This window comes from Triturus cristatus, chromosome 2_2 (genome assembly GCF_964204655.1).
Source record: "Triturus cristatus chromosome 2_2, aTriCri1.1, whole genome shotgun sequence".
Classification (NCBI taxonomy): domain Eukaryota; kingdom Metazoa; phylum Chordata; class Amphibia; order Caudata; family Salamandridae; genus Triturus; species Triturus cristatus.
Window position 1 is genome coordinate 67,848,267 of NC_140582.1, and position 288,358 is coordinate 68,136,624.

General features: G+C 45.8%; 2 protein-coding genes across 4 annotated transcripts; one reads left to right on the plus strand and one right to left on the minus strand.

Moving 5' to 3' along the window:
• Positions 1–9,447: 9,447 nt before the first annotated feature.
• Positions 9,448–234,998, minus strand: LOC146861854 (uncharacterized). 3 transcript variants are annotated; one of them, XM_085641017.1, is made up of 10 exons: positions 234,458–234,998; positions 200,445–200,571; positions 197,570–197,671; positions 197,299–197,409; positions 172,928–173,044; positions 120,134–120,247; positions 101,217–101,321; positions 52,532–52,645; positions 49,224–49,322; positions 9,448–11,297 (listed from the first exon to the last, which is right to left on the minus strand). In XM_085641017.1, the coding sequence occupies exons 1-10, from the start codon at positions 234,479–234,481 to the stop codon at positions 10,582–10,584; spliced, it is 1,629 nt and encodes a 542-aa protein (XP_085497143.1). In that variant the 5' UTR covers positions 234,482–234,998; the 3' UTR covers positions 9,448–10,581. The 3 variants fall into 3 exon arrangements, with proteins under 3 accessions (XP_085497143.1, XP_085497146.1, XP_085497145.1); XM_085641020.1 differs by having other exon boundaries at positions 234,463–234,767; XM_085641019.1 differs by lacking the exon at positions 49,224–49,322 and having other exon boundaries at positions 234,458–234,712.
• A 715-nt stretch (positions 234,999–235,713) lies between these two features.
• On the plus strand, positions 235,714–238,145 carry LOC146861855 (complement decay-accelerating factor, GPI-anchored-like). The gene has a single exon (XM_085641021.1). The coding sequence runs from the start codon at positions 235,853–235,855 to the stop codon at positions 237,431–237,433; it is 1,581 nt and encodes a 526-aa protein (XP_085497147.1). The 5' UTR covers positions 235,714–235,852; the 3' UTR covers positions 237,434–238,145.
• Positions 238,146–288,358: the final 50,213 nt, after the last annotated feature.

Genomic DNA, 288,358 nt, shown 5'->3' on the forward strand with positions numbered 1-288,358 from the left:
GGACAGGACACGGGCAGGAAGCACACGCAGCACCTCTCCTCCGCTCCTTAGAATGTTCCTTCCGCCGCTCAACTCTCCAACGGGTCCGTGTACCTCAACCAGGTACTCCGGTAAAGATCAGAATATCCGACGCCGAGTCCCAGTGATCTTCTCCTTAAGTAGTACTCTCGGCGTTGTATAACCATGACTCTTGAGTTGCATAACACAAAAACTAGGCGTTACCCTTGGTGTTATGTAACCAGAACTCTTGAGTTGCATAAGGCACTGTTGCCGGAGGGCATTCTGGGAGTTGTAGTCCGCTCTCCTCCAAGCGCACCAGGTTCACGGAAGTGGCATCGTGGGAGGGAATCCATGTGCGGGAGGGGATTCCTGACACTGCCAAGCAGGGGAGTCACTCCTTGACCCCAAGGGAGATTTCGTCAGTCTTCTAAGCAAAGGAGATCGTCGAAGGTCCAAGATATATATTCCAGAGTTTCGTCCAGGGTAATCTAAAGTCGCAAGGACTGGGTTCCCATACTTATACAAAGTTTGGGGGTTGGACATACTCTAGGGACCACCTATGGGAGGGTTTGGAAAGGGGGGTGGTTACACCCATTTCCTTTGTCCAGTTTTGCGCCAGAGCAGGGGCAGGTAGCCGGTTTGAACTGGACTATGCACAGAGACACCAAGTGTGCCCCCAGTGTAGGACTTCAAAGCACCAGAGAGGTGCTCCAGCCCAGCCCCAATACACATCTGCCTGTCTGGGGGGCTGTAGAAAGTCCTACCGGGTTAGACCATTTACCGAGAGGTTATAATGCACTTAAGAGTATATGGTCAGGCTGCCCCACAAACAGCATCAGAGGAGGTACTCCGAATGCTGCAGAGGGGCTCTGCTCATGCAGGGGCGCCCTCTGACATAAAAACAAAGCACTCTGCCTTCAGGATTGTTAAGGCCTGCCATAGGAGTGACTTATAGGTTTTATATGTGTGTGCAATGGTAGTGATATAGGCAGCCTATACCACTGTAAGGGGTGCAAGCACCACCTTACCCAGGCTGCAGTAGCAGACCTGTGGTGTCATTTTGGAGTGCTTCCCAGGGGTGGCATAATACATGCTTCAGCCCCTGGTAGGCCTCTGAGGTACCTATGCCCTAAGTACATAGTATACCATATACTAGGGGCTTATAAGGCACTCCAGAATCCAATTAGAAATGTACCTAATGTACATGGAAACCATTTTAGAGAGGAAGCAGCTAGGCTGGGGTCTTGATTAGCAAGGCCACAGCCAGACTAAGGTCGAAAAACAGTGAAACACCAGCAAAAAGTGGGGGTACACATGTGAAGCAGATCCTACTCTCCTACAACGCGTTGGCTGTTTTCAGGCAGTGGAGGGATGTAGGCTGTCTAGGAAGTCTAGCAGGGTGGATCAAGACAGGCAAGCAGACATTCGACATCAAGGCTATGCTTTAGTGCCAGTCCAGAGACACAGCTAAGGCTGGATTTAGTTAATCTAAAACTCAAGTAACATTTGTTCTAGAAGAACGTATAAAGTTCATAGCAAAAAACTATAAAGGATACCTTTCGAAAAGCAAAATAGCTTTATTGAGGGCATAAATAACTTTCATAACAAGAAAATGGAAGTCGTTGCATGGGGTGCCTGGTGGAATCCACCTGATTTACGTTATTCAATTTGGAGAGACAAATGCGACTTAGCAAAGGGATGGGGGGTCTAGGGGAAATGGACACCTACCAGTCTGAGAATACTTCAGTGGCTTTAATTCTGCAAGTCAACATTTAAACAAATGCATTTCATGTGCGTCTCCGACTTACTGGGGCATGTTTTCGGACTTCAAGAGTTTATAAATGGCATAAGGGAAGCCTATTTAGAAATCAGTTTGAATCTGGCACCTTTCCCTTGGGTGCTTATTGAAATCCAAGCTGCACGTGTAAGTTACCGGGTTTTGTGGAATTGTGAACACACTAGTATAAATATTAGGAAGTGGCAGCACCATATGCCTTGCAGGAACATGGTGCAGGTAAGATCCCAATCAACAAATAAGCTGCATTTGATAAGATTTGTGACAACTTTGGGTCTAACATGTTTATTGCTTTCATCAGTTTATATATTTTAAGGATGGAGATCCCGCTGCAGGAAAATAGGTGTATTGATGGTCACCCTGAACAGTGGACATGTTAATACCTGGCGATAAATGCAGGCAAGACAAACAGAACAAATACTTCATCGTTATACCAAAAAGCAACATTACATGTACATGATAAAACATAACGTGTGACACTAAACAAGGAAGTTGTATGCATTATTCCCCTGGTAAAGAGTGTAGCTGTGCAAACTGTTTTGAAAAGCTCAGTAATTATATCCTCAGCAAACATCTGCCAAATAAAACAAGAAAATGTTTAAAAATGTATGCTATGCTAAATGATTAGATGGTAAGCAGTAAATCATATTAAAATTAATAAATTATAGAAAACTAAAGAAGCAAATTGAGCATTTGAGTTGTTTGATTGTGAATTAAACAACATATTTCAATACTTGACAGTTTGTTTGGTGTATACCTGTTTTCGTATTTTTGTTTCGGATTCAATTAATAGAAATTGATTAGGTCGAGGGTTGCTGGCTTCCAGTAATGAGTCAGTGGGGTCCACAGAATTCAAAAGTTTAATAAGCTCTGCTTTAGATTATGATTTGTTTGCCTGAAGAGCTTCCACAGTGTACTGTAAGTGTATTTTTATGTTACGGCATACATGTTGGTATGTTGTGCACAAATGACTGATCCTCATTATTAAAGCTTGCATGGAATCTTCGCCACTGCCCTGGCTCAATGCCTTCGTCCCTTGTTACATTAATTGATCCACCCGGATGAATGTGGCTTTATGCCTGCATGCAGCACTTGGCACTGCATACGGCGCCTTCACCTTGCCTTGGCCCATCGCCATCTACTAACCCCGTACCAGGCCCTGCTGCTCATCGATTTTGAGAAGGCCTTCGACACGGTTGACTGGAGCTACTTGGAGGATGTTCTCATAACGATGGGATTCGGCCCCCATTTTAGATGCCTCATCCGTGTCCTGTACTCCAACCCCAAGGCAAGAGTCCTGACCAACGGTGCCTTCTCGGAGGCATTTTCTATCCGAAGAGGCACACGTCAGGGGTGCCCTCTCTCGCCGCTCTTATTCGCACTGGCGATGGAGATCCTGGCCTACCTCATACGTAATGATCCCCAAATCAGAGGGTGGTCCTGGTCCAGATCGATACAATTGCCCTATATGCGGACGACGTCCTACTTTTCTTGGCCGACCTGGAGAGCTCCGGCCCGCGCTGTCTGGAGGTGCTCCAGGCCTTTGAGAAAGTCTCGGGCCTGCAGCTCAATCCGGCGAAGTCCACTCTGATCCCCCTCCATCCCTCGAGAGCCTGATTCGACTGGCAATCTAATATCCCCTTACGGAGACAATCGTTTAAATATCTTGGGATCTGGGTGACTCTGCTTCCGGAGCTAGAATGGGCTCTCAACCTTACACCCCTGGTCACGAAAGCCAAGGCCGACCTTAAGAGTTGGCAGTCCCTCCCACTCAACCCTTGGAAGAGGGGCAATTTTTAAAATGATTCTCCTCACCCGTTTTTTATACATTAATCAAAATATCACCTTTCACCTCCCGGGTAGTTGATTCCGTGAGTTTGATGGGATAATTACCAGGTTCTTGTGGGGAAGCATGACCTTGGTTCGCTGCCGGATACTTCCCTTTGATGGTGGCATGGGTGTGACCAACCTTCACCTCTACTACACAATTTTATAATTATCTGCAACTCTGTCACGCCCTCACTATGCATATTCCACCAGGCACCTCACTCCCTGAATTCAGTCCGCTAGAAGCCCAAGTCATGATGGGAAACTTGGGTAGATGGGGGTGTCGCGGATATACCGCTCCCTCATGAACAATGGCCCTACTACCTTAGACGCGCTGCGAACCCTCTAAATTACGTCTCATCCAAATTTATTACCTTCACACGGCATACCTCACCCCCACGCGCTTACACAGGGCAGGACTATGCCCCTCGCCAGAATGTACACAATGTGGCCACGTCCTAGCCAATTTTTACCACATGGTCTGGTGTGCCCTGGTCTCGCTCCATTCTGGTCGGGTGTGGAATCAGAGCTCACACAGAGTCTGGGGTGGCAGGTCCCTCATGATCCTATACGCCTTCTCCTGGGAGTATTCGATGGCGTAGACGGCTCTTGAGCCGATAAACGCTTCTTGGGCACTGAGGTGGCAGGGGTCAAGCAAGATATCGCAGCAGTCTGGACTCAGGCCAAACCCCCTACCATACGTAAGTGGCGACGGGGGGTGGATTGGTGCGCGGCACAGGAGGAACCCCTCTTCGAGGCCCGTGGATGTCCTGAAAATTTTTAAAAGGTATGGGGCAAGTGGCTAAATTTACTGTTTTGAGTTCTGTGCTTGTTGGCTTGTTAAAGGGCCTTACATTTAGGCCGGGTCTCCTGTTGTCTGCCAGTGATGGACTTTGGCTTAGTGTGCATTCCCATGCTGTCTTTGTATGTCTTGTTTTTTTTCCAACTGCAAATAAATTTGATTATCAAAAAAAAAAAGCTTGCATGGGCAGTGTGTAGTTTCTGAGTGTGCAGCATCCTGTGCCCGGACAGGTTTCTAAAATTGGCTTTTAAGTTGCTTGTTAGAGGCTGAAAATTATTTTTTCGTATATCAGAACTAAAGTTCCTGATTTTTTTGTACTGTTTATTTTAAGATACATTTCGCCATAATTTCTTATTTAAATGCTCCAATCAAAGTACTGACACAAGCAGTTAGACATTCTCTTACATTGGTTTGAAAAATTGATGTAGAACAATAAGCTATCCCGGGGGGGATCTCTGCCCCCTGAACATTTGCCTTTTTTAAATAAATTTTGCCAGATCATGGTGCTTTCTGAGCAAGAACAATTGATCACATTTCCCAAAGGCATGCATTTGGCAGAATCTAATGTTTCCAGAAGATTAGTTGTGTAAAGCCCAGCCCTGGTGTAAATCCTGCAGAGAGAAAATAATGGAGGCAGGAATAGCAAATAAAATACCTAATGTCTCGCTAACAAGGTTTTAAAACATTTTTTTGGATTGGCCTAATAATTCTCAGTTGCCTTTCTCATGAATTGACAATGGTATTGTGTGTGATTTCTGTTCAGAGTCTCAGATGGCAAAACAACAGATATCGTAAAAAGGCTTTCATTTTCAGAGTATGACTCACGTTTAAAAACATTTGCACAGGCGCTCAAGCAAAGCAATTTAGCACTGTGCACGCTTTATTTTCCATGGTAAATAGGTGCTATCTCTTTTGTGTCGCGTGAGCACCTGCCTAGAACGTTAATAGGTATGGGCATATGTTTTACTATCCCAAAAACGAAATGTCACTTCTGGGAAACAGTCGGAACACAGCGGCCTCACCCACGCGTGTTCCGACTACACAAGCGCTACCACCCTTGCCTTAAGGCAGTACGCGGTCTAGCTGCTGGCTGCTGCTCGGTGGAAGCAGGAAGACGCCAGGAAGAGAGCCAGAGGACGCTGTGAGGTAAGTGGGGCAGGGGCCGGGACTGGGTTTGTATGGGTTAGGGGTAGTTTCCAGGGTTGGGGGGGGTCGGGCAGTTTTCAGGGCTGATGGGGGGGGGGGGGGTTGGGGTAGTTTTTAGGGCGCGGGGGGGGTCGGGTAGTTTTTAAAATTTGGTGTTAGGGTTTTAGGCCTAAGCACAGTGGAACAGGTTGGGGTAGTTTTAGGGACAGCGCTGGGAGTAGGAGGGGGTCGGGTGGGGAGGTTTTGGGCCCCAGGGCGGGGCTTTGTAGCTTAGGGCGGGGGGAGGGTGGTCGGAGTAGTGGCGACCTTAGCCACACATAACCCTTTACCATTCATGCCTTTACCACTAAATTGCGTGGTAAAGGAATGCATGGTTAAGACGCATTCGTTGTTTGGGCTGCGTGATAGAGTCACGCGTGGTTTAGCCATGCGTGCCTCTTCATACAACGTCACTTTCAGTGTCATGGCCATCTTGCACCGTATAATTTTGATTCTTGGGCACTTTAAGCCTACACTGACAAAAAAGATGTAGTGAATTTCTATGAGGCCCATGTTCTCTTTCTGGATGAATGTATCCAAATAGAAATTACACTCTTTTGAACACACAACTTACCAAATCCCAATACCTCCGACTTTTGTTTACTAGTTGGTGTGGAAACCCATCAATAAACTTAAGCAAGCAGGGAGAACAAATCTTCTGCATGTGCTTTGAATCTGGGTTCGGGACTTCAATAAAGATCTGCATTGGGTCTGCGATGTACAGATTGTCATACTAAATTAATTGGTAATGTTGCGCATTAATTATCTTTGGAGCCTTCATAGATTCACATGTGTGTACCCTTTCATCAGGCTTGGAATCACCAGTACTTACGGAATAGCAGTGAACAATGTTAAAATGACCACTTGCCCAACAATAGAGTTTTCATAGTAGCACAATTGAAGCCCAAACTGGAGTCAATGAGGTTGAAATGCTTAGCTCATTACTTCCCCTAGAAGCCACCACAGCTCATATTTCTACCATATGTCTCATGTGAGAGAGCCCCAAGAATTTGGTCTGCTTTACTTTCTAAAATCCAATTTGACTGGATTCTCAAAATCTTCTTCACCCTCCTTGAACTACAGCTATGCATAACTTCAGCTTAGATCAACTGCGATTTGATTCTGATGGATGCTAATCTTTCCTGTCACAGCTGAAGTACTTTCATCTAGAACCATGGTTGATATGGAGAAGAGATTTTTCTTCAAAATCTATTTATCCTGTGGCAAAAAATCTATTCAGATGAATCATTCTTACAGAACATTCATTGCCTGTATCTAAACCACAAGGCTTCTCACTGTGACACTTGTAAGACATATCTTTTGAATACTTTGAAATGCAGAGAAATATAGCTTGCCTCATATCTTCTTTAGAAGAGGATTTCTCCTCAAAAGTAGATGCTCCTTCGTCAGGGATGATTCCATGCATAGTACCTCAACAAGCACTTCCACAAAGCTTCTCTCCAGACACAATGATCAGGGTCTTAACCAAGACAAAATCGTTCAACTTGACATTGTGGTCCTGGGCACCAAAAGTTCGGACACACATTCATTTCTAGTCTAGACTGGGCTGCAGGGCAATACTAACTTAATCATGTGCTCTGGCTACTAGAAAAACCTACAAGGCCAAGTAGGAGAAGTTTGTGTATAAATTGCGAACATACAGGTCTGAATGTTATCTCTTTCAACCACACCAGACTCTGCTATACCTGCTATAACTAGTCAAGAATGCTTTCAAATGCACATTGTTTAAAGTTCATTTGGCAGCGTTTCTGAGGTTCAGGAGGTTGAGCGATGGTCTCTCCCTTTTCTCCCAAAAGAGTGTCACTGGAACTAAATATAGTATTTAGTCAACTGATGCTTCCACCCTTCAAGCCCATTCACAGGGCAGACCTGAAATATCTATGGTGGAAAACTATACTTCTCCTAGCACTGAAGTTTGCAAGCAAAGTTGGAGAGCTTTGAAATTTCACAATAAAGAGCCATACATGTACGTCATGAAAGAGAAACCAACCCAATGTTCTTGACCAAGGTACCCCAAGGATTTTTATCTCAACCAACCTGTGATTCTCCATTGCTCTCCCCCACCCCCCCTACAAGTGATCGAATATGTCCAAAGAGAGCACTTCACTTACTGGATGTTCGTAGATGTATTACATTTTATTTGGACAGAAATAAGGAATAAAGAACATCAGACCAACTACTTGTTTTCTTTAGATGCCAAAGCAGGGGTTAACCTCTGTCCAAGTACAGACTTATCCCATTGCATCACTGTCGTGAGAAACCCAAGCACCCCATGAAAGCAGGGTGATAGCACATTCCACCAGAAGCATGTTGGCAATAGTTGCACTGTACACAGGGGTATGACTCCTGGACCTTTGTCAAGCAGCAGTGTGGAAAAACAGGTACATGTTCACAAAGTACTACAGTCGGGGCTTGAACACTGCAGCGGATTTCTTTTATGGGCCAAGAAGTACTATGCATCCTGTTTCAAAGAAGGTGATCCGGATCCTTGAAAGGCCCAATACTAGAGACAAAATTAGCTTCTCACCGCTATTCCAGTTCTTGAACATTGGTATTTAGAATAGATTTATGTGCAACCATTCCTTCTTCCCAGTCAGACGCTCATTAGGTACCCATTCTGTCCTTTATACTGGTTCTATAAAATCTGATGTATGGTGGTCTCTAGGATGAGTAGAGAGCTCAGCACTTCCATCTCACTGGCTAGACTTTGGGTTGTTTTAAATAAGGTGAAAGGTGTACTAAACAAGCCTACGGCCAGTTTAACACCGTCCAGCCTGATGACGGGCAATGATTCAAGCATGTGAATGTACAAAAGACATAAATTATGGATAACTGGAGATACAGGTGAGTAATTTCTTTATGTGGGTGCTTTATCCACATTTTATTTCAATTAGCAAATCTTGCAGCTGTATGTTGGAGTAGTTTGCACTCGGGCCTGCATTTAGTAAGCAAGGCCTGCTAGGAATGATTTCCAATCTTCAATGCACTCCTTCCTACTTAGTCAAGTGTTAATTCTTCTTTCAAAGTTCATTATGTTGCTATCTGTGTCATCATATTTCGAGTGTGTCATTTCTTGATTCCCTGTGATATTACAGTACTGCACCTATTTACGTCCTTTTTACTTGAGCTTTAAAAGGTGGTTAGTATTAACTTAATTTATTGAAAGAATACGTTGGATTCCAAAGAACTCTGGTTAGGATCTACATAGGCATGGTAAACACTGCTAAAGTGGAACATCTATTTGGGGATACAAGGAAACAATATCAACTGCAAAGATAAATAACAGTGCTCAGAAAAAACAACACCAATCTAAGCAATTACATATGAACTCGGTCAGCCAGCTGACTTTTATGTCAATTAAAGACAAAATCTGGTGATAGTATTTTGTTGAGGGGGGGTGGTTGTTTTCATTAAAAGTGTAAATCAACTAGTAGGAATTTGATTTGAAGGCACAACTGCATACGGACTATGGCATGCAGAAGGATCTTAGGGAACTACCCCTCAAGAAGCAGTATAAAGATGTATGGCCTTGGCCACAATGTAACTGTAAATATAATCTTTTACTGATGCCTCCCACGATATGTGTACCGTGCGCTCTGAACGGAGTTTAATTATTGGGTATAGATGGACTATAACGTGTTGCTTTGTTGCTTGTGAAGTGATGTTGGAATACTGATTGTATTAATAAAGAAATTTACAAAAAAAAAAAAAATTAAGACAAAATCACAGTTGCTTTTAATAGGAGAAAAACAGGATGTACAACCGCTAATTATAACATCTATTTTGTTCTAGATAAAAAAAAGACCTCGGAAGCATAAAATTATAACAGATTTATTGTTGAATATTAAATTAAACGGTCTGGGGATTAGCAGCCGAACTTCTAAAGCAGGTCTCCAACTATAATTTAATGTAACAAGAAGAAATAAAGAATAAGTGTACTTTGCCATCAATTATTATAGCACTAAAATGATAAAATATTCAGATGATCAGGATTAAAACTATATTTACAATAATTCTTATGTTTAAATTCAAAGAGAAATTTGCGATATTTAGATTTTCCTATTGCTTTTGAGCAAACATGCCTGCTGGATGTACCAAAACCACACCTACTTTGCAGACATAATGCCCGATTAAGGGAGACGTCTTGCTGGAAATAATGAAGTCTGCTCTGCAATTAGTTAATTTTGAGATACTTTCTGGAAGCATTACACATTCTAAGGGAACCACTTTCCTTTTTTAAAATAATTATTTATTTAAATAAGGTGCATTTTATTAGTTTATTCAATTATTTTCCTGTGTAGGAAAGGCATCAGGTTTTCAAGAAGCTGCAGTTTGGATGTGTAAAGCATATTACAAATAAATTAAGTAAAACTACTGCAAAACCTTTCCTACATATAGGCTGGTCACTATAAGTAAACTTTATTGTTACGTACATGTATGTATAAGTAATTTATATATTACCCTTCTTATTTTTACAGTCAAATAATTTAATACATTTTGTATTTTACATTTTGTATTTCATATACATTCCAATGCTGGTATTTCAGCTGTTTATTTTTCCACTTGTGCTTTTTCATCTTTAATCTCTGTTGGTGTACTCTGTTTCTGATCTTTAATGTTGCACTGTTACTCCATTCTCACTCACGGTTAATAGACACAAATTGGTTCGTATAAGCTTCCATGTTATCACAGCAAATGACTGCTTTCCAAATTCAAAGCGGAACAGGATAACGCCCTGCTTTGCAGGTAGAACGCTTGATCCTTTTAACCTTAAGGTCCCTCCTAGCTAGGCACTTACAACCTAGGCCATTTTTGCATATATACGATGTACTGAACGGTGTTCAGTAAGGAACCATGGCTCATGATTATACAGTTCTGTTTTGCAAGTTAGCAGATTACCACTCTAATTCAAGTGTTCACTTACAGATTTGAGTCTCAATCCTTGTAGGATTCATATCTGCTGTTTCTTTAGGGCTTTCTCTTTGGCTGCTGTAGTGGAACCAGCATTCCCAGTGTGTGAGTTTTGGTGTCTTATAAGAGAGCCCTGGAAACTGTAGCTTTTATCACATTTAGAACACTGATAAGGTCTCACTCCAGTATGTTTTGCTTCATGTCCAATGAGATGCGCCTTCTGGGTAAAGCTTTTGTCACACTGAGTACACTGATAGGGCCTCTCACTAGAATGTATCCTCTGGTGGGTGATAAGATTTACCCTTACACTGAACCTTTTATCACACTCGGTACAATGATAAGGTCTCTCTCCTGTATGTGTTCTTTTGTGTTTGACAAGGCTATCCTTCTGACAAAAGGTTTTCTCGCATTCATCACATCGATATCGTCGTTCATTTTCCTCTATGTGAGTTCTCTGGTGTCTTTTCAGATTTCTCTTCAGACTGAAACTCTTATCACATTTCGCACATGGATAGGGTTTATCTACTGCATGTGTTCTTAAATGAATTATAAGGCTTTCTTTCAAAGTGAAATTTTTGTCACATTCTGCACATGTGTATAGTCCACACTGCTGATCTGTGTTTAGTTGAAATGTCAAAATCTCGGAGTCACTCAAAGCACTTTCAAAATCATCACATATTTCTGATTCTTCTTCTTGCAGGTTTTCCTGGTGTACTTGCAAAGAATCTGCAACTTTTCTTTTTCTTTTTCCAAAACCTGTTGATTAGAATTTTATTTTGTCATTTGCTGCATGATATGGAATATGAACACACGCATTTGTACATTAATCTAAACACCAAAGAGAAATGGAAAAACCCTCAAGTTAAACACACTGGTTTTCAAGCAATTACATGCTCTTGCATTATGCTACAAACCAGGGCCAAGATTTTCGAAGCCCTTGCGTTGTCATTGTGTCACACAAGGCGGTGCAAGGCAATGCAAGGGCTTCAGTAAGATTTACTAAACCTGGCAAAATCACCTTGCATGGTTCTGATTGGCTTAGTAAATACAGAATAACGCAAGGCACCGAAAGTCACTGCTTTGCGTTATTCTGCGTTGGGAAGGCGTTCCATCGGTGGAGTGTGGGTTTTCCCACGCATCCACCCATGGATTTTCTCACATTCCCAGATTTAGTAAGAATAGTAAACCTGGGGTAATGCCAAAATGGTTCTCCTTTAAAACACTGGTGTAATGAGGAGGAAAATGTTTGTCTCCTCGTTATTTCCTCTTTTTACTTGTGCTGAATTCTACTGCACAAATAGAAAGAGGAAAACGTCTCTGATGATTGTTTTCTTGCAGGAAGGTGTTCATTCTGAACAAAAACAATCCTGCCTGTAACACAGGCACCCTTGCACCACGGTGCCTGTGTTGGCGCTAAGCAGCATACAGTGAGCCAGCGCAGGGAGAGAGCAGGAATGCACCATATCTTAGTAGATATGGCACATTCCTGCTCACTCCCTGTCATGCAACGCATTGCAGAAAGCTGTCTTGCTGCGTTGCGTGACTTTTTAGTAAATCTGGGCCCCAGTATTAACTCCAGTTCGAGAAAAGTCAAACTAAGTTGTAATCTTTGAACATATTGCTAGAGAAGATTCTTCTAAAATAACAAATCCCGATTAAGAAAATACCACTCTTATTCATTCAAGTGCAGATTCTAAACAAAAACAATGCAGCAAAATATACATGCGCTCATGCCCCAGCCCCAAGTCAAATATTGTCCCTGTATGATGGTATACATCTTTTTACAACCGATAAAATATTTCCTCTTGCAAGGAATGAAAGAGGGTGTTGTGAATCCTTGGTTAAAAGTAAGTTTAGATTACACCGCTTTTTGCTTATCACCTTATTTGTTATCTTTACACTTGCCGTGTATACTATGTACAAATGGAAGGTACCTGACTCAGACCCTCCCGGAATCATAACATTCTAGCTTCAGACTGTTCTGGTAGAATGCCACAGAGTCTGAAATGTTGTGCACCACAGATGAGCTGGTGTAGAAGATGAGCACCATCTGGTCAGCCCTATTGCTTTCCTTGAAAACAATAAACCACTGTATTATACTGGACCTTGTGTAGATGTAAGAACATACACCGATCTATTTACGGTTGGTTTAGTAATTACTATCAGTTTCCAGCAGGGCTGGTTTAAATATTCAACTTCATCAATGATTTTGCTCTCTGTTCTTTCGCTACTTCAATATCAATTTCAGAGTACTGCAAGAGCTAATTAGGTAATACTGTTGGTACAATGGCACACAGCTCCTAAAGCTCAAATTATATTAGCACTAAACCAGAAGTGGTGACTAAAAGAAACAACATTAACATAATTTTCTAAATTACATTTAGTATGCTGACAGGGTTTGAGACTTGCCTTCAAACTGTGGTCTTAATAAGGACATGCTCAAATTCCTGTTACCTGGCTGCAGAAACCAGCTTTCTTCTTAGTCTAATCTCTCACTTTTTAGCCCAGGATTAAAGCTGTGCTACGTTCACTAATCCAATAATCGCTCCAATCATTTTGCCCAACTACTCTAAACTACACTCATGTTCTGCCTCCTAAACAAATGCTTGATTGTCTTAAGTCACTTTGCATCTTGTTGATAGGAGGTGGTAAAAACATTTCACGGGAATCACATTATGTTGCTAATTTTAATTACAAAAGTTACTACTATTCATTCTATTGTGGTAAGAAATGGTCAATTCAAATATCTGTCATGATTCCTTGGTGGATAGCGCCAATATTTGGAAAGTGTCTAACCCATAATAGAAAGAATGTTTGTTAACAGAGAAAAATGCTCATTTGTTTAGTGGCTGTGGTCCTCGCTAAACTGGTATATCTTAGTTATCTGCTACAACTGAAGCAGCAAAAAATACGGATGCATGTCTGTAAACAAATGAGTATAAATTCCGTTGTCAAACAATAATAACTTGAAAAATATCATTTGTTATTATACATTTCATAATATTAGCCAGGAGGTGTGTCAACTTCCAATTCCAAGTCTGCCTCCTCAACCTGCAATATATGAGGATGGACTGTGCTGAATTTCTGAGCAATTCAGGACGAACCAGGGCAGATTAATAGATGATGTGATACCAACCCTCAACATAAATGTTGAAACAATTAATATTATTTTTTAAATCAATGCTTTATTTTGGCACCTTAGCCGTCTGACTTTACATTTGATTACCTTTAGTTAGCGATTCACTTATTTTTTTTAAAGAAACCATCTATCTCCTACTGACATCATAAACAGGTGAAAATTACAGAGAAATCACTGCCCCCCTATAATGGACCAGGTTCCCTTTTCCTAGTATAGGCACAGTATTGCTTCAAAACTTCCAAATACATTTTTTTAGAAATAATAATTTGAAAAAGGAACACATCCCTAAGTGTTTGTTCCCAAAATATATTGAAGTAAGGACAGTATGAAAGAAATGAACAGGCTTGGGGAATTAGGATTAAGGTTACAGGTTTAGGCATACATGGTTAAAGGTTTGGGGAGTAAGGTTAACGGTATAGGGTTAAGAATTTAGGGCATAGTGTTAGGGGTATAGGAATAATTCTCTCAGGTATAGACTATAGGTGTATTGGGTTACAGGTCAACTGTTAAGGGCATGGGATATAGAGGCTGTATGGTGTTAGGGGTTGGGTTTAGGGTTAAGGATTTTGTGTTGAGGGTTTGTGGTATAGGGCTTGCGTTATACGAATTAGGGGTATATGGTTTGGGGGAAATGGCTACAGATGTGCAGTTAAGGCTATGGGGTTCACAAATGGATAACAGCTATAACTGAATTTACTTTTATTGTCACTGTTGGAAATATGTTTCATTTCGTTGATTCATTGAGCGTTACACTTTTCTGTTCAAAATAAAACTAATTGAGGTGTTCTTTTTTGCAGTAACACTGCACTGAATTCATTTCAATGGAACACACTACAGTTTCAAAGTGATGGAATAAGAAATGTTAAGAACGAACTGATGATATTTCTCAGAATTTTTATTAGAAAGAAAGTAAAACCACGGTGTTGCACCATGACAGAGCAATATGTTTATAGGAGATGAGCACCCCATTAGCATGGGACTCTACCTTGAATACCCTTCCTAGATGGGGTATGAGTCTATCATGCTGAAGCAGATATCATAGAAGGGAACATAGGACGACGGTGAGATTCCTCTGTTCCCAGGTCTCCTTTTAGCGCTCCCTTTCTTGGTCGATGGTGGGCAGGACAGCAGTGGCCTAAATGGTGGTATTGCGCTGACTGCTTTATTATTACACAACTTTATCATGCATCCTATCTCAATCACATTTTAAACAGATGGACAGTCTACTTCAGGATTTGAATAGGAACAAGACCTGCCCCAGTGTAGCCCTGGTCACAATGAAATCACCGGTGGATTGCAGGGGTGTCGACCACCCGATTTTGAAAGTTATTACTAATGTGCACAACTTCAATGGCTCTCACGTTGGGTGGCCAGCTTAAATCTCCATTAACTGAGTCAAACTGAGAGTCCTAACAAAATGGCACTAAGAGCAAATTGGTTCCTGAGCCCCTCTAGACTGCATAAAGCCAAACCCAGGTTAGAGTGGCTCAACAATGCCACTGGCGGAACCTGCAACGGCCACCTGCCATTGTGCTAAACACACCCGACATTCTGCTCTCTCTACTATTTACTCTCCCGTCCATTCAGAGCAGAGCAACAATGGCCTGATGGACCCAAGCTGGTCTTACTACAATAGGACACCTCTTTGAGAACATTGTAGGACCGCCCTATGAATCTTTACTGAATAGCTCTGAGCTCCACCCTGGCCCGTTCCTGACCCACAGTTCCTCCTGGCTCAGCTGCACGTCCTTCGACACATCACCACCACTGAACCACAAGCACTTTTCAGGCCCAGATTAATTACACGGGTTTATAGGCCACTGGTGATTTTCCATGCTACCCCTTAACTAAACTTAAACTTCAGTGAGAAAGGGACTTAGAGCACCCACTTGATGACAAAACTTTGGATAAAATACTCAAACATCCTCGAGAAACCTCCCGGTACCCCAGATTACTTCAGGGCTATCAGCTCCACTCATCTTATTTATTTCCTTGCATACTCAAATTATACCCCGACAACACAGCAAACTGCCTTCGGTGCCACAAAATTACAGCAGACTGCTTTCACGTAATGTGGAGCTGCCATTTAGTAATGCAGTTTTGATAAAAAGATACACACATGCATAAATATAATGTCATGGGCAGGGACTGCTACACTGCCCAGAACCCTAATCTTGGGTCCCACACCCTACCCCAAACGGGGCAGAGCGGGCACCAAATGTGCAGATCTATTACTAATCGGAGAGAAATGTACCTTTGCCATGCAATGGAAATCCTCCTCGGGCCTACAAATGACGGAATGGGAAGCTGCTGTTAAAAGGCTTTCAACCAGCAAAGGCATAGCCTTAAAAAAGCAAGGAGGTGCGTGGCCTTCACAAGCTCCCAACAGCCAGAGAATAGGATGCACTAAGTGTGCCTATGGAGGAGAGCAAGGATGAGGAGTTAATGCCCCCATGAGCATTATCTGAGAATTCACAACTTCCACATTTTCCAACACCACTGACTTTCTGCTTTGGTGCTCACAATGTCCCACGCACCATGGTGAGGCCCCAAGCCGAATCACATGCAGATGCTAATGGACACACCTCACTAGAGTTTCCATATGCAAGAGCATACATTGTTGCCATCCTCCATCATTGTTCACATGAAGCCTGCTGTCCTAGAGAAGATATGGGTTTCTATTAACTCACCACTGTAGCTCTATCTCTCCACACAACTTGGCCACTGCGGAATTATTTATGTTATACAGTGTTTTTCTTTTTATGGTACATAAATCAAACACTGGGATAAACGTCCGTTTCTAGCCCAAACAGGTACCAATAGGACCAACTGTCAATGAATAAAGGGATAACCAACCTGGGTGTTCGCATGAGCATGATGGAGACACTTTGACATCCTTGAATGACCCTCAACTAATCTTCGAACATCTACATGCTATTTTGAACTTTTTTCCATCAACAATAAACGTGGGCAACTGCTTATGACCACTGCAGGCAGGGCTAATTGCGTGTCATAAAACATCACCCCCCCAAATTGCTTTGAATTGAAGAAACCACTGTAGCTGTTAGTACTTTCTGCATATTGTGTACCTTTTCCTCTCATTTAAACCTTAATTTTCTCTTTAATGATACATGCACAGACTCTTACCTCTATTTCTCATGATTTCTTTTCTCTATACAGCATTATTACATTTCTAATATTTGAAGAATAAAATGACTACAGAATCCTTTATAAATGTGAAAAATAAAAATGGCGATCTTTCTATTCTTAAAGTCAGACAAATATAGTATACACACTATGTTTGATGAAAGGTACTCCTTTAACACTCTTGTTGTGGTGTTGCAAGAGAACATCGGAGAATTCTCGGAGTTTGAAGAGGCAGCACTGAAAGAAGATGTAGGTCATCATCGTTCTTAGGATGTATAATTTCCATATGTGACAAAGACAGTAGCAAAAATGTTCCTACTGAATGGTAAATGTTTAAAAGAATTTTGGTATAGCTTAGTTTGCTAGTATTATTTTGCAGGAGGAGTGTGTCGATGTGGTAAGAACACAACATCTTCCCGCATGGAGCTCAACACCAGCCATGCCTATTTCTCAAGGCTAACATCCAAGAAAAACATAAAATCTGCAGATTTGTAAAGAAAAACAGACAGAACTGAGCGACTCCTTGTATTTATGTCATCAGCCGTTATCCATCGTAACAGTGGGCATCAGACTCCAGGAGCAGGTAAACCTGAGCACCGGGAGGCTGTGGGATGGTAGATGGTGCTAATTGATGTGTGCATCTCAGTGGCATAGAACCTTGATAGGTAACCCTCGCATGATGAACCAAAGTATGGTGGACCCCCAAACTTGAAGTCCTTTTTGTTAAAATATAGATGAGAGCTTGTGAGCCTTGGGACAAGAAAAGGGTGAAACAAGTCACATTGTGAGGCCCCTGCACTCCCAAGTCGCCCCAAAAGACGAAGCTATGTTTGGTGCCTTGCGGGGAAAGGCACATAAGAGGAGATAGATCTACCCACAACCCATGCAACTGAGAGGAGTCCTAAAAGGAAAGCTGTGGAAAACACCCATTCTTAGAAAGGTGCTGTGAAATGCACAAGGAAGAGCCAGGAGGGGCATGGCCTGCACAACAATAAGCAAGAATTTAGGAAGGGCTCTTACCTAACATCTACAGGAAATGGGTTGTGGAAATCAGGTGGATAAACTGCACTGTCAGACTGCAAAGCACTAATCCTTCATGAGGCATAGAGGCTGTGTGTGGTTCAGAAGATGTCAGGGTAGCAAAGAGTGGATATGCATGTCCCTTAATTAGCTGAAAGTGAAGAGAGCAGAGAAAAGAGGAGCATCAAACAGGAACACTGGTGTCTGACTCTAAGCTCCATCTAGCATCACCGTGTGACCCGCAAATGTTGTAGCCATGCCCAGGAAAAGATGAGAAGGTGGCAGGAGGACCATGAGAAGGAGTTGAAGGGACTAGGCTCAAACACAGATGTTAGACCAAGTGTTAGAAATGGGGGTCTTTAGTTGGCAGAGGTAGGTACCTTTGACTAAATAGGGACCCTTGCTTCTAGTCAGGGTAAGGGGTATACACACTTTAGATAACCCCTGCTCTCCCCTTTGGTAGCTTGGCACGAGCAGACAGGCTTATCCCAAAGGCAATGTGTAAAGTATTTGTACCAACACTCACAGTAACAGTGAGAACACCACAAATGGACACCACACCAGTTTAAGAAAAGTAAAATATCTTTATCTAAACTAAACAAGACCAAAACGACAAAAATCCAACATACAGAAACTCAGTAGAATGTCTTTAAAAAGGATTGTTGCAAGAATAAACTTGTAGATGATAAATGCAACACTTTAGTCTCAAAGTACCTGGGATGCGGAATGCAAAACAAACAAAAGGGGCGCAGAGAAGGCGATGCGTCGATTCTTCCTGCGTTCCGGTTACGATGCAACAAGATGGCCCCTCGATGCGTTGCGACGATCCGGTGCGATGCGACAAAATGGTGTCTTTACTGCGATGCAACGGCCGTGTGGTGAATTCAGTGGTTTTCTGAGCCGCTACAGGCCCTGCGACATGCTTCTCCGGTGTTGTGACGGCGATCAGCGGTGGCGCGCTTCCTCAGCGATGCGACGGCCCTGCGACACGCTTCTCCGGTGATGCAACAGCACCCTCTGTGGCGGTGGCATGCTCCTCTGGTGATCCGACGGCTAACAGCGGCAATGGCGACACGCTTCCTCGATGATGCGTCAGCGGCTACAGCAGCAGCGTCACGCTTCTCTCTCGTTGCGTCGCACTTCCAACTCCAAACAGCAAAAAGGCCTCACACACAGTTACAGGCCCTCCTGGCTGACGGGAGCTCCCAGCAAGGAAGTTCAGGGAAGCTGTTTCTGAAGTCCTTTTGTGCCTGGGACTTCAGAAACAGGAGGCCAGCTCTTCTCAGGCCCTTGGAGACTTTTCTGCAGATGGACACAGCACACAGCAAAGTCCTTCATCAAGCATGAGACACAGCACACAGCAAAGTCCCTTGGTCCTCTGCTCAGTAGAAACCGTAAACTGCAGGCCACACACAGCAAGGGCAGTACTTCTCCTCAGTCTCTTTGGTTGATCTTCTTTGGCAGGGATTCCTCTTGATCATGAAGTAGTCTGACTTTCAGGGGTTTCAGCTCTAGTATTTATACCCCAAAAGTCTTTTGTTCTCTATGTGTGAGAGGTCCTGGACCCAGTCCAAACCAGTTCTGGGTGCGCTCTGCCAGTGCACAACTTCTTCCATTGTTAGTGTGGGCCAGGGTCATCAGACACACCGCAGGAGGTGGAGCCAGCATTGTGGAAGGCAGGCACAGTCCTATTCAGGCCCAGGTGCTACTCCTCCCACCACTCCAAATGCAGATCGGCCTATTCAACCTAGTGCTAACTCACCCAGACTCCTGGAGCCACCCCAGCCCCTGTCACTCTCAAACCAGACAGTCAATCCACAAACAGGCAGAGGCACACAGAAAGGTTGGACAAAAAAACAGCCACTTTCTAAAAGTGCTATTTTCAGAACACCGAATTTAAAAACCATCCTCCCTAAAAGATGCGTTATTAAATTCTGAGTTCTGGGATACCAGATTCCAAGTTTCTATCTCACTCCTATGGGAAGATATGCGGGTAAACATGTTACACAGCACTCCCCATTCTGTCCTATGGGCAAGATAGCCTTTCAATAGTGAAAAACTAAATTGGCAGTATTTCACTATCAGGACATGTTAACACTAGTACATGTCCTACCTTTCGCATACACTGCACCCTGCCCAGGGGGGTACCTTGGGCCTACCATAGGGGTGTCCTATGTGTAAGAAAAGGGAAGGGTAAGGCCTGGCAAGTGGGTGCACTGGCCAGGACGACATGGCAGTTAACAAACTGCGCACATGCGCTGTGGTGGCAGACCTGAGACCTCTTTTCAGTGCTACTCATGTGGGTGGCACAATCAGTGCTGCAAGCCCACTAGTAGCATTTGAATTACCAGCCCTGGCACACTCAGTGCACTTTACTAGGGACCTACTGGTAAAACAAATATGCCAATCATGAATAACCAATCACGATTAACAATTTAGACAGAGAGCATATGCACTTTAGCACTGATCAGCAGTGGTAAAGTGCCCAGAGTCCTATAGCCAACAACCACAGGTCAGGAAAAATAAAGGAGGAAGAAGCAAAAAGGTTTGAGGATAACCCTGCAAAAAGTGCCATTTCCAACAACAAGCAGATCCTGTCACAACCTCTTCTGGAGACCTATGACTGGAAGGTAAAAATGGAACTCAGAACATGAATACATAAGAAGTATTATTCTGGAGACTCATATAAAATCAGAGCTTTCTACCCATTAGGAAAGCAGGCTCCCAAGAGGTGTGAAGCTCTTGAGGGAGAGAAAAGATGGATGGAGGAGGTTTAAAAAAAAGGTGATGATACAGGAAACGCACCTAGTCGGAAATAAATGCATGGCCTTACATAGAGGAGGGTACAAACTGGTGGCACACGCGGGATTCACCTCTGGGTCACGAGAGGTGGGCATACTAATCAAGAACTCATTCCCTTTCACAATACAGGCCTCGTGGTCAGATGTACGAGGCAGATATGTAGGGGTTTCAGGCCAATGGGAAGGAAAGACAGCTACATTCGTCTCTATCTACGTTCCGCCCGGTTTATAAACAGACACATTCAAGGATCTGGGCTCCATCTTTTTGACATTTCCACTGGGTATCCTGGTAATGGGGGGAGACTTCAACGCAGTGATGGCCGGTGAGATTGACAGGCACCCGCCGTGTGAACTTAGACCCGCCCAAAGGTGGCTGCCAGACTTTGTAGAAACGGTGGGGATGGTGGATGGGTGGCGGACGCATAACCCTGACAGGGCACAATACACAAACATATCGAGCGCACACCACAGTCTGTCACGCATAGACTACATCCATGTCCCGGCGGCACAGGCCCATACTATCCAAGAGATTCGCCATCTGGGACGGGGTATTTCTGATCACTCACCTGTGTGGCTTAGAATGGAATTGGATCACACGAGTGTAGGCAGGGTAGCCCCAATCAACCCATGGTATCTGAAACATCCGATTACCCGTAAGAATATTATCAAGGCTTCTGATAACTACTTTCAAGAAAATGGGGGCACGGTCGATTCCGCACAGACCCTGTGGGAGGCGTACAAAACAGTCATTAGGGGAGAAGTTCTCTCCCTGATTGTGGGGAAGAAGAGGGACAGACAGGCAGAACTGACGAGGGCAGAGGAGGACGTGTTGAAATCAGAGGAGGAGATAGCCCAGGGAGTGACCCCTGAAAACCTTCACCTGCTGAAGTTGAGGCAAGACGAGTTTAATAGCATTGCCAAGGATAGAGCAAAGGCACAGAGTAGAGAGGTCCAGGGCAGAGTATATGAACTAGGGGACAAGGCAGGAAAGCTGATAGCGTGGCTAGACAGAAGAGAGTGGGCGTCGCGACTGGTGCCTGAGATACAGGGAGACGACTCAAATCATATTACCGAGCCGCAGGCCATCGCAGATACGTTTGCAGATTATTACCGCTCGGTATATAGTACGACCGGCAGGTACACAGAAGAAGAAAATAGCGAGATGATCAGGGACATAAGACTTCCCACACTCTCAGACGAAAATAGGGCCTACCTGGAGTCCCCGCTGACAGACGAGGTGGTGGCGCAGGCGATCAGGGGAGTGAGCTCCGGGAAAGCCACGGGGCCCAACGGTATTCCCGTTGAATTGTACAAGCTGAAACCTAATAAACTCGACCCCCACATCTGTGCTATGCTGATAGAGAGCAGAGAGAGAGGAATGCTTCCATATGACCAACGGGTGGCCGATATCGTCGTCATACATAAAGAAGGCAAACTTAGAACGAGCTGCACATCCTACAGGCCAATATCACTTCTCAATGTGGAGCCATCCTTGCAAAACTGCTAGCTACGCGTCTGATTAAAGTAATCACTACGCTGGTCCACCCAGACCAGTCAGGCTTTATGCCACATCGCAATACAGCCCTCAACCTGTGCCGCCTACATGGAGTACTGAGTAGAACGCCTACCATACTGGAACCGGCGGCTCTGGTTTCATTAGACGCTACCATGGCATTTGACATGGTTGAGTGGCCCTATTTATTTGCAGTGCTGGTCAAATTCGTGAGTTGGATCCGTCTCCTATACTCCGACCCAAAGGCCCGAGTGGTGGTGAATAACCGAAAATCCGAGGACTTCCGGCTGAGCAGGGGCACTCGCCAGGGTTGCCCCCTGTCTCCGCTTCTCTTTGCGTTGGCACTAGAGCCACTGGCAGCCTGGATTAGGAAAGACCGATCTATCCGAGGAATGAGGTGGACCCAGGACTGGGAGGACAAGCTCTCCCTATATGCAGACGATATCCTTCTCTACGTCACTGCTCCAAGGGCATCCCTGATCTGTCTCTTGGATGTGCTAGCTATTTTCGGAAGATATTCTGGTTTCACTGTCAATTGGTCCAAGTCGGTAATCTATGTCTTTACGGGCGACCCGCCTTTGATACCGCCGAGTTGCCCAATACAGATCGCGCCGGATGGTTTCTGATATCTCGGAATCTCTGTGATGCTGGATTTGAGACTACGCTTCGCCCGTAATCTGGACCCGCCCATGCAGAGACTTAAAACCGATGTTGCACACTGGAGGTCCCTTCCTCTTTCCATGCTGGGAAGGGCGGTCCTCTTTAAGATGATGGCACTCCCTCGTTTCTTGTATGCTCTCCAAAATACAATGGACTCGGTCCCAACGTCCTACTTCAAGGAAATTGAGAGTCTCCAGAGGAAACTTCTCTGGGATGGCAGGCCCCGCATAGCGTTTTCAAAGCTGACTCTCAACTGGTACGATGGGGGTATCAGTCTTCCCGACCAAAAAAAGTATTATTGGGCGTCCCAGCTGGCGGCTATCAATCACGGGATATATGGCAGCCCAGATGATCCCGGATATGAAATGGATAGGTGGCTGCTCCCGGGGGGAGACTATACCAGGGCTTTGTACGCCAAACCCAGTAGGTTCCCACTGACTGGCCCTACAGCACATGCCGTCCAGACATGGCATACTGTCAATAGGCACCTGAAATGGGATGCTAAACTTACGCTGGCCACGCCGATGTGGAACTGTGAGAAACTGGGGAGCCTCTGGAAATCCAAGGGTTTTGATAAGTGGGATCTTATTGGGATCTCACGAATCAAGGACATTTGGGGGGAGGGCGCGGTTGTGCCATTTGCATCCCTTAAAACTCAATACAGCTTGATGGATCCTGAATATTACCGTTATCTCCAAATCCGCCATGCGTTACTCACTCAGATCCCTAGCGACGCGACGCTCCCGGAGGCCTCCCCACTGGAGGCTAGAGTGCTGGACGGACACATCCCAGAGAAGACCATTTCCCTCATTTATAGGAAATTAATTAATAACATGGACGATGGAGGAGGAGCCTAGCGCGCATCCAAGATGGTCGCGTGAGCACAGGGCTCCCCGGACCCTTGCTGCTCCTCGGAATTTATCCTGAGAATATCCTGATGTGGTTTATGGAATCTGGCAGATGAAGACCGGCTGAGCACGTATCTCTTTTCAGAACTCGGATCGGACCTGGGAATCCTGAGTTGTCGTTGTTCGAACTTTTGGGACCCACCCGACGGAGGTGCCCGGGGCGAAGGTGAACCGTGGAGCCGGGTCGTAATTGAACAACAGCGGCTGCAGTGCGGTGCCAGTGGCCGCTCTACCACTTTCGGTTTCACTTTCGGACTTCAGGGGGCTGGCCTGCGAACGCACTTGATGTGGCGGGGTGTTTCCTTGGCCTCTGCACGAGGCCTTGTCTCCACCTGCCACTAGTGTGCCCATCGCCTTGGGTCCCCCCGCACCGCTATTTTGTGGTCCCTGGTCTGCGGTGCCGGTGCCCCTACGACTCTTGATCGGCGGTCCCCTTCGGTGGCCGTGACCACATGGGGGGCAAGGGGGGCCCCGAGGGGCGTAAGACTAAGGCCTCCCTCCGCGGGGGACCGGTCCAGGCCAACAACATGGACCGCTACACTCAGGGCAGAGGGTCCCCTGGAGCGACCGGCCCCCCCCCGGATGCCGCCGGCGGTGGCACGACCGTCTCTCCGGAGCTTTCCCTGCAGGACATCATGGGCGCCATTGATGGCATCAGGGAAACCATCGCCACGCAATACGAGGCCCTGGCCCGTAAAATCGACACGGTGGCAATCGATGTCACCTTAATTCGGGCAGATCTCTCCAAAACTAGGGTTCAGGCTCTCGATGCGCGGACCTCCACCCTTGGTGCGGATGTGTTGGACCTGCAGGCCGCGCTTGGTGACATTAAGGCGGTCAACGATCAGATGGCTCGGCGGCTGGAGGACTTCGAGGGACGGGCCCGACGCAACAACATCCGTGTCATAGGCGTACCGGAGTCCTCCGACAACCGCCCGGTTGACCTCCTGGTCGAGGAACTCATCCTCCAACAGTTGGCCCCTGCAGGCCTAAGTAAGTTCTTTGCCGTGGAGCGGGCCCATCGAGTTCCGGGCGGTCGGCCACGGCCGGGGGCCCCCCCGAGGCCTATCGTGGCCAAACTGTTCCACTATAGAGACCGAGATGCGATTCTGCAGGCCTCACGGGTCCACGGCCCGGTTCGTCATGAGAACTCATCCATTAACTTTTATCCGGACTTTACCCAACTTGTCCAGAAACAGCGGATGGGATTCCAGGGGGTGAAACGTCGTCTCCGTGAACTGGGCCTAAAGTACTCTATGCTCTACCCCGCAGAACTCCGAGTGGAACATGAGGATCGGACTGCCTTTTTTGACTCTCCAGTGGCCGTGAGTGACTGGCTGGACTCGCTGCCGGACAGAGGTGGCCGTCCCGGGCCCTCTGCAGGCGCCGAAGGTGACGGGTCCCCTTTGGAGTGACTTTTGGTCCTTGATTTTGCCATTTTGCACTGTTCAGCTGGGTTTTACTTCTTTTGTTCATTTTGTCTCACTAGGACCTGTGTGGGGGGCGGGCGGGGACGGGTCCCTTTCCTCCTCCGGGGTCTTTTCGTAGAATGGGGTTAGTAGGGCGACAGGCACACTGCAAGTTGGGGGGGTTTTCTGGCCCGCAGGGGTGCAGGGTGGGGGGAGTTGGATTTGGGGGGGGGTTGGGGGGAGGGAGGGGTTGTTTTGCTGTGTGTTTTTTGTTTGCAGGGCGAGGTACTGATTTTTGTCCAGATTCGGGAACTGTGCTACTGACTGGGGGGCCTTTGATCTATTGGAGGGGATGGGGGGGGGACGGGTTGAGGCTGGTGTCATGGAACGTCAATGGGTTGGGGGACCGTATCAAACGGGGTGTAGTACTGCAGTATTTGCGTCGTCTGACTCCTGATGTGGTGTTTATCCAGGAGACGCATCTGGTTGGTAATGTTTGTCATGCAATGAACAGGGGGGGATACCGCCTCGTGGCCCATTCTGGTTTCACAACTGGTTCCAGGGGGGTGGGCATTCTCCTGCGATCCTCACTTCCGTTGGATATCACTAGGGTAATCTCGGATGACAGAGGGCGCTATGTGTGTCTGATTGGGAGGTGGGAGGGGCAGCCCCTTTCCCTGGTCTCAGTTTACGTCCCCCCGGGCCTCCGGAACTCCACCTTCGCGGACTTGGGTCGAATGCTGCTTGAACTTCCGGATAGTCTTTTGCTTATGGGCGGGGACTTTAATTCGGTGGTTTCGGGTGACCTGGATCGTCACCCACCCAGGGCCCTCCCCGCTGCCCAGGCATGGCTTGGTGGACTGCTGGAGACCTTCGGTCTGGTAGATAGTTGGAGATTAATGCATCCGACCCAATGTCAGTACACCTTTCACTCTGGGGCGCATGGGAGTCTTTCTAGGTTAGACTATTTCCTTATGCCCGCGGCACAGACTGGTCGGATACGAGAGGTTAGGCACCTGGCGCGGGGTATCTCCGATCATTCCCCGCTGTGGCTGCTCTTTGACACCGAGTCGCGGTCTGCAGGGCGGATCGCTCCCATCAACCCGTGGTACCTGCGAGACCCTACGACTCGCGACAGTCTGGTTAAGGCTATTGACCAATACTTCCTTGAAAACGAGGGGTCGGTGTCGTCCGCAATGTCACTGTGGGAAGCCTTTAAAACCGTAATCCGCGGACACGCCCTCTCCCAGATAGTGGTGGCTAAGAAGCTCAAGAGTGAGGCAGTGGTGAAGCTGGAGACTGACATCTCGGGGCTGGAGTTGGCCTTGGAGACGGGTGTCACTCCGGACGGGCTCCATGCCCTCAGCCTGAAACAGTTTGAATACAGGTCTCTTGTCACTGACGCTGCCAAAACGATGTATAGGGAGCAGCAGGGTCGATTGTATGATGCCGGGGACAAGGCGGGAAAGTTGATTGCGTGGCTGGATAAGAAGGAGAGAGTGAATCGTGTGGTCCCGGAGCTGCGCGTCTCGGATGGAGTGTGTGTGACTGAGCCTGGTGAGATTGTGGAATGTTTCGCTGACCACCTCCGGGCCGTGTACTCCCCGGTGACTGATAGGGATGAGGAAGACTCTTGCCTTCTGCTGAGGGATATTGCTTTGCCCTGCCTGTCCGTCGAAGACCGTGAGCAGCTGGACGCCCCCTTGTCTGTAGAGGAAATTGCAACTGCGATTCGGTCCCTTCGTTCGGGCAAGGCGATGGGTCCCAACGGTCTGCCTATTGAATTATATAAGTTGCGCCCGGATAAACTCGCGCCCTTCCTCCGTCGTATGTTTCAGGAGTCCCTTGAGGCAGGCTCCCTTCCTGACGACCAGCGTCTGGCCACGATAGTCGTGATCCCCAAGGACGGTAAGCCACGAGACCGCTGTGCCTCCTATAGGCCTATTTCACTGCTAAACGCAGAGCCTAAAATCCTGGCTAAAGTCCTTGCCAATCGTTTGTTGAGCGTCATCTGCGATCTGATTCATCCTGATCAATGCGGCTTCATCCCTCACCGTAACACCGCTCTTAACTTGCGGCGTCTTCACGGCGCCCTCGCCAGGGCGGAGTACCTCTCCGAACCAGCCGTGCTGGTTTCTTTAGACGCCACGATGGCCTTTGACACCATCGAGTGGCCATTCCTCTGGGCTGTCTTGACCAAATTCGGCTTTGGGGACGGATTTCTTGGCTGGGTGAAGCTTCTTTACACGGGACCCATGGCTCAGGTGGTGGTTAATGGGCGGGTCTCTCGGCCCTTCGCTCTCGGTAGGGGTACGAGGCAGGGGTGCCCGTTGTCCCCTCTGCTCTTTGCTCTTGCCCTGGAGCCGCTCGCTGCTTGGCTCCGCTGGGAGCCCTCGATCAGAGGGATCCGGTGGGCCCCGGGCTTCGAGGATCGGGTCTCGTTGTATGCGGACGATATTCTCCTGTATCTCACCTCGCCGCGGCAGTCGCTTAATGTTCTCTTTGATGTTCTGACTTCCTTTGGGAGAAATTCGGGTCTAACGATCAACTGGTCTAAATCCTGTGTCTATCCTATCTCCGGCGACCCTCCTCTCTTGCCGCCTCGGCTTCCGATCCAATTGTCTCTGTCCGGCTTTAAATACCTGGGAATATACGTCTCGATGGACCCGGTGGCTCGCTATGAGCAGAATCTCCTGCTTCCACTTCGGCGTTTGAGGGAGGACACGGCTCGGTGGTGTAGGCTGCCCTTGTCCCCGCTGGGTCGGACAGCACTGTTTAAAATGATGTCCCTTCCCAGATTCCTCTATGCACTTCAGAACTCCTTCGATGTCATTCCTGTGTCCTACTTCCGGGAGGTGGAGAGCCTGCAGAGGAGACTGGTGTGGGACGGACGGGCGCGTATCGCTCTGGCAAAGCTTACTCTCCCCTGGTACGACGGGGGCATCGCGCTTCCCGACATTCGCAGGTATTATTGGGCCTCACAGCTATCGGCCATTAACCATGCCACGTATGCGCCTGGCCTGAATCCGGCGTATGAGATGGATAAATTCCTGCTTCCCGGCGGAAACTATAATAGGGCACTTTACTCCAGCTCGGCTGGACGGACCCTTACGGGCCCTACTAAGATTGCGGTACGGATCTGGAAGGCGGCCAATGTAGCCATGGGCTGGAGTGAGCGATTAACATGTGCTACTCCCCTGTTTGCCTCCGACCGACTGGGAAGCCTCTGGACAACGAAGGGGTTTGAACGTTGGGACACGATTGGTATTAGTAGAGTGGGAGACTTATGGATTAAGGGTGCGGTTAAAACATTCGCGGCGCTCCAGAGCGAATACGAACTTACGGAAAGGGAGTTCTTCCGCTACGCCCAGGTTCGGCATGCCCTGCTCTCTGTTTTTGGGGAGGGGACCAAGATCCCGGCTTCTTCGCCCCTCGAGGACCGCATACTCGATGGTCATGTCCCCGACAGTACTATCTCTTTAATTTATAAAAAACTTATCAATAATCGGGCTGACCTCTTGGTGCGCCTCCGGGAGGCGTGGACGGGGGATGGGGTGGAACTGGACGACGAGGACTGGCAGTCCGCACTGTCGTCCCCCAAGGAAGTCGCCATTCCGGCCCGTCTCCGCCTGGTCCAGCTTAAGATTCTCCACCGGGTGTATGTGACGGGTCCCCGTTTGGTCTCGATGGGATTTTCTGAAGACGGGCTCTGTAAGCGGGGATGTGGGCTCAGTGCCACCTTTCTCCATATCCTTTGGGAGTGCCGCGAGGTGGCTGAATACTGGCGCCGGGTTCATGTGGTCATGGGACAAGTCACCGGGGTTGCGCTGTTGCCGGAGGTGCGTCGCTGTGTCCTGAATGTGTGGGAGCCCAATGATTATAACGCGGCTCAGACTCGGTGGGCGGCCCTGGGGAACATGATTGCCAAGAGAGATATAGCGCAGCTTTGGGGTTCCCAGCGGCCTCCCACCGTGTCCGTATGGAAGGAGAACATGGACTGGTGCATGTTCAGGGAGAAGACTGTGTATGTGGCTCGTGGTAAACCGGGGGCATGGGGTAGAATCTGGGGGCAATGGAACGCGTATCGTGGGGGTATCTGTACTCCCCCCCTAGTGGACACCGATATTGCTTTGTCCCCCTGACCCTTGATGGTTCCTTGCGACTTTTTGGAATAACCGAATATGGACGTTCCTCTCCCGTGACCCCCCCCCCGACCTATCAGTACTCCTTCCTCTTGATAGCTATTTGAAGGTCTGAAGTAGAGTCCCCCGGAGGTAGCCGGACCCACACTTTTTGCCCTTATGCCTCGCCTTTTGTTTTTATTTGTTATTTATGTTAAACCTATGTATCCTGCTTCCCTAGGACTATCCGGAGCCATGTACGGGGCTGGGCCCCGGGAGTCGACTACTGCCTTAATAACTGTATGATCCTTTCTGAATCTAGCGGCCGGCCCTGGTGGTTGTAGGCCCATGCTTGTAATTGACTTATTGTTCAATAAAATTTTCAAAAAAACAAACAAAAAAAAAAAAAAATAACATGGACGATCTACTACAGATTCTGAAGGAAAATTGGAACAGTGAAGGCCTAGAACTGGATGATGAGGACTGGCAGGAGGCGGTCTCCTCCCCAAGGGTGGTGGCAATCCAGGCCAGGCTGAGATTAGTGCAGCTTAAAATACTGCATAGGACCTATGTGACGGGACCCGGATTGGTTTGTATGGGACGGGCAGAAAGGGGAGAGTGTAGCCGGGGTTGTGGAGAATTAGGAACATTCATCCACATACTGTGGAACTGTCAACAGGTAGAAGCGTATTGGGAAGACATCCACCACACAATGAGGGCAGTACTAGGGGTTGACATGGAGCTAGAGGCGCGGAGATGCATACTAAACGTCTGGGAGCCTACAGACCTCAACACGTACACTAAGCAGTGGGCAACATTGGCGTTTATGGTTGCAAAAACGAACATCGCATAGCTATCGGGCGCTGGTCGGCCACCCCTATTGGGGAGGTGGAAGGAAGATCTGGACTGGTGCATGTATAGGGAAAAGTCCGTTTTTATAGCTAGGGGATGCCCCGGGAATTGGAGCAAGGTATGGGGAGCCTGGAACCAATACAGAGGTGATATTTGTCCCCCACCTTGTCAGCAAATTGATGAAGAGACTCTTGATACCCCTTAACCGTATAGATATGATAATTGTAACATATTTTGAAATGTATAAGATATTACAGAGGAATGCTGAAGTCGCCTGCTTGTACTTAATTGATGTGATTCAGTTGAAATTGTTTAATTAAAAGAAATATTTAAAAAATTTAAAAAAGGTGATGAAAGGCCATTAAAAAGCACTCACTGCGAATAATTACATAACTGAAGCCACAATTTTTCCAGAAAACAAGATGCTAGGGAGGAAGGGCGGTAAATATTTAAGTTTGCTTTATTTTTAGAGTCACCATGTTTTTATACACAATGTTGCATATTAAAAAACAAAAAAAGAAAAAAGAAAATTTTGACAGGAGATAGGTCAGGAAATCTATAAGATATAGCAAATTGCAGTACTGAACCTGTGTATATGATAGTGAAAGGTTGTGGCCAGAGGAGAGATATGATAGGGGTGCATGGTTTATAGAAGACATAATAAGTGTCCCACACGGGACACCAGGCTGTTTGTGTGGGTCTGTGAGAGCTCAAGATTTCCATTTCCAACAGTGCCCTGCTGTTTGAAAGAGGATGGCGAGGAGGGGCTAAACTGCTAGAGCCGGTATTTAGCGATCATCTTCTCCCTCGAATGAAAGACGTACCCAGGCGAATACCAGGCCAGCCCAGGCCACATCTCTAACTACTGCGCAAAAATAATCCATGAAGCCACGGGCAAACGGAAGTTGGCAGTGATGAATAACCAAGCCATTCCAGAAGGAACTACTGTAAATATCCGATTAGCTCTTTCCATTTGTCTGCAGTGGGTGTGATAAGTAATGAAATTTCAACTGCTGAAGAGCCTTCAGTACTCCAGCCTTGACAACGAGGCACTTGGTCCCTGCTAGCATAAGCCTTTTGATGAAAAGGCAACCCACGGTACCCCTGCAAGAGCTTTCACGCACCGGGGAATGCCAATGCTCAACCTATGGAACACCTTCCTAGCGTAAGACAGCACTATATGCTGCATTACTTTGTATTTACTAAACCATGCAAAGCCAGGCAAAGTGGCTTTGCATGTTTTAGTAAATACCAAAAATGATTTCGCGCCAGGGCTGTGCCACAAAAGTGACGCAACCCCAATGCAAAATCATAGTAAATTTCCCCCTAATGTCCAACTGTCAGTAAAAATATAACCTTGAGGTCAACTGGCAGAAAAAACATCTCAAAGACGAAGCCTGAGATCAATTGCTCCTAGCAGGTTGTCTGGCTAACAGTGCATTATTCTGGAAGATACTAAACCATTCACTATTTGCCCAATTGGACGAAGGGCCCGTTTGCTCTCAAATACCCCCTGACTCGCATTTCTCAGCAATCCATGATGAGACCCCACCAGCCTCAAGTATCTCATTCACATTAGTGTATGACGCGATTTGTGCCTGGACAAAATAAAAGCCCCAGTCTCTGACAGGATTACAACCTGGCCTATATTTTTTTAACCACAGGTTACCCTACTTACCAAAGTATTGAATGCCTCAGTTAAAGAAGAAGTCACAATGTTCTGGTCCCAGTTCATTATAATTCCCGTATTCAAGAAAGAAGAACCTAGTTGCAATAGATCTATTTCCCTTACTAACTCTGTATGTTATAGGGCAGGTTTTTTTGAATAGGCTAACAACCTGGGCGGAGGATAATTATTACAGACTTACAATGCAGGTTTAGGCTGGGAATAGGTACCACTGATCAGTGCCTCAACTTGATTTTTTATTTTTAAATCAATGAGTAAATAGTTGGTTCATTCATATGACTTTTATGGACCTGACCTCATCGTTTGACCATTTCAATCAGGACAAACTTTAGCAAATTTGTTTTAACTATGGGAGTCTACATTGATAATGCCATCTCTTTGGGGACCTGCACATTACCACGCCTGCTGTGGTAAGGTTCAGTAGCAATGGTTCTTGCACAGTCTTTTTCGGTTAAAAGAGATGTGAGACCAGGTTGTTTACTCGCACCGTTTTTCTTACCCTTTTCGCAAACAACTTTGAAACAGTTTTATTGTCTAACATGTCAGATTTCCCACGTGTTGGAATCTGTTTTAGAAGTGTGTTATTGTATGTAGATGATGTGGTCCTGCTGGCTAGAACCCCATCTGGAAGCAGGTTTATCAAAATGTCTTTCTGTACTGTCGCGTAACATCTTGCTGTGCTGCGCTGTGTTGCATCACAAGGAGAAGGCAGGAATGCGGCATATTTAACATTATATGGCGCATTCCTGTCCTCTCCTTGCATTGGCGCACTATGCACCATGGAGCAAGGGTGCAGCAGGATTGTTTTTGAGCAGGAAGGGACATCTTCCTGCACAAAAATAATCCTCTGAGATTTCTCCCCTTTCTACATGTGCTGCAGAATGCAGCATATCTAGAAAGGGGGAAAACTGGGAGAAATAAACATATTTCTACTCATTACATCTCCCCTGGGAAGGCACAGCATTTTGACGCATTCCCAGGTCTACTACTCATGGTATATCTGGGAAGGTGCCAAAATCCATGGAACACCCACGCTCCACCCATGGAACGCCTCCCTGGGGCAGGGACTTGCTCTGCCTTGCCTTACTCTAGATTTACCAAGCACCACAGGGTCATGCAAGGTGGCCTTGTGTGGCTTGGTAAATCTGACTTTTGAGTTGCCCTTGGGTTTTCCTAAGTGACGCAAGGACAGTGCAAAAATCTGGCCCCAAGTCTCCAACGTTAGCTTGACACTTTTGTCAAGCTTATGGATTCATTGGAACTTTCCACCAATTTTTACAAATCATTTGTTATAGTGGCAAAGCCCAGATACACAAAAACCAGGACCTTTAGCATGCAGAGCAGAGTGATTTCTAGGGTGTACTCATTCTCATATCTTGGGGTCTTGTTTGACAGTGTGAGTTCATGATTGGCCCTATTTTCAAACAAAAATAAACTTCTATCAAGGGCGACTACTTCGGTCTTTGAGTTTGCAACTAGATTTGGGAACAGGCCGGTAAAAGCCATGTTGCAGATATACCTGTCTAAGAGTATGTCTGCTGCTTCCTATGGCAGCAATATTTGGGGATACAAGGACTGTTCCATTCTCTGACACATGGAAAACCAGTTTTCCAGACTCATGTTGTATCTACCTGCCGGCACTACCTCCTTCATAACTCACCAAGAGTTAGGGCTTTCGTATCGATCGCTGTCTGCTTATTGAGTGGATTACTGTTTGGACAAAGCAAGAATTGGAATTAAATCGGGACGTCCTGAGGGAGTGCTTTAGTTTAGATAGGGCTTGTCTTTCCCTTCCCTTATTTTTTGTCATGACCACAGTCACAGCCCTTGGCCGCCCTGATTTGTTACTTATCCACAGTGATTAAATAAAAATTATATTGCTTGGACCAAAAAAGCCTTTAATCTATTTCAGAGACGCAGACAGGGAAGAATTGCAATTAAGCAAATCCACTCAGGGGATAAGTTCTGTTAATGACTACATCCTACACATTACCTTGCACTAGCTACTAACAGTAACCACTGTTGCTTATTACCAAGGTTTCTGTTAAACCTGTTACATTGCCTTTTGGCAGTACTGAAGGTATGGGCCCCTGTTAAGCACTTCGGTCCCTGTGGCTGAGACAGTGTGTTTCCACAGGATACCTTTCAATTTGTGTTGTTAAGTGGGCTTTTTAATGTGTCGCATAGACATTTTATTTTACCATTGCTGAAAGAACAAGGTTTTATTAGAGTTTGTTCTGCCTTTTTGTTTTTGCAACTGTTATACGTTGAATTTACATGTTTTTGTGTTACAAGTATTCCTAAAGAAGCTATTAAGATACGTCAGGGTATGAATACCTCACAAATGCCACAATAACAGGCATAATTTTAAATTACATTATTATCTTTGTGTCACCTTTCAAATGATAGTTTACTTTTTAGCTTAGGTGTCTCTGTAACAGATTGTTTTATTTGATTGCATTGATGTATTGTTCTTTTATGGATCTCCTTTGTGAATCCGAAATAAAAATATGCGACTATGACTCACGGGAAGTAGTGGGGGTAACTGGAGAGTGTTGTAACATATTTCCTAATCTCAAACCAGCACGTGATCCTTCATAACACTTTGAATCTTGAGTCTTTCCTTGCTCCCTTTTGTATTCTTTATGGCCTCTTTGTGTTCAAAGTTTCTCCTGGAACTTTCTGTTCTCCTTTTTCTTGATTCTAACCCTCGAGTTCACTATAGCACAAGTTTTCGCTCAACTCTGTTGCCCCAGTATCCACTTTACAGATCTATGTTTCATCACTTTCTTCACGATTCCTGCTGCTTTAGAAATTCCTAGTACAGGTCCAAAAAGAATAAATTGCAGTGGCTCTTTCTTCCTTCCTTGTCTGTTAGGAGGGGAAAATCCTCTGCATAGTAAAGGACATGTACCCCTGCCCTGAGTGCCCAACTGTACAACTGTCTGGATCCCTAAGGCAAACACGGATCATGCGTGTGTGCCATGGCATTGGCCTGTCTCATGGATTGTGGTCTTGTTAGACCGGGAGGGGCACCCAAAGTGCTACCCTAATAGTGGTGGAAGGTTACTGCCTTGACCAGGAGTTAAACAGCATGACTGCAGTGGTGCAGCCTATGATGTAGTGATCAGTAGGACTGAGCAGGTCTTTTTTAACCTGTGTCACTGGAGTGAGGCCTACAAGCTCACTCACCTTCTTAAAAAGTTCAGCTGCTGTGGGTTTAACTCACCCTTGGTCTACATCAGTAATATGTAAAGTACTGCGCAGCGCAAAAGTGGTGATTCTGCGCACAATGTATGGTTTCTGGGAAGGGTAAAGTACAGGGATAGAGCAGAGATGAGCAGTACACTAAGTGTATGTATGCCTATTGTGGATACATTATATGAGCGAATCAGTGCTGTGCAGTGCGTGCGCAGTTAAAGCTTGTGCTCGGTGTATGTGTGCTTGCTAAAAGTACAATACATGAAAGGTTAAGTGTTGTGCAGTGCATACATGATAAATGTGTGCACTGGCAGTGTGTGTGTGTTTACAAGTAGCACACCGTGGCGCAAAACAGAAGGGGACAGTACTGAACAGTACCTAGATCAAATGTGTGTGCTGAATGTATGCATGTCTGTGAGGGCACAACTCATGGAGGTAACAGTACCAAATAGTGTGTGTATAGTTCCCATACAGTGAGTGCAAGACTGCCTGCAAGGGTACATTACATGGAGGACCCTGGGTTCCACTTTAGGACGCCCAGGCCTGCCTGGAGAAGTGGCCACTGTGGAAGTAATTGTTGCACACAAAATGTCAAGGCCTGTGCGACCGCGTACGCCAGAAGGGGCCACCAATGGGTGGGTGCGCAGTGAAGACCGGTGTCTTGCCAGTGGGTACCACGTAACCCAGTATGCAGGAGGAGCTGACGGTACCAGGGACTGCAAAGTTTGGGCCATTGGCCAGAAAACCGAAGCTGTGACCTGCGGCTTGGAAACAAGCACAGAGTCCTGCCCCGTGGACTTTGGAGGACAGCGGTCTGTTGCTGGGACCCGGTCAGGAGCATGAGGATTGTTATGCCACTTTGTAAACATTCTGGTGTAATCGCCAAGGGCATTCTTCCGTGAATTAAATATTATGCTGGGGAACTTATATGGGGTGATAAATGCCACTGGGTGGCCCTCACCAAACTCCAACTGCTGGTGGGCCAGGGCGGGCAGCGTGAGTCTTTGTTTGAATCCTACTATTGGGCAGCGCAGCTCCAGTGAGTGTCGAAATGGCTAGCAGGAGGCAACCTGTATGAAACTGTGACAGAAAACGGGCCCTGCTATCTGCCAGCTCCTACTTGCGTCCGTTAAACTTCAAGGTTCCTGGACGCTACTGGAGTGGTTAGCCCGCATATTCCTAACACAAACGTTCCAGCTAAAGCACCATGTCCTGCCCTATGCCCCCATGATTCTTTCCCAGGGACTCCCACGATTTCCAGGAGCATTCGCACCAGATGACCTGACCCTTTGCACAATAGATTGATTGAAACACTGGGAGACCTGTTAACGTTCAACCAACTATGTCAAGACAATGGTATTCTCCCAGGCCAGTTCCTCCTACATGGCCAGCTCTTGGCAATGTGCCTCAGCCTGTGGCGCACTGGACGAGGTGCCCCCCCACGCATGCAGTCGTCCAAACACTACACATTACGGGTGCCGGGCACCATTTGATCACTTGGCTATGCAAGGCTATCAGAGAACATACCAAGGTCTCCATAGTGCCCCAAGTGACCCTAGTGCCCAGTGTTCCTCTTCTAGAGGTGGTCCGTATATGGCCTAGCCACCACCTTGCACCCGTTCCATGCTTCACAGTGGACTCACCCCCGGATTGATGTGTTCATGTTGCCTTACGTCAATCCTAATAAACACGTTATGTTGTCATTATTCTGTCACGTCATATTGTACTGGTAAAAGACCTTAATAAAAAGAATTTGACCAAAAAAAAGTCGAACAAACACTTCTTATAAGTTAAAAACACAGCCCAGTTGTTTGAAACAGCCCAAATACAAAGCTTTTTCGAAACCAAATGGGGACCTGCCTTAATGACAATGGTATTCAATAAAGCACAGAAAATACAAGGGCAAGCTGCCATGCACCAATCTTAGTGACTGCATACTTTCCAATCTGCAAGCCTGGAAATTTAACTTCCTAACTTATTTCCTGAGAACATTTATTTATCACCGCCCAATCTCTGGTAGGAAATCCAGCCTTAATATACAAACTGTTCGGACTACAGGAATGTAAGACTGATTTAAGTACAGATCAGAGACCTCATCAGGCCCCAAACCTTATTTGGCATTACTTAGCTTTTCCTTTATATTAGGCTTAAATTTAAGCTATTTTTTAAAGCAGTTTTAGGAATGCCCTATTCTTGCTGGAGGCCGAAAAATTATGTAATGTTAGCCTGCTAAACCCTCTCAGATTCCCGCGGTAGACCAGCTTTCCGCAATATCTAAAGTGTGCAATCTCGAGAAAGTGGTGTGTAGTCATTAATTCCTGCCATGCACAAAAATCACCTCGACCTAGTGATAAATATATACAAAACAACATTTCAAATCTTTATATATGCACCTTACTAAGCAACTCTTGAGCTATACAAATGGAAATGTAAGGATAAGGAACTCTGTCCTACAGGGTGTAATTACTTGCCTTATGTCCCGCTCTATTGCACTACAGATCAGCTATTTGTAACTACAACCAAGTATGTTTAAGCAAACTGTCTGTCACTGTACAAAAATATATTACATTAGGAAGAGTGGATGCAGTGACCAATAACATTAATAATGATGGTTTTGTGTCTATTGCTAACATTATGTCACTAATTATTGCCAGATATTCTAAAGCAATCCACCCCTACATCTGACAATTAGTGGAATGTTTTGAGGGAGCGCATCATCACCATCACAATGCCATCACTCAAATCCATGATAAGGCATTCGAGCCAAGAGATCATGGGATCCATCAATAGTTCATAGGGAAGAAAGTCTAAATTAACTACTACAATTAGAAAGCTTTTCTATTATCTTGTTTCCGTTGCTGTAATTTAGATACCGATTTTTCACAAATAGTATAATACTTTAATTAAAATAACTGAGGCTAGAAGAGAGAAACGATTGGAAGGACGCCAGCAAATGATATTTACAAGTGCAAAAGGTTTGAACTTTTCCAGACCTCTTTTCAAAATACTGGCATTGGCAAAGAACCCTCCTTGTCCTGGAGTGATAAGCTAAGCAAGTACACTAGCACATATATGTTTTGTATGTTCACCTGCATAACTCCATCTCTCCTCCGTCTGATAGGTTCCTCTCATATGAACCCAAATGGGAGATGGGATGCTGAATACAGATGTGTTTAATAATGCTGTGACATATCATTCTAGAAAGGGGATCGGCTAAGCATTTTAACTACTGTGTACATGCTTTGTATATACTGACACCTATCTCTACTGAGACAGTCAAGGATACTTTCAGAGCTGGGATGTTGAAGGAGACCTGTGCCCTACATATGTAGTACGTGTACAATAGAGCGCCTGCTTACCCCACCTGTTCTCTGAAACACAGCAACAATTGTGTTGAAAGGAGGATCAGGAAAGCATATGCTCTATTGTACAGATGTTACACATAAACCGGACCCTAAACAGCTTGCACACTTAAGAGTCCCCGGGTACTGCAGACCATGGATGTGTCCTAATAAAATCTTACCCAAAATGAATCATAGGATGGGCAGCAGTAGTGCAAATGATAGAGGAAGACGTTTTTTGATTTTCATAACAACAGTACTAGGTTTTTAAGTCTCGCCTAGGCAGCACATGCGCTGTCTCACCGAGACATGCTGCATCTATTCTGTGGGCTTACAGCCCACTCATCGCTTTTGGTTGGTAACTTCAAGTGTCCATTGTAAATCTTTGCTTCTAAGTAGGTATTTATTCTTATACGTCCCTCCTTTTTAGGTGTTGATACCGGCCACGGGCCATGGCCGTATTACTTGTAGCCTTTCTCCTTTCTGCATTTGTGTTTGTTTGTGCACGCTATTTTTTGAGGGGTTTCTGTTCCTGTTTCATGAAGGTTCCCTTTTGTTCTCTGCCGTATCAGTGAAGCTTTCATTTCCTTTTCGTGTATTGTTTATGTTTTCGGCAATAAGGTAAATCTTATTTTTGCATTTTGCATGTTTTAAATAAAAAAAAAAACATTTGTGAAAGCTTATGGGAGTAAAGCTAATGTACAAATGCATGAAATGCCACAGTTTTCTTAGCGCTAAAACCTTAAGTGCACCCGGAAGGATTTCAAAGGAGTATCCGTGGATTTCGGGATCGCTCGCTTGTGCTGCATTGCATTACGTGCCTACCACCGACCTCACTTCGGGTAATGGGCGCGCAGTCTTTAAAAAGCATTGCATCTCATCCCATTTTAAAATGGTCTCTGCCATCGTATCAAGCCACTGGCTATCGTTTTGAGATTATTGTTATTGTATCCGTGCTGATGACTTACTCGGAGATTGCCAATATTGTAGGGAAATAATACTGCTATTGCACCAACACATTTATTACAAATGTTAAAATACCAAAAACACACACAGTGATTTTGGGAGGGCTTGCTTGTGCTACACTGCATTACATGCCTGCCACTGTCCTCAGATCTGCTAATGTGCGTTCAGTCATCAAATACCACTGCATCTCATCGCATTTCAAAATGGTCTCTGCTGTCATTGCAAGCCATTGGCTATCTTTTTAGCGAAATGGAGTAACTGCCCATGAAAATTATTCACAAGTGCACAAGAAGAAAACAACTATCATGGGCTAAATTTGTTTCACATCACTGTAATTATATCTAGTTTTTGGACTAATTGGGAAACGTGCAAAATGTATAGATAAAAGTGAAACCACACGCCATGCAGAACTGCTGCATGGCTAATAACCCAGCCATCTTGAAACTGTACAGATCTCGCCAGTAATAGGACTCTCCACACATGCACGGGTATACAGGAACCACATAGGGCAGATAAGGATAAATTCCAACTGTGCCTAGCTCTGCATCTCATCTCAGAATCGCTAGTCGCTTTGCAATTCTTGTGCCGAGCATGACTTTGACCACTGTGTACGACACACACCCCTCTCTACACAGTGAAGCGGGGGGCTGATCAGTTTGGTTCCAGTGCCTATGAGCATCGCACGCACTATGTGCTTTTCGTGTCTCCAAACATTTCGTGCATTGGCCTCCACGTGTTTCTAATTTGCAATTAATCAAGTTTTTGCTCTGAGGTGAGAAGTTGCACAACACGTAGTGGCATGGGTGGCTTGCATGGGGGATTATACCATGTCATGCGACCGGGAAAGTTTAGTGTTTTATTGCATCTCTAAACGAGGGCAACTGTTAAAGATCGGTTCGATTTATGGTCAGCAGTGCTCAGCTGTTCCAAGTAATGCAGGATAACACAAAAAGGAACTATAAATATGAATGAACTATGCAATAAAAAGAAAAAGAATTGTCGCATCATTTACAAGCTCATAACATCCATCAAATATTTTGCAAAACAAAGGCTATTTTATTATCAAAACACATACACTCTACACTTACTGCAAAGGCGAGACCGATTGGCTTTCCCAATGCTTGTTGTTTGATAACAGCCTATATCAGCTGTTTGCCTCTCCAGAAACATTTGCTTTTTCGTATAACATCGGTTTAAAAAATGGTGTGTGCCATTTAGATCAAATCTAAATAAATGCCCTAATGTAAAAAAAAAAAATAATAACATTGCCATCTGCTCCAACCTTCAAGCTCCCAGTAAAAAGGGCTGGCTTTCTTGCTGCCTAAACTCAGTAACTCAGGGACTCTTATAGTAATATGGGCTAAATAATGCTGGCAAGTGAAAGACCCTGTCGGAGTGATACGTCCCTGTCATTTTGGAGTACTGACTTATTACCTATCGAATATTAGGGGTGTGGCGTGGGTTACTATGAGAATGGTCCCTTTAAGTCACATCATACATTAAAATCATGATAAAGTCCTGAGATAGGGGTGCCCACTTCTATTTTTATTGTATTCCATATATCAATAACTGCATACATTTTCTCTTAGTTGGGGGTCACTCAAAATATGTAGGTTTCGAAGGATGGTAGGTATTGCTTAGGGGCACAGCATGTTACTGGGTGCAGATGGTAGATGGTGAGTGTTGCATGACTCATGATTGAAAGTTGGTGGCTCTGACCTGATTGCACTTTCAGTAGCTGATAGGCTCCGGTAGATGTCCCAAGCAGTTTTGAACCGTAATGAGCAGCTGTCCAGACGTCAGTGATCAGGCGGTCAACAGAGGTATCTAATGCCAGACAGGGTATTGTATTTGCAAAGGAAGCCCACGGTAGGCGGCTGACCAGTCCTCTTGCCACCTCCATTTAATATTCAGCTAAGAGGAATGTGCCAGCTGGTAGACTGGTTGCACAGGCCAACCATGGCTGCTCCAAGAAGAAACTGGTCTGCATGTCAGGTGCAAGCCACTCCACATCCATTAGCATGGGTGGAGTCAAGAAATCCATGCAGCTCAGGTGGCACCTTTCTAGCAGCACTGCAGAAATGCTGCTTGGAAGCTCACATCTCAGCTCTATACCAGACAAACTCCCCTGCTCATATTTATACAGTGTGTTAACCAATCCTTGCTGTAGCCACATATTGTGTTAGACCAGCAGCAGCGTATGGGTAATAAAGGCTAGTGCCAAAACTGTCACTATAAGAACTCTCAAAACGTGATGAAGTGTGATCTAAATTCTGACGGCCCCTTTCAGCTTCTCTTTTCTATTCGAGGGAGGGTGAGAGTGTGTGTGTGTGTGTGTGTGTGTGTGTGTGTGTGTACGCGCGCGTGGGTGTGTGTGTGTGTGTGAGAGAGAGTGAGAGTGATAGAGTGATAGAGAGAGAGTGTGTGTTTTTTAAGGGTTCAGCAGGTTACAAACAACATAGTGCTGTTTGTTACCTAGCAATCTCCCTATTGTGTTGTGGTGCTCACTCACAATTGTTTTGGAACAATCAACAGTACATACCAGTGTCTGATCTAAGCCTTATTTCAAGGATTTGCAGTGGTGAACATGGTTGGGACATGTGAAGAGCAGGGACAAGGAATGGTAATGCTAGCAGAGAGCTTTTTTGCCAGCAGCAAAGAGTGCACATGCATGCAGAGGGAATCTTTTCTTGCCATGTAATGCGAGCTCAATTTTCTTTATGCCCGACATGAAATCAGCTCTTTGTTTTCATTAGCAACAGCCTGGATCAGCTCTGCATCTAGTTATAGGCTGGTATAAGGAACACCTAAAATATGTGGCCATTGATGGTAGCGTAAGCCATTAAGTAAAACCCTATAAATAGTGTAAGACCTGCTCCATTTTTTTAATATTCATTTTTATATTTCAATTTTTTTTATCCGGGACTGCAAACAAAAGATTACATATCATGCAAAGGCATATGCTCTTTTGTATAGATATGACGACCCTGGTTGCCCAAAAAAAAGGATTTAAGCTTGGATGTTAAAGTGCCCATAATGAAACAGATTTCAGCACCCCACCACAAAAGATAGTAGTCGCATTTCACCTTGACGCGACACAAGCATTGCATAAGCAGGTATGTACAGCGATGCTGATGAGACTAAAATAGCAGATTAATGCAGCATCAGAGACTATGGTGAAAGAGCACAGTAATCAAAGTAGGGCTGCAAGATAATACAACCAGTGCATCACAGACCTGCTCCCACAGTCTCTGATCTAAGTCGGCAGACCCAGGACCTTACAGAACAAGTGAGGTTCCCTGAAGGTGGATTGAGGATGCTGAAGGGAGAGGAAGGCGAAATCATAGGTCTGCTGGAGAATGCTGAAGGCTCAAACACAACTATGTTTATAGACTCATGGCTCATGCAGAATTGGCTCCCCAAGGTTATTTTTCCTATGTCACAGGGTTCCAGTGACAACCCTCTCCAGGGGAGACAATCAGCCCCATAGTGGCAAAAATACTCAACTACTGGGATCCAGATATCATAGTGCAATCGACCAGGAAAGAGAACCTCCAGCTGATGATCTTGCCAGACTATACTTTGGCTGTACAACACCAGTAGGCCTCCTTCATGACAATAAAAAATAAAATGCGAGAGCTAGGCCTCATACATGCCCTCATCTTTACAGTCCAACTTAAAATTATTGGGGATTAGTGAGCACATTTTTCATGAATCCCACAGATGCCTGGACTTAGAAAAGTGCTACAACACAGGGGGTTGACAGCCCACTATCCCAGCATCTTCTGTGTTACCGGCTCAGGAAGCATCCATCTGAATGGCGATAAGTATCAAGCCTTCTCCAACGCAATCTCAGGAAGAGGGGCAGCCTCGCTTAAGGACATAAACACGTGCAGACCATTTGATGAAGCAGTGAGTGCAACATCTGATACAGAGACGGCCTATGTTCCATTCCAGCGGTCACACCACAAACTGCTGATGATTTATTATAATTCTATTTATTGGTTGCGCATTTTTCATGTTTATGTGGTACCTCTATCACGACGTGATGTCAAAAGTCATGCTTTGATGTTCATTATGTTGCATTATTCTAGACACTCAGCCAGCTTAAATGGTGATCCTCGCGGGCGGGTTGGTGGAGAGAGGTGCTATTTTCATTTATCTGAGCTCCGATTTCGTAAACGGATAGGCTTTGTACTCAGAGCAACTAACTTCATTGGTTATGGCCTTTTACAATCATTAATAGTAGTAAGAAAGATAATACCAGTGGCTGTGTCTGTAGTTATTTATTACACTTCTCTCATTGGCCATGGACTTTTTCATAGCTGCATAATTAAATAATTTTGCAGGCGGACTGCAAAAGTTGATGACATGTTATCAAGCTCTTGTTGAGCAATAATACTCTGACCTACTGCATATGCAGCATAAATACATCTCGTGATCCCTATGGCTAGTTTAGAGCTCTATTTTCTATATCCAATTCCCATCCACTTTGATTTATCCTAAAGCTTTTGATCAGGAATTCTCTAGGGAAAGGATCGTCTGCTTGACATTTGGACAGTGAATTATTCTGTCACCAAATTTACTTCATAGGAAGGGCAGTAGATTCTTCAAATTCTTTGAAAGTGTCGAGTTTTCATGCCTGGTAGAAATAGAACTATTTTACATAATTGGATCGCAAGGCAACATTCCTCAGAAGAAATACTGCGATTCTCCTTTGACTACCCTCCTGTCGCACGCACAAAACCTTGCAATCCAATAAGACTCTATAGAACTAAGGCACTGAGTATTAGTGAAAGTGAGTACTGGGGGATTGTCTGTGGTGGCAATCAGATGGACTGTGGGTGTTCCCCCTCTACAAACATACTAATGAATTACTTGGGGATTCATCTCCAATTTATGAGTTTGCTTATGCATGCTGCTTAGCAGGTCTACAAAAGCATTTTCCCTCCAGGTAAATATCCCGGTAAAAATGCTAAGTTGTTTGTACTGATGAGAACAGCCTGTGTGTACCAGTTTCTAGATGTAGTATATTGCAGTCATGCGGTTTGTTCTGATGAGCACGATCTTGTTGTGAATTGTTGTGTAAGAACCTCTCATTGCCGGGTGTGCTGAAATCGGCCCCAGAAGATTGGTATTCAGTTGCTGCTGCTATTGTTGGGTCCAGGTGCCCTCAATTGTCAAGTTGTATAAATGCACTTCCCAGCACATAATGGAAGTGTCTGTGGTAATTGTCATTTGTGGCTGAAGGCGGAGAAATTAACTGGTCAGTACCAAATTGTTGTTCCTCCACTATTTTGTTCTGTGCTGAACTCTGGCCTCCACAAACATTAGACCTTCCCACCGACCCATCGCTTTTGACCATATCCAAGACAGGCTCTCTTGCAGTAGGTGCATATAAAAGTGAACATATGGACCTACTGCAATACAAGATGCCATCATCCCCATCAATTTTAATTCTCATCGCCAAAGGACACAACATCTGGTAAAGGGGAAGCATGCACTGAAATGACTTAATTCTCACATTCTTGTGCTTGGAATGGGCTTTGTCTTTCACTGTGTTCAGAATGACTCTCAAGAAAGGTTGTTTTGTTGGGGTCAGAGCTAGGATTTCTTAGAATTTACTGTGCATTCCAATCTCTGTAGAAGTGATACAATTTGTTGAGGGTGTGCTAGACACTGCTGTTGTTCGCGGTTCTATATCAGCCATTCATTTTGATATGGAGAGACAGTGAATGGCCCTTCTGCAAAGTAGCCATCCTGAGACTGAGCGCTGCCATGTGATCTCCTGTGCAGCACAGCACAAGCAGCAGAATGACGTCTTGAGTTGTCATTTTGAAGAGCTCTGACACTATGTAATGAATGAGTGGCCTAGGTTTAGTATTGGCCTTAGAATCCTGCCCTTTATGGGGATTAGGAAGCAATACTCCTTGTCCTCTAAGAATCACTGGAACCAGCTCTATTACCCCTTTTTAAAGCAATGCCCTCACCTTCTCTTGCAGTAGCCTTTGATGCTCTGGTTGATGATGTGATGAAGATGTGGTATGTTTGATGGTGTTGTAGGAAATTTCAAAATGTATCAGTAGGTGATGATGGATAAGACCCAAGATAGTGAGGTTTTTTCTACAATTTGAGGGAGAAAGAACCTTATTCTTTCCTGGACAGGTGTTGTGTGGTAGGGGGCAGTGGAAGGGGTATGCAGGGTAAGTCACTGTAGTGGACCTCTGCCTTATTTCTGGTTGTTGCTGAGAAGTCTTCTTTGGTAATGCTCATCAATCAATCATAGCATTTGTAAAGTGCACTACATACCCGTGAGGGTCTCAAGGCGCTAGGGGGGGATGCTGCTACTGTTTGAAGAGCCAGGTCTTGAGGAGTCTCCTGAAGGATAGAAGGTCTTCTATCTGCCATAGGCGGATGGGGAGGATGTTCCACGTCTTGGCGGCGAGGTGGGAGAATGATCTGCCGCCGGCGGTCACTCTTCGGATGCAGTGGATGGTGGCAAGGGCATGGTCTGCGGAGCGGAGCTGGCGGGCGGGGGTGTAGAGGCTGAGTCATCTGTTGAGGTACGCTGGTCCGGTGTTGTGGAGTGCCTTGTGTGCGTGGGTGAGGAGCTTGAAGGTTATACTTTTGTTGATGGGGAGCCAGTGCAGGTCTTTCAGGTGGGGTATGATGTGGCTGCGGCGGGGGATGTCCAGGATCAGACGAGCGGAGGCGTTCTGGATGCGTTGGAGTCGTTTCAGGAGTTTGGCCGGGGCTCCTGCGTAGAGTGCGTTGCCGTAGTCCAGTCTGCTGCTGACGAGGGCCTGGGTGACCGTCCTGGTTTCGGTGGGGATCCACTTGAAGATCCTGCAAAGCATGCGGAGGGTGTTGAAGCAGGAGGAGGAGACGGCATTGACCAAGCAGGGAGCTGTGGTGTGGCTGCAGCTTTGGCTCCAGCTCTTGCCTTTTGGCACTGAAAACCAGGTTTGCCTGTTTCGGTTTGAAATTCTCACGTACCTTTAGCTACTTCAGTGTCTTTTCAAAATCTTTTTGTGGACCAAATAATACTCTGTGTCAAAGGGGGCAATTTTACAGATACTGTTGGGCCTCAGAACAGAAGACAGCCATACTGAGCTAGTCACATCTTCGGAGCATGACTTTAATGTTTGTGTCTGTGGACGTGCTTTCTGCTGCATCCAGTGTGCATCTAAGATTGGCATTAGAAGGGATTGCCTCCTCTTAAACCAACCCCTTGCCTCTTTTCCAGTATGCATCTGGCAGGTGTTTAATCAGATGCACCACCTTTTCCCAGTGGTACCCATCATATCAGGACAACAAGGCCAATGAACTGGCTATGCACCATCTACCCACAGATCTAACATTTTACCTAGACTGCCAATCTTACTACTATCCTTGACCGTTGGTAGTTCATTTCCCGTCCTCTGTGCAAAGGTCCTTTTCTTACATGTATAAACACCCAGGGAATCTGGTGGTACATGGCCTCTAAAATGCAAGGGATCCTCTGGTGCTGCTTTGTACTTTTTCTGTACTCTTGGGGTGGAAATCCTTGTATTTACAGGGTCCTTTAAGTTCTCAGCTGCACAATTTGCTTTTTAATAGAAAAGGAATTGGACCAAGCGTTCTGTCTTGGAACATTTCTCCACCAAAAAGTGATCTTCCTCATCCACCACATGTAATTTGACTTTGTGGTGAGAATGAGAGAGAGGAGGGCTCAACACAAACGTCAAATCATACCACCCCACACCAAACCCAGAGAATGAAGAAAACCCCCGCTCTCACATACAGAAACAGCCTTCGCCAGAGGGCAGAAGAGATCACCCCCCACTTCCTCGGAAAAATAATGCTTGCCGTCCGATAGTCCTGCTCTAAATGTCCTATATATATTACCTATGGGATGGAGTTCTGCCACTGGTCACTGCAAGGGTTCCATCCATTTGTTATTTTCATTTCTTGCTATAAGTTATAATAAGTATTGCTGCACGCATCTCTCCTGGGTGCGAACGGCTTTAAATACGGAATGACTACTATGCGCCCAGCAATGAAACTATTGAGCGGAACATACAGCCACCCAAATAGATGGCTACGTTGTAACACGGTAATAATTAGCCTTCCAATTATACATTGTTGAATGTATAGTGAACATGTAATGTGAGATCTGTGCAGTGTTGGCATAAAAACACGTTTAAAAAAAAAAAACGTTGTGGTGGTCAGCCACCTTCTGAATGACCACATGATTTGGTGTAGTGCCATCCATTGGGGATGGTTTTACTGGATAGAGCTCCAAACATGGGTCCTCCTGTGTATCCGTGCTATAATCATAAGATCGTCTCCATTTTCCAAAGGGCCGGAGCTTCCAAACAGAAAAGCATGGGATTTTACTGGCTGCACAACCAGCCTGTGAAAAAAGAGCAGTGTTCCGCAACAGGGTAAATCAAGGTTTGGGAACACTAGGCCATTTGTAATCAGAAAAGTGAAGAGGAAGACTTGAGCAGTAGAAACAATTAATTGAGCCACTACTTGTGATGCAACTATTTGTTGCAGTTTAACCCACTCAATTAGCTCCACTAGCACGTTGCTTCTCAGATGGTGTTTGCAATTTCTCAATTTGGACTTTTTCCGACTTGGTTAAACATAAGGCATTAGCTGATTTTAAACTTTGTTTATACCTCGGTTTGCTCTCAGCACGTCCTTCTTCTTGAGCACTAGCCAAACAAAGGGTGAAGGTAGCAGCACCAATCTGACAAGTTGGATGTCCAGTAGTATTTCTCAGGGGTGCCTCAACTGTCCACACAGAACCAGTATAGCTCATTAATGAAGCTACGCCCTCTGCAAAACCAGAATTCCAGTAATGGAATTACAAATGCCCCAAAGAATGCCTGTTCAGGGACTGGTGCATGCTGAAACTGACGCACAGAAACTTTGCAAAAAAGGCAACCAACATGGCCAACACAGCGGATCTCAGCACTGAGGTCTCTATCCGAAGTTTAAATCCCAGGAACCTAGCTACCGCACAAATGATTCTTTGGATTCCCCCTTATAGAGGGTTCACAGTCAAAAAGGCCTGCACTCAAGACACACAGCATTTTAATGAAAGGTAAAAGGGTGGTCCATCTACACAAATGCTACATTTGATCTTGGTAGAAGAGGTCATCTTCAATGCAAGGGTCCTTACCAAAGGTGCTATTGTTACTTGAGGAGGAGCTGAAAAGAAATGTGTGCTCTTGGTGCCTAGATTTAGCGAAAATCTTCAGAGCATTCATTATAATTGTTAGAGGGACTTAGGTAAATATATGGCCTAATGGTGTCCAAAGTAGATTGAGTAGAGCTGGAAACATGATAAAATGTCTAGAAAAACCACTGACTATATGAATTAGTGCAGCTTAAAATATCATGTATGTATATTTATCTCATGTGGATAGCTTAAAAATCTGGCACAGAGCTGACCCTGATTGTCCAACGGTGGACAATGGAGATTCTAGGGGTTTACAAGTATGTAGCTTCTATATATGTAGCAATGTCCATGTACAGATTAAAAAGGCATTATTAGAAAACCGACTGTCCACAAGTACCAACGAAAAACTATCATGCAAATTTAACAAGATTGTTTCTCCACTTTGAAGTGCCAGAAGTAATGTAGATGGACAGTGCTCTAAACTGTATTTGAGATATAGTGTCACCTCACTTCAACCTGCCTTACCTGAAAACATACACAATAGTTTCTCATCATTTAGAAAAAGTGTATGAGCCTTATTCTGGTCTTAAACACACAGGAAGCAAAATGAAGGAGAAAAAAAGAGGTAGAATTGCTCTCATTGTCCTTTGGTGTCGCATGAGACCAGTCTCAACTAAAAAAAAACTTCAGACAGATGTTGTGGGTTTAGGAGTTCATTTGGCGGCCTTTTTACATGTTTACTAACCTGTGGAATGGGTGATGCTTCCTCTGCTCTCCAAGAATGGATGATTCAGAGGATAGTCCTCTTCCTCTTCTTTAATAGGGAAGGAAATAACCTCATACCCTGCAATTACAGAGAATGTTGATTTTTATAAAATAGCATGATCAAAGGTGTATATTCTCTTTTCATTCTCTGAATGGAGACAAGAAGGGCAGGTTTGTTGTTTGTCCATGACGAAGACTGAAATCAGGAACAGTGGGAGTTTGCGTTGTACTCCTCTGTAAGTACTTCTAGAGTTATAATTTAGTGCGGCTAAGAAACTGGAGAAGATAAGTTAACTATGTAAAAGTCTGTGACATATGAATCGTGAAGTCCACATAGGGATCCAGAAGCAACGCTTGTAAGGGGGAATCATGAAATGATGAACTTGTCACAGAATGCCCAATTACATCACCTTTGTAGAGCACCTGCCACAAGAAGGAGTTACTAAAGTTGTATTTCCATCAGGATAAAAATGTGGGAGCCTTTATGATGTGGCTACAACTATGGATGTCTATCTGGGGATTGGAAGTAAAAATAATGTATCCCCATCCCACCAATGGCTGTGTACATTTTCAACTCCAGTTCTCTGCATAGAGAGGGTTGTTCAGAAGCACCTCACTTTAAGTCTTATTAACAGGAAGCTGTTTTGCGGCACATAGTGCCCTGGTTTTGCCCTCTTTGTCTGAAGTCAGCCACTCAAATGATTAAACTAACTTTTGGCACTAGGCACTTTTTGTCTGATAAAACTGCTAGGGCTCTATTGGATGCCTTGTATGCCATTCAGTGTGTGGAGTAAGGTGTCCTGTGCTGAAGGGAAGCCAGCAATGCACTTTGCTTAATGCCAATTACCTGACACCACGGTCTGCAGTAGGGGGATGGAGTGTGCGGGAGGGTTGAAGGGTGTGCTTTATTCCACATAATGGGCTAGCCTATTCTCAAAGGCTAGAATTGACTGGTTAATTGTACAAGTATGGCCATGAATTATGAAAATGTTACGAGAAACTGTGCTATGCATCTTGAAAACTGTGAATAGTTCCAAAAGCTAATAGTACCATAAATAGTACCTGAACAATGAATGGTAGATGATATTGTAAAATTTTGTAATGCAGAATGTCTTTAGTAGTGAAAATAAATTAATATCAATATTTTTGTACATGAAGTGTCCAGTGCTTGTGCAAAGCGACAAAATAAATGGAGACAAAAAATATGTATATACACACAAAAAGAGGAACAAAAAAGACAGAATAAGGCGTTGGCACAAAGATTATGCCAGTGTAACGGATCTAGTTAGACAAATGAATTCCTGGTCAAATGGCCCACAGAAAGTAATTCTAGGATCATAATCAGCACCATGGTATATAGAGGATAGCCATAAGACTTCTGTGAAAATAATCTCAAAAAATCATAATAAAGGGCACTTTTAAAGAGAGGCTGCCTGGCCAGAACAACTTATATACATATATCTCACTATATATTCTGCAATTCTTATATGTGGCTCAAAAAGAGGGCAAAACAAGGGGCCACTTAACTAAAAGTCCAGCAAAAAGAGTATTGTAAAATGCAATTAACAAGGTGTGTCATGGAAGGAGCATGACACGTGGGATGACCGTTTCAGTGTACATAGAAGGGCATCAATGAAAAAAGTGTCAAGGGATCACATAACTGTCCAAGGGGTAAGTCAAAAGGCGAGTTGTCGCTGGTGCTGGTAAACAGACTTTGAATAAAAAAGGCTCTAAAAGGTACAATTATTTACAGATACTCTAAGATTTCAACAAGTCGTGCTGTTCTCTTTTCACATGATATCAGAGGAAATTCGGACTATGATTGCAAAAACAAGGGGTCAGCTAAAGAATTTGAGATGCCATTGGAGGCATCAGAAATCTTAGTTACACTTGCCTGATTCAGCTATTCTTTAGCAGGCGGTACTGTGGCCATCAGCGTCCATACTTCATTGCTAATTGAAGGCGACAATGGGCAAGCCCCTACTCAATAATCCAAAATGGCATTAATTCTCCTGACAATTTGGCTGGCCTAAAGGTGCTATGAGAAGCGGAAATAGGGCCATTCAAGCAAAGAGGCTGCGCTTGATTCAATTTAAATGTCTACGGAATCTTTTTTTTTTTTTTTTTTTTTTTTTTTTTTTTAATTTTTATCCTCATCTCACCAATAAGCATTAACAGAAAAGGCCGTCATCTTGATCTATACGCCCTGCGGCCACTGTTTGCGCTTAGGTCTAGCCAGACCGGCCCCGTTGATGTAGGCTTGGTGTAATCATAGGACAAAAAGGAGGTTGTATGGAGGGGGGTATGGAGGGGGGAGCGGGGGCAACAGGGGCAACCAGCAGCGTTTAAATCAATCTCAATTTCAGGCCCCAGGACCATAGGGGTTGCCATATGTTCAACTCACTTTCCCTGCCCTTTCCCTGATCTAATCGAGCCATAGCAAATGCCGCCTATGTCTACGGAATCTTAGCAGAGGCACCAGACTGGAGTGCTTAAGGTGTCAAGCAGCAATAGGAGACTTCATCCACAAGAAATGGCTATGCCTCAAATTAAAAACCCTTTTGTGAAAAAGAATTTTGAGAGCAATACTTCATGGACCGATCAAACTCAAAGATAGTACTTTTAAACATACTCGATGATGAAGGATTCACCAGGGTTGAAGGAACCTTCATTAGTTTGGGACTAACTCTGGGGATAAGGAACGCTGCAGAAATATGCAGAGAGCTCCCCTAAAGTATCAGGAAGTGAAGGTGAGCAAGGACTGTTGTCGTGACCTTGGGGTCTCCATATACAAAGTCAGAGGATGCCCTCATAAACACTACCGTATATGGAATACATGAGTGGAAAACTTTAGCGATCTAAAGGATGAGGAATAAAGTAAAATGTATGCAGATCTGCATCATGCTTTGCGAGGGGTGTTTTGTTAGGTAAACCAATTATTACATGCGCGGTATCACAGATTACATGATATTTACATCTGATTATAAAGTAGCGCACTTTATGAGTATCTAACTTGCCTCACGATTATAATGACACTTTTTTTGTTTTAGAAAAATGTATAAAGAAATGTATTAAAATAAAAAGAATCCAAAATAGCACCAGCACAAGAAGAAACACAGCACATGGACAGATTTATTTTTATCCATGCTCATGAAATCAACATTAATTGATCAGGTACTACTAAATAGCTTATCAAACTATTGAAAATATTGGCGAACCAGTGGCAGAAGTAACTAATGTCAATTCCCAAAAATCTATTTCTGCTAATGGAAAATCTTAGAAACATACCCAAGCTGGGACTCGCCCCGTGTTGTGCTCCCTTTCCATCAGGCCGATCCACCACAGAGGGATTTGACTCTTCCTTCTTCCCCGAGCAAATATCAGTGTTGACAAACGGAATTTCTGTCGGGTAAAACATAACAATATATATTGTAGATGTCAGTTCCTTGCAGATTACTATCCCTGGTAAAATATCATGGACCACCCTTGTTCTATTCTTGATAGTTTCATCCCTGGCTCACAGCATTTTAATATACTTTGGGGCCAAAGAAAATAAAGAAATTCATAAGATTTGGAGCATTCAAAATAGTCAGTCTGAAACCCCAAAAATGGAAGCAAAACAACTTGCCCTGAAAAAGCTCCTAGGCCCCCAGTACAATAGATAGTCCCATGTTAACTTCTATGTTCTATCTGCAAAACATTTGGGGGAAGGGGTCCATACACCCCAAAAAGAAGATGAGGTCCAAAATCGAATCAATTTAGTATTTCAACATTTCCTTTATCATTTTATTATCTTGAAAGTTTCATAGTATATAATGTTCAAATAAGTTTGTTTTCTTGATTCCATCACATAATTTAAATCTAAAACCAGGGTACAGCAATCAATAAAGTGTTTCACAACTATTCCAGTAGATGTGTTGCTTCCTCAGGGCTAACCTATTCCATTTATCAATTATTTAAATCATGTAGAGAGATCCTATTCACAAAATAAACAACTATTCTTTTTAGGGCAAATTTCAAGACAATATTAGAAAGGCATGACATTCTGTCATGTACAGGGCCTTTTAATTTTGTTGTGCTAGGGGAGGTCCAACACTTTTGAGTTCGTTCTTCTGCTGGTTGTTTATTGGGACAATTCACCGCCTAATTATAAATACCAGTCCAAAAATGTGTTGATATTCGTTCCCCAGTACAAACCTAGCTGCAAATATAAGTTAAGTATGTGAAAAAGTGATCACACAAATCAAGAAGCATCTGTACAAATGTCATTTAGAGATACATTTCCTCAGAACAGATTAAACAAGCATTTTGGCGGTTCTATAAAGAACTATATACGGATAATAGTAATAGAGATATCACAGAAATAGAAAGATACCTAGAGAATTGTGAAACCGTAAAGCTCGAGGTAAATACACAGCTGGCTCTAGAGGAAACTCCAAGTATGGAAGAGATTTTGATTGCAGTCAAGAGTCTCCCTAAAGGAAAGGCAACAGGATTGGACTGTATTCCATCAGAATTCTATAGTATATTTATAGAAGAAATTAAACATATACTTAGGGACTTAATTATACATATCTTCTCTGGGGGAGAACCTCCAGGCTCTTGGTCTAAAGCCAAAATTGTCATCTTTGCCAAAAAGGGGAAACCACCAGAACAGCTAGGATCATACCGGCCAATAACCCTTATAAATGCTGATTCAAAAATATATTCCAAAATCTTGGCAAATCGAATAGCACCTATAATACATAAAGTTATCGCTAAAAGCCAGCATGGCTTTGTTCCTGGAAGGTCAACGATAAATCATATCCAGAGGGTCATTACACTTTTCGACGGAACAGAAGCTACCGGAGACCCTATGGCCCTGATACTTCTGGACGCAGAGAAGGCCTTTGACAGGGTCTCCTGGCAGTTTCTCTGGAAAGCTATGGCGACGGTGGGATTTCAAACTAAAATCATACAGGCGCTACAAAAAATGTATAAAAATCCTAGGGCTGTTGTATCTGTTAATGGAACTTTAACCAAGGAAATTACAGTTTCTAGGGGAACTCGGCAGGGATGTCCTTGTTCGCCATTGCTTTTTGCAATATATATTGATCCCTTTATTCGTTACTTGGAGAAAAATAATCGTATAACCCCCATTATATCACAGGAATATGCAACAAAAACATTAGCATATGCTGATGACATCGCTATAGTTACTGCCGACCCCGGAGTAGCAATGCTGACCATAGAGGCTGAAGCCAAGAAATTTGGGTTGGTCTCTGGCTATGCATTAAATCAAGGAAAGACACAAATTGTTCTAAATCAAAAAATCTCCTTGGATGATCCTAGAGTGGTGAAGGGAGCGACATATCTGGGGGTTACAATTTCCTCCAATTTAGAGGAAGTTGTGGATTTGAACTTTAAGCCATTACTAAATACGATACAAAAAGATCTACGACGGTTAGACAATCTCCACCTGTCTATCATTGGAAGAGCTAATGCAATTAAAATGGTGTACTTTCCTAAGATATTGTATTTACTCAGGGCAGTTTGCCTAGAAATCTCTAATCAGTGGTTCATAGCAATGGAACGTACCTTTTCTAGATTTGTATGGTCTTATGCTCAACCCCGACGGGCATATAAATATCTTACCCTGTCTAAGGATAGAGGAGGGCTCGCACTTCCCAATTTAAGGAGATATTATTGGTCATGTGTATTATTATACAGCAAGGAATTATTACAAAGCCCAAATAACACAGAGGAACATACCGCTTCAATTTTTCAGCTATTGGTGGGGAATTCTTGCTATGGCTATTTGTGGAAATACATACATGACAGCTACCATAAAAAAGTCAAATTTAAGACTCTCTACAGCTGTTTTAAGGTATGGAAGGCTGTCAAAAAAGTACTAGGAATCGGACGATTCTCATACTACACCCCAGTATTAAATAACCCGATACTTCCAGCAACTATCTTTAAAGATAATTGTGTTAATAAATGGTCTAATTTGGGAATAACACAACTAGGTGATTTTTATACTAACCAGGGTATTAAATCTTTCGAAGCTTTGAAGGGAGAATTTGGCTTAGACTGGCAGGACTTTTTTAAATATCTTCAGATTAGGGCCTTCCTAACTCATAAATCCGGACCACAAACATTATGGGAAGAATCCACTGTAGTAGAGACAGTTATACATTCTAGGAAACACTCGATTGGTGGAGTTTATGAGTTATTGCTGGACAAGCTCCCTGACGATCTAGATAAAATGGCAATAAGGTGGCAAAATAAACTTGATATATCTAAAGAAGGATTTTTTGGCTCTTACCAATTAGCACAGCCTCTTCTTATTTCTACTAAACTTCTGGCACAATTTTATAAAACCTGCTTTTTTCTTTACTACACACCTAACAAGATTGCAAAATGGGGAACTGGTATCGGGACTTGCTGTCCGAGATGCAATCTATTTAAAGCAAACTCTGTCCATATCTTCGCTTCTTGCCCAGTGCTAATGCCTCTGGTTCAAGATATAGAGGTTTTTAACCGCTGTTCTTCATAGAAAAGTTGTCTTGTCACCAGAGGTAATGGTACTTGGGGTAGAAGACTCAGATAAACCTGAAAACGGCTATGATTTTATTTTTGTTGCCATGGCCGTTTGGCGCTTATGTCTAGCCTCGGCGTGGCTAGACCCGTTACCACCCACTTTTCAACAGTGGCTTGCTAGGCTATTAGCGGTGCATAACATCGAGATAGCTATATATAAGCGGAAAGGGAAAAGGCGACGTGAAAGGGGCATGAACATCTGGTCTCCACTTACATCATGGCGAGAGCAACAAATCTGATTTATTATCAATGCCACAATGTATTTATGTTATTGTTTGGATTGGGGGTCTTTTTTTTTTTTTTCTTTTTTCTTTCCTGTGAAGTATTGAATATGCCTTGCAAAATTTCCTTTAATGCTTATTTTAAGATTGACATACATAAAGTATAGGATATTAATGTACAGAATGCTTACTTGTCCGGGGGGGGGGGGGGGGGGGGGGGGATAAAAATATGTTCAAACCAATAAAAAAATATTTTTTTTTAAAAAAAGAGATACATTTCCTAAGTAACTTAATGAGGTACTTCTTCCTTGCTGAATAAGCTGTAAGCCTTGGATTCAAGATTGGCACTGTCAAACAGTATCACAACTGAATGGTCTCTCAATCAATCTGGCAATTGTTGCCTTTGCTGGAGCTTTACCTTTTACCTGAACATAATGTGCGACAGTGTGGTGTGTGTAGTTAGTTGTGTTTTTATTTGTTTGATTTAATACATTACCACTCTTCTACCATCAAGTGTGTAATGATCTTTCTACTGTTGTTGCAGGTACTTAAATAATCAAGACAAGAGTATAGATTAACATGAAAATGTAAAACCATCTTTAGAATAAAGTTTGGGTTGGTCTTCATAAACACTTTATGTTTATGTGTCTGCATAAAGAACTGTTGTCCTGCAGGCACCTTAATTTAACCCAGTCTGTGTAAAGATGTGATAGCTATTAGAAAAGCTGTTCTTAAGGTTTAATGCTTCAATGATACTTTTGGTAGTTATAATGGTGGTACAGTATGCTAAAACAATGTTAAGATTCAATTTGGTGTTGCTCTACTAGGTGGTCGATTCCATCCGGGTCGGAAAGCACTCCGACCGAGTCGGATCCGGAGTGTTTTCCGACCGAGCCGGACCCCTACAGTCCGACCGAGCGAGTACGATGCGCACGTATACTGTCGGACTCGGTTCGGTCAGACTCCCATAGAAGTCAATGGGAGCCAGTTGTACAACGCGTACATCCGCTCCCATTGACTGAATGGGTACATCTCGAACAAGTGTGCCCCCTATAGTGGGTACGCGTCGGTGCCATCTGCGCCGTACATGCCTGTGTGGGGGAGACCCATGTGCCTCCCCCTATGTGCGAGTCCTACGGCTGTGTGTGTCGGGGGGTCCGACGCGGACCCCCGAAGTCCGACTCCGGGAGCATTTGCAAGCCGGACTCTCCGGCTCGCACAGGCTGTCCGACGCGTGCATCGTACTGGCTCGGTCATGAATCGCATCCATTGCATGCCACGGTTAGCTTACGACTGAGACGTACGGAGCTGTTCGGACCCGGAAACGACTCGGTCGGTGAATTTCATGTAGCTCGCATCGTACTGGCTCGCTCGTACAGCTGTACGAGTCGGGCAGAAAACACGCGTACGGCTCGTAGTTTTTCCGGCCGGATCGCGTTCGATGCCCTTCCGACCCGGATCAGAATCGGCCCCTAGGTGGGGATTACAATCTCTTAACACACACTGAAAGATTTTAATCAGTGGAATTGTTAAAAACGAGACTGCGTTGGCATCCTTCATGCAAGACGAAATATTTGACAGTTGCACCTTACATCATACATAGCTAAGCCTGCAATCTAACACATTCATAATGTAATGTACTAGAACTGTCTCACTCTATTTTTCTTCACAGCTGTTGGGGTAACACCAAATTAGTAAACTCTTTCATTGTGTCACATAGCACTTATGTGTAGCGACCCTTGCTTCTTTTGCTACCTTCATACATTTAGCAGGCAAGGTTAAGTGATGAAACACTATGCTCTTATAGGCGGAGCTATTAAATTCAGGCTCTTCGGTTCTAGGTACCGCACAGATTACTGCACTGATTAATTCCATTCTATCTGCTACTTATAACACCTTAAGAACCATCAAAAAGGTCCTTCCTATCAATTTGAGAAACACAGTAATGTCCGCTCTCATTCTATCCCAAAACTGATTATTGCAATGGTTTATATATCAATCTACAGAATCAATACATTAATAAATTACAGGTCCTCCAAAACTGTGCCCCCAGAGTATTGCTCGGTTTAGCTAACAACTCTCAGTATCCTCTGCTATTAATGAACAACACTGGCTTGCCTTCATGGCTCCGGTCCCGAATACCTAAAAAAAAGCCATCTATTGGTATAACCACTAACAGTAACCTTAGGTATCTAGGAACTTACAAAGTGACCTCCTTCAGATTCAAGAAAACCAAACGGGGTGCCAGCAGCTTTCTCACCGGAGCCACTAGACTCTGGAATATGCTGCCTTTCCACATCAGATCCACAGTATCCTTACATATCTTCAGGAAGCTACTTAAAACCTGGCTCTTCAACAGATAACTGCTTTCCTGCATTCACCTTCCATACTTTGATCAGTTTTCAGCGCCAAGACACCTTCGGGTATACGGTTCACTTTATAAAACTTGCTAACAAAACATAACACATTGCCATTCTGCATTGTTAGAATGTGTTATAATGTTCGCATTTTCTACTATGTCTATTGTGATATATTCACCAGATGGACTACTATGGTTGATGCACCTAATTTGGTGCAATCAGAAATCAAAATTCTTCTGGTCTTCATGCACATATGGATAACCAGTGGTAGGAGTAGTATTGGTGGAAAAACATAAGTGAATGTTTAGTACCTAATGAATGGCAGTGCAGCCCTCTTGGATTGTGTCTGTGCGTACGTATACACAAATTCTTGGGATTTTAGGCTTACATTTGATGAAAATAAATCTATGCTAGGTGTTCCCCATATTGCCAATATTTTGCCTACCTTGTCTTGATCTAACTCCCTTTTATAAGATATTTCAGTTTTACTGCTTACTGTCTACTATGATGTTTTATTTTCATTGCAGATGTTGAGCTACTTGTAAACTTTGAGAATCGCTCAGTGCCAAATCTCTTAAGGAAGCTTGAACAACGGTTAGTATTTTGATACCCCTTCCTCGTTTGATCAAGTAGAAAATTGTAGTAGTGTTGCATGTCTCGATTTGTATGAAGGCTTCCTGTAACTGATTTTAACCCCTTCCATGCCCATGACGGAACGGTTCCGTCATGAGCATCGGTTGCGCTGTGCTCATGACGGAACCGTTCCGTCATGGCCCCGCCCGCGCTCGAACCCTTCAGCACCGCGGGGGAATTCCCGCCGCGCTGAAGGGGTTAAAAAACTTTAAAAGTTTGGAGTCAATTTTCACCCTTTTTGGTGCCATACCCGATAGACCATTGGAAAACAATGCCTCTTACTATTATCTTTCCCTTGCCCTCCACTATTCTCTCCTTGACTTGTTCTCTCCTTGACTTGTATAAGGCCCTATTGTTGAAGCCAGGTTTTCAGATCTGCTTCTGGCTCTACTAACTAGGAGTGTGTCAAGTTTAACATTACACCCAATACATATAGGGTCCTATAAGGCATGGGATGCCCAATAGTTTTAAATCCTCCTAGTTATGGACTTGGCCATGGCTAGATTCTGAATTTACTATCGTCCTTGCTAAACATGAGGAAGCATCGGCAGGAACAAATTTTCTCCTTTGTATGGCATGAAGTATTTTCAGTAAGAAATGTTACTCTTCCTTTTCTTCGTCCAACTGTACAACATATTACCCAGCTCCCCTCTTGGTAACCAAATGATGATCTGAGAGACCATATAGATCATAGAATTAACTTTCCCTACCACCTTTAAGCGAGAAACTGCTGTGAAAGCTACATCCATTGACAGAAATTCTTAAAAAGAATTGCTTAGCACTTTTAAGAATTAAATTTGTGCCTTACCCAGATCACAATTTACGTTCTATTGGCTTCTGTATTTGGAATAACAATACACTTGATTCAATCTTTCCCTTGGTGACCACTCAAACTAAATCAAGGCATAAATGGGCACCCTGTTTATCAGAAGAACTCAATGCTTAAATGGCAGGCTAAATCAGCTAAGTAGGCATGGTGTTTCAATATGAACTTTGTAAAAGGGAAGCTTTCACAAAAAGATTGGCTAGTTACAAATTTGAGCTGAGTAAAGATTTGAAAAGTTATTATTCTAATAGAATCAATTCTGCCAACAATATTCATAAGGTATATCATTAATGAATTAACATATATTTTTCACAAATATAACCTCATCTGAAGCACGTACTATTCACAAGATAGAGACCAAAGGTTCTCTCTCTCTCTCTCTCTCTCTCTCTCTTTCTCTCTCTGGTGATGGGGCAATTTAACAATGTGCGCGGGCGGGCCAAGCTAAACTGTATAGCTAATACTCTGGAGGTTTTTCCTAAATTAAAACCTGGTTTGCGTTTGTACCCCACAATTATCACTTTATGTCAAATTATGGAAGTAGTCACTTGTGTGGTTCTGAATCCAATACTTCTCTTTCATTGGGCACCACACCACCAGCTGTTATAAAGGAGGTGTAATTTCCACACACAAGAAAATGTATCATTAACTTCAACTAAGGGGGCAGAGCTGTTCAGCCACAACTAATATGAGGAACTTTGCAATAACAGGAAGCAACGTTATTGGACAATAGCTGATAAAACAGAGATGACAGTGATACTCTGGACAAAACTTAATCAGATTTCAAACATGATACAACAGAGGTTGTGCTAGTTGCTGCTTCAGATGATCTTAGGATGGCAGCTGACCAAAGCAGTATGAATGCCCTAATATCACTTGACTTGTCAGAGACATTTGATACGGTTGGCCATGCCTTCTGCTTGTTAGGCTAACTCAGACCAGCTTGAACAGTAAAGTCTGTAATTGGTTCATCTCCCTTTCATCAGGACATATCCAAAAAGTTAAGCTGGGGTATTTCACCTCTTCCAACTCTGAATTCCTTTATGATGTTCCAAATGGATCAGCAGCCCCATCCTAAGTTTTTAATACATATGCCTTCCGTTTGGCCACACTCATTTGCTATTATGAATTCCAGTAATACAGCATGCATTATTACGTCCAGCTGAGTGGTAGCCAGAATGATGATTCATAACTTCCACTCTGTATGTTGTAGATCAGTAAATGGATGAGAGAACACTGTTTAAACTAAACGTGGAATCAGAGAATCAAATTTGATTCTAAACTGAAAATGAATAACTGAGTTTCAGCACTGGCCTCATCTTGCATATTCTATATGCATAAACTTTGCAGATTCCATCCGTATCTCACTTTTGATGGTAGAAAGACATGTATCTGCCAAGATAGAATCAAGGCTAGACTACTGAATTGCTGCCAACATGGACTTAAACAAGTCTCTACTTCACAGTCTACAGACACTACGTAACTAGGCAGCAAGGTTGATAACTTCTATCCAGCATCCTGTGCAGCTGTGATGTATACAAAAAAAGTGATGGATGGAATGCTTGAATTAATCTCGGCGGTACAAAAGGGGGTGGTGATGGACGGAGCATCAGAACCAATCAAACACTCACACCCAGTCAACAGATCCGGGTTTGATCCATCACCGTTCTTTAGCCCACTCTGCCACCCCAGTTCAGACATGGCCATATGCAAATCAGTCTGACCCTGTGCCTCATGGGAACAGTCCAGCCCGAACTGCCAAGCCATGCCTTCCCTGGACCGGAAACAAGCTTCCTAGGACCGGTTTCTGGCATTTCAGCCGTCTTCAGCCAGGCTTGCTTGAATCCAGTGGCAAAGTGAGCAAGGGACTCACGTCTGAGCATACCCTGCCAACTTATGGCGAACAAAGCGGTACAAAACTGGGGGTGAGTGCTTGCAATATTCAACACTCCGTCCATCATTTCCTTTGGTTTTGCTTTGTTCGCCATAAGTTGGCAGGGTATGCTCAGACGTGAGTCCCTTGCTCACTTTGCCACTGGATTCAAGCAAGCCTGGCTGAAGACGGCTGAAATGCCAGAAACCGGTCCTAGGAAGCTTGTTTCCGGTCCAGGGAAGGCATGGCTTGGCAGTTCGGGCTGGACTGTTCCCATGAGGCACAGGGTCAGACTGATTTGCATATGGCCATGTCTGAACTGGGGTGGCAGAGTGGGCTAAAGAACGGTGATGGATTAAATCCAGATCAGTTGACTGGGTGCGAGTGCTTGCAATGTTCAACACTCCGTCCATCATTTCCTTTGGGTTTGCTTTGTTCGCCATAAGTTGGCAGGGTATGCTCAGACGTGAGTCCCTTGCTCACTTTGCCACTGGATTCAAGCAAGCATGGCTGAAGACGGCTGAAATGCCAGAAACCGGTCCTAGGAAGCTTGTTTCCGGTCCAGGGAAGACATGGCTTGGCAGTTCGGGCTGGACTGTTCCCATGAGGCACAGGGTCAGACTGATTTGCATATGGCCATGTCTGAACTGGGGTGGAAGAGTGGGCTAAAGAACGGTGATGGATTAAACCCAGATCAGTTGACAGGGGGTGAGTGCTTGCAATGTTCAACACTCCGTCCATCATTTCCTTTGGTTTTGCTTTGTTCGCCATAAGTTGGCAGGGTATGCTCAGACGTGAGTCCCTTGCTCACTTTGCCACTGGATTCAAGCAAGCCTGGCTGAAGACGGCTGAAATGCCAGAAACCGGTCCTAGGAAGCTTGTTTCCGGTCCAGGTAAGACATGGCTTGGCAGTTCGGGCTGGACTGTTCCCATGAGGCACAGGGTCATACTGATTTGCATATGGCCATGTCTGAACTGGGGTGGCAGAGTGGGCTAAAGAACGGTGATGGATTAAACCCAGATCAGTTGACTGGGGGTGAGTGCTTGCAATGTTCAACACTCCGTCCATCATTTCCTTTGGTTTTGCTGAATTAATCGCAGCCACTCATATTTACTCTGGACCACATTCCAATCCATTGTTATTTTGGACACCATGCTACCTCAGTCTGGACCCAGCTATCTTGCCTCCTTTGTGCCTGGGAGATGCTCAGAGCTTTACTCCTTGAAGTAAAGGCCCATGGCTTTCTATGTTAGTCATGTAGGATACTCAATGGCTGCATTTGATCTCTTCGTGGCCAAGTGCATTCACTGTTGTTTGTCTCTTGTCCTAAGTGTTTTCAGCTGTGAACAAGGAACTAATCAATTAACCGTATGAATATTACGAGACAAGCATAAGTTGCATACCTTATGTTCACCAAGTTGGAAAACTTTCTTTGGTACGAAGAGCAGAACCCAATGGAAATGATCTTGATAATGGAACAGTATGAACCTTTTTATGTTTTTGGTGCTGTGATCAATGTAATTCTAGATTCTTCTTTCACTTCAGACCTAAACCAAAATGCTTGTCACAGTTAATTGGTTGTGAATATTCCGGAGACTCCTGAACTTCCTTCAGAACTCTTGTGGTTGAAAAATAATCTTGTATTGAGGTGTTACGGGCTTATGCTCAACATCACAAGGAGTAGGACACGCTTTATCTATGATCAACAAACTAAATGACACATATTTCTACCAAAGAAAATTCAGACCTCCACTGAAAGATGGTGGAGTCACACTCATCATCTGAATCTGGTCAAGATTAATACAGTCAAATCTGAAAGAGCTGAGAAGGCTGTCTGCAAAAGAAGAATAAAATAAAATATATCAAGCTTATATTATCTGATAAGAAAGAAGGATTTGATGTTGCAAACCTTTTCTCCACGAACCAAATACTCATTTAGGTAATATAGAAAAGGAAGATGGATAACATTTGTCCTGTGAATCATAAGTGTTAATGATTAAAAACTAAGAGGAACTGGACGGTGAGAGGCAACCAGTGGCACAAGGGAGAGTATTTTAGATGTATTTGAAAAGGAGTATGTTATTATGTCATCTGATGTTAACTTGTTTCACTGTATTTTGTGACATTGCCCACTAGAAAAGCCTTCCAAAGCAGATTCTGACATCTGTTTGGCAGCCGCTTTTTTTTTCTCAAGACATTGCTCTCCATATGTAAATGGTACAGTGGTTCACTCTCCGACAGAAACGATTTTTCATAAATCCTTTACACCTGTTGGGTGAATTCACTTAAGGAGCCTAATCTACACTGGGGTGCTTTGATCCTGTGAATAAGTGATCTACGTTTGTGGTACCTTTGCCCCAGAACTGGTGTGATGACATTGTCTGGCCCCATGGTTAGCATAGTCTAACAACTTGATTCTTTCCCTTTTAGTGGTACTTGAAAATGTGTGTCAGTGGAGGCTCTGGCTCCTAAATAGATGACACAAGTTCTCTGAACGGGGATGACAGCCTTCTCACTCCTACTGAAAGGGAATCACCAACTTAGTGACAAGGCAATTTCTTGAAATTCCATTCCCCACATTTAACACATTTTGTCTCGCAACAACGTCCAGGGTTCTCCTCGGTACAAGATCATTCATCAGCAGACTAGAAACTGGTACTCAGTGACCTGGGATGAATGTCAGAGCAGACTGACTGCACAGGAACCTTCCCAGGCAGGTTCTCATACATGAAATGTAGGCTTTGTGTGCTGCAGTAAACTGTTTTGTGCATCCTATGAACCTCTTTCAGACCACATGATTTGTGGCAGAAGAAGTCAAGTTTTCCTCTCTGGTTAAAACTGAAAAATAAGAAAATGTGCTTTCAAGGAAAAGGTGAACCAAAAAATAGAATAGCAATATCAAAAAAGTGAAAGAAGCCATAGAACCACTAACCAGAATCCTGTCTGGTGGGAGGGAGTTGGTGAATAGTCACTTAAAGGGACCTTTATGTTGGGGAACCCCTATATTTATTAAAGAGTGGAAGTATTACCTTTTGAGAAGCTTTACTCGTCCTGCCCATCTGTGCAGGCAATTACCAATCAGCTGGGAAGGATGAAGACCAACTCTCAGAAAATGGTAGTACTAAAATTAAATTGGAAGAATATTAGAGATCAGGTGACACAAGGGGTGCCACTACTTATCTTAGAACAGAGTGAGGAAATGCCTGTTCTTAATCTGATAATATGTCACCATACTGTGTGTAAAGCATTTCACACAGGGGTCCATATGCACTAACTAAAGGGCTAAAGTAGAATAATTAAATAAGTACATCACCATTGTTGCAAGGCAGTACGCTGACTAGCTGTTGCAAGAAGAATTTCCTTCAAAGCAAACTGCATCAGCCAAAGTTTCAATACAAACCCGAACTGTATACCCAAAGGAGAAACCTTAGCTCAAGATCAGCACTGCTACTAATTATTCCTCCTTTCAGATATAACAGTATAGCACAAGGATCCTGCTACGTACAAACCTGCGAACTAGAGAACATCCTACACAAGAATTTGGCAAAACCTAAAAAAACGTTGTCGTACCAAATTTAAGAAAACACTGTAGGACTGTATCAAATGTCAGAGAGGAAAATGACTGGAAAGGTCCTGATTTTGTCCAACAACGGTGTCCAGACCTATATAGTGTTCCAACAAATATCTGGTTAGTACTTGCATGGGTGTCTGAATCTATTTCTTTATTTCTCACTCTCTTCAAAAAGAATGTTTATGTAATTAAAGCCCCACACAACACGTTACCCAGCTCCCAAACTTCTTGCACAGCATCAAGTTTTTCTTCAGCATAGGGCAACTTAAATCCAACACTTAATCACGCACCAAAAGGGCACCCAAGCTGCAAATTAAAAAATTACATAAATCAGAGCGTTCCCATTTCGCTTGGCAGGGTATGAAGAAATATATTAATTATACACAAAGTAAGAAAAGGTAACTTGTAGTCCAAATTCTGCATTGTAGACATTTTCGTTGAAGTCATGAACACTTGAATAATTTCACCCTGCGTGGACCCCGGAGCACTTTCCATATGTATATATCGTCCACGTATATAAACACAGGGTGCCAGTGCCCATACAATGAAATAGCACCCTTTAGGGGCCTGTACGAGGTGACACTTTTTCCTGAATGTGGCCTTTAAGAACAAAAGCAAACACTTCAAGTTTGCATTGCAGCATGTTAGTTGCAAAAAGGCGTTGAAAGTGTATAATCTGAAGAATAAAAAGTAGCATGATAGGCCTCTAGTGAAAGTTGTGAAAAAGGTATCCTGTCCCTTTAAAATTCCTAGAGCTTCCTCTACCAATGATTCACTGAGCCAGTTCTATTTAACATATAAAATGTAAGTACTTTACAGTGCCCAGCAGGGGAAGCAGGTAGGTAGTTTATGACTTTAATTAAAGTTCTTGCGATACAGATCTAGGGTTCCACGTGAGTAATGTTTTCTACTGCATCATAGGATCTTCATTGATATTCCTAAATGCTTGACCAGAGTAGCAAGCTAACTGAAATTCTAGAAAGCAACTGTTGGGAAAGAGGAAAAATAGTACGTATAATTAAGGGTTAGACCGCCAGGTTGCAAGAGGATATATAAATTGAATATGTTTTAAAGAGTTTCCTGACCTAACCTACCCTCCGATTCAGTGTCTAAATCTATGCAATGTCTAGCGAAAGTATGCACTGACATCCATGTTGCTGCAGCAATAGGGAAGTTTCTAAGCCATGTTGTGATGCCATACTGGATGGCTGCTTTACCCCTAGTAGAGATTGTACTTTTAGTTTTCCTAAAAAGATTGCGGTCTGCCAATTGATAACAGATAGTAATGTAAGCTACTATCCATCCAGAAATGGATTATTTAGAGGTTGATAAAATCTGTTCCTTGGAAATAGCGGATTAGACTTTGTCAGACCTTTAGTTTTATCTGGATAGAAATGAAGGACCCTTCTAATGCCAAGGAATGCAGAAAACACTCTACTAGAGAGAAATAATTGAGAAAGAATGTGGGAAGTGTAATTGTTTGATTAATATAAAAATCAGAGAAAGCCTTAAAAAGTTATGAAGAATGTGTAGTCATCAGTACCCCATTAGAATGAAAAAGTGTAGTTCTATTGATAAGGCCTGTAACTCACTCACTTTCCAGGCAAAGGTGATGGTCACTAGAAAGGAAGGTTTCCAGGAAAGACGATATACTGCAGCCTTACAGATCGCCTCAAAGGAAGAGCCCATGAGTTTTGATACACGATTCAACTCACCCGGAGGAGGAGGTTGCTTGATTGATGGGAAGACTCTCATCAGTACTTCTTAAAAATCTTTAATAACAGGAATTTTGAAATAGGACATGTGATAAGAAGATTTTCTGTGGACAGTGTTTCCCGGTAGGTGAACCTTTATCAATGATAATTGTAGTTTGGAATGAGCTAATTGCAGCAGATAAGGAATAAGGAGGTGTTCTTGACAAGAAATCAGATCCTGCTTATTATTATGAACCCATAATGGTTTTCATTTCAACAATAGAATGGTTATCATTTAATGGAATACCATGTTCTTGTGGAGGGGCATATGCCCGCTTTAAAATTTCTATGCATGCCAGAGGAAGATTCAAATGTTCATACTGCCGCCCTTAGGAGCCATGCTGCTGAATTCAATGATGATAGGTTCAGGTGTTGAATTTTCTCCTGAAATCTAGTTAGCTGACTGGGTTTGCGAGTTGGTGGTGGAGGTGAGCAGCAGGGGGAGGGGTTGTTGGTGCTCCTGTGCGTAATCTGTACAAGGTCTGGGTAGCAGTGTTGCCCTGCCCAGTTCGGGCTATTAGAATACTTTTCACATGGGACTTTTTCAGTTTCACTATTATTGAGGGGATTAACAGCAGCAGACAAAAGGTGCACAGAAAATCTCTAGACCAGTTCATCAAAAGGGCATTGGGCAGTGATCCCCATTTTGGTTGACTGGATGAAAAGTCTCTGCATTTTTGTCTGTTGCGAAAAGGGTTATGGAAGTTGTTTCCCAGAATTCGAAGATGTTGCATGACAGTTTATCATCCAGGATCCACTTGGGATTTTTCATGTAATAGTGACTGAGAATGTCTGCCTGCAGAGTAATACAAACACTTGGGATGTGTATTGCTGTTAATGACAGATCCTGGCCAGGGTCCAATGTCAAATTGCCAGAGCTTCCGCGGATAGCGCTTCTGACCTTGTGCCTCCCTGCTTGTTTATGTATTGCACTGTGATGATGTTGTCTTTATGGATCAGAATTATTGTTTCTTTCTGAATGGACAGGAAAAAAGCTTTTAGAGCAAGATGAACAACTCTCAGCTCCAATTGATTAATTTGGTAGATTTCCTTACGTTCTGTTCATTGTCCTAGAACCAATACGTAATCCGTATGAGCAGCCCAATCTGACAGCGTTGCATTTGTGATATTGTTTATAAAGGAGTCTCTTTGTGCAGAGGAACTCCTTGAAGACTGCGTTGCAACACCTTGTTTGAGAGCATTTTTTGAGACTGTGGTTTCAACTGTCTTTCTAATAGTTCTTCTTCTGGCATCATTGACCCACTAGGCATTGAGAGGTCCCATGTGTGTCCTTACATTATGACAATGCAAATGCAAGATGCTGTGGAACCTAGAAGAGAGGAGATTTATCTTGCTGGTGGATTGATGGTATGCCACAACAGGTGGCATTTGTCCTGAATAGGTGGCCCTCTTTTCCAAAGAAAACACTTTTCCTTTTCTGGTGTCTATAGTTGCCCCAGATAGGGGCAGATGAAAAATCCCTTTTTCCTTAAATGGGTGGTTTTGACAGCCAAGCATTTCAAAAACGTGCAGGGAGCTGATTTCAGACTGAACAGCAGGAATGTGCATCAGTAGTGATTCTCTCCTACCATGACCCTTAGGTATTTTCTATGTTGAGACCCTGGAAAGTGAAAACATGCGTCCTGAAGATCCAGTGCGCTAAATCATAGCGTCTTTGATGTAGAATCATTTGATGTAGGGCAATCACTCTGAATTTCTCTTTCAAGATGAATTTGTTAGTGAACCATATGTAATTGTGTTTTAGCCCTCTTTTGTAACATAAAATACATGTAGTAACCCCATTGGCCTTTCTACTCTTTGGTTTCCGCTCTGTTTCTAATTTTGACATCAAGATCGACATTTTGTTCCTCAGAATGGCGAGTTCGTGCTTTGATGATAGTTTTTTTTTTGTAAAAGATGTCTTTATTAATAAAAAACACAGAAAGGAAACACAGGCGACAATTCCGCACAACTTCCCTCGCAGGGGGACGCATATTAGGAGGGGAGGCCTGGGAGCCAACCCAGCAGTCAGTGTATCAACCATGTCAGGCATTCCGCCATGCAGCTAGTAAGAACCCCAAACTAGGACCGATATAGCAAGGAAAATGTCAATGACAGGGTTATGCTGCCGCCCCGCAACATGCCCCTGAAAAGACCATGGTATCGAGCCAGGCTTGGCATTCGAGAAAGATCCAGCACTCCCCTTTGCTGCCGGCCCTCGCCCAAACTAAACTCAGAAGAAAAGAGAAAGCCCCCTGCCCCGCACCCTCCCCAACCCTCCCAGACCCTCCCAATCTCCCCCCAGTGGTGGCAGCTCTCAGTCGTACGTGGGAGCAGCTCCAATCGACAATTACACCTGGAAGAGGTGAAGGGCTCGAATCGAAGAGGGACACACCGCTGCCGGTAACCCCCTAGAGAGAAAGCGCACTAGAGGACCCCAGCGGAAACTGAAATTCTTAAAGGACCCCAGAAAGACATCAGCCATCCGTTCCATGCTCAACAATTTCCACAACCTCGCATGCCACAAAGAAATCGCCGGGGCTTCCTTCTTTTTCCAAGCTGCCGCCAGAGTGATCTTAGCCGCCCCTATGCACAGCCAAAGAATCTTTTTATCCGCGCGTGTCTGGTGTTCGAGGAGGGGATCCCGGAGGCCCAGTAACACAGAAGCTACAGAATCCGCGATGGGATAACCCAGGATCTCTTTAATATGGGACAGGATCTCCTGCCAGTAGGGGCGGATGACCGGGCAATCCCACCAAATATGGCGGAAGTCCCCCAAGAAGCCACAGCCCCTCCAACACCTGCCCGATGAGGCAGGAAAAATGCGGTGCAGTTTGGCGGGAGAGAGGTACCAGTCCATCATAGTCTTGAGGTGTGCCTCGCGCAGCTCCACTGAATGATTGTGGCTGGTCAAATCACGCCACAGATGAGACCATTCTTCATCCGCCACAGCCCTCCCCAGGACGTCCTCCCAGAAGCCCATATAGCGCGGCCTCGACGAAAGAACGGTGGCTAAAAGATGGCCATATATAAAGGAGATGGTACCACGCTTCGTCGAGGCGCGTGAGAGGAAAGCCTCAAAAGGGGTGGGCGGCCTAATTGCCGCCTCACGGACCGGTGGGGACAAAGCCCAGTGCAATAGTTGGGCGTGGCGGAACCGCTCTGTCTGAGGAACCCCATAATCCCGACCACAATTGTCAAAGGTGAGCGGGGCGGAGCCATGGAACAAATGCGTAAGGACGAGACAGCCCCCGCTTCTCCATGCGTCAAATGGACCCTCTTGTAGCGCCGGCGGGAAGGCTGGGTTGAAATGTATGGGAGTAAAAGGTGACGGGAACGTAGTCCAGCGCTCATCCCCGGAAACCGAATCCCAGACATTAAGGGTGGTGCCGGTAGGCGTGCTGATGTACGCATTCTGGGGCCTGTCCCCCTTGGGTTTCCATGCCAAGTCCCAGATCGTACGCCCCGCCACACTCCTGTCCGTGTGGAGCCAGTGCTTCTCTGAGAGCGGCTGGGTCCACTCCACCAAGACCCGCAACTGCGCAGTTTTATAGTAGAGGAGCAAGTCCGGGAGGCCCACCCCTCCCTCTCCCCGAGGGCGTCGGAGAGTGGCAAAAGAAAATCTAGCTCGCCCCCCCTGCCATATGAATCGGAGCATTAGAGACTTTACGCGACGAAAAAAATCAGTGTCCAAGACAATCGGGAGCGCCTGGAATAGGTATAAAAGCTTAGGCAAGAGCGTAATTTTAATCGCATGTATCCTACCCAGCCAGGAGATGAACAACGGCTTCCAGCGGTCCAAATCAGCCCGTAGCGCTGCCAGAAGAGGGGGGAAGTTGGCCGAATATAGTTTCTCCACCGTGGGAGTCAAGTGCACACCCAAATACAGTAGTGAGGAGTTAGTCCAAGGCAGGGGCGAGATCGGTCGGAGGCGGTCCACCCGACCCGGCGAGAGTGTGAGATCAAGGATGTAAGATTTGTCATAATTCACCCTAAAACCCGCCACCGCTTCAAAACTCGCCAGTGCCATTTGCACGTGGGGGAGAGATTGCGCCGGGCCCGCAAGCGAAAGCAAGACGTCGTCCGTGAACAAGGAGATCTTATGCTGTTCTCCCGTAAAGGGTATTCCTCGGATGTCCGGGTGTTCCCGTATCGCCAGCGCCAATGGCTCAATACTCAGAGCGAACAGCAAGGGAGAGAGTGGACACCCCTACCTCGTGCCCCGCGTGTGCGGGAAGAAAGGTGAGAAGTAGCCATTGACCGCGACACGTGAACGGGGCTCGTTATAGTTGGCCCGAAGCATGGTGAGGAATCTGTCCGAGAACCCAAACACTTCCAAGGTACGGAAGAGGAACTGCCAGTCCACCCGATCAAACGCCTTCTCGGCATCCAGGCCTAGTAATATAGCCGGAATGTTAAAGCGGTTGGCCTTCTCGATGAGGTGAATCACCCTCCGAATGTTGTCATGGGTTTGTCGCCCCTTAATGAACCCCGATTGATCCGGGTGGATTAGCACTGGCATCAGGTCCTGCAGGCGGGACGCAAGGATGGAAGAGTAGAGTTTGGCGTCGATATTGAGCAGGGCGATCGGCCTGTACGATGAACAGACAGCAGGATCTTTACCGGGCTTAGGGATGACTGAAATGACTGCCTCCGCCATAGAGGCCGAGGAAACCCCCGACTCAGCCATTGCATTAAACAGATGGACTAAGAAATCACTGATGTCAGCGGCAAAGGTTTGATAGAAGAGGGCCGTAAATCCGTCCGCCCCTGGCGCCTTGTGAGGCTTCAGGGCCTTGATGGCCCCCAACACCTCCTCCCCAGTGATGGGAGCGGAGAGCAGCTCATTCCAGGCCGCAGATACCTGAGGGAGCGGGAGAGCGCGCAGGTAGTCTCTCTGGGCAGCGGGATCCAGGGAGTCCCCCGCGTATAGCGCCGCATAAAACTCGCCAAAGCGTGCAGCCTTGGCCGCATCGCAGTGCTGTAGCGCACCCGTTGCGTCCCGAATACCTCCAATGTAATCCCGTTCACGCTTACGACGCAGCTGGCAGGCCAAGTGTTTTCCTACTTTGTTCCCCTGAACATAGGAGAGATGACGGAGCTTCAGGAGGGTAAACTCCGACCTATTGTTGTAGTGAGCCCGTAACTTGCCCCGGAGAGCAGTGAGAGGGCGCCACGTTCGTTTGGGAGGTTGATCCTTATGCGTACGCTCCAGCACCGCTAGTTCCGCCTCTAAAGCCTCGCGCTTCGTTCTCCGTAATCTATTAAGTGCCGCATTAATAGCTATGCAACTACCCCTCACGGATGCCTTAAAGGCATCCCAGGTAGTGAAAACAGATGTGTCTTGCACCGGGTTAAGGTAAAAAAAGTCCCGAATCGCCACCCGGAGCTCCTTGCAAGAAGAATCGTCCCTCACCAGGGAGGCCGGAAAGTACCACCTGCGCGGAACCTCCCCCACCGGCGCCCACTGTAGCCCCAGGGCAAACAGGCTATGGTCAGAGACAGAGAGGGGAAAAATGGGGGCCTCACTCACGGATCCCCGGAGGGATTGGCTGTAAAAAATATGGTCTAGGCGGGAGTACGATTGGTGGACATGAGAGAAGAAAGTGTAGTCCCGAGAGAGGGGGCGCAAGGAACGCCACCCATCTAGCAACCCCAGTTCCTCGATCCGCCGGCGCAACTCAGCAGAGAAGACTCCAGTCTCAGCTCTTCGGCAGTGGGAGCAGTCCAAGTCCGGATCCCAAACTAGATTGAAGTCCCCCATAACGAAGAGCGCCCCGTCTACAAAGTCCTCTACCGTTCGCAATAAGTTCAAGAGGAATCTATTTTGCCCCATGTTGGGAGCACAGCACAAGGAAGGAGCAAGTTCTCCAGCGTAGCACCCCCTTAACCAGGAGCCATCTACCCTCCCTGTCGCTTCGGACTCCCAAGGGCTGGAAGTGGAGAGTCGAGCGGAACAGCAGAGCTACTCCCCTATGTTTAGAGACTGCTGAAGACTTATATATAAGGGGGAACCGCTTATGCTTCAGCCGGGCCTCATCTCGCCGAGCCAGGTGGGTCTCCTGGAGACCCACCACATCTAGGTGATGGTCAAGGACATACTTCCAAACCTTTTGGCGCTTCTGAGGCGAATTCAACCCCTTCACATTCCAAGTGCCTAGGGTAACAGGCATTCTTCACTTCTCCCAACTCTCAGCTCTCTCAAGTCAGTCACAGACCAAGCGCCGCTCCCGTCCCCGGGACCCAACCCGTCTAGAAAGGCCGCGTCAGAAGTGAGCCCACACCGCACCCCCGGACCACAGCTCGTCGACCACCTTAAACCATCTCTCCGAAGGCGACCGTCAGCCCCCACACAGCCAGTGCAGCGGCCCTTACAGCAGAACCTCCCTCCTCCCCCACCCCTCCCAGGACCAGGGTCCCCTCTAAAGCAAGCATCACTCCCTCCCTGCCAGTCACGGGTGACCCCATCTACCCTCTCAGGTCTCCTCCCCAGAACCCCCACTGGGTGCAGCCCACAAAGCCGTCCTCGCAGCCACTCCATGCTACTAGCACTGGACCCTCCACACCCCACACCCACCCAGCCACCTCGCCGCCCCCCCTCCCCATCCCCAAGATCCCCTTCCCAAAAATTCAAAAGAACCCCATAAACACCAAACAAAGGAGCCATCCGCCCCCACCTAAAGAAAGTAAAAAGAGAAAACAGTGCAACCAAGAGGGCTGACGTTGAGACCCTCGGAGAGCGGGATCGCAGGCAGTGGGTGGCGTCCCACCCGCTCTCCAGACCGGGGTGTCTTCCCCCAAAGTACATGGTTACCCACGGTACCTGAACAGGAGGGAGGCGTCCCCCCGCCACCAAACAGCCTTCCCTCTACCATCAAGCCGCTGAAGAGCTGTCCCGCGGCGATGACACCGTCACAGTCACTACGGAGGCCACAGCTCCATCTCTTTCCTGCTGGCTGGCCGCAGTGTTCGGCCCATTCTGTGCCGCCAATCGCCCAACTCTGTTATGTTATGTTATGTTAAAAAAACTTATATAGCGCTCTGTTACCCAGAGGTGTCCTGGCGCTGTGCCAGGAGGAAGAGCGCCGTCGCCGTCGTGATGGTGAGCGCCCCCTACGGCAGAATCCGCAGCATCAGCCAGCCCTAGGAGATCCTTGGCAGCCTGCAATGATCGAACTTGGACCAGCCTGTTTTGCCACCTGAAGACGAGTCGGAAGGGATGACCCCAGGAGTAAGCCACATCCTGAGCGCGTAGAAAGGCCGTCACAGGCCGGAAGTCGCGGCGCTTCTGCAGCGTAGAGGCTGCCAGATCCTGGAAGAGCTGGGGACGGTGATTCCTGAATAACAGGTCAGCCATGGACCGCGCCTTCTTAAGAATACGTTCCTTGAGTTGGAAATCATTGACGCAGACCAAAATGTCCGGAGAGGGGGCCCCGGAGCCCCTCGGTAGGCCCACCCTGTGGACCCTGTCCATCCTAACTTCGTGGAGGTCATCGTCACCCAGGATTTGCAAGAAGAGGGTCTCCACATACTCACGGAGATCCCCAGCCTCGCCCTCCCATGGCACCGCTCGGATACGGATGTTGTTTCGCCGAGACCGGTTTTCCAGGTCTTCCGCATGGGCCTGGAGATCCAAGTTCTGCTCCGTTAGTCGGAGGACATCCTGTTGGAGCTGATGGACATCCCCCGCCAAACCAAGATCATGCTCTTCCAGCGTCGCCACGCGCTCGCCAATGCCATCCACTTCTCGTCGCACGTCTCTGAGGTCCGCGGCGAGCTGGGAGCGGAGATTCGAGATGTCTTCCTTGATGGCGGAAAATAGCTCCAACATGAAGGCCTTGGTGGCCGGCGCGTCATCGTCCTTCCGCTGGGGGGAAGCGCTGGTACCCAGGGGTGTCGTCGGCGGCGCCCCCCTCAGGGGCCCCTCTTTGCCTGATTTTTCCGTACGGGGCCTATTCGACATCTCGACTTGAGTCCCCCGCCGCCGACCAGGCCAATGTCTGCCCTGCACAGAAGTCCCGGCTCCGCAGGCCCCCGGCGGCAAGGCGGCCAGGCAGGCGACGCCGTCAGTCGCAGCCCAGGTGGGGAACGCGCGTCCCTCCGGTCGTATTCAAGTCCACAGTGGCAGTGGCAGAGGCGTCCGGACTCCCCCCTCCGCGAGCCGCAGCGGTCGCGTTGCCCCACACTCGGCCCCCAAGAGGCCCCGGGCCCAGCGAAAGTCCAACCGGGGGGGGGGGGGGGGGGAGAGAATGAGGCAGGAGCTCACCGGCGGGCGCTAGTCCCGGCCCAAGCGATGTAGCAGGTCCCACTTCAGTGGCAATCACTCCGGCGCGGCCGGTGCATCAGCACGTCAGGGCACTCCAAGGGGCCCTTGCGTAGCGAAAGTTCCCACCAAATTACCAGTGATGGCCCACCACGAGACCGATCAAGTCCAGGGCCCCAGGGATCCACGCGGCAGCACAGGTTGCACCCCTCGGCATGGGCGCCGCAGCTCCGCAGACCAGCACCCCCGGCCAGCCCGAGCACGCCGGCCTCCAGGCGCTCCTCTCCAGAGCGGGGGTAAGGGTCAAGGATAGGCCCCGCGCCGGACTCCAATGCAGGGGCACCACACCGCGGACACGCAAATCCAGCCAGGAGCTCTTCGGGTGCCGCTCCACCGAAGCCGCGGGTCCACTCGAGGCCCAGGCCTCCAGCCGCCAATGCGGCACCCCAGGCTCACCTCCGCCGCGACTCGGCACTCTGCTCTCTGTCCGGCCACCCGCAGGTCCGGCAATGCGCTCCGCACCGGGGGGATCATTGGGACTTCGCCAGCGGGACCCGGCCGCCGCTCCGCAGCCAGCAGCACTGTCCCCGCGGCACCGCAGAAGGCTCCGCCCCCAGCCGTGCCTCCACGCGAGGCGCCCGGCTTCCAATGCTTGGCCACGCTACAGGCCCCAAAGCTGACGGGAGGGCTCCGCTCAGCCCACGGGATCGGCTCCGCCAGCAGACCGTCTCCAGAGCAGTCAGGGGGACAGCACTAGCCTGAGGGCCGTCGACAGGGCAAGGGAAGGCTCTTAATCAAAGCTACTGCAATCACGGCAGCGGAGGGACTGAAAACACGTCTTACTCCGCCGCCATCTTGGACACGCCCCCTTGATGATAGTTTTTTGAGGAGCCGGCGGTGGAATGGCCTTGAAACCTAGAAAGTATCTACAAGACAGAATATCTAGCACTCATTTGCCTTCTGTAATTTCTGTCTATTCTGCCAGATGCAAAGATACTGCTCCCACTACTGGAGGGGGAAACAGGGGGGGGTGGTATTAATAGTGTCACTGCTTGCCTTCTGAAGAATGTCTCCTTCAGGAGGTTTTTGTTTTGAGTTTGCCTTCTTTGATACTGGTACCTCAGGTCCTGAAAACTTAGTTGTTGTTGGAGCAGGTAAGGCCAGCAAGGGGGTTGAATGCTCCACTGATAATACATTTGCTCTTTGGGTTTGGAGAATTTCTTCCTCTCTTCAAACCTGCATGCCTTCAGGGGTGCGGATTCATTTTTCATTTTCAGCATTTCATCATTGGTATGCTGATCAATAACGCAGAACCCAAGAGAGGAAGATTCATCACCTTTATTTGTGCTCCTCGCTTCCCAGAGGTGAGGGGGAGCCAGGAAGCTCTTCTGATGGAGAGACCAAGACAGTTGCTAATGGCGGTCAACTCTGCAGAAACTACAGCCACGCTGGTCACCTAAATGGCCACTAGAGATTCCATTTAGTTTTTTCTTGCTTGTGTTGTTTCTACAAATCCTCAATGAAAGATTTCATACTGTACATTATATCCCTTTGATATCTCGCAAGGAGGGCAATGGCCATTACATTCTTCAGGAGAGATGCATCTATTCCACAAACTTTCCTACTTGTGTCCAATAGTTTGCTTTTCATCCTCTGCGGGTGCGGCAGTCTCAGGTGCTAAGGCATGTCTTTGCCTGATTGATGTCCCAAATATAGAGTCTGGTTTACAATTAAATCTCTAGAATTCAGGATCCTATTGAGAAGTTCTGTATGTTTTAACAAGGTGAAATGTTGCAAAGGATGGAGGATTTACCAGAGATGATGGTAGTCTCCGACTTCATTCTTATAAGACAAGGATTGCGTTTTGAATACCATCCTAGTTGGAGACAGTTGAAAAGACTGTAAGGGCTCTTGTGATGGATCCTCATGAAGGTATTCTATTCCTGTCTTGGGATTCCTTAAGAGCATTGCTACTCAACTGACTTCCCAGCTCTAGCAGGACCAGAACTAGACTTGCAGATAAAGACCTATGCACTTAGCCAAACAGCACCCTCTTCAATTGTTCCCTGAAGGTCGGCTCATTCTTATTAATTTTTTAAAGTTACAAGTAGCCCATTCCAGTCTCAGTCTCAAGAACTTTATTCGGTTCAAAAAATGAATCATAAAAGTATACATTCTTATATTAAAAAGAACATGCATTGAATACATTCAACAGATCAATTGTCAGTATAATAGGACATACTTGGCATCCTAAACCAGAGAGTATAAATAAATGCACAAGGCAATTTAGTGGCCATCATACAACAACAATTTCTAATACGGTTACCCACAGCAATGTAGAGGCCTAACACCAGACTAACTATACCGTTTCCTAATCTGGAGTGAAAGTCGTATGAAATTTATCATGGCACAACATACTCCAGGAGATGATAGTGATAATAAGTAGTCATAACCTTCTTTATAATTACAAGGTTGCTGCCCTTTAAGGGTAGGCTTAATAAACCTAATCCTAGGCTCCTGGTATAAAGAGCAAAAAAGGACAACATGAATGGTACTCTGACGAACTTTGTTATTACAAGGGCAAGGGGGCAGCCTCTCACACCAACCCCCTTGTTTTGGAAAGGCAAAAAGAAAATGAAGAATGTTTAGTCTAAACCTGGTAAGATAAAACCGCCATTGTACATGGGTTGTAAAAGTTAAATAAAACTGATGCTGCGGTTTATCCATACAGCTTGTTGACCTAACCGGACACAGTGTATTTAAGTATTTCCGGTAACTCGTTTTAATTAAAGTTTTAATATCTCCCCGGATATTTTCAGGATTATCATAAAGATGACCCAAACCTATTTTATATAACGTATCACTGCCATATGAAAACCAAGGGATCTGCATTGCGTAATCAAGGCTTTTACAATCTTGAAGAATTTCTTTGGAAAACTTAAGATCTTCAGATAACCATAATTTACCCCAAAGTAATAAAGGGGAGATGCGAATGGCATCAGTCACATAATCCATTCCCATCTCAACATGGCAAAAACTGTTTGACGAACCCAAAGGGTTCCCCCACCCCATAAGTGGCCACAGATAAGCATTTTGATCTGTACAAAGTTTTTAGGTGTGCGACCGGTTTTTGACCCAGCTTACTGCAAAAACGGAACAGGCCCTCTATGGATCGACTAGCACTCTGGCCTTCATCAAAGGGACCCAGCCCAGTTTATTATTAAAGAGATTTCCCAGGTAATTAAAATTATCCACCTTTTCGATGGTGAAGTTTTTTACCATAAGCTTCCTAGATTTTGACCCTTTTGGGCCACAGACGATTGCAAAAGATTTTGCAAAATTTACCTTCAGGTCCAGGTCCTGCATGAAGGTATTAAAAGCATCAAGACAAGTCTGCATGCTATTTCCTGTAAGGGTCATTAATACCGTGTCGTCGGCGTAAGAAAGCATGGGGATACTTCTACCATTTACCTTTGGGAAATCACAGCAGTGATCCAACAAATACTTCTCCAGGCCATTTGTATATACTAAGAACAAAAAAGGCGCTAAAATGCAACCTTGTCGCACACCCTCAGTTGAGGGAATAGATTTTGTTTTTTCCCCCCCTGGTCCAAATCTTATAGCCACGGTTGTTGCTGCATGCAATCTGCGCAGCAACGTAACCAAGGGTTCCTCAAAACCCATGTCATCCATCATTTGCCACAACTTGTCTCTACAAACAGTGTCAAAGGCACTTGACAAGTCCATGAAGGCAAGGTGAATAGAGGAATTCCTTGCCCTCATGTACTTGCCTATAATTAATGCCAAGTTCAGACACTGTTCGATTGTTCCCTTTCCTCTTCTAAAACCATATTGGGAATTTATAATAAGACCCACAGAGTCTGCCCATGTTTCCAACCTGGCAAGGATTATTCTACCCAGCAATTTGCATGATGCATCGATTAATGATATAGGGCGATAGCATCGAGGATCACCCCTATCACCCTTCTTAAAAATCGGCACCACCACTGCCTCCTTCCATGATGCAGGGATACAGCCAATAATAACCGCCTTAAATACATTCAGAAGCAAAGGCGCCCATACATTGATGTTATGCCGAAAAAAGTCTAATGGCACAGCGTCAGGAGCAGGAGCCTTTAATGGTATACCTTTCCTCAAGGCCTCTTCCACTTCTTGCAACGTGATCGAGGAACTAAGAGACGAGGCTGTAGGCGAAGCCTCCAAATTCATAGTGTCATCCATCAGACCCGAGAGTATTTTTGCTTTTGGGTTATAAATTTTCCCAAAATGGGCTTCCCATGATTCACCAGTAATCTGCATCACTATGTTATCTCTACCATCATTCGTAAAAAGGGGGCGATTCACTACTTGCCAAAAAAGCCTACTATCTTTTAGCTCTGAGGCCTTCTCTAGGTCTTCCCAAGCAAGGTTTTTTAGATCCTGCTTCCTTTTTCTAGTGGCCTCCTTATAGGCAATTCTGGCAGTTTTTACCAGCTCCTTGTTCCTTGGTTTTTGTTGCAAAGCCACTTTTAGAGTTTTGTGGGATGCAGAACACACAGAATCAAACCATCTAAAACCCCTGGATTTATTTTTCACAATTGGTTTTTTAAGATGCTCAGCCACATGCCCACACAAGATTTCAAAGTTCCTAATGACCTTTTCAGGATCGGATGTTGGCAATAAACATGACTCAACTTCAGAGCTATGAACGCTTAAAATCTCTGCCTCTAAACCGGCAGCATCTATTTTGCCCCACTTCAAAATAACACCTTGGTTCCTGGTATACTTTATGGGTTGCTCCCAAATTGGGTGTTTTATACTAGCAGGAGGACACAAAGTAGCCCATTCCATATTTTAGAGGCCAAATAGAATAAAGACCATCCTCCGCTCCAAGCTATCTTAATTTCAATGACTGTTAGTAACCCTATGGAGGAGGACGGTAGTGATCTCCTTAGGATATAATGACATATCAAATGCTGTAGTATCTGGGGCCCTTCTTATGCAATGCCCGATGGGCTATACATAGTGCATTTAACAAAATCCTTTTTAGAATAGGCAGCCAGTGTAATTATGCCAGTCCATTGGAAATTTCATGTTGCTTGGGTAATTTCAGCAGTATTCATGCAGCTGCATTCTGTACTAACTGTAGTCCTTTGATCCCAAATTGGGGACTACCCAAACAGAATACTATCCCATAGTCCACTTTGGATGTCACTAAAGATTGCACCACTACTCTTCGGGTTGACCTTGGTAGCATATCCAGCACTTTCCTGAGTATTCTCAATAGCCCTAAGCACCTTGCGGCTAACTTCTTCGCTTGAATCTCCGAAGAGAGAGTGCTGTCCAAGCCACATCTCCAAGCTCTTTACAGCAGGTTTGGGGATTTGATGCTCACCTAAGGAGTTTGGCCAGTTTACTTCAGACCAAATATTAGAGTTATTGCCGACTGCTAGCACTTCTGTTTTGTCGCCATTTAATTTTTGTCTGCTAGCAGGCATCCATTCTGCTACTTCATTTAGGCAAGCATTTAGCTGATCGGAGACTGCCCCAGGTCCAGGCCTAAGCAACAAGCTAATCTGCGTATCATCTGCATAAGACACCGGTGAAAGTTAATGATCATATACATTCTCTGCTACTGGGGGAACATATAGAGAAAATAGTGTGGAACTTAAGTCAGACCCCTGTGGCACCCCACAATTTAAGGGGTATTATTTTGAATAATACTGTTCTTCAAAGATCTGAATGCTTATATCTTTCATAAAGGAGGTAAGCCAGTTAAAATCTGAGCCTGTAAAACCAACCTCTTATAGTCTTCTTAACAGGATGGGGTGGGATACGGTATCAATCGCGCGCTAAGATCCAATAATATAACTGCAGCTGACCAGCCTTGATCAAGAATTCTTTTCATCGCTTTCATAACTTATAGTAATTCAGTTTCCATACTATATCTTAGTCAAAACCCTGTTTGGGTATGATGTAGTATCTTATTATTTTCCAAGAAAAGAACAGGTATGACAAGTCTTAGAGGTTTTCATTAGTAGCAGATGAGGATTTGGAATCAAAGGGATGGAGATACCGGAGGATGTCTTTCAAGTGACTCTGGTGCCGGTCGCCGTTTCTTGGGAGTTGGACAGAAGGAAAAAGCAGACAATCTCACCGTGACATTTTTTGAATAAGTCAACAAATGAGGAGAGGTGACTCTCAAATAACGTGGAGGTCTTGTTGAGTTATTGATACAGGGTATAGAGTCGGTGTCACCGTTATAAGCATTAACGTAGATGGAGACGATGAATGGCATGACTCCAGTGAATTAGCTTCAATGTCAATAGCGAAAGAACTAGCATTGGTACCAATATATGCCTCTTTGACAATGATATTGAAGCCACATCTTTAGAATGCTGGTGATGTGACTTTGAGGAGTGTTCTATGTGAGGTCGATGTGCAGATATCATCAAGCCCATCTTAGACGGTGAGAATGATACTACCAATGCTCTTGACGCCTTTAACTTTGATGTCGAGCTTGAGCACCATCGAGAGTGGTGATGATGGTGGCAATCCTTACCATTCTCCCTTCTCTCCTTGGATCTCCCCCTTCTTGAGTACTTTTCAGGAGATGTCTTCTCGGAGGGTACATAAGAGGATGTTTTCTCCAGACTCCTTTTTGTTTTCTTCTCCTCAAATACTCTCATATCTTGAAGCATCCTTCGGAGTCTTATTCTTTCCCAGACCTTTAAGTCCAAATTTTTTGACAAATCTTACATTCCTTCATAAATGTGAAGTCGGGAGGCACACCACACAGACTTTGTTTTGGTCAGAGACCACCTTCTTCCAACCGGAGAAGGGACACTTTTCAAAGAGACAAGGCATTGTCACTGAAAAATTATGTCCGATATTCACTCAGAAGGATTTCAAAGACATTAAGTGAAAGGGAAAAGCCCAAGAAAATGACTGAAATAGCTATAAAAAACACAGGTGTGAAACCTCACATGCTCTGAGATCCTACTGACAGGACCTGGAAAAAAGAACTGATTCCGGGAGTCACCTGCCAGTGCATTGCTTCATGTGATACGGGAAGCTCTTAGAATCATAAAGGAACAGATACTTTTTTCATAGCATTCAATATACACCTATTATGCTACATTTTTTTCTTTCAGGCCATACACTTTCAACCACGTTTTGCAACTAAGATGCTGCAATGCACATTTGAATTGGATGATGTTTTTTTTGGGATAATCAATTTTATTGGTTTTTTAAACAAGAAAATACCAGCAATAATCAAATGCAGCATATTACAGCAATTATAGGACGTGGCCATGTTACATATACGGAAGAACGTGTATTTGCAATACATGATCTCATAGAATCCCACATAATACATACAGTTCCTGAAGTGAGGTGCTTTTATTCTATTTGACCCAACCATTTGCCCCAAATCTTGCAGTGTTTAGCCGGACATCCTCTGGCTTCATACATAGGTTTATCTTGTGCTGCGCACCAGTCTACCCTTCTGCGCCATTTCGTTATACTAGGCGGGACAGGGTTTTTCCAACTGGCAGCCATGTCCCTCTTAGCCACCACCATGGCTGTATTAAGAAATAGTTTATCAGTTCTGGATCCGTCTAGTCCACCTGTGATTGCCAGGAGCATATTTAGTGGATTGTGTGGGACCTCCCAGCCCAGAACCTCTGTGAGTTCCCTTTCTATGGAGACCCAGTATCACGCAATGAGGGGGCAAGCCCATACCATGTGAAATAAGTCTGCTTGCTCTGGTTTGCATCGGGTACATGATGCGGTTGGTTTCAGACCTGCGTTATGAAGGCGTTTTGGGGTTAGGTAGGCTGCTTGTAGATAGTACAGTTGGACCAGACAGAGCCTGGCTGAGGTGGTGACTGTTTTAGGCGCCATCAGTGCATCCCTCCAGTCTTCCTCTTCAAGAGGCCCGACCCATCCCTCCCATTGGCTCCTAAGCCGGTCTAGGGTATTTGGAGTATTGTTGGTTAGGGAGCAGTAAATACAGGAGATTCCTCCCTTTCCCAGGTAGCCTGTCATGGTTTGCGCCTCAAGGGGGCTGTATTCTGGTAATGATGTGCCATTTGGTAGTGTATGTAGAGGGCATGGCGCTGTTGTAGATATCTATAAAATTGTGAGGGATGTAAGGAGTATCGGGTCTGCAGGTCCCGAAAGGTACGCATATGGTCACCAGTCCATACATCTGCAAGCTGTGAGATACCAATGATGTCCCAGGCCTGAAACCCCTCCAGTCTGCTGACCTGCCGGAGCCAGGTACCCTACCAGGGGGGTGTGTATTGGATCAGTTTGTTCGTCCATTGGGTATGGCGCAGGAGGAGCGCCAAGCCAGGAGAACCACCTACGTCACTACAGGTAGAGTTCTAGGGATAGGTCCCCCATACACCATCACCTGGATACTGGGCAGGCCCAGGTCGTTCAGCTCAACTCTGTATGCCGGGTCAGACCAGCCTCTGTTAAACCAATCGTGTAGCGTGAGCAGGCGAGTTGCCAGATAGTACCGATATAGATTGGTCATGCCCATACCCCAGTCGAAGTGTGGAATCTGGCACTAGGACAGGGCCATACGAGGTCTTTGCCCACCCCAAAGGAATCTAGTGGCAGGCTGTCTAGTTCTTTGAACCAGGCGCGTGGAAAATTAAGTGGGGTGTTTTGAATCATATAGAGGAATCTGGGAAGTATCATCATTTATCATTTTAAAGAGAGCGATTCTTCCCAGGAGATTAAGCGGAAGTGTCTGCCACTTGCGGAGATTGTCTCGAGCTCTCTTCACTAGCGGGGTAGCATTGAGTGACCAGGCGAGGTCAGGGAACAAGGCCACCCAGATTCCCAGGTTTTTGAATGATTGCCTTCTGATGGGTATCGTGGATTGCCAATCAAAGCAATCTTTTGAAATGCGGAGAGGGACCAGGACGGACTTACTGGGATTTAAATGCAGGCCAGAGATCTGTCCAAAGGAGTGCAGCGCCCGGAGGCAGTGAGGGCCAGATTGAGCTAGTTCCGCAAAAAAGAGTAAGACATCATCCACGTAGAAGGCGATTTTGTCTTCTTCATAATATGACCATCTCCATCCCCGAATTCGGTCGTCGGACCGTATAAGGCATGCAAAGGGCTCCATCGCCAGGGCGAACAGGAGCGGTGAGAGGGGGCAACCTTGCCTCGTCCCCCTCTTAATGGGAAACAACTCTGATAGCACCCCATTGGCGAGCTCCCGCACTTGCGGCCAGGAATATAATATTTAACCAAATTGCGGAAGTGTTGGCCCAGGCCCATCTCGACCAATACGTCCTCCAGATACTGCCGCCAGTCTTCAGAGTCAAAGGCCTTTTCGAAATCAATGAGGAGGGGTGCTAAATAGGGGGTTAGTGATTGGCGATTTGCTAAGGTTAGATGAAGGCATCTGAGGCAGATTCTGGTCCCACGAGATGGCATAATTCCACATTGGTCAGGGTGGACCAATTTCGTAAGATATGCCCTCAATCGGTGGGCTAGGACCAAGGCAAATATTTTGACCTCCGTATTTATGAGGGAGATTGGGTGATATTCAGTGCAGTTTGGTGAGGGAGGCTGTGTTTTAAAGATCACCACAATGATAGCCGCATCGGTTTCTGGTGGAAACGAGCCATTCGACAGATTCGGTATATACGCCAGAGAGATGTGGAATGAGTATATCTCGGTAGGCAGCGTAGTACTCCTGCGGGAGACCATCGGAGCCTACCTGATGCAGTGCGCGATATGGAGTCATTGATTTCTTCCTGGGTAATAGGAAGATGAAATTCAGCTGTTTCGGCTGTACTGCGGCGATGGGAATGGAGATGTTCCTGGCTAATTAGCTCTGAAAGGGAGAGTACAGGGCGTTGTGCTGAGTAGAGTTTAGAGTAATAAGCGGCAAAGACCTGAACCATCACTGGGGCGAGCGGTGAACGATGCCTTCTGGATCTTTAATCTCCAGGATTATGCGATTAGCCATAGGTTATGTAGCCCGTCGGTGTAGGATTTCCCAATTTTTGTCCCATTACCCATACACCCTGGCTACAGAGGATCTTCACAGTAGCTTAGCGGCCTCCATGGAGACTTGCTTGATTTAGTGTCTTAAATGCGCGCGCTGCCTCTCTTGTGTGTCGCCTTGCCGTCCAGGTGCACGTTTCTCAAGGAGATTTGCTTGGGCTTCCAAGAGAGTGATTTGAGTGTCTTGGACTAGGTGATTTTGAGCTGGCCCTTGGCAAAGCCACAGATAGTGGCTTTGTCTGCTTCCCATAAGGTACCCGGGGAGGAGACAGAATTATGGTTAGTAAGAAAATATTGTTGAAGCTATGTTTCTACAGTTTTCTTGAATCTTGGAAAAACCATGCGTTCATCCTCCACTTCGGGCGAAGTGTGTCAGGTAGGGTCTCCCACTCTCAGAAGTATTGGTGAATGGTCAGATATGCCCCTGGGGAGGATGGCGATATCTCTGATCTTCTGACAGTCTAGTGAAGGCATACAAATATGATAAATTTGTGCGCGTGTATGATGTACTGAAGAGGTGAGGGTGCATTGTTTGCTGTGGGGATGCCAGATCCTCTAAGTGTTGCAGATACCCAGGGTGCTTGCCCAACTTGTTAGGAGTTTAGTTTGAGTGGATCTCATGGCGGAGGGGGCGCTTGCAGTGTTGAGGTATGGGTGTATGACTGCGTTGAAGTCGCCTTCAACTATTGTCACCCCTGGGGGTAGAGAGGCAATAAGGTCTGTAGTGCATTTTAATTTTGGTATGAGCATCGATGGAGGAGAATATATGGAGACTAAGTTAAGAGCGTTTCCTCCTATAGTTCCGCTTAGGGCCATGCAGCATCCCTGGACACTAGTGGCCATTGTGAGTACGAAGGGGAGATTGCACCGCATGAGGATTGCCATGCCCCATAATACTCGGGTGAACCCTGAGTGCCAAGCCCTGTCATAGCCGTATCGTGCCAGAAAGGGGCAGTTGTTGCCCATAAGATGAGTTTCCGGAGCAGTATTATATCGGATGCTTGGCGTTGGGCATATCGCAGGACTGCAGTCTGTTTAACTCTATCTAGTAACCCATTGACATTCCATGATAGTATGCAGAGTGGATCTCTGCTATTACATATGTTTGTCACAGTGGATAAGGGTGTAAATTGAGGCTTGCGAGACTCGGGTTGGGTGTGGGATTTACTACGCTGTACGCAGGCTGCGGGGCTATAGGTGTATTTCCATATTGTGGATAGTGCGTGCAACTGCCTTGTTGTTGGGTAGGAATGCTGGTGTGATGAACATAGTACAACAAATGAAACTCTGGACGTTCCCCCCCCCCCCCCCGGACCTCGCCCACCCAAATGAACAAAGGTGAGAAACCAAACAAGAACGTTTGGGTTTGGAACTGCGTGGAGGACCCCTCCTCACATAAAGATGCTTATCGTCGCAGTAAAGAAGGTCTATGAGTTGCAGCAAGATGCGTCTACTGGAAAATGTCTCATGCAGTGTTTTGTTGGGTGGTCCGCAGTTGCCTGGGGTAATCATCCCAGGAGCGCCGGACTTCGAGAGAGGTCAGCCAACTTGTTCTTTTAGCTGATGAACGTCGTCTTCAACAGTGGAAATACGGGACTCGTTGCGGCGGTCCTGTCGGAGGAGATCCATGTCTATCTGGACTTCACCAATGTTGCTTTCGACCAAGGCTTGTGAGGCGCTGATTGCTTGCAGAATTATATTGAGGTCAGCCACGGTGGGGGTGGATTTCTCTGAGGGCCCGTGCGCTGCCCTCATTTCGGTGGTCATGTATTGGTCATCTTGGTCTGCGTTGAGGGAGGCTTAGGCCCTCGATCTTTCCCCATGGCAGTGGCTGAGTGTCCGCTCCACTTGTGCCCGGTACCTCAGGATGCGGCCTGTCGCGTCCAGAGAAGAGAGCTGTACCCTATGGCCTTGGATTATGGGTGGGAGAGGGGAACGTACAGGTCGAGGGTTTGCCCCACTGTGCTGCGGGTAGGTGGCAGTACGAAGACAAAGCAATAGAGGAATTTCTGGGCCTCAGTAAACTTCCAGTTGTCAGCCCGTCCAGTTCCGCACTCCCAGGGAGTATTGGTAGTCGGTTAGAGTGCTGGGTCAGGGCCCAGGTTGGGGTCCAGTTATATGTCCTGGGTGTAAGAACCAGAGTGAGGAGGGGGAAGGTTCCTTCCGTTGCCACTGGCGGGGTGCTAGGGGAGTGGTTGTACTCCACCAAGGGTTCCCTTAGGGCTTCTGTCCTCCAGCCGGGCCACTGGGTCGGGCACCAGGCACTGCAGTCAAGGCACACACTTGAAGAGGGGCTGAGTCTGGCGTAAGCCTGCTGCAGGTCCTTCCTTAGGCGGAACGCAAGGCCTCCAGTCCATGGTCTGCACTCCCGAACCTCAGAGGCCCCACAACGCCACCCCTGCTGTAATCGCCATTCATCCCTACGGGGGTCAAAAGGCGGGCACAGGAGTATGCCGCAGTAAGCAGGAAGACCCCAGGGGTACGACTCTAGATTGGGCCCCTTCTGGTGGTTAGGCCAGTCAATAGTCGCTGCGGGGGGAGGGATGTCACGTCTTCATCTGCGCATCAACCTCAGCCCGAACGCTTACCGGAGTGTTTTAGGGAAGTGAGGGGAGATCTCTCGGTCAGCCACCAAATGCCAGATCACCACTTCGGCCCCTTCGTCACCTCACACTGTATCTCAGGCTGCCGTCTGCCGGGACTCCCTTGGTCTTCCCGCTTTATGCGGTTTCCCGACTCCGTCTCAGTCAGGTCACTTCTCAGGCTTCTCTGGGGGGGGCCCGGTCGTCAGGTGCCCTGGCGGGGTGCACAAGGCCAACCGGATCACTGCAGATCCGGATGCAAGGCCCCGAGCATCGGGCTCCCAGGGCCACCTCCGCTCCTTGAGACCCGATCAGGCATCCTTGTCAAGTTGCGTAGCTACTTTCGGGGTGCTCCCGGCTGCTCTGGAGCACTCCCTGGTCATCCGCCTGTGTCTGGGTCCAGGCCGTTCCTCTCTGGGCCCACCCTGAGGACTTCGGCATGGTGTGCGCGGCACCAGGGAGTCAGGTACCAGGCCTCACCGGACCAGTCGCGTGAATCCGGCTTCAATGCTGCCCACACCTCAGGGCCTGGGGTGTCTCCCGGCTGGTCCTCCGGCAGGAGCCTCGATGTGATCACTGCTGTGCAATCAGGTCCGGTCTGCGGCTGGGGTGCCGCTCCAGGCCCCCGAATGCCTTTCAAAGCCGCACATTGGAGGAGGCGGCAGGCTGACTCAAAGTCCACCCTTCAGCCACGGTGGTGCTCTTCTCAGGCGGCGCCCGTGTTGGAACTGAGCCCCACCTCCGTGTTTCAGTGTACTGCCGCGGGAATCCTGCGCAGTTCAAGGGGCCCACAGTGGGGTGACTGCTCCAGATTTCATGGTCTAGGGCCACTGACCACGCCCCACGCCTACAGCCAGGCCCCGTAGATTCAGTGAGTGGGCCTCGCCGCCATCTTGTGCAGGCAGCCGGATCCAAGCCTTGGCAGACAGCGCCCTCAACCCTCCAGCGGCTCTGCTTCTTGCCGGATCACTTGACACCAGTTCAGCAGGGTGTCGCCAGGTGCTGGGCTGCGCTAGCTGGGACGATGTTTAAGGATGGCTGGGCGGATGACGGAGGGTCCGGAGCAGTCTTAGAGTGCGACCGCCATCTTGACGTTCCAAGATACGCCCCCTGGATGATGCTTTCAGTCTTAAATGCTACATTCAAAATTCACTTTTGCTAGGTCCCTAAAGGGTGCTGCTTCATCATATGGACAATATATACATACAGAAACGTGCTCTGGGGTCACGTATGCTGTTCAGAATTATTCAAGCATATATGGCTATCAATGAAGATCCTACGATGCAGATCCACGTATTTTTTTTTAAAGCAGATTTTATTAGTCAAATAGCACATATAGAGCAGGGCTCTGAAACCCAGAGACTTCTGCATAATAAACAAACAACATTATGACTTTGAGTTTTCCATAATGAAATCAAGGAGAAAATGAAGTGCAATACAGATTAAATAAACCATAAGGAAACCCAATCCCAACACCCACCCCCCCCCCTCCGTCACACTAACAACCTCCCGAGAGCAGTACAGAAATGGAGAATGCACCACGATAATTGATTACAGCATACGAATACACAATAAACACAGTTTGCACCAACAGGATAAAACTTAAACTAGATTGAATGGTCCTGCTGTAGAGACAGGCTCCAGCAGCAAGCCTTGATAGTCCACCCATCGCTTCCAAATTTAAAAATGTTTATGCAGGCACCCTCTTGCCGTAAAAATGGAAAGCTCCAATCCCATGCAAAAGTCCAGACCATTCTTCCATGCGGACACTGAGGGCGGTGCCGGTGCTTTCCATGCACTAGCAATGTCTCTCTTCGCCAGGGTAAACCCAAGCAACATAAGATGGCGTTTATATATATTATCCCCAATCCCATCCATGACATGTAGGAGCACCAGCTTCGGTGAGCGGGGAAGGTCCCAGCCCAATACCTTGGAGAGGCAGGCCACGACTTCCCTTCAAAATCATGCCAATGAAAGACAGTGCCAAACTGTATGCATAAGGGTACCCTCCTCTTGTTCGGACCTGAGCCACACAGGGGAGGCCACTAATCCCGCCCTCCACAATCGGACCTGTGTGAAATAAACCCGATGAAGATATTTAAACGGGACAAGGTGCAGACGTACCGTTATGGCTGCCCCCCCTGGAGAGGCCAGGGCCTCCTTCCTCATCAAGTGGGCCAACAACCCCCTCCCAGGCCCCTCTAAGCTTCTGCAGCGTAGTAGAACAGTGAGTAACCAGGGATTGGTAAATCTTAGAGATCTTTTGATCCTGAAGATCTCCCAGAAACACCTTCGCTTCTATCGGGCTGAACTCCGCCAGCGACTCCAGGCCCTCTAGGCTAGGGGAGAGGGCGTGCCGGAACTGAAGATATTTATAGAACTGGGATCTCGGCATAAGAACGTCCTTTTGTAGGTCCTGAAAGGACTTCAGGACCGATCCCCTCATTACATCTCCCAGGGTAGAGATAATAATACTATCCCATCCACGAAACCCCGACAGGGTAGCTAATTGTGGCAGTCGCCCGTTGTTCCATAGAGAGGTCTCCCGCATCAGTTTATTCCACCACCCCATCCTCCGTAGGGCCTTCCGCCAAATTTGGAAAACGACCTTCATCGCCGACGGTAATGAATTGCATCGCGGTGCAGAGTACAGTATCGTGTGTAGGGAGAGATCCCCCACACATCGCCACTCAACAGCATAAGCTGGGTCGTCCCTATCCCCATACCACCATTCATTCAAAACAAGCAAGTGTAAGGCCATGTAGTATGACAAAATGTCAGAAGTCGCCAGCCCCCACAATACGTAGACAGGAAGCACGTCCGTAAGGCGACTCGTACCGCTCCCCCGGCCCACAAGAACTGACACAAGGCAGTATTAACCTGCCGGTACCATCTGAGGGAAATCGGGTAGGGGTGATTCTGCAGTTGATAATAGTAAGCGGGGGAGCGCAACCAGCTTAAAGATAGCCGACCTACCATAGATAGAGAGTGGCATATGGGACCAAGTCTTGAGATCCTCCCGCACGCGTTCCCAAACCGGAACCAAATTCCTATCCCAAGACACAGTAGGCAAGTCCGATAGAAATACTCCCAGATACTTCATTCCCCTGTAACCACTCGGACCGACGACACCCAGGCGCCCAGACCCAACGCATCACCCAGAACCCACAAGGTGGACTTGCGGGGGTTCAAATATAGGCCCGATGATTCCCCGAAGATCTGCAGGATACGAAGCAGCCTCGGCCCGTTCTATCCATATCGGTGAGGAAAAATAAAATGTCGTCAGCATATAATGCGATGCGATCTGATAATCCGTGAGCCCATTCAAAGCCAGTCACCTGCGCATCGACACGCACCCAGACAGCCAGGGGTTCCACTGCCAATGCAAACAAATATGGAGACAGAGGGCAGCCCTGTCGGGTACCCTGTCCAATAGAAAAAAGTGGAGGAAGTAGATCCGGCAACACGCACGGACGCCGTAAGTTCAGTATAAAGGAAGGTGAGGTAGGACAAAAAAGCACGGACCAAAGTTCAGCCTGTGCAGCAAGGCAAAGAGGTACACCCAACTAAGGGAGTCAAATGCCCTGCAGCAATAGCGCCACCCGGTCACCCAGCCCCCCAATGGTCGACACAGCAATATGTGCCCATCAAATATTATGATGGGTTGCCCACTGGGGCATAAACCCGGCCTGATCTGGGTGCACCAATGCTGTAATATGGGACCGCAGGCGATTGGCGAGTGCCTTGGCCAAAACTTTTGCTTCGACATTCAGGAGGGAAATAGGACGATAGGAAGCGTGTTGATCTGGAGGTCGGCCGGGCTTATGGAACACCACCACCTCCGCCTGTCTCCAGTCACGAGGAAGACAGCCCGCTCGCGGGCCTCCTCTACCACTCTGAGGTAGTGGGGCCCCAGCTGCAGAAAGTACTTCTTAAAAAATTCACAGGGAAACCCGTTCGGCACTGGGGCCTTCCCAGAATTAAGGTCCCCCAGGGCAGCACCCAACTCCTCCTCTGTGAACGCGAGATCCAGCTCTGCACTTGCCTCATCCGACAAAGCCTTAGGCCGGAGGTCATCCAAATAACGGCCTATCACATCTTCGGTGAAACACTCTCTGGGGGCGTATAACTCCGCATAATACGAAGCAAACCTTTCGGCAATTTCAGGAGTCCGTAATGGACTCCCCGTCCGGACTGACTATGCTGGGTAGAGCCTGGGAGTGAAACATCCCTTGACACAACCGGTGGAGCATCTTGCTAGACTTATCTCCCCACTGGTACACCCTACTGCATGTAGCCAGCCAAACGAGGCGGGCCTCGTCCAAGAGGAGAGCAGTATAGTTCTGTTCCGCCAACAGCAATTGTTGACAAACCTGATTACTCCCGTTGCCCCTACTGCGATGATCCAGGTCTGTAATGTGAGCCTCCGCTTGTAGTAGGCCTCCCTACGCGCCCTGCGAGCTGCCGCACAAAAGGAGATGTCGACACCACGTATAGTGGGTTTCAAGGCTTCCCACAGGGGTTTCGCCTCCGAAACCGACCCCACATTAAGTGCCAGGTATTGATCAATAGCAATCTCTATACACTCCCTATAGTCTTCCTTCTGGAGATTCCAAGTCGAGAGGCGCCAACGGAAAGGCTGTCTCGCCCGACCAAACTATAACGTAAGAGCAACCGGCGAGTGTCAGAAAGGCCACGCGGAAGAATATCGGCCTCGACAACGTTATCCGCCACCGCCCGGGGAACAAACAGATAATCAAGTCGTGAATAGGAATCATGCACCGCCGAGAGATATGTGTAAACCTAAGCATTCCCATGTAACCGGCGCCACGCGTCCACCCAGTCAAGCCCCAACGTCAGAGAGTATAGTTTTGTGGGCTGGTGAACTGCCATGCACCCCCGGGCCTCCAACGATCCCTGGTCAAATCCATCACGTCATTCCAGTCCCCTCCAACCACGGACAGGACATCCGGCATATATGTCCATAGCGTCATAAGGTGCTCCACCAGACTCCACGAGAGTGGAGGGGGGGGGGGCGTAGACACAGCCCAACACTACAGGCTCTTACCAAACCATGCCCAACAGGAACAAATACCGCCCCGGAGTGTCTGTCCACGTCTTGACATGTGTGTATGGAACTCGGAGATAGATCAAAATTGCCACCCCCGTGACCCTCTCACAAACCCGGAGTGAAACACCTGAACGTAACCATAGCGCTGAAGGCAAAGTGCCTTTGATCCAATAAGGTGTGTTCTAGTAGCATGAGTATATCGGCATGGGCCCTTTTGGCGTGTTGGAGTATGGCCCCACATTTGATTTTGTCTAGAGCCCCCCTAACATTCCAACTTACTATACGAAGTGTACCGGAGGGCACCAGTGAACTATCGAGCGGAGCTGCCATGAAAGACTTTGATAGCAAATGCTGGTGCAGTGGAAGGTATTTGGTGCGTGCATGGAGGCCTAATGTTAGTGTAGACCGTGCATGGAGGCCTAATGTTAGTGTAGAGAAGTGCGATCCGGGGACAGAAACAATAACAACCCAACAACCCTCCCACCCTATACCTCAACAACGATGAAGTATCTGTCGTGGCGGGTGTGTCCTGCAGACCCCAATGGGAGGTCCTGGCACACCTCGACCAATGGATTCCCAACTTACAGGCACTCTCTCCGCCAGGGAAGGTCCAACAGAGAAACCGGCCCTCCCGCAGGCTTCTGCGATCAAAGTGACAGTGTCAAAGTCATACGGGACTGCGGTCGCCCCCGCCAATCATGCGGCTGTTGTAGTCTGCCGGGAGGCCGATCCGGTCCGGGAGGACGCACTGCAGGATGGAGACAGACGTCCGGATCTGGATCGTCTGTGACACTTAAGCTTCGGTTGGGGCTGCTTACGAGCCGCCTCATCAGACGAAGAGTCCGATTCCTGCCTGGGCGGCATGTGGGGACGCAGCCTCACCGTCTCATCGGTCCACAGAAAAACTTCTTCTGGCGAGTCAAAAAAGTGAGTGCGGAATTGGTACACCGCCCGTAGCCGGGTCGGATACAGCAGAGCATATGGAAGCTTAAGGTCAAGAAGACGAGCTTTGGCCGCCAAAAAGGATTGCCTCCGTTGCTGGGCCAACTTTGTGCAGTCGAGAAAGATCAATATACAAGCATTATCAAAAAGCAGAGGTTCCTTGGCCTTGGCCTGTTTGAGGATCATATTAGTTCAGCAACTTTGCAATGACCGGCCTCGGGCAGGCCCCAGGCGGAGGCTTCTGCATAAGAGCCCTATGGGCAAGCTCCACCACAAAACAGCGAGACAAGGACTCCAGGGGAAGCCAACTGTCCAGCCACTGAGTAAGAAACCGCTCCATATGTCCCCCCTCACAGCCCTCTAGGAAGCCCACAAAGCAGAGGTTGTTACGCCTGGCCCTTCCTTCGTCATCCTCAACTCGTGCCGCGAGGCCCTGCTGAGATGTCTCTACTGTGGCCACCCGCTTCTGTAGGGTGGTGACTTTGTCCTCCACTCCAGAGATCCGTGACTCGGCCTCCATGATGCGTGTCACTGCATTCCGCAAATCTTGTTGCAGGAGCATGACATCGGAGCCTACCGCTCCGATTTTAGCGTCCAGAACTTCCCTGGACTGAGTGAGGGCAGCCATAAGCGCGGCATTGTCTGGCCTATTTGGCTCGGCCCCCTGCGCCGCCGCAGGGGCCCCAGGGTCTGTAAATTTGTCAAGAGTGCTCTGTTTGGCCAAGCCCCCACTTGCCTTATCTCTCGTCATGGCGGCCACCGAGCCCTCCGGCTCCCAGGATACCTTCAGCCGACTCACCAAGAAACTGCGTCAGGGGACTGGGGGCCCGCCAGTGTCCGGGAAAGGGAAATCACACTTCCTCGTGCAAGTCGATCTATCTTAGCCCCTTAGTCCAGAAAACAAGCAAACTGAAGAAGAGCCGCTGAGGAATAGATACGTGGCCCGCGCGACGCGTTCTGGCCGCCAACCGCGGAACTGCCAGCAAAGAAAGGGGGCACCCTTGTGGGAGCTCAGCAATGTACTGACAGCGTCTACGGGAAGCTGCCCACCGCTGCGATGTCACCACTCCGTCAAGGCCCCCCACGCCGACTCCCAGAGCGGCCATGCATCCACGGGTGCTTTCGGCCGATAAAGTTCTCCGTCAGGGAGCCAGGGGAATCACCAACACTCTCCTCATTACCCCCTCAAAGGTCTACCACTGGCCCCCGATGTGTGCAGGGGCCAAAGAGCACCTAGGCCCCCGGCCACCCCGCAGGCCACGCATACCGCAGCTGACTCGCGCGACCGAAATGGCCGCCGAATCGAGTGCACAGAGGAGCCGATGAGGAAAGGAGCAAAGGGCGGACCCCCAGGAGTCAAAGAGCCGAAGAGGCACCGGACCCAACACTGGTCCAATAACAATGAGGTGGCTGCCAATCTCAGTACACGGCTTCACCCCCTACTGTCTCCACCCGCGGCCCGATGGGACGGCGGATACTCCAACAGCTACGCAGGAGGGGGAGAGGGGAAGTAGACGGCCTCACACCGGGCATCCGCGGCTCACTCCAAGCAGTCACCGCCACCCAATATCCTCACAGCGGGATCAGTCCCCGCGGGCTTTCCGGCGTCTTCCCAGTGCTCCGTCGGGGGTCCCAGACACTGCACACTCCACTCACCAGCCGCCACGCCAGACCGCCAGGCTATGACACAGCACAGCCTCCTTCAGGCCGCACTCCGGGCCGCTGCTACCATGTCGCTCCAGGCAGTAATGCACTGAAACGGGGCGATGAGCACAGCCCCACACACGCCCCACCTGGGACACAATCAGGGTGTATGTAGAGATCAGAAAAACAGGATAAATGCAGGATATTTGCTTAGGCTGGACGGAGCTCGCCTAGCACACGTCTTCAATGATGGCTTGCTAGGCCACGCCCCTCCAGATCCACTTATTTGACAATCGAGAAAGCACCCTAGGCTTCACAAGGAGTTGAGAAAACAATACTTAAATACAAATACAATATAACGAGAAACATGTTTTTTGGGTCCCCACCTCAGACTTAATATGTTGCATTTCTTCATCAGCATGACTTACAAAATGGGTGGAACATAGCATTTGTTTGCATCCATTTCACTGTCATGTAATGTCCTCGTTAACTATATTTTCAATGTTGACCATCACATAGTTTATTATTTCATTGTAAGGGGTTATTGGCAAAGCGCTAATGGTAAGGGCTTAAGGGTAAAGGTAGGGCGTTATGGGTAAGGTGGTATGGGTAAAGGAAACAGGGTAAGAGGATAAGGATCAGGGGTAAATATAAGAAATTAAGGGTCAGGTGACAAGTAAAGATAAAGATTTAAGGATAAGAATTAAAGGTAAGGGGCTAAAGTTCAGAGGTTACGGTGTAAGGTACAAGGATATGGTGTGAACGGTAAAGGTAGAAGTTGGGTAGGGATTAATGTTAAGGGTAAGGCTGTAAGGGGAGATGGGAAAAATGTAATAGGCATTATGGGTTAAGAGTAAATGGATAAAGGGTAAAGAGGTACATGGTAAGGTGGTAAGGGTGCAAGCGTGAAGAGCAGAGGCTAAGAGCAACTGATATGGACATAAGGGTAAGATGTTTAAGGAATATGCAATGGGATACAATTAAGAGGGTAGGAGTAAGGGGAACAAGAGGATAAGGGCTTATGGGCGAGGCATTAATGGTAAGTGGTTAGGATTATGGGATTAAACGTAATTAGGGATCCCAGTTTTCCGTTTTTACAGATAAATAAAGACAGAAAACAATTTTCTGTTGTTTTTTTTTAAATACAGAAAAATATGGAAAATAGGCCTTCTTTGGATGATTATTTTCTACTGTCAGTCATGAGTGCCAGGTGTGTAGGTGTACAGACTAAGAGGTAGGAGAGTTGAAAAAAGACAATAAGATTTCCTAATTAAATTTAATTAAATTCAGATCTACAATTATTTAGGCCATTCTGCAATGCAAGTCTTTTCAGATAACACTAATAGCACTATATGCTCCTGAACCCTTATGGTCATTCAAATGCAAGTATACATTTATCAGTTGAATAAATGTGGAAAAATACCCATTGCAGCTTCATTTATACAGAAAATATAAAATAAAACTGGATAAATACAGAAAAAATTAGAGAAAAATAGATATGGATAAATACAGACGACATGTCAAAAAATAAATACCATAAAACTGGGAGCCCTAAACGTAATATGGTATGGATTAATAGGAAGGGCATTCAGAATAGTGGATAAGTGCTTAAGGGTAAGGGTGCAAGAGGGTAGGGGCAAAGGGTTATAGATAGATGGGGTTACCGTAGGGCTAAGGGGTATGGGGTTGAGGTTTAAGGATAATGTTACCCTGTGTTCATCTGTTTGTAGCGTGTAGTGCTGTAGGTTCACATACTTGACATACTCCTGGCATCTAATGTTGGGCTCAAAAGTTTGCAAATTGCTTTTCTTCAATAAAGTTTGAGTCACAAGACCTGTTGTGACACCATCCTTGGCCTAGAATGCACCAGCAAACTGGCTTCACTTCGTATTGTTGTCCGCTCAGTGTGTGAATAGTGTAAGTGGAAAGCAGTGTCAAAGACAGACTGTGCTGTGCATAGTAAAGGGCAGAAAAGAGACAGAAACTTCTGTGACCATCACGGTCTTCAGTCAAGAAGAGTAAGCACATGTGAGTCTACAGCACTACACAAAATAGCAGATAGCTACAGGATAAGTAACATTTTATGTTCGTAGCATGTGTGGCTGTAGATACACATGCTCTGCAGAGACTATAAAGCAGTTCCTCTCCAAAGAAGAGGCTCGTGATCCAGATGTTCGAAAGATTATTCTTTGGATAGCTTGGCCAACTAATGCTTGATGGCGTGCTAGAACATTTAATAGTACTTGGTGAAGATGCGAGGTGTTAACCAAGTAGCAGCCTTGCAGATATCCGTTAAAGGAATTTCACTCAAAAAGACTAGGGTGGTCCCTTTGTTGTATGTAGAGTTGGCTCTAGGTGGCATAGGGAGTGTATTCTTGGCCTTAGCGTAGCAATTCTAGAATTACTTAACTATCCATCTCACAATATTGGCTATAGAGATGAAATAACCACAGTGGGCTTTTGATTTCCTAAAAGGTTTATTCCTGTCAATATAATAGATGAACACCATTTTAACCCCTTAACTGCTGAGGATTTTCCACCCCAGTGCTGAGCCCTTTTTTGGCTATTTGGGGCACTTCGCTTTCATGCCTCCATAATGGTATTTCCACATTAAAAGGTGTCCACACCAAATCTACATCTTTTTTCCCCCATTATCACAAGAATTCTAAAGGTATTCAGGGTTTTTGGATTCCTCAGAAGAGGACCAAGAACATATCCAAATTACCGCTACATTTGGGTTTTTTGAGGAAATGGGAAAAAGTGGTCTGCAAAATAAGTGTTTGTTTTTTCCTAAGAATGGCATAATTGCTGTGCAAAAATCACCATCTTCCCAGCTTTCATTAACATGCAGAACTGTATAAAAAACAAACAAGGTTTTTTTATTACTACATTTTGGAATTTTTCTAAGCGGTAGCCCATTTCTCCTAATTTGTGTGCTTTCATCCTACTTCCAGTTTGTGGTGGAAACAAATGTGAACCCCATGGGTGATGCCGGAAAGCTGTACATTTCTGAAAAGTAGACAACAAGTCATTTGTGTAGATCCCTTAAGGTTTTCCCATAGACACCAACTATTAAAATAAAAAAATAGGGAAAAAAACAGCCATTTCTGACACTATTTTCATCTGTAACTTCTTGCCACAATGGGCAATTTACAAAAGCAATACACTGGCATGTCTACTAGACTCTTTTGTTCTTGGGGATTTATAGGGTTTGTTGATTCTCCAAAACCAGATGTACACCGAGGCAACAACTGAGCTGCACCTTACAATGGTTTTTCATTGTGCACCCAGTATACAGTAAAATATATAGAGTATAAATTAAGTATCAAGGAAACCTAAGTATTTCTGAAATCCACAGATCCTGGGTTTAGGAAAAGTGGTTATTAGTACATCTCTGAATTTGAGGCTACCCATTCTAGCATGTGATTTAGAGGACATTTTACTAAATGTCTTCTTTCCTACACAGGGGTTACATTTGAAAGGCACAGGTGCAGAGAAATCCAATTGGTAATTGTTAGACCTGCAAGCCTTCGGGTGGTCTTCCCCGAACCCTCTTGCCTTACTCCTACATATTTTTCTGATCTCGTTTTGATGGTTTTAGGACTTTGTGCATTTAACCACTGTTAACCAGTGCTAAAGGGCTCTGCTCTCTCATCTAAACATGAAAGAATTGGCTTACACCTAATTGGTATATTTAAATTACTAATAAATCTGAGTGCGATGGTGGAAGAAAATAATCTAAAGTGGAGCCAGTGTGCTAGTACATTGAGGACCAAGGGTGGGGCCACAACAGGTCTTGTGACTCGGACTTCTTTAAGGAAAATCCAGTTGCAAAAGTCCATGCCAAGCACTAGATGGCAGGAGTATGAAGAGTATGTGTATCGATAGCCACACACACTATGAGCACATATACATACACACTCACTGTAACGAGGTCACTCTCAAAGCTTTACCCATACCACTTTACCCATACCTTTAAAAATGTTTAACTTCATTTAGAAAAATAATTAACATTTATAAAAAAGCATTATGAAAAATAGCAAGATAAATGTACAAATGATGAGATGGTTTTGATGAAGTTGTAAAAATTAAAAAAAGAACTGGAAAAAAGGAGTTAATCACAAAATTAAAATTAAATGGTAAACGATAAAAAAGCTGCACAGAGATGGTAGGGATACAGACAGCAAGAGTGGGAATGCTATGTATGAGTGAAAGGGTTTAAATTCTCAGTTGGGCTTTAGGTTTTACACCAGCTAGGTGGAGCTACTCTGATCGTATGACCAGACCAGGAAAATAGTCAGGGTGAGCTAAATCAGCCAAGTCTTCAAAATCTCCAGGTTTTCGATAAATTGTTGATGAAAGTACAGAGAGTGGTTGCATTTTCCCTGGAAGGCCCCTTTTTAGCAGAATCTAGGATCTTCGCTGTCTGTTGGGATGGTAGGAAAGGGAGCACTAGAGCGAGATTTTCTAAAACCTGAAAAGAGAGGGTCCTGTTCTGGAAATCAATAGTTTTTCCGGGTGCAGAGTGAGCAGTTTGGAATCAAGTTTGGAATAAAGGGAAGTATAGCTGTAGCGGAACACCGCTGGTAAAATATCGCCCCCAAAAAACATACCAATGTCATCATAGGTGGAGTGCTCATCAAGATACTGTGTTTGTTGGGCCCTTCAGCATGTGCCTAATCTTAGGGCGGGTGTAACCCAAGACCCTCTGTCATTCACATGGATTGGGCATTGGGTCAGCCCTCCTTAAGCCATGTTCTTGGTCAGCTCAGAGCATTTTGCAGATGTTTACATTTTTTTGCATTTACATTTTGCATTAGTGAGTGTCAACAAAGTAGTCCTTTCGCTGGCATCAGTACTATGTCCCTTCCTTCGAATACCTGCTTGCACAAAGTTTCTCTCCCCCTCGAGGAACTCACCCCCCCAACCCCTTCCTTAGCATAGCCTCCAAGAGCTGTTTCTGTTGGACTTCATGCTTTGCCCCCAAGCGTTGCGGCTCCTACAGTCAAGCACTCATTCCCTCCGCTGTGCTGACCAGTGTTTGAAGCAGCACTGGCATTCAGGTGCGGGAACTCTTCAACAGAGCCCACCTCTGAAGAGTGCCAGCTAGCCTTACTTTAACAGTGTACGTCAGGTGGTACAATGCATGGACAGGCACTATTGAAGAAAGCCTTGTTACAAGACCCAGTGAGATTCTGCAACTATGGTAATTTGTGCTAAACACCACAGTGTAGAGCACCCCCATGTATCGGAGATCAGTAGCAATATTGCTGTGGACCAACCACTGTAGGCTGTGCTGTTTCATGGAGACGCTGCTGCTGGACGCCAGCCAGTTGTGGAAGCCAAGGTACAGGTAGGCATGTACAAGGGGATAGAATGAGGACCCAAGCACTGGTTGGGGGAAACATTAAGCCCAATGAAGCAATTCCCAAGAGCTGACCACAGAAATGCCAATGAAGGGCGTAGGGGAGCGTAACTGCGTGGAGCATGCACTATACAAAAACCAGACCTTTTGGTTTGGCAATGCCAACTGTATACAGGAAAACAAAAACATAAGGCGACTACGTGATCATAGCAGAATTCAAATGAGACAACACTGCATGTTTATTACGGACCTGTATTGACACTAGCCTTAATTACTGCTTTCGCAATCTCACAGTCCTTGAAAGACGGTTTTTCATCAGTCTTTCCCTTCGGCTGGAAATCAACTTTAGTATGATCTGTCACAAGGAAACAAAAATCAGACTGTTAGATCCTTATTCGGTAGTTTGATGTTTTCTGTATCATTGTTTCTCCAGTGAAAGTGTTTTTGCTTCAAAGGAAGTGCTACTCATGTCGTTTCTACTAATGTGCAAATAAACCTAGTTAGCTCACTTGAGAGGATGGAAACTTACCAGGAACGTTTGAATGAACTACGACTCCGGAGGGCGGCGACCAGGGGGCCCGGGCACCCGGTGGGCCCTAACCTTAAACTGTAGCTGGTACCCTGTTCGGCCCCTGCACGGACAGGGATTTATACTCCCGCCATCGACTCCTGCCCCTCCCTCGAACCTTCCCCGCGTCGGCAAGCATCTAGCATCGCGACAGGCAAGGACACTACTCTCCGACGTTCGATTCACAATGTCTATACTTCCAGATAGGGTGCACTCCCCAGTTTATATGTCCCCAGTTTGTTAAGAATAATTAGTTGGCCGCGCTTCAATGACCTGAGGGACACCTAACTCAGGGGACAGGGATACATATAGCAGCCCTCATGTATTGCGGCATCCACAGCGCACGTCCGTGGGATGGGCCCAGACATAAGATGAGGCAGGGACCTTTGACACTCTGAGCCTGTGAAATCCGCTGACTATACTAGCAACAGCTGTACACGGTGGTCCAAGGGCACATGAATACTGTGAATCCGAATGTGCATATATTTGCAATATGTTTAATATAAATGCCAATAAAAAGAATTGTCAAAAAAGAAAAAAAAAAAAGAACGTTTGAATGAAAGTGAAGCCTAATTTGTAGGTGTCCCTTATTCATTTTCCTGAGGCGCACAAGGTGCAATGTGCTGCGTGAGCACAAGGCAAAATACATTGGCCTTCAGTACAAGTTAGAGCAATAGCTCCAGGTAAAATACACCAAGGTGCCATTGACATTGTGTCCGTCCTGTGACTACAGCTGCAGGGCAGGGGCTGCAGTCAGCAGCATTGCCTCACCCCGTGAGCCCGACTGCAGGCGTATGGGGGAGCGGACAATGCTGCCCTGGACCCGTGCTACCGCCTCTCCTCCTCACTCCACAACAGCATCCCAACAGGATTCCCGCTGACAGAGTCCACATGCTCAGAGGAAGGTTGGGATGTGAGCTGGACAAGACATGGGGCCAGATGTACGACCCTTTTTAGTTGCCGAAAACAGGAAATCGGACCGTTTGCGACTGCTAAAAGGGGTTGTGGTATGTACAAACCCTATTTAACAAGTCAGTAACCTATTACCGACTCGCAAAATAGGGTTTGCAAGTTGTTATTAGGTCCATTCCTAATTAGAATTGTTTTGCGACTGCAAATGCGGTCACAAAACAATCGCAGTTACCACCTACTTAAAGTAGGTGGTAAGCCAGTCGCAAACAGGAAGGGGTCCCCTGGGGACCCTTTGTGAATGTATGCGAAAATATTTTTTAAGAGCAGGCATCTGTCCCACAGACCACTGCCTGCCCTTAAAAAATGAAAAGAAAACTTTTCATTTTTTACTTTTAAAAGCATCCAGTTTTCCTTTAAGGAAAAAAAAAATAGCTTTATTTAAAAAAGCAAACACAGACATGGTGGTCTGCTGTCCTAAGCAGGCCACCATCCCTGTAATACGTGAGATTCCCAAGAGGTCGCAAATTACAACCTATCACATTAATATTAATGAGATAGGTCTTTAGCGACCCTATTAGGAATCACAAACAGTGTCTTAGACACTGTTATACATTCCATTTGCCAAGTCGCAAATTGCAAATCGCAAAACGTCGCAATTTGCGACTCGCAAAATGGAATGTTCATACTTCTAGCCTATGGTGTGCCTTGTCTGATGTAAATTTGAGGGGAAAGAAAGAAACAACAGCTCCTACAATACTGAACCGTTCTGCCAACAAAGTAGCCTATTGATATTAGTAGGGAATTGACAGAATCACAATGTGCATCTTCCAGGAGCTGTGCGGCTGTCTTGCACACAAAGGTTTACACATAATTTAATTCTATGTACCCTGATAGCAGAGCAGGTGTGGAGCACTGAATTTAGATAATAATTATTACTTGGGTGTTTTTTGTACTGGAACGGATGACAATCTGTAGCTTTGCTGATCTGACACTGTTGTTGGCCAAACAGCAAATAGCTATGAAGCAGATTAAGTTACATTATAAAGGACGGAACTGCTGAGATGGCTAACGGCAGAAAGTGAACCATGGCATAGCAGAGGACAAAGGGTGGACAAAACACAATCTCATCGTAGGACACTACACAGCTCGAACACTCACTGTGATCAAATGATAGACACTCTTGATATGCCCTCTCGTTTTAATATGGCATCAACTGCTTGTACACACATTTGGGAAAGGTACACTCCTCGTCTACCTGACTTACACAAAGTCAGAATGTTTTGATTTTATTTAACTCTCAGCAGTGAAGGACATATTTGGCAAAACGATCACTACACAACATTCACCTGAGAATCCCTCAAACTAAAATTATGTGAAATGCACAAAGGAAAATTCTAGTACAAGACGTCCAACAGAGAGGAATCGTTGTTTCCCTAAAAGATTCATATACTTATATTTGTTTAAACTGGAACCCTTCATAAGAAACCAGGTTAATTTACATATAGCTTGAGTCTCATATTAATGTGGAATGAATTACGTGATATTAAGGTGACATTTCATTATATTTGAAAATCAATAAAAATCCATTTTTAAAAATGCACTGACACAGAGACGAGTAACTAGAGAAAAGAATTATAGTCTTTTGAGGTGTGCTCCACATATAACTTGAATAATAACTAAACCTAGAGTTTTACAAGAAAGAGTGACCCTCTCCAAAACTCAAAAAGAACTATTAATGGACAGAATGCAGAACAATGTCATACATTCACCCCAGTACAGAGATCTGGGCCTAAATCCATCGTTTTTTTGCTCACCATGCCATTCCAGTTTGGACCCAGACATATGCAAATCAGTCTTGACCCTGTGACCACTGGGAACAGTCCAGCCCAAACTGCCAGGCCAGGTCCTCCCTGGACTGGAAACAAGGATCCTAGGACCGGTTTTGGGGTTTCACCCCTCTTCAGCCAGGATAGCTTGATTCCAGTGGCATGGAGAGCACGGGACTCACGTCTGAGCATACCCGTCCCACTCGGGGTGACAAATGCAAAAAGAACTATTGATGGACAGAATGTAGAACAATGTCATACATTCACCCCAGTACAGAAATCTGGGCCTAAATCCATAGTTTTTTTGCTCACCATGCTATTTCAGTTTGGACCCAGCCATATGCAAATCAGTCTTGACCCTGTGCCCTATGTGGGAAGGGTATACCCAGACGTGGGTCCCGTGCTCACTACGCCACTGGAGTCAAGCTATCCTGGCTGAAGAGGGGTGAAACCCCGAAACCGGTCCTAGGATGCTTGATTCCGGTCCAGGGAAGACATGGCTTGGCAGTTTGGGCTGGACTGTTCCCATGAGGCACAGGGTCAAGACTGATTTTCATATGGCTATGTCTGAACTGGGGTGGCGTTGTGAGCAAAATAACGATGGATTAAACCCAGATCTGTGACTGGGGGTGAATGTTTTGCCAATGTACAACATTCCGTCCATCATCTTGTGTGTTTTCCTCTCCAAAAGTCAGCATATACCTCATATGTTCCAAGTCTTTTCTTTACCAACACATTTTATTGGATTTTTAATCCTGCACATCATAGGAGTAGAATAGAAAGACAATAGTAAAAGAACAGAACAAGCCCTGCCTCCTCCCAACCTCCCGCCATCCTTACGATCTGTATCTTAATACGAATTTGTAACAATCACAACTTGACTCACCTGGAGAATCTCCCCTACCATCCATCTTGAGCAATCAGGTCCCCTAACCTCACAGCTCTTCATCGAAGTCTGTTATCAGTGAATTGATTGGATCAAGAAAAGTCCCTCTGTACTGGCTCCAAACCTCCCATATTCTGGAGTATGTTATCACATGTATCGGCTTTTCCATAATTATGCATTGGTCTTAAGTGTGGGGTCTTTATCTGTGCATCAACGGACTGTATCTCTCCGCCACCACCAGCCCTAACCAAAGCAAGGCCATTTTGTATCTGCTGGAGTCGATATTAGTATTTATAAAGGAAAATGATCAGTTTGGGATATGGCCTAAATGACTAGCCACGTACCAAGCCCAGGTAGGAGAGCGCTGCCTCCCAGTAAGGGGCAAGTCTATTGCAGCCCCATATGCTATGCAAGAAACCTCCCTCCGATGAGGAACATTGGAGATACAAGTGGGAGGCTACTGCCCCCATCTTCCAAAAACTATGTCTCGAAAAATATACCCTATGGCTATGGAGGTACTTCAACTAGAGGAGTCAGAACTTTGCCACTATGGCCATCTTGCTTGAGGGGACCCTAGGTATTCCTTTTCAAGACGACCTAGATCCCGCTCCAAGGCTAAGTGTAACTTATCAGAATAATCTACAGTGTTGTTTAACAGAGTACGGTAGGCTGGAGTTATTTTATGGTCCCCCTAGCCCTCCCATTAAAAGTTTGGCTTTTAGTGGAATAAAGTCAGGGATATCTTCTAACTCGGATATGTAGGGTGTGATTTTTTTTCTTCTTTCTTTTACAGAGTTTTATATAGCGCGAACTTGACCTGAAGTTATCAGAGCGCTTTACATATCACCAGTTGCGTTACATGAGGACACATTCATTTTTTTGTTAGGCACAGAGAGATTAAGTGATTTGCCCAGAATCACAGGATGTTCAGCATCGTTGCCGAGACTCGAACCCAGTTCCCCAGATTCGAGGTCGACCGCCCTAGCCGTTAGGCCAACTCCTCTTCCCTTGCATGTTGATTGCATGTTGCTTCTGAAGGTATTAAAAGAATTGACTGCAATATAGCTTATACTCCATCCGAAGGTCTTGATAAGACTTCAGTACTATTCCCTGCATCACATTTCCCAGCTTCCAATATCACCCCACCTCTGCAATCCCGTAATATTGATACTTTTGCCAACATTTTTTCCTGCCAGAGTGGTGCCTCTCCAGTCAAGCATTCGTCCCAGCCCAGTGTCTTTATGGTTTCCTTCCAAAGCTTCAGCACTAATCTAGTCGTTATAGAGAGTGAAGGGGCTTTCTGCCCTCTGTAGAGTAAATGCTGTCCAGATACCCCAAAAGTGCCCATTTCTCAAAAGCAAACACTGGGTCTCTATGTGTACGATACAATAATTAATTGAATGATGATCATGAAGGCAATAAAACAGCACATCTGATAGCCAGACTCAGAGTGAAAAGAGCTACCAGAAGCCATATTCGTTGAGGCTTTTTGGCCTGCAGCCTATGCATCAGACCTAGGAATGAGGGGAGCCAATGAAAGAAGAATGCTTAGGTGGTTAAAAGAGAAGTAAAGAATACATGTGAAAGTACACTCGAACGATGGTCTGCAAAGATGTCCAATGCCACTAAACTAGACAAAGAACTGGAGTTTTGAGCAAAATCCATTGTGGCTCTGCATATAAATCGACTTTGGATTTATTAAGGAGACTAAACCTAAGCAGTACAAAGTTTGATGCTCCACTTATACATATTAAACAAGGACAAAATGTAGGAGTACTTGGTAAACAAGGTTATCATCTGTTAGTACATCAATCACAGATTGTCTAAGCATTTCTTATTTAGAAAATACCAGAATTAGTAGTCTATCATAGTAATGTCTATGCCTTAAACACTAATCCCTTAAAAAATACAATTAAAATGTAATATTAAAAAAAGTGTATATCTTTAGTTCCATATCACGGAGCTGATAGTACAGGACCATACCATAGAAAGGGCAAAACAGAAATGTATGCCTATCCAATTTCATATCTCACTTAAAGATGTTAATGCAGCAGTTAAGGCTAGCAAGGGTGGTACGGCTGCGGGCCCAGACGGGATACCAATAGACCTTTACAAGTCAAATATGGAGGTATGGGGCCCAATTTTAACCAGGGTGTTGCAAGCTTGCTGTGAAAATGGTTTTATAGATACTTGGTACGAGTCAATTATAGTTCCCATCTTCAAAAAGGGAGAACGGAAGAATCCCGCTTGTTATCGCCCAATATCCTTGTTGGATTCCCTAATGAAGATAGCCGGCAGGCTCGTTTTAAACCATTTACAAGCATGGAGGGAAGAAAATGGCATTTTAAGCGACGTTCAGTATGGTTTTAGAGCCGGTCTAGGAACAAATGAGCAAATTTTGAATCTTAGCATTTTAATTAGCAAATATACACAGGCTAAGCCAGGGAAACTTTACCTGGCTTTTGTTGATCTCACAGCTGCTTTTGATTGTGTGAGACATGATAAGCTGTGGGAAGTTTTAGATGGATTAAAAGTCGACCCCGTTTTAATATTGTTTTTAAGGCAGTTGTATTCTGGTGCTAGAGCTAAAGTCCGTTATGGTATAAATGGCGAGTGCACTGCATCATTCAGGGTGGAGAGGGGCGTAAGGCAAAGCTGTGTCTTGGCACCACTCCTGTTCTCACTATATACCAATGCTCTGGAACAGGAGTTGGTGACACATACTAGGGATCCTCCAATAGTTAACACGCGCCCGATTGCCTCTCTCTTCTATGCTAACGATGCAGTGCTCATGGCCCGTACACACAAAGGGCGCTTTCTTTTTATACTTGTTTTATGGATAGACTTGGCCTAAAATTAAACGCAAAGAAAAGCTTTGTTATGGCTTGGGGTGGGAAGATAAATAACCACAGAAGCTACCAGGCGGGTGGGAGCCGGGTGGAAACCACCAATCTGTTTAGCTATCTGGGTGTTCTTTTTAATAGAACCGGTTCATGGACTGCAGCAGTCAAGGCTAGGAGCTTACTCTTTATGAAGTCTATTGCGGCCCTTAAAATTTTTTCAAAGAAACTGGGGAAAAGGCCGCCCGAAATGCTATTAAAAATCTATCAAGCAAAGCGCGTAAGTATAGCTACTTACGGGGCAGCCATCTGGGGATTTCAGGAGTGTATGTCCATTCAATGTATTGAAAATGGCTTTTTAAGGTTCCTCCTGGGTGTCCCAGCCAGTGCCCCAGTTTTTAATTGCCACAGCAAGCTAGGTGTAGGCTACATTTCCGATTTAATAAAGACCCAACCGATTTTGCTGTGGCATAGAATCTGGACTTCGGATAGCACTGGCCTCAACAGAGAAATAATAATGGATGCCATGAGGCTGGATAATGCGGGCAAAATATCCTGGCTCAGATATGTAAAACATTTTTTACATGATATTGGACGCCCGGAGTTCTTCACTCTACCTGAAAACATGACCTCCATCAACCGAAAGGACTTTAAAAAGATCTGTATGACACATCTAGAAGAAATCAGACTAAGCCTGAAATTGAATAAAACCATGGTGGTGAATCACCAAATAATCACCGTTTCTAGCAAAATTCAACCATACCTACTATGTGTCGCAGGAGGATTTGACAGATACTTACTTAAAAGATTCAGATTCGGGACTTTTCATCGCCTTATTACTCACCCTGATATTAATGACTGGTCAAGGGAACTCTGCTGCTGCCCTTGCGATAACATCTCACCACAAACTACATTACATGCTATTTTATTTTGTAAATTTTACATTAATGAAAGGCGCAGATGGCTAATCCCTTTACTAAAAAAAGGTAGATGGAGGCAGTGCCGTCCGGCCCTGGTATACCTCCAGATGTTGGAAAACTGTTATTGCACTGGTTCAGTGGCAGGCTTTTTAAAGAGCGTGTTGTGGGTTAGGAAACGCCTAATTATTTAATCCACAAATCAAGTAATTGGTCGAAATTTTTTCGAGCCTTATGGCTTGTCCAAGACGTTTCAGATGGTTGATATGTATGTCATGAATCGTCCTTTGTTATTTAAAACATATTTTTTACTTCATTGGCGTAGTACATTTGCTATTTGTGCTGGAACTTCTATTGTTTTTTAATATATGTCTGCTTTTATGATTTTGAATTTTAAATCGAATAAAGCCTGTTTTGACCTTGACCTTGACCTAGTTCCATATCAAATTCATCAATATACAATCCATACATAGCACAACAATTCATGCTGTAGTTAAAGAGGAAAAGTTTAGGCTATTAATGATTAGTGTATTTCTAATGACCACAGTTGGGGCCAAAGATCTGCACTATTAAATATATGTTCCTTCACAACACAGGTCAATCATTGAGGCTGAAAATAAGCGTTTGGCTCTCTGCAGCGTGTTCAACATTTGCAGGGGCTGGAGGTGAGGGAAAACATTTTGTTCCCTGAAGATAAACTGAAAAGAGTTTCTATATCTCCAGGGTATCACCTTTTCAAGTGATTAAGAATTATGGTTATTTATGTTTACTACTTCAGCTGCACTTCATAGTGTGGAAGACAGCATAGTAATTTCACTCTCTGTAGTTAACAGGGTCTCTTGCTTTTAGAGCAGAAAGTGGAACAACTTAAACATTGTGTTTTATTCAATAAAACTAGCCTTAAAATATGTTATTGGTGATTTTGTCTGTAGCAACACGTGTTATAATTTACTGACCTTTACTGAGCTCTGTCTTGCTTTCCTTTGCTTCTGAGCACTTGAAAGAGAGATTTTCCTCTCTTCTATCATACATTAGAACAGTTATTGGTATCATTTGCTACATAATAGTTGAAAATGCAGACTTAGACTTCAACATGCAACACTTAATTTAGAATTTTCAGAAAATGAATCCTTCATCCTTTCTCCCAGATAGGCTGCCTTTTTATGTATCTCACAAATTTATAAAACTTACAGCATTGCCCATACATTTATTTGCTGTATACCACGACTGAAGTAGAAGAAAGAATGACATTTATTTTAATATTTGTTTATGCTGAATAACACAAGGTATTAATAATTTAACTGAAATTGTCCCATTTATGCTGGAAGACCAAAAAACTGCAAATATAGTTTGTTGGAACAAACACACTTTTAAACACTTGAAATGTCAGGGGCATTCCATAGTTTACCACTGTCGCTTGTCTCCGGGGCCGTTTCTTGACAGGCATAACAGCCCTCAGTTGATGTGCCAAAGTAAAACACTGAAAACTAGCACTAAGAAAGTAAGGGTTAGCACTGCTCAACTATTTCTAAACAACACACTCCACTATTTGTTAATTATGTAAAAAGAAGCATGGTCTACACAATATTGCAAAAGTGGATGTCTTTTTGCAGTAAGAGGCACATCTAAACTTCATATAACTCACATTTTAAGGCTTAAATTAAGGTTACTTTCTGGTCAACAGTTGAATTATCTGAATGGCGCACACCTGACCACAGGTGGATGGTAGGAGAGTGACATGGACCAATAGAAGTTGGGGTACAAATGGGTTATTTTCTTACACTATAAAGTTATATGCCTTCTTCACCTGGATGTGGAAGACCTGAATGATATAGTTAAATTGGCAAAGGAAATTACTTGCTTATGTTTAAAAAATTCAGTCCACATGTTGCTGCATGTTGCCTTGAAAATTTGACTCTCTGAACTCTGGGATGTATCAATATTAGGAGATGGTTTATGGCAATTAGTACGTTCATGAGACTGCAACCTTTATAAAGAGGGTTACTGGACTGAAAGCTGAATGTAGGAAGTGAGCAGCAAAAGTAACAACTGACACACCATGGGATGTTATGAAATAGAGAGGACATAGAGCCTTATTCCGACTTTGGCGCTCCTCCTGTGGGCTGCCAAGCCAGCACACTGCATGAGGGCCGAAAAAGCCATTTCAACAACGCCCGCCGGTTTACAATCGTAATCTGTGGCGGGTGGTGGCACGGCGGCGCTTCAACGACGGAGGTCTGTATGGCTCATTGGAGAGCCTTACATGCCGACCTCCGCACTGACAGCACCGTCTGCAAGTTCCTGCATGGTGCACCATGCCATGCATAATGCACCATGCAGGGACTGTGGCGCATAAATACAGGGGGCACGACATGTGAACCCCTGATTACACCGCCTGGTCATGGGGTGGCAGCCCCCTTTGTTGCCTCCCCACTACCCTTTTTATGGTGGTTGCACGCCAGGAAAAGGGGGTGGGGAGGCAACTCAAAATATGCTTGGCGGTGCCGACTGCAGCACTGCCACTATATCCTTCCCAGGAAAAGACCGCCGGCCAAGCAGGCTCCTTGATCGCGGCAGTACCGGCAATCTTGAGGCAGTCGAACAGCCGCAGGTCGTTGGTCCACCACAGCAACTACGGCGGTCCATCGTAATAAAGCCCATAGTGAATTTGATTGGTTAATGAAACCTATGTAATTTAGAATGCGGATACAATGCATATTACCAATTATCAGATAATGTAGATGTGAAAAATTGAGAAAGTGGGAAAATAGTCTCCTATAAGAGGATATTTCTTTTACATACAAGTCAACATATTTAAACATTAGAAAATGCCATGGGATGCAATTTCAGTTTAACACAGGCAGAGAAAATCTGCCCCAAGAAAAAGTTCTGATTCTCAAGGCATCAGAACTCTCTTTATACTAAAAGGAGATAAATTGTGTTAGTGACAATAGTATGCAATATGTTAAGGAACTAACAGCCTTGGTGTGGTATACTTTCAAAGTGATGAAACAAGCAGCATATAGAAACATGATTAGAGGGGGAACAGACACTGGTATCTCCATGGTGAATAAGTTGGTATGTGGTATATCGTGTATCAATAGTATGTGGAAAAAGCAGAAAAGGCACAAAATATTAAAGGCGTTTGAAAGTTCAGGAACTGAAAATTATCTTTCTACAATAGGATCAGTTGTTTGTGGTGAGTTCTTTTTTTTGCAGTTTTATATAGCGCGAACTCGACTCGAAGGTATCAGAGTGCTTTACATGAGCACCAGTTGCATTACACACTAACACATTCAGTTTTTTTATTTTTAGGCATGAGGAGAGTAAGTGATTTGCATATGATGTTTGATCCTCCGCCAGCCTCTAACCTGGTTCTCCAGCTTCAAAGTCTGGTTTTGTTTTCCGGGATTTGTTAAATATCGAATTCCTTAGATATGAAAAAGATGAGGTAAGTAGGTGAATGTAAAATCAATGGTAATTTAGTTACCGTGGGTCCTGTTTATCAGCCTACTATTCATGAACAAAGCTGTTTCTCCTAATATTCTAATGCCTTTTACTAGATGCCAGACATTACATATTAGGAGTATCTTATAAAAAGATAGCCAAAGTGAATCCAAGGTACTTAGCTAAGGTTTGTGCTGGTATTGAATAAATAATGGTGAGTTCAATCTGGTAGTTATATTGCAAATAAACATCAACAAAATGCTTTTTATTGTTTCAAGCACAAAATCATGGAAGAACTACTTCCTTATCAAGAACAATTTAAAAAAGCTGACATTAAGGCCATCTACTACAATTACCTGGTCTTATCAGATAATTCTGATGTTCTGTTTAGACAGGAGACATCACATTTTGCCTCTAAGGACTTTCTCATGGAAAAACCTTTTTTTCACATGAAGGGGCCGATTCCAATCCTGGAAAAAGGCCGTACGAATCGTCGTACGGAGCGTTTTCTCCGTACGACTCGTACCCGGTAAACTATCCCTACAACCTAGGAAGTACGATTCGTACAGAAAGCCTATTTCCGTACGAATCGTACAAAAGACCGTACGGTTAAAAAAAACCTATGATTCTGATCCGGAACAGCCTGTACGCGACGTCCGGACGTATTCAGGCAGCGGTTTCCGGCCCAGCAAGTACCATTCGTCCCTACGTCACTCCGTACGGCTTTTTTTTTACGGGAGCCAAACACAGCCGGAAAAGCAGAGTCCGACGCGAACCGCTATGCAACGGAGCCCCGGTACGCGACGTACACACCATGAACCCCGTCGTACGTGTCATCCCGGTCCTCTTGGCCTACGACCTGGTGCACCACACCCGACGCACACGCCGCAGAAGGTGAGAACAACACCCAGGGGCCAGGGTGGGGGTGAGGGGCAGGAAACAAACCCCATACTCAAAGCCAAACCTATAATATGGAGGCCATACATTACCACCAGGGTCTGGTCACTTGGGGGGACGTGGCCAGCAACCCCTGCGTACCGCAACAACGGAAGTGGACGTGTACGGTGCATTGCACACGTACCCCTACGGCACCATTAGAACAGTGATACGGACCGTACACACGCAATGAATGCGTGGGTACGGTGTGTACCACACATACCCCTACGGCACAGTAGAACAGTGATACGGACCGTACACACGCAATGAATGCGTGGGTACGGTGCGTACCACACATACCCCTACGGCACAGTAGAACAGTGATACGGACCGTACACACGCAATGAATGCGTGGGTACGGTGCGTACCACGCGTACCCCTACGGCACAGTAGAACAGTGATACGGACCGTACACACGCAATGAATGCGTGGGTACGGTGCGTACCACACGTACCCCTACGGCACAGTAGAACAGTGATACGGACCGTACACGCGCAATGAATGCGTGGGTACGGTGCGTACACCGACATTGCATATGTACAAGTCATCCCCCGTGTACGGGACGTTTTCCGTACGAATCGTAAATCGGAAAGCCGGTCCGGATCGTACTTGTACGCTCGGACTGTATTTTTACAATTCGTACGGAAAAGTGTCCGGGTCCGTCTCGTACAACTTTTCCCGCTACGATTCGTACGGATCGGGCCGATCCGTATGTACTTTTTCCCGTACGAATCGTACTTCACGGGTCGGACGTGACTTGTACGATTCGTACGGAAAAAAATACGGATACAAGTCGTACGGGAAAAAAAAATACAGGTTCGGAATCGACCCCGAAATGTTAAAATTCAATAACATGAATTTGACATGTTGGAAAATAAAGTGAAAATCGATCAATGACATATTTTGCAACTTTGTTGAATGAGTCCTTTTGAAAGGAGATTGCCAATATCCAGAGTGAGCAAACATCATAGGTAAAGGTCGGTCACAAATCCTGCCCATTCTATCCTGATTGTTGATTTCAGATTGCTCCATATCTTACTTTACAAAACTAGGCAACGTCACCAAGAATTGACATGCTACAACCAGAGCAACTGTTAATCCTCTCAGTGAATGACAGGGTTTGCTACAACCCAAGTCAACGTGGCAACTACCAGCACAAGAGTCCCTCACACATCCTGCATTTTGAGACTCGCATCTGCCTGTGCGTCAGAGTGCAGGAGCCTTGGTGATAAAAATAAAAAAAACACTATCAAATGAAGGCTTTAACACAATATCTGTGCCTTTGCAAAGAGGAAGATTCTGAAACGTAACCCCTTTGAAGAATCTTCTCCACCACGTAAAGTATTCCTAGTTGGTGAGGCCAAATTAAGGAGCGGAGGAACACAAGCACCTTCTTAAATGCTGATAGAGCCTTGCTATCTCTCCGGCAGAAAGGAGCGAGGCAAAGCTTTCTAGGCAGCTAAAAACAAACTGACCAAAAAACGGAATTAAGATATTAAAGGCATCAATGAAATATATGAAAAGTTAAATCAAAAAGGAGCAAAAACTGACAAACAGAGAAATACATACCCAGATTAATAATGTTTCCAAATCAAATTAAGGCTACAACAAATGTAATTCTATGATACAGAAATCTACTTGATAGTGTTAACAAGGGTTTAGAAGAAAACAAAGAGAGGTATAGCACAGGGATTGGTTGGAATATGCAATATATTGTACAAGACATCCAGCCTAAATCTAGTAACCACCCTACAAGAGCAATTTAACACAGTATGTGTATGGAAGTCCACATCATAATGGTCATTCAGAAATAAGACTATGACCCACAGCCTGCTCCTTGTATTAGGAATCTATCACTCTCCTAAACATTAACTTTATATGCAAACGTATTGACAATCAGTTACAGTAAGGTCTAACCAATTCTGATATACAATAATCAACAGGGATTTCATTCGAACACATATTTGCAGAAGAAAACTCAATGTCATCTAACCCCATAATCCACCTATTGCTAAAAGGAGACCTTTATCTAAGTCAGCAATAAATGTTGAGAAAGCGGTAGGCATTGCCAACTGGCCCTTCTTACGGTATATGTTGTTGGGTGAATAATTCCTGCAAATCCCCAGAGAAATATGCGCACAATGCCCGAACTTGGAGTCACCAGCAACAGAATCCATTCAATAGAGTTCTTTCTTTTCCTTTGCTTCGTGAGGATTCATCTTTAGATTTGGTCACGTATTTTCAGGGGATGCACGTGTGTGGAGGGATTCACTGGTCAACAGATGCGCAAGTCCCTGCTTAGTTTACAGAGAACGTGTGTTGTCATGACAAAAAGTGTATGTTGTGCTTTGTGTGAGTTCCACTGACCTTACCAGGAACTACTGTGCAGTATGTGGCCAAACATCTGCCTGAGATTGGGAGTCCAGCAAAATTTCTGGATGAAGAGGTTTAGAAGGCTGCCCTGTTGAAGACACTACAGGTTCAGATGTTTCATATGCTTTATGTAAAGCCTTATTATTGTGGGTCACTGGGCATATTTGTAAGAAGCCGCCAGTATCACTTTGGTCAGCGCTTCACAATAACCTACAGAACAGCTCCATTATTACATTGTGTTTTTACGCCCTTGTGAAATAGTAATCATGCATGAAAAAGTCTTTACAACGCTCTACTTTAAAATTTGGGCTTCCAGTTTTAAGGTATTTTTTCTATTATTTCCGTCTGTATTTATCCATATTTATTTTTTGTCAACTTTAGCTGTATTTATCCATATTTATTATGTGTACTGTGAAAAAAATTACGTTGAAACTGGTATATCTCAAAATGTATTTAACCAATAAATATGCAGTCCTGCTTGAATGCCTGCCAGGTTTCAGTGATATGAACACCCACAGAAGATAAATCAATGCACTTATATGAAAATATGCACATTTCAGTATCAGCCTTGTGCATATCTACTGCTGTTAAAGCTTCTTTACTAAAATTCCTTTCATTTTTAACTCCCTTGCCTATCAACCCACATAGTTATTGGCATGGAAGTCATGGCAAAGTGTATTTAGAATCACTCAAAAAAGCACCCAATTTCCGTTTTTATCCACATTTAAAAATAAATAGACAAGAAAATAAATGGGGTTCCCTCTGTATTTATCTGTAAAAATCAGTAAAAACGGAAAACAGAGAGCCTTTCGTATAATGCATTCAATCTGCAAAACAATTCTTTTGTTTTAAATAATTTTAATGGTTTGGAAACTTGTGTATGGAACTGCAGTTAGCCCCTTACAAATATCTTGTAAGGTAATGTTATGCATGGCAGTTATTGTTGATCACTGAAACATTGTGGGTTACAGAAAGTCTGATAAGCATTGGATGGTCTGTATTTCTGAAACCCAATCTAAAACAAAGCTTGCCCTCGTTTTTATTTCCATATGAGAGAAATAATTGTTTAGCTTTCTTGTAAACAATAGCCCTGTCCAGGTAGTGCATTTAGCCACCCTGAAGACATCTAGTGAATGAAAATGTCTATCTGCTACAGACTGTGGCTCTTTGAAAATGATTACAAACTCAATGGTTTGATAAACACGGAAAGATACACTTCCTTTAATACAAATCAGAAATGTGCATAACACCGTGTTTGCTCTATGCATCTGAGTGAATGAAGTGCCAGTGGCAAAGATTTGCAATTCCCTCATCTGTCCAAGTGAACCTACTGGTTTCAGATTGGTTGGTTGGGGTTCTGTCAATGTCACTCTAATGTCTCAATCACAGACCGGGTTCTAAAAAGTCCTGTGATGATGGGTTAAGTTTGTTGTGGGGCATGTATGGGATAGGGTGGTGTTACTGTGATCACTGGATTGAGATGTTTGAGACAATTTTTGGGTCTGTTGGAAATTTTGAGAGATAATTAAAATTATTGTACTTTGATTGTATGATTCTGGGAATTGAGAAAAAGGTTCATATGTTTATAGCTTGCTTGCACAACCCATATAATAATATTTTGTCTATTGCCTGGCACTGGACATATTCTGAGCTTAGAAATGCTATCTAATTGACATGATGGAGGTTTCACTCCTGAGAGACAAGAAAAGGCAAGCCACCTTAGGTGACAGAGGCGGCAAAGTGCAATTGTGCTTTTGTTCTTATAGCGTTACATGAATGGCAGCAGTATGTTATTTATAGCCTGTTTTGCTGCAGGATTTCCTACTAGTGTACCGATTCTCTTTATGCCTAACTTTACTACTGGTGAGAGATCCACTGAGTTATGTACTTCTAGCTGCTGTGAAGGCTGGAAAATTAATATTAATGAAGAAATCTGTCGGATTCATGTTAGTTAAATCTAACATGTATGTTACTTATCTTGTCCCATACAGGGCAAAAGAGATATGTGATTTCTCACTTTCCTCATTACTAAGTGTTTCAACATCAAGACAAAACTGCTAATGGTCAATCAATCAATCAGCATTTGTATAGCACAGCACTGTTACCCTAATCGTATCTTGGTGTTGAGGGTGCGGTATTTTCATCATAAAGCCAGGTCTTGAGTTTCTTTCTGAAGTCCAACAGGAAGGGGAGTGTTCAGAGGTAGAGGGGCAGATCGTCCCAGGTCTTGGCCACGATGAAGGAGAAGGAGCAACCCCGCTGCAATAGATTCAGAGAGTGTGTGCGAGGGCGAGAGAGGCGGAGCGCAAGTGTCTTGCGGGTAGATGGAAGTTCAGTCAGTGGATGATGTATGATGGTCCTTGGTCATGGAGAGCTCTGTATGCGTGCATGAGGATCTTGAATTGGCATCTCTTTTGGATGGGGAGCCAGTGGAGGATTTGGAGGTGGGGGGGGGGGGGTGATGCAGGTCTGTTTGGGCAGCTCCTCGAGTCTGGTTGTGGTGTTTTGTATGGTTTGAAGTCTTTTGAGGAGCTGGGTGGCAGAGGTTGCGTGCATGGTCGGTAGATGATCGTCTGAGTTCTGCTGGCCACCAGCTGTAGTCCCATAAGGAGGTGTTTCTTCCACAGATCAGTATTTCTGTCGGTCAGAGTTGAGTTTCAGGCATCTGTCTCATCCATTTTCACATGTTGGTCATGGCATTGCAGAAGTTGATTTTGGCTTTGGTGGGGTCCTCAGTGAGCGAGATGATTAGTTGAGTGTCGTAAGCGTAGAAGATTATGATGAGTCCGTGGGATCTGATAATGTTTGCAAGGGGGAGTCATGAAGATCTTGAATAGGGTGGGGCTGAGGGATGATCCTTGGGGTGTGCCGCAGATTATGTTCTTGGGTGCGGAGGTGAAGGGAGACAATTGGATGCTCTGTGTTTGTCCTGAAAGGACAGAAGTGATCCACTTGAGGGCATTCTGCTGTATGCAGAGTCTATCAATGAGGATGTTGTTGGAGATGGTGTTGAACGCAGAAGAGTTCAAGAAGGGTCAGGGCCAAAGTTTCTACGACATGGAGGAGAGTTCTGATGTTTCCTTTTTCACCACACAGTACTATACCATTCAACAGCCATGAATCACCCATCACCAACTAAACAAGCACAGATTAACTGAAAAGATCAGCCAAATACCACTGTCCAACAGAGGACTCTAAACAATGCAGCTCCCGACTCGCAACATACCATGGCTACTTTTTGACATTTTACAATGATAATCAGATTTGGGATGACATTAACAAAGTCCATCCCAGCAGATCTCTCCAACACGTATCTCTTTAACTTATGCCTGCTCAGGACCATGAACATTAAACAAAATATTACAGCATGCACAATTCAGTACAGTAACCAGCTAAGTGGACTATGACCATACAAAATACCAAAACGGAACCTACAAAGCTACCCAAACCTGCCAGCTTACTAAAAACCATAAACTGAAAGAGTATTTGTCACATCTCTTTATCCATCATGCTACTAAGTGCTGCGTTCCATAATAGGATAACTGCAGCTGTGTGGTTCTCACATACAATACACTTTCAACCAAAGATCGTACATAGTGTAGCATGCTACCCATGTAGGCAAGCGCCCCTCATAAGGGTAGTAAGTGCTATATAAATGTTGCAATACAATACAAAACAATACAACCAGAGAAAAGCAGGGTCCAACAGGCTGTCTTGCTCAATTCAACATCTGTATGCGTCTAGCAAACAAACCAAGGTACTGCTATTCTCGGAGGTCTGGAGCCATGTTACCAGGTTTATTGACGTTTGGCTGAAATCTTAAATTGTTTCACCTTCTCAAGGGGAGAGACTCAGTTCTTAAATTGTAAAATATTAAGTGCCAGGGCTCTGACCTGGAGGCCACTGATGCTTGCACCACTCATCGCCCTTGTCCATCGCTTCCAAAACAACTACTAACGAACCCTCTTGCATATAAATGTGACAGCTCAGATTATTCCAAGTCCCCAAAGCTAAAGGAATGGCTGGGAAGGCAGGTATTAGCACTATTTTAATGTATATAGTATTCCTAAACAACCGTTGTTCTGCTCATCTCTAAATTAGATGAGCAGCGCCACCATGTGGTAGACTGTTCTAAGTATGGTGTTGACAATTAGGACCCGGTGCCGAGCACAGAAAACCAATTAAGTGCCGGTGCTGAACACCGGAAAGCACCGGCTTAAATTAAGCACTGGAGAGACTGAATTAACCAGTTTAGATTAAGTTGCTTCTATGCTTTGCAGTTAGTTGACAATACTGCATTTCTAATGTTTGAGAGCAGAAAGTTGAATCTTCTTAATAAACTACCCACTATTTCATCCTTAAAACATAATTTTGTATTCTTTACATAAATTAAAAAGAGTAAAGGGAATGTGCAATATAAGATGAATCTAAATGGTTATACATTTTCATATTTATTACTCACCTGTGTTATGAAGAGCCTTACTTCTGCCTATTTCTTTGTCGTGGCAATCCTTAAGAGGAAACTTTGCTTCTCTTTTGATTTTGGGTAAGACAGCTGCATTAGCAACATTAACATCTGCATAGATGGAAAAATATTAGATTAGTACTCCAGCGAAAAAAATATGTAATACAGCAATGCATTCTGAGATGCCTTACCAACCATTACCTTCTTTCATCTAAATGTCATTGCAATATATTTTATAGAGGCATTTCCACAAATGTTCAAACTGTATTAACATGGCTCAAAGAAAAATGTAACCAATGGAAACTCAGATACTCTTAATGCGGTCGCCACTACGCAGTTATGGTTAGGTCTGCTTTTCCATGGAAAGAGCGTTCATTGGTTTGCTAATAACTTTGCCCGTTTGACGAATCTTCACAAAACTTTCCCCCAAAAAATTCATCCAGCTCAGCTCGTTTCTGGAAAGTTTTGGGGTGACCAGTCAAGCGGGGGCTGAGAAAAAACTGTTGAACGGAATTACATCAAATTTGGCAGGAAGATAGACCTTGGTCTGCAAATTGTGCTTTTTGTCATTCGTAGTAAATCCATTCAGTAGTTTTTGAGAAATTTAGGGTAAAACATAATTGTATATTTAGGCAGTTGGGTCCAGAAAAGTCTCAGACTCTCGCGAGAGAACCAATTTAAAAATAGAGCATTCTGATTGGCACAGGAAGCTTTATTTTCCTTGGGCCATCTTATTCCCGCAGTGAGCGCTCTGACTGGATGCCAGTAACATCAGGGAAATGCTGCTGCAATCCATTACGGGACTCTGGTCCTGAAGTTATAAAAAAAAAAAGATATACGGGGGCAGGGCAGAGATACCCTAACCCCTTAGGCCCCATGGGGGGAGATATTCCCTCCCAACCCGGCTAGAGAAAATAAATGGGCAAAAAATGCCACAATCCCATGAGACTCTCACGGGTTCGGGTAGGAAAAAAAAAAGGCAGCCGGGCCACATTTACACACTACAAGCCCAAAGCCTGTATTCGTAATGAGGAGGGAACTGTATGGCTTCCCCTCCTCAAGCCTCCGAGCTCACACCCAGGGCTGAAAACATTGTTTATGGGAGGGGGAGACATGCGGTCCCCCTCCCTGAGCTATCAGAGACCCCTGGAAGTCCACTGTGGCTGCATATGGAGGTTGCCTGGCCGGCAGTGCGTTGGATTTACATATCGTAATTAAATATTACTTTATGTTAAAAACACCTTAGAAATTCACAGAAAAGACCAAAGGTTAAAGTAACGTTATAGTGGCATTAACGTTTTAAACAAGACCGTTTTTTTTTTTTTTGCTGGGGATCGGATGGTGAGTAAGGACAGAGATTGGGACACCGCGAATCTCCAATCGCGGGATTGGAGCATTCTTTTAGTTGCCTAAAAACCTCCTAGAAGGGTAGGAAATGACCCGCTTGAGAGTTGGCAGCCCCTGCAATTCCACAGCATGGCACTTTTTTTCAAATTGCATTTTACCTTCTGATGAGAATGGGTGCGTAAGATGGAAAGCAAAGCTTTTAAGTTTTTATTAAACATAGGAGTATATTCGCACAATGCACAGTGCACTCCGCATCACACTTTTGCACTGAGCAATTTATTTCACAAAGATGTGCGCTCTGTGGGGAATTTAGACAGCTGCAGTGGCAGTCAGCCAGGGCATCCAAGGAAGACAAGATTCCCCCTGCAATGTAAAGATATAACATTGTGGAATGATGGCGCAATTAGATGCGTTGCAAATATTCACCAACGAAAGTGCAGGGAAGTTGAAGACTGGATGTTAAGTAACTCCCCTGATATTGTTTTATTCCAGGAGACCCATTTCAGGGAAGGGGTAACCCATGTCCCGCAATGTTCAAGAATGGAGTTGGACAAATTAAGATTGGGCAGAGATTTCAACTTACTGCTCAATCAGACGCTAGATTCATCCTCAAGTACACAAAAGTAGAATATACGAAAGTATGCCATACTTTTATTTGATGATATGAAAACTCTGCAACTGGTGGATGGTTGAAGAGACAAATGTCCAGCCAAGCATGAATTTACCTGTATTTCTGAAAGCTAGAAGTCGGCAGTCAGGCTGGATATTTTTCTGTACTCTCAGGGTGTTCTTGTAAGGGATAATAAACATAGACCAAGTGAGTTTTCACATCACTCTCCAGTTATTGGATCAGTTCTAGGGACAAGGCCAGGTAAATTAACCGCTAGGTGGACTTTCAGCAGGGACAAGATGGAGGAAACAAATTGGGTCAAAGACTTTGATACCAAGATCAATTACTATTTCGAGGTTAATAAGCAAACAGCCAGTCTAGAAATGATATGAGATACCTCTAAAGTGGCCAGATGGTCTCATATACCCTCGACAAGCATAGCGGAAAGGAAGAGCTTAGCAAGGAGGAGGATTGAGTTAGAGCAGGGCATAAAGAATGCTAATGCAGAAGTGTGATGTCACAATACCACTGGTAACCAGCAAGGGCATCGAAAAGTGAAGCTATTGCTACAGGATCACTCCGAGAGAGTCCACACTGCCAATAACGCCTACCAATAAAAAACATACAAAGAGAGGGAATACATGGGGAGGCTGCCTGCAGCTGAACACAGACAAGACTGAAGTAATGATCTTTGGCAACAGCAGCAACAGATGAAAAAAATCCTGGTGAATACACGTGGTGGCCAACATCGTCAGTTCACATGGTCTCAATATGACTTCCTACAGAGAGGATACTCAACTCATCCTCTCACTCACTGACTACCCCACCACCACCAGAACCAACTTCCACATATGCATGACAAACGTCGCTGACTGGATGAAGAACAACTGCCTGCAGCTTCACACAGACAAGACGGAACGAATCCTGGTGGCCATCAGACCTAGGGCCAGCACCCACTCCCTCCAACCACACCAGAAACCTCGGAATCATCTAAAACAAGCTCACCATGAAATCACAGATCAACACAGTCTCCTCAGCCTGGTTCCTCACTCTGCGTATGCTATGCAAGATGTTCAAGTGGCTACCCCTACACATGAGATGCATCGTGACACAAGCCCTCATCACCAGCCGATTGGACTACAGCAATGCCCTCCACGTAGGGATCGCCGAAAACCTTCTACAGAGACTTCAGACTATACAGAATGCAGCCGCCAGATCCATTCCCCGCCTTCCCCGACGAACCCACATCATACCCGACCTCAGGAAACTCCCATAGCTCCACGTACAGAAGAGACGCCAATTCAAGCTGCTGACCCACACACCCAAGGCTCTACACAAACAATGACCCACCTACATTAACCACCGCTTGAACTTCTACCAACCATTGAGAAGACTACGCTCAGTCTCCCTTTCACAAGCCCATACTCCCCAAAGCTACCGAAGCAGAAGCGGAGGACGCTCCTTCTCCCACATCGCAGCAAAGACCTGGAACAGCCTCCTCACGCACTTCCAAAATTCTGAATGGTCCTCAAGACCTGGCTGTTCGAATAAGCCCCCGGGGCCTGCAAACGCCTGGATACCTTATCGGGTGATTAGCCACGCTTTATAAATCTTTATTGATGAAGATTTGCCAAACAAGGCCAAAGTTGTTAGCAAACCAAAAATGCTTTTTCTATGGCAAAGGAGAACTAACTATAACTACCTAGTGGGGAAGGGAGGAAGGGAGGAAGGGATGGAGGGATCTTTAACAATTCCCAACATTTGAAACATGACAAAGGGAATTATAAAACATTTCACTGATGAACTTCAACATAAAAAAATCTATCACATCATTTTGAATTCCAACTTTGAAAAACATCCTTAACAAGTTTTAGAATTTTTTTTACTTACAGTTGATTCAATTAAAAGAATCCCAAAATGCTAGAACATTTTCGATACAATTAAGGTTCCTTTTTAAAAATCCTAATAATCATCACACTAATTTCTTTTAAATAAAACCTTAAAAAACGGTTTTAACCAAAGAATCACAGATTTATGTTGATTTAATTCAATTCGGAAAGGAATAAATCAAAAAATGCTACTTTATAAGATAGCACACAAATCTTTAATAAGTTCTAATTTTGGAACTCCTTCCACTTTTTTGAAAAGAAACTAATCTCAAAAAAGGTTACAGAAATTTTAGCCAAGAACTGGAATTCTATAGTGACATTCTTTTACCTGGTAGCCAGGGCAGAGTGCATTTGCACAGTGATATATAATCAAGAACAAAATGGGTGAGAATCAGGGTGTGAATCAGTTTAGGTTACTAAAAGGAATCAGAAGAGGATATCTTTAGCATTTTCAGTTTGGCTCTTGGAGAGAGGAATTGGGGACACCATTATAGCGCAAAAGAGTGTAAGATATGGAAATCAAGCACCATGCATAATCTGTGGTTAGTGGGTCACTTAGATGACTTGTTTGTCATACCACATAATCTTCATTCAGTGAAAAACTTCTATAACAAATCTGATTTCAGTATGTTTCCAAAGCACTGATATTGACTAGTTATAGTTATCTGAAGTTACTATAAATCGTGACCTTAAGTAACTATAACTCGCGCTCTCACCATGAACTGCTTATACCCTCACATATTACAAAATTCATGACATGTTTAACTACATTGATAACATCCCTAATGGCATCTGAACAAACATAATTTATGACAAGCCAAACGCGTATGGCTGATGGTGTGGGGTTGGTCGCAGGGCCTGGCTGTCTAACTCCTATGAGCAGAGAACACTCTTATTTTTTGTGGTGCCCAGGATCCACTAATTGACAGGGGCCAGCAGAAGATCCGCCGATCCTCAAAAAGGCAAACAAAAAATATAGAGATTTATTTTAGCCCTCAGTCCCCGTTGTACCCTCCTCACATGACCCTGAGGGTCAAGGTACCCCTACCGTGCCACCATGTATTTAAAAAAAATAATAATTCCAGGACGCAGGGACAGTGTCCCAAGATGGTGGCATCAACAATTTGCTCAGGTTGCAGCCAACCACTGAGATTGCCTATTTATGGCCTCGAGGATTTGCAGATCCAGTGTGGAAGTACAGTGTCACAGTATATACACAAATGTTGACTCAATTTTACAAAAACTACTGCATGGATTTGCACCAACTCACAAAAAGCACGCTTTCTGGACCAAGATCTAGCTTACTGCCAAATTTTGTGTAATTCCTTTCAGCCATTTTTGCAATATCACTGTTCAATTTTCCTGTGGAAAACGGCATAGGGAAAATCGCATTTTGGAACCCTCCCCCTGTTTTTGATCCCCGCAAAAGAGATCACCCTAAAACATTGCAGAAAGGAGCAGAGTTGGCTCAACCTTTTTGGGGTAAAGTTTTGTGAAAATTAATTAAACTGTGCCAAAGTTATTAGCAAACCAAACAAGCATTGGCATAGCCAATAGGTCTTGCCTTTGGGACCTTATAAGTGCTGGATAACTAAACACTTATAAGGTCCCAAATGCGAGACCTATTGACTATGCCACTGCTTTTAAATATCCGTGAACAAAGGATGATCGCAGCCACAGATAAACGAGTTCCAAGTACTGAGCTTGGCTTCTGCGCTTCATTTATTTAGCACAGCAAGTGAAGCACTGGAATGGGCCGCGCTCAGCAGGGCTTTCCAGAGACTGCCTAAACGGTTGAAGCAAGCAGGCCCACGTTCAAATTAAGGGCTTAATTCGTGTAATTAAAGCCTGCCTGCTTGGCTATAAAAAATCTCAGCCACCCTGAGAAGTACAATTCGGCTAAATTAGCACAAATTGCTGGCACGCCAATTAGGAGTCCACCATCTACAGCAATATTAATCGCTAAAATGTGTTAACAATGTGGGCAACAGAAAAGTCACACATTCACCCCTTTAAAGTTTTGCAGTCCGAATACTTTAATGCTGCAAGTCAGATATCCAGGGTGTGTACAGGTAGTTTACATCCATACTCCAATTACAATCAACTAGGGAAGTAATGGTCAGCTGCAGTACCCATGTGAATTAGCAGTAAGTAACTAGAAATAAAAGTTTTCGTACAGAAACTTGTGTCTGTCAACACAGATGGCAGGGATAAAGTTCTTATAAGCAAATCGGAAACCTCTGGTCTTCATAGGTGTGGAGTGCTGCAGTCGGGGCCGGCGCTGAATTTTAATCAGGGGGACTGCAGTGATCGACTGCAGTGTGTCTGCTGTTACACCGACGGCATAAATCACGGCGAGCCCGACTCTGTCAGGGCAGTCGGGAGGCAGCGGAAAAGGTCGGAAGTGCCAGGGAGAGGGGGCTAGACACGGAGAGGTACGGAGGAACCGATGAAGCAAGGAAGAGAGGGGAAGACGAGGGAAGAAAGGAGAGAATGAAGAAAATAAGATAAGAAGAAAGGAGGAGGGACGACGAGAGAAGAGAGGGATAAAAGGAGGAAGGGGTTAGAGGGAGAACAGAAAAGGAGTGACAGAATAAACACTAAGGAAATAAAGCATGAAAGCGAGCGAAAACAAAGGAAGCAGTAGAGGCAAGAATGGAGGGTAGAAGGAATAGAGGGGAAAGATCGAAAGGGAAGAAAGAAGAGAATGGAAGGAATAACAAGAGGAAGATCAAAGGCAAGGGAGATCGGTGGCTGGTATAACAAGCACTAGTCACACACCGCTCCTGGCACCCCAAGCGCAGCGAACGCGCTAATTAACATCTGTTTCGAATTAGCGTGGTGAAAGCGACCACGCTAATTCAAAACCTCGCTTGTGAGAGAGAGGGGGAGGAGGAGGTGAGCCCGCGAGTGGTGCGCGCACGCGCTTGGGAGAGCAGTCGGCTCATTTTCAAGCACTGCACTCGTGCTTGTGGCACGCTGCTCCTCGCTCCCGCAAGGTGGATGCCGCCACAAGCACGAGTGTGTGCTTGAAAATGAGCAGAGCGACAGCTAAAGGCCCTCCTATGCAGCGCATGCACGCTGCGTAGGCAAGACCTAAAAATCTGCATGTCCTGGGGCCAAAATGTAAGAAGTAGTGAGTGTGCGCTGATCACGGTTCCAGATACCATATCCCCCAGGGACTGGTGCCATTTGAAAGGGGAGGAGGGTGTGGGCCCCTACCAGAGTCCGAGGCCCCAGGCACCGCATCTCCCAGCTACTGTATGGTGTCCTGGGACACACTTTCCCTGTCTGCTCTAATTGTCTGGTCCCACCCGGTGGGAGCTTTCAAAACACTCCTGCTGGGTGGGAGCAAACTTGTTTCCCTGCCTGCGCTCTTGTGAGCAGGGAAATTCAGATTGCTTCCACCTGGAGGCAGCAAACAAAGGCAACGCCAGCTCCCACAGCACCCAGGATCGGTGTGTGCGGGGAACCTATGGGGCGGCAACCCCCAACATAATATGCTGTGGGTGCCCCTGGTTGGCACCAGGGCACCCACGTAACACCCCAGGACATGGGGTCCATGTGGCCCATGTGCACCCCTCCCCAATAATGATTTTTTAAAGTACCAAAGTGGATAATAAATGAGTAGCAGGAGCCGCTCATTTATTATCCACTGCTCCTTTAAAGAAGCACCCCATAATGCCATTCAAGGGCTTTATAATTCTTTTATATTTTTTTGAGATTGGTGCTAGCCCTGGAATAGGGAGGGGCACTCCTAAGTCATTTATTAAACATTGTTGAGGGCTGCAAGAAGTCGAGCATCCCCTCCAGCAACATAAACAAAACCTGTAAATCGGCTGGGTCATTACATCCCATACCCCAGGAGAACTTACCATATTTGTTTATGATTAAATCGATTTTTATTGAATATTTAGCACAGAAAAAAAACAATTCACTTGCCTACAACCAGTGGTCAGTGAGGGGTAACAATGCTGAGAGGATGGGAAAGAGAGAAAAGGGGGATGGGAAGGAGTCAAAGGAGAACAAGAGGAGGGGAGAGAACAAGTGAGTAAAATGACAGAGTGCAGGTAGTTGAATAGCAATGTTGGGACTTCATTTCAGTTCGATGAGGGGTCAAGGTGGCACGGGGTCATCCACAGTGAATCGAAGTATTCATATGTATATTGGGTAGGAAAGTTCTCTGAATGTGTGCGATAGGAAATTCAGACATGTCCAAGTTGGAAGTGTATGTTTCTAAACAGAGGTCAGCTTTTCCATACTAAGTAGGTCTCAAAGCTTGTGCGACCAATCCATATGGTGGGAATAGTGTCTGTGCCCCATTTGGATGACAGAACTTGTTTGGTGGCACAAAGTACATGGTAATAGCCCTCCCTTTCTTCAATTTCAAGGGATACGTTAATGGGTTAGGCAAGCCCAGCAAAATGTAGCTCGGGAAGAGGGGCAGATCAGTGGCGAACATCTGGTCAATGTCCTCAAGCACCTCTGTCCAGTAGCGGTGCAATTTAGGACAATGCCACAGTAAATGGGTAAGAGTGCCAGATGCCCACAGTGGCTTCAGCAGCGGGCCTCCTTCACTGGGCCCCGCATGCGGGTGTGAAATACCAAGAGTGGGTAAGCTTGAGAAGGGTTTCTCTGCCAGATGTGCTGCAGGTGGATATACGGGTTCGTTGTAGAATGTTCAACCATTCTTTGTCTGAGAATGTTCGTTAGCACTCAGTCTCCCAAAGTGTTTGTGCAGGGGAGGACAAGGAGCCTGAAACCCCATGTAGGAAGGCATAAATATCAGAGAGGAGGCACTTGTCATCCCGCCAAGGAAGGAGCCAGCGCTCAAAGGGAGTAAGTGGTCTACTCGCATGAGGGTGCACCTTCTGGAACGTTGCCCAATGAAAAATCCAAATATAATGCACCGAAATCCCTCTGCAGCAGTGGGAAATCTAGGAGGCCATGAACATCGAAAAGGTCCCCAATCCTTTTGCAATTGGCCTCCTGCCAACGGAGGAAGGATGTCCCATGTAAAGCCGGAGGGAAATCTGCATTACCTTTAATGGGAGGGAGCAGAGAAAGACGAGTGGAAAGTTGGACCGATATACACACTCTGTCCCACACACTTAGGGGCCGATTACGAGGTCAGACAGACCAGAGTCCATCTGGCATCGTTCTGGAAATGGAACCAAAGGACCTCCAGTCATCAGTTCTAGCTCAGGAAGTAGGATGTTCGGTCGCAAACCTATAATTTGCTTTGGGAGCGTGCATTCCAAATGGAATGCATGCTCTCATAGCAAAGAGCAGAGGTGCAGTTTATCCCTGCACCCCGTGTCAGGCACCTCAAGGTGCCTGCCACCGGATGCAGGGATCAACAAAGGGTCACCATAGGTGCCCCCTGGGCCACCATTCAGCATTCTTGCACCCATGGGGGCCCGACTAGGGGCCCCTCAAAGACAGTTTACCAATGCCTTTCTATGCTGGAAAGGCCGACACAGAAAGGCAGTGGAAAACTGCCATTGTAATCCCCTCAGCCAGAAAAAGCCAAACGAGGGATTGTTAAAGGCCTTCCGAATGGCAGACGGGCACTCCGAGCCAGCAAGATGCTTCACCTTTTTTACCGGACGCCATTTACGGACCATGGGGAGATATTATTCCCATATATTTGAATTGCTAACATTGCGAAAGAATACTTGATATATATATTACTGATTAAGATATATTTGAATTGCTAACATTGCGAAAGAATACTTGATATATATATATATATATATTACCGATTAAGCCCTGAAGAAGTCCCAAAGGGACAAAACGCGTCGGCAGTCTTGTCTATAGCGTGAAGTTTTTTATGAAACTTGAATAAAAGAAATCTTTAACTACAATCAAACTGTATGGACTTCTGATCCGTTCTCTGGGAAGATCGAACTTTGTGTTTGTTTGACCTTTTGGACATTTATTGCCATTATTTATTACGCATTTCCTCTCACGCTTGCTGCCCCAAACAAAAATCTCTAGTAGTCGCTATAGTCTATAAGATCCAGGATCTCGGAGAGCAGGGACATTTTAACTGCAGCTATCCGGCCGACCCATGAGATAGGACCCCCATGCCAGGACGGAATCATGGAGAGGGCCTCCGCAAGCAGAGCCGTATAGTTGTGCGTTGCTATTTTATCCAGTGTAGAGAAGAGTTTTATCACCAGATATGGGATCCCCTGCTTTTCCCAGGCAAAAGGAAACACCGCCGCCAGGTGAGTCCGCTCCACCCGTGGGATATTTAGGGCAAGGGCTAGTGATTTTTTGGGGTTTGCCTTGAATACCAAGGCCTTCCCAAACAGTTTGAGTTCCTCCAGAAGCGGAGGTAGCGTTTGGTGAGGGCTAGTGACAGCCAGGAGCACATCATCTGCGTAGAGGGTCACTTTGTGGGACTGCCCTCCCATGAAGATTTACTGAATGTCAGCATGTCTCCGTAGGCGCTCTGTTAGAGGCTCCATGTTAAATGCGAAGAGAACACGAGGGAAGGTGCTGTTTGCTTAGGGAGAGGTTGGGCTCCTGTATCTTATTGTTCAGGGAGGAGGGGCGCATCGAATGGGGGAGAGGGGTAGGGGACGGGGGCACACTGACGAGGGGTAGGGGAGGGGGGAGTAGGGGACTGGGTGGGGAAGGTTGTTCCGTCTCCTAGAGAGTCGGTTTTGCTGTTAACTGTGCGGTACTTCCTGGAGGGGAGGAGGTGGGGAGATGTTTGATGACTTGTTGATTTGGAAAACAATAAAATGTTTCAACAAAAAAAAAAATGCGAAGAGAAGCTCTGACAGGGAGTAACCCTGTCACATTCCTCTAGAAATGAGAAAAGAGTGGGAGAGCGCCCCTATAGCTCTAAAAGACGCCACAGGCTTCGCATAGCTAGACCAGACCCACCTGCAAAACCGGGGACCTAGACCCACCACAGTCAACACAGCTCGCAGAAAGGGCCAATGAACCAGATCGAATGCTTTTCGGCATTAATTGAAATAAATAGGGGAAGGGCCCCAGAGTGGTTGGTTTTTATCAAGGAGGTGTCGTAGCCTCTTGGTGTTATCTCCACAGCCACGTACCGGTATAAAAACCTGAATGGTCTGGCTCTATCAATCCAGGTATGTACTGCCTCAGTTCCATGTTCAATAGAGAAATAGGCTGGTATGAGGCACAGAGAGCTGGGTCTTTACCCTGCATAAGTTGGACCGTTATGATAGCCGCTTTCATGGTGTCAGAGATAAACTCCAGGTAGGCAAATTGCTTATAGAAAGCACTGGTAAACCAGTCTTGACTGGGTGCCCTATCCGGCTTGAGTCTCCCTATGGCTACCAAAATTTACTGGACGGTAATGTCTCCATTGAGCAGAGATGCCTCTCGATCCGGAAGCCTAGTCAAATGAGCCTGCACTAGATGAGAGTCGATATTATGGGAATCGAACATTTCGGCAGACTATATGGCCAAATTACTCTGCGATCTCCCAGTCTCCCTTTGCTGCCTGACCGGATGAGGCAGCGATCTCTGTGATCCGCCGGTGATGGGTTTGTGCAAGCAAAGGGTGAGCAAGAAGGCGGCCCACCTTATTTCCCCCCGCATAGTACTTCTGTCTAATGCAGAGCAGTGCTTGCTCTGCCGCGTCCAAGTCCAACGCACAAAGCTGCTTCCTTTTTAGGTCGAGCCTTAGCGCAGTGCGCATGCGCTGCTCTAAGGATACGGCCTCTTGCAGCTGAACTCCACTTTTCACAAGCTCGTGCTTGTGAGGAATTTTCACCATTATTTTAATTGGCGTTTGCATGAGTCTGTAAAAAAAGACAGCACGCAATTGGGTAAAGGCGGGTGCATGTCCCGCCTTTCCCAGTCAATGTAACCGCCCACAGCCTAAGGCTTTCGGTTAAGCGCATGGGCACCATCTGTTTTAAATTATCATGCCCAGACGCGGGCGCAATAATTGAAAACATATTGCCTGGTGCTCGCGTGCACCACTCGCGGGCTTATTCTTGCCTGCCTGCCCTCCCGTATTGTGCCTTTCACCTACTCCTCCCCGTTCACTAGTTGTGCCTTTTTGCACCACTCACGGGCATGTTCATATAGCGCTGCAGCACTTCCCAGCTGTTCCCGGCTCTCCCCCCTCTCCGGGACCCTGTCCTCTCCATCTGACCCCTCTTTTCCCCAACGCTACGTGCTCTCACCCCCACGGCCTCCTTTTTGCAGTGGGGGTGCCCCCACCCTCGGATCATGGCTTCGAGTGTTCTGGATTCACTCCGTTAAACACAGCCCTGCGCACCACTCGCGGGCTTGTTCATATAGCGCCGCAGCACTTCCCAGCTGTTCCCGGCTCTCCCCCCTCACTGGGACCTTGCCCCCCCATTCGACCCCTCTTTTTCCCAACGCTACATGCTCTCGCCCCCACGGCCTCTTTTCTGCGCCCCCACCCCTGGATCATGGCTTCAAGTGTTCCGGATGTCATCAGTGATGTCAATTGAGATGTCATCAGTGATGTCACTGACAATGTCATGAATGATGTAATATGTGACATCATCAGCAGTGGATTGCGGGCGCGCAAGATGTAGTTAGTACAACTAACTATATCGGAGGAATTTCAATGGTTTTGTACGAGTGAAATGTTCAGCTAACTAGAACACCCCTAAAACCTATGTTTTTTTCAGTGAATTTCTAAGGTTTTTAAATGCTAATTCCTAACTATATCAAGCCTGACACCTATGGTTTTTTCTGTGAATTTCTAAGGTTTTTTTAAATGCTAATTCCTAACTATATCAGGCCTGAAACCTATGGTTTTTTCAGCGAATTTCAAAGGTTTTTTAAATGCTAATTCCTAACTATATCAGGCCTGAAACCTATGGTTTTTTCAGTGAATTTCAAAGGTTTTGTAAATTACAATTTTTAATGTATTAATTGTTATACTGATTTTTTTGATACTGATTTACTACAAACTATTTATTTTTAGGTATTTTATTTTTTTAATTACATTATAATTACATTATACATTACAATACAAAATATACTTTCTCAGAAAGAATTACTTTAGTTTAAATACTTTGCAAATAGGCAATAGAATTTTAAGTACAGTAGTTACAGTTGTTGCAATGGGCAACACAATTTCAAACACAATGCAACATTGAGCTCAATGTGAATTTCTAGTCAAATGCAATTAGTTACTTTATGGATTACTTTTCTAACCACAGGACTGGATCCTAGATTCAGTCCTTGGACATCTCCTGTAAACAGTTGAGTAAAAGCGTTTTGGTTACAGTAGTGATTTTTAAGGAATATTATTGTATTTTAAAAGTTGACACTTAGAAATCTTTTCACATACAATCACCAATGTTATCCTATGGCAGAAAATTCACTTAGCAGGTAAGTAGTGTTATCGTTAGTTTTTCTTACTCAGTGGTGGATCCTGGATCCAGCACTGGTGCATCTCCGGTAAACAGTTGAAAGAATGTGTTTAAGTCATACAGCCGATTTTTTTAGGAATATTTTTAGTTTGTGAAAATAGACACTTAGAAAATTTTCTGCTGAAAACCACACAATGGATTCCTATGGAAGGAAATACAAGTTACTGGTAAGTATGCTTAGAATTACTTTTCAGGGTCAGTGCTGGGCTAAAAGATGCAGCACCGGGTTCTCTCCTGATAACAGGTGAATAAATCGGAATTCGTAGTTCGGCTGATTTTAGAGGAATATTTGTACAATGGTGAAGGAAGGGGGCGGGGCCTGAAGTGACGTGTGCAAACACGCCCGTGGCGTGTTTTAAGTTGGGGGATAAAGTCCCCTTGAATCCTGAGGTCCCCTGGCGGCCATCTAGCCCACCAGGTACCTCCAGTATGCGCCAGTGAGCTGCGTTGCAGAGAGGTGTTCAGAGGCCACGCCCCTTTTTACAACACTCTGCAACGCAGCTCCGTGGCGCTTAGTGGAGGTACCTGGTGGGCTAGTTGGCCCCTAGGGGACCTCTGGATTGAAGAGGAATGAATTCCCCAACTTAAAACGCGCCACAGGGTGTGTTTGCACACATATCAACTCAGGCCACACCCCCTACCTTCATCACTGTGCAAATACGCCCCCTGGCGTGTTTTAAGTTGGGAGATTAAGTGCCCTTGAATCCTGAGGTCCCCTGGCGGCCAACTAGCCCACCAGGTACCTCCAGTATGCGCCAGGGAGCTGCGTTGCAGAGAGGTGTTCGGAGGCTACGCCCCTTTTTACAAAACTCTGCAACACATTCCGTAGTGCTTAGTGGAGGTACCTGGTGGGCTAGTTGGCCCCTAGGGGACCTCAGGATTCAAGGGCACTTAATCCCCCAACTTAAAACACACCACAGGGTGTGTTTGCGCACATATCACCTCAGGCCCCGCCCCCTACCTTCACCACTGGGCAAACGCGCCCCGTGGTGCGTTTTAAGTGGGGTGATTAAGTCCCCTTGAATTCTGAGGTCCTCTGGCGGCCAAATAGTCCACCAGGTACCTCCAGTAAGCGCCACGGAGCTGCGTTGCAGAAAGTGTAAAAAGGGGCGTGGCCTCATTACACCTCTCTGCAACTGGAGGTTCCTGGTGGGCTAGTTGGCCCCCAGGGACCCCCAGTATTCAAGGGGTATGCAGAGCGGTGCAAGGAGGGGGCGTGGCCTCTGGCCCCATCCTGGTTTTTAAAAAAAAAATTTTTACAAGGGGGGCTTCTAGAAGCCCCCCTTCTTTTTCTAATTTATTGGCCCTGGGGACCCCATCCCCCAGGGCCTGCCCCCAATTTGTTTAAAAAAAAAAAAATTACAAAAAAATAATAATAGGGAAGGGTGCCGCGTGGCCCCCCTCCCGAGGCCATAATTTGCACCGGGGACCCTATCTCCCGGGGCATGGCCCTTTTTAAAAAAATATATATATTTGGGAGGGGCCAACTAGCCGCATCCAGCGCGCATCCTCCCGTTTAAAAAAAAAAAAAAAATATTTTTTGGGGCCTTGGGGGTCCTTGTGGGACCCCCTGAGCAGGCCTAGGGGGTCAGGGTGTTTCTACCCTGCCCCCTTTTCGTGTTTTGCGACGTTTTTTGGGGGGTTTCTTGTGCCTCGGTTCTACCGAGGCACAAGATGGCTGCCAACACTTCCTGATTCAGCGTGTTGGCAGCCAATTAAAATTCAGCTCGTGATCTGGAGGGTGCGCTCAGGGTGCACGGATCCTCCGAGGCCATAGATATAGATGTACTTTTAACGGTCATTTTCTCTGGAACTACTGAACGGATTTACACCATTTAAGCAAAAGGCACGAGTCTGAACTAAGGACTACCTCTTTGCCAAATTTGGTGTAATTCCGTTCAGCAGTTCGGGCTGTAGCTGCGGCTAAAGGTCCTATGGGAAATTGCATGGGGAAAATGCGTTTTGGGCCCCCCCTTTCTTCTCGGTCCCTGCTTGACGAATCACCGTGAAACTTTCAGGATAGAAGCGGACCGGAGCTGGCCAAAAGTTTTGAAAATTTTGCAAAGATTCGTCATTTGGCGCCAAAGTTATTCCAAATAGAATGTTGCGGACTTCCTATGGAAAATAGGTCGTAACTATATCTACCTACTGGCGAATGCCAGTAGGTAATAAGTATATATACACACACATATACATATGTATGTGTCTCAGACTATTTATTTTAACAATTTTCACCCACAAAAATGTAGTAATAAAAACTATGTTTAGAGAAAGTCAGACTTTTATATAATAATATTAATAAACAATGCATTAAGTGAATTACTGAAATATCCATATTAAAAATATTGGAGATTTTTCAAGAAAGATGATCGATCTGTGTTATGTATATTGATATGCTCAACCGCTGATAAAGTCAATAGCTCATTTTTTATATTTTGGTGTTGTGACTCTTTCACAAAGTCATTAAGTCTGCCTGAGTGCAGCCAGGACCAGCGAGACCAACCGCACGCTGTGCCTGCCAGAAGGCTGTGGGTGGTGTAGGGCTTGATGCTCGCAGGCCAGGCCCTGCGGCCAAGTGAGGGAAAAGGAAAATGGCCCATCAAGGAGAGTGCGGGCACATCCTACCCTCTCTCTCACTGCTCATTGGCAGAGCATTATTCCCCACTTCCTCCATACCCATGTATGATCATGGTCTGTCCTCTCTACCAGCTTACTAACAGTCACTCCATTGGTTAGTTAGAGAACGTAATGCAGAATGGGGCATGTGGGCTTCACCGAATATCGAATCTCACTACCATTTTTCAGAGGTAAAAGCTGATTCTGAGACCTGCTCTTTCACAACTCCCTATGATTTGTACATAATCAAGCCACTGAACTAAAAAGGCACATCAAGATAACTTCATTGATAAAATAACAAGCAACCCCCATAGGTACAATGTGGTGTAATTGTGAAAAGAGAAGTTACGCATTGGCTAGATTGACTAATCATTCTCTGTGACTTAATGTTAAATACCCCAGTGCTATATACAATGTGAGGTGCAATACCCATGACTTTGTTCTCTCATATTTAAGCCCATTGGTTAATGTCATGAAAAACAGCAGAAGTTTACTTGGGCGAAGAGCTGATGTAGTGGAGACATCAGTCTACATTCAACATTTATGCACTGGTCTCTTGCAGCTACAGGTTCAGTAACATTGATCTAACTTTAGTAACAGACAGAAATGATATCAGGAGTAGCTGGACCAGTTAAATGTACTCTGTGTTCAGAATTCTTTAGTTTTATGCTGCTGAAGCAAAGGAAGAAGGGTTATGCATATTATCCGAGTCTCCTTCTTGCCAATAAATTCTAGATTTTGCAGACACTGCAGCTAGGAAATGTGTCAATCTCCAATGATGAATTCCAGCAGCATATGAGTTTTCCAAACAGATGGTCTAAACCAGGCTTCCCCAATGAGTAGCTTGTGAGCTACTGGTAGCTCTCCAGTATGAATCCCAGCATACTAAATTAAAACTTTTGCTTGGTTAAAAAAAAAAAAAATATATATATATATATATATATCAGAATTATAAACATATTATTTCAGCACAAATATACCCGTTAGGGTGCACGTGCTTTTTACAAAGCCGCATGTGATTTTTAAGCTAATATTTGAGTGATACATCATGCACTGTTAGGGAGACCTTGGTGCCAGGGGCGTTACGCTATAGTTCTTATGTATTACTAATGTAGATACATTGCAGATTGATAAAGCTCTTTTGCATTAATGCTAGTAACACTGCCTTGTGCATTGATGTGTCCAATGCTGATAGTCTTGAAGGGTATGGTCACCAATGTAACCTTGCCTGATGTGGTCACTACTACAACACTAACAATATAAGTAACTCAGGAAAAACTTTCATTACTACAAAAATGTTGGAGACCTCTGGTCTAAAAGTATACACTCACTCAAAATCATTTGTGAAAAATGTTTTGTCATGTTAATTGTTATTAACTGAGTGTGCCTATAAGTTATTGGTCTTGCGCTGTGACCAAACATTTATAATGGAAATGTAGGGGTAAAAAAAAGAATGGGGTTTGAGAAGGTCCAATTGAGTTGTGGAATAAATTTGATTGGACACAACTCTATGCCCTTGCTTGGGGGGGGCGTGGCTAAGGAGCCGATGATAGTGGACGCATGAGCCAAGTAGCTCTGCGCCAGGCCATTTAAAATCTGGAGTCATTGGTGACCCGAGGCGGCAGGGTCCCCCGTCAGCACAGCGGGGTTGTGTGCAGGTTCCCTGGGACACAAACAACAAGAGGCCTGACTTGACTTGAACACCTATTATTAAATACTAGACACTAGAGGGGTTTCCAATATTTTTCTGTACTCCCTCACAAGAGCGATCCTTATTGCTAATCAAAGTGTCATGGTGTTCTATTTGTAACAGAAATGTCAATACAACATTGGACCATCCCACCCAAACATGAAAAAGTGTGAGAAAGAAGAGAAAGCACCTCACGGTCGTAACACCAAGGGGGTTGCTGGTTGGTACTCACTAACACACCCACTTATCATCATCGGTTGCTTTCTCTCCATAAAAGATAAAGAAAGTATGTGTTCTGTCGTGAAAATCTCGAAAACCTGAAGGAAAAGGAAGAAGACAGTGAAACCTAAATGTAAATGAATTGTCGGTGCAAAATGTCACTACAAGTACCCACTGGACCCCGTGAGAATAAAGATACAATTCCCACCATTAAAACACGGTGCAGCTTACTAGCTCGACGTAACTTTATTTAGTGCTGTAAGCTGTCCCAATTAAAAATGGTTTCAGTCAAACCATGTTCAATTATAAAAGGCCAACATGTTATGTTGCCAATAGTTCGTGCAACTTCTTCAGGGCTGCAGGGGTTCCAAGTTATCACTTCATGCGACATTCACATCAAACCTGCAACCATCTCATAGCGGCACACACGTCAGCTGATCACGTGCCCACAGGGTGACTGCACACAATCACGTCACCGTTACCGAGTCCTGCCAGCGTTTGTGAAGCTCTGGGACACACTCCTGGTGAGAGAGAGCTCTCCCCGCAGAGTGAAACGACCGTCGGTGACTGATGGCACCGAACCGCGGCTGAGGCTCAAGATGGCGGACGAGACCAAGCTGCAGCCGATTCGCTGGTTTGAGTGGCTGAATCGGGACAGAGGACAACAGCAGCTGCAGCACCTGGGAGGGCCTCAGCAGCTGAGGAATCACACCGAATACAAGGTGGGTGAGATGGATCTGGCCACGACCCCCCCTCTGGGTCTGGTGGACGACCTTGGGACCTGTGTCGGGCCTGGAACGCCAAGAAGGGTTCTGGAGCGTGGAGAGACTGATTGGTGGTGCCCTGGTCCCTCGGAGCTGACGAGGACGCTCAGCCTCCAACACGCTGGGAGCTCTGGCTCCAGGAGAGGTGGTCGTGGACTGCAGCAGTTGCGGCCGGTGAGGTGAACTGTGCCCTGAAAGGGGCAAAGCGCCAGGGATGCGGGTGGGGAATCAAGGCTTGATTTCCTCACATCCTAGCAGTCGAGACCACGATGCAGCAGCAGGATGAGGCTGAGGGGAAATCGACAATATCAACAGATATATGATGGTGAGAAGGTCCTTAAGGCCTGTACTGGAGTAGAGGCACACCAACCAGTGTGGAGCAGCGGGCAGTGGGCTGCTAATCATCCTCTCCTCCCACTGTGTCTAAAGGTGATGGTGCCCACTGGTGTGGGAGCACCATGGTCCCAGGAGTGACTCGATGGAACATGGCCTGTCTCCTTGGCGGCGGAGGTGTGAGGTGGGCCTGTTCACACCTGAGTCTCTGGCCAACAGTGAGTGGTTGAGTGGCCACTGGAACCAGGTCAAGACTTTTCTACATCTGCCACCTACACCGTGAGCAGGTGGTGGAGCTTGTATGCAGAACCTGGGCGGAAACTTTGGACTGGCGTCCCAGGAATGACTCAGTTGAGAGGAACTTGAGACATGACCTGAACTGGCCACCCCCATATAGTAGGGTATCAGGAACCTGCATGACGAACTATTGCAATGTTGAGCGCTTACACTCTGCGGGGGTATAAAGTGGAGGCAGCCTGAACCCAAGGGGATAGTGACTGCAATGGCCATGGAGATAGACTCAAAGGCCCCTGGAATTCACTGTATTGGGGAACCCGCATACTAAGAGGCACTGCTGTAAGTTACTGGACTACGGCCTGGCTAGGCACACCTGCAACACAGAGCAGCTCCACAGTCTGATCCCTGCTCATCCTGACGGGGGGAGGGGTTCTCTCAGCTTACAAAACATGGGCAAGCCCAGGCCCAAACAGGTGACAAACAGGTGACCTCACAGTCGGGGCAGATGATGCTCCGCTCCCATCATCTGAGTCGAGAGAGGATGAGGAGGTAAAAGACGCCTCAGTCCACTCCCATCTGCACAGGTTTTGGTTGTTATTGCAGACAACAAGGCCATGCTTCAGCAGGATATTGGAGGAGTCTACGTGAGACTAGGCCTGCTCCAGGTGGAGCACCATAAACTAGCGAACAGAGTTAAAGACGTGTAACAGTCTATGAGAAAGCTTCTACCTGACCAGCAGTCAACATCCCACAGAGTGGAGGAACTAACGGCCAGGGTTCTCACCCTGGAGAGCAGAGCGTAAGATGCGGAGGGCCAGAGCCGTTGCAACAATATCCGCTTGACTGGACTCCCTGAGTGAACCTGCATAATCTCCTTCCTTGAGAACTGGCTTACTATCACTGTTGCACTGGACCAACGTACACAATTTTTGCCCTGGCGAGGGCTCACCGGGTACCGGCACGCCCGCTGGCACTGGGAAGCCACCTGAGCCAGTTATACAGAAACTATTGCGTTATAGGGATCGAGACATTATTTTGCAGTGCGTGTGCACAAATGGCCCATTCGAAGTTGAAAATAGCAGGGTACTGGTTTTTCTGGATTTTAATGCAAAAGTACAACAGTGGGCGTCCTCGGGGGAAGTCAAGAAAGCGCTCTGTGCAGAGGGTATACAATTTTCACTGAGGTTTTCTGCCAAACTCTGTATAATGCGGGATGGCAAGCCCCATTTCTGTAACACCCCTGAAGTGGCATGGTCTTGCTAGAATCGTACAAAGCAGGTACGCTGCTTGTGGGCGATCGGGAGAAAACTGGGGTTGCCCAACTGCGGAGACCCTCATCCTCGCAAATGGAACAGGAACACAAAGCTGCACTTCAGGCAGTAGCCAAAATAGTATCCTCACAGAAGACAGGAACTGGCATGGACACTTCCTCTGACCCTCGCTCAGTGGTGTCAGACGCTGGGAGCTCGGTGCTGGGAGGCAGGGGCCTCCGGGTCATCACACCGCAGTCCACAGATGACATAATTTAATGCACCCTGGGGCTGGCTTGCTGGGGCTGTTCGCTTGGCTGGTGAATTCTGTTTGGGGGAATACTGATGATGGGCCAACGCATATGCTCTGGTTGCCATATGCTAGCGTGCCTATCCCCACCTGGAGTGGAAGGCGGCTCTCCCTTAATGTTATGCTTTTTCAGGTTTGGATGGCCGGCCATTGCTGGATTGCACTTGGGAGTGGGAGTTGTTGGTTGGTACTTTGTTTCGTCGTCAGGGGTGATTCGAGCAGCTATGAATCTGCTGGGGGTCATGGGGTACAGGAGGGGGTAGAGAATCCTATAGTTCTTTGCCATGGGTGACCCTCATGCTACCATTAAAATGATCCTTAAATGTACAATGGATGGGGCTGGCTTCCAAAACGCAATAACATTCATCGATATCTGTGCCGCCAGGGAGCCCAGGTAGTGATGCTACAGGAGACTCACCTAACTGCGGACAGAGGAATCCACTCACCTGCACCATAGATGGCATGGGCAACTTTTTGCAACTTCCTACTCGGTTTACTCTGGAGGGGTTTTGCGGTGGATCGGTTGTGGACTCCCTTCGATGCCACTCGATTAATTATTGACCCAGCGGTACGCTATGTATTGGTTAAAGGCCGGCTCCTGTGGAGGGAGGTTACCCTGGGTAGTATATATGCCCTGAGTCATGACCAGATCCTTTTCCTTCAGACACTCTCCAAGCCATATCTGCCCTGGTGGCGGTTGACCCTATACTAGGCAGCGACCTTAATTGCGTTGCAGATGTTCACGTAGACAGGTCCACACCCCCTTATTTGGCACAATGGCAAACTTGACTTTGAGGAGTTTCTGTGACTAGGTGGAACATTGGTGCCTTTTAGATGTTTGGAGATTCCAACATGATCAGGAATGAGACTACTCAAATTATTCACATCTCTATAGGTTACATACAAGACTGGAAAGGTTCCTCTGTTCGACCTGCCTTGCCCCAAGTGTGACACATACTGAATACCTAGGACATATCGGGTCGGACCACTGCCCCATACTAATCGCGTTTCACCCCATTGCCGAGCCACCAGAGATTCCCACTTGGCGCCTTTACCCATCCATTCTCAAAGACACTTGTTTTAGGGAGACACTTCAAGCGTCAATTTCTGAATACTTCTGCCTTAACCAGGACTCTGCTGCAGACCGCCTCATCGAGTAGGACACCTTCAAGGTTGTACCAAGGGGACACTGTACGGGTCAAATTGGTGGGAGTGAAAAGAGGGCTCTACAAGGGACTTTCTACTCTAGAACACAGTCTACAGGACTTGGGTAACAAGCTGGGCTGCAATTACTTCATTCAGATACAACTCACGGAAGCAAAGGGCTGTTATAATGCTGCCCAGGAACGCCTCCAGAATTTGGACCCAAGGGATTATTTTGCTAGAGTGCATAAGGAAGGGGGCAGGGTTGGCAGGCTCCTGGCGTGGTTGGTGGGACCGGAGTCTAGAGGAACGCCTAGAACCCAGATTTTATCCGATGAGGGGTCGCTGCTTCATTCTCCTAAAGCCATAAATGCGACCTCTTGTGGCTACTATAAAGCATTTTATAGACAGCCTGAAAATACTAAGCTGGAGGCCTTGGAGGAGTTCCTGACACCACTGCGGTTACGCACCTCGGACCTGGCCGAGTAGGAGAACTGGGAGGGCCGATAACTGTACAGGAAATTCGTCTCTCAGTCAGAAAATTAGCTAGTGGTAGAACCCCAGTCCCAGATAGTCTGACTGGAGGCTTTATACGCTGAGGCATTGCGCTTGGGGTCACTGCCGGTCTCCACCAGGAAGGCACTGGTGGTCCCACTCCCTAAATCAAAGTCGCCTATCGCAAGCCCATCGCAATATCACCCTCTCACTATGCTGAATATGCATTTTTAAATCCTCTGCAAAGTATTAGTGACGAGACTGCTTCCCTATATGCCAGGTCTCATTCACGAAGACCAGAACAGATTTATCTTAAATAGGTCTACCTCCAAGAACCTTCCCCTGCTATACCATATCCTGTATCATCAGAGCATCAATCAATACCCAGATGCATTGATCACGTCAATAGACCTGGAGAAGGCCTTTGATTCGCTGAGGTGAGATTTCCATTTTGCAGTTATGAAGCGAATAGGACTGGGGGAGAACTGGGCCTGCTGGGTGTGCCTGGTATACATGGGTTAAGACGGGCAGTGTCATCTCAACCTCCTATACCATTACAGAGGTACCAGACCGGGGTGCCAGCTATCCCCCCTTCTGTTTGCATTGGCCATTGAGCCTCTGGCGGTGCTCTTCCGCCAGCGGGGGTGGTCCTGGAGAGCAAGGAACATATATCATTATATGCGGATGATCTGCTACTCTACCTGGCGAATAGACGTGCGGGCGTTTCCAAAACCCTTGGGTTAATGGCTGAGTTCTCTGGGTTTTCCGGCCTCCGAATTAACAGGACTATGACCCACCTTTTCCCCTTTGGCGGCGGGGATGGTGCAACCGTCTGACTTGCCGATGGGGCTTGCCTGGTCGCCTCAGTCCTTTCGTTACCTGGGCATCAAAGTGTTCCATGCCCTGGAGGATCTTAGAGATGCCAACCTGGGACCAGTGGTTCGTTCAAGGCCTGTGTGTAATTTTGGCACTCCCTGAAGTGATCGGTTATGGCCCGTGTCTCCTCATCCAAAATGATCATGCTTCCCAGACTATTATATTTCTTTGTAAACCTCTCTGTCAGATTATCACAGTGTGGAAATATGGATTTTCCTGGTCAGTTATGTCCCCTATCTTGGACCCCAACGGTTCCATGTGTATATCACAAGTACATATATGTCCCTCCAGTTCCAGTTATGAAGACGCAAATACATGTATTCCCACCGTCAACATGTCCTCTGCCAGATCCGCCATGAATAGGCCGGATATTCCATTCTTAAATATGAAAGGCCACCGGCTTTATATGGTTCACTTATGCCACTTTTCAGTCCAGGCAAGTAGGCCCTGATTCTGTCATCAAACTCTTCTTGCCTTCTGCCTCTAAAACTTCAGCCCGAGCCTGCATCTGTGACCATGAACTTTGTCTCATTCTCTGCGCGGCTCACGAAGCCTGACATCAGCTTACTCTCTGCCAAGAACTGTATTTCACCTTCGAATTATCTGCTTCCCCCTCAGCCGATGCATTCCTGCCTAGTAGTTTAAGTAAACATTCTTCCAGTTACCAAGCAAAAAGGCCCATCTTCTCTGTCCTCATGCAAGTAATTCATAGCCCTGTTACCATGGAATATTCCTACCCCCTCGCATTTAGTGTAGACACCTAGACGCTTGTACATGCACGCACAGTCAGTATAGAATAGATTCTGTCCGAGAGTCCTTCTTTTATGGATAACATAGTTCTTTAAACATAGGATGTTAGATATGATTTGGGATTAGGTTGACTTGACCCCCCAGACTTCTTGTCTCCACATATAGAGCTAAATGTCAAGTCCCCGTCACCCCCTAGTTACACGTCAATTACACGTCATACTGCTGCGCGTGCATCCATGCCAAGTATTATCTTATAGATCCACCTATACATGACATCACAACCAATCATGTTCCTTTTTACTCATTATTACACCCATTTTCGGTTACGCAAACCAAACGTCAATGTCCTTATCAATTGTTACGCCTACTGTATTCACTTCATTATAATGTATGTACTATAAAAGTTACTTCTTGTCAATAAAGTATGTACTTCACTTCCTGAACCCCCGTGGTGATGGAACTTGAAGCATCCGATTATAATCGACCACCGGAATAAAGTCCATTCCGAAACTCTAATATCACGGATTCTGCCTCTCATTTTACTGAGCTATTTTATAATGTTTCTGTATCAAATTCAGTCCCGGTAAAGGAGAAATATTTACCACATGATGGCGCCCGAACAGGGACACTTTCTCATCTCACGCGCCGGCGGTGCGTTGCAGGCCCGGTCTCCTGCCACAGCTGGACGGACAATAACGCGTACCAGCAGGATTTCCTGTATCTCCCTCCGGTCAAGCGGGAGCGACTGAGACTGCGATCAACACCCAGACGAGGCGGTGAGAAGTGCGAAGTATCCCGACCAGAGCCTAGCTGAGAGAGCAAGATCCGAGGTATACAGAGACCCACCAGTCCGAAGTCAAGCCCAGTGTCCGACGAGTCGAGTCGAGTCGAGTCCAGTCCGGTTCAAGTTCAAGTTACTGAGGCCTTCCGTTTCCGAAGCTACCCGGTGAGTACCATTACTGGGGAGGCATTTCTGACGTGCACATAGGTTGTGCCGGTCAAGACGGGTTTGGGTACACAAATCCGGTCTGCACTGTTTTAGCAGTGTATCTGTACTGTTTAGCAGTGTATCAAGTATTCCGAAGTATTCCGAAGTGTCTAGTTATTGTCTAGTTATTGTCGAAGATTAAGCTTGGTGATTAGTTATGCAGACGATCATCATTGTTGTTTCAGTTAAAGGTTTAATGTTTAATGTTTAAAGTGTTTAAGTATATCGTGGTATGAATGACTGTTCATTATCGTGTTTATTGTATTAAGTCTGTTCAAATTCAAGTATCAGGTCAAAATCAAGTATAAGGTCAGTTCTCAATATGCCGCTCTTTTCGAAATTAAGACAGATCACTACCAGAAAAGGGGTTCTCGAAGAAGCCGTCCCTATTCCTCCTAGGGACACTCCAGGGCACTTTATGTATCACAAACATGGCCTAGACGCTATATTATTTCTTGATTTATGGGTAGACTATACCAAGGGATTACCAGAAAGTCAGAGGTGGCCCACAGCGGGAACCTGGGATGCAGAGTGCATCATGAAAGTCGAGGAAGAGTTATGGAAAAGAAAAGTCAGACAGTCACAGAAAGACGCCGTTGAATTATGGCGTAAAGAATCACATAGACGAACAGAAAAAGCACGTAGACAGGAGGAGAAGAGTAAAGAGAATTCCAATAAAGTTCGAGAGAATCTATTAATTGAGGAAGGTATCCGAGTAAAATCAGAACAAGTAGACAGACAAAGAAATGCCCTTATGAATGGTATGTATCCCCTTCTGGCCGAAGGATTACCTAAGGCTACTCCAGAAATACCAAAAGACTTGCCAACCCCATTGTTCCCAATAAAGGTACATCCTAAGGGGCATCCTAGAACCGCAGAAGATGTTTTTCTTTCCTCATATTTAGATGACGCAGCTCCCGAGTATGCTAATTCCGCCCCACATAGACCGCATACCAGGGAGGTTCAACGCCAAGATCCAGTACCCGTATCCCTGCAGCAACAAATTGAGTCACAAGTTCCGGCAAGCACATCTGTTTCTGTATCCGCTCCTACAGCTACTTCTATGGTTGTGTCCACACCTGCAGTTGCTGTGTCACGTTCGACGAATCCTTTTACACCCGACGCCCCAGATGGGGCCGCGGGAGGAGCTACCAATGTCTTTTCTACGCCACCCAGAATAAATAAACTTACTTTTCAAGAGTCAGCGCATTCACGTACACCCAAACTCCTTAGTGCCCGTGCGCTTAAGGAACTTCTTATAGATTGTAGATATGACCCGGTGCCTGGAAAGGAGGACGAAATGACCCTAGCATCATTGCGTATCAGACGAGCCGCAGTGTATTTAGCGAAGTTACCAGGAATGACTGCGCATCTAGATAATATATATCATTTTGTCCAAACAGGGCGAGATCCAGAATGTATTTACAGAGCTATGGAATACCAGAAAGTAGAGATACAGGGGGAACTGTTACGTTTCCTCATAAACTGTGTGATCAGAAATCAAGACCGACCGGGGGTAGACCCGGAAGCCATGAAAATTCTTACAAGATGGAGCCAGAATATATCAGAAGGGAGACATGATAAACAAAATTGTATAATAGCCATGTGCCGAAAGATCCGTAAAGAAATAGAACGCCTACACGAAGAGCGATTAGAGGTAGACGAGTTCGAACAAAACGAGGAAGAAGGGTCAGGACTGCCCACAGGGCAGTCGGACACCATAGCCTATGTAGGTAGAGGAAGATCTTGTAATAGGAGTAAGACTAGATATCACACTGACTCAATACATCCGATATGTCCAGATAATAACAGGAATTTTCAAATACCTATAATTAACATAAGGTCTAACGAGCATTCGTTCCAAACCGCCGACAAACTACTCCGAGAACGAAGGGGTTATCATTTTCTCGATTCTATGGATGAACAAGATTTAGCCAGGGCAGCTGTCCATTGGGTGGACAGTCCCGGAAAATATAGTGATGAGACAGTAGTACGTACATTTTTTAATCTTACCCCAGATGAACAAAGGTTAGCTGGGATTTATATGATTCAACAACTCATTATACTATATCGGAGTCAGCATTCGGACCCTGGTCCCCTACCTGACATATTGACTGAATTGCTTATGAATAAATGGAGAGGTCCAGGTACTGAATTAATTAAAGAAATTCTAGAATCAAGAAAGCAGTATATTCTTTTTATATGTTCAGAACATGTTCCATTGTCCGTCAAGGAAAGAACTACGTATCACATAGATAGACAGAATCCCTTACGAGAAGTGCACCCAATAAAGGGTGAGGACAATGAGTTTAAACGCGTATTTGTATATACGCCTATATCGAAAATAGAATTGTTACAAATGAAGAAAGTGGTACCCAGTCATGACAAAGACCCAGCGGGTTTTCACCGAGAAATCAAAGACATGTTACTCATGGGAGAGTATACCTACCCCGACATTATGACAATATTAAAGGTGTTGATGCCTGCTGGCATTTATGAGAAACTCAAGGAAAAAGAGTGGGAGGTAGGTGATCAAAAGATAGAATGGTCAGCATTAGAAGCAGAAGAAAGGGCCCGAGGTCCAGGTGCAGGGCTTGGGGACAAAACTAAGGCATTACCAGGACTACTAGTACAGGTACTGCCGCGTTTATTAACTACGAAAAAGGAAGATTGGGGTACAATTTCAGCCTGTAAACAGAAGCAAGATGAAGACACTAGCGATTACTATGCCCGATTCGAGAAATGTTTTGGTATAAATAGTGGCATAAAAGCAAGTAGCGAATCATACCCGCATCTGTTTGTAACAAAATTAGTAGAAAATGCTCTGCCCCCAGTAAAGAATAGAGTATTAAAATTCGAGAGTACCTGGCAAGGTAACACTCCATCACAAATGTTACAAATGTTACAGTACCATCACAATAGAATTAGAGAGGAACAAGAACATGAACACAGACGCATGAAAGACACGAAGATGAAAATGCTAGTTTCCCAGACAGTTCCAGCTGAAGGACATAAAAAGGGTATGACACATTCCGATTCAGCAGGACCTGTAAAGGGGACATGCAATTATTGTAAAAAGCCAGGCCATTACGTACACGATTGTCCAGTTTTAAAACATAATATCGCCATAGGTAAAACACAAGAAAGATCACGGCCACTAAGACAAGATCAGAATGAACAAGGAGCTATGCAGCATGCCCAGGCCATGCCAGCCGCACAACAGCCAATACAGTTTGTGCCAGCTGCACCACCGTTGCCTGCTGCTGCCACACAGACAACAACACGACAAATGTATCAGACCGCACAGTATGAATATCCCGAGTATCAGCGTTACGCATGAACAAGCCTAGAGAGGGAAGTTGACTTACCCCTTATCGAGATTCCTGTAGATCAAGAAGGACCTTATGTACATAGTAAATTATTAGGCCAAGATAGAAAATTTTTACTCGATACAGGGGCAAGTCGAACAACTATAAAACGTAGTGAAGTTCCAGGGGCACCCCTCTCAGGCTCACAGAATATTTCCCTTGGTTTTTCAGGAAAACCTATTGTTAATGAAGTGTCACAACCTCTGCCACTTACGATAGGACCTTTGACCCGAACTACAGATTTATTGCTTACTAAATCATGTCCAGAAAATCTATTAGGAATAAAAACGTTAAAAGCTCTAGGAGCTATAATATGTTGTTCTCCGGAAGGAGTAAGATTGTTTTTACGTGATTTTAAAGGTCACTATGTATCTAGAGACATGGATCCCCGACTGCAGACCTTACCTACACGTCTATGGGCACAAGGCCCTACTGATGTTGGTTGCATGAATATTACACCATATCGAGTCACACTAAAGGCAGGAGTGGTGCTACCACGAATGCGACAATACAAGTTACCACCAGATGCTGTAGTGGCTTTACTACAAATCATTGACGAACTCATTGCCCAAGGAGTAGTTGTGGAAACAGACTCCAATATATGTAATTCACCGATAATACCGATTCTTAAACGAACAGATCCTACAGCGCCGCCAGTATATCGATTGGTTATTGATCTGCGCGAGTTAAACAAATACATTGTGCCACAATTTCCTGTGGTCCCAGATATCTCGTCATTATTGACAGCTATTGATTCCGAAGCAACATTCTTTACTGTAATTGATCTCAAAAACGCCTTTTTCAGCGTCCCAATAGATCCGGAAAGCCAATATTTGTTCGGATTTAGTTTAAATGGACGTAGCTTTAAATTCACACGCGCACCTCAAGGATTTACAGAAAGCCCCAGCATCTATAGCCAAGCACTGAAACGAGAACTTGACAGTATCCACATGCCAGTTAACACTGCCTTGCTTCAATATGTCGATGATCTGCTGATCACCGCAAGAAGCGAACCTGAATGTGAGAAAGCATCACTGACAGTTTTACAATTTCTAGCCGAAAAAGGGCACAAGGTGTCCCCTTCTAAGCTGCAATTCTGTGTCCAGCAAGTTGTTTATCTTGGACACTCGCTGGACAAGGAGGGAAGGCAGCTTACACCCGACCGCATTCAGTTGATAGCTAACATGCCAATACCCAAGACACAAAAGGAGGTGCGGGCTTTCATAGGCCTCACTTCATACTGTAGACAGTGGATCCCTCAGTACGCATTTCTAGCAAAACCACTCATTCAGTTGACAACACAGGAGGCAGCCACATCGACTGTTCTCCCTTGGACTCAGGAACACACACAAGCTTTTGAAAACCTAAAGAAAGCTTTATGTCAAGCACCCGTTTTAGCAACGCCATGTTACAGAAAACAGTTTACACTCTTTGTTACAGAACGCGAAGGTACTGCCTTGTCAGTACTCACACAGGAACAAGCAGGAGCACACAAACCATGTGCGTATTTTTCTAGTACATTAGATCCCGTAGCTCAGGCTTTGCCTGCATGCCTGAAATCAGTAGCAGCGACAGCTTTAGCAATCAGACAAAGCGATGCCATAGTGTTAGGACATCCATTGACAGTTCAAGTACCCCACGCAGTAGAGGTTCTTGTAAATAGAACACAAACACAACACTTGACCGTAGCACGACTTACAGGGTATGAACTTACATTGTTTCAGCCACATATAGAAATAAGACGCTGTAACACATTGAATCCTGCCACACTTTTGCCAGTAACCGGAACAGACCCACTAGCCCATGACTGTATTGAAGTTATTACTGTAACAACAAAACCCAGACAAGACTTGACCGATGTTCCATTGTCAGATCCAGACTTGACATTTTATGTCGATGGTTCATGCATGAGAACAAGTACAGGAGAGTTAGTAGCCGCTTATGCAGTCACAACAGATACTGAAGTCATTGAAACTAATCGTATAAATACTTTGTCGGCTCAAGCCGCAGAGCTCATCGCTCTGACACAAGCCTGTATTCAAGCCACGAATAAAAAAGTCAACATATACACTGATTCACGTTATGCATTCGGAGTTGTACATGACTTCGGCGTGCTGTGGCGAGAGAGAGGTTATTTAACTTCCCACGGTGCCCACATTCAGCACGGACCCCTCATTCACGCATTATTAGATGCAATACATCTACCCACTGAAATATCAATTATGAAATGTAAGGCCCATACGAAGGTTACTGATATCACTTCCCAAGGCAATGATCTAGCCGACAGAACAGCTAAACTGACTGCTCAAACTCAGACCCCCGACATGACAAAGACAATAGTCCCGACACCGACACATTGTATGACCGTTAAAGATCCTACTCTTGACGTAATTGACATACAGACACATGCTACACCAGACGAAATAAAGAAATGGACCGAGTTAGGAGGGATCCAAACGGACCAAGGATGGATGATGAAGGAAAGGTCTGTATGGTTCCTTCCTGATTCAATGGTCCAAGTCGTAATTAACACTATACATAGTCCGGCACATCTAGGAGAAAAAGCTATGCTAGACAGCATTCAACACATTTGGTTCAATAAACATTTACGAGCAGCAGCAAAACAAAAGGTCCGTACCTGTATGATCTGTTGCCAGTTCAACCCAGGAAAAAGTGTTCCCGTAGAACAGGGTGGATTTCATCCTCCTGATCACCCTTTTGAAGTCCTACAGATGGATTATATCCAGATGGAACGATGTCGAGGATTCAAATATGTTCTCGTAGTTGTCTGCGCTCTGTCCCGTTGGACAGAGGCGTACCCGGTTTCAGATTACACTGCCCCGACTACTGCCAAACAGTTGGTTCGAGAATTCTTCCCACGATACGGTTTACCACGTGTTGTCTACTCAGATAACGGCCAGCCGTTCTCATCCGAATTAATGAAACACGTTTCACTTCTGCTAGGATATCAGTGGAAATTCCACTGTGTCCGACACCCCGAGGCAGCCGGTCTCGTAGAAAGACATAATCAGACACTGAAAATCAGACTGTCCAAAATATGCAGAGAGAAAGGGGTCGACTGGATAGTAGCATTACCAGTTGCACTTTTTTACATGAGAATGGTAGCACACTCTAGAACAGGGCTATCCCCGTATGAGGTGATCTTCGGTAGACCACCGAATATGTGGGGGACGCCTATACCACGCAAAATAACTGATATTGACTGTAATATGCTGACAGATTACTTGGCTTCCTTGATGTCTGCACTACAATCTTCTCGTTCACAGGTAGCTGCAGCCTTTCCCGACAACACTGAGGTGAAACCCCATGACGTTGTTCCGGGTAATCTTGTCTTTGTGAGGAATTTCGACCGAAAGACTCAGCTGGAGCCCAGGTGGAAAGCACCCAAATTGGTCCTGTTGACCACAAGAACAGCCGTGAAGATCGAGGGCCGCAAGGGCTGGATTCATTCAAGCCACATCAAGAAATTTCATGGACTATCTTCGGATATAGACATTGTGCCCTGCACTCCCTCACAGACTGATAAAAAACTCCCTTTTGTTGAACAGAACAAATCTGAAAATTACAAACTAAAGCTTAGGCCCAACAAGTCGAGCAATTTGATTGTTTAAGTCCTCTCCAAGGTGAAGCGGTTGAATTGTCTCTGACATGTATCCCTTGGACCTGAGTAGAGAAAATACCCGAAAAATGTTGAAACGACAGGCGTATTGTAAATCACTGCGTAGCCACTGCATAGTGACATTATTAATTTTGTTTTTATTGAGTCTTTTAATAATTATTACAAGTATGTTGTTGCACATATATTACCCTATTTCTAGACATGTTTATAATGTTGCTGCTGAACATTCTTTTAGTGACTTACCTCCGCATGAATTGTCTTATAGACTTGCGCTGCGCAATAACACTTTCATTAGTATGTTACATCATTCCCATCAGACTAGTAATGCCACCAATTGTTGGGTGTGTGGCCGACTCCCTCCCTATCAGAATTATGAAGGAGTCCTGCCTTTCTTTCCACATCCATTTACACATAATGGCTCCTGTGGAGCATGGTTTAGTTTAATTAATTCCATAGACTCAGACACAGCAGTTTACCAAGACCATTGGATATGGGGAAACCTGAACCTAGTTTTATTCAAAGTCTGCTACCCTGACAAGGAGGGTCGCCCCAAAAGAACAGGAACTGATCTAGAAAATGAAGTGTATGGATTAGGTAATTTTACACCTAATCTCATGATTCTAAATGTCGTATCCGAAGTTGAGCTAGTCTTACCCACCATGTCAGTATTCCCAGCAAAAGGTGAATTGTGTGTAAGAAAGGTTGGTTCCATACATATGGGCCACAGTCAATGCACTACTACAGTAGAATTCAGTGACCAAGGCAAATCTTCATTCAGAGCTTCTCGCCACTCCTACTTTATATGTGGTCAGACTGCATATATGCGTCTACCTCTAGTTTGGGATGGTACCTGCTACATAGCATTCCTTTTGCCACCTGTTTTCCTAGCTCCTCCCGATTATTACAGAAATATTCATTTAGTACACAACAGAGAACGGAGAGATCTCCCCATTGTCGATTACACTGAAACGGCATGGGACAAGTATGTAGATTTTAATAAAGGCATCTTTCCCTATATAGGTACTGTTACTAACAGTAAGCTGATACGTAGATTAACTAGAACCCTTGAAGCAGTAGTGAATGAGACTATTTCCGCCTTAGGCAATTTAACGGAAGAGCAGTCTGCTATGCGGATTGTTGTGCTTCAAAATCGTCTTGTCCTTGACGTCATCCTGGCTGATAGGGGCGGAGCTTGTAGGGTCATCGGATCAAGCTGTTGCGTATTCATACCAGAAAATTCGCCATCTGTATATAAAGCAATCACTCGCCTTCATAAGATTGTAAGCCAGATACACCAGAACCCAGGCACTTGGACTTGGTCCAGTTGGTTTTGGAATGCGGTATCAGCCTGGGGATGGAGAGTTCTATCCTTCCTAGGTATTGGCCTTCTCATATTATTCAGTTGCTGTCTATGTCTGCAATGTGGACCAGCGATTTGTGGTCTGTGTGCCACATCGTGTATCCCACATCAAGATTTTCATTCAAGATCCCGGAAGAAGAAAGAAGAACAAATGATGCTATATGAACAGATCAATGGATTGATGAAGATTGATATCTCTTGAAGGGCAAGTAGGGGACAAGGAGGGAATGTGGAAATATGGATTTTCCTGGTCAGTTATGTCCCCTATCTTGGACCCCAACGGTTCCATGTGTATATCACAAGTACATATATGTCCCTCCAGTTCCAGTTATGAAGACGCAAATACATGTATTCCCACCGTCAACATGTCCTCTGCCAGATCCGCCATGAATAGGCCGGATATTCCATTCTTAAATATGAAAGGCCACCGGCTTTATATGGTTCACTTATGCCACTTTTCAGTCCAGGCAAGTAGGCCCTGATTCTGTCATCAAACTCTTCTTGCCTTCTGCCTCTAAAACTTCAGCCCGAGCCTGCATCTGTGACCATGAACTTTGTCTCATTCTCTGCGCGGCTCACGAAGCCTGACATCAGCTTACTCTCTGCCAAGAACTGTATTTCACCTTCGAATTATCTGCTTCCCCCTCAGCCGATGCATTCCTGCCTAGTAGTTTAAGTAAACATTCTTCCAGTTACCAAGCAAAAAGGCCCATCTTCTCTGTCCTCATGCAAGTAATTCATAGCCCTGTTACCATGGAATATTCCTACCCCCTCGCATTTAGTGTAGACACCTAGACGCTTGTACATGCACGCACAGTCAGTATAGAATAGATTCTGTCCGAGAGTCCTTCTTTTATGGATAACATAGTTCTTTAAACATAGGATGTTAGATATGATTTGGGATTAGGTTGACTTGACCCCCCAGACTTCTTGTCTCCACATATAGAGCTAAATGTCAAGTCCCCGTCACCCCCTAGTTACACGTCAATTACACGTCATACTGCTGCGCGCGCATCCATGCCAAGTATTATCTTATAGATCCACCTATACATGACATCACAACCAATCATGTTCCTTTTTACTCATTATTACACCCATTTTCGGTTACGCAAACCAAACGTCAATGTCCTTATCAATTGTTACGCCTACTGTATTCACTTCATTATAATGTATGTACTATAAAAGTTACTTCTTGTCAATAAAGTATGTACTTCACTTCCTGAACCCCCGTGGTGATGGAACTTGAAGCATCCGATTATAATCGACCACCGGAATAAAGTCCATTCCGAAACTCTAATATCACGGATTCTGCCTCTCATTTTACTGAGCTATTTTATAATGTTTCTGTATCAAATTCAGTCCCGGTAAAGGAGAAATATTTACCACAACAGTCCTGGTTTGATAGTCTGAACTTGCTACTCCGAGAACTGATATGGAATGGAGGACGGAATTGAGTTTTCCAGATGACATTACAGAGAGCCCTGGGCGATGGTGGTCTAGGTGCACCAGACTATATTATCTAGCTGCCCAGATGCAGCGGTTGGCACGCAGGTTAAACGGTAAGGGCCTGGGACTGTTGGGCCTTATTGGGCGGGCTAATAACCTTTCACGCAAGCACAATCACCCTCCCCAGGGCTCTTATTGAAAATAGCGCTATAGTGCAGGCAGAGATGTCTGTGGCGAACGCCTAGGTTGCCTCTCTATGCCCCAGATCTGCCACTGGTAGGGCTGCCGCATGGAGATCCACCCTCCCCTTTCACTTGTCGACAGCTACTTGACTGGATGGCAGTCGGGCTCATTACAGTGAGCGACTGCTTTCAACTAGGGGAGCTGCTCCCATTGGATGCTCTGGAGGACCAATGTAGCTTGCCCTTCGGCCAATTCCTTGCTTAGCATGCCCTAGTGAGGACGTTCAGTGACTTATGGTCAGAAGCAGACGGGAGCCAGACACCCAAGCTGTCCTCCAAACATTAGTGACCCTGGGCTTGGCGAGGCAACTCGTGAAGTATCTCTACAAAAGCATGGCTTAAAGTGGCTGTGAAGCCACTAACAGGGATCCGAAAGAGATGGGGCATAGTACTAGGCAGGAACCTAACTGATACAGAATGGAGTAGGGCCTTGGAGAGCCCTAAGCTAATTTCTAGGAACTCTAATTTTAGATTTGTTCCATTTAACTTCCCACACATGACCTATCTGATCCCCTGAAGATTACAGGTCATGTATGGTGGACAGTCACGGACCTGCTCTACGTGGGGAACTTGATGCTGGGTTTGCCCACATGACATAGAGCTGGAAGGAGTTGGAGGACTTCTGGAGGGCAGTAGTGGCCACACTTTGTGGGGTACTAGCTTTCTCACTCACTCCCTTGCACGGCAGAGGCATGTCTCCTGGGGTTACTTGCAAGACCCAAGACACGCAAAGTAGGCACTAGGTTCGCAGACCTTGACTTCATCTAAGCGAAAAGACGCATAGCAATGATATGGTGGGCGGGGATGCGTCCAACGATGGGTTCATGGAAAGAGATGTAGATACATGGGCCAGAGCTGAGGAGAGGGCACTGATCAGGGAGGATGCGTAAGGAATAAGGAGACGCCCACTGGCTGCTCTTTGGGCGGAGGTGCTGGGAGCCTGGAACGTCAGGAATGCTACAGCATCTGGTGACCACATAGGCAGCACACAGCCAGATGAGAGTGGCACAGAGTCCCTTGGAGGAGGCGTGACGGATTGACAGGTGGCAGATGGGGTGAGGGAAGCTGACAGCGTGCTGCTCCCTCCCCCCTATCCGACACCCCAACAAGACCCTACAGAGGCTTTTCTTCTTTTTAGCTCTCCTAACACGTTTCCCTCTGTAGCGCATTTCACTATAACCCCTGGACGACTTTCTGTTTCCTTTTGATTTGTATTTTATTGCTTTGGTTTACAAAATTTCAGAGATGTGTTTCAAGCTTACATTACCTCTTTGAGTGCAACCATGACTCCCACTAGCTATAATATGTGTAGAGCATCTAGGAGTTCCAATTTGCACACTTGTCACACCTTTATCTGAATAACGTTGGGCTCCCCACTACACAGAATTAAGAGCTGACAAGAGCCGGATTTGCAACGTATGCTTATTGATAATGTGTAATGGTCTCCGACTGCCCGAAAGCTCCTTTAAATGTTTATCAGTTTGAAACCGGCAGTGGATTTGATATCAGGCAACAACTGTAATTGGTTGTGACCTCTTATCTCAACTCTGTGATTGCTCTTGCACTATTATACATGTTCACCCTATATTATGCAAAATGTCACACATGTTTTAAAAAACAAATGCTATGCCCTTGCTGCCTTGATCAAAAAGGCACACTACCCAGTCTCCATCCAGTGGGACCAAAATAAGCTAGATGGTTAAGTCTCTAAGCCAGTATGGAGCTTACAAGACACAATGGACAACTGTGGAGCTGCTCGAAAGGGTAGCACGAATCAAAAAGTGAGGACTACATTCATATACCACTGTGGCATCAGAAAGGTTTTTAGCGGAAATAAACAATGTAAACCTTCTAAAAAACTCATCACAACATGTGATTTAAATAAACGTGGGTTATCCGGTCACAAGAGTCAATAAGTAACCCTTAACAATGCCCGAAGCAAGTTCTTGCTGGGCTAGGGACAGAACCAACAACAAAACTTCAGATAACATTTCTTCTCGGAGCTGTTCCTGATCTTCTTCGGAACTTGGGCCAGGAGAGGCAGTGGCGGGAAGTCATACAGTAGTCCAGAGCACCACTCTAGACGAGAATGTGTTTCCAAAAAAGGGTCTCCTTGGAAACTCCAAAGCACAAAAGTGCTGACATTGTGCATTCTCAACGGTGGTGAAGAGATCGAAACAGGGTTCTCCCCATTGTTGAACGATGCCCTTTACACCTCTGGGTGCAACTGCCATTCACAATCTGCTAAGAGTCAGTAGGGGAGTTCATCCATCCTGGCCTTGAGAGATTCTTTCAGATGGTTTACCACCATAGAAATCCCTTGGCGGTTCACTCACTTGCAAAGGTGCAGAGCCTCTTGCCACAGAGACACACCCCGCCCAATTAGTTTCAGTACTACATAGCAACAGTGCTGTCCGTGAGCATCTCCACCAGCTTTCTTCTTCTGATGATGGGTAGGAAGGCTTTCAATGCAAGTGAATCGCCCACAACCTCAGCAGGCTGATGTGGAGTTGAGTATCCTCTTGAGACCCGAGGCCTCCGACCTCCACCTCTTCCAGATGGCATCCCTAATCCAGAAGTGATCTATCTGCGATCAGTGTCAAATCTGGGAGGGGTAAGGAGAAGGGCCTGCCATTTACCAATTGAGGACCAGTAGACACCACTGCAGATCTTTTGCATGCTCATCCAAAATCTGGAAACAATCAGATGGATTTCCCAGATGCTATGCTCACACAGATTGAAGTCCCACTGCGGAGCCTCTATAATCCACCTGGTATGTTTGGCTAGCAGGATTTAGGAGATCAACAAGCCCAGTGACCTCAAAGTCATCTGTGTGGAAATTCGAGACCGAGGATGAAACACTGGGATCATATCTCAAATGTCCTTGACTCTCCGCTTGAAGAAATTGTACTGTATTCGGAATAGCTCCAATGGATGAGAGCATCTGCGAAGGAGTACAGTGTAACTTTGGCACATGGATAGGGAACCCAAACGATGTGGAGATTAGCTGTTGTCTGGAGCTGTTTGACAACTGCCTGGGGCAGACATGCCTTAAAGTCGTTGAGGTAAGGGAAGAAGGGTACCCCTGTCCTCTGAAGGTGTGTTGCAACCACTGTCATCAGTTTTGTGAACACCCAAGGGGCAGTGGTTGGTCAAAAAGGAGCATGCAAACTGAAAATGTTCCTGACCCACCATGAACCACAGGCTGGGCCTGTACCACGATCCAGTTTGCGGGGTCCAGGGAAGACAGGAATGCAAGGAAGAAGTGGGAATAATACTCAGTTCCTACTTCCGAGGCCGCAACCCTCTCAATGACCCCTTTGGTCAAAAGAGCCTGCACCTCCTGCTGGAAGACTGACAGATGGTCCTCCATCAGCTGCCCTGAAGATGGTAGAAGGTGCGGCAGGGCAGAAAGGAATGGAAGGGCAAGGGCATAGCACTGATGAACAATTTGGATGACTGACTTGTCTGAAGTATTCGCGTGCCATCCGTGAAGGAAATGGCTATGTACAGATAAGGACCCTCTAAAGAAGAGTTGCAGCTCCTGGAAAGGTAGTAATCCGGGCTGCATTTTGTCCCTGCTCTTGGTCACTGAGAACTATAGTCTTGGTCACGAAATGGCTGAAAGTCCTGCTGGGCTCATGGAGGAATCGGACACTGTCGAAATAGAAAGCCCCGACAGTAGCCATGGACAGGACAAAATTGCTGGTGGGAATGGCTTGCGGGAGCAGAAACCCCCAATACCATGCTGTGGCTCTGCTCTCTTTGAACAGGTGTGAGGCCAAGTCCGCCTTTAATCCTAAAGACAAGAGCTGTTGAACACCATCCCCATTAAGAATGCCTGAACATCCTGAGAGAAGACTGTAGACCTCATTCAGGTGTGGCGCAGAAGAACCACACTAGTACACAATGCTCGACATAAGTCGTCGGTAGTGTCAAAGCCAGAGCATATGACAAACTTTGCAACATCGCAACTGTCTTGAATAGCTTGGGTAAGGGACGCTCAAGGGTTGTCCGGAACAGCAGATAAACCATGACCCACTGTATCTCAAAGGGCATGAGTGTAGCGGCTTAGCAGGCAGCAGGCATTCAATGACCACATGTCCAGGCTCATAGATCAGAACAATATTTTTCCAAATGTCTCTACCATTTGATTCCTGATTTCTGGTGTGGGTGTTAAGTAAGAAAGGCTGGGTCTCCTGGTGCAAGACAATGGTGACAAGTGACTTGCATATTACAAACAAGTCTGAGCATGCTTTAGACCATGTGCCAAAAATGGTGCCCGCAAAAGCCTTCATTAAATAAGGGGCTCTGAAGGATAGCTACCTCAGTTAGTTTTAACTTTTGTAGTGGGGAGCTTTAAATCCAGACCTTCTGCTTCCCTACATATGACCACTGTGAAGAATGCCCTTTCCTTCTTGGCAGGGTCAGGGGGAGACACAAGGCCTATATTTGGTGAAGCATCCAATCCACGGGCATCTTGAAGTTCTTCACACCAGTTTTTCTCGTCATAATGGGGAACATAGTCATCCTCCACATCATAATTCTTATTATCGAAGTCAGTGCGGAAAAGATTGTGCAACATTTGGGTCCTATCAAGGGTAAGGGCTTCAGAATCTGAAGGATTGCCTATTGGCTGCTAGACGTGATCTCAGTCAAGGTTGTGATGGATTCTGCTTGGAGTCAGAGTGCAGGAAGGGATGTACATCCTTCTCCAGCATTGACAACGGCATTCATGAGGCCGGTGCCAGGACCAAAGTCGGCATTAGAGTCAATGCAGGACCCAATACAGGTTTAAGAGGCACAGACGGTACTGAGGATGGACCCACCAGCTGATGTCCAACTGGAAGGCCCTGCAGATACTGCTTAAAATGCGCATCATGGTCTCTCTGAAAGCATGTACTTGCTGAGACATTGCTGATGGACCCAGAAATTCGGGGTGCGCCGGGATCGGAGACAGATTCAGCTTTGATCAAGATCAGCAGATAGACCGGGAGGCATGTTGGCACCCTTGCGTCATCCCTGGACTCTAACAGCAGCAGGGATGGTCCAATCCCAACCTATTGTACTTTTTCTTGGACTTACCCGAAGACTTCAATCGCGATGAAGTTCTTCAGTGGAAGCAACTTTTTGGAGAGCATGAATGGAACCTTTCTTGTGACCTCAACCAGGCGCGACATGGAGTCTTCTTGTGTTTGCTAATGTAAAGTTTAGTCTCATGGTTCCGTATGGCCTTTGGGTTCATCTGGGGGCAGTCGTGCAGGCCCTGGAGTCATGTTCCAATCCCAGACATCTATTTGCAACAGTCACTACATGGTTTAAGGTGTCACCTTTTGGTGGTGAAATCTTCCATTAAACATTGGAAAATTTTAAAAGATTTATGGTCTAAAGATCAAGAAGATGCTCTGGATCCGCAACTGAAAGCACAAAAATAATGGAGCGGACCTCAGCGTGAATGGATGGTGCTTATTTGTGGCTCTGCTCGTCACTTTCGAAGGTAATCAACATTGGTACAGAGCTCAACATCATCACCTACCAGTGTTCAAGAGTACTGCTTTAATGTTTCCAGATCCAGGCTGATGTTTGGCCAATAGTCAAAAGGTGAGGAATTTGCGGTTAGACTTATCTATGAGGAATCTTTACATAGCTTTCCTAAAGTGCAGGGCTATTACTAAAGGCCAGGGTTGGAGGTGTTAACAAGTTTATAATAAGGGCAGAGACCTCCCAGGTTTGTAAACTAAGGGAGATAGGGATTGGAGGGTTAATTCTGTAATAGAGGTAGAGAGAAATGTTTACTGTTACATCCTATACTGTTAACTGTAAGATTTCCAAACATTGAGGGGCCCGTTTACAATGTTTCTGCTCTATCTAGAAAGATTGCACAAGAGTTTATCGGTTCACTCTAGGTTCAAAGTATTTTGTCTTTGAAATGACATATGTTACACTCTAAAAACTGTATCTAGTGAAGCAAACTTGGTTTATTATAATCATACAAGTGTTTGCAATGCATAATTCACAGATTTTGCAGCAGCACAATATTTGTGCACTAAACAAACTCAAGGGACTGTCAGTTACTGGATTATAAGTTTTCGTTGATAGAGAAGTTTCAAAATTTGTCTGATTTCTATATTCTACTCCCATATCTAAAAAGTAACCTCAGCGGCAACTGACCAATATCTATTCAGTTTCAAAGATATCCACTTTTGAGACGTGGTACATGGTGTGTCTCTGCCTGACACATTAAACTTACACAGATACAACTAGGACCAGGAATTGCATTTATTGGAATTGTATCTTCTTTTGATACAAAGATAATTTGCTAAAAGTTTTCCAGACCTATTAGCACTGAAACTAAATTTTGCCTCATTATTAGGAATCTGTATGCCTGTCCTCTAACTTAGGGGCCTATTATCATGGTGGGCGGATCGCCACCGCCCGACCGGCGGTGGCGATCCGCCCGCCAAATCTCCCCGCCGGACAGCCATTTACCCCTGCCACATTAGCATGGCAGGGGGTACTGCGGCGGACGGAAAGACCAGCCGTCGCTTTTCCACTGGCAGGCAATCGTGACGATTGCCTGCCGGGCAGAAAAGGCCCATAATATGGTGACGGTGCATCATATGTGCGGTGTGTATGCATTTCCATGGTGGAGACTCCGCCATGGAAAGGCATGTGAAGTTCACTTTGGGGGCCAGTTGCGGGCCCCCGGGGGGTGGGGGGCTGCACTTGGGGGGTACCCATGGTACCCCCCTACATTGGCATTCACAAGGTGGCAGGCACCATGCGGTGCCTGTCACGTTGTGCATGCCAATGCACAACATGCATATATAACATTGTGGCGGGTGCTGCTTACAGCACCGCCCGCCACAATGTTATATATGCGGGATGCGACCGCCAGGGTGGCACTCGCATCCTAATGGGCACAGCGGGACCGTCGCACCGCTGGCGGTCGGTCCCGTTTACCGTTAAAGTCCGCCCGCCATCGTAATGGGCCCCTAAATATGGAGTTTAATTTATAAAGGAGTTTTTGTATCCGTATTTTTAAATATTTTCTATCACAAGATGTGATAAAGAGACATTCATACTTAGTATTTGTTAATCCAAATCCTTAATTTTCTAGTTAAATGACTTATTATCATGTGCCCTAATGGATATAGTTACACCTCTAACAAATGCCTTAAATGCATCCCAGCAATTTACAATTGGAGTTGAACCTTCTGCATAAAAAAAAAATACTCATGCATTGCAGACAAATGTTTGGGTTTATTTTTTCCATTAAGGACAACATTAGTATTCATACGCCATCTACGCTGAGATTGTTGAGTGGCGGTTAGTTGTAAAACACAAGAAATGAGCGGATGATTGGAAATATCAATATTATGAATAATATAGTCAGAAATTGACTGGAGTAATTGACGGGAGATAATAATCTATTAGAGAATTGGAATTATGAGGGTTAGAGAAAAAAAACGAAGTTTCATCTGTTGGGTGGTGTATGCACCAAATATCTACCATTTAAAAAAAAGGTTTTGAGAGTAAAAAAAAAGCTTTGGGAGGATGACATTTGGCTTAAGGCATTCTGTCTAACAAAGGGTCATGTATTAGATTAAAATCACCTCCAATAATAAGCGGAACATTACCTAATTTAAGCCCTCATGTAAAAAGAGACTAAACATTAGGGTCATTATTTGTTGGACCATAAACATTAATCAAGTGCAAAACGGTATTATCAATTTTAATTATAAGGTAACAACCATCAGCATCAGAATTTTTTTAGTATTTGGAGATATAGGTTTTTTGCAAAAAGAAAAGGAACTCCATTATTTTGTTGACTTCAGGATAAGAGACAACATTACAAATCCACTCTTTATTCACGTGTGCTAAAGGAATATGCTACTTACCAGTATGCATCTGTTCTTGGCATGTAGAGCTGCAGAGTCACACACGGAGGATAAGATCGCCATCTGGTGTTGGGCTCGGATGATTGCAGGTTGTTGTTGTCTTCGGAAGAAGCCTTTGGTCACGAGGTTGGTGACTCCTCCCCTGGACAACAGTGCGCATGGGCATCCACTCCATCGTCAGATTGTTTTTCGCCATGATGGGAAAAGATGGAGTGTATAGAAATGAAAGAAAGGATGTCCATGTGTAATGTCTAAGTAAGACGGATGCTGGAACAGATACAGGTCCCGGGGAGGCGGGCGGGCGTGTGTGACTCTGCAGCTCTACATGCCAAGAACAGATGCATACTGGTAAGTAGCATATTCCGTTCGAGGCATATGAGCTGCAGATCACACACTGAGGATAGATTATACAGCAGTGCTTCCCCTTTGCGGTGGTCGCCTGTATCCGTTGCAGCAGCTTGAAATAAAGTTTTTAGGACAGCCTGGCCCACGGAGGCCTGTTGTTTGGCCTGCACATCAACACAATAGTGTTTAGTGAAGGTATGCGTGGTAGACCACGTGGCTGCCTTGCAAATGTCTTCTAAGGGAATGTTACCTAAGAAGGCCATAGAAGCCCCTATTTTACGCGTGGAGTGCGCCCTAGGGGGAACTGTAAGTGTACGTTTAGCCTTGAGGTAGCATATTTGGATGCATTTAACTATCCACCGGGCTATACCTGATTTGGAGATTGGGTTGCCTTTATGTGGTGGTGCGAAAGCAACAAAGAGTTGTTTTGTCTTTCGAAAGGGTTTTGTCCTGTCGATGTAATAAAGCAAGGCTCTTTTGACATCTAAGGTATGTAGGGCCCTTTCAGCTACGGAGTCTGGGTTTGGGAAAAAGACCGGTAGCTCTACTGATTGGTTAAGGTGGAAAGGGGAAATCACTTTTGGAAGAAATTTAGGGTTTGTCCTAAGAACCACTTTGTTACGGTGTAGTTGTAAGAAAGGTTCCTCTAGTGTAAGGGCTTGTATTTCACTTACTCTGCGTAGGAAAGTGATTGCGATAAGGAAAGCTACCTTCCATGTTAGGAATTGTAATTCACATTTGTGCATAGGTTCAAATGGGGGACCCATGAGTCTTGTTAGAACCACATTGAGATTCCACACTGGTGCAGGTGGCAATCTTGGGGGAAGGATTCTTTTGAGACCTTCCATAAACGCTTTGATGGCTGGTACCTTAAAAAGGGACAGGTGTTGCCTATTTTGCAAGTAGGCTGCCAAGGCTGCTAGGTGTAAACGTATAGAGGAATACGCTAGATTGCATCTTTGCAAGTGTAGTAGATAGCAAATGATGTTTTGGATGGAAGCGTGCAATGGATGTATGTCATTATTAGCGCAGTAGATGGCAAATCGTTTCCATTTAGCGGCATAACACGCTCTAGTAGTAGGGCGTCTGACTTCCTTTATGATATTCATACAGTCTGGAGGGAGATTGAGGTAACCGAACTCTAAGACCTCAGGAGCCAGATCGCTAGGTTCAGTGTTTGAGGATCTGGGTGTCTGATTTCTCCATGGTTCTGGGTTAATAGATCGGGGGAGAGGCGTAGCCTTTGATGTGGAACTAAGGATAGTTCTAGAAGCGTGGTGAACCACGGTTGACGTGCCCAAGTGGGAGCCACTAGTATTAGTGTTAGTGACTGTTGTTTCAGTTTGCGTACCACAAATGGAACTAGTGGGAGAGGCGGAAAGGCGTACGCAAATCTGCCTGACCAGTTCATCCATAGGGCATTGCCCTTGGACTGTGGGTGTGGAAACCTGGCGGCGAAGGTTGGGCATTTTGTGTTTTCGGGAGTGGCGAACAGGTCTATGTCTGGTTGTCCCCACTTTTGGAAGAAGGGGAGTAGAACCTTGGGGTGTAGTTCCCATTCGTGGATCTGCTGTGTGTGGCGACTTAGGAGGTCGGCCACTTGATTGTGGATCCCTGGGAGATGTTCTGCTAACAGATAGATGTTTTGGGGAATTGCCCATCTCCAGATTTGCTGTGCCAGTTGGGACAGTTGGAGAGAGTGTGTCCCTCCCTGTTTCTGTATATAATACATTGTCGTCATGTTGTCTGTGCGTATGAGGACAGTTTTGTTCTTTAGGTGAACTTGAAAGGATTTTAGTGCTAGGAACACTGCTAAGAGTTCCAGGTGGTTGATGTGGAGCAGTTTTTGTTGACTGGTCCATCTGCCCTGAGTGGTATGGTGAAGGAGGTGGGCTCCCCACCCCGTGAGAGATGCGTCGGTAGTTAGCACAACTTGTGGAAGAGGCTCTAAGAACGGTCGCCCTTTGGACAGGTTGATGGTGTTCCACCATTTCAGTGAGCGAAGTGAGCGACTGTCCACCAACACCAGATCGGTAAGTTGTCCGTGAGCTTGGTTCCACTGTTGTGCTAAACATTCCTGTAAGGGACGCATTTGAAGTCGTGCGTGTGGGACTATGGAGATGCATGACGCCATCATGCCTAGGAGCTGCATGAACACTCTTGCTGGAAGAGATGGATGAGTTTGAAATTGAGAGATGAGATTTTGTATACTGGCTATCCTGGCAGTGCTGGGATAAGCAATGGCCTTGGATGTATCTATGGTTGCTCCTAGATACTGATGTAAGTGGGAAGGTTGTAGGTGGGATTTGGGGTAGTTGATAGTGAATCCCAAATCGTGGAGAGTTTGAATCGTGCGATGAGTGTGGAGAACGCATTTTTGGTATGTATTGGCTTTTATGAGCCAATCGTCTAGATAGGGGAAGACATGGATCTGTTGTCTTCTGAGGTGCGCTGCCACGACTGCTAGGCACTTGGTGAACACTCTGGGTGCCGTTGTTACTCCGAATGGGAGGACTGTAAATTGATAGTGTTGCCCATCTACCACAAATCGTAGATATTTTCTGTGAGCGGGATGCATAGGGATGTGAAAGTATGCGTCCTTGAGGTCTAATGTGGCAAGGAAGTCTCCCTGTTGTAAAAGTGGGAGGACTTGTTGGAGAGTGGTCATATGAAAATGATCCGAATGTATATACTGGTTTAGTAGTCTGAGATCCAGTATGGGCCTTAGTGTTTTGTCCTTTTTGGGAATGAGGAAGTATAGAGAATATACCCCTTTTCCCTGATGTTGAAGGGGGACTGGTTCTATCGCATGTTTTTGTAACAGGGATTGAACTTCTTGTTTGAGGAGAGAGAGATGATGTGAGGACATTGGACGTTGTTTGGGCGGTATGTTTGGGGGGGATTGTATGAGTTCGAGGCAGTAGCCAGACTGGATAATTTGTCTTACCCATCTGTCTGTGGTGATGGAAGTCCAGACAGGTAGGAATTGTTGGAGTCGCCCCCCGACCGGAGTGGAATGGTCTGGGGGGAGTGGTGGCAAGTCACTGTTTGGTGGCTGGGGAGGTGCGGGTGTTGTTGTTGTTGCCCCGCCCTCGACCTTTGTTATTGTTTCCCCTATAACCTCCCCGGAAATAACCTCTGTTAGGGGATGTTTGTCCAGAATTTTTAAAGGTGGACGTGGTCTCAGTTGATGTGTTTTTGGAGCCTCCTCTATAAAAGGAGCGACGAAAGGAACCCCGGTTTTGAGGAGACTGCAGTGCTCCCATAGACTTGGCAGTTTCATTATCCTTCTTCATTTTTTCTAATGCAGTATCCACTGCAGGGCCAAATAACTGCTCTTGGTTGAAAGGTTGAGCCAGAATTGCGGTTTGAACCTCCGGTTTAAAACCGGAAATACGGAGCCAGGCATGTCGTCTGAGTAAGACGCTAGTATTGACCGCCCTAGAAGCAGTGTCTGCCGCATCTAAGGCGCATTTAATGGAGGCATTAGATATTAATTTGCCTTCTTGAATGAGGTCAGTGGCCTGGGACTTAAAGGGTTCAGGCAGATGTTGCATAAGGTCCTCAAGTTGGTCATAATGTGCCCTGTCATACCGAGCTAACAGGGCCTGGGTATTGGCAATACGCCAGTGGTTCGCCGCCTGTGCGGCGACTCGTTTGCCTGAGGCCTCTAAAAGCTTAGACTCCTTGTCTGGGGGGGGGCGTTTCTCCAGTTGTCTGTGAGTTAACGCGCTTCCTGGCATTTGATACGACCAAGGAGTCTAAAGGGAGCTGGGCTTTAATGTATGCAGGGTCCTGCGGGGCTGGTCGGTTCTTTTTTTCGATGCGGGGGTTGAGAACCCTCGCTCGAACAGGGTCTTTAAAGACGTCAGTGGCATGCTTTATAACCCCTTTAATCATGGGAAGTATATGAACAGTTTTTTGTGACTGCTCAAAGGTATCGAGGAGAAAATCCTCCTCAAGGGGGTCCGTGTGCATAGTGACACCATGGAACGTTGCTGCCCTATTTATTAGTTGGCCAAACCCTAGGTGGTCATCAGGAGGGGAGGGCTTGGAGGGGTAGGTAGTGGGGTCAGGCATGTCAGGCATTGGATAAGACCAGTCATCTACCGGTGCTGTGTCTGGAAAAGTAAACGGGTCGGTTGGATCAACAGGATCATTAAATAAATCAGGGTCCGCCCCTCCCCCTAAGTCATCATTATCATCCTGTGGAGGAGGTGAATGATAGGGAGATGGTAAAGGTAAAGGTAAAGGAGAAACAGGAGGAGGAGGGGGGGACGGGTTAGAAGGTAAAACAGGAGAGGAAGGACGAAGTGGTGAAGTGGCACAGTCCTTTTTCCGTATGGGAGCTGGGGGAGGTGTAGTGTCCAGCTTCCGTTTTTTATATGGGATGGCAGTCACATGTCCAGTGTTAGGATTGATGTAGATCCGCTTTTGAGTAGGATCTGGTCGAAAAAGTTCATCTGGCTCCGAAGGTGGTGGCGGCGACGTCCGCTTCGGGTCTTTATGAGCTGTTTTCGGTGTGGACGTAGTTTTCGGTGCCGATGATGTTTTCGGTGCCGAAGGATGTTTCAGGTCCGATGGATTTTTCGGAGCCGATGGAGTTTTCGGTGCCGATGTATGTTTCGGTGCCGATGTATGTTTCGGTGCCGAGGGACTTTTAGGCATCGATGTCGAAGAACGTTTCGGCGCCGGTGGAGACTTCGGTGCCAAGGAACGTTTCGGTGCCGATGAAGAGTTCGGTCTTGAAGCCTGTTTCGGTGCCGATAGTGGTTTTTTCGGTGCTGAGGGTGTTAAAGGCACAATCAGATGAGGTTTGCTCGAGCCCGAGCCACCTACAGGCTTAGATGTCTTCGGAGCCGGGCCCGAGGGCGGGGCTTCTGAAGAGGATTTCCGGTCGCGACTGGGCCCAGCTGGCGGAGTCTTGACCAATGCTTTTTTGGATGGGGCAGGGGCAGGGGGGGTGGTACTCACACGCTGCCCTGGAGTGATGAGGTCATCGGAATCGTCGGCCTCGGACACGATCTCGAGATCTTCGGTGTCGTCTTCGGGAACATCTTGAGCAAAGATGTCCTCCGGTTCTGGAGCTGGTTTGGCCATAATATGGCGTCGAGCTCTTCGGTCCCGGAGGGTCTTCTTCGAACGGAAAGCGGCACAAGCTCGACAGGTGGACTCGTTGTGTTCCGGCAACAGGCAGAGGTTACAAACCTCGTGGTGGTCACTGTGGGGGAACTTCGCTCCACACTGGGGGCATTTTTTGAAGGGTGTCCTGTCCATCAGCCGCTTCCGGAACCGGTCCGAGTTGATTTCGAAGTCGATGGAATGAAGATTAAGGAGTTAAATTGATTGCTAGAAGTTTTCTGCTGGAGCGGAAAAAAGTTCATCCGAACCCAATGGCGGAAAAAAACAATCTGACGATGGAGTGGATGCCCATGCGCACTGTTGTCCAGGGGAGGAGTCACCAACCTCGTGACCAAAGGCTTCTTCCGAAGACAACAACAACCTGCAATCATCCGAGCCCAACACCAGATGGCGATCTTATCCTCAGTGTGTGATCTGCAGCTCATATGCCTCGAACACTGTATTATCTATAGGAGTCTCCTGGAGTAAAAGAATATCAGCTTTGTGTCTTGGAAAGTAATCTAACGCTTTAAAACGTTTAACAGGGGGCCCTTCAATGAAGCTTGATTAAAGATCCTGCTATGGGGGGGGGGGAGGGGGGGGGGAGTGGCCAAGACGGCGACCGAGTAGGACGTGCCTGCTCGTCACTTCGTCTCGTCAACCGGGCCCGCCGTTTAAGCTTTGAGCCACTGGGCCGTCGGAGCCGGAAAACAAGCGTACCAGCTGGCCCAACGGACTGACTTGCGAGGGAGAAGGGGTGAGAAATCAGCGCCCGCAGAGAGGTCTACGCGGCCATAGAGCGGCCCCGATCGAAGACTGGGCCCACCAGAGGCAGGCAGCGCTGGAGGTCGGAAGGCTGCGGAGGTGTTGCAGGCGAGCGAGCCCGGGACCAGCGCATAGAGCAATTGGGGCTGTTGAGGTTCCCGGCTGGCGTGGAGGCCCTACGCCGGCCAGGTCCGCCCTGTGGATACAGAGAGGTCCATCGCCGAGTGGCTAACGTCTGTATCGGCCGGGAGACCAAATAAATTGGTGGAGGTAGCGAGGCCCGCGAGCGCAGCACAGACGCACACCAAGAAAAGACGCCAGAGGGAGCGAGGAGCTGCCCGACTCTCCAACGAAGGAAAACATCCTTTTCAACGCAACCGTTACAACGCATGCAATTACATCGCATGCCGTTGCAACGCAAAAGGTGTTTAGCAGTGGGTAGAAGGTGTTGGATTTAACTCCAACACCTTCCCTATTGTTGCACACACTGGAGTTGGAATAGAAAAATAATCTATTCCAACTTCCAGAGCTCCCCCGACAGAAAGTCGGGGTAACGTTTTGCGTTGCAACGGCATGCGATGTAATGGCATGCGTTGTAACGTCACATATTCTCTAACGAAGCACCGGAGATGATCCGATCGGCGGTCTTGCAGAGCCTAACGCCAGGCAGGCAGGCAGGGCAGGGCCCTTGTGTCTCGAATGGGCAGTGGAGGGCCTGCAGAAGGCCTGGAGGACCGGAGCAGCTGCAGCGAGCGGAAGCAGGAGCCTCAGTGGGCCCCGGGAACACAGACCGCGGCAGACACGGTCTCAGGTGGGGGCTGCACCACTAGCAGACGCACAAGAGGGTGAGGTGCTGCCTCGAGCTTTTAAGGAGGCACCGGAGAAGGAGCAGTCGCGCAGAGCATGACGCTGGGTAGGTGAGGCACAGCCCGCGGGACTTGTTATTGAAGGGAAGGGCCGGTGGGAGGCCTAGAAGGACAGAGCATCAGCGGTGAGCAGAAGAGAGAGCCTTTGGACCCCTGGGATTGCGGATTGCAGCAGACTGGTCTCAGGTGGGGGCAGTGACTGCGCAACGATTTACCCGGCCCCAACAGTTTAAATTTCAAACTGCTGTGGGCGGGCTGGGAGGCCGAGACAGGTAGGCTGTGGCAGGTGAAGTGCCCACATATAATCCAGCGTCAGCGAGGATCCGGTGCCGGTGGGGGTGTGAAGGTTCCCCATCCCACAAAAGATAAAGCAGGCAGTCCCGGGGGGCCTGACACAGCAGAAGGGCGTGGCATAGTGCATCCATAGCGCAGACATTGAGGGGGATTCGATCTGGGGCATGGAGAGAACGCCTCCGTGAATCAGCGGAGGACCGGAGTAAGAAAAAGCGACGGTGTGGAGAGGGAAACAAAAAGTAAGTCGGACTGGCACAAAACAGCACTGTTCCCCATACCGGTAAGCACAGTTGGAGAATTGCCTAAATGAGAGGGGGCTGAGAATACCTAAACAAAAGATAGACTAGTGCCCTAGTACCCCCGACTGGACCTAAAGCTCACAGGCCTGGCTAGCACTGATTATATGCTATTTACTCATGTTATCAAAGCACAAGTCCTCGCAGGTGGGAATTCACCCTTGTACGCTGTCTGAGCATTCAGTAGTATCGATGAATATATCCTTGCCAACCGCTAACCCCCTTCACGCAATTGGCGCCTGAGGGACGCACTTTTACAGCGCCCCGAGGTGATCGAACGAATAACTAAAACTATAAGGGATTACCTAACAGTGAATGATACCCCCAAAACATCAATAGCAACCCTTTGAGATGCTCTAAAAGCAGTGGTCAGGGGAGAATTTATATCACTAGCATCCCAGGACAACAAAAGGCGGAGGGAGAGGCGGGACCTCCTGACACGCAGGTACAAGAATTAGAGCGCATCCACCAACGGACGTGGGCCCGAGGATTTGGCGCCAGCTAGAGGCTGCACACGTCCAGTTGGCAACAATAGATTTAGATAGAGCAGAATACACTGCGCTGAGGCTGCACCACACTTTCTACACTGGGGAAGACAGGGGTGGGAGACTACTAGCTAATAGGCTGCGGATGCAGAGACAGGCTGCGGGAATAACTGCAATATATGCACCGACGGGAGAGGTACAGGAGTCCGATTACCAGATTGCGGAGACATTTCACCAATATTATAGAGAGCTTTACGAGGCGCAGGATCTCCCTGTAGAGGAACCAGCTCAGTATTTGCAAGGGGTAGCAACAGCGAAACTGACATCAGATCAAGAGGAGACTATTGAATCCCCCATACAACTAACAGAGGTAATTACCGCTATCTCCAAACAGAAACGCTGAAATTCCGAGGGCCTGGCGGGTTCACAGCTCTTTTTTATAAATCATTCTGCCATATACTAGCCCCAATCCTCACCAGGGTGTACAATGCTGTTGGGTCTACATCGCAGATTCCCCAAACAATGCTAGCAGCATCAGTGGTAGTGATTTCCAAGCCTGGCAAGGACAAGGGATACTGTGCCTCTTATAGGCCGATCTCTCTACTTAATGTAGATCTTAAATTATTTACAAGCGTACTAGCCGCCCGACTATCCCCCCTCCTCCCTGGCCTAATAGATCCGGACCAGGCGGGATTCATCTCCGGCCGCCAATGTGCTGACAATACTAAAAGATTACTCCATATCACTGATAAAGCGCAGAGGTTTGAGACAGAGCATATGCTCCTATTGATTGACGCTGAGAAAGCGTTCGATAGGGTCCATTGGCCCTATCTAGAAGCAACCCTGGGACATTTTGGGATCCTCCAACAGTTTGCCTGCCTTGTTGCCAGAAGAAATGTGGGGGTGCATGCCCGAAAGAAGAAGCTCCCAAACAGCGTCAACTTTCATTGCATACACCAGGTATGTCTCCTTTTCGCTCACTGTCTTTGCTGGAAAAGACCATCAAATGTTATATTCTGGTGGCACAAAGCTATAAGAGAGACAATAAATACATTCCTGATGTGGGTCATCAATGCAGATCACTTTTGAATCGCAAGTGACACATGGCCAAAATAAAGAATTCTTCTCCATCACACAAGTTTCTGCCTCTTAATAAGGTTAACTCTGCACCAAAACCCAATGAAAAATCCAAGTAGAATCACAAAGTTGCAACTAGGTTTAGCTGTAGGCTCCAGGAGGAACAAATGGAAATATAAAGCCTGTCTATTGAGTAGCAACACCAGATATGGTGGTCTGCTGCTCATTTAAAATTGATCTTCAGATTTAGCCTACATCGCTGATAAAAAAGCAATGAAGTATGGTAATAATCTTAAAGCCTTTTTTCTGCATTAATTATTTGCTTTATTATCCCTAGAGCTATGCTGATATAAAACTCTTTTAAGCTATTTCTGTGCTGTGATGTTGATTAGAGTTTTACCCACAATTTTTGGGAAGGAAAACATTTAGCAATGATCAGGCAACTGTTCGCTTTTGCCCAGAACAGGCTATTCTGTTTAATAAAAAATAGGATTTACCTATTGCACCAATATGAAGCCAGTTTAATCTAATCATATACTCTATAGTTATTGAATATGGTATTGTGTCTCTCAGGAAATAAACTTCTTTATTCAATATTACCTCACATTTCTGAACATAAAATTGTTTTTCGGGCACACAATACATTCTTACTACAGACCTGAATTTAGACCCGCTTCACGTTCACTTGCTTTTGCATCCTGAAAATCATTGGGAGATAGTTTTTCTGCTCTTTTTCTCCAATGTATTATGCCAGAGCTGGTACTTGTTTTGTTTGCTGCATAAAAATAGAAACCAGATGTGTAGAATCAATATAGAAATTAATACAATTTAACAGTTTATTCCAAAAAAGCGTACTAATCCTTCAAAGTTAATGAAAACATTTTTCAGTTTCATATTCTTCGGGCTTTAAATGTTAGTAAAAATGTGTTTGCCTATCTTGGCATTGTGATCTAATGCTTTGCGAAAACTATATTGAAGTCTAGTTGACCAGACCACTTCAGAAGTGAGAGATTAAAGAAACAGTTTAGACTAATGACTCTCATGAAGTGTTTAGAACCATTCATATAAAATACATGAGTTGGGCTGAAGACAAAATGATCACTTTTAGCATATGCATTCAACTGCCATTAATATTCATGCAACCGTTTAGGAAAAGTGGTCTAAGGAAAGCTTTAGAGAGTTCATATGCAATAAACAGCTGTAAGGTGTGATGTCAATGATGGTCTCTTTGAACTAATGAGGGCAAGACAATGGCTTTACAGTATGAGGAAGATGCTTTTTGAATAAAGAGGTCGGCAACAGTAAAGTGACACAGAATTCAGGAGGGAGTTAAAAATTTAGAAAATCAATTCAGAAATTGAGGGCTGAATAGATGAGGGAAATTCTGCAACAGATCCCAGGGAAGTTGGAGAACTACTTAGCAGGACACAGACAATTAATAATGCAGGCCGTGATGTGGATGTGCCGTCTGGGATAAGAGTAAGATGATAGCAATTTTTAGCAATTTAATCGTTATATATGTGTCTGAACGTCTGTTTAATTGCAATTTGGATTCGTTTTTAACGATTTTTTAGATCAGTATTTCTATACACTGTTAATTACAATTGCTTTGGTTTGGGTTTAGAAGTTGTTATAGGTTCGCTTATTCTGATTTTTCCATAGAACTGGTACACTGTGTTGTGTTTACATGATTTGGTTATTCAATGCAGAAGAATGTACTATAGATAACTAGGACATACCTATGAGCAACCAGTAGGGAAGAATCGTTTGACATAATGGATGTGCATCTACCCCCCCACGGGAAAGGAGTCATCATGTACTTTGATTAGTATAAAAAAGCTGATATCTACTGGGAAGTACGTATTGAAGTAGTCAGTACTGAGTTTGAACATATACAATGATTTGGAGGCATGGCGACTGCCTGTCTACTGTGCTTTTCTGATTGTAATGATTATATTTACATTTTGAACACATGTATAAATGCAAATAAAAAAATATTTAAAAAAAAAAAAAGACAATTGCTTAAACACTAAAATTTAAACGGTGTATTGATTTTTTAAAATACTAAGGGACGCTCTGCCTCACTTTGAAAGGAATATGCTACTTACCAGTATGCATCTGTTCTTGGCATGTAGAGCTGCAGAGCCACACACTTAGGATAAGATCGCCATCTGGTGTTGGGCTCGGATGATTGCAGGTTGTTGTTGTCTTCGGAAGAAGCCTTCTGGTCACGAGATCGGTGACTCCTCCTCTGGACAACAGTGCGCATGGGCATCCACTCCATCCTCAGATTGTTTTTCGCCATGATGGGAAATGATGGAGTGTATAAGAATAAAGAAAAGGATGTCCATGTGTAATGTCTAATTAAGACAGCGCTGGAACAGATACAGGTCCCGGGGAGGTGGGTGGGCGTGTGTGGCTCTGCAGCTCTACATGCCAAGAACAGATGCATACTGGTAAGTAGCATATTCCGTTCGAGGCATATGAGCTGCAGATCACACACTTAGGATAGACTATATAGCAGTGTCTCCCCTAGCGGTGGTCACCTGTATCTGTTGCAGCAGTTTGGAATAAAGTTTTTAGGACAGCTTGACCTACGGAAGCTTGTTGTTTGGATTGCACATCAACACAGTAATGTTTAGTGAAGGTGTGTGTGGTAGACCATGTGGCTGCTTTGCAAATATCTTCTAAGGGAATGTTTCCTAAGAATGCCATGGAAGCCCCTATTTTGCGTGTGGAGTGCGCTCTAGGGGGAACTGTAAGAGTGCATTTAGCTTTTTGGTAACATATTTGGATACATTTAACTATCCACCTGGCTATACCTGATTTTGAAATGGGGTTGCCTTTATGTGGTGGAGAGAAAGCAACAAACAGTTGTTTGGTTTTGCGAAAAGGTTTGGTTCTGTCGATGTAATAAAGCAAGGCTCTTTTAACATCTAAGGTATGAAGAGCTCTCTCAGCTATTGAGTCTGGATTTGGGAAAAAGACTGCCAGCTCGACTGATTGGTTAAGATGGAAAGGGGAAATTACTTTTGGTAGGAATTTTGGGTTTGTTCTAAGAACCACTTTGTTACGATGTAGTTGTAGGAATGGTTCTTGAATAGTTAAAGCCTGTATCTCACTTACCCTTCGCAGGGATGTGATTGCAATAAGGAAAGCCACTTTCCATGTAAGGAATTGCAGTTCGCATTTATGCATAGGTTCAAATGGGGGGCCCATGAGCCTAGTTAGAACAATATTTAGATTCCACACTGGAGAAGGTGGTAATCTGGGAGGAATAATCCTTTTAAGACCTTCCATGAAGGCTTTGATCGCTGGCACTTTAAATAGTGACAAGTGTTGTCGATTTTGTAAGTAGGCTGCTAACGCCGCTAGGTGTAGACATATGGATGAATACGCTAAATTGCATCTTTGCAAGTGTAGTAAATAGCAAATTATGTTTTGGATGGAAGCATCCAGTGGACGTATATTATTGTTAGTGCAGTAAATGGCAAATCTTTTCCATTTTGCAGCATAACATGCCCTAGTAGTAGGTCTCCTAGCTTCTTTTATAATATTCATACAGTCTGGTGGTAGATTGAGATAACCGAACTCTAAGACTTCAGGAGCCACATCGCCAAGTTCAGTTGTTGTGGATCTGGGTGTCTGATTTCTCCATGGTTCTGGGTTAATAAGGCCGGGGAAAGGCGCAGTTTTTGATGTGGAACTAGCGAGAGTTCCAGAAGTGTCGTGAACCAGGGTTGACGTGCCCAAGTGGGAGCTACTAGAATCAGTTTTAGAGACTGTTGTTTGAGCTTGCGTACCACAAATGGAATGAGTGGGAGAGGCGGAAAAGCGTACGCAAATCTGCCTGACCAGTTCATCCATATTGCATTGCCCTTCGACTGTGGGTGTGGAAACCTGGCGGCAAAGGTTGGGCATTTTGCGTTTTCGTGTGTGGCGAACAGGTCTATGTCTGGTTGGCCCCATTTTTGGAAGAATGGGAGTAGGACTTTGGGGTGTAATTCCCATTCGTGGATTTGTTGGGTCTGTCGACTTAGGAGATCGGCAATCTGGTTGTGAACCCCTGGAAGGTGTTCCGCTAGCAGGTAGATGTTTTGGGGGATTGCCCATCTCCAAATGTTCTGTGCGAGTTGGGACAGTTGGAGAGAATGTGTGTCCCCCCTGTTTTTGTATGTAATACATGGTTGTCATGTTGTCTGTGCGAATGAGGACAGTTTTGTTCCTTAGATGTAATTGAAAAGATTTCAGTGCTAGGAACACTGCTAGAAGTTCTAGGTGATTGATATGGAGCAGTTTTTGTTGAGTGGTCCATTTGCCCTGAGTGGTGTGTTGTAGGAGATGGGCTCCCCACCCTGTGAGAGATGCGTCGGTTGTCAGCACTACTTGTGGAAGAGGCTCTAAGAACGGTCGCTCTTTGGACAGGTTGATGGTGTTCCACCATTTCAGTGGACGAAATGAGCGACTGTCCACCAACACCAGATCGGTAAGTTGTCCGTGAGCCTGGTTCCACTGTTGTGCTAGACATTCTTGCAAGGGACGCATTTGAAGTCGTGCGTGAGGCACAATGGATATGCATGACGCCATCATGCCCAACAGTTGCATAAACACTCTTGCTGGAAGAGAGTGTTGAGTTTGAAATTTTAAGATGAGGTTTTGTATGTTGGCTATCCTGGCTGTGCTGGGATAAGCTATAGCCTTGGAGGTATTTATGGTGGCTCCCAGATATTGATGTATGTGGGAGGGTTGCAGTTGAGATTTGGGATAGTTGATGGTAAATCCCAAGTTGTGTAAGGTTTGAATAGTGTGGTGAGTGTGGAGAACGCATTTGTCGAAAGTATTGGCTTTTATGAGCCAATCGTCGAGATATGGGAAGACATGGATTTGTTGTCTTCTGAGATGCGCTGCTACTACTGCTAGGCATTTGGTGAATACCCTGGGTGCAGTTGTTACTCCGAATGGGAGGACCGTAAACTGATAGTGTTGTCCGTCTACCACAAATCTTAGGTACTTCCTGCGAGCAGGATGCATGGGGATGTGAAAGTATGCGTCCTTGAGGTCTAATGTGGCAAGGAAATCGTCTTGTTGAAGTAGTGGGAGCACTTGTTGAAGAGTGATCATATGGAAGTGATCTGAGTGTATGTACTGATTTAGGAGTCTGAGGTCGAGTACGGGCCTTAACGTCCCGTCCTTTTTGGGGATTAGGAAGTATAGAGAATATACTCCTGTACCCTGATGTCGGGGTGGAACTGGTTCTATAGCGTGTTTTTGAAGCAAGGACCGAATTTCTTGTTTGAGGAGTGTAAGATGGTGTGGTGACATTGGACGGTGTTTGGGTGGTATGTGTGGGGGGTTGTTTGTGAGTTCGAGGCAGTAGCCAAACTGGATAATTTGTCTTACCCACTTGTCTGTTGTAATGGAATTCCAGACAGGTAGGAACTGTTGGAGTCTTCCCCCGACTGGAGTGGAATGGTCTGGGGGGAGTGGAGGCAATTCACTGTTTAGTGGCTGGAGAGGTACGGGTGTTGGTATTGCCCCGACCTCGGCCCTTGGTGTTGTTTCCCCTATATCCTCCTCTAAAATATCCTCTGTTGGGGGATGTTTGCCGGAGGTTTTAAAAGTGGAGGAGGTGTCTGTTCCAGTATTTTTGGAGGCTCCCCTATAGAAGGAGCGTCGAAAGGAGCCTCGTGGTTGTGGAGACTGTAATGCTCCCATTGATTTAGCAGTCTCGTTATCTTTTTTCATCTTTTCGAGTGCAGTATCTACTGCGGGTCCAAATAGTTGCTCTTGGTTGAATGGTTGGCCAAGTATTGCTGTTTGTACTTCTGGCTTAAAGCCTGAAATACGTAGCTATGCATGGCGTCTAAGAAGTATGCTTGTGTTGACTGCCCTAGAAGCAGTGTCCGCGGCGTCTAGTGCACATTTAATTGATGCGTTAGATATGAGTTTTCCCTCTTGTATGAGGTCATTATCCTGGGATTTGTACTGATCTGGTAGGTGTTGTAAAAGATCTTCTAACTGATCATAATGAGCCCTATCATATCGGGCTAATAGGGCTTGTGTGTTGGCAATACGCCAATGGTTAGCAGCTTGTGCTGCAACTCTTTTGCCAGAGGCCTCTAATAGCTTGGACTCTTTGTCTGGGGGCGGTGTGTCTCCTGTTGTTTGGAAGTTAGCCCGCTTTCTTGCGTTTGAAACTACTAAAGAGTCTAGAGGGAGCTGTGCTTTAATGTAAGCGGGATCTTGTGGGGCAGGCCTATATTTTTTTTCAATTCGAGGGTTAAGAACCCTAGCTCTGTCGGGGTCTTTAAAAACCTCTGTGGCGTGTTTTATGACTCCCTTAATCATGGTCAAGATTTGAACTGATTTTTGAGACTGTTCGAATGTGTCTAAAAGAAAGTCTTCTACGGGTGTATCTGAATGCATGGTGACGCCATGGAAAAGCGCTGCCCTGTTTATGAGCTGCCCAAACCCTAGGTGGTCATCTGGAGGTGAGGGTTTTGAGGGGTATGTAGTAGGATCAGGAATATCAGGTAGAGGGTAAGCCCAGTTGTCTAAGGATACCGTATCCGGAAGTGTGAAAGGATCATTAGGATCATTAAGGTCATCCGGATCACCCCCTCCCCCTAAGACATCATCATCATCCTGTGGAGGTGGTGTATGTGAAGGAGATGGTAGAGGAAAAGGAGGTGGGGACAGGGGGGGGAGGTGGGGACAGGGGGGGGGGTGGGGCGACAGGTGGTATAGGAGAGGAAGGACGAATGGGTGAGGTGGCTGAGTCCTTCTTCTTTATGGGAGCTGGAGAAGGTGTTGTGTCCAGCTTCCTTTTCTTGTATGGCACAGCGGTGACATGTCCAGTTTTTGGATTGATATAAATCCTTTTTTGCGTTGGATCAGGGTGAAAAAGTTCTTCATTGTCCGCAAGTGGCTGTGGCGTCGATTTTTTCGGTTCCGATCTATGTTTTGGATGATGGGTAGAGTCTTTTTGGACTTTTAGGCAGTTGTTTTGGTACCGATGATGGTTTCGGTGCCGATGATGATTTCGGTGCCGAAGAACTTTTTGGTGCCGGTGGAGATTTCGGTGCCGAGAAGGAATCTTTAAGCTTGAGAGCTTTAGATGCCGGTTTGTCAATAGGCCTCGATGGTTTTGGTATCGAGGGTATCGGAGCCTGCTTCGGTGCCGAGAGGTCTTGAGTCTTCGGTGCCGAATGTACTGTGGGTACTATAACATGTGGTTTGCTCGAGCCCGAGCCACCTGTAGGCTTGTATTTCTTCGGAGCCGAGCCCGAGGGCGGGGCTTCTGAAGTCAGTTTACGGTCGCGACTGGGGCCAGCTGGCGGAGTCTTGACCAATGCCTTTTTTGGGGGGGTTGGGGTAGGGGCACTGGTACTCACGCGTTGCCCCGGAGTGATGGGGTCATCGGAGTCGTCCGCTTCGGATATAATTTGGAGTTCCTCGGGATCTTCTTCCGGGACATCGGGGCCCTGATCAAAGATGTCCTCTGGTTCTGGAGCCGGTCTGGCCATGATATGGCGTCGAGCTCTTCGGTCCCGGATGGTTTTCTTGGATCGGAATGCGGCGCAGGCTGGACAGCTGGATTCGTTGTGTTCCGGCGAGAGGCACAGGTTGCAGACCTCGTGGTGGTCACTGTGAGGGAACTTTGCTCCACATTGGGGGCATTTTTTAAAAGGTGTCCTTTCCATGAGCCGTATCCGGAACCGGTCCGATTGAATTTCGACGTCGAGTTGAAGTATGTAAAGGTTTTTCGCTTCGAAAGCTTGGTTTTTAGAAGTTTTCAGCCGGAGTGGAAAAGTTCATCCGAACCCAATGGCGGAAAAAAACAATCTGAGGATGGAGTGGATGCCCATGCGCACTGTTGTCCAGAGGAGGAGTCACCTATCTCGTGACCAAAAGGCCTCTTCCGAAGACAACAACAACCTGCAATCATCCGAGCCCAACACCAGATGGCGATCTTATCCTAAGTGTGTGATCTGCAGCTCATATGCCTCGAACGATTGTTTTTTACTGCTGTAATCTCAAAATATTTTGATCTAGAAGCACCATTTTGTCCTCCAGGCACATTGCCATTTCGGGCGATATTTTTTATCAGGCACACTCTATTGTTTGTGGCCAGGTGGGGGCAGCCATTCAGCATAGGGGAGCAAAAAATGCTTCCCATAGTGTGGATGTGCAGTAGGTGTGCTGCTGGCACGCCACAGTCAAGCACGTCCAGCCCGCGTCCAGCGCTAGCCATGTTGTTCAACTGGTGAGAGATAGGACTAATGAGTGGAGCAAGGAAGCGTCCTTCTAAATTAAAGGTTAGCACAAATTGAATTTTAGCTTCTCGCCTTCTTCTGGGAAAATCCCAGTAGATTTCCCTTCTTGCTCCGCCTCTCTCTCAGTTCACTTAGATACCAGGGTTGCCCCCTACTACACCTGCTAATAATAACCAGCCTGACAAAGGGACCGTGATGGAAGGCATGTTAATCAAGGCTGGTCTCATAAATGCTAGATCCCTAGTCAAAAAGAAGTTTGAATTATGGTTGCTGCTATCAGACCATGAATGGGATCGAATGTTTGTCACAGAGACATAGCTTAATCTTGCTGCCACTCCGCTAATGTTTTTGTGATCCCTGACAGTTATTCCATCTTACACCAAGATCGTGAGACTAGAGTAGGAGGAGGCATGCCGGATTTTTCGCTCTACATTCTCAGCGAAGATGAGTAGCTTGAGCTAATGAACTTGCGGAAAGTACTTATCTTTTCTATTAAAAACTCAGGGAACTTCTTCTGAGGTGTCCAGGTTTATAGACCTCTGGGAAAACTGGGCCATTTCCTGGATACCGTGGCTGATATCATCAGTAGTGATTCAAGAAAATATGCTAACTCATTGATCTGGTCAGAGCATACACTGATCCCATTTACATTTGGCTTCCAGGGTCCTGGTAGCTGCCATCCAGCAGAAGAAAAACCAAGGTCCTGACATAAAATCACAGAAACCACTTTCAGACAGGCTTTTGACTCTCATATGACACTGACTGAAGTTGAACAACCTAATACACGTAATAACATTAGGGAGGAGTTAGATAAGATAGCGCACTTTAAAATTTCCTCAGGGAAAATTGCAAAACCATCTGCTGCATGGTTCACTGAAGAGTTAAGGGAGTGCAAGCGCAATTGGAAAAGCCTAAAAAGAACCTGGAGGACTCATCACAATGCGGATGACAAAAATAACATATAAGACTTGTGAGGAGTTGGCCGGGTATATGCTCTCCACTAATTAAAGTGGGCACCTTGCACCAGTCCAAACGACCCTTATGATGTATGAGGTCAATAATAACCTTTAGAAAGCTATCCTAGTGGTAGCTGTGGAGAGCAGCCTTCAGGCTTAATCTAGAAGGACTGTAAAGCAGCTTGTTTTACCAGACTATCACCTCCTGAATCAATTAAATGGAGGAGAACCACACAGTAGTTATATAAAAATATGTATTTATTAATGGGCTCCAGGGGGAGACCAAACCATATAGTAAAATAGTGGTATAACAGTCACGACTGAGATCAAGACAAGATCTGGAGCACGTAGAATCGCTGAGACTCCAAGGAACCACCCAAGGTGAGTAGATAGGGACCCCATGGAGAACGGGTGCAGTGTGCCAACATGACCGCGTGCCCGTACAATTCTATGGGGAAGTCGCGGTTGCAATTTTAAAGGTTAAGGACCCTTCTAGGAGGACTTCGAGCAAACCTTAAGAGGTTGGAGAGCCACCCCACCCATGGATACCATGGTACCCGAGTTACCTATCCCAGAGGAGCCGGGTGTATGGTCTGGAGTGGTGTCGAAAACCGCGGTCGTTCTCAATGGATGGCTGCGAAGAAGTACTACTGCCGTGAAGGTTAAAAGGGTACAGTGGAATCCAAGCCTTGATTCTGGAAGGAAGGAACCTGAAAGCAGAGTGACCAGGGGCTCGGTAGACGAATGCCCACCGATGTCGGGTGCTTTAGGTGCGAAATAGGGATGCTTGACTCTGCAGCCACGAGGACCAGGCGATGTCGAGGACGACCAGGAGGCCAGATGCCAGCTGTCTCACAAAGAATGTCGAGTGCCGAGGGGTTGGTGTCCGGCTGGAGCACCAACAAGCCTTGGAAAAAGCAACCCACGCAAGAAGGTCAAGTAGGTTACGATGTGGTCCAGAGAGGTCCAGGGGACTCACCAAGCAATGGGGAGTCAGGGCACGTCTGGAGCAACCAGGAAAGCCCAACAGAAATCAAGATGACCCTTAAGAGGACCCACAGGCCGAAGGACCAGGAGGCGCGAGGAAACCTCGAGCAAGATTGCAAAGCACCAGCCCATGGAGCACTCTGTGCAAGGAGGCAGGAGTTCTTTGGTGCAAATACTGCTCAGGGTCAGGACTACACGGAGTCCAATGCACAAGCTCAGGAATCGCCCACAAGCATATGCAACTGCAAATTGACGCGTTGCACAGGGGTTCGGTTATGCAGTTCCCACGAAGGATACCGGCCTCAAACTTGTGGAGAGCGCAGATTGACCTCAGTGACCTTTAACCCGAATGCAGGGGAGTGATTCCTTCACTCCAAGGGAGATTCTTCAGTTGTCCTTAGTGCACCACAGTTTCTGCATGGAGCCTGTATGTAGCAAGGGCACAGAAGAAGCTTTGGACGGAGAGGGAGACGAAGTCGGGCCCAGTTGAAGTCCAGCGAAGTCCAGACTGTCCAGACGGTCGAAGGTCAGTGGATTCTTCTTGTAGAATCTTGTCCAAGTAAAATCTAAAGTCTTACAGCCAGGTGAGCCCTTTTGTGCCCACTGGAGGGGGTTGGACAGATTCGGGGGACCCTCCTAGGGGAGGGTCAGGACAGAGGCGTGATTACACCCATGTCCTTGGTCCAGTTTCACGACAGAGCAGGAGCCAACGGATCCCAGAACTGGTTTGAGCTGGTCTATGCACAGGGACACCAAATGTGCCCCAAGAGCAGACTTTCAGGCACTCTCAGAGTGCACCCACCCATCCCCAATACACTAAATCCTGTCTAGGAGGTGGTCACACCTCCCTGTGACAGGATGTCTATTGTGCTGCCTTCCTCTGCTCGAGCTTGGCTCAGCAGCAGGAGGGCAGAAATGTGTCTCCGGTCGGCAGCATCCATTTTGTGCTGACCGGGTTGAGAAGGCTGGCACCGGATAGACCAGTGACCCCACGAAGCTCACTTCAGAAGGGTGAAATCATACCTCCCACACCGGTTACCGGTGTGGAGGTATGATTCCACGGTGTTTGATACCAAACACAATACGTTTCTATTCAGCCGTTTTCGAGATAGCATTTACCGCAAGGTTACAATGCACCTCTACCTATATGTCCGGCTGAGTCACAGACTACCCGGGAGAATGATCTCCGAAGGCTGCAGAGGGGCTCTGCTCATGCAGGGGCACCCTCTCACATAAAACTCAGCACCCTGCCTTCAGGACTGATAAGGCCTGCTATAGGGGTGACTTATAAGCTTTAAGTGTAGTGACCAATAGATATAGTGCACCTATATCTACAGTAAGTGGTGCAAGCACCAGCTTACACAGGTTGCAGTAGCAGACCTTTAGTTCCATTTTGCATTGCCTCTCATGGGTGGCATAATACATGCTTCAGCCCATGGGAGGCCTCTGCGGTACCTATGCCCTGGGTACATGGGTACCATATACTAGGGACTTATAAGGGTACCCCAGTGTCCAATCTGGAGTGTACCAAAGTGCATGTGTAACAATTTAAAGGAATAAGCAGATAGACTGGGGTCCTGATTAGCAGGATCCCAGTCAGACTAGTCAAAAACAGTGCAACATCAAGCAAAAAGGGGGGTGGGGTAACCATAAGAAGCAGATCCTACTTTCCTACAGGTCTGGCTGTCACAGGCTATGAATTTTCCTTTTGTAAATATCCAAAGCCGTTAATGAACCTAAAGAGATCTTTATAATAGTAAAAACAAATTTTGCCACCTAGTGCCTGTCAGCAACATACATACCCCTCTTTCTCAGGCACTATGTGGCTCTCTGGAAGACCTCTTTACTAAAAAAGTTACAGAACATTTACATTTACAGCCAATTTAAGCAGGTCTCCAAGTCCAAGAAGCCAGTAGGAGTTTGCCACATGAGTGTTGCTTGCACCCCTGTCCTCTTTCACTCCTCTTACTGTGGACGAATCAGCATAGCTCTTGGCCAGGTGAAACTCTTGTTCATATTTGGTTCCAAATCCAACTAGGTTTTTAAAAGCCATAGGGCTGGTTAGTAGCCCAATGGCTATGATTACAAAGGTACTAAACACCTTCAGCCTCAGTGCATAGTCAAACAAACAAACCCACTGCCTGTAACCTATTTCTTGAATACAGCGACAACTTCTAGATATAAAGAACAGGGGAATAAATAACCTCACTACAGAGCAGACCCAGTGTGCAGACAGCAGGGCAAAAATAAAAAACTGAATGATACATACATTTTCATTTTATTAGAAAATACATCCTTCATTTTTTATGCAAATAAATATGCAATATTAGCAAAAATACATAAATTATCAATGGTTAAAAAAATTACACATTTTCATAAGAAAATTATTAAAACACTTCCCAAACAGACAAGCGAACCATCAATATTATACATGACAGCCCCACATAGTTGTAATTTCTAATCATAAGCAACGCTCATTGAATAACTAATCAAACACATAACCGAGACAAAAGACGAGACTGGTCAACTCCACATAAACCCAACACATAGCCCCATGAAAACATGTAACAAAAAGGTTCTGTATAGCAACTGTTTCCTTATGCAGTACTGTAGAAATATCAGTATTAGCTGTTGTTGCATCTTTTTAAATTGTTTTGTACATTTTATTGTGAACTTTTTTTCCCAGAAATACAAGATGGATCCGATCTTGTGAGAAAGTTGCACCAGTCGAGTAGAGAAAATGCACCGACGCGTGTTTCGGTGCAAGACAAAGGTACATGGGTCACACCTTCTTCAGGGAGCAACACCCTTCTGGGGGATCTGGAAATGATACAGAAATATCCTAAATACCATAACGTCAAAGCTAAGCCCTTAATAAAATAAATGCACACAGCAGCTCAGGAAGTGGGGGAAGGATCCTCACCAACTTGAATATAAAAGGAAAGAGAACAGGGTTGTGCCACGTGCCCAGATAGTAATACCTTATAACCCAACATAGACCATCACACGCCGGGTGATAGATGAAACCAGAAAATTGTCAAGAACCACTTAATAAACGAATACATTTTTAGGTAGGCCCAAAAGCCCCAGCCCTAACACCGAAAAAATGAGCGATAAAAACAATGTATAAATAGAAACCAGTTAATCAGCTACATGCTATGCTGTGCTGTATATAGTAGAAATAGATGGTGGAAATTCTGCAACAGATCCCGGGGACGTTGGAGAACTACTTAGAAGGACACAGAAAATTAATCATGCAGGCCGTGGTGTGTTTGTGCCGTCTGGGATAAGAGTGGGTAAGATTATAGCAATTTAATTGTTAAATATCAGCCTCAGTGCATGCCGGATGTAAGAAGGCTCAGGTACTCCCACTGCTAAAGAAAGTTGTGGCAGACCCGTCCCACCCTTCCAACAACAGGCTAATTTCCCCGCTTCCAGCATTTTCGAAAATTCTGGAAAAATAGGTGTTTAAGCAGCTGTCGGCCTATTTGGAGGAGAATTACACATTACAACCTACGCTGTCTGGTTTCAGGCCACTCTTCGGGACTGAGGTAGCTCTCTGGAGGTCACAGATTTCATCAGGACCAACTTTGACCAGGGCAACAAAGCACTGGTGGTACAATTAGATCTCTCGACTGTCTTTGAAACCGCGTCTCTAGATTCTTTTAGATCATTTGGAGTCCATAGGAGTGAGGGGGTCAGGCTTAACGCTGGCTAATGTCCTTTTTGGCTGATAGACATCAGGCTTCCACTTGACTCTTTTCCTCCCCACCTACCGACAGTTGGAGCACGGTGTCCCGCAAGGATCAGTCGGGTCCATCACTGTTTAACATCTATATAACCCTATTGCCAGGGGTGGTGAAAAGATGGAGCTTCAAGGTTGTCTCCTACACAGATGACACCCAGTTGATACTTTCCTTCAATCAGATAGAAGGCTTTCTCACTGAAAAAATCCAGGGCTACCTACATGGATTAGCAGTTTTGATGAAGATGAGTTGCCTCAAACATAATGGAGGGAAATCCAAGATACTCTTCTTTGGGAATTCCATTACCCAGGACTTTCAGAACTGGTTGCCTTCAGAACTGGCCCTGGCCCTGGCCCCGGTCCCATCTGCAGGAGTAAGGTACCTTGGAGTTAGTTCGATTAAGGCCTGTCCTTTCTAACACAGATTCAGGCTGTGGTAGGCACATGCTTCAACATGACGAAATCATTAAGATCTGTCATAAGATTTCTTTGGAGGAACTCCAGGAAGACCATTGTACACGCTCTGGTTACCTCCAAGTTGGATTACTCCAACACTCTTTACCTGGGGACTCCAACCATACGGATCAGCAGATTGCAGAGGGTGCAGAATGATGCGGTAAGTTTCACTGCCAACCTGCCACACAACCACTCGCTGAGCCAGCCACTGAGGAATCTACACAGCCTTTCAATCGAGAAGATAATTTTTTACAAGTCCCTGCTCATTACCTTCAGGGCCTTGCATACTAAGAGACTGGTTTAACACCATGCATGTTTTAAGGTATACATCCCACACACACACGCTGCAGTCAGCCACTTTAGGCCTTCAGCAAATTCCCAGGATCATCAGGGCTAGGAAGAGAGGTCACTCCTTTTCCTTCCTGGCAGCCAAGGTTGGAACACCTTACCGCCTTCAATAAAACAGGCGCCTACTGTAAACGCATGTAATAAAAAGCTAAAAACACATCTTTTTGATTGCTAAGTCATTTGCTATCTCCCCCAAGCTCACAGCGCCGGGACTCTCCTTAGGGAGCAGTTGCTGTGCTATGCAAGACTACTTCATTAATTCATTCATAGTTAACCAGGGAAACCTCAGAAACCCTAAAAAGCAATTACAATAGACATCAGAAGTGCTTTAGTGATAAGGAGCTGGAAAAAGTGTGGCAAATAAACATAATAGTACCGGTGAATCAGTTCAGTTTGTTCAAGTGTTTCCTGTTATGACTCAGCTTAGTTTGATTACTTATTTTCTGTTATTTCGGTTGGTGTTTATAATGAAAATGTCTTTCAGCCTGTATTAATTTTAATTGCATAAAATTGATATAAATCTAAAACCTTTACTGTCAATTCTAATTGCAAAACAACATGCCTTATATGGGAGCCAACCTAGCAAACATGTTCCAAAAGGAAATCTGGTAACATTAATCAAACTAAGATCTTAAAGGAAACCTTAATGTGAAGGGGCAAAGGAGAGAAGCCTGTACTTTGTGGTAACAACTGTCATCAACATTACTGGCTGCAGAGGATTACATTATGCTGTATTTAAGTAGAGTAACTAATTAGTATTGAAAGGCACCTCATTCATGTTTTTTTTCCAAACGCATTTCATTTGACTTTTGTATTTTTAAACATTCAATCAATCAATCAATCAATCAATCAGGGGCCGTTAAAGCGTGCTACTCACCTATGAGGGCTCATGGCGCTGGGGGGTTGCAGCTCCGGGTCACCCGAAAAGCCAGGTCTTGAGGCTCTTCCTGACGGTGTGAAGAGTCGGGGAGTATCTGATATTGACTGGGAGCTCGTTCCAGTATTTGGCTGAGACGTAGGAGAACGCTCTTTCCCCAGCTCTGGTTCTGTGGATGCGTGGGTCGCTGCCAGGGCAAGGTCGGCAGAGCGGAGGTTTCTTTTGGGTGCGTGGAAAGAGATGCTTTTGTTGAGGTATTTGGGTCCGATGTTATGGAGGGATTTGTAGGCATGGGTGAGTAGCTTGAAAGTCGCTCTCTTCTCTATGGGGAGCCAGTGGAGGTCTCAAAGGTGTTGGGTCAGGTGCTCATGTCGTGGGGTGCTGAGGACGAGTCTGGTTGCGGTGTTCTGGATGGTCTGGAGTTTCTGTAGCAGGGATTTGTTGATTCCCGCGTAGTCCAGTGTGTAGTCCAGTCTGCTGGTGATGAGTGCGTGAGTGGCGGTCTTTCTGGCTTGGGGGGGGGGGAATGAGGTGGTGATCCACTTGAAGGTCTTGCGGAGGGAGTTGAAACTGGTGGAGGCGGCGGCGTTGACCTGGCGAATTATAGTGAGGGAGGAGTCTAGAATGATGCAAGGTTCTGGACCTGGTACGTTGGGGTGGGTGGGTGGGTTTCTGAGGGCAAAGGGCCACCAGGAGCTATCCCACGCAGTGGGGGAGGGTCCAAGGAGGAGAACCTCTGTCTTCTCCGAGGTCAGTTTTAGGCAGCTGTTGTTCATCCAGGCTGCAACGTCTTTCATGCCTTCCTTGGAAGCCATGTCTGATGTCTGCGGGGTTCTTGGTGAGGGAGAGGATGAGCTGGGTGTCATCGGCGTAGGATACTATGCTGAGCCCATGCTGTCTGACGGGGGGCATGTAGATGTTGAAGAGCATGGGGTTGAGCGATGATCCTTGGGGTACTCCGCAGTTGATCTCTGTGGGTTCGGAGAGGAAGGGTGGGAGTCTGATCCTTTGAGTTCTGACGGTGAGAAAGGAGCAGATACGCTTGAAGGAGGATCCCGCATGCCAGCGTCATGGAGACTGGCTGCAAGAGTGAGATGGGAGACGGTGTCGAACATTATAAGGTATACATGCAATAACTGACAATGGATACATCTGTCAGCCTGAGACTGGCCTTGTCATCAGGCCACACTGCAACACAAATTACAGGTTCGATGTGATAACAGACAGCTAGTTACAACTTTGTTCTACACAGGAGCAATGCAAGAAAAGAAAAGAATTACACACTTTTAAACTTAAACACATAATTAGGGATCATTCATTACATGTCTAATGCTCAGCCCCGATTTGAAATTCAGGTCCGCCTCCTGCAACCTTTGTTCCTGGCCCAAAGGGCACATGCACACTAAATCACATTTGTTGTTGCAACTTGGCAAATCAATGCAAGTAACAAGTTAAATTGGTGGAGAGCCCATTATTTACTGACACCCACATCTTGCACACCCCATCATCCCCAAATACATTCTGACGCCACCTCAAGGTCGTCAGGTGTCAGATTTGGCCACCAGCACCAGCATAAACATGCCTCACACCATAACTGCTAGTACCCCTCCGTTGTAAGCCTAAGTGAGCGTTGGCTGTGGCAGTAGCCCATTTCCTTAGGGCTCTCATACATAACCTCAGATCCAGGGCATAGGGGAACTATGAGACGTCAGATCACGACCAAAGCCAGAAATATAAACCTGTTTGTTTCTATATTTGATTTTCTTCATCTGGGCATTAGACGAAGTAGACAATAGAGCCTTTTCTCACTCGCCTGTGTGTGATCAGCAACTAAAGGATGGCTGATGTGGGTGGCTCATCCTGCTCTTGTCCCTAAACCTGTCCCAGCACATGTGCTAGGGCACTGTAAGTAATAAACTGACCCTGTCACAACCCATGATCATCCTGAAGGTCTTGCATTGTGTGCAGGATCCTGTGTACAAAAAGGCCACAATCCAGGCTTCCACTCAGTCTCTATTTGCGTGTATGGCACCCTGTGACCTTAATGCCTTTGGTTGGACATACTGTTGTCAACAAAATGTAGCCACTTCTAAAGCTTGTGTTTCTTCCTGCCTCTCACCGCAAGGACCATCAGCCAGTGTAGAATCTCTGGTCCTTGTACTTTCCCTAGGACGTCTTCTCTTTCTGGGTCTGAACCACTACTTAGCCATCTCATCACCCACTACAACTGGGTGGGTGTGTAATACGATTCAAAATTGGAGGCAACCAGTCCCCCGGTGTCACTTGGCTCTTGCAACTTACACAACGCTCTCCTCTTCCTTCCAGGCCCCCATGGTCTTATTCATAGAAGAACCTTTAGGGAAGCTTCACAAACAATACAGAGGAAAATAGAGCAGTCTGGAAAGGACCAACATCTTGGAGAATGTCATCCTACCCATGGGGAAAAGTGGCAATGACACCCAGAATTTTACAGACTGTTGCGTCGCCATGACCAGTATGCCCAGATTTTCCTCAACAAGGTCCTCATCTCTATGGTAGACATTCTCTAAGTATTTAAAGGTATCAAAGAGGGTCTTCCATAAGCTCCATCTGTGACAGTGGTCGGAGTGAGAACAGGCAAGACTTGCACCAATTGATCCTCAACCCTGAGTTGTCCCCAAAGTCATTTAAAATTTCCACCACTTCCGCGAGGGCCCCAGGTACCGGTATTTGATAAATTAGGTTGTCATCTGTATAGTGCAAGATAATCTGCCATATGTCACCCAAGCATATAGCCTAGTTTACCCCTTTGTTTTGCAGAAGCCACACCAGCAGCTGCATCATAATAACAAATATGAGGGGTGACAGAGGGCAGCCTAGCCTGGTGGCCCTGTGCATTGGAAACTGTTCCGATATCACTTGTCCTATACACTCCCATGCCACTGGTTAAGAGTAGAATAACTGGGCCATTTCTGGAAATTCGGTCACATCCCCATCTCGGACCCCCATAAGGTAAGGCCACCCAAGCATATCAAAGGCATTTTTTATGTCCACGGAGAATGCCATGTACCTAGAGCCCTCTGTATTGGCAATTTCAGGTAGAACAGGCAAATTAAGGATTGTGTTCCTACCCGACACAACACCGTTCTGATCTGGATGCCCAATAGAGCTTACCTGTCAGCAGTCTATTCGCAACTACTTCCATAGAATTGTGTAATCCAGGTTTAGCATAGCCAGGGGGTGGTGCAATAGTACATCCAGGATATCCCGGCCCTGTTTGGGGAGGACCACTATGAGGGCCTCCCATAGTGAGCCTGGTAGTCGGCCAGATTGCCTGGACATTTAAAACATTTTAAGAAGCTTTGGGTTTATTACTAGTATATGTACTTATCTCCCCTCCTGTGGCATAATATCATTGGAACACCCTGTTCTGACACTGTAAGCGTTTTTTTTTATACAGATCCCCAGCATTACCGCTTTAAAAAACGTTCCATTCTATTGACTAATCTCCAGTTGTCCTCTCAGTTTCTGCAAAGTAGGGAGTGAGGGCCTTATCCAGAGCCTCTGACTGGGGTTTACACTGACATTTAGTTTCCAAGATGGTATGTGCGATTGTTGCTCCACCCAATCACAATCTTCAGGGGATTATGGGCCGACCACGCACGGCTTAGGTATTCAGTGTCCAGCATTTTGTCACCCAGCTGCTGGTTTCACAGAAGTAAGTCTAAGTGAGTGCATAACTTATGCACTGTTGAATAATAGGAGTACTCCTTGCTGTGGGGGTGCATGTTTCTTCAGCCATTAGAAAGGAACCCACCCTGAAAAAATGGGTGGCCAACCGAACACTTTGAATTCTCTGGAGTGGGGTAATTGACCGATCTGGGTCAAAATTGGAAACACAGCTGATGTCTCCTCCCCATACACATGGCACCTGTAGGCTATTGACCAGGAATGGAGTAATGGAGTCCAGAAATGCAGTTTGATTACCGTTTGGGGCAATAATCTCAATCAAGACCAACGGTTCCCCGTTCAGTAGACCCTGTACCATCATATAACTGCCCTCTGAGTCCACCCTGTAGGATTGTATCACAAATGGTGTGCCAGGATATATCCACACTAAAATCCCCCTGGCATAGGCTCAGTAAGTTGTGCCAATAAATTTACCTCTCCACATCTGAGAGAATTTGAACACACACAACACTCATGTGCGCTTTTTGTATTATGCTATATGGCCACATCTGCATTTCAAATAGGGAGGAATTTTGTGCGTCTTCAACGGTGCGGCCATACCTCACATGTTCCACGTCACTATACTGTAGGTCGTTGATGCACTCCCTTGCTTGGTATCCATAGTGTACAATTGCGCAAACCATCCTCCAATGATTGCAGATCACCAAGAGACCCACTCTCCCACCACGGCTGGCAGCCATGTGGTGAATATGCGTCAGGGAACAACCTTGATGACAACCATAATAGAAGAGAAGGAAAAAAGAAGAAACAACAACATTCCCAAATCTCATGCCCCATGCTAAGCAGTAACCAGCTCTCTGCCAATCTAAAGCAGCAGACCAAGTCCACTGCTTGCATACTCGGTCACAAAATTATTTCCTTCAGAAAAGGAGAGGGGTAGTACATTTCCACATATTTTCTCTTTTGTCACACTCCGTATGATTATCCTTGCAGGCCTTACCACTGTCCCAGCAATGGGCAACAGATTCATGGATCATATTGCCCCATCCTGTAAAGGCAGGAGGAAATCCATTTAGATGATTGACCAGCAACTTCATATTACCATTTCTGCAGTCTTAAGAACCAGGAGCCTTTTACCTGTTTATGGATCCGAGTTTCCAATGCTTTCATATTGCGATCGCAATGCCTTTTTCATCTGACATTCCCTGCATCTACTTGTTGCTGGCTTTGGGTCAGTGTCTCGACGACCTTCCTGGCTATTTTGTAGTTTTCCCTCCTGGTCTTTTGGACCTCCACCTCTTGGAACGCCGTGTAGACAAGCCATTTCCAAAGCCATATTCCTCCTGCGGGATCCCCACTTCCATTGATTGAAGCCCCTGACAGATGTTGAGCAAGGTAGCAAAGAAAACGGTTTTCCCCTTCTTTGATAATTCTCAGTTTGGCAGGGTACATGAGGGCGTATCTTTAGCCCATTTGTTTCTTCACCCACACATAGGACTTCCTTAATTGTTGGTCTTCCGCTGTGTAATCCAGAAAAATAGTGACCGTACCTCTGTCAATCTGTCTGGGTACCGTCTACTAATCATTCTTACAGGAACAGTCCATGTTTGGGACTCCTGCTAAACCAATTATGACAATAATTTGTATACTATTTTATCTAGAAAACCCTTCCATGTTCTCAGCACTAATATGCAGGGTCCTGACCTCAACCTTCATTACTGTCATCAGGTTTTGGAGCTCCTTAACCATTGGATGTAGAGTTATGAGTTTGTACTCATTCTCCTGTTGGTCCACCAGTGTTTGGCTCACAAAAGGACAACATCCAGTGCACTGTACTGATCCTAGTTGCCATGGGCTTAGCACTTTTAGATTTGACCATCATGCCCACTTAGCCTTGACCCCACAAATAATGATGCCCAATGTTTAGAGTCACACTTATGGGGTAGGGTCACGCCAGGGTCTTGAAGAACTTGTTAAGCCTTGGCCAAGTAACAAGGCCTCTATATTAACTAATTCACTTGTGCCTGTGCGCTCACCCGAAAAAGCAATTCCCCCCCCCTCCCTTCCCCCATCAGCCAGAGATCCAAGCACTTCAATCAGCGTTGTCTTCTTGCAAGCCCACATGTGGGCCATGCCACAGTCAAGGCCTTCCCAGACTCCCTCGAGTTCATCCACCAACTGAGTGTTCCCAGGGGGCAGGGGTCTCTGTTCCAACTCTATAAACTTGTCACTAAGAATTTAAATTAAAGGAAGCCATTCCATGTATACTCATACTCAAAATCTTGGTTAGTTGCAGAGACTACCAATCTATTCTCACCTTACCTTCAGAAACGGGTCCAAGCAGTGTATATATCTGTCATCTAAGTCTGCCAGAATAGCACACTTCAGTAGCCAGATACTAAGAACAGACCAAAGCCACCATCTGGTAATTAGATGGTAACTTTAGCTAAGTTAAGTGGTACATGAAAGGATGTGAACGTGTGAAAAAGGAGAAAAATAGCAGATCAGACTAGGCAAAAAAACTAACTATTAGTAACTTGTCAAACAATCAATGACCATGAGAGAAGAGCCAGAAGATATTCCAAAGATAAAAAAATATCACTCAAAGGGAGATCACGAAGAACCTCAGGAGGAAATTCAGACTCGCAAGAACCACCAGAAGGACGTCATTAATGGCATTCACACTGATCTGGATCAATATGGCCAGAGGATCATGGAAAACGTTAACAAATAAAAAGCTTTCTTAGATAAGATCCATCAGGTGAGAAAAGAATGTCAAAGTTTGAAGTGCACAGCTTTCGAAATAAGTGGCAGAATTTGGAAAATAGCGATTGAGAGGAAATGTCAGAACTTGAAACACAAAAGAGGAGTCAAATGGTTAGGATGTACTATGATTTATAAAGAAGCTTTTCTGGCACTTTTTTTGGTGTCAAAATAGACATTGCTATTGAGTTTGAAAGAGCCTAGAGTAAACTCAAGACAAAGAAGACAAGATTGCAGAACCACAGACAACCTTGCCAAGGTAGCAACCTATCAATAAAAACAGCACTTTGTTAAGGAGAATTGTGCATATTAATTACCAGTAGCGAACCAGATTATTGTGCTGTAAGATTCAGCCCCATCGACTTTAGTAAAGAGTGCTGACACCCATCACAGATGCCTGTGTGAAAGAAAATTTGTTTTAGGTGAATCTTACCATGTGGTATTCAATTTCAGCTGTAGGACAAAAGGGCCTCAGTCTCCTCAGTGATAAAGATTTACAGATCCTCAACATAAAAGCAAGACTAAAGAGGTAAGCAAACCCAAAGGAACTGGTAAGATATGGAATACCATAGCATGTCACCAAAGCTGTGGCAAGAGGCAAAATATTATCAATCGCCATTAAAACAGAGAGACAATTAGTTGAAATTAACCCAGAAGTGGATCTTGGACAGGCAGAAAAAGAATATATAATGAAATCTCTTTAGACCAATGTACAGGAGGTTGATGTTTTGTATGGCTCAAATGAAAACCTTCCTTAAAAATTGAACAGAGCATACTTATCTGCCCCGGTATCAAAAATGAGCAATTAAGTAGGCATGTTTCCTGTAGAAACATTAAAGGCCAAAATCAATAATGAAACAACCCACTCGATTTACATTGATAAAAAGATTTTATAGTGCAAGGGGGAATCTAAAAAAGGGGAAGCATTTGGGGATTACTACCTGAATCAATTTTTAGTTGAAAGCAGGCTAAAAGAAGAACAGAATTACTGACTACAAATAGCAGACAGTGGAAGCAATTAGGATTAAAAGTGACACCTGAAGTAATATCCTCTAACAAGTAATCTGAACCACAAATGGCACCAGGTTTTCGGGAATTATCCTACAAACCACTGACCATCTGATGACTTAATTTTCAATTGTTTTTTACTCTCTTCTGAAGATACTTCATGGCAGAGATGAATATTATGGACATTTCCAAATCCGGAGTATACATTAGATTGTTTACCTCCTTGTGCCCCATAAAGTGTGAGAAATGTTCACACCCTATCAACATCTACACAAAGGTGGACACTGTGCATGACTGGCATTTAGGAATGACTCTCAAAAACAGGCTCCAGTGAATTATGGGGATTTGCAGAAAATAAACAATTATGTCATGAAGTACAGGCCAAGAGAATGAAGCATGGAGCATTAATCACCTATGTTTAGGTGGCACACAAGCTGTGGATTGGTAGAATACATTTGTGTCTTCATGTAACCAAGTCATCCACAATTGGAAACATGTCTAAAATTATAACATTGGGCCCGCAAACTATGCTGCATGATCTGTTCCCTTGCTAGACCCCTCACTAGAAAACCTTTCCTGTTCTGCATCAGTCAGATATTTGTAGAGGCAGGAAAAACATGTGATATAAATATTTTTATTGGCATTTGAAGTAAGTAATAAAAATGTGTGCCCTTTTTCAGTATCAGTATGCCCCTATTCATTAGCAGACTTCAACTTCAGTAGTAAAGGGAAAAAAAGTGTCCACAGGAAGGACTCTTATGGCCTTCCCATCTGGTCACACTCCCCTTTTGAGTGCACTCATTTTTACCCGTGAGTCACGCTTCCTTCCACTTTCAAAGTCAAAGTCCACATGCTGCACTGCTCACATAACAAAAGAGCTTTATATAAATAAATACCATATGTCATTCGGATAACAACTCTTTCGCCCATCTGTTAGGCCACACTAGTTTGGGTTATGATTAGGACTCCCTGTTTTATGGTATTTACTTTTTTTACATTTCCGCCTGTATTTGTCCATATTTATTTTTGGGCGATCTTATCGGTATTTATCCATATTTATTTTGTGTTTGAGTATAAATGGAGTCCTACAATGGTATATTTCCACATTTATTCAAATCTTGGACATGCACTTGTACGTGGATGCCTGTTTCATCTTTTAGCAAATTAAGCAGCCACATATAGCAAAACACTACACTCCAGGAACATATTTAGCGTTATACTACCAATATGTGTTAACACATGCCTGTATTTAAGGGCATCTCATCCTGTTTCTTAACTTCCCATGCTGTCTATCTGCTCACTTGTTGCCTGGGATTCTTGAAAGATAGCATGGAGAGTGTCTCACAAGAAGCACCATTTTCAGTATGTTTCCACTTTTAATAATAAACAGTCAGGAAACTGATTGTTTCCGGTCTGTATTAATCTGTAAAAATCAGTAAAAACTGAAAACTGGGAGCCTTAGTTATAATATTACATCAGATATGCAGCTTCACAAACTTTCCAACTTTACTGTTTTCAAATTCAAAGATTTCCATTTGAATATTTGATTTGAACACCCGACTAGTTACATAATTAAACTCCAGATTAGATGTTAGTTACTCACCTCTGTGGTGACCATGGTTGCACGTTTCTGTCAAGGCTTCATAACTACCTATTCACTTTCTTCTTTTTTTTTTTTAATAATGTCTCAAGATTACATATTCTTTCACCCCTCTGCGTGGTCCTTTCACAAACTATGATCTTGAACTGAACTTGAGCTAACTCATGGTGTGGAAAAGGTATGTTGATCATTGTGACTGGTCTATCCAGTGATCGTCAAGTGTATAGTCTAACATGTTTAGGAGCATAGTCTGCAACTATTGTACATGCTATGTAAAGAAACATTCATTTTTTACACTGTCAAATTTCATTCATTTAAACAACTCTTTGCAGTCTCCATCTCACCTTTACTTGGTCTGCTAGAGATTTCCAATTCTTCATCAGAAGACCTAGCACCGCAATGGAGCTCTTCTTTGATGCGTAGAAAAATGTCAGGGCCAACAGCACGATGACAAACTGTGCAGAGATTATATTAAAATTAGACATAACGTTAGTGAGTTTCATGTGATGGGAACATGTTGGAAGTAGTGGGTGGAGAACATACTATAATGCACTGTCTTAAGGCACTAGGTCATGTTTTTAAGATTTACCAGGCATTCTAGACAGTTGTACTCACAGGAGGAGGGCTCGTTATTGCATATTCTTCTTCCTTCCCACAAGTGTGGCTCTTCCCCTTTCGTAATCCGAACTATAGTGTCAGGATTGGCAATTTTGTATCCTGTTATGAAAAGAGATATACGTTTTATACAAATAAGGAAAATCTAAATATCGAAACTAAACTTTCTAAAAATATATATGGATTTGCTTGAATTCAGCAGAGGTAAAATAAACATCTAGGTAATGTATAGCAACAATTCTTTATCTGGCAGGGTGTTAGGAATTAGTTAATCTAAACTGAGTCAGTGCTGGTGTGCCAAGAGACCTACTAGGATAATGTTCTGAGCTGCAAATAGTACAGATCACCATATCACTATACAAAAGACCACATGTTCTAGTCCTGGGACACTAGACCCCATGGACTAACCACAATTACCGAGTTGAAGATGATGAGCAGGAGCACATCCTTGAAGAGTCAGCTACATACAGGATGCTTACTCAATAACTATCCTGCCATTTCAATACGTTTAACACTTTACCTTAAAATAATGCAGCAATAAGATTGATAACTTTGTGTCTGTGTATGGCTTTCATAGGAGGAGATTATCAAAAACACCGGCTATAAAACCAGATGTTTCAATATTCTGCCCTAAGAGCACTGTAAACAGGTTTTATTTTTCACTCCTTTACGAAGAGAGAAACCCATCAGCCATCTTCCCAAGTCTCATAAATGGTTAAAAACACCTAGCTCTAGAACAGAAAGAATGTTGCATGAAGTACTAGACCATGTTCAAAGATTCTGATCTAACAAAACAGAAAGAGAAGGGAGATGACTACTCTGGTGCCAACCAGTAATGAAGACCTCAGAGCCCATATCCTTTCAAGCAATAATCAAGAGATCTCGCCTTAGGGTGCAGAATTATTCTATGGTCTAACAATCAGGGGCTGACCTCTCCCTGAAGAATGGTTAACATATACATTTCTAAAATACACTGCACAAGACAAAACAAGTCTCGTTGGAGACATAACTAATAAATTGAATTAGAGCCTTCCCCAAAAGTTTTTCTTTTTGGCAATTGAGATGCTACTAGGGTCACATACTGGCAGCATTTATATTACTCAAATTAGGGCACCATCACACTGGTAATTAAAACCATATACATGCAATAGGCAAAAATATTCCTACACCATATATACATCATAAAAATACATCAACCAACACACTCTGTGGCCGAGCTTTTCGAGGATCGGAACCCACTAACTTTTGATCAGCTGGCTGCTGACAGGGGACTAGCACCGGGCCAATTCCTACTTCACCGGCAGCTTTTGCTCGTCTGTGGCGCCATCTGGGACCTTGCGGACGGGGAGCCAGAGATGTATCTGGTCCTGCATGCCCTCTTGACCATGGGACCAGGATGTCATCTTATCACCTGGCTATATAAGGCCACCCGAGACTCGACAGCCACCTCCCTTCTCCCCCTCCGCCTTAAATGGGAGGCAGAGTTCAAGCGGGACCTGCACAAGAAAGAATGGGAGCAAGCACTCACAAACCACGAAGGTGGTCTCCAGCAACGCGCCCTTCAAGAACATACAGTTCTTCATCTTACACAGAGCATACCTCACACCTGAGAAGCTGCACCACAACTTCCCAGATACACCATTCGAGTGTCCGCGTTGCCACCCCATGGAACCCACATTAATACACATGATGTGGTCATGCCCGCCCCTTCAGGCATACTGACACGCAGTACACAAACCCTTCTGGGAAGTTACCGGACTGCCAGATATTTACTCCTGGGAGGCCTGCTCCCTCTGTCTCTTCAAGAGGTGAAAACTTTACAAAGTGCAGCGAGACTCACCGCCCTAGCACTATTGCTGGCCAATCGCACCATAACACTAAACTGGCGCTCCCCACTCTACCGCAATTTGAGGCCTGGTGGGGTGCACTGCGTAAATGGGGCGTGGCAGAGAAGGCTGCACTACGCTCTAAGAAGGTTCGGCGCCTTCGACAGAGACCTATCTCCCCACAGTGGGCTGATCTCCTCTTCCGCTCTAGACAACTGGGCGGGGCAGAGGGCACGCCTTTAGGCAGCCTCGAGAACCTCCCCTCCGATATGGTGGGACACCCTAGTGCCATTGGAACATAGACAAACTACTCTGCCTCATATCTCTACTGTGCCCGACAGCCCACCTGCATATCGCCATGCCTTGCCCCCCCTTGCTCAACCCCCACTTCTCTTTAGTCGCCCACAGTTAAACGATGCCTGAGACATTACACCCGCAACTAGGCTCTGACATTAGCAACCTACTACAACTGAACTGCACAATAAGTCGCCCCCCATGGCAACATCCTGACTGGGCATAGTCCTTGTGAAAGCACAATGCACCTGCTTGAGTGATATGCCAACTGCTGATGTCATGCTATATTGTGGAACTTTGATGTAAAAACCTGGCAGATTTGTAAATAGTTTAAAAGCTAATAAAAACAATTATAAAAATACATCGGCCAACACCAGAGTATATTGATTTAATAACACAAAAAGCTCACAACAAACAGGAATATTTTTTTCCTCCTTATTAATGAATTCTCTGCATATGAAACACTCTCAATTCGCAGAGATTTTCCTTGTTTATGGAACAAAAGTTATGAATCAGAACAAAACATGGATTAGGTCCTTATTTAGAGTTTGTCAGTCGTTGAATGTCTGCCAAAAAGCAGCAGATGTCCCATTCAACCTATGTAGAGTGTAGATGGCCTCATGCACTCTAAATAGGGCGGTAGGGACAAACACTGGTTTTTGGCAGATGTCCAGTACCCACCAAACTCTAACTGAGGGCCTACATCTTAGTAACAGCAGTGTGACCAAATTATTTTTTGAATTAAGTTTCACTACCCAGAAAAATTAAGGTTTGGTGAATTTCCTTCATCACTTTCTTGTAAAATTCCTTCTGATTCTCTTGTAATCGCTTCCACTCCTCCTCAGTGAAATAGGCAGCAACATCCCGGAATGTAATTGCCACCTGTAAGTGAATAAATGACACCATATACTGAGTAACATGTTTCTGTCTAAAGTAAAATATCACACTGGAGTACCTATTTGTATACAACAGGCTATACTTTGGACATCAAGTTGTTTAGCAATTTACAAATGCCTTGATAAGAATTATGCTATTCTTCTAGGGTCAGTACATTCAGGAAGAAAAAAAAAAGACACAGGTGCCATGTTCCTTGTTTCTCTGAACATAAATGTTTTTTTGAAAATGTAAGTTGAACATTGGAAAATTATTCTGCTTCCTGCAATTTGGATGCTCTCAAACAATCTTTGAATGGACAACTCACAGGACTATCAAGCCACCAGGCTACATCACTGCGCCAGAGATGTAATCGTTGCTTGCAAATAACAGGCTTATACACTTAAAGCATTAGGATTCATTAGAAGAACATGAAGCTAAAAAGTACACCAATTATGAATACAGACAGTCTGTGATCACTCACCGCTTCGCAGTCAGAAACATTTTAGGAAAGGCTAAGGCACGGCAAATATTTATCTGGATTATATTTTAAATCATTCTAGTATAATTTCAAAGTTCATTTAACAAACGTTTATTAAATCAAATTTTAAAAATAAATCAATCAACAAGCTCTCTAAAGTGTTCATGTGCACAAAGAATACATCACATACCATTTCTGTTAAATCCTATATAGACTTCCTGACCACTGCAACTGAGGTCCCTGATATCATATCCACATTTCAATATATAGAACGGAGGTGAAAAACATTATTTGTTGAACAAGCCCAGTTTGTTTTTACATTCCCATTCATCCCACATTTTCAGGTTCAAGGACAAGAAAGATTCCATATTGGTGGTTTTATTGAATAAACTGCTCGTGTTCAGATTCATTTAAACTTGCATTTAGGTTTTAGCATGGTGAAATGCACACATCAAAACACAAACAAAATATAGACTTGCCATTTAGCCTTTTCATTTCTTTTTATTTTATTGGGGATATTTATAATGCTTGAATAAAGCCCAAAGGGATACTGGAGCCCATGTGAGAATACAAAGACATTCAGGTACATATGCAATGGCTAGTATACTATTAAGATTGAGCAGAGATGGGTTTTTCAGACCTTTCTTGAATTGCACCAAGGAAAGTAGTAAGGGCCAGATGTACAACGAGAATTAGCATGTGCAAATGGGTTTGCGACCAGTTTGCGCATGCCAAGTCTTATAGGGCCATGTACAAACACTATTTTGTGACTCGCAAAATAGTGTTTTGCGACCCGTTATTAGGAAGGGGCGTTCCCTTCCTAAAAGCGAGTCACAAGCCATGTACCAATGTTTTGCAACCGCAATTGTGGTCGCAAAACACTTGCAAATTACCACCCTCTTCAAGAGGGTGGTAATGCAGTCGCAAATTGGAAGGGTCCCCAGGGGACCCCTTTCCCTTAGTGACTGGCTCTGAAATATGTTTTAAGGGCAGGAAGTGGTCCAAGTTTGAATTCTTTTTTTTTTTTTTTAAATGCATTCCGTTTTTCTTTGAGGTAAACAGGCTGCATTTAAAAAACAAACTGCTTTATTGACAAGCAGTCCCCGACATGGAGGTCTGCTGAGCCCAGCAGGCCACCATCCCTGGGAGGGCCAGCCAATGGGGTTTCAAATTGGGAGTGGTTCATTAATATACATGAGCCTCGCATTTTCCGACCCCATTGGGAATCGCAATCAGGGTCTCTGACACTGTTGTACATTCCAAATTGCGACTCGCAATTGAGCTCAAATTGTGAGTCGCAATTTGTAATGGAAGCACATCTGGCCCTAAGTCTGAGCCGAGGCTTCCTTCTGCCTCTCCAGTTGAGAATCCCTTCTGGCCGCGAGGAGGGCGGCAGGAGGCCGAGGCAGAGTTGGTGCCAGACGGGGGCTGCCCTGCACTTGAGTGGCGCGGCGCTCAGTGGACGCCCATATAGACTGTGGTACCTGAGCGGAGAGGCCGGGAGAGGAACTGCACCAGCTGTGAAGTGGTCGGCAAGGGGCCGAGGCAGAGCTAGTGCCCGACGGGGGCTGCCTTGCTCCCAAGCAACGCAGTGCTTGGACCGGAGCAGGGGGCCAGGAGAGGAGCTGCACCGAGGCCATCGTGGTGTCACTGGGGTCATCCTATGGGAGTTGCGGCTCATCCGTGTCTCACCACGAACGGGCCCTGAGAGACACTAGGGTAGGTCGAGACAATATTAAAGACACTAGGATGCACCACCTAGGGTGTGCATGTTTAGGCCACCAACACCTCTCTATGACAGTGATAGGACAGCGGTGAGGCCCCCGATTGATCATGGTAGCGTTAAGGGTACCTGGCGGGGGAGGCCAGGCCCCGTGATTCATGCGTAGAGTGGCTGCTGGAGATCAGGCCTAAACCCACATGTAAGGAAACTGCAGAATTGACTAAAGGTGTTAGGAGCCATTAAGAGGCATCGCGAAGCAGAGACACACGTAGGGAACTGTGAGGCCAGCAGTTGCGGGCAATTACTACATTGGCGCAGACCTGCCACGCCCTGCTGTGGCCGTGTGTGCTCTGAGAGCCCTTGGACTTCAGAGGTGAACTACTGAGAAGTAGCGGTGAGTGGTATGTCAATGGGTGACCCTCCTGTTTCCCTTGTGCGCCCCCCCTGGGACGCTCCACATAGCCCACGAGACAGTGAACCCTCTCCTCCGCTGCGACGAGAGGCCGTTACGAGGGGAACAGCATTCTGGCCAGGGGCATTGCCGGATGGATGCTTGCATGCCACATTGCAATAGAGGCTAGAATACGCTGCACCGCACTCTCTAGGACCCCCTTGTGGCTCTCCCCTGTGTACCTCTAAGCTGCCTGACTAACATGAGAGAACACAACCCGCCCCTGGACCCGGAATATTTGGCTGTCCACAGTGCTCTGGCCAGACTGTGTTGGGATCGGCATACTCTTCGCCTACAATTGAACAGATGGAGAAGCCTAGACCCTGGCTGACGAGGGCCCTGTCTGAACTTGCTGAACACTCACGTGGCTTCCCGGAGGAAAATGACGCCACCCAAATTGTTGATCTCATAAAAGCCCAACTTGACAAAATACTTGTTCTGCAAGCTGCCAGAGTCCACTAGTGATGCACTGTTTATCCCCTTACCTGAGACTAAAACACGGGGGGTCAGGTTACTGAGTTCTGCCCTCTTTCTGTGTGGATTTCAAGTTCCTTGGCAAGGTTTTGTCCCACCGGTTGCTCCCACACCTGCCAACTCTGATTCACAGGGACCAGAATGGCTTTGTCCCTACTCGAAGCACGTCTCTGAATCTTAGACGATTATACCACATGATGCACCTCCCTGGGTCTTGCGCCTGTAAAGACACTGTGATCTCGAATAAGCATTTGATAACATGCAATGGGATTTTTTGTTCAAAGTGATATCACAAATGGGCTTAGGGGACAACTGGATTAAGTGGATTAAACTGTTGTACACTGTCCCAACAGCTCAGGTCAAATCTGGTGCCATGATCTCATCACAAGGAGGGAATGAAGGCAGGGGTGTACGCTGTCCCCGTTGTACTTTTCTTTGCCATTGAAGCACTCGTGGCACTGATCAGACAGGCAGGCAGGGACTCTGGCGTGGTAACTGAGGGACAAGAACACATTATCTAACTCTACGCAGATAACAGCCTCCTTTACCTAAGAGATGGCAACACACGAGTTGAGAGAGCGTTGGAACTTCTGCAAGAATTTGGGAGAGTGTCTGGCCTACGGGTCAATAAAGCTTGGACACGTGTTCCCCAGGCACTGCACGGCCCAGACCTCCCCCAGAGCTGATGTGGTCGCCCACCTCCTTCCGATACCTGAGGATGCAGATTTTTTTCATTCCCTGGAGGGCCTTCGCAAGGGTAATCTGGGGGCGGCCCTCCAATCCCTGAAGTTCAGCGTCCCTTTTTGGAGCTCACTCAAGTTGCCTATTATAGCCAGGATCTCTGTGTCAAAAATGGAGATGCTCCTATATGGTTTTGCTAACTTGCCAATAAGTATCCCGTTCTCGTGGTTTTGACAACTGGAGAATTGATATGGGGGAGGGGGCATCATTGGGTGTCCCTGACTGTCCTTAGACGTCCCCCGAGGGGTGGGGGGGTCTTTTGAGTCCCAGATTTTAAATTATATTTCCCAGCTTCTCAGCTTCAATGGCTCACACTATGGCTTGACAGGCCTAATCAGGTGGAGTTGGGGCTATCAGATCATATGGGAAACCTACTGGCAAAACTGCTCTGCCTGGCGGGGGTACTCGCATGCCCAGGAGTGCTACTATGGTGCCACTAAAATGCTGGCACCGATGCGTCCTGAGAACGGCAGGTACGTGTTGTATGCACCAGCACTGCCCCTAGTGGGACTTCCCCACGGAGAACCCCTCTCATTTTACTTCAGGCCAACTATCGGCCTGGACAGACGCCTGGTGACGGCAGAGGACTGCTATCAGCAGGGAACATTACTACCACTGGAAGATTTGTTGGAACACTAGGACTTGCCGGCGGGCAAATTCCTTATTTATGAAGCTCTAATTTGGGTGTTTGGAAATTTGTGGGCTGGCAGGCGGGAGGAACCCACGTCTCATGCCTTTCTACAGCTGGTGGTCAACATGGGCTCTGCCAGACGCTTGGTGACATGGTTTTATCGAGCCCTCTTGACAATGGTCAGTATCACTCTAGCTACCCTGCAAGAGAGATGGGAGTAGCTCCTGCAGCGTGACCTAACAGACCCAGAGTGTGGTTGAATATTAGTCTCCCCTAAAAAGGTCTCTAGGAACATGAGACTGAAGTACCTCCAAAATGATGTCCATACGACTTACATGACACCACATAAAATCTAGGTAGTCTATGTGGGGGAACCTCACCCCAGTCCGAGATGTAGACACTTAGATGCTGACTTTGCCCATATGCTATGACATTGCCCCCAACCGCGCCCCTTCTGGGAAGGGATGGTAGCCACGCTGGGCCGCCCCCTTCCTTGCTCCCTAGAGACTTGCATCATGGGACTTAATCCAAGGCCCAGGGCGCGAAAGGTGGCTAAACGATTTATAGATCTGGCCCTCGCTCTGGCTAAGAAGCATATCGCCATGACCTGGAAATCTGCGATGGGACACAGGATTAGTGTTTGGAGATCTGATGTGACACAGTGGGCGAGAGCAGAGGGGCGGGCATTGGTCAGGGAGGAGTCTAGAGAGACGAGGCAACGTCATATAGAGGGTCTCTGGACTGTTGTTGGCTGGGCTGGGAGTGCAATTTGAGCGGGGAACCAGAGGCCAATGCATCCGAGGGAGGCACAGAGGACACACGGGGGGACCAAGGAGGAGAGAGGTATAGGTGCTGAACGGGGAGGAACTTAGGTGACGCTCGCCACAGGTCCCCGCACTGGAGCTGAGCGTAGAAGAGAATCGATCCCCACCCCCTCCTTGAGCAGGATGGAAGGTGGAACCTCGAGAGAAGGGGTCATGTGTCGTATCGCCCTGAGAGAGCCGCATGGAGGTTGGCTCCCGCTCGCCTAACAACTGTTAATTCATTATCCATCTGTAGCACTGATCAACAGCGCAAACCCAACTGGGTTACCCACTTGCGTCTATATGATTTGATTAGGGTATTCTCTGATCTTCTTTTCCCCCAAACCCATGTTGGATTAATTAGCTATCTTTATGACTGTACTGTGTATCCTCATGTTGCAATGTTTAATGACTCCCCCTTCCTAAAAGCGAGGGGACATCTCCTGCACACAGCAAAAATATGGACTTGATGTCATGATAGAAGAGACTGAAGCAATCTTCGTAACGCTGAAGATGAGTATTTACTGCTCCTTAGAAGATGTGTTATTTCATGATGTCAAGCTGCACACTGTAAATGCTTTGGAAAAAATGCCAACAGAAGTTTAAAAAAAAGAAGAAGTCTGAGATGCAAATTGCAACTGTGATTAAGATCACAAGCATAAAGTATCTAGGTATAGGCTTTCTTTGTGGGTCATCTGGATTTTCTATTTGACCAAGGGGTCTTAATCATACTCTCATAAACAGATATGTTGAGAGTATAAGCAAGGTAGCACAGTTTACTCAAGTCAATTTTCTCATAGGTCTCACAAAGTCATACTCTAAATTAATTTCCTGCAAGCAGAGTGAGTCATTACAGTTCTTTTAAGGTATGGAAGATATGTTCAAACTCTCGTTGGCTGGCAATTCGTCAAGGTGCAGTGTGTTGAACGGCCGTGACTGGGATCAGTAAAGGCTCTGGTAGAGTACTCTTTTGTCTCCCTCATTGTGTGAACAAGTTATGGCCTGGACAGTATGTTGATAAGAGGGAAGAAGAGTATGATGCTGTAAAGTAATGTAAGCTAGAACCATGTGTATCAAGCGCTTTTTTCTTGATGTGGTCCACAAAAGACAGAATTGGGGTCAATGAAAAAGCCTAGGAATTTAGCAGGGTATGGCAGACATTGGGAGAATGCTTCTAAGGTCATAATGTTGAACCAATCCTGAAAGAGTGACTCAAGAGTTTACCCCATTAAGGGGTATGATTTACATCTTTTTTGGGTTGAGTTTCAGACAAATTGATATCTAAGCAGCTGAGTCCAAAGATGCCATGAACAGACAACACTGAGGTGCTCATTAAGAGTGCCTGGAGCAGTTTCCCTAGAGGGGCGATGCTCTAGGTCATTATGACTAGCCCAATAATAATGCATTTTCATGTATTTTGTGCTTGGCGTCAATACCAGACCACTACTGCAAATACCACTGAGCTCAAAATAAGAGGTAGGTAGGGTAATAAGAGCTCACTTCAAAATCAAAGCAGTAAAAAACAAGGGCATCTTAATGAAAGTGTTCCATGCTTGGCAGAAACATTGCATTGCCAATGATTAGAACAAACCCCATGGCTTTCCTACTGCCAATTATAAGGTAGTTTCACCCCATAATTAGACAACAGAAGAACAAGTGGATATTCAACTGTCGGGAGCTGGACACAAACTTCTTGTTCTTGTTGTTTGACATTAGTCATATCTTGAGCTTCCAGGCTCCGCAAACAAGTGGTGTCTTGTTTGCAGAACCATGCAGCCACATCCATGTATTACCCATTAGAAAAGAGAGCAACCTATTTATTGGCAGTCACAAATATATTTTTTGTACTGATGCCCCAATGGATTAGATGCAAAGTCTAGACAGTGTATTGTGAGCGCAAACCAGCCTGTGAGAATGCACACTGTTTTCTTCACTTACTGCTTGGCTGCAAGCAGCAAGCAAACTCCAATTACCCCCACTCCTCAAATTTTGATGATTTAAAAACACAAACCTGTGCGTCGATCACATCAAGCTGGACTCGAATACCATTAGAGCATTTTGACAAAAAGTCTTGATCACTTGGTCAGACAACTTTAGAAAATAAGCATTGGCACAGCCAACGCCTCACCATTAAAATGTGGGTAACAAGCCATTGATTGGCTATGCCAATGCTTATTTGTAAAGCATTGTTTAAAAAAAACAATTTAATTAAAAATACTGGAGGAAAAGTAGATATGTATCTTAAGGTAGCTTGAAACTGAACACCGAAATCAATATTTTCAACCTTTACAGAAGGAATGGTTTAATTTTCAAATTTCATACAACAAACTGAACATAATTTAGTTTCAATCATTTTTATTATGCATTCAGTACATAAAAAAAGAAACAAATAAGTGAGCTTACCCACCAAAACATACACCTGAACCCAATTTTTCACAAGATAAAAAAGCTGCCCCCATGCTCTCCTCCATCTACCCCTGATTAAAGAATTGAAAATATTGCCATGCATCACTCATCCTGGCACATTGGCATCACAAACCGGGTTTAATTTCCTCAAATAATTTCAAGGCACCATTACAGTATAAATCCCAGAGACTAAAGCATACCCCTAGCCTCCAGATCTGAACCTCACGCTTCTCCATTCCTAGTGTGAAGTCAGAGTTGCCAACTATCAGGGTAAAAGGCAATGGGAATATAGTTGGGTCCTCCCTGCAATAGAGATACATATCCCTCTAGTTATTGGGGTATGACCACTCAAGTAGCTCTAGTTATTGGGGTTGATGGAGAGGAGACAACCTCGTTCACAGGGACCCATGGTTGTTTGCCCAGTAGTCTGACAGCCAGATTGTTGTCGCTAAAACACTATTGTTAATCCATTTTACCTTTTAGCCATTAAGTCATGCAACATAGCTGGGACGCTTGGTAGTTACACAGCAAATGAGGGACCACTAACCCCCAATCTCTTCGGTACCTCATGTAGGTCGTTCCGCATAGTGTTAGTCTACCATATGCCCAAATATAGGTCACATAGGTTGTTTTTACCCATTCAATATCTTCCCTCATAAGGAGCGGCAGCAGCAGAGTATGGAAAACATAAGATTAGTGTCATTTTTAGGGAAGCTGTTGTATCCATCCAGCAGAGAGCTCAATTTTTCCAGTCAGCCAGGGTGGACATCAATTTGTGTAGCAGCAGCTCAAAGATCACTCTGGCACAAGCCTGTAAACTAGGTGTCTTCTGGATACCTGGGTATTTAGTGCTATATGACACTAGCAAAATGGCGTTTCACACGCTAAGCTTGTGATAAGTACACCAAACCATCAGATTTAGTCACATTGATATTGAGACCCCGACACAGCCCGTAATTCCTCCAGTAAATGGAGGAGGGACGGGAGTATTGCATAGGCTCAGTTATGGCAAAAATGATATCATCTGCAAAGGTGGACAATTTGAATATGTCTTGACAAAAGGAGATACCATTAATCTAAGGTTGTTCTCAAGGTTTCTGTAAGAGAGGTGCTAAGATAAAAAAAAAAGGAGAAAAATGGAATGAGGAGATACAGGACACCTCTCACACCTGCCCTTGCTTAAGCATAGGAACTCGTAGGACTATCCATGAACTTTGATCCTTGCCCGAGGGTTCCAGTAAAAAGCCACGATGCAGCCTAGGAACTGAGTACCCAGGCTAAACTGATTCAGAACATTGAACATCATTCCCCATTCTACCATATAAAACGTTTTCTAAGAGTCGAGTGACAGGAGGACTGCCTCCCTCCACTTCTTCCTGGCACTGTCACATGTTGTAAGACTTTATTGGTGTTATTGCTTGCTGTGCTCTGTAGTATGAAACCTTCCTGATCAGGGTGGATTATATTGGGCACCAACTTATTCAATCAGTTGACTAGGACTTTGGTAATCGTCATGAGATCAAGTTTAGCAAGAATTAACCTGTACGACGGATAGAATGCTGGATCCATACCGCGTTTCGGTAGTAGCATGATGCTAACTTAATTAATTCCCAAGGAAGCACTGTTACTTGCATTTAAGTTGTTAAATAACGCAGTCTAAATGGGTAGGAGTTGAGGGGTGAAACAATTCTAGGAGGGGCTGCAAACCCGTTTGGACCTGGCACCTTAAAGCACTTCAGCTGACCGATTACCTTCAAAGTCTCACCCACAGCGATGAATTCATCTAATTTGGTGGAGGACTCTGTAGGAGTTTAGGGAGTGCGAGTGAATCATATCAAAGTACGCAGTTTGCCAAGTATATATGGATTGATAATATGCACGGAATACCCAGATCCTGCACTTAGTCATTATTGCATATTGTGCCGGTTTCATCTTTTATCTACCCCATGTGTAGGCATGCCCATAGGCTAGCACCATATGTGCCAGTAGGGTGCCTGGCTTGTTCTCCCAGTCAAGAAAGGGAGCCTCTAGTCTGGTGAGTACGTAGTTAGCTCTATCTAGTTCTGCGGTATAAAGTTGGCCCTGTATAGTTTTCTCCAAACCTTATTTGAAGGTGTCTGCTTGTATTGGTGTAACACCTCTCTCAGTTCAGTAGCTAGCTTCACTTGATCAGATCATGCATGCGTTTAAGTTGTCTTGCCTCTTACATAAGGGTTCCTCTATTAACCTCCTTGAGTATATCCCAAACTACTTGCTTCTCCACCTCTACTGTGTCTTTCAAGGTCATGTATTTTTAAAGTTTCTTTTAGATGTCAGCCAGGACTAAAGGGTCTTTTAGTAGTTAATTGATCAGTCCCCAATTCCCCAGCTATAACGCCTGACCTCCCTATCCCAGAGGAGCTACAGTTCCACAGAGCAATGGTCCGAGAGGATCTCAGGAGTTTGTCTGACTTGTTCAAGGCATGTTATAATCTCCTATCTAGGAAAACTAGATCAGTCCTAGCCTATGTAGGTGTACTGAAAAATAGTTGGAAAAGTCTGTTGTGAGCGGGTATCAATGCACCAGGCGTCCCAAAAACCCAAATCATTTAACCAGATCTTCCACTGGGCTAATAGCTCTGGGGTGGTACCACATCGTTCTTGGGATCTAGCTAGGGATGCATTTATGATTAGGTTAAGGTATCCCCCACCCCGGATTATCAAGGGGCCCATGGAAAAGATGGTAAGGATTCAGAGGTTGCCCTTCAGGAACTCTGGTCCTGTGTTAGGGGCGTAAACACATGCTAAGATGACTGGGCTACCCTCCCAGAGGCCATTAACCACCACCAATCTACCATGTTTATCAGCTTTATGTTCCCTCTCAGTAAAGGAGTCCCTAGGGCTAAGGGGTTTTGCCCCTCCTGCTGTCTTGGATGAAGACGTTGCATGGTATTAAGTATGAAAGAGCTGGGATCTCAATCTAGTCCTTTACCTCAGAAGAAGGTGTGTTTCCTGTAGGAAACATCTCACGGTTAGCTGCTCGAGTTCCCCTAGGATACTAATCGGCTTGGAGTAGTTATTAAGGCCTCGGATATTGTAAGTACTGTGTAGTGTGACCAATTGTCTTTAAATTGAATGAGGGGCAAGCCTAGTGCTTGGTTACTTCCCGTTGTAGCACAGGCTATTTGGCATAGGGGTGTGCAGTCTTTGGTGGTCTACATTTCCATTCCCCCCACTAAACTCAAACCTAAAAGTATTAAAAGTCAAAACAAGAAGTTCAACTAATCTGAGTACCAAACTCCGCCCCACAAAATGTTGGCGAAATACACGTTAAACACATCACAGGAGGTGTATTAGTTGTGTTGAAGAGTCTATAGATCCTTACCTCACCCAGTCCTGCCTAGTAATAGAGGCTGCAAGCTACAAGGTCCTAGTTCGCCGCCTCCAGGATTAAATTAGAGTCTGTTCACAAGAGTAGCCCTGGTGGCCTTTTGGCTACTACATTAAATTATTGCCTGCCTTCCCTTGCCATCGGATCTACGAAGATGCTCAAGGAGCTGGGCTTTGATGGTTTTAATCTCAATGGCTCTCGGTCCGCAACCTCTAGGGCATTTTATTACGATCTGCTAACTCAGTTTGTGGGTCCACTTTGTCCCTAGTCCTGTCTGGTGCGTTCTGTAGTTTTCCGGCAGTAGGTGCACGATCTGTCTGGCCTCTCTAAGAGAGCAGAGGGTCCAGGACCACCCCAGCCCCCAATAACAGGTGACAGAAAATGGGTGGCCCATTTGTATTTCGTGTCATGGGAGACTAGAAATTCTGTGATGGGTTTGAAGGAGAGCCTCTTTGCCAGCATCACTGCCAAGACGCCCTGGAAGAGGAGGTGTGGACCACTGTTGGCCATGGACATGATGGTTTCCTCTGGAAACAGCAATAGACGCATTCTAGGAAATTGGTGACTTGTTTCCCTTTCCTGCTTAGGGGTATGACTCAATAGGCTCAATCCATTTTAATCAGCCGCCAGTTGATTTTTCAAGGATGGCATCAAAGAGGTCCACAAGTTATTCCAGCAGGTTGGTGCAGAGGACACTGTTGGATACACCCTGGACGCGATCTGTTTTCAAGGCCTTCACATTTTTCTTGTAGAAGAATATGCTGGTCTTAGAAGATGGAAAACCTGTTGTTGCAGTGTTTCGCTTTTCTCGGTTTCTCAGTAGACATTTTGGCCTGGGTCGCTCTCTCTCCCCGTTAGTTAACTTCATGTTGGATGGACCATAGGCTGTTCAGATCAGTTGTGAATCTTTTAATGTCCTCCTTAATTTCTTGTTAAACTTGGAGAAGAAGGTCTCTAGTGATTGTCTGTGACTGGTCAACGCTGAGCTCTCTAGACTCCCTCCCCTGTTCCATGGGAGCTCTATTTGCTTTTGCTTTGAGCTTGGAGGCTTGTTAAAGTAGCACATTGCTGTTAAAGTCTTTCCTGTGGCAGCCCCCGCCATCATAGTCACCTAAGATTCAAGAGTTTAGCTGTAGAATTTGGGGACTGAGCCGGGTGGTCACTCCACAGATGGTTGAATGGGTGGAAGGTTTTAACAGGTTAGGCTCTTTGGGACTGAAGTGATGCAAGGGGTAGCTATTATCACCCCCAGATTGACTAAGTGCTGCGTCAATGGTAGTAGCAGGGTGTGTCTTCCACTGAGTGCCAATGGGCTCCTGGCCCATCCCCCGTGCAAGACTTTAATTTGTGCTTCTGTCCTGCCCGCGGGGGGGGGGGGGGAGGCGCACACATGGGGTGGTTGCTGCACCCACTGCCTTCCCTCTCCAAGTGATCCAATCACTCCAGCGACACTGTGGTCCATGGGCGCCCACCTGGACCAGTCCCTATGTATGTGCCTCCATCTCTTGTGAGTTCCAAGATGTGAGGACTAGCAGTTGAAGTCCTTCTGACAATGCCGCCAGTAGTACAGGGGTACCCCTGGGGATCTACCTGTCCATCCAGGCCCCAGGAGTCCCCCCAGTCGCTGCTGGTACCTGCCCCTGCGTTTACTGGGTGAGGCTCCAAGGTCCAGCCACCGTCTTGAGGATTCTAGCCTGGGGTGAGCTCCATCAGCCACCGAGGTCCTGGCTTGCATCATGGCTCGAAATCAATGTCTGTAGGGGGCCTGATCGGCTCTCCATCTCAGCACAGGCCAAGACTTCCCAAATCCAGTACAGGTTCAAGGCTCTGTAGTGGCATGAGACTAGGTGCGCTAGAACCCTTATGGTTCTGGGCGGACTTCATTGAGGAATTGCATAACTTGCTGGGAGGTGTTAAGGTGTGGTTATTAAAGGTTATGACATAATGAGAGTGAAGTGGGATTGTATGTGGAGGAATAAAAACGTACAATCCAGAGCTCCATGTGTGCAGTGTTCATTGGCATGCTTCCGGGCCAGGGAGGACACTACAATTTGCGACGAGTAAGGAATCTGTGCCCCGAAGAAATGAAAGTGGTTTCCCTGAGAGCTTGCTATGCAACAGCAAACTGCAAGTGGAGGGGGACCTCAGCGGCGACGGTCAGGAAGGCGATTAGTTGGGTCGGCGGCAGCGCCTGGCCTGTATCAGATCCGAAGAGAGCAGCAGGGGGTGGTTTGCATTGCGGAACAGATGGCGGACACAGTGATGCCAGAGGACAAAGTGAACTCTTCCCCTCACTCGTCGAGAGATGAGGGATCCTTGATACCGGACTCATCAGAAGGGGTCTCACTGAGAATGCTGGATGTTACACCTCAGACGGCGGATGGTATTGTATGACGAGGGCTGTGCTGGACATTTATTATTGGGCATTGCTGGTCGGACTGTTGTGGGCAATGTTGGTATTAATATTGTATGTTAGCTCCACTGAGACTTTTTGGGGCTGGGTTGTTGGGCCAGGAAATTCTTTGCGCATTGGGGAAAAAGGGGTTACTGTTCGAGTATACTTTAGGACGACATGTTACTAGTTGATTCTGTGTGGATTCACGATGGTACACCCTGCATGGTTACACTACCCCCTGTTTTCCCCATCCACTTGGGGCCAGTAGTACACAAGGCTGTGCTGCTGAAGTTTGTGTTTGGACGACACCCCTTTGTTTTGGAGGTTCTCCTTATGAGGTTTTATCTCTCCCTGGTTGATTCTTCCCGTTACCCGTCTGATGCAGGACCCTGGTGGGGGGTGCTGGAGTGGACAATGTGCATGCTCGACTGTTGTTTAGCGGGATCCGGGTGGGTTGGGACGCTATTATTATTTTCTGGACATCTCCTTTAGTTCTGAAATGAGTCACGTGATACTTGCCTGGAATGTACGGAGTCTCGGCACGCCTTTTTGTAGGTATGCTGTGTACTCCTATCTTAAACGTCATAGCGTGCACAGCACTTTTGCAGGAGACACATTTAAACGAAGTAAAGATTAACAGATTGCAGCGTAGGTGGAGGGGGTAAAACATACGCCACTAATTACTCCCTATTTGCTAGGGGGGTCCTTATCTGGATACGTCCTGGGACGCAGTTTGTCATGGAGGAGGTCCTCACTGATAGGGAGGGCAGGTATGTACTTGTGAAGGGTAGGTTGAGTGGACAGCACATATTGTTTGGAAATAGGTATGCCCCAAATGTAGACCTGGGACTATTCTTTAATCGCCTTGGGGAAATGGTGTGAGGTCCCGTGGCTGCTGGGTGGTGACTACAATAGTGTACTTGATGTAGGGATGGATAGATCCTTTCCCCTACTCAGGGGCACGGCCGCCATGACTAACTCTGCGGTGCTTAATGGTTGGGCACATGGATGGGGGATAGTTGATATCTGGAGGCATCATAATCCAGCGGAGAGGGTATACTCTTTCTTTTCAGTACCTCATAATCTGCATGTTCATCTTGATCGATTCTTCGGATCCTCCTCCCTCTTTCCATATGTTTCAAGATCGGAATACTGGGGGCGCACACATTCCGATCACAATCCCCATTGCATTGAACTAGCCTGGGAGGTTGGGATCCCACGGGTTCCTACATGGAAGTTGCAGCTAGCGATGTTAGAGGACTCATTCTTCCGAAAGGCAATTGGGGTGGCTATAGGAGACTACTTTGAGCTCAACTCGGGGACTGCCTCCTCTCCATTTGTGAAATGGGCGGCCATGAAGGTCACTCTGAGGGGAAAGTGCTTGGGACTGGGCTGCGGACTGCGGCATCAGGTGGTGTCGGACTTGATTGAGATGGAGAAGCAGAAAGTGTGCCTGAGCCCAGGGCGATGACTGATGCTGGTCAACTGGCTTCCTTGGGGGAGAGTGCCAGAAACATGCAGAACTGCTTGAACAACAGCGATGTCTTAACTTTGCGGCGCACTCTGCAACTGTACATACCAAGGCGAATCGTTCGGGGCCTCTCCTTGCCTGGTTAATTAAACAGGAACAATCGGTTGGGCCGATTACTGCGCTCCGATCTCGAGCTGGGAGACTTAAGCACACACAGTTAGAAATTCATGGTGAACTGTCCATGCATGTCGCCCGGCTCTATAGGTCTGGTCAGAAGGCCCCCAAGGGGGCGATACAGGAGTTCCTAAACGGGCTCCATTTTCCAGCCCTGACGAGGAACAGTAGGTGGAGCTAGATGCCCCGCTCACTTTGGAAGACGTTAGAGGCACCATGAGATTTATAAGTCGTAAGTTGACCTCTTGAGCCCGCACCAACTCAAGGTATACGAGGAAGCGCTCGAAACTCTCGCCCTCCCCACTCAATGGCAGAGGCTACGCTGATCACACTCCCTAAACCGGGTAGAGACCCCACTTCCACGGGTGCATACCGCCCCTTAGCGCTCCTGAATGGAGATTATAAGATCCTTGCGGTCATCCTGGCAAATAAATTAGCGCCTATGATCCCGCAACTGGTCCATCATGGCCAAAATGGGTTTGTACCAGCCCGTAATACATCGCTTAACATACAACGGCTGTTTCAGGTGATGTATTGTGCTACAACAGACTGGCCATCGTCAAGCTGTGTTGGACTTGGAGAAGGCTTTTGACACGATTGAATGGCACTTCATCTTTGCAGTACTCCATAAATTTGGTTTTGGACCATACATCTTAAGCTTTATTATACTGCTGAACAGGGCTCCTACGGTACGAGTGCGGCTGGGGACTCTCTTTTCTGACTATATACTGATCGAATGGGGGACTTGCCAGGGGTGCCCCCTTTCCCCATTGATTTTTGCCTTGGTGATAGAACCACTAGCGATGGCACTGCGGAGTTCGGCATCGGAATGGGGAATACGTCTTGGAGATTACATTCATGCAGTATCGCTGTATGCAGACTACATCTTGCTGTATGTTAAAGATATTCTGGCGATTCCACAGGTCATTCCTGCAAACTAAGATCCTTTGCATCTCGGTCTGGACTGGGTGTGAACTGGGATAAGTCTTGCCTATACCCCTTTACTCCCAGTACAGGAGATGGGGGTTGGAAAGTGGTTGGTACAGTAGTGCATTGGCAACCGGTGGCGTTCAGATATCTGGACGACCAAAATCTTATGGACGGCAGCATCACTGGGGCGGTTATAGCACTCAAATCGCAGATTGAGTTCTGGAAGACGCTTAACCTGTTGGTTATAGGTAGGGTGGAATTAATAAAAATGGTTATGCTACAGCGTCTCCTTTATTATTTTTCAAATCTACTGCTTGACCTACCAGTGTCCTTTTTTCGCTCCTTGGAGGGGATCGTTTGGGACTTCATTTGGAGTAACTCACGGTGCAGTTTGGCTTTAGCGAAGCTGTACTTACCAAGGTTGAGAGGTGGGCTGGCTCTACCCAACTTGGAGCAATATTTCCTGGCTTCTCAAATACTGTGGGTGGCAAAATGGGTGGAGGAACTACATCTGTCAGACTCGGCGGGATGTGAACCCCCGTACTCTCTGGACAGGATTGTCTCCATATTCCACCCTTGCAATGGATCAAATTAATCTATTCCGTTACTGGTTCAGATTGCGCGGAAATGTTTCCGCAGGGCGCTGCGCCTTACTAAACACGTTGCACCGTTTGCTTCCATTATACCCTAACTGAGTATGCCAACGGCGAAGGGGCGAGTACAGATCTCACTGAGTGGGTAGGGGCAGGTATAACCTCCTTAGGGGGCCTTGATGTAGAGGGCACGTTGCGGTCGTTCCTTGCCATAACGGAGGAGGATGGGGTCCCCCCCGGGTCAATTCCTAACCCATGCCTCATGGACGGCTATGATGAGGCGCTGGTGGGGTGACATCGCGAAGGAGCTTCCAACACATCTCCTCATGAAATATGTGCACGTTATGGGAACAGGACGACACCTGGTGAAGTGGTTTGTGGAGTCGATCCGAGAACATACCGTGGCGGACTTATCGCCGCTGCGAGTTAAATGGGAGGCGGATCGGGGGGCCCTTTTCTGAGAAGGAGTGGTCCACGGTCTTGGAAAGTCCTAAACAAATCCCCAGGAAATGCCCGTTTGTAGTGAATTCAATTCTACCTTGTCCATAAGGCGTATCTCTCCCCAGACTAGATCAATAGATCATTTCACAGACAGGATGCATGCTGTTCGCGCTGCCGAATGGTAGATGCAGACCTTATACATATGCTCTGGTCATGCCCGGATCTACATTCATACTGGAACGGGGTGATTAAAAGTGTTGGGCACTAGCACTGACAGGAAGTGCCACGGACATGGGAGGCATGCATCACAGGCGTTTTCCCCAGGAGCAAGGCACACAAGGCAACCTTTAGGTTTCTAGATTTGGGTTTTATTGCGGCCAAAAGATTGATTACACGCCGGTGGAAATTGGAGCAGCCTCCATTGCTGAAGGCTTGGTCTCTCTCAATGCTAAACTGGGTGAGGGCGGAGGCGGTCTCTTTAGTGCATGAAGACACGCTGGGTCTTCGTAAATTCCCTATTTCCACTGCATGGAATGCAATGCTGTGTACACTCCAGGGGTTGTTGGCACCGGATGACCCACTGGGCATTCCTACCCCTGACTGACGGTGTGTCATCAATGTTCTGACGTTTGACCCGAACTATACTCTGGGTTGCAAAGAATGTCCCTTATCCCCCATAATGTGATGTCTATTATTTCTACAGTTATGAAGCGCACCGATGTGAACGTTGATGGGATTTTGTCTCACAGTAGCTGAGATTCATGTTTCCTCACCTATCCTTATAGGGTTCCTGCTTCCCCTCCTATCCTCCCGCTCCGATGGTGTTTTTCATTCGATGTTATTAGTATTAAGACTGTTTGACTGCATAAACAGATTGTTGTGATATGGCGGAGTGAAGCCATACGAGCTGTATATATGTAACTGATTAATACACGCATAATAGGGTTATACTGTACTGCAACGGAATTAAACGACTATGTTGTAGGTGGGAGGAGGTTTAGTGCTCTGTGGGATATGCCAATAGTCGTTGCTGACTGGGTCCAATACTGATAATGTATTCATGTCATTGAGATGTTGACTTACAAGTTGGATTTGATAATTTTCCTACTGGTTCCATATGTAAATTTCTATGTATGCATACTGTTCTTCTATTCAGATACAAAAAACTTTAATAAACAGATCAAACAAAAAAAAATCTTAACACATGGTAGTCATCGCAACAAAGGTGCGAGAAACAAAAAAACTCACTCTCCGTCAAGAAGGAAGGAAGCGCTATACGACCTCCAAGTGGGCATGGCGGCCCAAGTTCAAGCACAAGGCCGGTGCTTGCGGACGTTGCAGATTCAGGCGCACAGCAAAAGTTGTCTGAACAGTATATACTCTCAACAGCAGTAAAAAGAGCCTGAAGTAAGACACAGATGTGTTCCTGAAACCACTATCGCCATTCGACACGGCAAGGAAACAGATTATTGGCACCAGGTTGACTGCATGGATCGAGACATTCGAGGAATTCATAGATACCCTACAAAAAGTAGATGATATGAAAATCATTAAGTATCTGTAGAACCTTGCCGGTGATGGAGTGAAAAAAGTGATAAAGAAAATATCATTAACTGATACAACATGACACCGTCAGATCAGAGAAACATTGGGAACCAAGTTCAATCCGATGTCGAATGTCAATTATGAAGAAGACATTTTAATCAGGCAAGACAGCAAGTTGGTGAAAGAATGGATGTGTGTGTTGAGCGACTTGATGTGCTTATCAAACACTGTAAATTTAAAGAGTTTAAAGACGAAGAAGCCATCCGCCTCAGAATTACCAATGGCTCTCTTTCCAACAATGCATGTTGAGAGAGCCGCTCAGTTTAGAAAAACTACTAATGGCGGCAAGGGCCGATGAGAGAGCAGACCGACCAGCTGCTGATATGGAAGCTGGAACTGCGAAAAGTGAATCAGCATTGTTCATGAAAAGCAAACACATGACAAGGTTGATGTGCACGCAAGTCGTAGTCTGCAAAGAAGAAAAGGTTATGTTTCCAATCTAGATTTTCATTTCTCCATGAAGGTAAATATCCAGCCATGGGACAGACATGCAGGGGCTGCGATGAAAAAACCCACTTCATAATGGTTTGCAAAGCGAAAGAGAAACCAAATACATTACAACGAGAAGAGAAAATGAACACCAGAAAGTTACAGAAGCATTCTCACCATGCCACAAGGGCAGAAAACAACACCAATTACAAGAAATATAAACCAGAAAGAGCGGATTGTCATCAAGTTCACGCTACAAAGGTTCTTCAACGTCACTATTGAAGAAGATGAGTGTGCGATGATGATGTTGTCTAAAGAACGGCATGAACATGTAGGTCTATCTGCTTACAAAGAAAAACAAAAGACAAATTCAAACCAGTCAATCAAAGAACATAAGTCATTTGGCCGCTGCCCCAAGATTACAATGAAGGTCAACGGTTGCCCCATAACCTTCATCATAGACAGTGGTGCGTCAGTTAAAATCATGCCAGTCGAATAGTTCAACAACTTATCTCCTGTGCCAGCCTCAACCTGTCCAACACAAAAGTCTATACTTGGGCTGCTTCTAAACCGTTGCACAATCAAGGGTCATTCACAGCAACCATGCGACATAAAGCAGTGTTGTCGCAAGTGCCAATTCACTTTCTTCAAGGACCATCATCCAGTGCAGGTTTACTCAGTTTGACCACAGCTGCTTATGTGGTACTGATATCCCTCAACTACAACCTGCATACTTGATCTGAAATCGTGAGTCAGTTCCAGTGGTTCTTTCATGGCCTAGGAAGGCTCAAGACAATGGAAGTGCCACTTCACATTAATGAGGACATTCGCCCTGTTGCCCAGCAACACCGCACAGTCGCTTTTTATTTGCAAGAAGCTGTTGAGAAAGAACTAGAAATGCTAGTGAAGCATGACATCATTGAGTGCTCCCCTGGTCCGACACCATGAGTTTCGCCCATTGTGGTGGTGCCAAAAAAGGACCATGGAGGTGCAGCGCGAATCTGTGTTAATGTGCGTTAGGCCAACAAAGCAATCATAAGAGAAAGACATCCTGGTCCACACATAGCGGATATGATCATGCAACTAAATGGCACCAATGTCTTCTCCAGTCTTGACCTGAACAAAGGATACCATCAACCCAAGTTGTAACAGAATTGCAGGTACATCACTACTTTTTCAACTCATGCTGGTTTGGTCAGATACAAATGGTTGCATTTTGGAGTATTGTCATCTGCAGAAATATTTCAGGATGCCATACGTCGAATAATTCAACCTGTCACACATACTTTTAATTACAGTGATGACATAATGGTGTTTGGGGAAATGCAAAAAAAGCATGGTAAGGCTCTTACGCAAGTAAGTCAGTTACTTGCTGATGCAGGTCTCAGTCTGAATGCAGCAAAGTGTCAGTTTCACAAGACTAAACTCAAATTCTTTAGACACATTCTCTGATGGGAGAATGACTCCTGACCCAGATAAACTGCAAGCACTGTATCTACTTGCCCCCCTCCCATAAGTTGTCACCATGCTGTGATCCTTCTTAGGCATGGGAAGTTATTGGTCAAGGTACATTTGTGATTTTGCTACTGTGAATGTGCCATTGAGAGACTTGACAAAACGAGTTGTCCCTTTCAAGTATTCTGATGAATGTGATCAAAGCTTCAAAAGAATAAACCATGAAAATGCAACTGAGATGGCCTTTTTACATACATACTAAGTTCACAGTCGGTGACAGCCTGGTGGGGCTAAGGGCAATCTTTGCTCTACATAATGCTCAGAGACACACTATGGCCTAGCCAGACAAAGCCTGTCTAACACAGAACACACCTATTCTCAGCTGGAGAAGGAGAGTCTGGCTTGTAGACATTTTCACGTGTTTCTGTATGGTTTCACTATCATTACAGACCACCAGCGTTGCTCACTATGTTTGAAAACCCGAAAGCCAAAATGCCCCATCACATTGAGAGGTGGGGGTTGCCACTGCAAGAGTACGACTATGCAATTGTACACAAGCTGGGTAAAGATCAGAACCATGCTTATTACTTTGCAAGAGTACCGTTACAGGAGCACACTTCAACAGGAGTACATTAACTTCATTGTGAGATCCAGTATGCCAACAGCCCTGTCTATTGACTAGATCCTTGCTGCTATGAATGCTGATAAGAACATGCTTATCCTCAAAGACATAATTTCCAACCCAATCGTGGAAGAAGCATGCTTGACCTTTTGCTGATGAAGTTGAATTTCAAGAATGTACAGGATGAACTGTTTGTTACCAAAGAAGGTGATGTATTGAAAGGCTCAAGAATTGTCATTCTTGAGAGCCTAAGACAACAGATCATTCAACTAGCCCATGATGGACATTGTGGTATTGTAGCTACCAAAAGAGCCCTAAGAGACCGAGTATGGTTTCTGTGCCTAGATGAGCGAGTTGAGAGCAGGGGCGTAACAAAGGCCCCCGCGGTGCAGGGGGGTGGTCCAGGATTACCCATACTGCAGGGGGGCCCTCAGCCCCTACTGATGTGAGTTTGAGGGGTCCCTTCTGCATATCTTGCAGGGGGGCCCTCATGATTTGTTACGCCACTGGTTGAGAGAGAACTAAGAGTTTCATCTTTGCAACAGCCTTTCCCCCCGAAGTGACATAGCACACATTGACAATGTCTAATCTTCCTGCACTTGCTTGGGAAAGAGTTGTAGTAGATTTCTTTGGCCCTTTAGAAAACAGACATCATCTCATGGTAGTCATCGATGAGTATTCACATTTTCCTTTAGTAGAGGAGTTCTCATCAACAACCCATGACAAGGTCATTGAGCGGCTACATAACATCTTTGAAGCGTAAGGTATACCCGCCATTCTTACATCTTACAGTGGTCCACCGTTCAATAGCAAAGAAATCAAGGAACTTCTGGTCAGATTCAATGTCAAGCATTAAAAGAGAACACCTCTGTGGCCCCAAGCCAATTGTGTTACTGAACGATTCATGGGTGCCCTTAAGAGGGTGATTCAACGAGACGCATTGGACAGAATCGAGTTAAGCCAGGCCCTGTGTCAAGCCCTCCATGCTTATCATTCAACTTCTCACTCAGCAACTGGAGAGAGCCCTGCCACCTTGTTTTTTGGGAGAGCCATCAGAACCAAGCTACCACAATGGACAACAGACCGATCTGGATATGAATATGAAGTTTGTATCACGGACACAGCTCGAAAGCACAAAACCTATGCCGATCAGCGTTAATGAAGGAGACAGACTTCTATGAAGGTGACTTGATTCTGGTTCAGCATAAACGAAAGTGGAAACCAGACACTCCATTTGCTGTCGATCCTCTGAGGGTTTTGAAGTGCAAAAGACACATGGTGCTCGGAAAGTCCATTACAAGGAACTCGTCACATTTCAAGCACCTATGTAGGAAGGTGGAATCTGACTAATGGTTGCCCCCAACTTTTTGCCTGGTATTTGAGTGGTTTTTGACTAGTCTGGCTGGGATCCTGCTAACCAGGACCCCAGCCTATCTGCTTTCTCCTTAAAACTAATGTGAGTACCCTAGGTACAAACCAATTGGATACTGAGGATACCCTGGCAGTCCCTTGTAGATGGTACCCTAGGTACCCAGGGCATGGGTCCCTCAGTAGGCCTACCAGGGCTGCAGCACTTATTGTGCCACTCTGGGACAGCCATACAAAATGACACCACCAGACCTCTACTGTAGTCTGGGTAAGGTGGTGCTAGCACCCCTTACGGGGATATAGGTACCCTATATTCCACCCCATTACAACACATATACTCTCATAGGTCACCCCTATGGCAGGCCTTGGTAATCCTACAAGGCAGAGTGCTGAGGTATGTGTGAGGGGGGACCCCTACCTGAGTAGGGCCCCTCTGCAACCTTCGTAAAATCATTGCTGGGTTGTTTGTAGTGTAGCCATATCATATACTCTTAACCGCATTATAAGTATATCGCGATAGCGTGATAACTTGAGAATGGCTACACAGAACCATATCGTGTTTGGTGTCAAACATGTAGGAATCATACCCCCAGTCCAGCCATGGGCATGAGGGCATGATTCCCCCCTGCTAGAGGGGTGATATGGGAAAAGCGGCAGAATTTAGACACCAATTTAAGAGTACACGCGTAACACAAAATGGATGCTACCAGCCACCCACACGACTCTGGCTGCCTGCTCCTGGGGAAAATCCCAGCTTCGGCAGCTGGACAATAGGGCTCCTGTGGCAGGGAGGTGCCAGCACCTCCCCAGACAGGATATGTGGATTGGAACTGGGTGGGTGCACCTTAGGATGCCTTTCAGAGTTGCACGTAGGCAGCTACAGCGCCTGCATTCTGCATACACCGCTTGGAACCGGTTCAGGGGCATCCTGCCCCTCGCCCAGGCGGGAAACACACAAAGGGGAGAGGGTGTAGCAACCCTTTCCCGCCTCACCTCTCATTGGTGGACACTACTCTGGACACTCCCCTAATCTTGGGGATAAAGGTGAATAACGTGGCCCCAGAGCCTCAGATTAATCTTGGACTTCACAGACTTGACCTTCGACGAGCTGCTGCCCAGCTGACTGAAGAAATCTCCCTTGGGGTAAAGGAGTTACCCCCCTGCTTGGCAGGCACCTGAAACACTGCAAGTGACCCGGTTGGAACTTCGCTGCTCCTGCGGACTTCGTCGACTTCCCGCGCCCTTGAGGTGGGTTTCCTGAGCATCCCAGAGGCCAGTGAGCGTGCTCAACAAGTTTGAGTACCGTGGACCGCGTGGGTGTCGAGATCTCCAATACCCCAGGACACCGGCCACCTCTTGCATAGCACACGACCCTGACCAGTGGGGAAGTTGTGCTTTGGCCCGTTTACGAGCCAACCACTCTACAGCAATTGTGCCAAAGACCAGCGCCCTAGCCCCCTCCGGTGGCCCGTGGGTGCCCTTTTACGCACTCCAAATTGCCGCCTCCCGCGGTCCCTGGTCTCTCGACTTGTGGGCCCTAGCGGAGGTCAATCTCGACAATCAAGAGTTCCCCTGGTTGCTCCAGGCCTGCTCTACAGTCTCTCCAAAGGAGACCTCTCACAGACCTCGTGGGTCTGCACCAGTAGCTGATTTGTTCATCTTGCGTGGGTTGCGGTTGCCAAGGCTTAGTGGATCCAATCCGGACATTAACACCGCAGCGACCCTAATCCGACGCGGGACAGTCGCCCTCCAGAAGCTGCCCTTCCTTGAAGCCTCCCGGAGCCTGTGGCTGCAGATCCAAGCTACACTTCTTTCCACTTGAAGCACCCAACATTGAAGGGCTCTTTCTTTTGAGCTCCCTGGTCACTTTGCCGTGACCCAGACTCTGTCCCCTCTGCTTTCAGGTTCTTCTCTACAAACTCTACAATTTCAATCTTCACGGCATCATCGACGCTTTTGGCTAGCGGCAGTTTTGAACATTTTCCCATTGAAAATCAGCCCGCGACCCGACATCGAAAACGACCTATGCACCCGGCTTCCCTGGGGCAGGTAACAGTGGTGCCTCGGTACTCTCGTGGTAGTGGGCTCCTCAAAAGCTTAACTCTAAGTTTTCAACTTTGAACTCCTGCTAGAAGTGTCTTTAATCTGTTTATTTCAAACCGCGACATTCTCCATAGGATATAATAGAGATCCCGATAGCAGCTATTTCCACTGCACGCGCCTCCCGTGGGTCCCCTTCCTCATAACTTGGGGTGGATTCTAAAGGGGCCAGCTATCCTAAATGCCCTAGGCATTGTCTGTAGAATTGTCGTGGTTCTTATACCCCTTTTCTAATATATGGATTGGTCCCCCCCTGGGGCCCAATGTTAACAGTGCTATTTATTGTAACTATCAATGCTTGTTTGAATTGTAACTTTGCCGTAGCCTCATAAAGAGACTGTGGGATTCTATCTAGAATAAATACATATATTTTATATATATACCTGTGTGGAATACTCTTTCATTTGGTCATTCAAGAGGTTATCTATGGTAAAACAATAAGCTTAACACTCCTTCAAGACTTAGCCTGAAGGCTGCTCTCCACAGCTACCACTAGGATAGCTTTCTTTAAAGGTTGTCTTTTAAACCTATCACCATAAGAGTCGAATTGGACTGGTGCAAGGTGGCCACTATAACTAGTGACCAGCATATGCCAGGCCAACTTCTCACAACCTACCTCAACCTTCATCAGCTCCTGCAACCATGAATGAGCACCCACTGGAAAGTCCAGATCAACTACCAGAACCTGTGTCACCAATGCACAATCAGAGTACATCTCAACTAACTCTTATCACTCGATATGACCGCTTAGTGCGAACGCTTCGACGACTTAGTGAAGAAATGTGATGTAACTGTTGTTTATACCTTCTTATTTAAGACGGAGGGAGATGTACTGTCATGGGACTATGAGTGCTAGGACTCTTGTGGTACTGGGTGGACTTTATGGAGAAATTGAGTAACTTGTTGGACGGTGTTAAGAGGTGATCATTAGCGGATATTACGTAATGATAGTGGAGTGTGGGATTGTATGCAGAGGAATAAATACGTACAATCCAGACTTCCGTATGTGGCATGTTCATTTGCATGCTCCTGGGCTGGGGAGGACGCTACAGGCCCCTCCCTCCAACAAAGGAGGTGCCACCAAGGCCCAGTTTCACCCTGCCTGCATCTGTCTTTAAGCTGCCTAGGATTCAGAATAGCCACGGGGAGCTCAAGCTACAGCTCCAGAAGGATCTTCTGCTGGTACGAACCACACACCCAGGGCTAGGCTTTTTAACACCTGGGTGAGCCCAAAAATCCAGGTAGGTGTGGATTTATTGAAGTAGGGTAAAGAGAGCGACTGTCACGCATTTGTCATAACTGAGAGCTCAGCCACGTACCTGAACAGAATTTAAAAGGCAAATTGCACAAGATCCAGCTTAAAAGCAAGACAAAGGGTTAGTTGTAGGTACTTAAAAGTGCATAACAGCTGTCTGAGGAAGTTGTCAGAATTTACAGGAAAGGGCTAGTCATTTATTTTTCACATGACTAGTAACTGGAATAAATACTCCAGATATGTGGTGAACTGCGGTAGCCGAGAACAGACGCATGCACCACCAGGACAACAGGCAGCTTTCCAGTCAATCTAACTAAAAGCCGGCCGGGTGCTACACAACCTCACGGGCATAATTTATGGTGCCTTTTTTGTACCATGGCTTTGCCCTTCTTGCAACATGTGAAAGGCAAGAGATAATAGAAAACCAACCAAATAACCCTGCTCTTAGTCAAATGTTGCGTAAATTGTACCCGTTGCTGTGCTTTTGTTGACGAGCTGGAAGCGAAGGAGATGAACAAAGATAGTGGTGAGGAGCCTGGATTTGAAGAGGAAAACGATAAAGAAGCTAAGATTCATGGGAGGGACAAACAAAAGATGAGAAAGGAAAACCACCGAATACCAAGCGAGCAAATGGCGTCAACAAGAAAGTCAACAAATGATATACAATGGGCTGACCCAAAACCCACTCTAAGTATTGGTATTGTACATAATAGGTCGTCGTTGGCGAGAGCTTAAAGAAAAATATCCCACCTTAAAACGAGAAAGCGTTGAAAGTATGTTTAAAAACTCAAAGATCAACTGGTGCACGAAAGTGACTGGTTTGAAATGTGATCATATTAAGAATGTTCTTGTTAGCCTTGTAAGAACATGTGTTACAATTACCTAATTTAATATTTCTCAATTTATCAACCTCGAGAGGTTGAAAAGCTAAGTTAGGACTACTGGGAATTGAAATTGTGACGGCGCCATCACAAGCAGATGTTGACTGCCGGTAGGGGAGTGAATATGCTACTCCGGGCCAGTCCATGGAAAGGATTAGTGCAAGTGTTGCAGTAGGATGCTATGGGTGGGGTTCAGCAAGACTCCCATACATGGGAATTCTATGTCAGGACCGGAGGCTCCGATTATGCTTCTCACTTCTTTACTCAAGAAATCTCAGCATCCAATCAGATAACAATAAAGAAAATAACACTACAATACCCATGAACACACACTGGGTATCACATGACAACCATAGACAATCCCCTATAAAAGCTCCATAAGAGAATACCATATCCTCTTTCTTTGCTGCTCCGCAGCCAGTTAAGTGCTTTGTCTCCTTTACTTACTTTTTGTTTCTTGCTGGCTTTGTCTGCAGCGCGCTGCTTATGGTGTCCTTTAGGGTTGTGTTTCAGCCTTGCTTCTTCCTAGCGGCTTTGGCAGTTCACGTGTGTTGCGCGTTGCTTCCGTTTTTTCTTGTGGTCGCTTGCCGGTATTTGAATTTAGGAGCGTTTACTACCTCCCCGGTCCGGACGCTTCGTGCCCGCAATTGGCTCTTTGTGGAGTGGGAGTTCGGGGGCTTGAGGACGCGCATACTTGCATCGCGCAATCCTCTTTTCATTGTGTTCAGGCGGCTGCTTCCGCACATGCGCGGCAGCCATTTTATGGTGTTTTTGCCAGTATTTTGTATATCGGGTGAGCGCGGGAGCAGCGCTTTAACAGCTCTTAGCCCACTTGACTGTCACAGCCCCAATTACGTCCGCATTTGTCATTATTTTCAGTTTGGGCCGCATAATAGCGCATAGGCTTTGCCTAGAGTGGTTTGTTTGGCAAGCCCTCCCTCCACGCTTGATTTGTTTATTTACACACTGTTACTTTGTAACTGTTGTTGGCTTGCCCGGGGTTACCACTCCCCTTATTGCTTTCTGACAATACTTTTGGATACTGTATTTATACAGTGTTTATACTTCCTCCAGTGGGCATTATTTGCACATTCTGTGTTATTATGGCTGAACATTATGACGAGGAAGAGTATTATGATGATGGGCCCTCTGGGTCTATGGAACAAGACTTGATTGAAGCGCTTGATGTGTGTGTCCAACACTCTGTGAATAAGGTACTGGTTCATGCTATTGAGGCCTTGAAGCGTCACCTGTGTTCCTATGCTTTGCAGCAGGACTGGTTGCCTGCTTCCTCTGGTCGTTCATCATCAAGTGGGGCACGGGTTGCTAACCCTCATAAGTCAGATTTTGCTAGATTAGCCAAAGCTTTATCTACTGACCATTCTTATGGTTAATCTTCCAAGGACCTTTCTGCTTCTGAATCTCCTCCTGCTGGAGGCGACGACACTTCCTCAGACACGGCTTCGGATCAAGATGATGCTCCTCCAGCTAAAAAAACTCGTAAGGCGCATTTTGTCGATGCTCCATCGCATCCTAAAGTCCTTAATTTTGATCCAAACGACATTGTCCATCTTAATTCTTCCTCCTGGCTTCCATCCGAGGAGGTAGCGGAATATGTGCAGTCCCATATTCGTCAGCCTTTTGACAAAGATGTCAGAACTCGTCTGCGTTCTGAATGCCCTCAGCCGGACTTGGGTGACAAACTGGCGGAAACGCCGGAAGTTGATCCGCAACAAGTTCCGGAAAGGGCATTATGGTGGAAATCAAGGAGGACACAAAGATTCCTCCGCTTCAGGTGAGCTTGATTGCGTTTTCCCAAGTTTTGTTGGGGGCAGAATCAGATCTCGAACGATGCATGGATTTTGGATACTGTAAAGGGTTACAAGATAGAGTTCTTCAGTTCCCCTGCCTCCATCGCCCCTGGTTTTTTCCCTTCAGGATCAAGCGGTCATTTCCACGGAAATAGATTCTCTTCTGAAAAAAGGGGCCATTATTCGGACTACCCGTCATCCTCAGGGCTTCACCAGCAACATCTTTCTGGTTCAAAAGAAAGGGGGCAGGTCCAGACTAGTTGTCAATCTCAGGGTCTTCAATAGCTGGGTCGTTTATCGACACTTCAAGATGGAAGGCATCCATCTTCTTTGAGATCTTCTTCAGGAAGGGGACTGGATGGTCCGTCTAGACCTGAAGGATGCATATCTGTTGGTTCCCATTTACTGTCCTCATCGCCGATTTCTGCAATTCCAATGGCAGGGAGTCTGGTTCGAGTACAAGGTTCTCCCTTTTGGCCTCTTGTCAGCACCTTGATGCTTCACGAAACTTCTGAGGCCTGGTGTGGAGTCTCTGAGAGCCCGGGGTGTTCGCATGATAATTTATAGGGACGACATTCTCATCATGGCTCGTTGTCCTCGTCTGTTAATGACTCATTTGGAGTGGTCAATCGATCCTTTACAGTCTTTCGGATTTCTAGTGAATCCACAGAAGTCAGTTTTCGTCCCGTCTCAATCGATAGAGTTCCTGGGTTTTCTGATCAATTCACTCTCTTGCCAGCTCCTCTTGCCCAATCAGAAGATCAGATCTATCAAGAGGGAATTGAGATTGATTTTGCACAAACAGATTGTATCATTGAGATCTGTAGCCCGGATTGTCGGTCTGCTGGCTTCTTCAATCCAAGAGATATTCCCGGGTCCTCTCCATTACCGAGCACTTCAATGACTCAAAATCCGCCATCTCCAGAAAGGCCTCAAATATTCAGATCAGATTCCTCTTTCGGAGGAGGCAAGGTGGGAGATGTTGTGGTGGTTAGAACACATGGAGTCTTGGAATGGTCGAGACCTGGTCGGAGTGTCTCCGGAAGTGGTGATAGAGTCCGACGCCAGTCGGTGGGGATTGGGAGCCCGTTGCGGTCAAGTAACTACAGGGGGCCGGTGGTCTCAGGACGAATTGTCTCTCCATATCAATTGTCTGGAACTCCTGGCAGGGTCCTTTGCGATTCGTTGTCTTTCACCACACAAACAAATTGTTGCATTCTTCTCCGCATGGACAATGTCAGCGGTACGGTATGTGAACAAATTGGGGGGGGGGGAGGAAGTCCAAGATTTTAGCAGAAATCGCCAAAGATTTCTGGCATTTTTGCCTTCAGAGGAAAAATCACTGATTGCGGAGTATCTTCCGGGGTGCAACAATCTGATTGCCAATTGGAATTCTCGTCATCTCAGAGATTTCAGCAATTGGAGGCTTCATCCTAGTGTATTCCTGTCTCTACTTCAGCTTTGGGGTCTGTGTCCAATCGATCTCTTTGCCTCTCGACTCAACAGAAAACTTCCACTGTTTTTCAGTTGGCATCCGGATCCGGAAGCTCTGGCCATGGATGCGTTTCTGCAGGACTGGCTGTCACATCTGTGTTATGCCTTTCCCCCGTTTGTGATGATTCCCAGGGTCCTAGCACGCACAAAGCATTAACAGTCAAAATTGATTCTGATCACTCCTCTTTGGAGGGCTCAGGCTTGGTTCCCGGTTCTTCTGGAGATGCTGTGTGCAGTGCTGCACCTTCTTCCCCAGCATTGGAATCTGTTGCTGGACCCTCTAAGCAACCCGCATCCATTGATAGAATCGAGTCAACTCCTTCTGGTTGCCTGGCGGGATTTGGGGATCGCTGGAAAATCCCAGGCCTTTCGCGAGACGCTACCAGATTTATCAGAGGAAGCTTGGTCTCTCAACACACACAAACGCTATTCCACAGCCTGGAAATGATGGTGTAATTGGTGTGATCAACGGGAGGTGGATCCTGCTACAGCGGATATCTCTTTGATTGTGAATTTTCTTGCATCAATTGCTTCTTCCGGTCTTGCCTATAGAACGGTTAATAATTTTAGATCTGCCATTTCTGCAGGCCATATAACAGTCAATAACAAACCTGCTGGTGAGCATCCCTTAGTATGCAAGCTACTCAGGGGTATCAGGTTGGTAAAACCTCCTTGCCCTAAATACGCTGAATTATGGGATGTATCTACTGTTTTACGATTCTTGGAGGCTTGGCCCTCCAATAAATATCTTCCACGCAAACAACTTTCTGCAAAATTAACTATGTTATTATGTTTGGTTTCTTGTAAGCGCGTTTCTGATATCCGAGCGCTGGATCTTGCAGGTCGAAGATTTTCACCAGAAGATGTCACTTTTGCTATCTCCAGATGCACTAAATGTAATACTGCCTCTATTACTTATCCGAGTTTTCCTACTAATCCTACACTTTGTGTGGTGCAATGTATTAAGGATTATGAGGTAAGTACTGCTGAATTTCGACAGGATATGAGGGATCAGTTGTTGAATGCTCTGCAAAAACCTTTTCACCCGTTGACCCCGGCTACATTATCAAGATGGGTGAGATGGCTCATGGGTGAGGCAGGAATAGACGTTACAAAATTTGGTGCGCATTCAGCTCGTGGAGCTATGGCTTCCATGGCCGTTAGTTTACTAGACATTATGAATGCAGCTGATTGGTCATCTGATTCTATGTTTAAGACCTTTTATTATAAACCGATTGTAAATATTGCATCTGTAGTGGTGGCGCAGCTTTAAACAAGCATAATCGTAGCCTCCGGTCTGACATAGAATTCAAAATTTGCGAACATACGTGACAAGAATTTTCAATTCTATTAAGGACACGGAGGCGAGGATTATCCCATCCAATTCTGTATTACATATGGTTGTTTACATTATCTGCCTTCAATGCATATATATTTTTTTTTATACTGTATGTATATTCCTTTTTTTCCCCCTCCCTTTCTACTGTACTTTATTCCATGAGGGAATGGTGTATTACGACTCTATATTTCTTTTCAGGTTCTGATCCCAAATGAGGTTCTTTGATCTTTCTCCATGAACTATCTTATGGATACCTGCAGTTTCCAGTTTTCTGAAGGTGCACACATCGAGTCTGCTGTTTCAGCCCGTTGGACTGCTGTTTTCTGTTCTCAGACTTCTTTTTCCTTCCACGTTCTTCACAAATGTTGGACTGGTTTCCTCACCTTAACTGTTATGCTTACCAAAGAAAGAGGATATGGTATTCTATTATGGACCTTTTATAGGGGATTCTCTATGGTTGTCATGTGATACCCAGTATGTGTTCATGGGCATTGTAGTGTTATTTTCTTTTATTGTTATCCGATTGGCTGCTGAGATTTCTTCAGTAAAGAAATGAGAAGCATAATCCTCGCCTCCGTGTCCTTAATAGAATTGAAAATTCTTGTCACGTATGTACGCAAATTTTGAATTCAACCATACGATGCTGCAAGGGTGGCTGTGAGAGGAATTAAAATGCTGCAACATACCCATCTACACATAGACCTGGCTTTCCTCCGGGCGCACTGTAAAGAAAGACGCTAGTGCAATTAAGGAGATGGTCTTTGCCTGGAAGGATAATTATGGCGGGGTCAATAGCAAATGAATGACAGCTCAAAGAGCAGTGGCCCACAAAGTTTCAGTTGTCTTGCTTGCTGTAAATGCGTAACACATCTTATTCAATAACAACATTAATCTCAGAAAGCACAATTCAGAATCTTGAATTGCAACAATTTGCAAATTGGGATCCAATTATGTAACAAAATGCTGAACAAATACGGATTCGTGAAAAACACTGTACTAGGTACAATTTGTACTACTTCTGTATATACAAATAATATAATCATAGACTCCCTTGCTTTTGCTTGTTAGAAATGGTTGTTAATACAGTTCAATAAATGCACTATTTCAAGATGGCTATTCATTTAGAACATTAAAACAGCTGATGACAGAGGGGCAACATTTCTCTGCCTTCAACAATATTAATGCGGCAATATGAACTTGAATGTAGGGACTAAGGGGTATATGTATGAAAAAGCCCATTTGCGATTCCTTAATAGCGATTTTTAGCGAATTGCTATTAAGGAATTGCAAAATGCTATGTATGTAGGAATCGCAATAATAATTGCGTTTCCTTAATACTCCTTAATTGCGAATAGAGGCCCATAGGAATGAATGGGAAGAAATTCTCAATTTGCGATGCCCAATTACAGAATCGCAAATTGAGAATGCAATTTCAAGGTTGCAAGGGTGTCATAAGGACACCCTGATGCACCCCTGAAATGAGCATGTTTGCACATGTGGCGCACATACATGCCCTAAGGGCATGTATGTGTGCCACATGGCACTTTGAAAAAAGCAAAAAAGTGCTTTTTTGAAAGAATTCGCAAATTACCACCAACTGACAGTTGGTGGTAATTTGCGATTTCTTATGCAAAATTCGCACAACTTAGGTGCTTGCTACATCGCATTTAAGGAATCGCAATTTGCGATTCCTTAAATGCAATCGAAAAATAGAGAATCGCAAATTTTAAGAATTCTCTAATTTGCGATTTCCTTTTGGGATGATACATCTCTAAAGGCCTTTTCCCGTTCGCAAACGGGCAAATGGGCTTGATACATATGCCCCTAAATGTCATACATTCAGTGTCCGCATTCCCAAAAACCCATTTCCTATAACATTAGCAACACATTCCCTCCTACACTGCAAAACCCCTAAACTAACTACAAAAAAAGCGAAAGCATAATATTCTTCTCCATGACTTTCATTGTTTTTAAAGTTAATTAGGACTGCACGCCAAATACAATATCTGGTACCAAATGTTGGTCATTACAATAACACTGGTCAGGAATGGCTTGCTATCTAAGTTAATAACTTTTTTTAAGAAAGCAGCTCGCTATGGTACTCACTGCCTCTTTATCATCCCAGTCGTTTCCTCTCCCCTTCTGTGAACTAGGCTGATGTGGAGTATGGCCCTTGATCCTTTCACCCACCCTCTCTCTCTCAGACAGCCTTGCTAGAGGGAAGGAAAAGCAACCCGCTTCACGGGTAGATATGCCTTCTTCAGTACACCCTCAACTTGCAGGTACAGGGACATCAGAAATTTGCAAAACTAAAAAACACAAAATGCCAAAACTGAAGTAACTAACATGCGTTACAATTTACTATGTGCAGCGTTTCGCACTGCGTGTTATGGTAAACCCTCAGATACGATGACAGCCAATACAGAAACGCACTGTCCAGTGCATTACTCACCTTACCAGGATGCTGGCAGGACATATTCTCCGTAGTTTTCTTAGTAATTTCGGGCCAGTTCACTCACTGCCTGTAGTGTTACCTCAAGAGGATTAGCAGGACCAATACAGGGGCACTGTCGCCCCTACAGCAGAGAGAAGAAAAGCCGTGACATAGACAGTGGTCCCCTGCAAAAACTGCTCTAATGATAACGGAGAGCCCCAGCTCTAAGGAGGTTGAGCACACTCCAGGCACACATTTGGACCACAAATGAATGAGCATGCTCGCAATAACAACACAGTCTTAGAACCACATACTGGGCATGGATGGAAATACTACCCGGAAGCGCACGCGCAGACACAGAACCAGAATACGAGGAGTTAAGCCAGCAGCATGGAAACAGAAGAAAGACAGCACAGGGGCTCCGTGAGGTGTGCAGGTCTATAAATATACATGAAAGGAACAATGAAACGCATTAATAGATAACTCTTTAAATCAAAAGCCTGGTACATATTTAAGACAATTACAAAACGCAACAGTAAGCAGAAACGTTTTTTAGACCATAAGATTTTGAACATACTCGTTTTAAAGGGAAAACGTATTTAAACTGCTCGTTAACGCCGTTCTTGTTGAATATTGGGCATTTGTGGCATCTATACGTAACTTCTGCAACACAATTGGCAACATGAACCAATGTGGTAGTAAACAAGCTCTTGCATGTTTAACTGTTGAAAACAGACTCCGATTTCAAATAACACAAGGTTAATGTGCCTGCAACCAACATCTTTGTGTACCCAACAAGTTCTATGGAGGGGGGAGGGACGTGCCTGTCTGTCCTCTTAGAATCTGGGTACACGAAGTACTTTATAGTAGTCAGTGTGTTAATCCAGTTTTGAATGTATAGTGTCCTAGTGTATATGCTTCATTCTGGATTGTAAGTTTTCCAGAAATCTTCTGGTTGCTTATCTACATTTTTTTAAGTTTCAAAAGATAAGTTTATTGAAAATATAACAAGATTGTATTTTCAATAAACTTATCTTTTGAAAGATAAGTTTATTGAAAATACAATCTTGTTATATTTTTAATAAACTTATCTTTTGAAACTTAAAAAAAAATGTAGATTTATTTTTATTGAAAATATAACAAGATTCAGACCCTCACTTCCCTGCATCAAGAGAAAAGACCCTTTATTCAAGCAGCTCGCGCTAAGGATTGCTGTGTAGGGAGGGCATTTTACTGAACAGTTGTTGCACGACTCGACTGTTCTAAATGCACGAGGACCTGCGATTATCCGACTTCCGTGGTGACTCAGGAACCAGGAAGGGCGTCCGCCTTGACTGAGTGAATTTCTTGGATTAAAGCCACCCGTCCACCACTACCTCGTCGTTTTGGAGAGGGCTCCAGACACACAACACGATGGCGGCGGCACGGCACCGACGCGAGGAAAGGAGGCGCTCGCTGGTGTCGATCTGCTGCGTATGGCTGGCGGCCCTCATAGTCAGTACTGAGGGTGATTGCGGCCCTCCAAAGGAGCTGGCGAATGCTTTCATAAAAGACGACGTCCCAGACGCAACTCATACAGTCGGCTCCACCGTCACATACGTCTGCAATGAAACGCAGGGGTATGTTCAGTCCCCTGGGAAGCCTGATACTATAAAGTGTTTAGAAGATTCGACGTGGTCAGAAATTCAAGAATTCTGCCAACGTAGCTGTAAATTCCCAACAAGGTTTGATTTTGCAGAAGTCCTGGAGATATATATAAACCAAAATGTGTTTCCAGTTGGGACTAATGTAACTTACAAGTGCCGACCCGGGTATGTTGTACTGGGCAGGATGAGCAACACCATAACGTGCCTTGATACATTGGAATGGTCCACAGTCCCAGAATTCTGTCAACGGAGAGATTGTGGTAATCCTGGAGAACCGACGGATGGAGGTGTAAATTATGATTATGATGTTAATGGCGAGGTGGATACCAAATTTGGTTCAGAAGCAAAATTCTTTTGTAACCCTGGGTTCAATATGCTTGGACGAAATAAGCGAACGTGCACGGCAAGTGGGTGGAACAATGCTATTCCCATTTGTGAAGCTGTCATTTGCCAAACACCACCAGACATAGTGGATGGAACACACAGCAGCGCAGGGCAAGAAGAGTTTAAATATCAAGCAGGTGTAACCTACTCTTGTCATAATAAACATTTATGGCTTATTGGAGAGGCGTCCATTCACTGTACACAGTATGGAAATTGGAGTGGACCTGCACCTGAGTGCAAAGTAGTCAGCTGTACTAACCCGGATATTCCCGATGCAATCAGGACTTCTGGCTTTGGTACATCTCATACCTACACAGACTCTATTACATTCAAATGTAGAGATGGCTTTGTCATGAACGGCAGCAGTGTTATTCACTGTGGTGCTGATAATGAATGGAATCCACCCGTACCAACATGCATAGCTTCAGTTGTGACATGTAGCGCTCCTCCGAGGATACTTAATGGTGAACACAGCAGTCAGCCTCCATTTCACGTCGGAACATCTGTAATTTATCGTTGCATATCTGCTAACTTTAAACTACATGGAGAACCAACAATCCGTTGTCAAAGAGATGGTACCTGGAGTTCACCAACTCCAGAATGCAAAGCGCAAAATTGTGAACCACCAAATATTCCACATGGGAAAATCAGTGAACCTACTTCATCACCCATCCACAACGGAACAATTGAAATAACGTGCGACAGTTTGTATACTTTGCATGGCGAAAGCAGGATAGAGTGTGGAGAAGACAAACAATGGAAACCGAAAGTTCCAGAGTGTTATTTATCGTCGATTTTCATTGCCTGTATTATTTTGCTTGTTTTCCTCGTAATACTGGCTTTCTTCATCCTTTGCTACTGTTACAATAAGAAGAAGCAAGGAAGCCCTCCTACAAATGAACAGAAACTCAATGGCCCTGAAGCAATTCATTTGAGGGAGGAAAGTCAAAATATGAATGCTTAAGGAATTGACACATTATTCCAAAGTTTTGTCTGCAGGAGTGGTCACTGCTGCACTTGCTTGCTTTTCCGGAAGATGAAGACGCCAGTGGATTGTTGGTCTATATTTAAGAGACAATTTCAGGAGTCCCTATTTGGAATGTTCGTTACCGTGGTTCCTTGCACAGATGAGCAACAATGGCAAACCTGCAAATTATTTTATTATAAATATCAGACTACTAGATTTAGAATTTTTGTATGTAAACGTTGCAAGGATTAACCCCTTCCCCGTTCATGACAGAACCGCTCCGTCATGAGCCACGGTTGCCGTGTGCTCATGACGGAGCGGTTCCGTCATGCCACGACCGTTGGTGGCCGCTCCGCCCACGCGGCGCTGTTTCCCCGCCTGTGCGGGGGGACAACGCAACTGGGCGGAGTCATGACGGAACCGTTCCGTCATGAGCACAGCTCAACCGTGGCTCATGACGGAGCGGCTCCGTCATGAGCACAGCGCCACCGCGCTGCCCCCCCCGCACCCCCCAGCGCTGCGGCGGAATTCCCGCCGCAGCGAAAGGGTTAAAGTGCCTCGTGCTATATCACCACGTACACTAGGTCATAATCGCCCCAATAATGCAGCCGCCAACAACCAATTGTAGGTAAAAGGCCACTTTATTTTAAGACTAGGTGACAAACTTTATCTGAAATCAATAAATTTAGTAAACAGCCAAAACCATAAATGCCAAACCTTTTGTGTTATTTCATTTTCTTTAAACTTGGAACTTGAGTGAACTTCCATTGCATTCTTTTCAAAACCTTTTCCCTTTTCCCTTTTCCCATATTTGTTCTCCTTTTCCCCCTTTCCCTCCTCCCCCCTCCTTCTCTGAAGGGTGATCAAAATCCGCTCTTGACTTGACCCACCCCCCAACTCCGCCTCTGTAGTTTCTGTGGTATGTCACCTGTCTTAACCGTGGCAAGAACAAACAGATCACAATCATTACATCGTAAAGTGCACCAGACCGTACACTGTCTTTATACCTTTTTTTAAATTATTTTTTACATAGGGTGGATGGGACCGTGTTCTGCCGTCTGCGCTCCCTCTCCTCAGACGCCCTAGCCTCCCGCCACCCGCGCGCCTCTATAACGCTACTTGTGCGCGCTACCTTGTCCTCGGCCGCCTGCACCATGTGGGTGAAAACCCCGGGGGGAGACGGCTCGCGCCCGCTTCCCCCCGAGGCCCCATCGCCCCAATAATGCAGACGTCAACAACCAATTGTAGGTAAAAGGCCACTTTATTTTAAGACTAGGTGACAAACTTTATCCGAAACCAATAAATTTAGTAAACAGCCAAAACCATAAATGCCAAACCTTTTGTGTTATTTCATTTTCTTTAAACTTGTAACTTGAGTGAACTTCCATTGCATTCTTTTCAAAACCTTTTCCCTTTTACCGTATTTGTTCTCCTTTTCCCCCTTTCCCTCCTCCCCCCTCCCCCTCTGAAGGGTGATTGTTAGACCTGGCATCATTGGCATGAGTCTCTCCTCCATTTTTTTCTGTTTGCCTCCTCTGTTTACGATGTTTTTGCTGGATTATTGCTTTTGGCACTGTGCCACTGCTGATCAGTGCCACAGTGCAAGTGCTCCCTATGTTAAATTGTTACATTGATTGGTATTACCATGATTGGCTTGGTTGACTTACTGTTCAGACCCTAGTCTAGTGCACTGCGTGTGCCAAGGGCGTGTAAGTTGACTGCTGCTGGTGGGCTTGCAGCACTGGTTGTGCCACCCACAGAAGCAGCTTGTAAAATGTGTCCCAGGCCTGCCACCGCAGAGCCTGCGTGCAGTCGCTGACTGCCATGTCGACTTGGCAAGGAAACCTACTTGCCAGTCTCTAAACCTTCACTTAGCCGCATTTCAGACACCTCTATGGTAGGCCCTAGGGCAGGGTGCATTGTTGGCAAAAGGTAGGTCATGCCCTGATGTGTGTGGCATGACCTAATAGTGAATTACAGCCATTTTCGTTTTTCACTATTGAAGGGCTACCTGCCTCCCATAGGCCAGAATGGGCAGACGGATTATTAACTCCATTATAATCTATCTGACTCAGGGAGCATGGTAGCAGGTCGAGTTTAGTATCCCTGAACTCAGAATTTAATAACACATCCTTTAGGATGGATGGTTTTTAAATTCTCTGTTTGAAAATAGCCCTTTTAGAAAGTGGCTATTTTCTTGTCCAACTATCCACCGGTCTCTGCTGGTTTGGTGTGTGTGTCAGGGGCTGGGTGGCTCCAGAGGTCTGAATGACTCAGTGTGGGGTGAATGAGGCATTTACACTTAGAGTGAGGGAAGAGTAGCCTGCCCTGCCTGACACAATGCTGGCTCCACCTCCTGCCGGGCGACTGATAGCCCTGCTCCTGCCAGTGACAATACTGGCTCCGCCTCCTGCTGGGCGGCTGAGGACCCTGCCCTGCTCAGTGAATAGACCAGGTGCCTCTGCCTGGCAACACCCACAACAAACCTGGGATGGGGGGAATTTCCCTGCTTGGACAAAGGGAACAAAGGAGAAATGGGGTATAAAAGAAGGACCCCTGAACCAAGAACTCAGATCACTTCTGGCAAGGAAACCTCTACCAAGGACAAGAAGCCTGCTGATCTAAGGACTTGCCCCCCTTCTGCCAGTGTGCTGTTTGCTATGGGGAACCTGAAGCTGCTTCTTTATTTTTGCCTAAGCACAAGTAGAGAGGAACTTGGTGTGTACTCTCTGAAGCTTGCTAGAAAATCTCCAAGGGCTGGAAGAGTGCCAGCCTCCTGTTGAAGTCACAGGGCCAAAGGACTTCACCCTCTACTGAATTGCTGATTGCTGGAAAGTGTTGTTTCCAGTACACAAGGGAAAATCTGCAGTCTCGACACCGCCGAATCCAGCTCGACATCGTGAGTAACGGCTCCAGTGTTCCGAGCCTTCGACGCCGGCCGCCGGGCCCGATCGACGCCAGTAGCAACGCCAGGAGTAGTGAGTTCGGCTCCAGCTCCAAGTGACCCCGTCTTGACGCCGGTATCGACGCCAGTGAGTAGCGAGTTCGGCTCCAGCTCCAAGCAACCCCGTCTCGACGCCGCTGCTGATCGCATCGACTCGACGCCCTTCTCGACGCCGTGAGCACTGCTCCGGCCCGACATCCCTCGACGCCGCTGCGGATTGACCCGACTCCGAGGTACGATCGACGCCGATCTCGACGCCGTGAGCGCTGCTCCGGCCCTCGACGCCGCTGCGGATCGACCCGACTCCGAGGCACGATCGACGCCGACCTCGACGCTGACATCTCGACGCCGTGGATCATCGTTTTCATCATTTCCAAAAGGTACTGTGTTTGTGGGATCTGTTGCAACTCCAGGCTCGACGTAGCGCTCCTCGCGGTCGACGCCGAACCTTGGGAATATCGTAGACTCGACGTCGTGTGACTCCTGTGGGGGTCACATTGTTGCCAAAGAACTGTGTTTCAGAAGAATACTTAATTTTGTTGCTAAAGAACTATTTGCCAAGAAGAAACTTTACTTGAACTATCATTTTTCCTTCCAAAGAGTATTTATTAAGACTGTGGTATATTTTTGTCTTTATTTGGTCTTGTGCTAAGCCTTATATAAAAATACTTATTTTTATAATAACTTCTGTGTCGTGTCCATCTGTAGTGTGTTCACATTATTACTGTATGTGGTCATAAATGCTTAACACACTGCCTCTGAGATAGGCCTGACTGCTCTGCCAAGCTACCAAGGGGGTGAGCAGGGGTTATCTGAGTGTGTAATCCCCTTTCCCTGACTAGAGTTGGTTGGTCCCTATTTGTCAGAAGTGTATACCTCTGCCAACTAGAGACCGCCGGTTCTAACATTGGTGGTCAGCGGTGAGGATTTGAACTTTGCATTTATGACTCATGTGCAGTGATTAGTGTACGCTACATAGTGAAAGCAGACCATAACGCAGCCACAATCTGTTTTGGTAGGATATTCTATTTTTGTTCTCCGCTTTCCTGGAGCTTATATTTTTTTAAACACTGCCAGTTTTGACCATGGAGGATGCCGGAGCTGCTACCCCTTCTCTTATTGTTGTGGAGGAATTTGATAAGAAATTGATAAATAAGTACAAGTTAAAGGAGCTACAGCAATATTGCAAGCAGTTTAAAGTTCCTACCACAGGTCTCAGATTGAGAGACGACTTCCTCAAAGCACTGAAGGCCTGGTTAGAGGCCAGAAATCCCTCTAATCCGGGGGTGGTACCGGAAGCGGAAGAGGAAGAGGAAGTGGAAGAGCCCATGAATGGGCATGTGGCATCTCCCGGCAGCAGTGTGTCCTCTAAGAGCCTTTCTCCTGAAGAGTTGGAAGACAGGGAGAAGGAGAGGGAATACAAGTTAGAGATGGCAAAACTTAAATTAGGAGGGCAGTTGGAATTAGAGAATGCAAGAAGCAAAAGGGAAGCTGAGATGGAGAGCAAAAGATTAGATTTTGAGAGAGAGAAGTTAGCATTTGAACGTGAGAAAATGATGAGGGAGATGGAGCTTAAAACTAAGAGTTTAGAGTTGAATCCCTCTGGTGGCAGCGCTCCATCTGTGCCTGCAGAAAGTAGGTTTTATTTTCCCAAAGATGTGATCAAGGATTACAGTAAAAATGAGGATATTAGTCAATGGTTTAAAGCATATGAGTTAGCATTGTTGGCCCACCGGGTCCCTGAGAAAGATTGGGGAACGGGGTTGTGGAGCCGCTTTACAAATGAAGGGAGAGATACCTTGTTGAGCATTCCTGCTGAGGATAGGATGTCTTATACTCATATGAAAGATGCTTTAATGCTGAGATATGGCTTAACTCCAGAAAAGTACCGACAAACCTTTAGAGAATGTAAGAAGTTGCCTGGTACTACGTGGGTTGAATATGTGTCCTTTTTTTGCAGAGCCATGGATGGTTGGGTAAAGGGTAGCAAGGTTGATAGTTATGATGCTCTTTATGATTTGTTTGCTTGGGAGCAGTTGTCTAATAACTGTTTTCCAGAGCTACGCCAGCACCTTGTTGATAGCAAGATATCTAACCCTAGAAAACTTGCTGAGGAGGCGGACCGCTGGGTCAGTACCAGGGTCCACAAGGGTCCAGTGGGAGACTCAGCCAAAGGTGGGCAGGGTCCCCAGCAGAAGAGTGGGGGGGACAGGGGTAAACAGAGGGAGTTTCAGAAATGGCCCCAAAGTAATCCCCAAGGGAAGGGTTCCCAGCCTCCCCCTGTAAAGAAGCCAGAGGCCCCGACAGGTAAACCTGTTCCAAGGGGCCCCATGACCTGCTATGTTTGTAAGCAGGTGGGACACCGTTATTATGATCCCCAGTGTCCCATGAAGGATTCCAATGCACCACCACGTGCACCCCCTCGTCAGGTGACGAATGTAGCCCTTGGAGGGAATGAGATGGGTGTCCCCGGTGGGTGGGGTCCCGCAGAAATGTCCCTGGTCTCTTTAGGAGACGTGGAAATGGTCGCTCCAACCCCTCTGCCTGATAACACTAAAAAATATAGGCAGTGGGTGACCATTAATGGCCATAGGGTGGAAGCTCTCAGAGACACTGGACCAAGTGTGACAGCTGTCAAGTGTCACTTGGTGTCCAGAGAGCAGGTGGTCCCTCATGCATTCTACCCCGTTGTAGCTGCTGACAACTCACAGAGTAAGTGTGAGGTAGCTCAAGTTCCTTTTGAGTGGGGGGGGGTCTCAGGTACTCTTCAGGTTGCTGTGAGGCCCGCCATGCCTGTTGATTGTCTCCTGGGCAATGATTTGGAGGACTCCCCTTGGGCTAAGGTGGAGAGAAAATCGCATCTGGAAATGTTGGGTCTGCCTGAGTGGGTGTGTGCGACCACCCGGTCCATGCCAGTTAGTAAGGGTGTTGATGGGGCCCTGGAGCCTGAAAGTATGGCCCAGGTCCCAACCGTGAAGAGAAGAGGCAGGGGGCGCGGGAAACCGTCCCCCATCGTTCCCGTGGTCCAGGAGGGAGCAGACCCTGAGGGGGATGCCCTGGAACCGACAGGAGAACAAGTGGCCGAACTGGGAGACCTGCCCGAGCTGACCCATTGGCAGCAGGATGGTGGTCCCTCCAGGGAGGAATTTTGTGCTGAACAGAAAGTGTGCCCTTCTCTTGTGGGTATGAGGCAGCAGGCCTCAGCCCAAACGACAGGTGATCAGTCAGGATCACATTGGATCTACTGGGAGAACGACCTCCTGTATAGCGAGCCTAAGGCTGCTGAGCCTGGGTCAGCCCGTGTGCTGGTGGTACCCCAGCGCTTCAGAGCCTTCCTACTGGGGTTGGCTCATGACGTTCCGTTAGCTGGACATCTGGGGCAGGACAAGACCTATGACAGGCTTGTCACCCATTTTTATTGGCCCCAGATGAGAAGGGATTCAGATATCCATTGTAGGACCTGTCAAACTTGCCAGGCAAGTGGGAAAAGTGGACGGAAGCAGAAGGCTCCCCTCCAACCTTTTCCCGTCGTCAGTACCCCCTTTGAGCGAGTGGGGATTGACATTGTGGGGCCACTGGACCCCAAGACAGCCATGGGCAACAGGTTTATCCTGGTCTTGGTGGACCATGCCACCCGGTACCCGGAAGCCATCCCTCTCCGCACAGTGACGGCCCCCGTGGTGGGACGGGCACTGATGGGTGTTTTCTCCCGCATGGGGTTCCCCAGAGAGGTGGTGTCAGACCGGGGAACCAACGTAATTTCTAATTATATGAAGTCTCTGTGGAAGGAGTGTGGGGTAACCTACAAGTTTACCACTCCTTACCACCCTCAAGGTAATGGGCTGGTTGAGAGATTCAACCGGACCCTGAAAGGCATGATTATGGGTCTTGAAGAACCAATGAGGCGTAAATGGGACGTCCTCTTGCCATGCCTGCTGTTTGCTTACCGTGAGGTGCCACAGAAGTCTCTAGGGTTCAGCCCATTTGAGCTTTTGTATGGTCACCCGGTAAGAGGACCTTTGAGTCTGGTTAAAGAAGGCTGGGAGCAATCTCCCAGGAAACCTCCCCAGGATGTATATAGTTACATGCTGGCCTTTAGGAACCAGACTCGGCGCTTCAGAGATCTTGCTCAGGCAAATCTGGAGGCCAGCCAGGAAGAGCTGAAGCGGTGGTACGATCAGAATGCCACTCTGGTTGAGCTTCAACCTGGTCAGAAAGTTTGGGTCATGGCCCCTGTGGAACCTTGTGCGCTCAAGGACAGGTGGACTGGACCATTTGAGGTTGTGGAGAAAAAGAGCGATGTCACCTACTTGGTGGACTTGAAGTCTCCCAGGAACCCCTTAAGGGTCCTGCATGTCAACCGGTTAAAGCCCCACTTAGAAAGGTCCGAAGTGGGCATGCTCCTTGCCACAGATGCTGGGATGGAGGAGGAGAGTGAGCCTCTTCCTGACCTCCTGTGTGCCAAAGAGAAAGATGGGTCGGTGGATGGTGTTGTCCTCTCTGACACACTGACCCCTGAGCAGCAGCAAGATTGTCGCCATATGTTGGTACAATTCCCTGATCTGTTTTCCTTAATCCCTGGTGTCACTCAGTGGTGTGTCCATGATGTGGACACTGGGGACAGCACTCCTGTGAGGCACAAGGCCTACAGGGTGACTGAAAAGGTCAGAGCATATATCAAGGAGGAGGTCTCCAAGATGTTTGCCTTAGGGGTGGTTGAGTCCTCTAGCAGTCCTTGGGCCAGCCCAGTGGTATTGGTCCCAAAGGCTGCGGCGCCTGGTGCATCACCAGAACTTCGGTTCTGTGTGGATTACCGAGGACTCAATTCAGTCACCAAGACTGACGCGCACCCCATCCCCAGAGCTGATGAGCTCATCGATCGGTTGGGGGCTGCCCGGTACCTTAGTACGTTTGATCTAACGTCTGGGTACTGGCAGATCGCCTTGACTGATGGGGCAAAAGAGAGGTCTGCATTCTCCACACCAGATGGGCACTACCAGTTCCGGGTGATGCCCTTTGTAATGGAGAATGCCCCTGCCACATTCCAGAGGTTGGTTAACTAGGTATTAGCCGGGCTGGAAGATTTCAGTGCCGCCTACCTGGACGATATAGCAGTGTTCAGCGCCAGCTGGGAGGAACACTTGCGCCACCTCCAGGAAGTGTTGTTGGCCCTGCAGGCCTCACAATCAAGGCCAGTAAGTGCCAGATTGGGCAGGGTTCAGTGGTGTACTTGGGGCACCAAGTAGGGAGCGGCAAGGTGGCCCCCCTGCAACCCAAGATAGATACCATCCTGGCTTGGGAACCGCCCAAAACCCAGACTCAGGTGAGAGCCTTCTTGGGTCTCACGGGTTACTACAGGAGGTTTGTCAAGGGGTATGGCAACATTGTGCACCCCTTGACCTCGCTGACTTCCAGGAAGCAGCCAAGACTTGTGATCTGGACTGATGCCTGTCAGAAAGCCTTTGACACCCTGAAAACTGCAATGTGTACAGCACTGGTCCTCCAGGCACCCGACTTTTCAAAAGAGTTCATTGTCCAGACAGACGCTTCAGAGCATGGTGTGGGGGCTGTTCTAGCACAGATGAATGAGGAGGGCCGAGACTTACCTGTAGCCTTCATCAGCCGGAGGTTACTTCCCAGGGAACAAAGGTGGAGTGCGATAGAGCGTGAGGCATTTGCTGTGGTCTGGGCGCTGAAGAAGCTAAGACCCTACCTGTTTGGGACTCACTTCCGGGTTCAGACAGACCACAGGCCCCTCAGATGGTTAATGCAGATGAGGGGTGAGAACCCAAAGCTGTTGAGGTGGTCCATTTCCCTACAGGGGATGGACTTTACGGTGGAACACCGCCCTGGTACAGATCACGCCAATGCTGATGGTCTGTCCAGATTTTTCCGCCTTAGTGATGAGGACTCCCTGGGTGAAGGGTAGTTCTCCCCACATTTCAGCTGGAGGGGACACGTGTTAGACCTGGCATCATTGGCATGAGTCTCTCCTCCATTTTTTTTATGTTTGCCTCCTCTGTTTACGATGTTTTTGCTGGATTATTGCTTTGGGCACTGTGCCACTGCTGATCAGTGCCACAGTGCAAGTGCTCCCTATGTTAAATAGTTACATTGATTGGTATTACCATGATTGGCTTGGTTGACTTACTGTTCAGACCCTAGTCTAGTGCACTGCGTGTGCCAAGGGCGTGTAAGTTGACTGCTGCTGGTGGGCTTGCAGCACTGGTTGTGCCACCCACAGAAGCAGCTTGTAAAATGTGTCCCAGGCCTGCCACCGCAGAGCCTGCGTGCAGTCCCTGACTGCCATGTCGACTTGGCAAGGAAACCTACTTGCCAGTCTCTAAACCTTCACTTTGCCGCATTTCAGACACCTCTATGGTAGGCCCTAGGGCAGGGTGCATTGTTGGCAAAAGGTAGGTCATGCCCTGATGTGTGTGGCATGACCTAATAGTGAATTACAGCCATTTTCGTTTTTCACTATTGAAGGGCTACCTGCCTCCCATAGGCCAGAATGGGCAGACGGATTATTAACTCCATTATAATCTATCTGACTCAGGGAGCATGGTAGCAGGTCGAGTTTAGTATCCCTGAACTCAGAATTTAATAACACATCCTTTAGGATGGATGGTTTTTAAATTCTCTGTTTGAAAATAGCCCTTTTAGAAAGTGGCTATTTTCTTGTCCAACTATCCACCGGTCTCTGCTGGTTTGGTGTGTGTGTCAGGGGCTGGGTGGCTCCAGAGGTCTGAATGAGTCAGTGTGGGGTGAATGAGGCATTTACACTTAGAGTGAGGGAAGAGTAGCCTGCCCTGCCTGACACAATGCTGGCTCCACCTCCTGCCGGGCGACTGATAGCCCTGCTCCTGCCAGTGACAATACTGGCTCCGCCTCCTGCTGGGCGGCTGAGGACCCTGCCCTGCTCAGTGAATAGACCAGGTGCCTCTGCCTGGCAACACCCACAACAAACCTGGGATGGGGGGAATTTCCCTGCTTGGACAAAGGGAACAAAGGAGAAATGGGGTATAAAAGAAGGACCCCTGAACCAAGAACTCAGATCACTTCTGACAAGGAAACCTCTACCAAGGACAAGAAGCCTGCTGATCTAAGGACTTGCCCCCCTTCTGCCAGTGTGCTGTTTGCTGTGGGGAACCTGAAGCTGCTTCTTTATTTTTGCCTAGGAACAAGGAGAGAGGAACTTGGTGTGTACTCTCTGAAGCTTGCTAGAAAATCTCCAAGGGCTGGAAGAGTGCCAGCCTCCTGTTGAAGTCACAGGGCCAAAGGACTTCACCCTCTACTGAATTGCTGATTGCTGGAAAGTGTTGTTTCCAGTTCTCAAGGAAAAATCTGCAGTCTCGACGCCGCCGAATCCAGCTCGACATCGTGAGTAATGGCTCCAGTGTTCCGAGCCTTCGACGCCGGCCGCCGGGCCCGATCGACGCCAGTAGCAACGCCAGGAGTAGTGAGTTCGGCTCCAGCTCCAAGTGACCCCATCTTGACGCCGGTATCGACGCCAGTGAGTAGCGAGTTCGGCTCCAGCTCCAAGCAACCCCGTCTCGACGCCGCTGCTGATCGCATCGACTCGACGCCCTTCTCGACGCCGTGAGCGCTGCTCCGGCCCGACATCCCTCGACGCCGCTGCGGATTGACCCGACTCCGAGGTACGATCGATGCCGATCTCGACGCCGTGAGCGCTGCTCCGGCCCTCGACGCCGCTGCGGATCGACCCGACTCCGAGGCACGATCGACGCCGACATCTCGACGCCGTGGATCATCGTTTTCTTCATTTCCAAAAGGTACTGTGTTTGTGGGGTCTGTTGCAACTCCAGGCTCGACGTAGCGCTCCTCGCGGTCGGCGACGAACCTTGGGAATATCGTAGACTCGACGTCGTGTGACTCCTGTGGGGGTCACATTGTTGCCAAAGAACTGTGTTTCAGAAGAATACTTAATTTTGTTGCTAAAGAACTATTTGCCAAGAAGAAACTTTACTTGAACTATCATTTTTCCTTCCAAAGAGTATTTATTAAGACTCTGGTATATTTTTGTCGTTATTTGGTCTTGTGCTAAGCCTTATATAAAAATACTTATTTTTATAATAACTTCTGTGTCGTGTCCATCTGTAGTGTATTCACTTTATTACTGTATGTGGTCATAAATGCTTAACACACTGCCTCTGAGATAGGCCTGACTGCTCTGCCAAGCTACCAAAGGGGTGAGCAGGGCTTATCTGAGTGTGTAATCCCCTTTCCCTGACTAGAGTTGGTTGGTCCCTATTTGTCAGAAGTGTATACCTCTGCCAACTAGAGACCGCCGGTTCTAACAGTGATCAAAATCCGCTCTTGACTTGACCCACCCCCCAACTCCGCCACTCAGGAAAACCTTGAGTTTTCCTGACCCCACCCCAAGAAAAATTGTAGCTCGCAACATTTATTCTACATTGCCAGCACACCACAAGTTAACATTTAATTCTTGTGCCAACAGATCTCTAATCTCCAAAATGTAATATGAAAGTCCGAAATCCGACAAATGGACCCCATCATCCCTGAACAAATGCGTCTCTTTGATAGTGATGTTCTCGTGCGCCATTGATTTAATTCCCATTCCAACACAGAACACTTTCATGGCACGGTTTAATTTCTTCCTAACTTTTTCCATTGCCTTGTTGCTCCGTGCATTTTTCCAGTTTTGTCTACTAACAAATTCTGTCCACACAATGCTCGTACCCAGCCAATTGCTCTTTATCACTGCCAGATCCAGCTGCATTTTTTTAATTAAAACCAAACCTGACAATGAAACCAGGTCGTTCTCTCCTAAATGGAGCAATAATATATCGGGATGACCTCTCTCCTGGCTGAGCCTTACCAACAATGGAAATAAACAATCCCAAGTCATACCCCCCTTACCACACCAAAAAACTTTGTGACTCGCTCTAGGTATTCCGAGGGAGCGTCCATAATGCTGCTGGCTCGCAAATATCCCTGCCCATTTGATGAATGAATGTCCTAAGAGCCAAATCTGTTGCTTATGGGCACCGATGGTCCGAATGTCACCTACGTGAAAAAGAAAAAACGTCAACATGGCTTAATAGTACAAACGTTAAACCATACCACCTGCCTTGCCATTATTTCTTAACGTATCTTGCACAGCAATCAGATTTCCATCTGCCAATGTGTTTAATGGTGTCCCATCCCAAACCAAACTTTGCAGCCTCTGACACTGCCCCTATTCAAAATGAATGTGTTCCAAAAGCTGTTGGATCCTGCCCAACCCATAAAAGCGTTCTCCGCAACACACTCAACAGCTGATAACTTGCCACTTTTTTACCTGTGGAATGAACAAAAATTGGACCTTCTTTAAAAGTACTATTCAATCTGAACTTACTCCATTCGCACACCGGGCAACATTCATCCACATTCGAACCTTTCAAATGAATCCAAGTTCCTCTCCCTAACTGATCTGTCTTGGATCTACTCAACCAAATCCTAATGGTATGACCTGTTATAGCAACATCTGTACTTGACAAACCTAAATCTTCTTTCAAACCTAGTAACTCGGATACTCGAAACGCACCGAAAAACAGCCAAATCATACATAATCTAAAAACCTGCACTTCATGACTATTGTAACAAATAACTTTCAAACTGTCAATTAACTGCCTCAATAAACCAAAAGTAATGGGTTTTCGAGGCTTTGGCTTTCTCATCTGCTCCTTACTGAGGCCTCTTAAAATTCTCCTGATCAAGACACTATCTACTGGGTCCTTTCCCCACAGTAACTGCCCATAGAATGAGACTCCTGCCAATTTTCCGGCTATTGTGGTAGGTGACAGACCTTTGCCAACTAAAAATAGCACAAAATCTAAAACCTTGGGAGTGTCTAAATTTATAAGTCCTGTGTCAGCATCTCGTGTTACGTAACTTGTAAACTCTTTCCAAGCCTGCTCTTAGCTCCTTTACGTAGACTTCGCTACAGACTGCTCCACGAGTTGCACCACTCTCAGTCCCCTAGAGCCCAGATGTTGGAGGGAACAGCCGTTTTGGCTGCATCTGCCCCTGGAGCCAATTCCCGGAACCTGCGCCACTGGAAATGAGAAAGGGCATCCGCTATGTTATTTCTAGCCCCCTGTATGTGCTTAGCCCTAAACACCATATTCAACTTAAGGCTGTATAACATAAACGTTCTGAGCAAGCAAAGTACTCTCAAATATTTGGCTTTTTGGTGATTCACCAACTTAACCACCGTCATATTGTCCACATTAAATAACACTGTTCTGTTACATAATTTCTCTCCAGACTGCCAATGCTACTAGTAATGGGAACATCTCTAAAACAGCTATACTGTGACCTTGCACCTTCCATGTTTGTGGCCATTGCTCAGCGCACCACCTCCCATCCCAAAAAATCCCAAAATCATGGGCTCTCGATGCATCGCAATACACTTGCACCTGCCACAGGGTGATATCTTCAATAAATCTCAACGGCACTCCGTTAAATTCCTCTAGAAAATGCAACCATATCTGTAAGTCCTCCTTGATGGCAGACGTTAGCCTCACCCTGTGGTGCGGTAACGTGGCCCCTGACATTGCGAAACCCAACTGCCTACAGAACGTTCTACCAGCTCTGACTACTCTGCAGGCAAAAGCCAGATACCCTAGTAACTCCTGAATCTGTCTCAATTCCAATTTACCCTTTCCCAAGGCATTCTGAACGCAATTCTTTATTTCATTGAGTTTACCTATGGGAAGCCTGGCAATCATAAGGTCAGTATCAATCTCCACTCCCAAAAAAACCATGTTCGTAGCCGGGCCTTCCGTCTTATTTGGGGCCAGCGGAACTCCCATGTAAGCAGCCATCCGTTGTAAATGACGCAAAATAGCTGCACAATCATCAGCACCTGACTTGCCCATGAACAAAAAGTCGTCCAAATAATGACATATTTTGCCTTTCAAGCAAGTCTGCATCACCACCCATTGGAAAAAGGAGCTAAACATTTCAAATAAAGAGCAAGAAACAGCGCATCCCATTGGCAGCACCTTATCAAAATAGTAATGTTCCTCAAAATACATCCCCAAAAGCTCAAAGTCGGCAGGGTGAATCGGAATCAATCTAAATGCAGACTGAATGTCGCACTTTGCTAGCAGTGTACCTTTCCCCAATGCATTTACCATCTTCAATGCCTCGTCAATCGTTGTGTACGAAACTGCTGCATCTTCCTGGGCTATGAAGTCGTTCACCGACCCTCCTTCCGGCCAGGACAAATGCTGTATCACCTGGGACTTTCTTTGGGATGACTCCCAGTGGGGAAACTATCAACCGTTGTAGTGGGCATTGCTTGAAAGGACCTACTATTCTTCCCAACCTCACTTCTTCCTCCAGCTTAGCCCTAACCACTTCCGGATGCTGTTTGGCTGACTTCAAATTATCTGCCCACCTTCGCTGCCGAGGACCTTGATAACTTATCCGAAAACCATCCTTCAGCCCCCAAAACAATTTTGCCGATGCCCTCCCATCAGGATATTTATTTAACCAGAAAACCAGCTTCTCCCACTTAATTGGAGTATGCGCCCTTTGCATAAGGCAAGATAGCTCCTCCCCGTTCGCCTCCGCCGCCCGAGGCAATTGCCCTTGGTCCTGAAATCTATGTCCAACACCCCCGTGTTCCTAGCAAAACATTGTAAGAGTGCGTGCTTTCCCCCACACTGAGAGCATTCGTGTTTGAAACGACAAAAATTGCCTAGAGCAATATCCTCGGTTATAATTCCAACATGCTCCGGACCCTGCTCCTTGATCTTTTCCCCAAGAACCCGCCCCAGTATGGACGGGACGCCCGAGAAAAGGCCGGTACATCACAGGTAAACCGCTTGCAGTATGAGTCGTAGCCGGAGGATGTACTGACGACATCCACTGTAACCAGAGCTCAGCATCTACGTCCCCCCACATTTTATCCGGACAAATAGTCATCCTAGCTCTAAACTCTTCGTCGTAGTTGAGCCAAGCAAAACCTCCAAAATGCATATGTGCCTTACGCACCACATCCATGTACTTAAATAATGCCACTGCCCTTTCCGGATACTTTTCACAGTAAATGCTAGCATATATAAAAAAGGCTGACGTCCAGTTCTCTACGCTACGCGGCACCCTTGGCCTCCTAGCAAGCTCTAGTTCCTCTTCCTTGGACCCTTCTTTAGCCTGCAGAACGCGATGCAGCAACCTGAATACATCGACAAATTCATGATCCCATATGCGCTGCTTGGTTTTTAGCGATAGATGCGACCCTAGAGGCATTGCTAGTCCCATATAAGGTAATCTCTTCTGAACCCTTCCTTCGTTCCCTGCTGTCACCATTGGAGTTAACTCAGGTCTATCCTTAATTTGATTCTCCCCAACTTGCCCAACCACTGGTTCAGCCGCATGCAACCTCCTCAATTTTTTAGTGCCCTTGTCCAATAACACCCCATCTTCCTCCTCCCAAGCTGCCCACCAACGCTTACCGGTTGACAGCTGGTCCGCCCTCCTCTGGAACTCCGTACGAGAAATCCGCTCTTGATATTCCCGACGACGGTCTGTGTTTTCTTCCGGGCCCGCACTTGACTCCTGTAAAGAGCTAGCAGATATAATTGCCCCCTTCTTCCCCCGAGCTCCCCCAACATCACCTTCCATCATGCTTAGAAATTGTGGCCTAGAACCCCACTCCTTATCCTTCTGAAAACCTTCAAACCCGCTCAGGTCATCTGCATAACCACCAATGGTAGCACTACCCCCCGGGCGATCACCATTGCCCACTCCACCATCGTAATTCCTCCAATTTAAAACAGACCCCCGCTCAAGCGGTCTGCCCGTAACACCTTGACCCGCTCGTGGTCCGCTAGCGAAGGCACTCTTACCCGAGGCCGTTCCAGTACCACGCTTCCTCTTGCAAATGTTGCAGCTGTCCAGACTGAGAATCATGAAAGCCGCTCGTGCTCTGAAGACCCCGCTGTACCTCCTTGTCCTGGCGCTGTCCATAACTGTTTGTTAACTTCTTATGCCATTGCACAGGCTCCATCGATGAGTGATCTACCCATACCCAGTGACCCCCAACGTCATTCTCTGCATCCTTCCGCAACTTGTTTCCCCCAGGCGGCGGGCGCGCTTTTGGGAAAATAAACTCCTGACTAAAGCGAGTGCCTTGCAGTCCATGTCTGACCATATATTCGTGGAAGTCTGGGTAATCATATAGTTCCTGTTCCTCTATAACCGCGCCTTCACTGACTATTTGTCCACTGGCCCTTTCTGCCGCAACTTTCCTTCTCCCCAACTGCATATTCTGCTCCTCCTCACCTTCACCATCGTACTGCTGCTGTGCCCCAAACAGGCCATAATGCTTATCTCGGTCCGCGTGCCCCCTACCCTCCACCTCTTCTTCGTCGCTACTAGAACGTACCCCTTCTTCTATTAGGCCCACCTCCTCCCCTACCTCACTGCCACTTGAATATTCCACCAGCGAGACTGGCTTTCGTATAATTAATTTTTGAGCCCCGCAACCTTGCCCAGCCATCACTTCTCCCTCCTGAAAAGCTCTGAGACCTTTTGCATCAGCCAATGCTTGTTTACCAAAGCCACTCTCCTGTCTATGCAGTCCTCCTCCCCTTCTTAGACCCCTCCCTCTTAAGGGCCAACCTGCATAACCTGCCTGCTCCCTCACTGGCCGGTCCTCTTCCACAAACAAGCCTGTTGTGCTCAGCTTCTGGGCTCCTCGCACCAATGGCGAATCCCCAAAATCCAACGGCCTCTCTCCCAGCACTTCCGGTGACAGCGAGTGTGCTCTGCGCCCCCCTTTGGCTCCCAAGATGTTTCCTGGCCTTTCTTCACTGGACGCTCTCACCTTGTAGGCTGGTGCCTTCCTTACTGCCTTCGGCGTAGGAGGGGGCAGTAAACTCGCCTCCACCGCCTTCCTCACACCACCTGCTGCTTTCCGCTTCGGGGGGCGCCGTACCACCGCTTCAGCCTCCTGCCAACCAGGAACTAAAAGGTCTCCGCGTCCAGCCTCCTTAATAATGCGCAGCGCCTCACGCAGACGCTCCTCCTCCACCATTTCTCTTGAGGTGAGGTGACGCCGACCGTGTTCTGCCGTCGCCGCTCCCTCTCCTCAGACGCCCTAGCCTCCCGCCACCCGCGCGCCTCTATAACGCTACTTGCGCGCACTACCTTGCCCTCGGCCGCCTGCACCATGTGGGCGAAAACCCCAGGGGGAGACGGCTCGCGCCCGCTTCCCCCCGAGGCCCCAGTGAGATACCAGGATTACAGGTGGACAAAAAAATTACCTCACAAACGAAACCTGAATAGATGATCTTGTATCACGGAGTGGTCTGCTAACTGAAATGTACAAACAATATAGAACTAATTACAACTTCAGCAGTCCACCACACCACAATGGGAAGGAACTTTTTAACTTGGAGAAAACACACTGGAGGTGGCTAAAGAAAGTGGAAAAACACCACCTACATGAAAAGTGATACTTTACAAGGAAATATTTGGCAGAGTGCTATATAGAATTTGTGGTAGCTTATGGAAACTATAAACATATCTGTAAGCTGGGAAAAGGAAATGCACCACTATTAGTCCTCCCAACATTTGAAGAACTCCCAATACTGTGGAGAGACCGAAAAAAAAATGTTTTTAAATTAATTGGTGGCCTCAGATGACATAGAACACAGACCAAGCAAAAAGAAGGCATTGCTAAGGACTGTTTCAGGGGCAGAAGGACAGAGTGCTTTCGGATTCTACTAATAGGTGGTTGATGGTCAGGGAAATGACCTGTGCAATTTTGGATCCTCAGTACACAAAAATTAAGGTAGTTTCGTGAGCATTTGCGAAGGCAAAAGTAAGGGTTATGTCATTGTATTTGCACAGGTAAATGATGAAGACAAGGCATGCAATTACAGAATTTAGTTTTATGCATGGAGGGAGGTGAAAGAGCGAAGCATGAAAAAACAAAAAAGAGAAGAAACACCAGATGGGCCATATGTGTAGATGGCAAGATTGTGGAAGTGCGAGCACTTTTAGGCTCCCAAGGTATTGTATAGTGTACAGTGAATTGAGCAGGATGGTAATAGTGGACAGTCTCAAATGAGGGACCATGGATCTTGTGGGATTCTGTGGTATGGACATGCCTTACAAGCTAATGTGTTGCACGTCAAGAGTGTACATAGCAGAAAGGAGCCTGCAATATTAGGCTGGAGGAAACAACATGACTTAGTCAAGACACTCAGACCAGACTATAGGGACAGGTGGTGGTAGATAGAAATATAGAGAGAATATCACAGAGACACAAAAGGTGATTGCAAACAAATCTGAGAAACTGACAAGGTATGAACATTGCATAAGGTTCAAGGTAGGTGTATCCCTGTAAGGCATCATTTAAGACCCAAATCCATCACTGAGAATCATGAGATGAGTAAAATTGTAAGATGTATTGAAGATGCATGGGCAGAAGAACAGGTGAAATCAGCTGTGCAGTGTTTGCCAATCGCTTTTTCCAGGTGAAGCAACAGGAAGGTGAAATTCTCCATAAAACCCCACAGAGTGAATAAAACATCCAGATTCTCAGTTATCCACTGCCTAATATAAACACAGTGCTTCTATGTTGAAAGGAACCAGGTTGTTTAGCAAACTAAACTGGCAGTTGGCTTACCACTAAATAAGACAACACCTAGGGGCATATTTACTAGAAATTGTCGGAGCGCGGAGCTGCACCAAATCAAACAGCGCACAGACATTTTTAAAACGCAGTGATGCAATATATTTACTACAGGAAGGGACTCCTTCCTGCACATAAACATTCATTAATGGCTTTTTGCTCTTTCTATGTGTGCTGCAGAATGCAAAAACAAGGAGAAATAAAAGCCTTTCTCCTCGTACGGCAATCTAACGCCTGCTCTTGCATGGCATTCGTTTTTGGTACTACTACAGATTTACACCTCCTTGTAAATCTGGGGCACTGTCAAAACGCAACAGGTGTTGTGGTGGAATGCCCACAGCAGCACCCATTACATGCCCCTTTGCTGCAGAGGATTGAGGCGGAAAGGGGCATATTTACAAGGTGGCGTTAAGCCACGCTAAGTGGCTTGGCGCCTCCTTGTAAATATTGAAAAGGGCGCTACACCACTGGAGCGTCACAAAAAGTGACTCTCTGCTGACGATAGGGGTTTGTAAAGCTACCCCCTAGAGCAGAGGTCTTCAAACTGGCGGGTGGGCCCCCCTAGGGTGGCCTCAAATGATCCCAGGGGGGGCGCCAGGCTGTGGCCAAAGAAGCATTAAGCTTACAGCAATGCTTTATTTTAAGCAGGAAATAAAATAGTGGCAGTTAGCCTCACTGTAATGAACATATTTTGTCATTATTATCTGGCTGGGAGAAGGTGTCAAAAGGGAAGGGACTCTAAATATTCTTCTACACGCACACCCACATTTCTAATAATCACACTGTGGGTATTTTTACACGTTAGTAAGGCTTGCCTGACCAGAATAGTATGTTTGGCAATCGTTTATTTGCTTGCATTTTTTAAACAGTAAGAGAATTTAACTAATGTTTGAATATGTCTCCTCTTTAAATAAGTCGAGACATATTCAAATATTGCCAATATAATGGAATAATTTAAAAAAATTCTGAGGGGGGCCCGATTAATTTAAATTTTTCACTGGGGGGGGTGTGGGTTTAAAAAGTTTGAAGACCACTGCCCTAGAGTCCAAGGCAATTGCAGCTTTCATCACAATAGTGGGTAGATTCTATTTAAAGGGGCAACTGGCTACGCCGCATAACACTGGTTTCAAAGATGCTAATGGGAAGTTTTTTAAAGGTCAACCCAACATCCAGTACTTTCAAGATAACATCTTGATATTTGGGCTGAGTGAGGACGAACATGATGACGTGCTCGAGGACGTGTTGGAAAAGCTCTCCAAGGCAGGTCTAGCAGTCAGGAAGAGGTGCAGTGTTATCCAGAAGGCGGTCCTTAACCCCTTTGCCGTGGCGTGAATTCCGCCACGGCGCGGGGGGGCTAGGGGGCGGGCGCAGCGCTTCGGTGCTCATGCTGGCATCACGCCGTCATGGGTCAGGGCGGCGTGTGCTTGTGGCGGCGTGGTGCCGTCATGACTCCGCCCACTCAGTAATTCACCCGCACAGGTGTGGAATTAGTGTCGCGTGGGCGGAGCAGCGGAGGCATGATGGCTCCACGCCATCATGAGTACACGGCTACCGTGACTCATGGCGGCGTGGAGCCGTCATGAGCACGCAAGGGGTTAAAGGGTAAAGTGGGGTACTATGTCAAGTCAGGACAGAACCTCTTCGGATTTTGCTCCAGTAAGCTGGCATGTATGAATGGAGCAAGAAATGGAAGACAACTTTCACCTTCGTAATGGCACACATACCACAGGCACCCAATCAGACACCTTTTAAAATAGACAAACAAACTATCCTCACATTTGATACTGGCACAGAAAGGAAGGGATGGCAGCAGCAGTGATAGGGTGACTAGACAAATGCTATGAAAATATGCAAAGTGAAAAGATACTGTCCACATGCAAAGCCCCATGACTATGGTGAGAGGTCTAGAGGAGACTTGGATGAAGGTGGGCATGGACTTCATACGGCCTATATATGCCTTACCCATTGAATAATGTTATGCAGTGTGATACAGATGCATACATGAAATAATAAGGATCATAAAAATATGTAACAATGGAAGCATCATGGAGATAAAACGTCACTTTATTGTTTATTTGCACTGTGGTACATAATATTTACAGTCTCATCAAATTGTTTTATGGTGCTGTTTTATCATTTGAAGATATTTTATGATTAATGAACATATGTGGCAAAGATGTGTATTTGTGGTATCAATGTCCCAGTACGGTATGTAACCAATGAAGCATTTTTGTGTTCATTTGCATAATAATCATAGATCAGTGGAATTGCTAATGATCCTAACGAACTGACAGATTTTATTCTTAAGATGATCAATGGTTTGGGTTTTACACTTGGCACTAATGTTTTCATTCTAATGATTTTCATTAATCAATCAATAAATAATTACTTTGCTTAAAAAAAAAAAAAAGAAAATATAACAAGATTGAACATGAAAGTATCAAGTAACATGACATCGCAATCTATTACAAAAGATAATATCAATAGCATATAGGCAGGTAATCATACAAGAAAAGGAAAATTTATGGCCGAAACAAAAAGAGTGAAAACAGGCGCGGACCTTGTTAAGTACACCACTGGAACCAAATTGAATTGAGTCAAATAAATATTATAATGATCACAAAAAATAAACAGAAAACTCAAGGGGGCTGAGTAACTTCTTGAACACATGGTAATGGAGCATAAGATCTTTTAGCACTGATATCTAAAAATTGTGTAATCGGAGACCATATAAGTAATATTTTTTGTTTGAGAGAGATGGGATATACAAAGGTCATGTAAAGTCTATGGTTATGACATACAGAATACCATCAGGCTAAGTACAAGAGTTCAGAAGTATCTTTCCAGTTTTTTGTTTTCTGCTGAAAGGCTGCAGCCAACAATAAGTCAATGATTTTTGTTTGTGAGTTTGTTGAGTTCCAGCTAGTCGAGAGGCTACCTAGAAAAACCTTTGCAAATGAAAGGGGAATGATAACACCAAAAATAGTGTTTATTTGTGACCAGACTGATTTCCAAAATTTCATAACATGTGGGCATGAAAAAAGTAAGTGAGGAAGATCAGCTTGTGGAGATGAGCAAGACCAATAATTATCAGAAATATCAGAATGTATTCTATATAAGGAAGCTGGAGTTAATAGTAGTCTGTTATAGATAAAGAAAAGGGTTTGTGTAGCACTAGCTCCTCTGGAGGACTTCCTAAGTTTCGTCCAAATCTTATTCCAAACAGAAATGGGCCAATGTGTATCCAGGTCAGTTTCCCAAGAAAGCTCAGTTTTTATTTTGGCTCTTGTTACAAATGGGATTAATAAGCAGGTATAAAGAGTGGAGGCCTTAGGGGATCTACAAAGGATGCTCGACCAAGTGTTGTCTGGTGAGGGAGAGGGACCAGGCAAGGATTTAAAATATGAGTGAGAGTTTAATATAGCTGAGCGTAAAACTAGAAATTTATGTAAAACTGAGGGAGGCAAATGAAAAAGGGAGCATGCCTTAGAAAAGGTGAGGAAAGTGTCATTCTCAAAAAGTTGATGTACCCAAAGAATACCTCTATCTCTCCAATAAACAGGTTTATTCTTAATGCATATGAAGTTATTGTGCCATATGGTGGAATTGAAGAAATATGACTAAATCATATGATTCAAAATGAAGAAGATTATTTAAACTTTTACAAGAATATTAAATGATTGGTGTACATAATTTTTGTGGTTTCCGTGTGATGGATAAATATTCTCAGAAGGAAAATGGGGAGGGATCAGACAACAACTTGGAGATATGTCGTAATAAAAAGGCTTTATGATATTTGGGAAAATCGGAGAAGCGAACACCACCTTCAGATTGTGGATGCGATAACTTTAATATGGACATTCTAGATTTTTTTATTCTGCCATAGAAAAGAGGTGAGAATGGAGTTGATTTTTTGGAACCATTTTGTAGAAATGGGTAGGGGAATATTGGAGATAAGATAGAGGATAATAGGCGTTAACATCATTTTAATAGTGTCTAGACGTCCCCACCATGATAGATATAAAGGATGCCATTTAATTGTGAGGGAGCTAAGCTTATGTTATGTTATGTTATGTTACTGTGTTTTATAGCGCGCTCAGCTACTCCTAGGAGTGTCCCGGCGCGAGCTACGAGGACAGTAGAACAATAGGAGATTAAAACAGATGAGTTTTGAGGTGCTTCCTGAACAGATTAGAGTCCTGAATCGCACGCAAAGATAGCGGCAATGAATTCCACAACCTGGTAGCCTTAAAAGCAAGAGATCTACCCCCCATATGTTGAAGACGAACGCAGGGGGTGGAGGCAAGAAGCTGCGACGAAGATCTCAGAAGCCTGGTAGGCTGGTAAAAAGAAAAATGCTTTTTAAGATAGGAAGGGCCTCCATCATGGAGAGCGCGATGTGCAAGAACCAGAGCCTTGAATTCAACGCGTTTCCTGACTGGAAGCCAGTGCAGCAAACGAAGCGAAGGAGAAATACAGTTTCTGATGGGGAGATTGACCACCAGCCGGGCTGCAGCATTCTGGATTACCTGCAATTTTTTCTGCAAGTAATCGGGCAGACCGATGTAAAGACCATTGGCGTAGTCGAGACGGGAAAGGATCAAAGCCCGGACCACTGTCTCCTTAGCTGGTCTTGGTAACAGAGGTAAAAACTTTCTCAGAGATCTAAGTATACCGAAGCAACAGCCTGTAAGTTTTTTAATCTGAGTCAGAAAGGACAGCTGCTCGTCAAACCAGATACCCAAGTTTTTGACTGGGAGACCCGTGCAGGAAGGAGAAGGAAAAGCTGAGGGCCAAAGAGAGTCCCTAAAATGAGGGGGAAATTTGCCATAGAGTAGAATTTCAGTCTTTTCCTCATTACATTTCAATTGGGCGACAGATAGCCAATGAAAGACGGCTGACAGACAGCCCTGCACTCTGGAGGTAGAATAGTCAGTCTTGTCCCATGTAAACAGGAGCTGAGTGTCGTCGGCATATGCAACAACCTTGGCCCCCCCTTCCTCTGCCAGTTGAACTAGAGGCGTGACATATATATTAAAAAGCAGGGGGCTCAACGAGGAACCTTGAGGAACTCCAGTGGAAACAGGCTGAGGAGGAGACGCAAAAGGTGGAAGCCAGACCTGTTGTGACCGTAGTGTGAGAAAAGATTCCAGCCACTTCCAGGCCTGACCTGTTATGCCGATAGCGGCTAGCCGAGTCAGTAACAGAGCATGAGGAATGGTGTCGAATGCAGCCGACAAATCCAAAAGGATAAGGGCTGCACTCCCTCCCCGAATCCAAGCACTCCCGGATAGCCTCCGAAACCTCAACTAAGGCAGACTCGGTGCTATAGGAAGCTCTAAAACCCGATTGAGCCGGATGGAGAAGCCTCGAGTTCTCAACAAAATCAGTCAGTTGTTTGTTGACTACCTTTTCACAAATTTTTGCCAAGCAAGGGAGTAAGGAAATCGGGCGATAATTGGCAGGGTTGCTGGCGTCAAGAGATGGCTTTTTTAACAGCGGGATGATTTTAGCTTGTTTCCATTCCCGTGGAACAACAGCCTCAGTAATGGATAGATTAACAAGTGTATTTACCTCAAGATTAACTGTCTCGGCAATAGAGGCCAGGAGCCTGGCCGGGCATGGATCAGATGGAGATCCCGACTTTAAGGATTGCAATAGTTTCAGGGAATCAGAGAGCACCACCGGGGAAAAAGCAGAAAATAGCACCGCTGGAGTAGAGCTTCCGACCGGAGGCCCACTATTGCAAGCAAACATCGCCTGAATGGTCCGAATTTTAGCGACAAAGAAATCAGAAAGCTTTTCGCACCAAGATGCAGAAACTGGAAGTTTAGTGGCCATGGCTTCCGGAGCCATAAAACTCTGAACGATTGAGAAGATTTCTTTTGAGTTGTTACTAGCGCACTCAATCCGATTAGTATAGTAAAGACTTTTCGCTTTACGGATGGCCTGTTAGTAAATCTTCTGGGCATCTCTCAGCGTCTTCTTGGCTATTGGACAAAAGACGGTACGCCAGCTGCGTTCAAGCTTTTTACAATGCCGTTTGAGCAGCTTCAGATTAGGGGTGAACCAAGGTTGTGAGGGAGAATCCCTATGGCGACAAGACAGGGGAGACAGACTGTCCACAGCTCGTCCAATCCAACCCAGGAAACATGCGAGATCCCCTTTAAGGTCAGTTGGAAGAGTAACCCTAGAGTTGTCTAAACAGAGCCGAAAAGCTAAGGGATCAATTTTTGCTGTTGAAGGACAGGAATTGACCTGTTGGTCAATAACCCCATCACTCACAGACCAAGTAAAACAAGAGAGGAAATGATCAGACCAAGAAACTGGAAGAGGGTTATCCAGAGAGATAGGAAAGTTTGAGCAGATAGGGTCCAGGATGTGACCGCCACAGTGGGTAGGAGAGCTGACCCATTGGGTAAGCTGAGCAAGATCAACCGCCTCTAGAAAGGCTTTGGAATCACTCAAGTCCCGTTGGTCGAGGTGAATATTACAATCACCCAAGAAGAGGTATTGCGAGAAGCGTAGTGCGCGGGAGACAAGCATCTCTCCAAGACCACTAAGAAAAGGACCAGCGTAGCCAGGCGGCCTATAGACTAGGGTACCGGCTAGCGTAGAATGGGCCGAAAATACAATGGTGAAGTCAAGGAGTTCACTCTGATCTAGCGAGATATTGTTGCCCAATGTCACCTCCCAGACATTTCTGAAGATAATGGCCACACCACCCCCCCTACCACACAAGCGATCAGCTCGGCAGATCGAATAACCTGCCGGGGTAGCCATCTGAACTATAGGATTAGAAGAGTCATTCATCCAGGTCTCTGTGACAAACAGGAGATCGAAGTGTAGGTCCAGGATAAGATCAAAAATATCAAAAAAATATCAATACATTCATTGAAGTTGAGAGGAATTGATGTTTTAATGGAGGGAGTGAACCATATACCAAGGTATTTTATGTGAAGAGGGTTTCCAATTAAAATTAGAAATAGAAAAATCTTCTTTAAAAGTATATTTAGTTATGGGTAAAATTTCACACTTATCATTGTTTAATCTGTATCCCGAGGAGTATGATTGAACTTCGCTTAAAAAGGCCGTCAGGAAAACTTGGGGATGAGAGAGAAACAGAAGAACATCGTCAGCATAAGCTGCTAATTTAATTTGTAAAGAGGTTGAGGTGAAACCCATGATGGACTGATTCTGTCGTATTTTGGACAAAAAAGGTTCCAGGGCTAGATTAAAAAGAAAAGGGGACCAGGCATGTGTAGGGGCAGACAATAAGGAAAAGAAAATACGGTGGGATCAAGTGGAGACGAAGGTCCTTGAATTGGAGACACACTACCTAGAGGGTGGAAAGAGCGATAGTGAATTAGCACACCAACTAGATATCCACAAAACTCGAATTGCAAGACATGGCAACGAATGCAGCCAGGTTGACAATTCTGGCCACACAGAGGAGAATATATGACTTGTGGGACAAAGCTAATAAAATGATAGCATGGCTGGAACAACGCGATCGTGAGAGGAACTGGGTGGCGGAAATAGAGGACAGAGACGGTAACAGGCAGTCAGGGGGAGAGGCTATTGCTGCCACTTTCGCCGACTACTATGAACAACTATATGACTCGAACCCGACAATGTCAGCCCAAGACTGTTACGAACTTCTGGCGGAGATGCGTCTCCCAGTACTGGCGGACGACGATAGAGACTCTGTTGACAGGGACCTCACGGAAGAAGAAATAGTGGGGGCAATACAGGACCTGCAGAGGGGGAAGGCACCGGGGCCCAATGCACCACCAGCACTGTGACCTCGTATCTCCTGGCCATGCTCAACGAGACGAGGGATAGTGGTTTGCTGCCACTTGATCAGCGAACCATGACTATAGTGGTGATCCCTAAAGTCGGTAAACCTGCTGACCAGTGCGGATTGTATCAACCAATATCGTTGCTCAATCTAGAAATAAAAATTCTGGCCAAAGTCCTAGTTAACAGACTTTTAGTGCCAATCCTGACCCTGATCCATCCAGACCAGTCGGGCTTTATGCCTCGCCGAAGTACCAGACTTAACTTACGTCGACTGTACGGGGTCATGCATCTGGTTAGGACCAATCCGGGAGTGGAAGCGGCCCTGCTGTCACATGACGCACAAATGGCATTTGACAGCATAGAATGGACCTATCTGTTTGAGGTCCTGAAGAGATTCGGCTTCGGACCTCGGATCCTCTCATCGATTAAGCTGCTATATGCCCAACCTATGGCAAGTGTCCGTGTTAATAGAGCGGTGTCTCGCGCCTTCACCTTGCGGAAGGGCACGAGTGCCCGCTTTCGCCGATTCTATTTGCGCTCGCACTCGAGCCCTTAGCAGCGTGGGTCAGAGGGGATCCCATCATATCAGGCATACTAGGGGGCGACCACTGGGAGGAAAGGATATCATTATACGCGGACGACATCCTCTTGTATGCAACGAGGCCGTGGTTTGCAATTAACCGGCTGCTCCAGATTTTTGGGTTGTTCCAGGGATGTTCTGGGTATCGGATCAATTGGGACAAGTCCCTTTTCTACATGCTTATGGACGGCCCTCTGCCAGACCTGGGGGCCGACTCCAGACTTGAGATTCGGACTAGTTTTAAATACTTGGGCATTCAGATCGAAAAAACCGATACGACATTCATAGCAGGGAATTTATAGCCACAATGGACCGCTTGAAGAACGACGTGGCACATTGGAGGAAACTGCCGATCTCCCTTATGGGACGAGCAGTTCTCTTCAAGATGATGTCCCTATCCAGGATACTTTATATCCTACAAAATAACCCCTGCCCAGTGCCGGAGAAATTCTTTAGGGACATAGACAGCGAGTTAAGAACGTTGTTACGGGACGTGGAAGGGGCACGGATTGCACTTGCTAAACTACAGAAAGGGGTGTACGAGGGCGGTCTGGCCATCCCCGACCTCCAGAAGTACTATTGGGCATCGCAGCTTATGGTCATCAACGATTGGGTCTTTGCAGACAAGGATGATCGGCATATAGAGTGGACCACTGGACAATGGGGGCAGACGGTTATATGGGCGCACTCTATAGAAAGAGAAAGCAAGAGGGACTAGCCCCACACACTCAATTGGTATTGAGGGCATGGTCTAAGACCACTCGATTCCTGGGCTGGACGGGATGCCTGACCGAGCGGACTCCCCTTTGGACCAGCAACGAATTCCGAGAGGTAGGCCAATTGCAGGGCTTCTCGAAGTGGAAGCTAATAGATATTGTACATTTTGGGGACGTCTGGCGGAGACAAGCAATGTTGACGTTTGCAGAACTACAGACCGAATTCCAGTTAGCACCCACAGAGCAATATCGATACCTGCAACTAAAGCACGCCTTAAGCCGCCACCTTAAAGAGGGGGTTCAGGTTCCAGAATATAGTCCCCTTGAGGACAGACTACTGCTGGATCCTATCCCGGAGAAGGCACTGTCCTACACATATAAAAAAATAATAAACAATTCGCCAGATATCTTTTTCATGACATGAGAGGCGTGGGAATCGGATGTAGGCCTATTGGAGGACGATGATTGGGGGGAGGCAGTGCAAAGTCCCAGGGAGGTGGCAATCAGGGCACGATTCAGACTTGTTCAGTTGCAGATACTACCAGATCCTACTGCACCAGCACGCTTATGTTTAAACTGGGGCGTATCTCTACTGAGGAGTGCCAGAGGGGGTGTACCCAGAAAGGAACATTCTTCCATATCCTGTGGGAGTGCCCAGTCATACAGATATACTGGAAGAAGGTGGAAGGCATTATGTCGGAAGTATTGAACTAAGAAATCCCTCTAGATCCTAGATGGCACGTACTGTGTGTGTCCGGAGAACTGACTTGGCCCCAATACCAAAAAATATGGCTGAATGTGGCTGCTATGGTTGCTAAAAGAAACATTGCTGGTGCATGGGGGGGCGACCCAGCCACCTAAGGTCTCTCAGTGGAAACGAGATGTGGACTGGTGTTGTGTGGCTGAAAAAACGATCTATGAGAGCAGGGGATGTCCCGGAAAATGGGAAAAAGTTTGGCAACAATGGGAAGATTACAGAGGTATGGGGGTGGGTTTTGGTCAGCAAGGCGGGATGGGCTCCGGGATTGGGTGATTCTGACTATCACTAGCCGTGTGGGGCCTGATTAATTACACTTATACTCGTATGATGTTGTGGACAACCCAATGTAAGTATATGAACATGTGTGTTAAAGCTGACGTTGGCAAAGATTGCAGCTTTAGGATTTGAGTAGAGCAGGGAAATCAAGGAGATAATTCTCGGGCCAAAACCAATCCATTTTAGTGTCTGAAAAATAAAAAGCCAATATCCTCTATCAAAAGCGTTTTCAGCATCAAGGGCAATTGCAGCAAGGGGTTTTGAAAGATTCGAAGACTTGGAGATAATGTCAAAAAACAAATGAGTATTGTCATTGATGGATCGCCCTTTGACAAAACCCATCTGCTCCTTACCTAAAAGTTGAGGGAGAGAAGATTCCAATCAAAGGGCTAACGATTTAGAGAAGATTTTGTAGTAAATGTAAATGTAAATGTAAATGTAGTAGACTTGTAAAGCGCACAGCTGCCCCAGCAACGGGGCGTCCCGGCGCTGTAGACCGCTGGGGAACCCGTCCTGGCTATCCCTGTGAGATGGTCCCTTTCTGGGTATCTCCAAGGTGAAACCAGGCATCCCCGGCGTCTGTGGGGGGCCGTTGTAGAGATGAGGCAAGCTTAATGCCCAGAGTTGCCGAGTGTGTTCCTGGTTAGAGTAGGTACCGAGGCGAGAATTATCGAGTCCGTTTTGACCTTGGTCCACGACCCTGCCGCGTCGGGAATTGAACCCTGGTCCCTGGCCGATTCTCTGCTTACGGGTCTGCCGCCTCTAACTAGTGAGCCACACCTCTCCACACCTATGTTAACTAGAGAGATGGGTCGGTAATTTTTACAATAATGTAAATCCTTACCCTCCTTAGGAATAAGACAAATCAGGGCTTCCAGAAAAGTGCCTGAGGAATTACCTGATGAAAGAAAAGAGGAAATTAAAGCATGTAATTTAGGTAGAATTATTTGGGCAAAATGCATAAAGAATTCAACAGTAAAGCCATCTGGGGCCTTATCTCTTTTGAGGGTTTTAAGTGCAGTAAGTAAATCAGCCTGAGTCAGGTCAGACTCCAGGAGATCCAAATGCAAAGATGGGTCTGGGCTCTTTTGAATCGAGGAGAGGTAAAGGGAGATGTCATCATCAGTGGGGGTAAGCTCCGGTGTATAAAGTTGTTCATAAAACCAAACAAATTCTTGTAGGATATCAGCGGCTTTATATTTAGAAATGTTGGTGTAAGGTTGTGATAGATTTTATATGGAGTTTATTCTGTTTAGTCTTAAGATAATTAGCTAACAAGTAGCCAGATTTATTTTGTCCTCCATAGAATTTAGCACTGGTCTTCAAAAGGAATAAAGAGGCATTGTCAGTTGTATCCTTGTTATATTGAATCTTGGTATTAATCAGATCAGTTAAACATTGTTTCGACTTGGAAGTGTAATAGGTATGTTCTAATTTTTTAATCTTAGATAGGAGTTCCGAGTTCAAAGTCCGAGCCATCTTTCGTTTGTTAGAGGTATATCGAATAATAAAGTCACGTGCAGAGGCCTTAAAGGCGTCCCAAATTCTGTGAAAAGGTATAGTGTCGTTGGTGTTAAAAAGAAAGAATTCGTTAAAAAAATAAATAAAAGAAGTGTTAAAACGAGGATCTAAAAGCAAGGAGTAATTAAAGCGCCATCTTAGGGGATGTTCAGAATGAGGCATGATATCGAGCTGAATGGAAACAGGGGCATGATCAGAGATAAGTATGGGACCTATGTCAGCAGATAATAAGGATTGGGAGACATTGTGTGATGTGAAAATATAGTCAATTCTTGATTGGGTCTGGTGAGGTGGAGAATAAAAAGTAAACTCTGGTAGGGATGGATTACATAGTCTCCAGGCGTCAATCAAATGTAGGTGCTTTATAGTTTGAGTAAAGGTTTTGTGTGCTTTTGAAGGAATGAAGACAACTTTAGATTTCCGATCCAGAAAAGGATCCAATACTTGGTTACAGTCCCCAGCGAGGATAACGTTGTTAGCATTGTTTTGCAAGATCAATTTGTGTATATGAGTTCACAAAGGGGCATCACCAGAAGTAGGAGCATTGACATTGAAAAGAGATAGCGAGACTCCATCAATCTCCAACTTGGTAAGCAACCATCTACCCTCATTGTCTCTCTCTTGTGAAATGAGGGTGAAATTCAATGATTTGTGAACTAAAGTAATGACACCATTTCTTTTACCATCGCCAGGTGAGAAAAAGACTTCGCCAACCCAATTTTTCTTAAGGATTCAGAATCTGTAAGATGGGTTTCCTGCAATAAAACAATTTTAGCATCCAATTTAGATAAATAAGATAATACCCGTTGTCTCTTAATAGGGGAGTTTAAACCTTTAACATTCCATGTAATTACTTTTAAAGCCATAAATCAAAAAGACAAAATGAATAATGCAATGAACCAGCCTTAATGCAAATGTCATAAAAACGTAAATAGGATACAAGTAAATGAAAGTTAACCTTGAAACTTAAAAAAGTGAAGTGGGAAGAAAGAAGGAGGTAAAGGAAACATCATGAGGAAAAATTACAGGACTGAGTAGATGATATAGTGCAGGATAGGGTGAGAGAACACAAGAGATATCTGAAAAAAAGGTCAAAGTAGAGGTAGAAAAGGTACAGGGAGGAAGAAAAAAGAAGAAAAGTAGGAAGAAAACATATCGACCAGGGATGGGGGGGGTGGGGGGTGTGAGACCACATGGAACAAATGGCATGACCAAAGTCGACGGAACGGAGGGCGGGGAAGGGATCATGCCAGTAACAGACAAAAACACTGCGGGCGTCGAACATCAACAGATCTAGAGAAGGGGAAAAAGAAGACTCAATGAAAGGATTAACACAACAAGTTATGCAATTAATCACCTAAACTAGTCATTTACAAAATCGTTACAGGAACTGCATATTGATTATATGAACAGGTGCACACATTTTGTTATCTAACAACATTTCTGTAGCAAACTCAAAACAGCATGTTAGCTCTTGGCGCATACCATGTGACACTGCTGAGGTTTGGGTGTTGGTGAGAACATTATATATATATACTGCTCCGAAATCCCCTCTGCCAGGAACGCACTCAGGCACAGACCTTCAGGAAATCCTTTATTGGGGAAATGCTATCCCCGGGCAGACAGCGTTGCAGTCGATTTAGCCAACGCATTTCTAAGCTACCAATGCTTCTTCTTCAAAGGCTCGACTTCGCGCATTAACAGACACACCTTTATCCCCACTTCCTTCTTATATCACGCCCTCTAATGGGTAGAGGATTCTGGTCTTTGTAGTGTGTCTCTGTTAGTTAAACCCTGGACCATGCTTCCCTGGAAAAGTTTGGGGCGATCCGTCATGTGGGGACAGGAAAAAAGGGGGTGTCAAAAAAAGTGTTTTTCCAATGCTAACTTCCATAGAGATTTTAGACATGACTAAAGCCCGAACCGGTGGATGGAATTATACCAAATTTGGCAGAATTGTAGCTCTTGGTCCAGAAAGAACCTTTTTGTTATTTAGTGTAAATCTGTTCAGAAGTTTGGGAGATATTAAAGAGAAAATACATTTGTATATCTAGGGACGCAAAGGTTCCGCCAGCCTTCCGATCTCTTGCTGGGATCTGATTGGCTGCCAACACTTCAAGCAGGAAGTGTTGGCAGCCATCTTGGTACCTGACTTGAGCTGAGTCCCGGAATTTTTTTAAAAAGAAATAAAGAAAAGGAGGCAAGGTAGGAATACACTCACCCAGAGGGACTCACCAGGGCAAAAAACTTTTTTTCCAAATAATGTCACTAAAAATATTTTCAAAAACCAAGCGCGGTCTCCCATGCTTGTTTTGGAAACCCCTCCGGGTGGGCCAGGTCCCAGGGGCATTGTATAAAAAACAGAGGGGGCGCACAAAGTCCCCCTACTGAGGCTTTAGAAACCCCGGGAACCACCACCTCCCCAGGGATATATTTTACAAATATGCTGGTGGCCACACAGACTCTGCCATGCCCCGGGACCACCCCCTTCCTGGGGCTACATGAAAAAAATTATATGGAGGAGGGGCCGAGCAGACCACCACCTCCTCAGAGCTACTGTTAAAATGTAGCGGGGGCCATGCAGACCCCGCCTGTGCCTCAGAGACCACCACCCCTCCGGGGCTACATTAAAAAAATAATATGGGGGGAAACGCTGACCCCCAGGGACCACCACCTCCCCAGATCTACTGTTAAAATGTAGCAAGGGCCGCACAAACCCACCGTGCGTTGGGGTCCACCACATCTCCGAGGCTACATTAAAAAAATAATATAGGAGACCATGCTGACCCCCCATCTCCGCCCCGGGGACAACCACCTCCCCGGGACAGGCCCTTTTAAACTAAAGGAGGCAGACAGTGCAGCCTCACCTCCTGCAGCCATATATGGCCCTCTGGACCGCCACCCCCTTGTACCCTCGGGAGATAACTTTTGCCTGGTGGGAGCTGTGACAGCTTCCGCCAAGCGAAAGCAAACACTCCGGTTCCAGTGGGCAGAAGCTGTCAAAGCGCTCCCGCCTGCTGGAAACAGAGGTTTAATTTCTTTCCTTGCCCATAGTTAGGCGTAGATTGCTCTTGCACACAGGGAGCTGCAATTCACTCAGTTCCCTGTGGGCAATAGCAATGCCCGCTCCCGGAGGAGGGCAAAGCAGGGACCTTGAGGCTCCCCCAGTGGATACCTGGGTAAAGCTCCAAGGCATCAAGGGAAACATGGGCAGGCCCGGATGATGGTGTTCCCCAGACCGAAATCGGCCTGGGGAGGGTGGCCACGCAGCCCCCATCCCCTGTTCAATATGTATAAATTTAGGCCGGGCTCCGGAGGATAGGGTCCCTAGGGCCAAAATCAGCCCAGTGACGGTGTCCCACAGCCACCTTCCCTGTGAAAAGGGAGACGAAACGAGCAGAAAAGGCAAAAGTGAGGGCAGAAAGGGCAAAAAGAAGTCAGAAGAAAGAGCAGGAAAGGCAAAACATAGAGGAGAAAAACAAGCAAAAAAAAGGCAAAACAGATGGCAAAAAAATGAGCAGAAAGGCAAAACAGAGCAGAAGATGGCAAAACAGAGGGCAGAAAAATTAGCAGGAAAGGTAAAAGAGTGGCAGAAAATCAAAACAGATGGCAGAAAAACAAGAAGAGAAGGCAAAACAGCAGAAGAGGGCAAAACAGACAGCACTCAGACACCCACACATCCACTCACTGACCCATTCAGAGACTCACATGCCCACTGAGACACTCATACACCCACTCACAGACCCATGCACTCACTCACAGACCTATTCAGAGACTCATGCACTCATTCACAGACCCACTGTGGGACTCATGCACTCACTAACAGACCCACTCAGAGACACATGTACCTACTCACAGATCTAGTTAGACACTCATGCACCCACTAAGGCATTCACGTACCCACTCAGAGACACACGCACCCACTCACAGACCCATTAGGAGACTCCGCACTCACTGGCAAACCCACTCAGGGACTCATGCACTCACAGACCCACTCACATATCCACTTAGATACTCATGCACTCAGTGAAAACCCGCCGAGGTACTCAAACACCCACTCACAGATCCACTTAAAGACTCATGCACCCACTCACACATCCACTGAGGTACTCATTCACCCAGTCACAGACTCACTCACTCAGCAACTCAAGCACCTACTCACAAACCCACTGCAACACTCATGCACCCACTTCCAGTCCCACCCAGACACTCACGCACTCCCAGACCCATTCAGACACCCACACACCCACTCACAGACACACTCACGGACCCATTCACAGACCCACTCAGACACTCATGCACCCACTCCCAGACCCACTCAGAGACTCATGCACTCACTCACAGAACCACTCAGAGACTCATATTCACTCACATGCCCACTCAGACAATTACATACCCACTTACATACCCACTTACAGACCCACTTAGACACTCATGCATATACTAATAGACCTATTCAGACAAACAGACCCACTCAGACATTCTCACACACCTACTCAGACACTCATGCACTCACTCACACTCACTGTCAAAGGTTAGTGATTACAGTTAGGAAATGACCCCAAAAAACCTAGAAATTCATTGAAAAACCAAAGGTTACAGGGAAGTTGAGGTTAGGAAACAACATTAAAAAAAACCTTTAAATTCACTAGAAAAAAATAAAGATTACAAGGACATTATAGTTAGGAAATAGAATTTAAAACATCTTCATTGAAAAAAACAAGGATTACAGGGAAGTTATAGTTAGGCTCAGATTTCACTCGTACAAAACCAGTGAAATTCAGCAGTTATAGTTAGCTGAGATAACTATAACTTATGCCCCCGCAAAGCACTGCTTATGACCTCACATAATACATCACTCATGACATGGTCAGTGACATCACTGATGACATCTCAAATGACATCCCTGATTACATCATCCACAGAAGCACCCACACCCCTATACAACCTCTCATACACCCACTCACACACCCACACAACTACTCACATACCCATTTCCAGACCCATACAAGTACTCCCACAACCTACCTATCCATACAAGCACTCACACATCCGCTCACTTACCCATACATCCATTCTCCCAGACACTTACTCTACAATACAGCCATTCACACATCAACTCATTTAACCAAACACCTACCCAGTCAGTCAGTATATAATTTATTCGGTATGTTAGAAACAACCAAAAAAGCAATTAAAAGTTTACAAAATATACCGTTCTCGAGATAAAAGGAAAATGTACAGACATGCATAAGATTGTCAAGTACCTGTTCCAGAACCATAAGCTTCCGCAGCAGCCGATGTGTGTTCCACGAGTCCCCAACTCCGTTACCTGAGCCATATATATATATATTCACTGAAAAAACCATAGGTTTCACACATGTTATAGTTAGCTGGACATTTTACTGATAAAAAACCAATGAAATTCCCCCGTTATAGTTACTGCAGGCAACTATAACTCACGCGACCGCAATCCTCTTGCTGATGCTAATACTGTATTTAGACACTTATTTGCCCATGTCTTCTTCCATTAAATTTTAGCTTTACATATATTACAAATATTTTTTTTTCATAAAGACACATATGTCATCAGCAGAAGATTGCGGTCGCGTGAGTTATAGTTGCCTGCAGTAACTATAACGGGGGAATTTCATTGATTTTTTATCAGTAAAATGTCCAGCTAACTATTGTGTGAAACCTATGGTTTTTTCAGTGAATTTGCAAGGTTTTTTAAATGCTAAGTTACTTTACACCATTCGTGGCATGCGCGCCCAGTTAACGCAGTTCGTTCCGTGCGCGCACGGTGCGCTTCGCGCACCGCGCGCGCACAGTAAGCACGCGGTGCGCTTCGCGCACCGCGCGCCCACTTTACGCAGTTAGTGCCGTGCACGCACAGTGGTCACGCGGTGCGCTGCGCGCACCGCGTTCCCACGTTAAGCGGGTAGGTAATATATATATATATATATATATATATAGATATATATATATAAATATATACAATACCCTGGCAGCTGGAGGGGGGAAAGGGGATTGGGAAGAAAAGAGAAACACCACGTCTTCTTCTGCTGGACAGGACTGCTATCGTTCTAGTTTACTCCTCCTGCAAAATAACTTCTTTAGCAATTATACTTTTCCATCTTTAATCATATGCTAAGCACCAAAGAATATTACCTGTCCTAACTTGGTGGCTAACTTTTCTCTTGTGAGTTGACTTCTTAACGTATCAGCTACTCAGTAGTTCTCTTAGTAGGGTGGGTACTAGATAGACATACAAGTTCAAGGTTAGCTTGGTAACTTAGGTCTCTCACTAAAAACACTATCCTTTGTTTCCTACTCTTTCTATTACCTTGTACTCTCCCTGTGAACTCATTAATCTTTTTGTTTCTTCTCTTTCAGCTGTCGACTCTCAGGTTGTTGGGCAAAGCTCCCGGATTCCATAAAGTAGAAGGATGTCTTTGCCGCTGTTGGTAAGTATCTTTATACATATATATATATATATATATATATATATATACATAACTACACCTACTTGTAGATTCTTTAGGATTGAATTGTCTCTTCGTGCTGTCTCTGTTTCTGGAATACTGTTCTCTATTCATACAATGGTAAATCTGTGCTGGTCTACCATTCACCTAATTTTCTAGTCATCGAATTACTCAGTCTCTGCAACTATTCACTTAAATGTCTTCATCGAATTTCTCTGTCACTGTAACTATACTCTTGCTAATTTAAACAGTAGTGAGCTACAAGAACTCACGAACAAGCCTCTTGGTCCCAAAGGTCTGACGTCCTGACCCATGCGCTAAATTAAGTAGCTTCAGATTAGTTGCTACTACTGGAGCAAACTTTCATAACTCAGACTAGAAGGCGCACTTACCGCAGCTGCAGAAGCAGTAAGGTTATCCCAAGACTGGAATACTGTTAGAAAACCGGGCAACCGGGTTAGCAGTCACCCGGCCTTTCCAGCATAAGGGGTAGCTTGGCTCGAGCGGTCGGGGGTCAGGCACCGTGTTAAGCGTACGTCACACCCTCACAATAACCATGCGTTCATCTGTTCCAAAAACGACTCTACACCGTAAAAATTTATGAAAGAATCTCTTTGTGTTTATCTTATTTTTCTCTTAGTTACAGGGTTATGTCACAAATACAATACAAAAGGATTTTCTTCAGAAATAGCAGGTCAATTAAATAATAACACTTTACAGGTGCAATAAATAGGATTAGGTCATAAATACACAAGAAATAAATAGAGGTGCGATAAATACATAGGGCAAATAAATACTGTCAGACAATAAATACCAGGCAGGAATAAATACAGTCAGACAATAAATAACACTCCTTCAATAAATAATATAAGCAGTCAACAATTGCAAATCAGATCACATTTATGAGGTAGATTGATTTTACCATGCCCAAGTACAGCTTGTGGTCACTGGGGTGGCCTGGGGATGTCCCACCTAGGGTGGTCAAGGCTGAGGCCTAAGCTGAGGTAAAATGAGGGTACCCTAAGGTTCTGGCTCACCAACTACACAGTCCCTCACACAGGTCCCTACACCAGTCTCAGTTCACCCCCCCTAGCACCCTCAGGTTGGTCCTAACACCCCTCTAGCCCCTAGAATGGTCTTTTAGGGCTCCACAGGGCCTCAGATGCCCTTTCTACCACTTACTGCCCTTTTCTCGGTGTTCGGCTCTACTCGGCGCCGGGTCGACGTCGATGGGCGGCTCCGGTTCGATGATGAGTCGATCGGTTCCACTTGACGCCGTGTCGATGCCGTCAGCCGGTTCCGGTTCGATGTCGCTGGGCGGCCTCGGTTCGATGTCGGGTCGATCCGCTTTACCTGACGCCGGGTCGATGCCGTGAGGCGGCTCCGGATCGATGACGCTGGGCGGCCTCGGCTCGATGTCGGGTTCCGGCGTCACAGGGTCACGGTCTCCCCGCTTCCGGGCGACTCCGGAGTGCGACCTCCACTCCCGACCTCCGTCGGCTCCACTTCGGGTTCCGGCGACTCCGGTGTGCGATCTTCAATCCCGACCTCCTACGCGCTTCGCCTCGACCTCAGGCGACTCCGGAGTGCGATCTCCACTCCCGACCTCCTGCGCGCTTCACTTCAGCTTCCGGCGACTCCGGAGGGCGGACTTCACTCCCCCGTCGACGCCTCACCTCGACCTCAGGTGACTTCTACTTGACCTCCGGTGTCGCTCCACGACCTCCGTCGGTGCCCTCACTCGACCTCTAGCGGCTCCAGGTACGACGTCTGCCTTCTGTCAGCGCCGCTTCTCCACCTCGGGCTCCAGGTCTCCAGGCTACTCGACGTCGGGTCTCCAGGAGGATTCCACCAAACAGGTCAGGAACTTGCTGTTCTTCTCCTTTAAGGCCTGTTCCGGCTGTTCAGGTCCTTAAGATGATTTTCTGGTCTTTATCCCACACAGGGCACTAGGCTGGGCTTGGTCAGTAGGGACTAGCATCAAGGGTGGGTTTCTGGACCCCACTCCAAGCACTGGTTTCCACCCCTGCTGCCTCACTCCTTCCTCCTTCTGAATCTCTGTCCTCTCTCTTCACTAGTCAGGTGCCAACTGCCAACTCCAACTGTCAACTCTGAGCTGGCTTCCCAACATTCCAAACCTGCCTCACACTGTCACAGGGTTCTAGAATGTTCTGGAAGGTACTAGTAGGTTCCAGTGATGTCACAGGTGACAATGGGTGGCCACCATTTTGTGTCTCAGGCCCTCAGACAGAAGTTCCAGGGGTAGGGAAAATGGCTCCCTGACCCTGCATCAACACTAAAAAGTCTGGTGGTTCCCAAAAAGGAAAAATTCTAACAGGGTTTGAGGCAAAAGTGGGACAAAATAAATAATGATGAGGAGGGACCACCCAAAGGGCTGACAGGTCTAACACGCGTCCCCCCCAGCTGAAAGTGGGGAGAGCTACCCAACCCCTTGGGAGTTCTCATCACTAAGGCGGAAATACCTTGAGAGACCGTCTGCATTGGCGTGGTCCACTCCAGGCCGATGTTCCACCTGAAAGTCCATTCCCTGTAGGGAGATAGACCACCTTAGCAGCTTGGGATTCTCCCCCTTCATCTGCATCAGCCAACGAAGGGGTCTGTGGTCGGTCTGAACTAGGAAGTGCGAGCCAAACAAGTATGGCCGCAACTTCTTCAGAGCCCATACCACTGCAAAGGCTTCACGCTCTATTGCACTCCACTTCTGTTCCCTGGGAAGTAGTCTCCGGGATAGGAAGACCACGGGTTGATCCAGACCCTCTTCATTGAGTTGCGATAATACTGCCCCAATGCCATGTTCCGATGCATCCGTCTGGACAATGAACTCCTTGGAAAAATCTGGGGCTCTTAAGACCGGGGCCTCGCACATGGCTTGCTTCAGTTTCACAAAGGCCTGCTGGCAAGCCTCCGTCCAGACTACCCGTCGAGGTTGTTTCTTGGACGTGAGCTCCGTGAGGGGGGCCACAATGGTACCGTATCCCTTCACGAAGCGGCGGTAATATCCCGTGAGGCCCAGAAAAGCTCGGACCTCAGTCTGAGTCTTGGGGGGTTCCCAGGCCATTATAGCCTCGATTTTCGCCTGGAGGGGTTGCACCGCTCCCCTACCCACCAAGTGTCCAAGGTACACTACCGACCCCTGCCCGATCTGGCATTTGCTGGCCTTGATCGTTAATCCAGCTTGTCTCAGGGCCTGGAGAACAGCTTGCAGGTGACGCAAGTGATCCTCCCAGCTGTTACTGAAGACGGCTATGTCATCCAGATAAGCAGCAGAGAAACTCTCCATTCCAGTGAGGATCTGGTTCACCAGACGCTGAAACGTGGCAGGTGCGTTCTTGAGCCCAAAGGGCATCACACAGAACTGGTAGTGGCCATTGGGCGTGGTGAAGGCTGACCTTTCCCTTGCTCCATCAGTCAGAGAGATCTGCCAGTACCCCGAAGTAAGGTCAAAGGTACTTAGATATTGGGCAGCTCCCAGCCGGTCAATCAATTCATCCGCCCTCGGGATCGGATGAGCATCAGTCTTGGTTACTGAGTTCAGTCCCCGGTAGTCCACACAGAACCTCAGTTCCGGTTGGGCACCCGGTGGTGCAGCTTTTGGTACTAACACCACCGGACTGGACCAGGGCCTGCTGGAAGGTTCGATCACTCCTAGGTCCAGCATCTTAGTGACTTCACTGTGAATGCTGGCCTTCACCTTGTCTGACATCCGGTAGATCTTGGACTTCACAGGTGGGCTGTCTCCTGTGTCCACTTCATGGACGCACAGGTGAGTCCTACCCGGAACAAGGGAGAACAACGAAGAGTACTGTCCCAAGACCTGGCGGCAGTCCTCCTGCTGTTCAGGAGTTAGAGATGGGGAGAGAATCACTCCCTCCACCGACCCATCCTTCTCTTGAGACGCAAATAAGTCGGGGAGAGGCTCGCTTTCCACGTCCTCTGCTCCATCAGTCACCATCATCAATATGACTTCGGGCCTCTCGTGGTGGGGTTTGAGGCGGTTGGCATGCAGCACCCGTAGGGGCTGACGAGGGGTCTTCAGGTCCACCAAGTAGGTAGCCTTACCCTTCTTCTCCAATACCTCAAAGGGTCCTGACCAGCGATCCTGGAGGGCGCTAAGCTCTCCTGGTTCGATCACCCACACCTTCTGGCCAGGCTCCAATTCCACCGGGTGAGCGTTGTGGTCATACCACGCCTTCATTACTGCTTGGCTGGCTTCCAAGTTGTCAGAAGCTTGCTTCCACAACTTAGCCATTTGGCTCCGGAAGGCCAGCATGTAGCTCACCACATCCTGGGGAAGCTTTCTGGGAGTTCTTTCCCATCCGTCTCTCACCAGGCTGAGAGGTCCACGCACAGGGTGCCCATACAAAAGCTCGAAGGGGCTGAAGCCCACTCCCTTCTGTGGCACTTCCCTGTAAGAAAACAGTAGACAGGGTAGGAGGACGTCCCATTTCCTCCGCAGGCTTTCAGGCAGACTTCTGATCATGCCTTTCAAGGTTTTGTTGAACCTCTCCACCAGACCATTGGTCTGGGGGTGGTAAGGAGTGGTGAACCGGTATGTCACTCCACACTCCTTCCACATCGCCCGCATGTACGCTGACATGAAGTTGGTCCCCCTGTGGAAATATGGATTTTTATGATCAGTTATGTCCCCTATCTTGGACCCCAACGGTTTCATGTATAAATCACAAGTACATGTATGTTCCCTCCAGTTCCAGTTATGAAGACGCAAACACTTGTGCGTCCACCGTCAACATGTCCTCTTTCAGATCCGCCATGAATGGGCCGGATATTCTATTTCTAAGTATGAAAGGCCACCGGCTTTATATGGTTCATTTATCCCATTTTTCAGTCCAGGCGAGTAGGCCCTGATTCTGCCGTTAAGCCTTTTCCTGCCTTCTGCCTCTGAAAGCTCCAGTCTGAGCTCGCATCTGTATCCATGAACTTTGTCCTATTCCCTGCGCGGCTAACGGTGCCTGACTCCAGCCTGTTGCCTGCCAAAAACTGTATTTCACCTTCAAGATTATCTGCTCCGCTCCCTACCCAATGCATTCCTGTCTAGTAGTTTAAGTAAACATTCTTCCAGCTATCGAGCAAAGGGCCCGGCTTCTCTGTCTTTATGCAAGTAATTCATAGCCCTGTTACTATGGAAGATTTCTGCCCTCGCATCTAGTGTAGACACTTAGACGCTTGTACACGCACTCACAGTCAGTATAGAATAGATTTTGTTCGAGAGACCTTTCTTTTTGGATAACATAGTTCTTTAAACATAGGATGTTAGATATGATTTGGGATTAGGTTGACATAACCCCAGACTTTTGTCTCCACATGTAGAGCTAAATGTCAAGTCCCTTTCTCCCTCTAGTTACACGTCATGCTCGAGTTGAGCACAAGTAAGGCAAAGTTCCAGTACAATTCCAGCAGATCACGCAACCCCCTCCAGGTATCCACCCACACATGACAAATTACCCATTATCATCAAGTGGACGCCCACATGGACGCCCACCTTCACGCCTACTTACACGCCCACATGCTCTTATCTCATTCTCTCTTGCTCTTTTGCTTACGTACAATTGAGAAATGTATATATACTGTACTCTGTGAATAATGTTTTGAGAATATTGAGAATACTTTTGAGTCCCTTTCCAGATCCTTTTTTTGGTGATGGTAATATTCTCCCTTTGACTCGAGTTATTGGAATAAAGCCCTTTTAGAACCTGATACCACAGACTCAGCCTCTTGCTTTATGCATGATCCTATTGATATTCTGAAATACATAGAGCGTAATATTTTATTTACCACATAATGGCGCCCGAACAGTTTAATCTCTTTCCCCACACGCCGGAGATGAAGGTCCAGTTTTGCCCCCTTCCATAGCCGTGACGGACTTCAAGCGCGCACGTCGCGGGTCTTCCCGCCAACTCCCTCAGGCCAACGAAGGGGACAGACTGCGACCAGGCATCCATACGAGGCGGTGAGGAACGCAGATTGTCCTACCCAGAGCCCACCTGCGAGAGAGCTGTGTCCGAGGTATACAGAGGCCCACCAGATTCCGAAGTTCCGCGTCGAGTCCAGTCCGGTCCAGTCCAGTCCAGTTCAGTTCCGAGGCCTTCCGTTCCGAGCTACCCGGTGAGTACCATTGCCGGGGAGGCGTTCTGACGTGCACATAGGTTGTGCCGGTCAAGACGGGTTTGGGTACACAAATCCGGTCTGCACTGTTTCAGCAGTGTATCTGTACTGTTTAGCAGTATATCTAGTATGTCTAGTATATAATTCAGAATTACCTAGTTAGTGTCGAGTATTATGCTAAGTGATTAGTTCCCTAATGGCCATTGTTGTTCGTTAAATGTTAAATGTTAAATGTTTTAAATACGTTCTACATATTGTGGTGTGAATGACTGTTCATTATTGTGTTTATTGTATTAAGTGTGTTCAAGTAATAAGGTCTAAAAATGCCGCTCTTTTCAAAATTAAGACAGATCAAAACTAGAAAAGGGGTACTCGAAGAAGCTGTTCCCATTCAACATAGGGACACTCCAGGGTACTTTATGTATCATAAGCATGGCCTAGATGCCGTATTATTTCTTGATTTATGGGTGAACTACACCAAGGATTTACCAGAAAGTCAGAGGTGGCCCGCAGTTGGGACATGGGATGCAGATTGCATCATGAGAGTAGAAGAAGAATTATGGAAAAAGATAGCCAGACAGTAACAGAAAGATGCCATTGAATTATGGCGTAAAGAATAGCATAGACGCACAGAGTAAGCGCTCAGAAAAGAAGAGAAAAGTAGGGAGGATTCAGACAAAGCCCGAGAAAACGTGTTAGTTGAGGAAGGTATCCGAGTAAAAGCAGAACAAGTAGATAGACAACGAAACACTCTTATGAAAGAGAAAATGTAGACCAGCTTGGAAGGATGCCATTGAGTTTTGGCGCAAGGAGTCACATAGGAGGTCAGAGTAAGTGTTTCACGAAGCAGAGAGAAGTAGACTGGAGTCTGGAAGAGCCAAGGAAAAGATGTTACAGGAGGAAGTGGAGCAGGTAAAATGAGCGCAGGCTGACAGAGAAAGAAATACTGACGTTGCTGGTATTTATCCCGTCCTTTCAGAGGACCTAGCAAGAGTGGCCCCAGTAGAAAGACCAGTTAGAGTGCCACCGCAAGTACCACGATACATATAATAATGATATAGTAGCCCAAAGGTTCTTGAGCCACCCACCAAATGAACAGCGCATAGCTGGTGTTTACATGGTCCAACATTTGATTACGTTGTTAAAAGGGACTTGAGAGGGGTGTAGCTAGGGTAATAGCAACACCTGTGATTTGATGACACCCCTAATGTACAAAGTGTTAACGAAAAAATAATTAGTGAAAAGTTTAGCTTGAAAAAAGAATTGTGGGTATTTCGAATTTGCAAATTGTTCAAGAATACAGGTTTGTGTTCTTGGTGGTCCAGTGAGCCAATGTGCTGGGTCAAGTCGGTAAGATTATGACCCCCTGAGTGCTAATTGTATGTAAAAATAATTTTTCAATTGGGCGAATTATTGCAGTTTTTATGGAATTGAGTAGTCTTTTTGTCTTTGACAGCTTCAGAGTGAGGAGAAGGTGGGGGCTGTGTAGAGCAGTATGTGATACAGAAATCGGAGACAGATTCTGACCTTGTAGCCAGTGTAGGTGGGGGCCGGTGAGAGGAGCAGAACAGAGGCACTGCTTAGAAAGCTTCTCTGACATCGCATCTGTGTAATGCCTGCAGCCGGAGAGCCTTGGGGGCCGGGAGTAGGAAAACAAAAAAAAGATGGCTGGCAGCCCAGGCTCAAGCCGCGCTGAGGGGCTATTTTTAGCTTCTCTGATAAGACAGGGCAGCTGAGAAATGTAAGTCGAGAAAGATTCCCTTGTTCTATTCTGTGCAAAACCAGTGCCCCGAGAAATGTCTATGGAGAAGTTTTGTTTTATTTTTTAGCAAATGTTATATTGCTTCTGGCCAGAAAGTAAAATGTTGCTCTTGCTTGGAATTTTAAGGGCTATGTGCCTATATAAAAACGATTTTCAAATTCAGACATTTTTGAATTGTGGCCACAAGCTGCCACCAGTTGCATTGGATAAATGATCCAGTGGTTAAAAGTCTGTGAGGAGAGATGAGAGGTGCGTCTTCGTCTGGGACATTAGGGTACATTGTGTTGACGAAGATGCATAGCTCATTTTTATAAAAGAAAACAAACAGGTTCGTGTGTTCTTCGTTTTTTTGATTATTATTGCTGATTCTGTGTGTCAGACTTGACACGGTGATTTCAGATGGGGGTGTATAGGGCAGGTAAATAAGTTATTGATTATAAGCCTGACAAATTAAGCAGGCCAGAGTGTTCGCCTCTGAGATGTAGGTACTATAATTGCGCATCGCTGCTCATTTATATATGTTAGTGTAATTGTCTATGCTTTCTGTGCTTGGTATACTGATGGCTTGGCATATGTATTTTATATATGTTTTGTTTTTGTGTTGTATTGACCAGTCTGTTTAGCGTTTAATACAAAGTTCTCCTGTGCAGTACCGAGATAGTCGTGACGACGGCGATCTTTGCACAGCGCTTGGCTGGAACTTGTTCACAATTACTAAATTTCACAGACATGATATTACCTTTATCATGCTGTCAAAATAGCAGACAACACGTTATCAGTGTATGTCTAATTGGTGTTGGAGATGAATGAAATAAAAGTAAAACGTTATGCAAGACTAAAATATTTTTCACATGACTGCCTTTCTCTTATAGACAGGCAGCCTCGGTCATATGTTTCCAGATTGGACATTGAGGAACAATTATGATCTGTGCACTCGCATCTTACCTCTTGAAAGGCCTGTTTTAAATAAGGACTGCCACCCCAGAGTGACAAATGAGGCTCGGTATTTAGGGTAATGAGAAAATATCTGACAGGATTTCCTTTTTAAAGTTTGCTTTAGTAAGCTCATTCTTGTAAGTGGTGGCCCCAAAAGTTGACTTGTTTTTAAATTAGGCTGTTTATTGTATAGGTGGAAATTATTGCAGAATTACTGATTTTTTTTAGCAGATGAATTATTAATTATCAACATTAACCACTGTTCTTAAACTTGGTTTTCCGAATATTTAGGTAATTTAGCATTCCTATTAGGGCCTCCTAGCATTAATATTGACTTCAGGTTGGTGTAGGTTCATGTAATAGGGACATTTGCATATGAGATGTCATTTGGCCAGCTTATGAGCTAACACAATGAGGTTTGTACATTAATTTGAAGGATTTCTCGCCGTTTCTAATACGCTGTGTATCTCCTATAATTTTGCTTACGCCCAGTAGCTACACACAGGGATTAATAGTGTTGACAAGACACAGGGTTTGATAGTGTTTGACAGCAGTGAAATCTGTTTCAGATTTCCTCCTGTCAAAAAGGGGGGGAAGGAGGAGAATATTGGCTTTCTGCTGGCCCCTGAGGAGGTTCGCTTCCCGCTAGCCCCTTAAGAAATTAAGCCCCTTAGAAATTAGCCCCCTTAGAAATTAAGTCGAGGAAATAGGTATGGTGCTTTCCCCTTTTTCTCATGTTTTATTGTGATCTTTCAGGGGAATTAGTTGTGGACACCGGAACGTATTCAATTGATTTCTGGTTTTTCACAGCCCAAGACACAAAAAGACTAAAGTCCTCAAGAACACACTGTGGCATTTGAAGAATTAAAGAGAGCTTTATGTCAAGCACCAGTTTTAGCAAACCCTGATTACAACAAATCGTTTATGCTTTTTGTGACAGAGCGGGATGGAACAGCACTATCTGTCCTAACACAAGATCATGCAGGAAAACACGAGCCCTGTGCTTATTTTTCTAGTACATTAGACCCAGTAGCACAGGCTTTGCCTGCGTGCCTAAAATCAGTTGCAGCAACGGCCTTAGCCATAAGACAAAGTGACTCGATAGTGCTGGGCCACCCTCTGACAGTACAAGTACCACACGCAGTAGAGGTTCTCTTGAACCGGACACAAACACAACACCTGACTGTAGCTAGACTGACAGGCTATGAGCCAACGTTATTTCAACCACACATAGAGATCAGACGATGCAACATACTGAATCCTGCTACCCTTTTGCCCTCCAGTACAGAAAGCGTTTCACCACACGACTGTGTTGAAGTAATACATACCGTGACTAAACCAAGACAAGACTTGACAGACGTTGCACTCCCAGACCCCGACCTATCACTATAAGTTGACGGCTCATGCATGAGGACAGGGGCGGGAGAATTAGTGGCAGCATATGCAGTGACTACTGATACTGTAATAATAGAGACTAAAAGAATAGACATATTGTCAGCACAAGCAGCAGAGCTCATCGCCCTGACACAAGCGTGCATAAGAGCTAAGCACCTGAGAGTAAACATTTACACCGATTCTCTGGCGAGAAAGAGGTTTCTTGACCTCTCATGGGGCCAAGATACAGCATGGCCCCCATATTCAAGCCCTACTGGAAGCAATACATTTACCAACAGCCATAGCTATCCTAAAATGTAAAGCACATACTAGAGCCACAGATACCATTTCCCAAGGCAATGATCTGGCAGACCGAACAGCTAAACAGACAGCTCAGACCCCACTAGACATGACAAAGTTACAGGTTCAATAAGTGTCCAAAGCCATGACAGTTAGGGATCCTTCCAAGGATGTACAAGACATACAGACACATGCTACTATAGATGAATTAAAGAAATGGTCGGAACAAGGAGGGGTACTGACTGATCAGGGTTGGATGAATAAGGGCAAATCCACATGGTTTCTTCCTGATTCGATGGTACAAGTGATTATAAATACCGCACATAGTCCTGCACACTTAGGAGAGAAAGCAATGATAGATAGCTTACAGAATATATGGTTCAACAAGCACCTGCGTGCAGCAGCGAAACAAAAGGTCAGAACATGTATGATCTGTTGCCAATTCAATCCAGGTAAAGGCATTCCGATGGAACAAGGTGGATTCCATCCACCTGACCACCCTTTTGAAGTGCTCCAAATGGATTATATCCAAATAAACAGATGTAGAGGTTACAAATATGTCCTGGTACTAATGAAGCAGGTGTCCCTTCTGTTAGGGTATACCTGGAAATTCCATTGTGTGCGACATCCTGAAGCAGCAGGCCTTGTAGAAAGACATAATCAGACATTAAAAATTTGCGCAGACAAAGGTGTAGATTGGATGGTAGCCCTGCCGGTTGCCCTCTTTTACATGCGAATGGTAGCTCATTCTAGAACAGGCTTATCTCCCTATGAAGTGGTCTTTGGTAGACCACCAAATATGTGGGGCACTCCAATGCCTAAAAGATTATTGATGTTGATAATAACATGCTGACAGATTACCTGGCTTCCTTGATGTCTGCACTACTCTCTTGTTGTTCGCAGGTTGCTGCCGCCTTCCCTGACAATACCCAGGTCAAAGAATACTCCATCGCTCCTGGATGGAAGGCGCCAAAGTCAGTGCTCTGGACCACGGGGACGGCCGTTAAAGTCAAAGGGCGGAAAAGATGGTTGCACCTTCACCACTCTTTTACAAAGGAAAAAGACTTTGAACTTGGATTTTGGATTTTGAACACCATTTTCTAGAGGAGACTCCCCAGCAGTTTCCACAAAGCTAAACTTAGATCTAAAAAGTCAGAACCCGTTTGATCAATTAAGTCCACTAGGTGGTGAAGCGGTTGAACATGTATTCTGGCTTGCATAAGATCTTGGACAATAATATTGATAAAAAAGAGCAAGATGTGCATCACGATAATATGTATCAGCTTAATACTACATGCTATTTTTCCTCCTATTGCCTCACTCTTATACTCCTCCACTAATGATACCATAAAGCACACATTTAGTGATCTGCCATCCTATGAGCTATCATATCGACTTGCCTTACGCAACAATACCTTTATTCAGATGCTGCACCATTCACATCAGACTAGCAATGCTACAGACTGCTGGGTCTGTGGCCGACTCCCCCCCTATCAGAACTATAAGGGAGTTTTGCCCCTCTTTCTCTATCCGTTCACACACAATGGCTCCTGTGGAGCATGGTTTAGTTTGATTAATTCCCTAGATTCGAATTCCGCAGTTTATCAAGACAACTGGGTATGGGGAAACCTGAACTTAGTTTTGCTTAAAGTCTGCTACCCTAACAAGGAGGGACTTCCCAAAAGAACAGGAACTGATCTAGAAAATGAAGTATATGGATTAGGTAATTTTACACTTAACCTCATGATCCTGAACGTTGAATCTGAAGCTACACCAATCTTGCCCGCCATGTCCGTATTCCCAGTAAAAGGGGAATTATGTATAAGAAAGAATGGCTCCATACACATGGGCCATAGTAAATGCACCACTGTAATAAAATTCAGTGATCAAGGCAAGTCTACATTTAGAGCTTCTCGTCATTCCTACTTTATATGTGGCCAGACCGCATATATACGCCTACCTCTAGATTGGGATGGTACCTGCTACATCGGATTCCTTTTGCCACCTGTTTTCCTAGCTCCTCCTGATTATGATAGAAATACTCATTTAGTACACAATAGAGAACGGAGAGATCTCCCAATAGTCGATTACTCTGAGACAGCATGGGAAAAATACACAGATTTCAATAAAGGTCTCTTTCCCTATATAGGTACAGTTACCAATAGTAAGCTGATACGTAGATTAACCAGAACCCTTGAAGCAGTAGTGAACGAAACTATTTCCGCCTTAGGCAATTTAACAGAAGAGCAGTCTGCTATGCGGATTGTTGTGCTTCAAAATCGTCTTGTCCTTGACGTTATCCTGGCCGATAGGGGCGGAGCTTGTAGGGTCATCGGATCAAGCTGTTGCATTTTCATACCAGAAAATTCGCCATCTGTATATAAAGCCATAACTCGCCTTCATAAGATTGTAAGCCAGATACACCAGAATCCAGGCACCTGGACTTGGTCCGGTTGGTTTTGGAGTGTATTATCTACCTTTGGACGGAGGGTCCTATCCTTCCTAGGTATTGGCTTTCTCATACTATTCAGTTGCTGCTTATGCCTACAATGTGGACCAGCGATTTGTGGTCTGTGTGCCACATCGTGTATTCCACCACCAAAATTTCATTCATCCCGGAAGAAAAAAGAAGAATAAATGATGTTATATGAACAGATCAACGGATTGATGAAGATTGATTTCTCTTAAGGGCAAGTAGGGGACAAGGAGGGAATGTGGAAATATGGATTTTTATGATCAGTTATGTCCCCTATCTTGGACCCCAACGGTTTCATGTATAAATCACAAGTACATGTATGTTCCCTCCAGTTCCAGTTATGAAGACGCAAACACTTGTGCGTCCACCGTCAACATGTCCTCTTTCAGATCCGCCATGAATGGGCCGGATATTCTATTTCTAAGTATGAAAGGCCACCGGCTTTATATGGTTCATTTATCCCATTTTTCAGTCCAGGCGAGTAGGCCCTGATTCTGCCGTTAAGCCTTTTCCTGCCTTCTGCCTCTGAAAGCTCCAGTCTGAGCTCGCATCTGTATCCATGAACTTTGTCCTATTCCCTGCGCGGCTAACGGTGCCTGACTCCAGCCTGTTGCCTGCCAAAAACTGTATTTCACCTTCGAGATTATCTGCTCCGCTCCCTACCCAATGCATTCCTGTCTAGTAGTTTAAGTAAACATTCTTCCAGCTATCGAGCAAAGGGCCCGGCTTCTCTGTCTTTATGCAAGTAATTCATAGCCCTGTTACTATGGAAGATTTCTGCCCTCGCATCTAGTGTAGACACTTAGACGCTTGTACACGCACTCACAGTCAGTATAGAATAGATTTTGTTCGAGAGACCTTTCTTTTTGGATAACATAGTTCTTTAAACATAGGATGTTAGATATGATTTGGGATTAGGTTGACATAACCCCAGACTTTTGTCTCCACATGTAGAGCTAAATGTCAAGTCCCTTTCTCCCTCTAGTTACACGTCATGCTCGAGTTGAGCACAAGTAAGGCAAAGTTCCAGTACAATTCCAGCAGATCACGCAACCCCCTCCAGGTATCCACCCACACATGACAAATTACCCATTATCATCAAGTGGACGCCCACATGGACGCCCACCTTCACGCCTACTTACACGCCCACATGCTCTTATCTCATT

Excerpts from the sequence above, each read along its gene's own strand:
- LOC146861854 (XM_085641017.1), bottom strand. The coding sequence starts at position 234,481 with ATGTCCTGCCAGCATCCTGGTAAG. Across the intron at positions 197,672-200,444 it reads CCAAACCTTAATTTTTCTGG|GATACAAAATTGCCAATCCT; the intron begins GTAGTGAAACTT and ends TTTTCATAACAG. Across the intron at positions 197,410-197,569 it reads CAATAACGAGCCCTCCTCCT|TTTGTCATCGTGCTGTTGGC; the intron begins GTGAGTACAACT and ends ATCTCTGCACAG.
- LOC146861855 (XM_085641021.1), top strand. The coding sequence starts at position 235,853 with ATGGCGGCGGCACGGCACCGACGCGAGGAAAGGAGGCGCTCGCTGGTG.